The 288,358-nt window shown below is 39.0% G+C and overlaps 2 protein-coding genes, 1 long non-coding RNA gene, 1 other non-coding gene and 2 pseudogenes across 30 annotated transcripts; 4 read left to right on the top strand and 2 right to left on the bottom strand.

Annotated features, from left to right (window-relative positions):
* Positions 1-34,181: 34,181 nt before the first annotated feature.
* LOC112917308 (glyceraldehyde-3-phosphate dehydrogenase-like) lies at positions 34,182-35,197 on the bottom strand (annotated as a pseudogene).
* Positions 35,198-50,196: 14,999 nt separating this feature from the next.
* Positions 50,197-225,413, top strand: LOC140595642 (uncharacterized). The gene is made up of 3 exons (XR_011997410.1): positions 50,197-50,280; positions 217,734-217,840; positions 225,117-225,413. It is a non-coding gene; the product is annotated as an uncharacterized lncRNA (long non-coding RNA).
* LOC112918278 (U4 spliceosomal RNA) lies at positions 123,671-123,809 on the top strand. The gene has a single exon (XR_003234654.2). It is a non-coding gene; the product is annotated as a U4 spliceosomal RNA (small nuclear RNA).
* A 12,653-nt stretch (positions 225,414-238,066) lies between the features above and the next one.
* BNIP2 (BCL2 interacting protein 2) lies at positions 238,067-275,855 on the top strand. Of its 27 annotated transcripts, XM_072738662.1 has the most exons (13): positions 238,652-238,828; positions 245,703-245,809; positions 246,932-246,999; positions 247,914-248,081; positions 248,966-249,056; positions 249,722-249,898; positions 251,280-251,382; positions 252,324-252,455; positions 253,898-253,984; positions 254,108-254,206; positions 254,903-254,938; positions 257,588-257,635; positions 262,874-262,982. In XM_072738662.1, exons 4-13 carry the CDS (start codon positions 248,064-248,066, stop codon positions 262,965-262,967), a joined length of 885 nt encoding a protein of 294 aa, XP_072594763.1. In that variant the 5' UTR covers positions 238,652-238,828; positions 245,703-245,809; positions 246,932-246,999; positions 247,914-248,063; the 3' UTR covers positions 262,968-262,982. The 27 variants fall into 27 exon arrangements, with proteins under 27 accessions (XP_072594772.1, XP_072594769.1, XP_072594776.1 ...); XM_072738672.1 differs by lacking the exons at positions 238,652-238,828; positions 248,966-249,056 and adding an exon at positions 238,129-238,329; XM_072738654.1 differs by lacking the exons at positions 248,966-249,056; positions 262,874-262,982 and adding an exon at positions 275,827-275,855 and having other exon boundaries at positions 238,632-238,828.
* On the bottom strand, positions 265,607-266,167 carry LOC112921677 (transcription factor BTF3 pseudogene; annotated as a pseudogene).
* On the top strand, positions 275,827-282,562 carry GTF2A2 (general transcription factor IIA subunit 2). The gene is made up of 4 exons (XM_026001140.2): positions 275,827-275,947; positions 276,735-276,839; positions 279,929-280,055; positions 282,269-282,562. The coding sequence occupies exons 1-4, from the start codon at positions 275,876-275,878 to the stop codon at positions 282,292-282,294; spliced, it is 330 nt and encodes a 109-aa protein (XP_025856925.1). The 5' UTR covers positions 275,827-275,875; the 3' UTR covers positions 282,295-282,562.
* The last annotated feature ends 5,796 nt before the right edge of the window (positions 282,563-288,358 follow it).

The following is a 288,358-nucleotide window of genomic DNA, read 5'->3' as shown; positions in this document are numbered from 1 at the left end:
TTGACAACTGTAGACTACTTCATCCACCAACAGCAGAATATATAGTCTTTTCAAGCTCACATGGAATATTCACTAAGGTAGACCACACTCTGAGCCATAAAACACAGTTTAAACATTTTAAAAGAATATAAATCATACAGTGTTTGCAGAATTAAACTACATATCAATAACAAAAATAATTGGAAAAATCCAAAATACATAGAGACTAAACAACATATTTCTAATTAACACATAGATCAAAGAAGATCAAATTATCTTGAGATAATTTTTTTTCTTAAGTAAGCTCCATGTTTTGAGTTCACAACCCTGAGATCAGGAGTCAGATGCTTAACCAACTGAGCCACTTATGCTTGAAATAAAAGGTAAAATATCTTGAGATAGTTTAAAAAATATTTTGGACTAAATTAAAATATAAAAAACTTGTTAAAATTTGTGGGATACAGTGAAGCAATGATTAGAAGAAAATTTATAGCATTGAATGCATATATTAAAAAAGAAGACAGATCCAAACACCTAGGCTTCCACCTTAGAAAACTAGAAAAAGAGAGTCAATCTCATTCCTCTATACCAGCAATGAACAAGTGGAATTTGAAATTAAAAGTACTCTACTATTTATGTTTGCATCCCAAATACATATATTTAGATATAAATCTAACAAAATATAAATAAGATCTAGATGAAGACAATTACAAAAATCTGATGAATGAAATCAAAGATGAACTCTATAAATGGAGAGATATTACATGTTCTTGGTTGGAAAGATTCAACAATGTCAAGATGCCAGTTCTTCCCAGCTTAATTTACAAATTCAATGTAATCCCAATCAAAATACCAGCAAGTTATTTTTATGGATATTGACAAACTGTTTCTAAAGTTTATGTGGAGAGGCAAAAGACTCAGAATAAGCAACACAATATTTAAGGAGAAGAGCATTTAGAGGACTGGCATACCCTACTTCAAGGCTTACTATAAAGCTACTCTAATTAAGGCATTGTGGTGCTGTTGAAAGAATAGACAAATAGACAAATGGAATGGAAGAGAGAGCACACCCACAGACACATGAATGTGGTCAACTGATACTTGATGAAGGAGCAAAGACAATACAATGGAGAAAAGATAATTTTTTCAACAAATGGTGCTGGAATAACTAGACTTCCACATGCAAAAAATAAAATATCTAGACACAGACTTCCCACTATCCACAAAAATTAAGTCAAAATGGATCACAGAGCCAAATGAAAAATGCAAAAAATTTAAACTCCTAGAAGATACCATGAGAAACAACCTAGATGACTTTTGAATTTGGTGATGATTTTTTCGATACAACACCAAGGACATGATCCATGAAAGAAAGAATTGCTCTGTGAAAAACAATTTCAAGAGAATAAAAATATAAGCCACAGACTTGGAGAAAATATTTTCAAAAGACTGGTCTGTTAAAGAACTGTTACTCAAGATATACAGAGAACTCCTAACACTGAACAATAAGAAAACAAACAACCAAGTGAAAATGGACCAAGACCTTATAAGCTCTCATCAAAGAAGATACCTATTTATTAGAATAGCCAAAACCCAGAACACTGACAGCATCAATTGAAGGTGAGGATGCAGAACAACAGGAACTCTCATTCATTGCTGGTGGGAATGCAAAATGGTATAGCCAGTGCAGAAGACAGTTTGACATTCTTTTTTTTTTTCTCTTTTTTAAAAAGAGTTTATTTATTTATTCATGAGAGAGAGAGAGAGAGAGAGAGAGAGAGAGAGAGAGAGGCAGAGAGAGAAACAGGCTCCATGCAGGAAGCCCGACGCGGGACTCAATCCTGGGTCTCCAGGGTCACACCCTGGATTGAAGATGGTGCTAAACCACTGAGCCACTGGGGCTGCCCTGACATTCTTTTTTTTTTTTTTTTTTTTTAAACTAAACATACCTTTACCATACAATCTAGTAATTATACTCCTTGGTATTTACACAAAGGAATTGAAAACATGTCCACACAAAAACCTGCACACAGATGTTTATAACTACTTTATTCATAATTGTCAAAAATTAGAAGCAAAGATGTCCTTCAGTAGGTGAATAGATAAACTGTAATACATCCAGAATAGTACAAGAATACTTTGATCCAATTACCCCCTTTCAACTGACGTAATATTGTTCTCAGAAGTATGGATGCTTCTTAAAATGCATTAGAAATTATTATTTTTATACAGATAAATGATTATACAGTTTATCAATTTCTTTCATCATTTTTCCTTCTTACATGTCAGACTTTCCTTCTGACATTATTTACCTTCTTTCTAAAGAGAATATTTCAGAACTTCCTATTAGCAAAAGTTTGTTGATGATAAGCTCTCTCCATTTCTCTTTTTGTTTAAAATCAGAAAATATGCTCAGTTCTCATTCTTATAATAGTTTTAAAACTTAGAAATATAGCTTTGCTGGGTGCATGGTTACAGACTGACATTTATTTTTTGCTCAGTTCTTTGAAGAGATAATAATTCACCATCTCCTGGCTTCCATTGTTGCTCTTTATCTAATTGTTATTCTGTGGAGATGCTCTGTCCTTTCTCTGTTGCTGCTTATAAGATTTATTTTTTGTCTTCAGTACTTGGTAGTTTCACCACAATGTGTCCAGGATTTATTTAATATTATTCATTGTTTGGTAATAGCTATGCTTCTTGTACCTATAGATTTATATCTTTCATCCATTCTGTGAAATTCTCAGCCATTTTCTCTATTGTGTTTTTTCCATTCTAATTTTTCCTTTTGCAACATTTTTTAGACATGTATCAGACTTCTTCTTTTCATTTTTCATTTCTCTTTAATTCTATTAATACTGTATATCTCTTTGTCCCTATTTGCATTCTGAGTAATTCCCACTGTTCTGTATTCTAGTACACTAATCCTCTGTTAATCTATGTTCAATACACTGTTTAATCCTGGATCCATTTTTTCTCTAGATGTTTATTTTTAAAATCAGCTTTATTAAGGATTAATTTGCATAAAAATAAGTATACAGCTTTGTTTTGACAAATATATTCACCTGCACAATCATAACAAAAATAAGAATATTAAGCATTTTCAGAACGACAAAAATTCCCTTTCTCATTTGTTCTGTTTTCTTCCTCCTTCAATCTTGACACCTGGCAACTGCTGGTCTGTTTTCTATATAGTTTAGCTTTTCTATTTTACATAAATAGAATCATATAGTATGTATAGTATATTTTCTTTCAGCAAAATGCTTTGAGACTCATGCATGTTGTTGTATGTAACAGTAGTTGTATTTTATTTCTGAGTAGTAGTCCATTCAATATATATACCACAAATTGGTAGTCCATTTTCCTACTGATGGACATTTGGGATGCTTACAAATTTTTGGCTTTAATGAATGAATCAATTACAAATATTTGTGTACAAATCTTTGTGTGGACATATGTTTTTATTTCCTTTGGGTAAATACCTAGAAGTAGGATTGTGGGATTATATGATAAATGCATGTTTAACTTCAAAAGAAAATGCCAAACACTTTTCTGATGTAGCTGTACATGTTAATTTCCATTAGCAATGTATAAGAATTCTAGTTGTACTATGTCCTTACCAACACTTTAGTGTAGTTAGTCTCTTTCATTTGTAACAACCATATGGGGAATCCCTGGGTGGCGCAGCGGTTTGGCGCCTGCCTTTGGCCCAGGGCGCGATCCTGGAGACCTGGGATCGAATCCCACGTCGGGCTCCCGGTGCATGGAGCCTGCTTCTCCCTCTGCCTGTGTCTCTGACTCTCTCTCTCTGTGCCTATCATAAATAAATAAATAGAAAAAAAATGTAACAACCATATGGTATATCTTGTTGTTTTAATTTGTATTTCCCTAATGAATAATAATCTTGATCATATTTACATGGGTTTAATAACTTTACATATCTTCTTTGGTGAAATGTCTTTTCAAATCTTTTGACCATTTTTAAAATTGGGTTATTTATATTTTTATTGTTAAATTGTAGGGAGCGCTCTATATATTCTGGAGTGAATTTCTTTCTTTTTTTAAAACATTTTGTGTAGCCATCTATTAGTTGTTTTTTCAAGATTTTATTTATTCATGAGAAACACACAGGAAGAGATAGAGACATAGGCAGAGGGAGAGGCAGTCTCCTTGCCCTGAGCCAGATATGGGACTTGATCCCGGAACTCGATCTCAGGACTCCAGGGATCATGACCTGAGCCAACGGCAGATGCTCAACCACTGAGCCACCAAGGCATCCCTGGAGTGAATTTCTTTACTAGATGTGTATAGCATATGGTTTGAGATTAGGATTCAGGTTCAGAATCTTATTTTTCACGTAGATATCCAGTTGTTCCAGCTCTGTTTTTTGATGAGACTGTCTTTTCCACATTGATATCTTCGTTGAAAATCAGCTTATCTTATATATCTAGGTTTATCTATAAACTCTCTTCAGCTATATAACCATCTTTGTGGAAGTGCCATACTATTTTGTTCTTTATTTCTTTAACTAGATAGAAATTTTTAAAGCTTTAAATTCTAGTTAACATAAATGGTAAAATTGGTTTCAGGTGTAGAATTTAGTGATTCATCACTTACGTATAACACCCAGTGCTCATCACAAATGCCCATCTTAATTCCCATCACAGATCTAGCCCATTTCCCACCCTCTTCCCCACACTATTTTGATTAATGTATTTTTCTAATAAGTTTTGAAATCAAGTAGTGTAAATCTTTAACTTTCACCTTTTTTTTCTTCAAAATTGTTTTGGCTATTTTAGGTCCTTTGAATTTCCATAGAAATTTTAGAATAAGTTGTCAGTCTATACAAAATTGCCTGCTCAGATTTAGTTTGAAATTGCATTAATTCCATAGGTCAACTTGGGGATAATGAATATCTTATCAATAGTGGGCCTTCCTATTCATGAACATAATATGTCTCTCCTTTTCTTTAGGGCTTCTTTAATTTCTATTAGAAATATTTTATAGTTTTCAACAAACAAGTCTTGTATGTATTTTGCTAAATTTATCTTTGTGTGTTTTTTTAAAGATTTTATTTATTTATTCATTCATGAGAGATACAGAGAGAGGGAGAGAGAGGCAGAGACACAGGCAGAGGAAGAAGCAGGCTCCATGCAGGAAGCCTGACGTGGGACTTGATCCCAGGTCTCCAGGGTCAGGCCCTTGGCTAAAGGCGGCGCTAAACCACTGAGCCACCCAAGCTGCCCTCTTTTGTGTTTAATGGATTTTTTTCATGCCAAAGTAAATGGCATATTTAAAATTTTTTCAATTTCCAATTGTTTACAGCTAGGGTAAGGAAGTAGCCATTTTTCCCATATTGACCTTTTACCCTATGAACTTGAAAAACTCAGCTGTTTTAATAACTATTTTTAGTTCTAGTATTATGTGACTAATGCCGCATAACAAATTAGATCCAGACTTAAATGGCTTAACAAAATGATATCCATTATCTTACAGTTTTTGTAGGCCAAGAGTCTGGATGTGGTTTGACTAGACTCCTCCAGCTCAAAGACTCTCACAAGGCTCAAATGAAAGTGTTAGCCATGGCCATCATCATCTCAATGATTGAACAGAGGAGAATCTGCTAGTACAATATTGAACAGAGTGGTGAGAATACACATTCTTGAATTCTCTCTGATTTTAAGTTTAAGTATGATGTTAGTAGTAGGATTTTTGGTAGATCCCCTTATCAGTTTGAGGTTTGTTTAAATATGTTGGGAAGGTAAATATTAAGAGTAAAATTTTTATTTTTATCTTTTTAAAGATTTTATGTATTTATTTTAGAGAGAGAGAAAGCAAGCGGGAAGGGAGATGGAGAGGCAGAAGCAGACTCCCTGCCGAGTGCAGAGCCTGACACCGGGCTCTATCCCAGGACCCTGAGGTCATGAAGCCAAAATCAGATACTTAACTGACTGAGCCACCCAGTAAAATTTACTAACTGCCCCCCCCAGTAAAATTTTTAAAAGACATCTTTTTATACAAAACTAAAATAAAGGCTCACTACTCTTTTCTAAAACCTATGAGGTCCATTGTATTTAGGAATTGAGAATTTTCCATTTTAAATGATAATTTATTGTATATATTTATTACCTTAAAAATCCTTGAAGAATGGGCAATGCCTTATAATCAAGGGCATAATTATGTCTACAGCAAAACATGAATCGTTTACTCTGTGATAAATAGAATCTTTCAGAGTATCTTAGCAGTTCAAGTCAGGTTTTCCCATTAACTAAGCTCTAATCGGATAAAGTTTTGCTACTAAAGTATTACAAAACTGTTCAAAGCTTTTTAAAAATTTTTTTAGAATTGTAGATAAGAGATTGAGGGCCTGTAATAGACAATAATAAGAAAACAGATGGGGGGGACATTTGAATAGAAGTCAAAGCATTCTAAAAGCTTTGCCTGAGAGGAATACTTCGGTACAAAAATCACTCTAAAGCACCTAATATGAGAGGAAGAGTTTACATTTGATATGATCATTCTGTATAATCTTCAAATCTGATGTGATATCAGATACAGATGTTATCTGTAATGATACTTTTTGTTTTGTTTTGCATTTCTTTTATCATTAATGAGATTGAGCATACTTATTTAATAGCCATTTCCTCTTTCATTATTTGTTTTGTCTAAATGTTTTGTTTTCCAATTCTAATATAGAGGTACTTATCATTTTTATTGATTTATAAAAGACTTTGTTATTGCTATTGATATTTTTATTTTGTCTTGTATTTTGCACAGATTTCCCCCAGTTTGTTGATTCCCTTGTGACTTTAGATAGAGCTGGCAACAAGGTTTGCCTCTACCATCCTAGCTGTGGGATTCTGGTGAAACAATTTAAGCCTTAGTTTCCAAACAATTTAAGCCTTAGTTTCCCCACATACTATAAGGGGACAGTATCTGCATGATGGTTAGTTTTGTGTGTCAACTTGACTGGGCCATACAGTGCCCAGACATTTGGTCAAATATTATTCTGGGTGTGTCTGTGAGAGTATTTCTGGGTGAGATTAAATTTGAATGGACAGGCTGAGTAAAGCTGATTGCCTTCCCTGCTGTGGGTGGACCTCATCCAATTAATTGAAGACTTAAATAGAACAAAAAGTTTGAATAAGACCTCCCTGCCTTACTGTTGAGCTGGCATCTTGGTCTTTTCTGGCTCTCAGACCTGGGCTGAAATAGCAGCTCTTCTTGCATCTCTGTGGCCTTTGGACTGCAACTTCCATCATTGACTCTCCTGGTTCTCAGGCCTTCAGACCAGGACTGGTACTATACATCAGTTCTCCTGGGTCTTCAGCTTACATAATAACTTGTGCCAATTCCTTATCATAAATCCCTTTATTATACATACCTCTTAGTTTTTGTCACATAGTATTGAATAAAGGTTAGGTTAACTTTGTTTGCATTATTTTTTGCTATTTATAAATTTTACATAGTCAAATACATTACTCCTTTCCTTTATGACTTTATTAAAATTTTTAAAAATTTTCCTAGTATTTGTAAAATGCCTTTACTTTCTGTATTTAAAAAGTTAAACCATCTGGGAATCTATATTTATATGTGTCTATCTTGAGATCTAATATTTTCTCCCAAATGGAAAGCCAGTCCATGCTATTTATTGAATAATCCATTCTTTCAGTGTTCTCTAAAAGCACCATCGTCAAGAGTCTTTTAAAGGAGAAAACATTTTTCTGTTATCAAGATTATAAATTGTGTATCTGTATATCCACATACTCCAAATAAGCTGTTTCATGTTTCTTGTCCTGACAACCTAGAGGGAAAGAAAACAAAGAGAAGTATTTTTCTTGTTCACACACTTGCTTATGTAACACACAAGATGTTAAACCTGATTGGTGTCTTAAAAGCCACTCAGTAGTTGAACATAATACAGGCGAACAACAGGAGTGTAAAGATATTGATTTTGTGTCATATAAATGCAGGTGGAACATCAAAGCCTTAAATAATGCTCCCAGTGCACTTTTCAGTGTAATCAGGCAAAGCCAGAGAACACATCGTATTTAATGTGAGAACTCATTTCTCTGAGGTCAATGGTATGTGCTTAACCTTTAGGCTCTTGCAGGGCCCGCTGCCCCAGTGGTTTTTGGAGTGGAGGCCTGCATGATTGGGGATTTAGGGCCGTGATGACTTTGTCTCTCCATGCTCACTGCTCTCATCCAGAAATGGTGAGCAGATCCAAGGCAGTAGTTGCCCTCTGTGCTCTTCTGAGCTGCCCACTCCCATCTCTCATTTCAGACTTAACCTCTTGAGGTAGAAGAAACACCTGTCTTTGGAAAACAGGACTTCTCACTTCACTGTGAGAAAAAAAAATTGTAAAGACCTAAACAGCCTCCAAAAGGCAAACATAGAGTCTAGATAACTCAGAGCAAAACTACTTTTATTTTTATTTCTCATTTTGCATAAGACAGGAGCTAAACCGCTGCGCCACCCAGGGATCCCGAGAAATGTGTTCTATTTAAAACCTGGAAAGTCATATTTGACTCTGCAATCCATTTTTTAAAAACCTGTCATATCTATTCTCCTATTTGGTAAATGCTACCTTAAAATTGTGTATAAAATAAAACTTTCCCTGTTGAATGCTGTTTACTATTAATTTTTTCTAAAGATTTTATTTTTAAGTAATCTCTATCCCCAATGTGGTGCTTGAATACAATACCCCTGAGAACAAGGGTCCCACTCTACTCACTGAGCCAGCCAGGCACCCCTTCCATTGATTTCTAAAAGCCCGCAGGTGGCTTCTTATGGGAGGAAAACATCAACCATAAGACATAATCGAAATATCAGGGAGGAATTCCTACCTTCATGTCAAAGGTTGATATTCCACTATGTCAATGTGCAGTTAATGCTGCCCTGTGTCTCTTTAAAAGAAGTTGGTCAAGCAGAAGAAATGTTAACTATGGAGTAGACTGGAACCTAACTAAGGCATAGAGTAGCTCTTCCTTTCTCGAAGGAGCAGACCGAGGCCTAGAAAGGCTGAGGAGCTGGACAAAAACACACAAACGGACTTGTGTTGGTGTCTGGACCCTGGCTCAGTTTTCCTGCATTTCACTCCAGCTTTGTCCTCCTCTTTATTATAGTATAATTCTTATACTGGAGTCTTCCACAGGTATGGGCCACACCACTCACAGCAGTGTTTCCCACAGGTGTCACTTTGAGAGGTTTTCCCTGAAAAGTGAGGAAGAACAAATGCCCCATCTCCTGAAGCCATAAGATCTGACAGACAGAGATGAAAACTTCCAACCTCCCCAGGTTAGCATTACCTGACAGACAGAGTGGCTCATTCCCAGGGAGGGAAGGCTTCCTGAGCCCAAATGGACCATATCTGATGAATGCAACTATTTCAGAAAAAAAAAAAAAAAAAGGCTTTTTAGCATCTAATGATATGATCATGTAATGTTTCTCCTTTAATTTGTTGATATCATGAATTATGTTGAAAAACTTCTTGATTCTGAATTATCTTTGCATTTCTGAAGCCAGCCTTACTTGGTCATAGACCAGAGTTATTTTGATAAACTGCTTGCTTCTCTTTGCTAATACTCAATTTAAAATTTTGCATTGAAATTTCTAAAGGCTATTGTTTCCTATTTTTTATACCATTTTTTATCAGGTCTTGGTATTAAGGTTGTGTCGGAATCATAAAATGAATTGAGTCACTTTCCAACTTTTTATTACGGTCTGTAATATTTTGAATTATAAAGGAATTATCTGTTTCTTAAAGGTGAGACAGAACTCAGCTGTGAAACTCTTTAGTTCTGGTTCTTTAAAAATGATAGATCTTCAATCATTTTTACAGTGTCTTCTGTGATAACTAGTCTGTTCAAGTTTTGTCCTTTTTTGTAGATCAATTTCTTTTACAAACTTTTTAAAAACAGTTTTATTGAGGTATAATTTACATGTCACAAAATTCAATTACTTTTAGTAATGTGCCATTTTATAAGTGACAATTCTATGACATTTAGTAATATAGATCAATTTTAGTCATTCATATTTTTCTGGAAAGTATCCATTTCCTCCTGGTTTTTAACTACTTGCATTGAATTGCTCATAATATTTTCTTATAATTATATACTTCTGGAAATGTTGGCTTTTTAGATGAACATGCCAGCATGAGAAAAAAGCGAAGGACATGGGGATGATGCCAGAGGCAGTAAATGAACCGGTGGGAGCACATTTATTGAAACAGGTAACCAGTATGTAAGTCGGGAACTACAAAGTGCTATCTTTTATGTCCCTGATTGGGAAGGGCTTTCTATCTGCTAGTTTAGCCTAGATGCTCAGAGTTCCCCAGATCGGGGCTAGGACTGAGAAGTTTCAGACCTGGTAGGCAGAACCACAACATCTGGCACTTTCCGTTTCTTTGTGGTTTTTCGTTGGCCACTTCCTTCAATTAAGAATTCTCATAATAACACCAATGTGTTTTACCACTTGTGTGGGGAAATTGCACTGTGGTTGTGACCATATGTCAAACAATTTTGAATCTCTAAGAATCCACCAATGTGAATCCTCCACATTAAAATTAAAGTTGTTTATAAAATGCTTAATACTACTAAGTTGTAGAACGATAATTTGGATATATTAGATAAAATGTAAGATAAGCCAAAGCAGGTGTGAATTTATGACCTATTTTATTTTTTTAAGACTCTATTTGTTCATGAGAGACACACACAGAGAGAGAGACAGAGACATAGGCAGAGGGAAAAGCTCCCTGTGGGGAGCCTGATGTGGGACTCAATCCCAGGATCATGATCCCAGGATCATGACCCAAGTCAAAGGCAGATGCTCAACTGCTGAGCCATCCAGGTGTCCTGTGATCTATTTTAAAAATCAGTTTTATTGAGGTACAACTTACATATAGAAGAATCTACTCTTTGAGTTTTCATACAGTTAGTTTAAAAAACTCACTCAGTGAGTTTTCATAAATGTCTTAGTCCTATTACCATCAAAATCAAGATACAGAATATTTCTGTCATCTCTAAACTTTACCCTGTACCCCTTTCTGGTCAATCCTCTCTCATAACTCACAGTCTCTGGAAATCACTGATCTGATTTCTGTACCTATAGTTTTGCCTTTTCAAGATGATTATATAAACAGAATCATACAGTATGAACTATTTTGTGTCTGGCACCTTTCAGTGAGAGTACTTCTGAGATTTGTTCATGTTGCATCTATCAGCACCTCTTCAGGGCTGAATACCATTCTCTTGTATTGATGTACCATAATTTATTTATCCGTTGACCTTTTTAAAAGATATTTGAGGCATTTCACTTTGTGGAAATTATGTATAAAGCTGCTATAAACATTAACATACGGTTTTTTGTGTGGGCATATGTTTGCATTTCTCTTAGGTAAATACCTGGGAATGGGATTGCTGAGTTGCTTGGTCATGGTTTCTTTATAAGAAACCTCCAGCTGATTTCCAAAGTGACTGTACCATTTTGCATTCCAAACAGTAATGTAATAGAGTTAGAGCTGCTCCATCTCAGCAACCCCTCATGTTTTCAGACTTGTTAATGCTCAGCCATTCTGGTATGCATGTAGTGGCACCTCATTGTGCTTTTAATATGTATTTTCTAATGACTTATGTGTTTATTTGCCATCATATTTTGGTGAGGTATCTGTCCACATTTTTGCCCATCTAAAAAGTTGATTCATTTATTTTATTATTATTGATTTACAAGAGTTCTGTATATATTCTGAATACAAATCCCTTATCAGGTATTTCTTTTGCAAATATTTTTCTTAGTCTGTAGCTTTCCATTTCATTTTCATAACTGTTTAGGAGAACAAATGTTTTTAATATTGATCATCTAATTTACTGATTTTTTTTCTTACGATTTGCACTTTTTGTGTCCTAAGAAATGTTTACCTAACCTAAGGTCATATACTTCTTCTAGAAGTTCTGTAGTTTTAGGTTTCACATGTATGTCTATGATTCATCTCAAGTTAATTTTTTAAAGATTTTATTTATTTATTTGAGAGGGAAAGAGAGAGCCAGAGAGAGATCGCAAGCAGGAGTAACAGCAGAGGGAGGAGAGAAGCAGGCTCCCTGCTTTGCTTGATCCCAGAACCCTTAGGCAGATGCTTAACCAACTGAGCCGCCCAGGTGACCCATCTCAAGTTAATTTTTATACATAGTAAGAAAAAAGATCAAGGTTCGCTTTTTGACACCTAATTGCATCTAATCATCCCAGCACCATTATTGAAAAGACTTTCTTTATTGCATTACCTTAGCACCTCTGTTGATTATCAATTGACCATATCTCTATGAGCTGATTTCTGGATTTTCCATTCATTTACATGTCTATCCTTATGTCAGTACTACACTGACTTGATTCTTGTAGCTTTGGAGTAAGTCTTGAGATCAATTAGTGAATGTCTTCCAATTTTATTTTTCTTTTCAAAATCATTTTGGCCATTCTAGATCTTCTGCTTTTCCATATAAATTTTGGTATCAGCTTGTTGATTTCTAGCAAAATACTTGTTGATGTTTTGACTGGGATTTTGATGATCATAAAGGTCAATTTGGGGAGAATTAAGATCTTAATCTTGCATTTTATGAACATAATACAACTTTTTCTTTATTTTGGCCTTTTTATCACCTCTCTCGTTGACATTTGGTACTTCCTGGCTTGCAGGTTGTACTTATTTTGTTAGATTTATCTCCACTTTTTTAAAAAGATTTATTTATTTATTCATTCATGAGAGACACACACAGAGAGAGAGAGAGAGAGAGGCAGAGACACAGGCAGAGGGAGAAGCAGGCTCCATGTAGGAGCCCGATGTGGGACTTGATTCTGGGTCTCCAGGATCAGACCCAGGGCTAAAGGCAGCGCTAAACCACTGAACCACCTGGGCTGCCCTATCTCCACTTTTTAATGCTACTGTGAATAGTACTGTTTTAAAATATTTCCGGTTGTTCATCATTAGTGTGGAGAAATACAATTGGTGTCCTAATATTTTCTCATCTTCTGTGACCTTATTAAGCTTACTTAACTATTAGTGTTTTAGTAACATCCCAATGCTTTTTTTAATGATTCATATCCTGGTGCCAAAATACAACAGTAATCTTAGGGGTGGCACAGACTATTTATTTTTTGTCTGATACCCATGGGTGCCTGATTAAAGAGTGATAGAGATTGTTGTAACCTTTACAATGACCATGAAATATTTACACACCCTTTCAGGCCTATTGCTCTGAGAGTATCCCCGTGTATAAAATAAAACATAATGTACATCTTCTGTACTGTATTAAAAATTGTTACTTCTCCCAAGCTGACTAATAGGTATTTACAGGAATTCCTGGGTTAGAAGTTAAGATACTGGTGATAGAAGATTGTATGTGTGTGCGCTAAGGTAGATGGGTATGGATTTTGATGCTGACTGTAAAGTTCCTGAAGTGGAGAGGGGGGTGGGCTTCTCTTGATACATAGCAGAAAGAGGTGATGAGGACAGAATTTGGAAACCCTCCAGGAAAGATTTAAGATCCAGTGGTATATGTCCTAATTATCAGTGTGAATCATAAGCCTTCAATTTTAGATTGGTGTCTCCTTTTCCTTCCCAGTAAAAATTCCACAATCAAATAGATTTGGGAAACACTTCAAACCATATCCTCCTTTTGGATTTTTACAGTGTCCCTTAGTGTATTAAAGGCTGTGAGAAAACCTAAAGTGAAGATACATGTTTACACAGCTTTATTTAATCCAGCATACCCCAAACTCATTTGACCATGGAACCCTTCTTTAATATAAGCCCTCCTAATAACCAGAAGCTCTTGAGCTTATGCTCTGCAAAATACTTTCAGGAACCTTGGGCCATGGATAGTTCTATGATCTCTTTCTTACCTTCAGTATGAAAACAGTACTCATATAAGGTTATTATGTAAGACTAGCTGATTGCTACAAAATAATCTGAGCAATAGAATGTGGGTAGAATTCTAGAATGGATAAAGGATTATCTTTTAGGCGTCTTTATTTTTTTGTTTCTATTTAGAAGTGATGAGCAAATATTCTCCCAACATATGCTACTGGGATAAGTCAAGGAAATGATTCTCCCACACACTTGAGTTGTTTCTTGGTCTTCCCTGATGTTCTCCTTTGCTTGTACTTCAAAATCTCTTTCTTGCCTTGCTCTGATTTGTTGCAAAACTGAGCCATCAAACTGCAAAAAAGGTTTTCTCCAAGAGGCAGTATGCCACCTGCTTATATGCTTTGTGTAGTGATCAGAGCGATGGGAGAAAAACCAAGTAGATACTCTTCATTTTTCAGAGAAAATCATTTTCTAATGATTGACAGCATGCAATTAAAGCAGCAATAAAATAAACAACAGTGCAGTTTTTAGTACGAAGCAGCCTGTGTTGTAATTGATCATATTTGACACAACAGCTGATGACAGGATTTGTGTTGATCCTTGATGTGAAGTTGTAGCTTTTAAGGAAAGTACAGCTGGAAACCTGCTCCAAATTGCCTTCCTTTGTAATTAAAAGTATAAATGTTTCAAGTCGAATACATCCTATTAGTAAGATTTTAGGAAACAAAAAGTTAATTTATTCACATTCGATATGGTCTGTAAATGCCACCATTATATGCCTTCCACTGGCCTTTGATTAGCTATGGATTAATAAAACTTTTATACCTCCTTTGTCAGCCTCATTTTGAACTCTGTTTTTGCATACTGTTACTATTAAATAAATGAATTAGTGTCCAGAAATGTGTCATGCATATTACCTAGCAGCAGGAAGCATAATACAGTGGTCAGCTCCCCAGGAGCGTTATAAATCCTAATGCGCTCGGTAACCTGCTCACGTGGACCTATTAAAAGCATGATGATTTAGTGGAGCAGTATTTGTGCTTAACAATGGAATTTTAGTTAATTCAAAACAATGTAAATCATCTCCAATTACAGTATTTGAATATTCACAGTTGCTTCACAAGTACATGTACTGTTGCTAAGCCAAAAAAAAATTTTTTTTAAAGCATTATACTGAGTTACTTGCCTGGAGTACCATTCAGACAGATTTTTGGTGGCTTATGTTAAAAGTAACCAACCCTAGAGAACAATGTTTATCTGGAGCAGCTTGCTAATTCTCAGACAAAGCAATTTAGGTGTCCAAAACACAGAAAGCAGGGAGGCGGGAGTAGAGCCCTCAGTGTTGTTGCACCTGGAGAGCTCAGGTGAGCCCCATAATTGTGCTAGTGAGGTGAGGTGGCTGCTTGCATTCCTAGAGACAGCTGAGGGCTTTTTTTGTTACTGCTGTTATCAAAGTCATCTCAGACCTGTGTCAGTAGCGTCTTGATATTGCAACTGCTGCAATGTCCCTGTGGGCATAGCACAGACCAGAGAGGATCCTCTGGTTGGAAATGGGCTCTTTTATGCTCAAGGTCTCAAGGGGCCTTTCCAGGAAATAATGATGAGTTGCTGTCCGGCTGGCAGTGACTGCTTCTAGCACTGTAGGTCCTTGGTGCCCTGTCGGGACCAGCTTGGACCTCCACATTAGAGACGGCCCACTAGTCTACCAGGCCCCAGTCTTTCCCACGAGGTGAAATCGAAGGCGAATTAATGAGGAACACGGCGAGCTTTACTGAAGGAATTATTTCATGTGTTGTGGATCTGGCCATTTAGGGACCAAGCACAACTGTCCTGGCCTTCCAAATAAAGTCGGGATGAAGCAAATACTTTTACTTGGTTAAAAAAAAACTTTGAGAGAATGCTGTCAGACACATTTGCCCGCAGTTTGCCGATGGGCAAAGTCCACTTTGTACGAAGTGCACACATCATGTGCAATGTCATCATCAGTTTTGGTCAGTGATAGAGTTAGTGGCTTTGTAATCAGCAAGCCTAGATTCAAAACTTGATGCTGTCTGTTTTTAGCTCGGTGTCCTTGAGTGAGTTCTCCCTCTCTGAACCTCAGTGTCTCCATCTATGAGGGAGGTATAGGTTTATGTGCAAGAACGTGTTGCTCTGTGGTAATGAAGTGTAGATTAATTGAAGTGATGTACATAAAACACTCACAGGGTAGTTACTGCTCTTTTTACTGCTGATTTTTAAGGCATGTGGTTGTGCCAAGTAAATGCAGTCTTAGCTAGAGGTTGAACATATAGTCTGAGCAAGTTGTTTTTGCTCTGATTTCATGTAATAGCCATAGTTCTCTGTTGGCTTTGTTTTATCTCTTCCTCTATGCATTTGTCTGCTCATCCAGCCATCCAAGCATCCATCCTCCACACATCCAATTAGCAATACATATGCATGGTCTGTATAAATACACACATACATACATACACACATACACAAACAAAACACTCCCAAACAGGAAGTCTGTCTCTCACCTCCTCAGTCCTCCCTCAGTTCCTGTTTCCAGAGCTGACTGTGGTTACTGTGGTTACTATGTCCTTCCAGAGGTATTCCATGTACATGCAAGCACATATGGCACACCCCATAAGTAGAAGAATACTGTCCACACTGTTCAGTATCTGAAAAGTTAGCAATATATCTTGTAAGCTTTCCACATTAGATTATACCATCTGATTCACTTTTCTTAATAGCTGCCATAGTATTATGTACTATGGGTCTATCTTAATTTATTTAACCAGTCCTCTATTAGTGGACACTTCAGTTGCTTTTAATCCTTTGCAGTCATATAAAGTGCTACAGAGAAACTCTTTCTTTGTGCATGGGTGAAAATGGCCACAGGGTATTTTTATAGCTGTAGGATGAATTCCCAGAGATGGATTATCTGGGTCAGATTTTTATAGAAATTGCCAAGATTGGGGCACCTGGGTAGCTCAGTGATTGAGCGTCTGCCTTTGGCTCAGGTTGTGATCCCGGGGTCATGGGATCGAGTTCTGCATCGGGCTCCCTGCAGGGAGCCTGCTTCTCCCTCTACCTATGTCTCTGCCTCTCTCTGTGTGTCTCTCATGAAGAAATAAATAAAATCTTAAAAAAAGACATTGTCAAGATTGCCCCGCCCCCAAAGGTACCAATCTACCTACCCTCCAGTAATAGAATACCAATCTTCCCACACATATGCCATTTGGTGTTGACTTTTAATAGAGACTCAGTAGAAAACTTCGTATAATATCCTGACCGAGTTAATCTGCCTTTTTCCAAATTACTCTTCTCAGAACCTACAGGTCTATACAATAAAGCATAGTAGCTAAATGTTAAAATTAAACAAATGAACAGAACCATACAGCTTTAGAAATTCACAGGCCTTTGAGATGGTTTAGTCCAGCAGAAGAAAACAAGGCTTTCGGTGCTTATGTGCCACATATTTAATGGCATTTGATGGCAGGTAGAATGGGGTCTGGTTCTATTGATCCTCTTTTTAGCACATCAGACTGTTCCCAGTGTGTGAATATCCTATGCAAGTTGGATCCGACTGTTCCCCCACATCAGTGACACTAACTGTGGTCACATTCAAAAGGCAGTTGTGATAAAATGAAATTAATATTAAATTCAGAGTCAACTGATCCAAGTTCAAATAGCCTGTCCCTTTTGGAATGTGTCTTTGGGCAACAAAGTGTTGCCTAACCTTTCAGAGTGTCAGAATTCTCATCTATAAAACACTGGCGGCAACATATAGTCCACGATACCTTCAAAGGGTGCTTTGCAAATGGTCTGGCAGTATAAATGTTCAGTGTTTTATTTTCTAATTGTTTGTTAGCACAAGTAATTGGCGGTGTTTTTGTACTTCTTCAATATTATTTCTAAGCCATTGTCTATAGGATTTGGTTTTTTTTTAATTCTAAAATATGTCCTTGTTTCATCAAATATAGATTAAGAAGCAAAGGCAAATGACAAGCCCTCCCTCTTTTATTAATGGCAGTGAGAGATATGGAAGAAATTATACCTTATTTTCAGTAATAGGAGGAACCTATTTCTAGGATACTCTTTTTTTTTAAGATTTTATTTATTTATTCATGAGAGACAGAGACAGAGAGAGGCAGAGACACAGGCAGAGGGAGGAGCAGGCTCCATGCAGGGAGCCCCATGTGGGACTCGATCCCGGGACCCCAGGATCACACCCCGGGCTGAAGGCGCCACTAAACTGCTGAGCCACCAGGGCTGCCCTAGGGTACTCATTTTGCTTGAGAATGACCAATAGCCAGTACCCCTCATCAGCATTTCAGGGAAGGAAAATCTAGTGAATTCCCCCTTGCCCCTTTATTGAGAGGTGGAGTGAGAAGGGAAGAATCTCAAGTGTTACCAGTTTTGACTTTGGCGGGGGAGATATTTGAATCAATTGCAGAGTTAACCACAATCTCACTAAGTATTTGTTCAGAACTCACATGTGGGCATGTTACATAGCTCTGGGCCTGGGAACGGGAAGGGACAGGTCAGCATAAGACACGAGGATTCTTCTGAGACCGCTACCAATCGTTAGCCATGTGATCACTCAATAAGTCATTTAACCTTTTAGCATTTCAGTGTCTCCACCAATAAAATAGTGAGAAGATGCTGCTGTCTTAATAACTTATGCATATTCAAGGTACTACGGATCAAGCAGAGTGATACTTATTTACCAGTCACTTGCTCTAAGTTAGGCATAGGCCATCTTTTCTCTTTGAGGCCGGTACTGTTAGTATCATTATCCCCGAAATATCCCCTTCTTTATTGGTAAAAGAACTGGGAACTTCGGAGGTGTTGTACTTTGCTTGTCCTCATGTGTGAGAGCTGGGGCTCAGACCCTAAGTCTCTTTTACTTCAAGGACCACTATACTGCCCTCTTTGGTGGCCACTTTGTGGGGTAGATATAGCATCATCCCCATTTTGTAATCAGTGGAGCTCAGAAAGATGGTGAGTCAGCATTACAGATTGGCTCACAGGCTTTGGAAAGGATCGAATGAAAGAACATCTGGGAAGATGTTATGTAGACTCAACCCCTTTACAGATGTGAACTTATTAATTGGGCTGTCACAGATGAGTCATGCTGATGGGTAGAAACCCACACACTGTAAGTGAGATCAGTTGGATAAGAAGGAGGGGCATTTGCTAGTCATTTGCTTTGCTTGAACAATGCCTAGCAATAATTTTTGTTGTGTTTTTATATAAATTTACTGGATTTTGTGACATGGTATAAACATGGCCATAAATCTTTACTATAAACATTGTAAAGTACTATTTTGCATTTCAGATAGCAAGTGACTATGCAGAAACTAATATATTTATATATATTATTTACACATACACATTAATATACATATACATGTATCTGTATACATATACATATGTCAGTGTACATGTATGTGTAAACAGACATACGCAAAACCTCCATGGTGTTTTCTTTCTAAAACCTTCTTATAATTCCTCGGGAAGAAAGAATAAGAATGTGTGCTAGTGCTTAAAAACAAAGTAGTGGGAAGTTATTAATGCAGCAATTTACTACTACAAAATCAATCAATCAATCAATCAGGCAATCTCAAGCTGCCATTTCTTTATGAAACAACTCATTCATTCAACAAATATGCTGCTAAATGTAATAGTTCCAGATTCTAATTAGTGTTTCTAATAATTCTGTGTTTTATTTTCGAGTCAGAACATAAACTAGATAAATGCACAGCACCTCAAGGCAATATCATACAATTAATAATTTTTTTTCAAATGAAACACATGGAAATTTAAAAAATGAACCTAAAAGCCATTCATTATCTGACCATCTACTGATAACTGTTGTTAATGTTGGTGCATTTTTTCCAGTTTTCTTCTGTCTCTATATTGTGAGCATCTCAATACTAGAAACTTGGTGGAGATCCAAGGAGAATAAATTGTGCATCGAATGCCACTCAGGGGAAAATAAAGGAGATAGTGGTTAATTATTCACATTTAAAGGATTCACATTATAAGTGAGAGTACTGGAAATCGTTGACTGAGCCTTGCTGTAGTCATCAAACAATATGAAGTCAAAACATTTTTTAATAAATTTATTTTTTATTGGTGTTCAATTTGCCAACATACAGAATAATACCCAGTGCTCATCCCATCAAGTGCCCCCCTCAGTGCCCGTCACCCATTCACCCCCACCCCTCGCCCTCCTCCCCTTCCACCACCCCTAGTTTAGCGTTTCCCAGAGTTAGGAGTCTTTATGTTCTGTCTCCCTTTCTGATATTTCCCACACATTTCTTCTGCCTTCCCTTATATTCCCTTTCACTATTATTTATATTCCCCAAATGAATGAGAACATAAGTCAGTCGGAGAAGTCAAACCATTTTTAAAAATCTACATGCAGTTATTTCCATTCTTGGTTGTTAGAAACCTAGTACATTTCAGAATTCTCATAAAAGCCGATAAATAATTATAATAAGCGTGAAACTGCCGCGAGAATCCTGGTGGGTGAATTTGCTCACTTTCCTTTCCTTGGTATTTAACTGTAGTCTCAACCCAACTTCATGAGACATCCCAACTTGTCATTTTGCACTTAGTATATCCAAACTGAGCCCTGGCTAATCCTTAACCTGCTAATCCCCTTGTCTCCCCATCTCAGTTACTGACACCTCCAACCTCCTACTACTTGACCCAGAAATCTAAGGAGTCATCCTTACATTCTTCCTCTTCTTCATTTCCATATCCAGTCAGTCTTGTCATTTCTGTACTTCACCGTGTCCCAAACATGTCCACTGTATCTCCTTGGCCTCAGTTCAAGTCCTAGCCATGGGCATGTTTTGAACTATGGAGACCGTTCACTCACTGACCTCCCCACTTCCTCTCCAGCTAGCTTTCAAGATAAGCAGCCGGTCAAGGGCATTGCACTTCTCCGCTCACACTTCCTCAGTGGCTTCTCACTACTTTTAGGGCAAACTCAAGGTCTTTAGCAGTCCCCAAGGCCACCCACTCACTTCCCTGGTTTTATGTTTTGCACTCTTTCACTTACTATGTTCCAGCCACACTGGTCCTCTTTGAATTCACCGAGTTTGGCAATTCCTTCCCCCATCAGGATCTCTGCATATGTTCTCCTTGAGACTTAATCCCCTTCCCTGTGGCCTAGTCACTCCTGTTCATGTTTTAGATCTCTTTGTAAATGTCCCTTCTGCAGTGACCTACCCTGAACCCCATGCAAAAATGTCTCTTTTCATCCTTTCTTATAAAATCTTGTAATTGCCTTTGCGGCCACCATGACAGTGTATTATTACATACTGATTTACATGAATATTTAATGTTTATTTCCACACCAGACTATAAGTTTCCTGAGGACAGAGATTGTGTCTGTTTTGCTCATTGTTGCACCCTCAGAAGCATAATGCCTGCTACATAGCAGGACTCAATGCTCATTGATTAAGTGAATGAATAAACAAACACATGGATATTTTCTTCTATTACTGTTTCTCTCTGGGATAAAAATATTTTGCACAAACATAGGAAGCAGAGAGTTGCTTTTGGCAGTTTTTTCCAACATTTTCTTCTTAATGGACTCCAATAATCTTTAAGAGTGAATCATGGCTATATGTATTTTGTGACTGAGAAATTTCCTGTGAAAACTCCCACTTTCCCATCCACTTGTCTACATGATCACTTAAGTCCAATGTTACTTCCCTGCTGTCCAGAAACTTAGTATTCTCTTTTATGGTGCTTATGACTGACTCAAATGATGTGCAATGTTCATAAAGCTCAGGCCTTAAAAATGTGTACCTGAAATAATGATGTGGCACAAATGACCAGCTAACTCCAAATCTCTTAAAAATAATACATAGTGCCCGTCATACTTCTTTTAAAATTCTTACTACTGTTTAATCCATTCAACAGATATTTTATCAATGTGTACTATGTGTTAGGATCTGTGTTCTGCAATGGGACATACCAGTGAGCCAAACGTAGCAGTTCCTGCCCTTATAAATCTTGTGGGCCAGTACTGTTTGAACAACTCAAAAAGTGCACAGTCATACATGCTCATGAGTATACCTCCCAATATTTACTGTGGAATCTGAAGCAGGCCAGGGAGACACTACACCTGGCCTTTTATAAGGCCTTTCAATCTCCTAATGTCCTTTTTTCCAAGAATACCACCCATAATGCCATATAACTTTCTAGGTATCTCAACTCCAAATTTTATTAGGAATATTGACTGTTTAGAGCTGCTGCATGATCACCATGCCATTTTCCTCAGCTTGTCTGGTTTCATCACAGCTGTGGTGGACTGTTCCTTAGAGCTCTGCAGTGGAGCTGAGCCCACTTGCCTCAGCGTTCACTAGCCACATGAGCCTACCCTTTGTCGGGTTTTCCCCCTTTCTACTTTCTCCTCCCAGACAGACTGCCTGCACCCAAGTCCTTGTTTCAGGGATTGCTTTCAGAGGAACCCGATCTAGGACATTCCCCCAAATTCTGAACCACCCTCACATGGAGAGAACTCAGTAAAAGTAAATAGAGTTATTGTAGTTAATTGTCACATCATTCTTTCATCTGTTAGAAGTAAAACCAACTCAGCCAAATTTCTGAGTATCCACCAGGTTTTGGGAGAACTACAAAACACAAAATGTGGTTCCTGTTCACAGAGAGCACACAGGCCATCAGAAGGATCACTTTTCCTAAGCCTGGGTTACAGAACAAGAAAATTTGGTTAAGGACCTCCATTATTCCCCTTCTCTGAGCTGCATGTGACTTCTGTAGGAATATATGACCCACTGGATTATATAACTATACAGATTGGGCCTAATACAGTATCTGGCATGGATCCCATTCTCCCTTTGCTTTAAACCTAGACTCTCAGTGTTATAAGTGACATAATCGCAAACTAACCTGAGCCAAACAGCAACGTATCGTACACTGGTTTCAGGCATAGGTATATCCTGAGTCTCTGTGAGATTATCAGGATTTTGTCTGTCTTCATTTCTCCCATCTAATTCTTTTGGGTTTGCTTTATTTATCCATAGACAGGTCTTTTCATATGAGAGAAAAAAATCGCTCCCAATGGGTCTGGGCTTATCCCATGCTTTTGTCTCATGACCCCAGCAATGAAGATACTGTCTCTTTCCCAATACTCATATTTAAAAGTCTCATGGAGACAATTTGGGCTTGCTAAGATTGTGTTCTTAGCCCTGAAACAATCATGCAACCAAGGGGATAGGAAACCCTAGACAACTGACTCACATGCTTATCCCTAGCTCTTTGGAGTAAACCCCATCCCCAGTGAAATAGGGCCACTGTCACTAGAAGCAAAATAGCCCAGTATCCTGGGACACTAGAACTAAGTACAGACCTATAGAGATCCCAAGGCTACAGCAAGAAGTACTTGCCTTTTTTTTTTCTAGGAGTAGGGAAGTTATCTCTGAGCAAAATAAGATTCTTAAGTGGAGGGCAGATGTTTGTTTATTTGGATTTACCAAAGATAAGACTGTCTCAAGGTCATAGTTACTGAAGCTCTGGGTATAATTCTAGAGGCTTCTATAGATGTCCCAATTAGCTGGGTCTTGCACCTTCTCTGGCTGGTAGGCACCACAGGGTTGAATGTGATGTCCAGGATTTTCCTAATAAGGCCTGGAGTTATTGGAGTTTTTCCCAAGCCAGGGAAGGAAGAAGAGGGAGCAATAAGATTTTCATTCTTGGGCACATTCCCAAGAGCAGAAATTGCCTTCTTTTGTCTGCTGCTGAGTCAGGTGCAAGGACACCTTTCCAACTCTATAAAATTCTGGACACATCAAAGGATGAATTGGAAGTTGGTCCCCTGCCTTGGCCGTCAAAAGACAACAAACCAATAGAAGCCTAGACCAAGGCTATCTGCGCATACCATGTGCATCTTTATCTGGAGGCTGCTGGGTAGGAAAACTTCAGATCTCCCACCTCTGAGCATGTGTTGGCTGCTGTAGGAGGCTGGTGGCCCCCTTGACCTAGCCCATAGCAAGAAATATGGGGGCCTCTTCAAGTCTAGGATGGGCAAAGCAAAGCCTCTTTCTGTATCCCTTGCTGTATGCTGTCAATGCCTTTTAGGTCAGTGACTGCCATAAAACCTGGCACCTGTCCATTTTCAGACCACAGCCTCTTCTATGATTGGTGAACAGCAGATAGAGTCTGTCAACCTCACATTGGCCCTTTTGCCCCATTCCTATTCTGTGTGTGGCTCTCCCAGCTGTATGTGATTGCACATCCTCCTGGCGATCCCAGGTTTGAAGAAAACACCACTTGAATCCTATAGATTCAGCTTCTTTTTTCCCCCACCTTCTTTTCCCTCTTAGCCTATAATTAGCCATTTTTCTTCTTAGTTTTGAAGTCTGCTTATTTGAAATTCATCAGTGAGTTAGTCCTCTGGGAGTTACTCTCAATTACAAATTGAAGACTAATTGTGCCACAATCACTGTTGCTCTAAGACGCCTCCACTGTAATCGCTTCCTAAATTAACTCTCGCCTCTTATTTAACACAAAGTTAAGTCTTTTAAGATGAGCTGTGATTTGTAGTAGGAAACACAGCAGTTGGTGAACTGTGGAGTCACAATTACATTGTTTTAAAAATTCCTTTTCTTTTACATTTAAATTCTGAATTATTTTTTAAAATCTGAAAGTAAAATTTAGCTCAATGGAAACAGCATATGTTTTGCTTTTACTGTAAATGGCTTATCATATAAAATTAAAATTTTTCCTGACTGTTGCCAATCTTGTTCTGAAAAATAGTTTCTGAAAAACTTAAATCACACACTACACACACACTATTATTTATTTTGCCTTCATATATTTTCTCACTAATATGACTTTTTTTATTCTGGGGGCAGGGTGGAGGAAGGAGCAGTTCAACTACTTATCAGGGTGGGTTGTATGATCTCCTATACTTTGAGCTTCTATCCGACCATTGCCCATCTGACAATCAGGTGACATGCAGCAAGCTGGAGAGAGCTCACTGTAAATGCATCTGAGAGAAGGGAGCTATAAAGGTAGTGAACACAAGAGGAGATGAGGCAGTGGCTATAATCAAGAGGCCACGATGGAATGAAAAAGAGCTGTTAGTGTAGACAGCCTCCCAAATGGTGGAGCAAGGATCTGGCCCCTTGCAGATGTTATCTTTAGGACACTTCCACCAAGGAGTCAAAGAGGTGACTTATTTAAGTTTGACCCAAGCTTGAGCTGAAATTCAGACTTTGAGTTAAGAATATGCTTTTTATTTTATCGCAAAATATGGCCATGTGATTTTAAATATAAATTAAAAAGTTATCCATAGACATCTTCAAAAGGTCTTTTGGCCTTAACCAAGTGATGATGATATAACAAGCTTCCTGTTGGCTTTCTCCAGGACAGGCAGGGGCTAAGCTCACTTGGTTTGTTGTTTCTGCCAGTGTACTTCACATGTAATAATTATATATAAATATATAAATAAGTATTTGTAAATATATTTAAAGGGGATCCCTGGGTGGCTCAGTGGTTTAGCGCCTGCCTTTGGCCCAGGGCGCGATCCTGGAGTCCCGGAATCGAGTCCCACATTGGGCTCCCTGCATGGAGCCTGCTTATCCCTCTGCCTGTCTCTCTCTCTCTCTCTCTCTCTCTCTCTCTCTCTATGTCTATCATAAATAAATAAAAATTTAAAAATAAACATATTTGTAAATATTTACAAATATAACTTTGTAAATATACTTAATGTATTTGTAAATACATTTAATGAATGCATGATAATTCATCAGATATATGATAGTTTACTTAACCTAAATGAGTCAAAATAAGGGACTCTATTTCCAGTTTCCCCTGTTATTATTAATACTGTACCTAACACCTTTGGACATAAACACTTTCTATGTATTTAGGCTAATTCCTTTGCAGTAGTCTCCAATAAAGGGGGATAACTGGGTCAAAGGTTATAAATAAACCTTTTAAAGACTTTTTGATGCCGTTGTCAAAGTTCCCTGGACTTTTTAAAGGAACATTAGGAAAATGTTTTGTGACAGTTATAGAGGCTCTCACTGATTCAAGGGAAAGGATTTGCCCCTTAGCTGATTTAAAACAAAAGAAAATTAAAATTTTTTTACATGCTAAAAAATGGCTTACTAGTGAGTGACCTGCATTCAGAAGTGCAGCCTGCTTCCTTCATTCCTAAAGGCAAATTAACATCTAACCAATCTACCAAAGACGTGCTTGTATGATTTCAAGATTTCCCCAGAGCTATCTTCCAAATGTTAAAAACAGTGATTTTTAAAATTTATGTCAGTGTACATTAATGACACTTTTTTTGTTAGCTCACCTAGATAACTGGAGGACAGACCTTTTGTGAAAAACAGTCCTTTTAATATATATATGCATATATACATACTTATATAATATACATAACTTAAAACGTATGTATATTGTAATGTATGCATACTCAGACTCAAATGAACTGAATGAAAATGCTTATCATATGTCTTTGATGAAGCAGACTTAATTTCTCCCTTTTCAACACACACACATGCATTTCCTTTAGACAGGATAGGTGATGTTGCCTGCTGTTACTGGAGAAATAAAGGCTCTTCTCCCCTTTGTAATGTTATGCACTGATGAATGGAAGCATCGGAATTTGCTAACAAATGACTGTACCTGCTGCTTGGTGGTATTTCCCCCTCCCTCTGCCTCGCAGACAGACCTTTCTTCCTACGCAAAGCCATTTGAATTCCCAGTTCAAAGAATCTTTGTTAGATGGCCAATTTGTTCCCAAGAGCATCGGAAACAGCCATAAAAAGAGGCTCATACTTCATTTGCGGTGGCTTCGTGCCAGTCTGATACCGCAAACATTGCTTTTGAGAATGCTTGCCAGCATGCTCACCCAGGGAACAGTAGGGCTGTGGAGGTAAAGACCATGGTTTAATGCCTATTCACAAGGTGTCCTAATCTTCTGTGAGGTGTACTGAGTGCCCACTGGGTAGTTTGTGTCTCTGTTAAGAACAGACTGGTGGAAACTCCAAGGGAAGCAAACATACTAAAATATTGTAATCAGCCACCTAGGGCACGGTTTTTTTTTTTCCTGGCTCAGCAATTAGAGATTTCCCCCTGGAAAGGTTATTAATATGAAAGTCTTCACATCAAAAATACTGTACTAGAAGAGGAAGGAGCTACATATAGATCTATAGTCAGTCCAGAAATGTGTGTATATATCTGTGTGTGGATGTTTTTACGCATACTCACATATATCGTAAATCGCATGTATACCTCAAACATATGCATTAGAGCACAATGCTATTTGTTCACCCATCTGTGCATGCAAGCACAGGAAATGGCCTGTTCCCAGGTTAGAAATCTCAGAAGGCTCTTTTAGCTTGGGTCCTGATCATATGCAGGAATAGGCTTTTCACCAAGTGGATGACTAATTCATTCATCTTGATTGATAATTAGAACCGACAAAGAACAGATCAACACAAATCACGAGGGCAAAAACATCTGGGACTCAGTTTAATGAGAATACCCCAAAACCTCTTTAGTGGTAATTGCATTGCAAGCACCAAATAGCTTTCACAGTTGTTTTTGTGAGTGATACAAATTAGCACCCAAGATCTGAAAAGTATACTGACTGTAAAAACAATGGAGAATTTAGCAGGGCCCTGGGTAGCTTGGCCAAACATATGTATTAACCTGGATGTACTCTGGCATATAATTTTGGGACTTTTTTGCATCAAAAAAAGTTAAGACTCTGGAATCCTACTGCTATTTGCACTTGGAACTCCCAGGTGGGCAGTTTCATCTAGGAGGCAGTTTTCTTCTTTCCCCACAGTATCCTTTACCAATTTCACACAAATACCCTGAGAATGTTTTAATATCCAAGTTGCTTAAAGTCTGCAGTTTACATCTTTTCCTTTGTTAGGAAATATAGATAGCACACAAACAATCTGAAGGTTTTATGGGTACTTAGTTATAACTAAAAACTTTAGGAAAGCTGTAATAAGATATAACAATTGCACATCTTAATAGATCTAAACACGCCTGGTGAAGCAATAAGAGATTTTCAAAGCATTCAGCTTGGTTTTGGTTTATTTCCTTCTTCAGGTAGCCCTGCCAAGCCCAACAAGAAGTTGGGCTTTCACTCCTAGTGAAAAAAAAAAAGAAGAAGAAGAAGAAGTCAGGAGTGAGTGCGTATTGTACAAATCCTGCAGAAATTTCAGACAAATATCCCAAGCTGTAGCAGGAAGACTTCATTAAAAAAGAAGGGGAAGGAGAAGGAGGGGAAGGGGGAGAAGAGGAAGGGGAAGAGGAAGAGGAAGCAGAAGGTTGTCATCAGATGTCAAGTGATGAAAGAACACTGCCTTTCTCACCCCATAAATGTTTTTCCCTTCTTCTGTGTAGTTCTTTCCTCTTTCAAGACTGTCCTGGCCGCTGCACACCAGGAAATGTGGGTGTTCCAACTTACACAGTGTTTGCTTGCACTGCTTTTTTAGCCCTAAGCCTCCTCTGCCTCCACTTACTTCTGCCTCCTAAGCTTAGAAGAAGATCAGCACATGTGTTGTAATGGAACCTCTTTAATGGAATCACTGTCCCCTTTACAAAGCACTTCCACATGCAGTTTTCCTATGTGAGAATGCTCCAAGGTCATCAGTGCAATGTCCCAAATTCAGCAAGGCACATTCTGTGAACCTACTTTACAGAGAAGATGTTGCAACTCAGAGGGATTGAATGACCTCCCCAGAGTCATGCACCCACTGAGATGCAGTAAGAATTTCCAAGCAAACTTCCGTGGCTGCTGAAATGGTATAGGTTAAATCAGACTCATTTTTTTTTAATGCTCTTTTTTGTCTTTTGGAATTCTCTAGCAATATTAGTGGAACAATTTGAAATGAATACATTTCAGGCTCCTCATCTTTTACCTATGGGGAATATGTAGAAAATTAAGTGCTTATTGAAACATAGTTATCAAACCCCGTTGGTGACGGTTCCAGCTGCCTTGCCAGGGATAATAGGAAATGAGTAATAATACCCAACTGTGTATCTGCAAAACCTTCCGGAAGAGATTTGGGGGCTCAAAGTCATTCTACAGAAGAATACGAATAGAAGAATTACACTTTGGTTTTCAACCAATTCCCCTTCCCACAACTACGGTATTTTTGCTTCAAATGAAACCAAGTAAAAGTAAAAATAATTTAGAACAATATTCAATAGGGAAAATGTCACCAAAAGGGTTTAAGTGAACATAAGGCAGCCGGAGGTGGAGGGGTCCCAACTCTGCCCTGAAGACTCTTAAAGATGCACTAAGTACCTCATGGTTGTATATAAGTCTCTGATCTTTTTTCTTTTCCTTTAACACCAGCTGAGTCCCCACATTTAATTCCTTGTTGCTCCTGTGCCTTTTGAATCTAGTATGTGAAGTGACTCTGTAAGCAAGGAGCAATCATTAGGAAACTGATAAGAAATTGTAAATGACAGGTTCTAAAATGGACTTTGAAGTGGCTGAGTTGGAAATGTGTCTCTACTAACTCTCAGTAGCCGCCTGTCCCATAATAACTGGAGTAGGCGTGGGGAAACCATGGCCCAATGTGGTTGCCACCTGTTTTTGGACAACCTGTGAATTAAAAATTATTTTAACCTTCATAAGTGTTTGAAAAAAATCAAAAGAATATTTCATGACATAAAAATTATATGAAATTCATTTTTTTTGTAGATTTTATTTATTCATGAGAGACACAGAGAGAGAGGCAGAGACACAGGCAGAGGGAGAAGCAGGCTCCCTGCAAGAAGCCTGATGCGGGACTCCATCCCAGGACCCTGGGATCACGCCCTGAGCCGAAGGCAGATGCTCAACCACTGAGCCACCCAGGTGTCCCTAAAATTCAAATTTTAGAGGCCATAAAAAGTTTTATTGGAATACAGCCATACCCATTCATTCATTTCCATATTGACTCTGACTGATTTCCTACAAAGCGTAAAATATTTACTGTCTGACTCATTACAGAAAAAGCTTGAGCTGGAAGAAAGCATTGCTGAAGTAATATGAAGGGTATAGGCCCAATAAATATACGCTTTACAGATAAATTCAACACTGTGTTTGAAACAAACAAACAAAAAAGACCATATCCTTTTTCTAAACTGATACACAGATTTTTTTAAAGTGTAAATGACAGTTAATAGGACATATACTCACAGGCTGCTTCCCTGCCCCTGGTCCCAGTCTCTGTCTCAGCATTCAGTGCACTGTAAAAATTGTAACTAGGTAGCCCTGTTCATTATCTTTTGTATCCTTAACAATTTGATCAATTATTTATAACACCACTTTTCCCTGAATGGTTGTTAATCCAGTTTAAACATGTCAGTTAGTAGCATAACTAACTGAATCCCAAAGTGTTCACATAATACTAATTAAATTTTTTAAAAAATCAAGCAAAGGTGTGGGAAATTCCAAAGAGGTAGCATTGACAGTGGCTCAGTAATGAGAAACAATCTGGGAAAATAGTCTATAAACAATTACCTTTGTACCTAATCCCTTCCTCATTTAAAATATACTAGGCAGAAATTTTAAATGGAAAGATGGTCTTACTCTATAGGGAATCTACCGAGTTTAGCACTAAAAATGAATTCACTTGGGGTGTTTTTAAGGGAATTTTTATGTTGCCAAATTTGTATGAAAAAACTACTAAAAAGTGAAGAAGTATTTTGTATCACACGATGTGTGCTACGTCTTTTGAATTCCATATTGTTAAAATAAGTAGACATGTTTGCTTTAAAAACTTAATTACTGTATTAAAATTTGTTTCAGGGAAGGTTTAAAATATCCTTAATGGGCAAGGCTTGACATATTAAAAGTAACATGAAATTCAACTGTGAGCAACCCTCTGAACATTAGAGTTATTTGAGCCAGCTCATTTACAAAGAGATATGGAAAGAATTCATCTTATAATCTTTAAAACACAATCACTGTATGGTAATTGTGATATCTATTAGAATTAGCTGGGGGGGGGTACCTCATAGTTTAGTCAATACTGTAATTACAATAGCACATTTCCCAAACATGCAACAGAACCTCCAAGGGCCTCTGTCTTGAAAACTTGCAAGGGCTGTATTCCATGACAAATCCTGTATGTGTGGGTTTTGTTATTAACTCTAGGTTTGAATTAGAATTCCCTATCTTACAGCTTGGAGCTAAACTCTGTTTACAAAACAGTATTTACACTTGACTAATTTTGCAGATCAAACTAATTAAATCAATTAAACTGGTGATTAACCAAATGAAGGCTGATTGCAAAAATTAGTGGGTTTATTTTGGAGGACTGGAAGTAAGCTAATTACTGCAGTGATTACTTGAACCTGGAGTACTCTAAATGTGGTATAAATTGAAACCTCATAGTGAATTAGACTGGGAATTCATTACAGTTTAAAGCACTGTTAATACTATTCAGTCTGTTCCTCCTTGGGGAAAATTTCCTCTCTCTGTGTTTTGTATACTGATAAACAATCACTTGGGTTATGTGCTTTTTGTGGTGGAACCTAGTAAAATGGGGGACACTAAAGAAGTTATTTACTTTTACAGTGATATACAACAGTGCCTGTCAAACTTTAACATGCATTTGAATCCCTTGAGGATCTTCTAAAAGGAAGATTATGATTCAGTATGTTGGGAGTGGAAGTGGTGACTGGGGCAGAGGCATGAGGTGTGTTCGTGTGCATTGGTGCGCTCGGCCATGAGTACGAACAAGAGCTGAGATCCTGCCTATCAGGCTCCCAGGTAGTGTTGATCCTGTTGGTTCTTGGACCGCACTCTAAGCAATAAGCACATACACTGAAGTAGACCTATAAACTGTCAGAATTAGATATGATGCTTCAGGATGGGCTGTAGAGAGCAAGCTATCTTCGTGATGAAAACTCACCCACTATTGCTAGAGATGTCTGAGCATCAGCTGATTTCAGTAATGGCTGCTACTCATGAGTTCTCATCAAGTGGTTTTTCTCCTGGTCTTCTCATGCAGGCGTGTTAGTAACAGTATTTATGTCCATACATAATGCACTCTACTAATTGGTTCTTAAAGCATATCATTTTAACAAAACATGAACACAGCTGAATGTGTGGTCTACATTTTGCTGATTTAAATATCACTGAGCTTTCGGTTCTCTGTTTTGCCTTAGTTTCAGATTTATGAGATGGTATTTACAATAATAAAAGAAAGACTTCAGGTTCTGTTCGAGGACACAATTAAATCTAGGAGAGAGATGTTGGTTTTATGCAAAATTTTAAAGGGAAACAAGCAGCTTCACTTTGCAGCCAAACTGGAGGACAGACATCTTTATTTTCTTGTCGCATCCACTTTCGATATTGGGAAAAAGTTAATTTTCCATGTTAGTCAATGAACCTGTCTTGACATTGGGTTTCCTGCATGTTGCAGTTCATGGCAAGAAACACCTTATCCCTACAGGAAACCCCACAACCTTTAGCAACAACTATTCATTGCCACTTGATAAGTAGTGCCCCCTGTGTGCCAGGGGCTAGAGAGTGCAAATTTGAATAAATTAAGACCACAGACTGTATTTTAATAAGGACAGATCTTACAAAAAGTGGAAAGCACAGCTGAAGAGTTTCAATCTGGTGAAAGAGGAACAACTGAATGATTATTAAAAAACAGCTTTATGTCAGAAACAGATTACTCAGGGCTTTGATTAGTTGCTGGGAAGTTAATAAGAACCACTTTTCGTTGCAATTCTTGTTGAAATGCTTCTTAGATTATTTTTCCATAATATAGTCCTGTGAAAGTACTTGTATTTTTCCTTGATGCTCGAGACATTTGCAACCTGCTGGCTCCCTGGTCCCAGTGTGAACTAGCATCTCTGAGCCTGTGGGTGGAGATGGAGGAGGTGCAGGAGGTTGAGCTGAAGCTTTATAGATCCCAGAAAAAGGGTTTTCAAAAACTAAACACTTGTGTTTAAAAAACTAAACACAGATATATACTTATCTGACTAGTTCCTTTTTAAAAAAAAAACTTAGTAAACAAAAATTATACACTGGAATTTTTAGCCAAGTGAGGTTTAATGATGTGAAGTAGATTCTGTCAAATTGAATTAGTTGAAAACATTTGACACAAAAGTTGAACTGTTGTCTTGCCTTATTAAACAAAACTCAGAATATTTTCATTAATTACCGATTGGAAGTCTGGAGAATTCCTAATTATAGAGGGTATCAAAACCAAATGACTGAATAATCAGTTGAGAGGCTGTGCAGGTAACACGTGTCTCAGTAAACTCACCACCATTCAGATCCACATGCTTGATTTTATTCACTGCTGTACAGCTGATCTATCTCTTGGGGAGAAAAGACAACAACTGAAAAACATGGATATCAACTGGCATTTGGGTGTGTCTGTATAGACCTCTTCCAAATACACGCAGAAATCCTAATTATCTGCTACATTATCAGGAAGTCGGTTCATTGTTTTACAATGAGAAGCATCAGTCCTTTTGGGCTGCTGTAACAGAATAACATAGACAGGTGGTTCATAAACAATAGGCATTTATTTATCATAGTTCCAGAAGCTGGGAATCCTAAGATCAAGGTGGCAGCAGAGTCAGTGTTTGATAAGAGCTGGCTTCCTCTTTGACAGCCATCTTTCTGTAGTGACCTCACATGGTGGAAAGGGCCAGGGAGCTTTCTTGGCCTTCTTTTATAAGGGCACTAAGGGCAGGGCCCTTGTGATCTAATCACTTCCAAAAGGACCCTACTTTCCTAATATCATCATCTTGGGTGTTAGGATTTTATATGAATTTGTGTAGTACACAAATATTGATACCACAGCAAGAGGTTTATCTGTCTAGAAGTCAGATTGCTTTCATAGACCTGCCCAGTACATTCATTCTCTGTAGAAAAGGTTAAAAGAGGCCCCTTATCAGAAGATGGTTGATATTAGGGAGACCTTTCAGTTAAGATAATATGAGACACTCTATAACCTTGCCAAGGAAGGCTACCCCAGAGCATTCCATGGATAGGCACTGACAATGATTGCCTCTAGGATTCTTTAAAAAAATATCTTAGGATTCTTCTGAGTCCTCTGTACATAGCTCTTGCTTTTAACAAGATGCAATATATATATATATATATATTTTTTTTTTTTTTGGCTGGGTACAGTATACCTTATTGATGGTACATGACAAGGTAGGGCTTCCCAAGCTCCTCCTCTTCCTCGGGGTCTGGGATGTAAATTGGAGGTCAGGAGATTCTCAGTGTGTTGGGGGATTAAGTTGGGGCAGGGACTCCCCAGCAGCTGAGTGCCTCTCTCTTCCTCTTGTTCTCGCTGGGGCTGGTGGTCCAGGAAACTTACTCCTTGGAGGCCATGTGGACCATGAGGTCCACCACCTAGTTGCTGTAGCCAAATTCATTGTTATACCAGGAAATGAGCTTGACGAAGTGGTCATTAAGGGCAATGCCAGCCTCGGCGTCAAAGGTGGAAGAGTGAGTGTCACTGTTGAGGTCGCAGGAGACAACCTGGTCCTCAGTGTAGCCCAGGATGCCCTTGAGGGGGCCCTCTGATGCCTGCTTCACCACCTTCTTGATGTTGTCATATTTGGCAGCTTTCTCCAGGCGGCCGGTCAGATCAACAACTGACATGTTGAGGGTGGGGATACGGAAGGCCATACAGTGAGCTTCAAGGATGACCTTGCCCATAGCCTTAGCAGTGCCAGTGGAAGCAGGGATGGTGTTCTGGGCATCCCCTCGGCCGTCATGCCACAGCTTCCCAGAGGGGCCGTCCACGGTCTTCTGGGTGGCAGTGATGGCATGGACAGTGGTCATGAGGCCCTCCATGATGCCAAAGTGGTCATGGATGACTTTGGCCAGAGGAGCCAAGCAATTGATGGTGCAGGAAGCATTGTGACAATCTTGAGGGAGTTGTCATACTTCTTGTGGTTCACGCCCATCACAAACATGGGGGCATCAGCAGAAGGAGCAGAGATGATGACCCTCTTGGCCCCACCCTTCAAGTGAGCCCCAGCCTTCTCCATGGTGGTGAAGACCCCAGTGGACTCCACAACATACTCAGCACCAGCATCATCCCATTTGATGTTGGCAGGATCTTGCTCCTGGAAGATCGAGATGGACTTCCCATTGATGACAAGTTTCCCATTCTCAGCCTTGACTGTGCTGTGGAATTTGCCATGGGTAGAATCATACTGGAACATGTATACCATGTAGTTGAGGTCAATGAAGGGGTCATTGATGGTGACAATATCCATTTTGCCAGAATTAAAAGCAGCCCTGGTGACCAGGCGCCCAATACGGCCAAATCCGTTCACTCCGACCTTCACCATCATGTCTCGGGGACGCAGCTGGCACTGCACCAGAAGCAGCAGCTGTCTGTTTAACGGGGAGGAGCAGAGAGCCCAGGATGCAATATTGTTGATTAGATTATGTCTTATTGACTATGAACCCATCCCTGGTCCATCTTTAAGGAATGCAACCCAAGTCACCTTGACTGAATTTTGGATCTTCTTATGCCCAATCTCCTTGTTTTCTCCCACAATTAGTCATACATAGTATAGACTTTGTTTCTAAGCTCTCAGAGAAGTAGCTACCTAATTGTCATCTCTATGTACAATCCCTGAGTGAAAAAACTTCTGATGATTCCCATGTAAAGTCAGAGTTTGGAGAACTTTTACTAATATGAATTCATTTCTCCCTTTCTATCTCTAATTAATAAGATATCTTGTAAAATGTTAGGATCACTGATTTCTCTGCAACTGCAGAAATGTCAAGGAAGAAGAGTTGCATCCTAGAGCTATGATTCCTATGCCATTCTACTGAGTGAGTGCTCCACTGTGGGCTACTTACCAAAGTCTGGTCCTCCTCCTTTCTTGCAGACAGAAACTTAAGTTTGTTTAGTGTCTACTCTTCAAGAAATGTGACCACAGCTCAAGGGCAAATCCTTTATTAGTCTAACTCAAGCCTGATAATCTCCTTTCCATTGCCAGTGATTAGTTTAGAAGAAGGCATGTGTCTGAATTTCAGCCAATGCATCTGGAGTGGAAATCTGCTTTGGCTCCTAGAAGTGATGTCCTGTCTTACAAATAGACATAAGAAGAAACGACTCACTTCTTCCAGTGAAAATGAACCTATATTTGTTGGCCTATGAAGGGAACCAGTCTGAAGGCAAAGATGATGTGCTGACATGGGCAAAGGGAAAAGATAGGAAGGACCAGGGCTCTTCATGACTGCCCCAAGCTACTGAGGGGCCAGCCAACTCAAGACTTCTTTAGCATGCAGTACATTTCCTTTTTTTTTTTTTTTTTTTAAGATTTTTTAAATGTATTTATTTATGGAAGAGATAGAGAGAGAGAGAGGCGGAGATGCAGGCTCCGTGCAGGGAGCCTGATGTGGGATTCGATCCCGGGGTTCCAGGATCACGCCCTGGGCTGAAGGCAGCGCCAAACCACTGAGCCACCCAGGCTGCCCAATACATTTCCTTTTTTATTATGTGATTTGACATAGGTCCCTGTTAAGTGTAGCTAAAAGCAACAGAAACTTTTTTTCCTTGACGAAGAGAGCTACATTTTTTTTCCTTATGCAACCTGAAACTTTGGTTCCCTCTGTTGTCTTGGACAAGAACTGGGACTTCCACTTTGTTGATTCCATCTCTCTACTTTTCAGATAAATCGCTTGAATAAGTGAATCCAGGAGTTAATGGATACACAAAACAGTACCGGAATTCTCTCAATTATTTTTTTATTTATGATAGTCACAGAGAGAGAGAGAGAGGCAGAGACACAGGCAGAGGGAGAAGCAGGCTCCATGCACCGGGAGCCCGACGTGAGATTCGATCCCTGGTCTCCAGGATCACGCCCTGGGCCAAAGGCAGGCGCCAAACCGCTGCGCCACCCAGGGATCCCCAATTCTCTCAATTATTGTCAGCCACTTCCCTGAAGATTTCCTTTGTTGGTTCATAGATCCTGAGAAAACTTTCTCTTGAAAATCTGAGTAGAGTGAACTGCTGTTCCCATGTCAGTTCTTTGCTGCAGAGGTCAGGTGAAGGATGCACTTATTTTGGCCAGATGCAAACTCCTCAAGTGCGTTGCCAACATTCGGAATTAAGAAAGCCTACTTAACATTTTAACCAAGTTACTTTTCCATATCTCTGCACCTTTGCCGGGTATGGCATTCAAAATGTTAAGCTGATTTGCATATCATTATTTGATTATTTCAAAAAGTACACATTCATGGACTGAATTACCAATATGAGATGTTAACACAAATAAGGGAAATAGCACAAGGTAAATCACAGTATGGTGATAAATAGATCCACAGATTAGAATGCAAATATGCTAATGAAATTTCTAGTAATCTACAGTGAAAACATTTAATATTGAGAGTGTGGTCTCCTATAACCTGGCAGCTGAGCAGATTCTTTTCGGAGGATTGTTTTGAGATCTGATTTCCTCAGGATAGTCTATCCATTAGCTCATCTTGCAGTGAAGTAGCTTAATTTGTCTTTTAATGTTGCATGATTTCAAGTGTGAAATCCTTTCCTTGGGACCTCAGGGAAGCCTGATGTGAGCTTTTGAAAGGTTTCACAAGAGGTTTTGTATAGACACATTCGTGCAACAGTTTTGAACACCTGATGGGTAAGAGGCATCAGGCATCCTGTGAGGTGCTGGGGAGTTTATGAAGATGAGTCAGACTTACATTCTACTCCCAAGAGGATCCCAGATAAGATATTAACTTAAGATAGTGACAGAAAAAGAAAAAAAAAAAAAGACTCCTGAAAGAGAAAAATGACCTGGAGAACTATGGGGAAGTGATGCTGTGGGGTAAATGGAGAAACTGGGAAGGGTTTCTGGTTTTAAACAAGCTTAGATTTCAGGGTGTTTAATCTTAGTTGTAGGATAGGTTCTATGCTGCTTGGTATCATCAGGCTGATTGAACTTCCATTTCTGTGCAGTTACTCTGATTACTTTTATTTTAACAAATTTTCTCTGCATTGATAACTAGACCATCCTTCACAGGAAAGCCCTTTGGTTTGGAAATTCATTGTGCTTACACAATAATAAAATATTAGAAGGGGAGGAATGTTTTTCCAATCAAAACTGGAAAGGAGACACCCAGCAGATCATTTTGCTTGACCTTTGGCAAGGGCCAGTCCTGAACACATTGAGAAATATCACATCCCAGTGGAAAGAGCACTGGCCAGGGAATTAGGAGTATGAATTCTATTTCCAACTATCACCCTTGGACAAGTCACTTTCTGCACTTTGGGATTCTCATCTGTAAAAGTAGATTGGTCTAATGAGCTCCAAAGACTCTTTTAGTAATTTCTATAACATCTTAAGGTATTGTTCATATGCCAGTTTGCCCTTGACACTCACCTCCATCAGAGGTGTTAATTACAATCTGTACAGCTTTTTAGCTTCCTAAAGCATAGTCATTTTTGTACATTTGTTCCTTTCTGAGTCATAATGGAGGCATTATGGGTGATATCTTCAGTCAGATGAGGAAATTAGAGTACAGAGAGATCAAGAGGCTTATCCAAGGTCCCTAGCTGGTGAACGCCAGAGCCAGGACTTGAGACCAGGCTCCCTTCCCTTTCCTCCTCCCTCTACAAATCTCTCCTTCTGACACATTCCAGTCATAGGTTGGTCTGATCTTGAGTGGACTTTAATAGAACTCATAAAGATAGTTCTAGTTTTGAGGATTGTAGATAGAAAGATTTTTTTAACCTTTATTTTGAATTTTATATAGGTAAAAAAGTTGCAAAGATAGTACAGAGGGTTCCTAGATACCCCTCACTCAGCTTTTCCTAATTTTTTAAAAGATTTTATTTATTTATTCATAGAGACAGAGACAGAGAGAGACACAGAGAGAGAGAGAGGCAGAGACACAGGCAGAGGAAGAAGCAGGCTCCATGCAGGGAACCTGATATGGGACTCGATCCCAGGTCTCCAGGATCACACCCGGGCCTGCAGGTGGCGCTAAACCGCTTCGTCACTGGGGCTGTCCCCTAATCTTTTTTTTTTTTTTTTTTAGATTTTATTTATTTATTTGAGAGAGAGTGAATGAGAGAGAGGAGAGAGAATCTGAAGCAGACTCCACACTTAAGCACAGAGCCTGACATGGGGCTTGATCCATATCCACGAGATCATGACCTGAGCCAAAACCAAGAGTTGGATGCCCAACTGACTGAGCCACCCAGGCACCCCAGCTTTTCCTAATCTAATGTCTAATATAACCATGGTACCTTTGTCAAAACTAAGAAATTAACATTGATATAATAATACTATGAACTATACTAGAGACTTAATTTGGATTTCACCAGTTCAGATTTTTAATGGACAACATAAATTGGGAGAGTGAAAATTGAGTTAGGGAGATAAATCCTTCTGGCCCCCATCAGAGAACACCATGTACTACATGTGTGCCACAAGGGCTGACCTTACAGCAGGCATGGATTTCTAACACTGAAGCATCCCACCCTTGATAAAAGAGGCAATGGATATTGTCAGTGGTTAAGATGAGAAAAACGATGGCCACAGGGAGCATTGATATCCCAACGTTCCAAATGCTTAGGTTTGTGAACTATACACCAGTTAACAGACCAAAGACACATCTCAGATCCGGTCTTTTATGGACAAGATGCTCTCAATCACCATCTATCACTTTCTAAGTACAGTCCTTTCCTGGAAGATATTGCAGTATTATTCAAAACGTGCCAAAGTGGGCAGGAGATCCCAAGAGTAATTGTGAGTTATGAGGTCATGGGGACCTCATTGCAAACTATTTGCAAAACTTAATTGGGGTAATAAATAAACTAAGCATGTAAATGAGATTGAAGACTACAGTGTGAATTAGAAGGAGACTATTAGCCTGCATAGTCAAAATGCCTTCTTCCTGTTTGTAATATTTGCTGAGTTGAACTATTAATCAAAGAAGCATTAAATTCAAATATCCTAAAATTTCACAACTAAAATAACTTGGAAATAAAACCATTTAATGAGATTCTATCTGGACAAGACGTGAACTTTATTTTTTATGATTAGGTACTTCAGCACTTTTCAAATAGAGGATGGCCTGGCATTCATATTAGGATCCACCTGCCCGCCCCCGCCCCCGCCCCCAACCCCATGTGAATTCATCTTGACCAGGGTACTTAGAAGCAAATGCAGAAGAAAAAAAAATACAGCTCAAAAGGAATGAAATAAAGATGCTATTCCCAATTGTGGAAAACAAACAGATCTGTAAGCTAAAATGGGACTATCCCTCTCTCCCTTTCCTTGTTTTCTTTTTTAAACTAGGTGGTCAAAAATAACTTCAGGCCTGACATTTCTTTTTTCACATATCTGAAGAAGGAGTAGAGGGGCATCTTGCAAATAAATATAAATATAAAAAAAATAAGAGAAACAAAGCGCCCATACACCGCATCTAATCATCCAGCCCAAGTCAAGTCTTAACAGCAGCTTTTTTTTTTTTAAAGCAGTTGATTGAATGAATACAAATGCCTCTCTGTTGTCACTTGGGATGCCACTTGATATATCCCATTTTCTAGACTCTAATTATTCCATTTGTAGACATGAATGCCATTTAGATGTGAGCTAATTCAGCATGGTAACTCAATTAGATTTGTACCGACTTGGATTTATGAAACATCAATGGGTTCTTGGTGAGACCAATGGGACTGCGGGCGATTCATCCGAAGTCTCACCGACGCAACCTCTCAGGAGCTCAATTAAACATGCCAGCCACGAGGATGTTTTTTAACTGGAATGTTTCACAATTAAAATAAAAAAGATTTCTGTGTTCCTCAGCGCGCACGACCTAGCAGAAAAGAAAGACCTGTAATGACAAGGGCTGAAGTTTTCCTTTAGGTTACATGTTATCTCCATCAAAGAAGACTCCCTGGCTGGCTGAGCTCAGAGCATCTGTCTGACTGCCCTTGGCATGGCTGGCCTCAGTTGCTGACCTATGTGGTGAAGATTGTGGGGCTTTCAGAGGGCCTCCCATTCAAGGGCACTCAATAAGTGTTGGTTGAACTAAATTGCCAAGTTCATCTTGGAGCCTCTGCCTGTACCTTGGTTCTGAGAGCCAAAAGGCAGATGCTGAATGCCAAATTAAATTTGTAAAAAGATAAGAAATCTCAAAGTGCCAAGAATTATGATAACTATATTCTTGGCATAACATTTTTTTTAATTAAAAAAAAAAAACGTGGCCCATGGTCAGAAAATGAGGGAAAAGATTTTAAACCAGGACTGTCCCCCTAATGGATACCATGTAAAAAAAGGACTATTTTTTTTTTAAGATTTTATTTTATTATTTATTCATGAGAGACACAGGGGGGCGGGGCAGAGACCCAGGCAGAGGGCGAAGCAGGCTCCATGCAGGGAGCCTGATGTGGGACTCGATTCCAGGATTCCAGGATCATGTCCTGAGCTGAAGGCAGGCACTAAACCACTGAGCCACCCAGGGATCCCCCCAAAAAGGACTCTCTTTGAAGAAATTGTGTTACTGTGTGATTCTGCATGGGGCTTAGGAAGGCAGGCAAGCGCCTGTGTGCGGAATGCCATTGCCTGGCAGAGACTTGCCTCACCTGGGTCCTCTTCATGTGGGCGTGGGTGATGACCAAAAGGCTTCACTGGTTCTCAGCACTGGGCCTGATACAGAGAGTGTACTTGGAAATCTCGTGGAATTAATGAAACAACATCATAGGTGTGAGCTCATTTTGTCAATGAGGAGCAACTTTGACAGTGTCTGCCATCATTTTCCTAAATCAAGTCATAGATAATAGAGACAAGTGTGTTTGTGTTTCTAACACCTGGATGAGGTTCAATGTCAAGGGGGAAGAGTCTCAATTTTATTGTATCTTCATCTTTCCAATTCTAATACTCTCATATCTATTTCTGTTATGACCTTATTATTAGTTGTAGAATGGTAGTAGAGGTATAAATAAAGAACATTGCCATGGGGATCCCTGGGTGGCGCAGTGGTTTAGCGCCTGCCTTTGGCCCAGGGCGCGATCCTGGAGACCTGAGATCAAGTCCCACGTCAGGCTCCCGGTGCATGGAGCCTGCTTCTCCCTCTGCCTATATCTCTCCCTCTCCCTCTCTCTCTCTCTCTCTCTCTCTGTGTGACTATCATAAATAAATAAAAAATTTTAAAAAAAAGAACATTGCCATGCCATGATTTTCAAACTGCAGTTTCACATAACTTGTGTCATGTATGCCCACAATGCTCCTATCAAACAGACATTATTTCCTCGGTTCAATGGCTGATTAAACTGGTCCAGAGAGGTTGTGTGTCTTGCCCAAGGCCACACAGCTAAATCTCAGTGAAGCTGGTATTTCAACCTTATCCTTTCCTGTTAAATCCTTCTCATATGGAGTAGTGAAAAGACTGTGGGTTTTAAATCAGAAGACCCCATTTTACTTTCTAGTTTTGTCATTTGGGATCTTTTAAGCATTGATAGAAAGATGGATTTTGACCTGGCACATGATCAATCTGGGGGCATTCTTGAGTTTGATTTGGATAAAAGTTCCAAAATTTAATCCTTAAAACTAATCCCTTGGACTGTATGATTGTACTGGCACAGCATCAGCGGGATTAATGTTATCCAGCTAGAAGAGATGCTCCAAGCCTGTACACTGCCCTTTTTTAATCTCATGGGAACCTTGATTTAAATTGGAAAGACGAGCTAGGACTTCCTTTTATTTTTCCTGTAGCAACTTCCTTTCTGGCTTCTGATTTCCTAGGGTAATGGTCTCTGCAAAGATTTTCTGAAGAGCCACCTGAAAAAGAAAGGCCAGGAGTTTATTTGTATTACGTTTGCATCTATTAACATATGTATAATTTGCTGTAATCTTGCTATATCTACACAGACCAACCAACTCTCCTTGGCTCATCTTTATTCTAGGAAATGCCACCTCAGGTAGCAGAGAACACTGAAAAGACCACAGTTCAGGCAATCAGGGCGGGGGGGGGGGGGTGCCTCACCCCCACCATCGCACTCTGTGGTTGAGCCCTGTGGGGCGAGGTCAGCCATGGTAGGGGATGGGGGCAGGATGGTGTGTGCTGGCAGCCTTGGGCAATCCACCTAAAATCTCTGGCCTTAATTTTCATCACCTATACCAACAGTGACACCAAAAACATTGGAAGGATTAAATAAAATACGTGTAAGAACATTTTGTAAACCATTAACCTGTGCTTTTTTCAAGAGACACTGTACCATAAGATGCTATATGATTTTTTAAATCCATGTTTGTAAAACACACCTTAGAAACTTACAGTGTGCTTTGTCATGTTAAAGAATCTAAGAAGTCCTTAGAAGTGAATTCTGTGGAAATTTGTTTAGTGTGCTATTTCACAATCTATTTGGCGACAGAATCCATTTTTCATTTAATACCTAAAATCAAGATGTGCTCTGGTCAGCTCTGAATTAACGCGATAGGTTCTCAGGGCTCTGTGATGGGCAGGTGTTCCACGTTGCTACCTCTCCGGACCTCCATCTGCCTCAGCTTTCTTCTGTGTTGGCAGGCTTCCACAAACATTAGCAAAGACTGCCAGCAGCCCAAGACTCACATGCAACAGCTTAGGAAGCCAGGAGAAGACTGCCTCTTCCTCAGTAGTTCTAGAAATGGACTAATTTTGAGTCATGTGCCCAACCTTGAAGCAATCACCGTGGGCAGGAGGAAGTCATCTCGCCAATCAGGCTCAGTGAATGTGCCTACTTCTAGAAGAGCCACTCATATCTAAGCCACATGCACTAAAAATAGGAGAGAATGATTCTTCAAAAGAGTAATATTATAAAATGTCAGTTTGTCTTTAGTGAAGGAACTGAAGACAGGTTAAAAAAGACAAAACAAAAAAAATAGGAGCACCTGTTGTTCGTTCTCCACCATTTCTTTTCCTAGGGCAGAGGTTCAGAAACTTTGGTATACGTAAGATTCTCCTGGGAAATTTATTGAAACTATGATTTCAGGGCCTAACCAAGATTCTGATTCCATATTCTCAAGTATTACTCAGAAATCTGTCTTTTCTGCAAATACCAGATGCAGGTGATCCAAGTATGGTATTCTGAGAAACATAGGAAATGGGATAAAGACACTTCTAGCAGTTCTCAATCTTTGCTAGGTATGAAAATTCCTACCAAATCAAAATGTGCAGGCGTTAGGCTGGTGAAGTCTATGTTGACATTGATCCTCAGGCATTTCTGATCTGCCATGAAGTAGTGCTTCTCAACCTTTACTGTGTATATGAATCAGCTGGGGATCTTCTGAAGACATAGATTCTGATTCAGTGGGTTTAGGGGAAGGCCTAAAATTCTGCATTTCTAACAAGGCTTAAGATGTGCTGCTGCTTGCGGACCACATCCCACACTTTAGGCAGCAAGATCCTAAAGACTGAGAACCACCTGTGTATCTGGTTTGCATTTTGAAGGCTGTGTCCTTCAGGTTACCAGCCTGCTGGGTAAGCATGAAAAGAACTTCTGTTTCTCGTAGCATTTGTTCATACTGATATTTCTCACTTTGTTCTGAGCTGTAGAGATCATCTTCAAGAGGCTCAAAGAGAACTCTGCCTAGCCCCTAAAAACAGGAATGTCCATCTACAAGCTTTCTACTTCGATGCTCCAGATCTCATTTAGACTCTGGAAAGACAAAAAAAAAAAAAAAAAAGCGATACAGGATTCCTTAGGGTGCTCACACTTAGGGTGACCAGTTGTCCTGGTTTGCCGGGCCCGTCCTGGTTATGGCACTGAAGGTGTGATCCTAGCAGTCATACTTAATCAAGGAAGAATAAAGAATATTATAGACCAATATGACACAAGGTAGTGAGTACAGATAGGGAACCAGCAAATTCAGCTTGAGGGTCAGGAAAATCCAGGTTAGAAGTAGCTTTAAAGGCTGATCAGGAGTTCCCTGGGCTGGGGGCTGCAGATGAAGAGGGGAGGGGCATTGAAGGTTGAGGGATAAGCATGGGCAGAAGTACAGAGATACATGCATATGATAATACGTAGAACTGTTCTGAGCCTCATCCATATTGAATACAGTCTTGTCTTAATTTGACAGGGTTCAGCAATCTACACATGAATTCCTCCCACTGAGTAAACTGAGGCAAACTTTGGGGAATGAGTGTAGCCCCACCCTGGGGCTCTGCTAACCGCCTGTTTTCTGATAGCCAGTTCCTTTACTTAGCTTGGCAAATGGATTATTTTCACTTGTTCTTCGACATTTCTTAGGTGGTATTTCTCAAGCCCTGTTTTGGTTCATTCATCTGTTCAACAAATATTTATCCTGCACTTACTGTGTACCAGAACAGTTCTAAGCACTTGCAACATGTCACCCAACATCCCTGCCCTCAGAGAGCATACATTCTAGAAGAAGAAAGAGACAATAAACAGTAAGCATTTTAAAAGTAGATGATATATACTGGCAGGTCATAAGTACTATGCGGAAAATAATACTAGAAGGTACAGGTTATCAGGAACATACCTTTTTACAGGTGTTCAGGAAAAGCTTTTCTGATTCGGTGGTATTTGAGCAGAGGTCTGGAGGAAATAAAAGAATGATGAATGCTTAGATATCTGTGGAGGCCATTTCGGATCAAGGGAGCTGCAGTGCAAAGGTCCTGGGGGTGCCTGACATGTGCAAAGACCAATAAGAAAACTAATGAGTTTGGAATGGAGTGAATGAGGCAGTTATGTGTGGGAGGAGAGGGGTTCACACAGGTGGACAGCTGGGCCTAGGGCCAGTGTAAGGATTGATACTAAGTGGGATGAGACCCCGTGGAGGGGGTCTGAGCAGAGGAGGAATCTGCTCTGACATATTTTTAGAGCAGCACTCTGGCCTGCAGTTCAGAAACAACTGTTTGTGGGGAAGGGTACAAGTAGGGAGTCTGGTTATGCAGCTATTATAAATTATAATACCCCTGGCAAGAGATGACACTGGCTCTGACAAATGTGGATACAGTGCAGTGGTGACAGGTGGCTCTCTGGGCCCATCAGTTCCCTGCACAATCAGTGGTCTTCCAGAGTCCAGAGAACTTCTCAAAGTACCTAGTGATCTAGGCGGATCTCTCCATTCCCCCAGAGACTTCATTTTAACCATCTGCAAAATGATGCCAGACAGTAATACCTGCCTAACCAAACTCACCAGATTCTTATGAGAATGAAATGAGATCATACCTTGGAAAGCATGGAGCAAAGCAGGAAGAAAAACACAGAAGAATCAGAACCCACCAGCTAGATTATCTGCCAGTACAGAAAAAGAAGTGTTGTTGTCTCGTCATAGGTTCAGCTAATTCACAAAGGGGTGCTACCAAATTCAAAGGTTAAACCCCAAATCACAGATTGAGAAGAGACATTTATGATCAGCTGCTCAAACCCCATATCTCTGAGATAAGAAAATGGAGATGCAGAGATAAAGATGGCTTTCCCAAGACAACTCAGTGAGTGGTGGAGTCCTAGTTTTGAGTCTCCTTCTACCAAGCGGCCCATTCAAAAGGGGTAACAAAGGTCCATATCTTGAAAGCTAATCAAAGCATAATTACCATCAAAGGACAAGAAAGAGAAGGCTCTCAGTTGGGAGGTCTAAGGCAGCTTTGCTGCTTTCAAAATAGTCCTTGCATTCAGTCCTCCGGATGACTGCTTGAAGTTCCAAATATCCCCCTTTTAGAGGAGGCTCTGAAAGATCAGCCAAGTTACCCCAACTCACACAGCCAGCAAGTGGCCAGACAAGGACTTCTGCTCATGTCTTTGGCACCTAACCTGGTACTTTTTCCGTCTCATTTAATGAAGACCCTTGGAAAGAGCAGAAATTGGTTTAATTGGAGCAATAGTATCTCTGTTGTTCTAATTCTTTCCCCCAAATCCTTCAGCAGAGAATTCAGAAGAATGTTTTTATTTGTGAGTGTAGTCTAGTGCTTATTAGAATTTCTGAGCTTTTACATTAGAAGTTTCAACAGGCTTACTGTGATACGTTTGAAGTGCTGAGTGTAAACATAAGCCTAAAAAAATCACCAAGCCCAGTGCAGTGACATTTTTAGATAATGGTTGGAAGAGTTATATAAGTGGTTGCTTTACAGAGATACATGCACTGAGGTTCACATACTGCAGTTTTCTGAACTGTAACAGCAAAGAGGGAGAGAGTGAGACTGAGCGAATGAGAGATCAGGAAAGTACAGGAATTGGTGCAGAGAGACAGACAAAGCGACCATAGAAATGTAGACCTAAAAGACTTGTCCTTGCTGTTCACCTGCAATATGTGACATGTCGTTTGGTTTTAACTTTAAATCGAGACATTCTTTTGAATCAGGAGGAAGATTTTAAGAGACAGAATCTTCTGCTAGAACACAAAACACAGGGTATAGAAACCGAAGTTTGAGATGTCAGTATATTCCCTGGAATCCTGGCTAAGGTCGATGTAGACTTTGAATCCACCAAATGAATACAGGTTCCTTCCATTCCCAATTTCCCTTGGTAGTAGATGTAGATGCCCAGGAGCTATTGGCTTAGCTATACCAAATCTCTTGGCGGGATATTGGGCCCCTCAGGCTGTGAATCTGTGGGGTGAGCCCCTAAGACACTGTGGCCCCAGACCTATGGTCCCTCTGTGACCCCTCGCCATGACCGTGTCATCACCACTGAGCCATCGCTCTGTTTCTGATTTGAACTCTAAGCCCAGAGGACTGCAGTCCCCTCATGAGCACAGTAAACCTTCCCAAACCCCTCTCCTCTGTGACTGAGCCATCTTACTGACCCCAGCTAGTGGCTCCAGTGTGCTTCTGGTCAGTCAGGACGCTCCAGGCACCACCACACTGCCACCTTCTGGCACGTCATGTTCACAGTCAGGCTCTGGCCCCCTCCCCCTCCACTCTGTGGCTAGCCGGAGGAGGGGTATGATGCTTACCTAGGCTATTCTAGCCTGTTGGGATGTGGGTGCTGGTTACAGCCTAAAATGGGGCTGGGCCCTTCGCTCACTCATTCTTCCAGTGGACACCCTGAGGTTTCATTAAGTCTCATGGCTGAAGCTATGTGAATTAAGGCAATCAACAAGATTAATTATGATCATTGCTATTCACTCAGTGAAGGCTTTATAGTCAGACTGGGTTCCAGTCCCTATTCTAACTTACTAGCTGTGTGACCTTAGAGTACTTACTTTACCTCTCTGATTCTCTTTTCTCATTTATAAAATAGAGGTCATAACACTACCTACCATATTCTGAAATTAATTGAGTGGCTACCTGTGTGAGTTACAGCTTTAGGTTTAAGATAATTCATGCAAGGTGCTTTGCAAAGTACCTAGCACACAGGCATTCAATTAATGCTACCTCTGACTATCTGTAGTGGTAGTACGTGCATTTATTAACCAACCAGTAGTAGTATGTGCCAAGTATTCTTCCAGGGGCTTTACATACAGGTTATTAATTCTGAAAACTGGCAAGTAAACCATTATACCCATTTTACAGATGAAGAAGCTGAAACATAGAGCTTCTAAGTAATGCCTCAAGGCCACGCACTTGGTACATGGGTAAATGGCTGGAATTTGAGCTCTGGTGGGTTTGACTCCAAGCCTGAGTTCTTTGGTCTTGAAGATGCTGATGGCAATGAAAGTCTTGAATGACAGCTCATTATTACAATAGAAGGGTTGGTGGTCATGTCCTTTGTGATTAATTACCTCAGGAGTGGAACAAATAGTGAGTGTTGCAAATAGTAAATACTTCAGGAGTGCAGAGAAAGAAACAATTATTGAGGCAGGCTTATTAACAAAAAGATTTAAGAATTTTTCACTGGTTTTTTTAAACCTATTTTTCCAGCTTATGAAAGCAATGCATGTACATTATGTGAAAATTCAAAGACTTCTCTTACTCTCCTACTTTTTTCTTAATTTGTTTCTATAACTGCATATACACCCTCTGGCCTACCACTGTTGCTTTTGACTTTATTTTTTCAAAATAAAACACCAATATGTGAGGATATATACACAAGTACATTTTTTGTAACATTGCTTACAGAGGCCAAACAAATGAGAAACAAGACAAATGTCTTTATTTCTGTCTGTAAGGGGATACTAAATAAACTGTGACTCATTAATTCTAGAGACCATGATGTGGCTATTACAAAGGCTGAATTAGATTTCTCTACAATGACCTGAATGAAACTGTCTGAGAATCTTAGCAGCTTACGGATTCATGAGCCAAACCTACTTCAACACAAAATAAAGTAAAACAGGGAAAGTGAGAGTTTATGTTTGCATGTGATCCGGAGAAGACATATGCACAAGCACTAGGGATATATAACTCATTAGTGTCTCGTGTGACATGAGTATAAGGGTTTGTGTAGTCTGTGAACTCAGTATGACCTAGCAGAATGGGGACAAGGAAGCTAGTCGGTACGTTTGGCAGATTTAGAGTATTTAGAAGAGGGGAGGACATAATACTGTTCTTCTCTGGGCTGACCACATCTAAAGAATCATGTTTAGTTTAAAACACATGTGTTCATCAGAATAGGTTGAAATCATGTCATTGGAGAAATAGCTGAAGGAACTGTAGTTTTTTATTCTGAAGAAGAGCAGACTCAAAGGGTGTACTATGCTTACATGAAATATTAGATTTTCTCTCTGGAGCCTCAAAGCTAAAATAGAATCCATGGGTGGAAGCCAGCAGGAGCCAAGGTTTAGCCCAATATGAGCGAGAGACATTTTCAACCATCAGAGCTGGTCAAAAGTAGTAAAATGGCTTGTCCTGGAGGTTCCAGGCACCTATCCTGTCTCTGTTGGTGTTGAAGAGACCTGGTAGGAATAGTGAGAAAGGAGCCAGGTACCTGATGGGAGCAATGTGGTACCTAATCCCATCTCCCAACCCATCCACAACCTTAGAGAATATTCAAGTTAGGCATTTGATCCCGAGATCTGATTTTCCATCATGAGAGATTGGGAGAGGCAATGTGTAACCATGTCTATGAACCCCAGCAGGTATAAATCCTGCCTCCGCCATGTCTGCTGTGTGACTCAGGCAAATTACTAACCTCTCCAAATCTGTTTGCTTATCTGTAAAATAGGAAGAGTACTGGCTCCTTTCTCAAAGAGCTGTTATATAAGGACTGATTGAGATAATAATTCATATATAATGTGTTTAACAGTGGTAGCACATAGTGAATTCTCAATAGGTATTTTAAAGTTAAATTCTGTAAGTTATTATCTTTCTTATTATATAGGTTCGTATTTAACAGAGTATAGTGAGGCTGCTTTCTAATTGATCTTGGAAAGAACCATAGATTTCTCCAAATTAAAATATCTTCTTAAGATTTCTGATGTTTATAAATGCAGGTTTATCTGGTTCATTTAGTGTATTTGGTTGCTTTCCAGGTAGCTGTATGCCAGCAACAGAACACTGAATCTGCAGTCATTGGATCCAAGTTTGAGGGGTCTGGCTGTCACGTCTTAGGCAGGTAACTCTAAAATTTGTTTCCTCCTTCATAGGGTAAGGATGGGCACTCATAGATTTGTGGAAGAGTAAGTGGTATAACATGTAGAAGTGCTTTTCAAATTATAAAATATGAGGCAATTGGGAATTATTTTTATGGTTATGAGGTGCAAAATGGGAAAGGGGAATGATTCCTCTGGCCCTGAACAACTAAGACTGCCACAGGCAGAAGCATCCTGAGAATTTAATCCTAAACTTTTAGGGGTATAGGGAGTACATTTGCAAAATAAAAGGAGATGCCATGTCCTATAAAAGTAGGCATTGTCAACTTTCCAGAAAATCTTATGGAACCTTAATTTATATCTCCAGGTGGGATAAGGAGAAAAGAAACTTGGGTATAATGAAGCACTTACCCATATTTATTTGGTTAGTTACTTACTTACTCAGTTACAAGGGATTGAACCTTTTCAATTGCTGATTATGAAAGCAGAGAGGCAGGTGTGCACCTGAAGGAGCGCCGGGTCTAAGCAGAGTAAGTGGAGGTTTAGGGATTCAAAGATCTTTTTGCACTGGATGGGATCTTGAGACAGTTTTACCAAAAGAGAGGATCCGGTAAAGATGCAAATTGACTCACCCGGAACTATAGTGCTGAAGCAGCAGCACTGGCATTGTTCTCCTAAGGTTTGTACTTTGGTGTTTCTGGTTTGATTTCTAAGTAGATTCTGAGGGAAAATAAGATAAGGGAGACAAAGAAGGGAAAAGTAGAGAAAATACCCTTTAAGAAGATGCTGTTTCTATCACTCACCCCTCATGATAAGAAAATCTAATACATTCAGGAATGTGTGTGAGATGCTTGAGTTTTAATGGAAGATAAAGCTTTTTTCCCAGGGAAATAAAATATCAAAATCTCTACTATTTGGACTCTATTCTAAGGGAAAAAATAGTAAAAGTTTAAAAAGGTTTCATGCTCCAAAATTTTTTTATTATAGTACCATTCCTAACAGTGAAGAATTAGAACAACCCAACTGTTCAACCAATGACAGGATATTTAAGTAAACTATGATAGTCCATACATCATACAATCATTACAAATGGTATTACCAAAATTATAAAATAAAAGGAGCAAATACTTCTGTTATAGTGAGTAAAGGAAGGAGGACAGCACTGGGTGGACAGGATTGATCAGAGAGAGGATGCAAAGTAGGAATCTTTGTGGGGGGGCGGCGGAGATAGAAGTAGGTTATATATAAATGAATTAAATCAGTAAATTTCATAAAAGGTGTGAATTTCAACAAGGCTTTACAGGGAGACAGACAAATCAAGGAGAGGTGAACCAAGCTGAAATAATACCACATGTAAATGTGTTGAAGGAGGAAGGATGTCAACATTATAGGCTGCATTATAGCCTTTTGGGTTCAGGCAATTCTCAACATCATGACAGGCAATTTTATAACTGTGAACAAAAAATTATACACATGTGCCAACTGACTTGGGATACTTAGTGGTTCTTTTAATTAAAATTCAGACAGGAATTTTTTATTTGTTACCAAATAACCATTGATAAAGCCAATGAATAGTTCATTCTGAATTTATCCTATCCTGTAGGAAATTGCCATTTGTAACTGAGCACTTTCCTCCCCACCTCTTCCCATCCCTATTTCTACTCTCATCTATTCTCATCTTAGCATGGACTTTCCACCTATTAATTTAAAAAAAAGAAAAAGAACAGGAAAAAAAAAAGCTTTGTTCACTAAATACTCCATTATTGTGAAAAGTGTATTGAAGGTTTATAAATATTATCATGGAATAGCTGTTTGTCACATAAATTCAATGTGATTCAACGAATAATCTGAGGAGTGCCAACATGTGCCTTGTAGTGTACTAGGAACTAGAGGTACAAAGATCATGCACAGTCCTTCTCCGGTAGGAGAAGTGCAAACAGGTTATCTGTAGTATGGTGTGCAAAGTATAACAGAAGTGTGGCACATAGAGAAGTGACAAGAGAGAAGGAGCTACGAGGGAAGCCTTTGTGGAAGTAAGTGTTTAGCTAGGTTTTGAGGTATGAATAAGAGTTTGATAGGTGGTCAAGTAGAAACAGAAAGTCATTAAAGCAAAGGAAATAGCACTTACAAAGGTATAGCAGTAGGAAATTGCATGCATCTGCCATTTAGTGATAATGAAGTGTATTGAGCAGGTGGAAAGGGTACAAATGAGAATGGATAGGTTTTTAGGGGTTACACTGTTAGAGCGTGGTTTCAAAATGTTTATTTATTTATACTCACTATATACCAGACACTGTTGTTTCTCAAATATAAACTTTTTTTTTTTTTAAAGATTGATTGATTGATAGATTGACTTTAGAGAGAGAGCCTGCACAAGTGAGGGGAGGGGCAAAAGGAGAGGGAGAGAGCAGACTCCCAGCTGAGCACAGAGCCCAGTATGGGACTCCATCCCTGGGATCATGACCTGAGCCAAAATCAAGAATCAGATGCTCAACAGACTGAGCCACCCCGGTGCCCCCAAATAAAAACTCTTTAATCTTCATAACAATTTAGGCCAACTGTTGGACTGCAGAAATGGACCTCTAAGATCAAGGGATGATTGATCAAGGGAGGGGGGGGGGAGTCCATGGTAAATGTCATATTACAGAACCAGACTCAAGAACTTTAAAATTCATATATAAACCTCCCTCAGCAATGAGTCGTCATGCCCCATAAGGAAATTTTTGGCTTAATTCTGGGATAGGGAAAAGGGATCGTATGAACAGCTACTGTGCACCTGAGCTTTTTCATACATATGTTACTTAACCATCAACATCATCCTGAGGGGTACCTGGTGCTCTCCTCATGTTACACTCAAGGCTTGGAAAGGCCAGTCAAGTTAGCCAGATCCCATGGCTAGTAAAGGGAAGGAGCTAGGATTTATCTAACTCAGAATGTGAGGTTTCTCCATTCCATGCCTTCCTAGAAAAGGACCAGAGAGAGCCAGACACCAGAAATTTTTCTCCAGCTACTATACCTGGTATGGCTACAGGTAAACATCTGTGTGGTCCTTTCTTGGACATTTATTATAGAAGCATGAAAAAAAGTGGGAGAAAAGGCTTTATCCTTCAGGCACTTGGTTTTTAAGACAGGTATCTGATGATGCTCATTAAATATTTTCTGAGACAGTGTGCTCCTTTTTTTCTGGAATTCCATCACAAAATGGACCTTTAGGTAGGGACACTTTTTTAACATAGACTACCTCTTCCCTCTTCCCACAACCAACTGAGTCTTGATAGGCATGAGACAAATTATTCCAAAGGAGTGACTCTCTAATGATAAAATCTCTGACAATCTTGCTTGGAAGAAATAACAATGATAATGATCACTGGCATTTTGTGCAGTCTTTCATGAGCCTGGCACAGTGCTAAGCACTTGTATGTGTGACTAATTCTCCCAAAAACATGTCAAGGGGACATGATCATCCCCATTCAGAAAAGAAAACAATGATTTGGCTAGGTGAGGTTATAAAGCTATTCACTAAGGCCTACGGAGATTAGAATCTAGGGGTGTCTGGCTTCCAAGTCCTAACCTTTTCTGGCATTCTGGCTCCTTCCCTGTAAGGAGATGATAAGGTCCTTCTGGTCAGCTGGTCTCTTTAATGCTGGATGGTTTCTTCAACCTACCACACCTGGGAGATAGGTACATTATGGGCTTAGCAATGAAAGGAGAAAGAGGCAGGACTCTGCAGGTTCTTCCCCAACAAGTACCCCAGAGTTTTGCCAGCAAGCCTAGTCACTTCTGTGATCTTTACCCAGTTTGGAGGACTTTCTGCCACTCAAGTAGGGTTTCTTACATAGAAGGCTTTCCTCAAATGAAGGAGTCAAAAAGCAGGACCAGGGACCCAGGACTTGCTGTGACATCTTTACGCTGACCCGCGCCAGTAAACTATTTCATGGTGAGTGGTCTTCTCAAATTGCCTTCAGGTGTTGGTTTAAGAGAGCAGATTAAAAAAAAAGTTAAAAAGATTTTTAAGATTTAGTAAAAGGGAGCGATTGATACACATCAGGCCCAGTAATAATGCCCTACAAACCTGTCAGTTTGTAGTAAAGTGACAAGAGTAGCTGAGGGGAATCCTTGCCCCATGGTTTATGGTCATAGACTTGTTTCACTTTGATGAATCAACTAGTTTGAATTATTAGAAAAATGAAATGAAATGTTTGCCCTGGCTCAGAATTTCCAAATGCCCCTGCAGGATATAAAGGTCCCTTTTCTGTGTCTATTTAATTTTATAATATGCATAATGGTCTCCATGAAGCATCTTGTCCGGAATCTATCAGAGCCTGAAACAAATGCCATGATCTGTTTTAATCTAATGATTAATGTTATCCATTTAAATATTGTAAATCTTTTCTCATCCTTGCTAAGCTTGCCCATGGATGGGGACTTCTTTGTTGTTAATGCAGACACCTAAATACCATTTAGAAAATGGAAGGAAAAAAATAAGCATGTCTACAATAAATATTGCAGCCCATTAGGCTTCATCATAGCAATTTCTCTGGTTTTGTAATGTTTGTTTACTGGGTTTTGTAGGGAAACTGCTGCCATTTCTGACATCCAGGATCAGCAAACCTCCATCCTCGTGTTCTCCTGCGATGGAAAGTTGTACATCGGGATATGGGAAATATCTTCTTCCTTAGCAGACCCCATCTCAGTTATGAATTAGACATTCAAACATCCAGACCCAAACATGTAAATCTGTTTGTGCACACTCAAAGAAAGCACTCATACATTTCCTAAAAACCCACACATTAATATTGCTTACTTTTCAGCGGGGGTAAATGGGGGTCTCAGAGACCTCCTCAGAACAGGCTGGAGTTAAATAATATTGCATGTTTTTCATTTTACTGTGATGAATGCAAAGCTATTAAATAACCTTTTAAAGAGTTGGTGTAATTATCTGTAAACAGTAATGTTACGAAAAAAAAGGTCAAGTTGTCCTGCCATTAGATGTTTATGGATATAAACTGGATTTATGTTTCCATAAAACAGGCACCGACTAACTAGATTAATTCTCCACAAACTAAACCAACTGTAGTAATATTTAGACACAATAAAATGATACCAATTAAAACAATTTTATTTTTTGTGTCATATTGATTAATGGCGCACTAAAATTAACCAGAGACCTTAAACTCCGAATGGTTGGCAAAAGGCGTCCACATCTCAATATTATTACCAACAAGAAGAGCAGTTAAGTGAGATGGCTGTGCAATAGTATGAATATTTAATTAATAATTAGTCATGTAATTTCTCCTCAGGAATTATTATCCCTCAAACTGGTTTGTGAATTTAATTATTAGCAGCCTTTTTGTTTCCATGTCCCCTCATTACTGTCAGGATTGATGTAACATAAACTTCATTAAAAATTAAAGCAAGAGTCTTAATTACAAGGCTACCCTGACTGAAGTTAGAATTAGCCAAGTCAGTGATGTGCAAATGAGTGCATTATTTAAGAAACATGCTGGAAGTAGTTATGCTAATGTAGAAGGTTCGCAGTAGCAGACCTTTTCACTTGCAGCTGCATATTCATTAAATGCACTATGCAAATTTAATGTAGCAGTCTTAGTAATGCGTTGTTAATTTATTCAGATTTATTGAGTACGACTTGTAAAAAAAAAGTACAAATTTAATTACTCTATCTAGTAGGGATGATATTAGGAGATAGCAGAGGTTTAAAATGTGTTGATCTGGATTACTGCAGTTTGATGGAAGACGTGGTATCAAAGGACACAATTTTGATAACTGGGCTTGAAAGAATATTTGATTTACTTATGGAATGATCTAAGAAATCACTAAAATTGCACATGTTCCTTCCCAATAGGAAAGTAAAAAAGTCTCGGTTGTATTAACTTAAGAGCTAAAGCAGTGCTGAGTCCACAGCCTAATGGTCGTAATGACTCTACAGAGACCAGTAAAGGTTATGGATTGGGATCCGGGTGAAGCAAACTGTCTTTGTGGGAAGTTCATTGGTGGCGGGGCCGCGCCTCCGCTGCGCGCTGCCGCCTGGCGGCTGGAACCGCGGGGACGCCGGCGCCCGCCCGCCCGCCCGCCCGGGGCTGGCCCGCTCGGGGCTGGCTCGGGGCTGGGCGGCTGCTTGCGCCCGACCTTGACCTTGACCTTCGAGGGAGGCCAGGCGCGGGACGCAGCGGAGAAACTGTGTTCTTTGAAAAAGGCACGCAAACCACCCCCCCCCCCCCCCCCCCAGATACCCCGGCGTGCACACTTACTGAATTTGACACAGGCGCGCTCGGGTAATTCTCCCGAAACCCTGTGATGTGGGCTTTTTCATCCCATTTTACAGATGAGGAAGCCGAGGCTAAGGTTGGAAGAGTAACTTGTGCAGGTGGCAGCGCTGCGATTCAACTCCAGGCCGAGGCTGGTGTTCCTCCCCAACCTGGTCCACGGCTGTCTCCATCCTGGCTTCTCCCTCTGCCGCCTCCCTCCTCCCCGCCCTCCCTGCCCTCCTGCCTCTTTTTCTGGCCTCCCTCTGTCCTCTCTTCTTTCCCTTTCCTCCCTCCTTTTCCGCCTTTTCACCTGTCCCTTCGTATCATTTGCCTTCACTCCCTGACTCATGCGTATATGGACACATGGGTTTGTACATAAAATTAAAACCCTGAAAATGGCAGACCTTTTTCTCTTAAACAAGTGCTACAAACAGGTTAAATTGGAATAAAACTGTTTAAAGTTCAACAAAGCAACCCTGACAACCCCATTACAAATGTGCTGGGGAGCAAAACATAGCATCCTCTCCTCCACTAGCAGCTTGGTTGGCTCAGAACTCCTCACTCCTCTTTTAAATTGTTTAAGTTTCTTGGCCTTTATAATCACACAAATGAGTCCAGTGTATTTTTAATACTCTTCATATTTTATCTTGCTTTTGGGGGTTACTGCCTCCAATTGGTAAATCTTTGGCAGAAAAATCAATACACACTTTACTGAGCTCCAGGAATGAACAGGACAAATTACTACTAACCATGGTGACTGCCTGGTTCTCAGCACCCATCTTTGGAGGCATTCCCAGCCTCTGATGTATTCAAACAGGCTGACCTGTACATATTGATCTTCTGACAAGGGAGAAAGCTAAGCACCTCGCCTTAAGGGAAGCATATAAATTGATCACAGGCTGAAACTTGGTGCCTACATAAAAATCTTCCTGAAGAATTAATAAGGATGAAAAAAAAATTAGGTGGCAAAGCAGATGTTCTGGGTCTCCTGTGTGAATCTTTTCATCTTATGTCCCACATTCAAAGGCAAATCAATCAGATCCTAGCCACCCCCTTCCTGGCTGCTGTCCATTGCTCCATTTAATGCATGCCATTCTGCCTTGGATCACACTTAACTGCGTGACAGCGTGTGTGAACGGTTGTGCACCACTGGATTGCAAACTTCTGGAAATCAGAACTTTGTTCATCTTTGGTTAGTGGCAGTCATGTGCTGGTAAATGCTTAAAAACAGGCTCCCTAAAAAAATTAATAAGCCTTCTTTTGTATGATTTGCTGATTTCCTTGGCAAATGCTTCCACCATGTTGATTTCAAGCTACCAGTGTGATGTCACTAAATGCAGAGTCAGGAAAGGAGAAGTAGGTGCACACCATTATATAGTATGTTCACCTATCACACAGATACGATATAAATAACCTCAAGACTTATAGATAGCAGTAAAATGTCTTTAAATAAATAGGGAGTGATGTGTTTTGCATGTTTATTACCTTTGCTTTTAATATAATTTACTTAAGTTTACATTTATATATTTTTTAATAATGTCTGAGTCTAACAATCAGCTCACAAAATTCCCCGAAATTCAGCAGCCATCTCCAGCTCACCAGCAGGTAATGGGGAAAAAAAGATTTGCTGTTAAAAACTTTGCCACAACCAGAGCGCCTGGGTGACTTAGTCTGTTAAGCATCCCAATCTTGATTTTGGCTCAGGGCATGATCTCAGGGTCATGGGGGGTTGGGGGGGAATCTGCTTGGGATTCTCTCCCCCTCTGGCCCTCCCTACTGCTCGCACGCACATTTTCTCTTCTCTCAAATAAATAATTTTTTTTAAATGTCCACCACAACCAATAATATAAAAACGACTGGATATGTTTTTCCTATTAAAGTAGTGCTTTATTATTTCTATTAGAGAAGGCCCAAACACAAATATAAGAATTTGAATTGGCTCGTGCTAAAAGAACATCTGTAATTTCATAGGATCTACTCAGATTTTTGTTGTAAAAGAATGGCATCTTGAAGCAGGTAGAAAAGTTCTTTAAGTGATGGCAGAGGTGTGGATACATCTGTTGCCTGGACATATGGCACAAGAGAGAGAAGGGAATCAATGATGTATTATTCAATATTTAGCCAAAATATGTGTGTTTCTGGCAGATGCTAGGGATACAGAGATAAATGTGACTGGAAGTCTTCTGGTCTGGGGATTGAGGGTAGTTTCCCTGCAGAAGGGACAGTTAGGGAGTCTAGACAATAGGAGGAGTTGCGTGGGGACAAAGTGTGGTCTGAAACCTGATAAGAATTTGGTCTGTTCACCGAATGGCTAAGAAGCCTAGTAGTTGGCAAGTGGGAGAGGGGTGTGAAATGGGGCTGGTGGGTTTGGCCAGGACTCAAGTGGCCCAGTCCTTTGTGGGCTGTGTTGAGGATTTGAGACAGAACTGGAAAGAATTTTCTGAGCACTCTCAGGTTATCTCTTGTCACACTCACCACCCACTCTTTGTGACCCTTGCTTATTTGTCTGTGTTACCTGTAAGATAGTAAACTCCTGAGGGGCAGGACCAGGTACCCAGAGGGCTAGCACAAGGTCTGATCCATTGCAGGGACTGAATAAAAAAATTTATGGAAGTGAATGAATGGATAAGTCCCTACCCTCACCCCACTTACAGGTCTAGGTCTGGGGTTAGGCTTGAACTGACTTAGAGGTGGTGCTTCTGACCAAGCCAGACCTGAGAGCTGCTAGAGAGGCTCAGACTCAGGGCTTCCCCACTCTTGAGGTTAACAGGACAGGCCAGCCACAAGTGAACACTCCTTCCCAGCTCTCTGCTTTCTGGGACCTGTGGGGGCTCTTTAAAGCCAATGGACTTGACCCGAGTCCTCATAGGAGCTATGGTCACTGTGACAGGCTCAGATAGGACCTGGAGCTGCAGAGGTGAGCCCTGCGCCCCAGGGAGAAGTGAGAGCCCATGCAGCTTGGAGTTTGGGTGCACTCTCCATTGCTTTATCTGCTCCTAAAGGAGTGTATGGTATGATTTTAGGGGTACCTAAATCTTCCTGATCCCTTCCCCACCAGTTGGTTCTTGTACCTACTGCCAAAGGCTGAAATTGCTCTCTGAGAATTGAAGATACTGAATCATCTGGAATGTAAGTTCCTAGACTACTAGAAATAATAATAAAAGACACCCTGCAATTATTGATCCCTGCCTCTGTGACAGGCACTGTGCTAGGTACTTTATATGCTTTATCTCATTTATTCCTTGGAACAATGCTATGAGGTAGATACCATTATTATTTCCATTTTACAGAGAAGAACACTGAGGTATCAAAAGGTTAAATAACTTATTTGAGAATGTATAGTTGGTAAGTAACAGAGCAGTGACCAAATCAAGTGTTTTTTTGTATAAAGCCCATATATTCCAAGCCAGGTCTCTCTGACATTTTGCTGCCATTTGATTTGGGGGCTGAAGGAGGTAGCAAAAGGTCATTTTTATCCAGCATTCCCAAATTTCCCTGAGGGAACAGAATCATATGGGGGTACTTATTAATGGTGCTTTCTAGGCTAGTTCCATAGGGTTTAGAAATGCTTGAGTATGAGCTGGAGTTCCAGAGTTTGTACTTGTGATTGTGTTTGAGGAAGTATGGGAAATGAGGAGTGACCCATAGGTCTTTTCCTCAGGACTAAATTATACAAAGATGTTGGCCCCCACACCTGTTCTCTCCACAATGGAAGAACTGGATTAATCTACCCAGAATATGAATTCAGAAACTAATTCAGGAAATCAGTTTGTCAAAGTCACATGTGCAGTCAGTGGGAAGATGGGATGGTGAAGACCATCAGGAGAGAGAGTGTTGGAAAGCTCTGTAGCAGTAATATCTGGGGACAGGTTGCCCACAAAAGAACTGAGGCGTTGATCTTGAGCCAGTTCTTCAACTTTGCTGAGCCTTAGTTTGAATAATGGTGAGAATAATATCACAATGATAAGTATCACGATTCAGTGGGGACTGCTCTCCTCACATTGCCCAGGTTCATGCCTTAGCTCTGCCATTTATTCTCTGTGTGCCTTTGGATAAGCTGTTTAACTTCTCTGTCCCTCAGTTTCCTCTGTGTGAAGAGGGAGTAAGAATAGGACCCTACTCAGAGGGTTGTTGTAAAGGCTTATTGTAAAGTACTTAGCACAGTGCTAGGTGAGTAGTGAGTGCTCTAATACACGTGGCTAGATGGTTGTCAGACTGCTTGGTGCATGGGAGGTGCCATGAGTGTGATTTTTCCCTTCACCTGAAGACACTGGAACTGAAAGCCAGGCTCCACACATCATCCTTCTACCCACTGACTCCAGTCAAAAGTGAAAAGTGCACATTGGCTTTTTGGTAATGATTTTAAAAAACAAAGCAGAGGCCACCTGGAGGTAGTTGTTTCAACTCTTGACTCATTTTGCTCTTGAGGCTGAAGTGGAGAGGAAGCTGGTCAAAGAGCATGCTTGGTTGTTGTCACTGTTGAACAAGTCATTTCTCTGCTCTGAACTTAGCCTCCCTCATTTATAAAAGGTTTATTCTAACTTTGAAATCCTATGAGTCAATGAAAAATACTCCTTGAACCTAACCTTCAAATGTCGGTTGCCTTACTGGAAATTCGGGGCCTGGGGAGAAATCACCAGGGAGGTTGGATCATTATGACTTTCTTCTCACAAGTAACCTTCTTATTTAAGACCCCTTACTCATACAGATTTTCAAATGTGCGTGGCTTTGCTTAGCTTGTCCCCTGAAATGATGGTCTTAATCATAAATTCTAATTGGAATAGGATCTACCTCAATTTATTCCTAATGCCTCAGAAAAGCAGAACTGTTTCTAGGAATAAATTGAGATGGATCCTGTTCCAATTAACAGTTTGACTCAGTTAAAGGGTTGTTAACCCACTGCTGTCCTCTGATAACCATCCAATTTATGATTGGCCAGTTGCTGGCCTCACTGGAACTAGCAAGGAGATGAAAGCTGCCTAAACATGCTCACCACTTTACGTGGTGTGGACTTGGTTCTCTTCTCTCCACCCGACTCCTCCTTAGTGACTTAAAGGGCTTGCTGGCCTCACTGGAACTAGCAAGGAGATGAAAGCTGCCTAAACATGCTCACCACTTTACGTGGTGTGGACTTGGTTCTCTTCTCTCCACCCGACTCCTCCTTAGTGACTTAAAGGGCACTCTCAATGAGCTCACTTTGAGCTGTGATTGGATTGGGCTGCTTTCTCTAAACTGTAATTATGTTCTTCTCATCTTATTCAGATGGATTCTATATCAGTCAGGGTTTTTCCAGACAAATAGAACCAATAGGATGCATATATATATAAAGAGAGATTTATTTTAAGGACTTGGCTCAGGCAGCTGTTGGGGCTGGCAAGTCTGAGAAGCATAGGGTAGGCCAGCTTAAAATCTGGTCAGTAGAATTCCTTCTTCTCCAGGAAACCTCAATTTTTTGCTCCTAAGGTCTTCACTTGATTGGATGAGGCCCACCCACATTATGGAGGGTAATCTCTTCTACTTAAAGCCAATTGATCATAAATGTTAGTGACAATTATAGAATATCTCCGCAGCAACATCTAGACTAGCATTTGACCAATTAGGCGCTGTAGCCTAGCCAAACCCAACACATAAAATTAATCATCATAGCTTCCATGGATCATATTCCCAAATCCAGAAAGAATTTGCCTAAACTGGAGACTAGGTATAAAGAAAGGCAGCAGGCTTGGGATACCGTTACTCTGAGGTCATCTAGTGCCACACAGAGGGCTCAGTGTTGCCCCTTCTCACACCACACCCTTTACCTTATGTCTTCTGGGTATGTTTTTTCCAAGGCAGGAATCAAGATGTCTTGTTAGGCAAAGGTAGAGCTGTTTCTCTTCAATGGTTCATTTATGTCAGGTTGATAGCAGTTCCTAAGCCTGCCCAAAAAAGGGAGAGTAGACATTAGCTGCAGATTTCTGTAAACAAGTAGGTAAATATGCATGATTGAATGCGCAGCCAGGCAGGCACACTTGGGAGATTTTGACCAAAATAGAGCCTCAGAATTCCCATTTCCACTGGGCAAACAGGAAAATGAGATGATGCAAAATTGATGTGTGTGGAAAGCAGAGAGATTGGGCATTTACATCTATTTAATTAAGGAACACGTTGTAACCTCTATTTACTTCTGTTTAATTAAGGGATTGCTCATTTCGGAAGAGATATCATGCTGGGCCTTCTACTACTTTTGTGATTCAAAGCTCAACTAAGGATGGATGGGAAATAGTTTGGTGATCTTAGCTCAGTCCCTAATGGCAAGAACTTCATGTTACAAAGCCAATAAACTATGCTGCCAGACTTGCAAAAAGAGAGTCAGGGGGCTTATCAAGAAAATGATCTCTTCAAAGCACAGGAGGTCATTTGCGAAAATGTATATTATTCTAGAATAATTCTGATCAAAAGTTAGAACCCCAGTGGATCCCTTGTGGAATAACCAACCATATTTGAGTAGGAAAAGAAAAAGGCAAGGAAACTTACTGTATAGGCTCCTAACTTATATGAAGTTTATTTAGCATGTTGACCAAACAATTAGCTGTTTCTGGGCAGAGGCAGAAAGAGTAAGATGTATCCACATCCACCTCCAAAGCTTCTGACCTCTGGCTCCTCTGTCTTGAGTCATGTCCCAGCTGTGCTTAGAATCCTGAGTCTCTCTCCTTCCACTCCTGTGCACTTCTCCATGCCCCACCCACATGTGCCAGTTTTTACTAAATAAAGTATGAAACAGGAAGAAAGGGAGGGAGAGGAGGATGGAAGATTCAAGGTGAAGGGATGTGCTTTTCTGTATACATGATAGGTTTCAGCTTACTGTAGTGTCGATTACATTTTTCTCCTAGGAGAGGTCATTTCAGAACTAAGGTGACTCATGATTTCATCTGACATTTTATTATGCTTTCTGGCATTGCCCTAAGAAATGCCCCTTGAGTAACTCTCTTCCTTTTTAGGTCCCGTGAGTCATGGTTAAGCAGAAAAGGAGAAGGGAAAGAGAACTATTCGATACGGAAGGACGGGAAGAGATGGCAAGTAATTCTAGAGAGTATAGAGTGGGGAGACTATCTGTCTGCCTTGCCAGGCCCTGATTATCTAGCTAGATATACTATCTCCGTGGAACATCACCATTTAATGTCTACCAAGGTATTAGTTGGTTAATGAAGAGAGTAATCAGCCTCCCCAGTGTCCTCCTTCCATCACCAGGGCAGCAAAGGTGGTTCCTAATAGTGGTCTCCTAGAGACAATACTCTTCACCTTGTTGAAGTCAAAGCAGAGAATGAGATGACTTTAGGAGATGCAGTGCTGCTTTGATTACTCCTTTTTTCACATGTTTAGATTGTAACTCCTCTGGAGCCGGGAGGGGGGCGTTGGGGAGGCACCCACGTGATGAGCTTCCAGCGCCATGCCAGTGCTTTGCACATTGTGAATGCTAAATTAATATAAAAAGATTGGGAGAAGGCTTTGCTCCTATAAAATTGATTTGCTTTTTCTTAAGCTCACTATACATTCTTCTTTCACTTCCTGCAATGCCACCCTTCTCCCTCCTTTCCATTTACCCAAGCCTCACCATTTGCCAAGGCCCAGAACCAGTCCCTCTATTTTGACAACGTGTTTCAGACCTACCTGGCCTTAGTAATAAGCAAACCCGACTCCAAAGACCTGCAACCCCTGATGACTGCTTTTCTGGTTGGTGAGGAGCATGATAGTTTGATTAACATATATTGTGAAATTATTACCACAATAGGTTGGAATAACATCCATCTTCTCATATAGATACAGTAAAAAAAAAAAAAAAAAAAAAAGAAGGAAGGAAGGAAAGAAAGAAAGAAGGAAGGAAGGAAAAAAAAAAAACCCTTCTTCTTGTGATGAGCACTCTTAAGATTTACTCTCTTAGCAACTTTCTTGTACCTCACACAGCAGGGTTGGCTCTAGTCATCACATCATGTCAGACATTACATCCCTAGTACTTACTTATCTTATAATTGGAAGTTTGTATCTTTTAAACACCTTCCTTCAATTCTGCTTCCTACCACCCTCCTCTGGTAACCACAAATCTGAGTTAAACAATAAATTCAGAACACCAAAAAGTCTGAGAATGACTGATCTAATTTGGATTATTTGAAAAGAACTGATTATTTTGTTTCTAAGTTCATATGAATGGCTTTGGATGGCTTATAGTCTGTGAAGCAGGGTATGAAAGAGCTGTTTCTCCAAACAAGCTGGGTGTTGTCATACCACCTTATCTTTACTCAAGCCCACTCCTCAGTCCAATGTGTCCTTCCAGTTCCCTTCTTTCTTCTCTAGTGAAATTCTGCTCATCTTTAAAGCTTAGCTCAAGGGTGACCTCCTAGGAGAAGACTTCCTTGGTCCCCTCTCACTCCCAATCTCTTCCTCTCCTCTGTCCCCACGGCATTTGGTTCAAAGCACTGGGAAAGCATCTGTCATAGCATATTTCAGTTAGTTGCTGTTCCATGCTAGATCAACCATGAACTACTTAAAAGAAGGATAAGATCTCCATCCTTTGTTTTTGGTCCATACCTGACATGAAGCAAGTTGCCCATAAATAGTTGTTGAATTAAAATGAGTGGCCATTTCCAAGTCTGACCCACTCCCTGTACCCAGAGGAGTAGAGCCATGTGGGTGAGGGGAGGGGCAGCCCTGATGGCAGGCTACTCTGTGTAATTATCCTCTTCTGGTGAATAATGGGGCTTCAGCTCTGTGTCTGATTCTTTGATGAAGATGAAACTATTTAATCAGATTTGGTTGCTCATCTCATCATCTTCCCGTATCACACCCTTCCTGACGAGTTCATTAGCTGGAAGAAAAATTGATGACCTCGTTAGTTCTGCACATTGGTTCACTTAGGACAAATTGGAGCTTTAGAATGTTGCTCAACTCTGACCCATGGTGGGACAAAGTCTCACTCTCAGGACTGTTTGGATACACTGTGCCCTTGATGCCTTTGTGTGACAGGTTGCCCAGGAAATTTCTGTTTGAAATAGTGTCTTTTCCAATATAGATATCCCTCTCTTAGGTTTCTTCTCATCCTGCTCAGTGAGAAATATACCACTCGGGGATCCCTGGGTGGCTCAGCGGTTTAGCGCCTGCCTTTGGCCCAGGGCGAGGTCCTGGAGTCCCGCTGGAGTCCCGCGTCGGGCTCCCGGCATGGAGCCTGCTTCTCCCTCTGCCTGTGTCTCTGCCTCTCTCTCTCTCTCATTCTCTGTCATGAACAAATAAATAAATAAAATCTTAAAAAAAAAAAAAAGAAATATACCACTCTCTCTCAGAGCACACCTTTTCTCTACCTCCCACCTCAAATATTTTTTTCTCTGCCACCCATTGAAATTTTATCACTCTCCAAGGCCTGGTTTGCTTCCTGGTCATGCCCCCAAGCAGGAAACATTCACTTCATCCTCAGGGTCATGACTTAGGTGGATTTAGAAGCAGAACATGTTGGGATCTCAACTGAAGGACCATAGGCAAGGCCTGGAGAAAGGCACACACCAGCAAGGACTCTTAGCCAAGGATCTGAAACACTGAGTGCACAGATGGAAGGTGTGGTCGGTTTCTGGTGCTGTCCAGGGGAACTATTTTGGCAAGTAGAGCATAGCAGCCAGAGCAGACTGGGTGGTGGGTGATCCTGAGGGACAGGGGCAGAGATTGAAGGATTATGGCCCTGAGTGGTGCTCTATTCCGTCTTTTTCAAGTGGTTTTCTTTCTCCCCTTCTAACTTTACCCTATTTTCCTGACGAATTCACATTTGGTTTTCAAAAGCGAATTTTTTCTAGAAAGCCTTTCCATTCATCCTCCCTGATGCTGTAGGTTTCTCCCATCTCTGTGTTAGCTCTCCATCTTGAACATATTTTAAAAGCTGCATTTGTCACATAGTGTGATGACTCATTAAAGGGTAGGTTTCTTTTGTTTTCCAGAGAACTCTTGAAAGTAGAGATTTTGTTTCTTCTCCCTTGACTCTTCATGCCAACCATGGGTCTGCCATCTGGCAGCCATTAAATAATTACCTGTTAAATAAAATAATGAGTGAATGAGTTGTGGGACACCATCTTGCAGCTGGGAGCTGTATCCATGGAAAAGGGGGTGAGCATGGGCCCAATGGAGCCTCTTGCCAAAGTTCAATACTCAGTTTTGGTGATACTGTCAGAGTATAGTATAATACGGGAAACTGAGGCAGAAGGCCAGTTTCATGGCCTGGAACAGCACTCTGCCTTCTAAAACTGTTGACTTGGGTTTAATGTTTTTGACAGATGATAACATTGTTGACACTGGTTCAGCTTCTTTATACCAGGTGACTGTTTATACTGGATTAGCTCTATTATTAGCTTATTCTTTTACATGTTTTCCATTTTTAAAAATGGCTACAGCTATATACACTGCATTACAGACACATAGGTCATTGTTGGGCTAAACCTAGACATCTGGGACATTGCAGGATAGACTGAGGCCAGTGCCCAAGAGCCATGCTTGTCTGGGAGAGGATGTCAGATCATTTTCTCACAAGGAACAGAATCTTACTCATACTAAATGTAAATAAAACAGACAGGGCCAGGAGGTCTCCCAGACAATCAAGGGGAGGGGGGGGAAGCTCTGGGGACACACCTGTTGAAGTGATAGATCCTGATTCTGGAGCTTGTTATTCACAGGCCACCCCAGCATATGTTTGCTTCTTTCTATCATTGGATTAAGTTTCACACTCTTGATTTTGGCTCAGGTCATGATCTCAGGGTTGTGAGACTGAGGCCTGAATCAGGCTCCAAGCTGGGCACACTGGTTGTGGAACCTGCTTGAGATTCTTCTCCTTTTCCCTCACCTTCTGCTCCTCTCCTCCACTAGCTCTCTCTCTCTCTTTCAAAAACAAAAAACAACACATACAAAACAAAACAAAATCCAAATTCCCATTTGGGGCACCTGGATGGTACAGTTGGTTGACTCTGACTCTGGGTTTCAGCTTGGGTCATGGCTCCAGGGGTCCATGAGATTTAGCCCACATCAGGCTCTGCGCTCAGCAGAGGTGTGCTTGAGTTTCTCACTCCCTCTCTCTCTGCCCATCCTGCTCATTCTCTCTCTCTCTCTCTCAAATAAATAAATCTAAAAAAAAAATTGGGGAATGTGAGAGAGAACTGTTTGGGAGTGTGTGTGGGGGGTGGGGGGTAATTTTGATGGAATTACTGTTCTGACAAGATGCCATTTAAACTCACCTCAACCCTTATGTGATACTCCTAGAAATTAAATTGTAAATTTTTATATTAAGTACCTTGTCTTTTTTCTGGGCAAAGGTGTCCTCAAATGTCTGTAAAGTGAAGGTGAAGCTTAGTTTCATTAAAACAAATCTGCTACCCACCTTTCAATGGGCTTGTTACAAAGACACCTCTTTAACACTTAGTGCCAGAGAGTGACATCTGCTTACATAGCTTTCTAGGGAATTTCAAGGATTTTGTTCAGAGCCAATTAAGCCCACCTGTTCTATCTCCCCCGTAGGAGCTGGAACAGGCAAAAGGGTTAATGTGCCTCTCTAAAGAAGTGTTCCCCTAGCACTTATCAAATGATACACTCACCTCTCCCCTGTCTACGCCTATAAATGTTAACTAGGCAGGAAAGGTTTGACGTTGACAGAGAGGGATCAAGATTCCATTTTTGACAAGCTGACAAGTTGGGAAAATTCATATTCATACAACTGGGAGCCATGTCTTTCTAATATATGATACTGATTCTTACCCAGAGCTTTCTCTCTTTTTTCTTTCTCTGAAGCATACCTAGCTCCCAGGGCAAAGGTAGATGGTGTGACACACCTTTCCATCCTGCTTCAGCTGCAACATGTTTAACAAGCCACTGTCTCAGAATAAGGGCTGTGTGCTGTTGGATGTCCTGACCTTCTTCCCCTTCCACTCTCCTTGGTATTCTAGTCCATTTTCCTGACCTGGAGAGAGTTTGAAGTTTGCATAGTTGCCTTGGATAGTGTCAAAGCCTGCCTCTGTGTATGCGTCATGTTGTCTGCTGCTGCAAGCTTCCATGTGTCCCAAAAACAACATGGAGAATTTACTATTGTGGTTCCCCCTCTGGACTGCTCTGTGACTTAGCCTGTCACCAGAGAGGACTTGGGGCAACCAAAGCTGCTGCTTCTAGGGTGTGGTGAATTTTGTGGCTCTGTGTTAGAGATTTACATTGAAATGACAAACTTCTTAAGAACCTCTTAAGAAAAAAGGGGGTGGTGGTTAATGTGAGGAGTCATATAGACTAGAACTAGAACCAGAAGCAGACAGCCACCAAGAACAGAGACTACCACAGGAGCAGGGTACTTACCCAGCTTCACAGTAGGATTGGTTTGGTTAATTACTGTTGCCTTCAAGACACCTCAGAGAGTCAGTCACCTGCTAGCCTGTAGATGAACAACTCTGGTGTCATGTGCCCATCTATTTTCCAGTTGATGGCTACCCCTGGGCAGGGAAGAGTCTAGTAGTGTTCCCTCTTGGTTAAGGGAGCTGAGAACAGGACACTCCTAGCTATATATGATATTGGCCATGGAAGATACCCTGATTGTCATGATCAGAGCAGACAGCCCAGGACTCATGCAGACAGCCAGTGAGGACAGAGAGGAGGTTGGGACAGAGAGGAGGTTGAAGAAGAAAGTGGCTTTGTTTGCCAGCGGAGGCCATAAAAGACCTGAGACTAGAGTGAACATCACTGCCCCATACTATCACTCTTTTTTGCTGCCACCAAATAGCTGTGGAATGCCCTTCTCTCTTTCATACATCCATGGTATTTTTGGTAACTCATGTCTCCTTCAAACCTGCCCTTTCTGGTCATTTAAAATATATCTTTTGTGCATAACAATTATGATGCATGTCTGTTTTGCCTGTCCAGCTTTTCTTCTCTAGTATTGTGATAACACTTCCCAGTTTTCCTTTAGAGAATCACCCCACTTTCAGTTCATGTGCTTCAGGTGGAGCTGGTCTCGTTACTGTTTCCAACTGATCAATCCCATCCTCTGGGATATGGAGATTGGTTCAGGAATGGCCACATGATCATTGAGAAGCCACTTGCTACTTTTGCTTGCATTTTGGAAAAAGGAGTCTGTCTTTTTCAGAGATTGCAGGCTCGAAGGTCCACATAAATATGGAACTCCTAGAGCCATTTTCACTACCATGTGGGCCCAACAGAAGAGAGCCACCAGAGTTAGAGACAAACAGAATCATTTGAGCCCCTTTGTTTAACCAAGCCTAAAGATAAATAATGATATCTCAATGAGATGAAATAGTCTCCTCTCTCCCCTTCCCCAATTTTTGTGGCTAATGTCAGTTTCAGCGAGTTTCTGACATTTGCAACTGTAAGAGCCTTGACTGATACAACAGTGTTCCAAGGCGCTGGAGGTTGGGGGACAGAAGGAAGAGACTTGTCCTTCGACCAGCCCCAGTGTTACCCCAAGGGGGTCTGCCTGACTCCACAGACCCACTGGAAATCCCAGTCCTGGAGAATGAGTTCTAAGGTTTTGGTGAACATCTGGGATACAAGGGCTCAAGAAGCTCTTTCCCCCTCTCTCCACTTCCCACCAAGGTTAGGGGTTAAGTCAAAAACACTGAGGTTGGATTTTTCTGCATAGACTCCTGGAATCTCCCTCTTAAAATTTATCTCTGGATTCTCTGTATTTAGGCTCTGGGAGTCCTCACCCATTGTCTCACACTACTGGATTGTTCCCTATGCTGTAACCAATGTGATGAGATGGCTCTGGGCTGCCCTCTTCTCAGAGTGACTGCATAGGCAGTTTTAAGCATGGGAGAAACACTGCCTCTTGTCTTCTTTTCCTTGGGGATCTCATTTCTCCTGGTCTTATGAATGGTAAGATCGAGTTAGGGTGTGGGTCAAGGGGAATAAGACCAAAGAGATGACAAGGCCAGCTTGGCATCTAGCTCATGCATCTGCCTACCAGCTCAATTACCTCAGGGCCTCTTTCCCATCCCATTTCACTGATCTAACTTTTCCTTGTCAGTATCCTCCCTGCACAGCTACTTTTGAGGGCCACTCTGCTGACAGCACCCTAGGAAAATACACTGATGCTCCTGAGCCAGCTGTATTTCTCCTCTCCTCACCTCAGCACTGCTGGTGCTCAGAGCCTCACAGCACCTTTCCTGGAGAGAGCTCCTTCCACTTCTGGCCCCACACCTCGCCTCTAGGGCTGCAAGCCAGGCCAGGGGAGTGGGGCCAGGTGGCACATCATCTCACAGAAGCCCCATCTGTCTTTATACATAATAGCCTACATACACAAACTCACGGAAATAAACCACTGAAAACCAGGTACAACAGCCTGCTCCATGTTACCAAGAACACCTGGACCACAAGAAGCTTAGGAGCTGGAGGGCAGTATTTCCCTTGACTTAAATACAGAATCTTCTTTTCAGATGTCAAAATGCTTACATAAGAAAGTTGCTTATTCACTTGGTAGCAAAGGGGCCTCTTCTATAACAAGGGAAGTTTTATTTTTCAGCTGTGATCTAATTTCTCTCTCCCCTAAACAATGATTCCCTACTCTCTCTCTTTGTCTCTCTCTCTCTCTCTCTTTCTCCTGCTTTAGACACTATTAACATCCCACAGGAAGCAGTGTTTGTACAGTGCTCCTTGATTAACGAATCCCCAGGGAATGAACCTTCTTTATAAGATGTGGGGCTGAGCTCAAAATCACTTCATAAATCATGCAGCCTTGTTACCGTGCTGGCGACCCCCGGTGCACAGCTCCTGTTTGGTACCACTGCGCTGAGGGTAAGGGGACAAGACTTGTTCCCTGTTCCCAGGCTTTTCTTGTCTGTATCCTTCTATCTCCCCCAAGTAGGGATGGTCCTCACTCTCCATCCTCCTCTCTGCCCTGTCTTCTACTTCCCTTCTCCTCCCTCAGATCCTCTTGTCTACCCAGCTCCCCATCACCCCCCACACACCTTACAAACAGTGAGAAATGAAACTCATTTACACTGAAGATTTAATTAAAGCAAACATTTGCATTTTTAGCTGAATTGTAGAAAAATAGGTTTCTCTAATCCCAGGCACCTGGTGGTTTCAGCAAGCAGATAGAAAGATGTAGGAAGGAGGAAATCTCGGGAATAAACACAAAATCTACTCCACTGGGTGTGAATACCAATACCAAAAATTTAGACCTTTGCCATGATTCCTGGGTGGGACCAAGGGGGCTCATTGAAAGACTTCTTCCCCTCTAACCTTTATCTCTTGTCCTGCAGAGGAAATCCAACCCCAGAAACAGGTTTTGTGGGGCATGATTTTTATATAGTATGGGGGATGAGGTGGGGTCCTTAACAAAAAATACAAAATTACAGATACAAAATTAAGTATGAATAGGTGTATCTGTTTAGATTGATAATAGAAGTCAAAATAAATGATAAAATTTAAAATATCACAATCATCTCATAATCTAGCAAGATTAATTAGACCCGTCATTAATTATTTGCATGGCATATTTCTCCAATACTTTCTCCACAATATTTTCTAACTGCAAATACTTTGCCTTCTCAAATGACAATTCTGCAAAGTTTTCTATAGAGGAAAATAATTTCCTCAAAGATAATTCCCTGTAATATGGCTGACAGAAAGTTTTCACTTATTGACCATTTAGAGAAACTTTTTTTTGAGCTTCACAAATTATTATTGGTAATGTCATATATGTTTTTAGGATTGTTTTTAAATTTTGGAGGAACTTTACACAGTATCTTTCACTGAAGACCTGAAAGACTTCAGAACATTCAAAATTTTCTTGTGCAAGGGCTAGTCTTATATTTTCTTTGAAATAATATCCTGCATTAACCATTTTGTTGTGAAAGCTCTCTTTACAGTATATGAATTTTGTGTTTTTCTCATTCATATTGCATTTTATAGGTGCACAAAATGATTCAGTATTTTTGTGAAAATGTATATAGCATACAACTTGTCACATAGAAAGTCCCAGCTATTTGTAGTACTACTAAAGGTTTATGCCTATAAACACAAGGAGTCTTATATCTTCTAAATCACGTGATTCTTACCAGAATTCCAGAAAATATGTAGTAATTGTGTACCTTGTATTACTGAGTTTATTGTTGATAGGAGATGCAAATTCTGTTTGACTAGGTGGTGATGAGAGCTGGATCTTCATAATTTTCTATATCTGATGATTGGAAGGATATCCCATGTAACTACTTTCTGGCTCTATTTCAGAATTTATTTCTTCTCCTGTACCAACATATGTCTGGTATCAGTTGGCAAAGGACACATTCCTGTAGCTCTTGCACCTCTTGCTCTGCACCTTTATGAGCCAGCAAAGTGGGTGATAGAAGTATTCCTGGAAGACATTCTTATACCAGGATGATAAGTTGTACTGGCATAACCGTACATGGAAGAGATCTTGAGCAACATAAATATAATACATTAAGTGTATCAAAATGGATCCCCAACTCAACTTCCTCTTAGCTGGATCTCCAAGAAGCTCATGACCACTTTAACACCACAAAACAAGGGGCAATATGAAAGAGGCAAAATCAGATTAGAAAGAGACAGCATCATAAACTTAGTAACCAACTATGTATGGCTAATGTATCTCAGTTTTGCAAATTTTACAAACACCTATGACCATGTAAGCAAGTTATAAGATCCCCTCATGAAATCTTTAAAGGGCTTTTTCATGTGGGGGGCACTGAAGCTTAATATCTGCTAGCTTCACAGCTAATCTGACCCTTATGAGTTGCAGGATATGGGTAAAACAGTGAGCCTCTCCCTCAACACCTGCTTCCTTCTTGACATGAAAGGCCCCTCCACTAACATGAGTCTGACGGCCCCTTCCTTCAGACTGCCTGCCTGGACCTGAGTGCTCTCCACCGCCATCAGCCTTCTCAGCCTGAGTCCCCAGGTCAGGTCTCCCTCTTCCATCTTTCCTGCCCTCAACTCAACACTTTTTTCCTCCACTCCCAGAATACTAGGTGAAATTTTTATTGTCCCATTTATTTCATGGGTCATCAGTGATTTTTTTTTTTACACTGCAAACCCCATTTTATTTCTGCCGATATTTTATTCTATATTCTGCCTAAAGTAGTATGCCTTTTAGGTTTGAGCTTTTCACCAAGAGCTTTCTCAGAATGAATCCTCTCTTTTTCATTTTGCATTTCTTTTCTCAGATTTGGTAGAGCTCTTGGCTTCTGATGCTAGAGACCTCTACTTTGCTGTTATGATCCTAATTGTCATTTAGTTTTATTTTAATGTGTCTTGGGATGATTAATGTAATGAATTAAGACTCCATTAGTTGCAAGTGATGGACATTCCCACTCAACACAGCTAACGAAATGAAGGGGAATATTTTTGGCTTATATAACTGGGTTGTTCAAGGTTCTGACTTCAGGCACTGTTGGATCTAAGGGCATAGACAGTATTGTCCTCTTTATCTCTTCATCTCTTGGCTCTGTTTCTCTTTTTGTGTTGGCCTTATTCTCTTCTACTGTAAGTGGGAGTGGCCACTAGCAGCTCCAGACTTACATTATTATAGCTTATTATATAAGAAGAAGGAGCTTATCTTTTTTGATGTGTACCACTGAATCTCGTGGAATGACTGCTTGGCTCTGCCTTGGTCACATGCCCTTCTCTTGGACTAATCATTTTGGATGTTAGATCAGACCAGGGTCACTTGCCTACTCTTGCCTCCAGGGACTTGGGTACCACAGTTGGCACCTGCTCCTCAAGTCTCATGGAGTGGAAAGAAGTCCTCTAAGTGAACAAAGAGGCGTCCTAGATAAACAGAAACAACATATATTTTTTACTGATATTATTGACAAATGGAAATATTTTTAAATAAAATTTATATATCGTTTTTGCTTCCCTAAATTTTCAATTTTGTTCCATCAATATGAAAGCCATTTAAAAGTTGCCTGGCATACAGTATATTTGATATTTTCTTATTCTATGTATATTTCAACTTGATCCATGTTGTATATCAGTTTCTAGGAAACAGATTCTGTGACTTAGGTGCAGAATGGAGAGTGAAGGAGGTAGGATAGGGCAGAGGAAGTATTGAACTGTGAGGTGGTTAGAACGGAGGCTTCAGGTGATCTTATGGGGGCTCTGGAACTACGATGGCCCTTCTAAGTTGTACCAATTGAAACAAGGGAGGTCAAGACTTTTTATCCTCCTTTGATGAGCCATTGAATGGAAGGTGCCCCCAGGAGCAGTTCTGTGGCTTAAGCTAGGTCCTGGAGAGGACTCAGCTGTGAGCCATCAGTAGCCACCACTCTCAGCAGCTGGAGAGAGAATTGCTAGGTCCTGGAGGGGAATGTGAGTAGTGCACTGCTGTGTCCACTTCAGTGGATTTCCGAAGAATAAATAAGAGTCACCTAATTCTAGTATTTAAATGTTAAGGGCCAGGTATGGGGCAGATATATCTTTATACGTGGTATCACTCAATGTTTTGCTTTCTAATCACAGGTACTGAGTTGTTTGATTTAGAATCTATATTTTTAACTCTTCTTTCCAATGCGATAAATGTTCATTATTGTTTCAGAATGCATGATGCAAGTCCAAATTCTGATGTATTCTATAGAATTTCTATACACATGACTTAAAGATACAAGGCAAGGTATTTCTGAGGGCCCATGGTTTTATTGTAGAACGGCAACCCCTGCCCACCCATGTAAGAACTAATTGGTAAATCCTCAAATCTTAGGCTTTTTCCTTTTTTAAAAAGATTTTATTTATTTGAGAAAGAGCAAACTAGAGAGAGAGAAATCATGAGCCAGGGGGAGGGGCAGAGGAAAAAGCAGACTCCTCACTGAGCAGGGAACTCGACTCTATATGGGGCTTGATCCTAGGACCCCAAGATCACGACCTGACCTGAGAGCAGACAATAACTGAGCTGCCCAGGTGCCTCCAATCTTGGGATCTTCTGGACCAGGGATAGTGAAATCACTGCACTCAAAGTACCACTATCCTTAGCACACTTCCTCTTAGCTTCTCAGCCACCTCAGCAGCCTTTTGGCCGTCTGGAATTGGCCAGTGTGATAAATCCTGCTTAGTGCATGTCTTAACTGGTTTGGGCTGCTATAACAGAATATCATAGACTGGGTGGCTTAAACAATAAACATTTATTTCTCATAGTTTTGAGGCTGGAGGTTTGAGATTAGGGTGACAGCATGGTCAGTTCTTAGTGAGGGCCCTTTTCCTAGTTTACAGGTGTTTGCTTTCTTGTTGTATCCTCACATGGTGGGGAGGTGGGGGAGACACAGAAAGAGGGAGGATGAGCAAGCACGTGCATGCATCCATACCAGCCAATCCCAGGGGGACTCCACCCCCATGAACTCATCCAAGCCCAATTAACCCTCAAAAGCCATACCTTCAGATACCATCACATTGGGGATTAGGGCTTCAACACATGAATTTTGAGGCGACACAAACATTCAGTCCATAAAAGCATCCTCATTTGGACCTTGGACTATATGAACTTACAACTCACCTTTCTTAACCTCTTTAGCTATGTCTCTTAGTTTTGACCTCTTTTGGCACTAACTACCCCCATATTCCTACTTTTAGAATAAGAGGCTTTTGAACCCATTCCCCTATGTAGAATCCTGGGATTTGCTCAATCTGCAGGCTTGTGTGGTTAATTTTTATTTATTTATGATAGGCACACAGTGAGAGAGAGAGAAGCAGAGGCATAGGCAGAGGGAGAAGCAGGCTCCATGCACCGGGAGCCCGATGTGGGATTCGATCCCGGGTCTCCAGGATCACGCCCCGGGCCAAAGGCAGGCGCCAAACCACTGCGCCACCCAGGGATCCCAATAAGAGGCTTTTGAACCCATTCCCCTATGTAGAATCCTGGGATTTGCTCAATCTGCAGGCTTGTGTGGACATGCAGGTTGAATTTTGCCCCAACTGGTCCAATTATAGGCAGTTCGCATGCTGGCTCTCCAGCATTCTTGAACTCCCTAAAAGTACTTCAGACGACTCCCCATTTGAGCTGAGCTGTAAATAGATTTAAAGCAGAAATCACAAATGGCATCCCAAGGGTTAGATTCGGTAGGGGGCTGAATTTTGTTTGCCCGTACCATGTTTTTAAAAATTTAGCCAATATTTAACCATCTGGAAATTTCACTCCCAATTAAATCCATATTTCTCTTCTCTTAAAAAAAAAATCAGACAGTCCAGCAATGCAAGGAAACATTTCTATATGGCAACACCTGGCTCAAGGTGAATATGTCACCAGAGGTCCCACCACTCACTACTATATTATACCTGCTTCCTTCTCTCATTAATGATACCTGCCTGCATTCTGTAGTTTACACCCTGGGTTTAAGCTAGCCTTCCTCCCAGGTGGTACTTGACATCCAGTGCAAGTTATTGGCAGAAAAGAAGGGCCAAAAGCATGATGTATTTAGGAATGATATGAAGAAAATCAAACTCAGGGTTTTCGGTAACATCATGTTTCCTGATGCAGAGACATTAGGCTTGTCTCCTTTATTGATTTCACAGAACAAATGATATTTCATCTGTGGATGACAGTGGTTTTAGACAAGGACAGTTCCGAGTGATTTGGGGGTGATCTCTGCCACTTGTTACTTTTGCTAAGGAGAGACTCAGGAAAATTACGTGACATGTTCTCTCATCATAGATCATGGATGCTGTCAAGTGAAATGTGAGATGCTCTGCCAAAAAGAAGAGTCTGTTGGGGTGCCTGGGTGGCTCAGTCAGTTAAGCGTCCAACTCTTGATTTCAGCCCAGATTGTGATCTCAGGGTTATGGGATGAAGCCTGTGTTGGGCTCTGCACTCAGCGTGAAGCCTGCTTAAACTTCTCTCTCTCTCTTTGTTTCCCCCTGCCTCTCCCCAGTGTTGTTCTCTCTCTCTAAAAAAAAGAAGAGTCTTTTGTTTAGCATAAGGAGCAACATAACTGTTTTCCTCCATAGACAGGCAAGGCATGTCAAAAGGAACTCATGGCAACCTGTCCCAGGTATACATTTGGTTATTTTAAGGCTAACAAAGGTTAAAGAGAACAGAAAGAAATTAAAAATAGATTATTCCAGGGTAGCAGAAAGACTAATGGTGGCAGATGAATACAGTTTTTCTCAGTAAGATGTGACACTATTACCAGCTTTACATTCAGCCTTGCCAATTTTAAAGAGTAAAATACTTCCGTGTGAGTCTTACCAATTTTAAAAACCAAAATACCTTCATCCAGATCCAAGGTAAGTATGCTTTCGAATCAGCTACAGTGTTTTCCTGCTTTAGAAAAAAAAAGGTTTAAACTAAAGAGGTGTATTGTGGGGGCAGGAGTGTGTCTCTTTGCAGGGCTGGGGTGGAGGGAGTTGATACATTTGCAGACTTCATTATACTGAGTACTCCTTCAGAGGGTGGTTCCATCTCTACTCCCCTGCCCCCACCGCATACCTTCCCTTGGTACATTACTTCCTGTAACATACACACTTCTTAATTTAATGGTTTCATTAGTCTATTATAGCTTTTCCATGGCTAGAACAGGCCAGAGCAGTGATGAATGGTTTATCAGGAAAGCAGCTCAAGGGTAGGACTTCATAGATACAGTGGCAGCACCTTAATCAGGAAATCCAAAAGAATGTTGGTGGGAGGGGAGACGGAAGGACATTTGGATCACCAGAGAATTTCTTCCCCTGGGTCTCCTGACTGAGAAACATTAAAAAATCTAATGCAGCTTTATTCTCCATCCTCCTCTAAGCCTTAAATGTCTGCCTTTTGGGCATGGACTGTAATAGACTAGGGCTTTAGGACCAGTTTCTCTGAGAAGCAGCCGGTGTTCAAGAAGGGCCCTTGACACCATTCTGACTTAATGCTAGACACATCTGCAGCTACTTGGACAAAATTGACATTGTCTGGAGTGCAAAGCAATCGCCTAGCGCAGCATTAGGGAGCATTTACTCTTGAGCCGTGCTACCAGACAGCAAATCTTGACCTTTAGGAGTTCAGAGATTAGATTTCGTTGCTGCAGGCGTTGAAGATATTGTTAGGAATTTGTTGCTATTCAAAGCAGATTTCAGGGGTTACCTACGGGTTTAATTCATCGCATCAATCATTTTTTGGAAGGTTCTTTTAAAGCCAAGATAGCTTCAAATAAAAACTAGGATTACTTTTACATTGATTGTCAGTAGTTGGTGAGGAGCAAAGGGGGAACACTCTTGAGATGCTGTTAAAGTTTTCATATTTGTTCCTTCTCTGGCAGGTGTTCTGTGGTATTGGAGAGAAAAGGCATGTTTCTTCAATAGGCATGTAAGGCAGTTGCTGCAACAACAGACAGGAAATGAGAATAAGGATTTGACTCCCTCTGGTGTAGATTTCTCAAGCCCTTTAACACATTAGGAGCACAGATCTCCTCCAGGTGATCTCAAAGTGCACCGTTTAAAAAAAGACCTGTTTAAGCCAACAGGGGTTAAATGGGGCTTATTTCTTTGAGCTAGCCAGCATAGGAACCCAATTTCCTCCTCCATTTGTGTATAGGTGTGTATGTGTGCACTTATGGGTGTGTTTGTGTGTGTATGCATACAGGCAGCTCTCTTATCTGGAGGTCAGTTTCCCAGTTCCCTCAGCCCTCTTGATCTGAGGCTGTATAGAAAAGATTTCCGAGGGTCTCTGGAAAGGAAGTACCACACAGTGGCTGGACTCAAGCCGTGTACTTTCTTTCTTTGAGCAGACTTTTATTTTATCCTTATTGATTCTTATTTGCCATGCAAGTCCTATTAAGCACTTTAACTCAGCTCACCAATCCATAGTCAATTAAACACCATGAAGAAAACTTATCTCCACTGCTTCTCTTCACCTCTCCAAACATGCTTCTTATTTCTCCAAGAGGGAGTTTGTACTGGATAATCCTATAGCCCTGATTTTATTACAACTGGAAAGTACTAAGTTTGCTTTGCAAGACAGGTACAATAGCAGTGAAAGAAACAAGAGCTAGAACCAAGGAAGGGAGGGGATAGACACATATTAACTCAGGGGAGAGCTGTCATCCCAGAGCATAATAATGGGGACCTGAGACGTCAATGAAAGCTTACACACAGATCACTATATTCAGTTTAAAAAGCCAGGATAATGGATAATTACTGTAAAATATGATTTAGAAAAGTTTTTAACATTGTCAACATTTGACAATTCCATTGTGGAAAGAGGAAGCTTCATTATCAAGATAAAGCACATATTTAGAATAAATTGTTGCTTCACGCTGCGGAAGATGTGAGACCCTTTTATGGCAGGTGCATCTCAAGTGAGCCTTGCTCTGATGGTGGGCCTTGCTGCTGATGCTCAACATTGTATGTGTGTATGTGCATGTGTGTGTGCGTGTGAGTGTGTGGCACGCTACAGAACTTCAGTGGTGAAATAAAAAGGAACCCAACAACTCTTCTCTTCTATTCAAGTGAAAGGTGCAATTGCCAGGTCATTCTATCACTTGCAGAAGAGTTCCTGCGTGCCAGACATAACACCCCATGAGGAAGGCGTTATTGCCCGTTGGGTAGGGTGAAAAACTGAGGCTCATGAAGTGAAAGTATTTGCCTGAGGTAACACAACCACCAAAGCACATCCCTGGAATTCACACTCAGCTTTGTCTATTTAAAAGTTTGTGCTGGCTCCCACACAAATGAGTAAACAGGCACACACAGCGAAATGGTCTCGAACAAGTTGCAGAAGACAACCAAAAGAAATATTTCCTTCTCAGTGCACTGGCCTTCTACTAAACCATACTTTCATCTCTCCCTGTGAGTTACATATGTATTAATGGCCACCGTGAATTCATAACTTGCCAGGTATAAACACACATGCACATACAAACGTGCATTACAAAGAATAATTACTAATTGCCTTTGCTCTCATGGAAATATATCCATATATGCATTATAAAATAAAGCTGAGCCTCCCTCCCTGGCTTCAAAACCAGCCTGGTGTGAATAGGTTGGTTTAGACTTGTTTATTTACTTAAAAAATCTTTTATTGCAAAGGCAACTTATTTTTATTGCAGAAAATTGAAGTACTAGCAAGCAAAATGAAGTAATAAAATTCACCCTCAGTTCTACCAACTAGAGATAACCAAAGCAAAGCAGGGACACCTGGGTGGCTCAGCGACTGAGTGCTTGCCTTCATCCCAGGGCGTGATCCTGGAGTCCTGGGATTGAGTCCCAATCGGGCTTCCTGTGAGGAACCTGCTTCTCCCTCTGCCTATATCTCTGCCTCTCTCTCATGAATAGATAAATAAAATCTTAAAAAAAAAAAAAAAGCAAACACGTTGGGGTATATTCCCTATGTAAAACTGTAGTGCTCATGGAAAGATCAGTGTATATTCTGTTTTGTGACCTATTTCACTTAAAAATGTTGTAGCCATGTCATCAAATATTCTAACAATGCTATTTTCTTTGGCTGCATAACTTATTGAATGGATGTCTCATTGGCTATGTTTATTTAATAACTTGCCTAATGTGCCTCTATTGAAACCACAGCCAGATAAATGGAAGTCTTTAGATACTACTGCCCAAAACAATGTCCTCAGGCACTGTCCTCTCCCCAGGTATTACTAAATGGTAAATGAAAGCTGCAGGCCACATCCCTTCAGGTCCTAACACCACCTAAGATGATACACGATGACACGTGCAGAACCTCTGCAGTAAGCCCTGGGCTGTGGCCAGCACCATCACTGGGAATTCCCACCCCCACAGTTTGTGGTACACAGCCCTTGTGGTTTGTAGCATTTACAGTTCTACAGTGCCTTCTCCTCTCATGTAACTGAAATCTACTGGGTGTGGGTCATTCTAATTCTCCTTATAGAAGCGATGCATCTGAAACCCAAGCTGTGATGACTTGCCACAGGGCACCTGAGCACTGAGGCTCAAAGCCAGATTCTGAACCCTAACTTTTGGATTCTCAATTCACTGGGATTTCTATGGTAATGTGATGCTATCAGGAGAAAAAGAAAGGGGGAGAGGCAGGAAGAAAGAGAAGAACAATAACAAAAAATTTTAAAAAAGAAGAGGCTAAAGGGACACCTGGGTAGCTCAGTGGTTGAGGAGTAATGCTTCTCTCTCTGTTTCTCATGAATAAATAAATAAAATCTTAAAAAAAAAAAAAGAGGCTAAAAAGATAGGCCCTGGTATTCTAGGGGCAGGTGGGAGAGGGCATGAGACATCCCCAGTGCATCCTGCATGCACCTGTCTGCTTATCTCCCACCAAGAGGATGGAGGAACAGAGATGGGCAGCTTTCTTGGCATGGGCTTCAGACTCAGAGGTCTCAAAAGACAAAGCCATTTCTCCTTGTGCTCTTACAGTCGCCGAATAATCAACCACATTTACTCATGACTCTGCCCACGCCTCCCTCTAATACCCTCATCTTGCAGGCAAGGAAGCACCCACTATGGGCCTGGCCCTGGGATAACAGCTGAAGGCCCTCAGCCTGAGAAGGAGAGTGGACCTGAGATCTGTCTTCACGCATCAGAGGGGATAGCCTGAGCAAAAGTCATTAGACCTGAGCTCTGAGGCCTCTAAGGGCAGACACAGGGCCACAGGTGAAAGCTCAAGGACAGTGATTTCTGCCCATGCCCAGGAGGAATTAGAATCAGCCCGTTGGCAAGAGGTGGGGCCCACAGACAGTGGGAAATGTGTTTAGATCTGACTCTGTATATCACTGTCATATTAGCTGCGAGCCCTGTGGGAGCCTCACGCTGTAGCTGACTTCAGTTTCCTGTCTATAGAAAGGAGAAGGACTTGGAGGTAAGTAGTTCGAAGGGTATGAAAGGATATAAACAGCATATGTGTGTGAACAGAGTGCCGGGCATATGAGAAACTGCATAAACGCTGGCTTCTATGCTCCCTGCACCTGGAGGTTACATCAGAGGGTGTATGAAAACCACACATGCTATTTGTTCACCTGAAACTGAGAGTCTGTGATTTTGTCTGTGATGGAACTGTTTGCATGTGTGGGGTGGGGAAACATGGTAATAACGTAAACAAAGGTCCAAGGGAAAAGCTGCTACTTTGAATAATGATTTTTCTTATCTCTTTGATGGGGTTGGCTTTGTTTCTCTAAAGCAGCGGCCACCCATTGGCTAGGGAGGCCTTACCAGCCCCTCCAGAGTCCCTGCTGTGTCTCCCAAGACAACCCAAAGAAATCCACAGCCTAAGCACAAATTGCTTACTTGTGGTGGAAGTTCAGCATGAACACAGGCACTCCCCTGCCCCTCACCCCAGTCCCTAAACTGCTCTCTGAGAGAAAAGTGAGAGCTGCTTTGCCCTCCAACTCGGTGAACTTTTCCAATACGGTATCACCCTGAAGATAAAAATGCATGCTCCGTTCTAGTCTTGCCAGTGGTTAATGATTCCTTGGATGAGAGTCACAGAGTAAGGGGGTATATTAGGTTTTTAGGACACTAGGGTACCATTCCACATATCCCCAGAATCGGCTCACTTCTTATATTGCCTAATGTTGGCTACCCACAAGGCGAAGCATGTACTTAGAAGAACACACATCATTTGGGGTAGCATGAGGAAAACCCAAAGGAAAGCATCCTTCCCGTGAAATAATTTTTGATCCTAGGGCAAGGGTTGGTAGTCTGCAAAATGGCAACTATCAAACTACTTTTATTTGGTATTCAACTTATTTGTTCTTTCACCCATTCAGTTAACCAACGTGTATTTATTGAAGCTTGCTAGGCCCCAATATAACATTGATTCACAAGGTTCCTGCCATTAAGAAGTTTGGAGTATAGTGAAAGAGTTGCTCTGTAGTTCAAGGTAATAGGCTGTGGTTTGCCCATAGTCTGTAATAGTCTGGCTGTCTGGGGCATGGCGCCATATCCCCCGGGGCCCCTGCTGAGCCAGAGTCCCACTGAGGAGGTAGAAAGTTAGGGTCACTCACACAGTGCATCAAAAGTTAGAGAGGAGAGGTAGCAAATCTTTGGCAAGGCTTTATAAACTTCTGCAGGGTAATTCTGAAATATATATAGAGAAGCCAGATAAATGATCCTGAACTTACTAATGACCTCAAGTGTTCATTTTTCTGCTGCCTGTGCTAGAGTGCTAGTTTTTTTTTTTTTTTAATTTTTATTTATTTATGATAGTCACAGAGAGAGAGAGAGGCAGAGACACAGGCAGAGGGAGAAGCAGGCTCCATGCACCGGGAGCCCGACGTGGGACTCGATCCTGGGTCTCCAGGATCGCGCCCCAGGCCAAAGGCAAGCGCCAAACCACTGCGCCACCCAGGGATCCCTAGAGTGCTAGTTTTTTAAGGATATACCCATTTTCCTGAGTTAAAACATTTTGATCCTTTCTTTTCTCCCCACTCCATCCTGAACAGTATTTCTCCCTTAAATTTCCCATTTTACCCTATTCTCTTTCAGTTTCTCAGTCTCATCTAAGCTCAGTAGTGGCAAAGCAAAAAATTCCTGTCTGTCTCCAAGCTTGGTTCACAACGTCAGGGTCTCTTTGGGAGAGACAGTCCCTGGGGATGAGACATGGGGAAAAGGGAGACAGAAGTAACAATCACTAAAGCGACGGAAACATCAAAGGCCAGATCATGATGACTGTGATGACAAAATACCCACAACCCCAAATCTCTGTTCCTAATACTCCCAAAGTCTGACAAACCAAGATTTTTCTGAAGTTTGTAGCAAACTCCCTGGGTGGCAAAACTGAGCCTGAACTGACATGAGTCTATTTATAGTCTTGTATTTATCTTTTAGTATGAATATTCATACATTTCATTAAAGAAATATTAATGTGTTTAATTATGAGATGCTGCCACATACCCTGTTGGGGGTGTTATGTAATTTATGGAAAATGCCCCATATTACCTTTCTAAAATTCAAAAGATTCTGAATACTTAAACACATTGGTCTCATGAATTTCTTTTAAGAGGTTGTGGAGCTATATGTTTTCTTCAGTCTGCCTTATGATCTAATTTTTATCTCTCATAGAGACAATTTTGCTTTAATTTTCTTGAGAGTACAAAGCAGAATCTTTTCTGAAACTCTTTGCTGCTTAACCACATATACTTTCTCTGCAACACCCCAAATTAGGTTTTATTTCATGTGTACTATGCTTAGCACCTTGGGCTTTTTCCATAATAATAAAAAAAAGTCCCTATGTATTTTTTTTATCTTGTCTTTAACAGCTTTATTGAGGCATACTTTACATATTATAGAATTTACTTATTTTGAGTCTACAATTCAATACCTTTAGTCAATTTACATAATCTAATTGTAGAACGTTCTCCTCCCCCCCAAAAGAAATGGCCCTCTCATTTGTAGTTCCTCCCATTCCCACCCCCAGGCAAATACTAACCTACTTTCTATCTACATTTTGAGACCATGCTATATGCCAGCCATAGTGCAATCTTTTTGAGGAAACTGAGGCTCAAGTAACTAGTAATGGATGAAGTTAGGATTTGATGCAGATCCTTCTGACTCTAGAGTCCATGATCTTTCCAAAGGCGGCCAGAGGAGGTCAAGAGTGTCCGCTTGCTGGACAGGATCAGAAACCATGGTGGCCCAAACATAGATGTTGGAGACAGGAGTGATCACCAGCAGGGTGGTGAACTGGATGACCTTTAGGCTCCGGCTAGTTCTGAGCTTCTGTGATTCTATAAATCCATAAAATGCCTCCAACTAAGCCAGGGACTTATTTTAATGAATAGATAGGAATGATGTGTCATGAACAGACTAATTGCATATAAAAGGAACGCTTCTGAAGTGCGCAGTGTGTTCCCTTAAGCACTTTAAATGCCCCCCAGAGATGCTGTTTGCAAGTCACAATTTGCATTATCAATGAAGAGGCAGTTTGCCAAGCGAAGAGAAGCATCAGCCTCACCATGATTCAAGTTACCACACATTCCAACATATTGATGGCCAAATTAATGAAACCTTTTGATAGATTTATTTTCTCAGCTTTTAAAATTTTAAGATGGTACTTTGAATGTAATCATAGTGATATGCTGGTGTTGGAGCTACATAAGACTAGTTGATAGATGAAGTACTTGGTACTGTAATTGAGGAAAATTTTATGTTGTTGTTATTATGATTATTAAGAATTAACATCTTCTCTGTCCATTAAGAGAAGTCCATTCTCAAAGTCAGCTAGCCTCCAGCCCTCTCCGCCCTCCTTTCTGCCTCAAACTCACTCTGTGATTCAGATATTACTTGCTCCTCCCATTTCCCTACACATTTCAGAGACCATGTGTTCTTTCTGTACCCTCTGCCTGAGCAAAGCCTAGATCTAGGAAAAGACTTATGACCCATTACTTATGCCTTGGTATGATATTTGGATCACTAAATTCTCTAAATAAAGATTTCAGGCCCATGCGTTTTAAACCATGTGGCAATTTTGGAATAAAATATAATTTGTTCCCTGGTAAAGATATTTCAGGACACAGAGAAGAATTCTGTAATCCATCAACTTTTCTGGGTGCTTCTAAAATTTTATTGCACATTGTTAAAAGATAAACGTGAGGCATATTAAAATTGTTAAGGGTTTATTTGAGGAAAAAAATCAATTTGAATTGGCCAGCATCCAATCTAACGGAAGAAGCTCTGAGGAGCTATACAAAATGAAAGCAGAAGGGAGTGGGAATAAGGAAGTAATAATGGACAAAAAAGCAGGCTGGTTATTGTGAAGTTACTTTCCTTTAGGGGATGCCAGAGGTCTATCAGGCAGTTTACCTCACTAGTGCTGATCAGGTGTTTCCTGATTGACTGGTCTCAGATTTCATTTCTGGGAGAGCTGGAACTGTAATTATGTTAAGTCTTGGTTTGGTGACATGGGGCTTAGCATAGACAACAGGCCCCAAATGGAGTTGCTTTTTTTTTTTTTTTTAACATTTTATTTATTTACTGGAGAGAAAGTGAGAGAGAGCATGGGGCGGGGGGGGGGGGGGGGGGCGGTGGAGTGGCAGAGGGAGAGGGAATAGCAGACTCTCCACTGAGCAGGGAGCTCCATGCTCTATGCAGGACTCAGTCTCAGGACCCTGGGATCATGACCTGAGCCCAAGGCATATGCTTAACTGACTGAGCCTTCCAGGTGCCCCTGTTATCTTATTTTTAACAATTCCCTGTTTGATTAGACTTTTAGCCTGAGAGACATGATCAAAATTTAAGGCATTAGCACTACTCCCAGTCACCACTCTGGAGTTTTTATAGTTTTTTGCTTAATCTCTGTGTGGTATTCATAGGACATGATGTCTTTTTTGGTGAATCTCTTTGTGGCACTCACAGATTACACCACCAGGTTCACAGGCTTTAACTTGGTCATACTCCTTGTTCCTTTTCTGATATTCTAGTATTAGAGAGATCATTTGCTTTGTGATTAGTGATTGCAAACCTGCATTTAAAGCTTTTGAGAGAATACAGTGTCCCAGGGAGACTACTATGATTATTATAAACAGGATAATTCCCAATATCTGAAGAGCACTTCAGAGCCATGGCGCCCAAGACCCAATCCAATCAGAATCAAATAAGTCAAAAGAAGACCTCATTGAAGGAGTCACTTTGTTAAGTCAACTGGCTTATTCAGTGATCTAAGTGGAGTCAACTTCCTCAGAAATGTCAGTCTAAATGCAGCAAATGGTATTAGCCATAGCACAAACATCAATCTGCTTAAAAAGTAATCAAGCATTATCCTATTATCAAGAACAGCTTTACCCAGAGTCAGGATTGTTGTTGGGCAGCTATTGCTTTAGCAGGAGATTCTACAATACCTTCAGGAGTTAAGAGGTTCCTGACCATAGCTTCACATGTACATACTCCTATCCAGGGCAGTAGGGATTTGCCAAAGGAAGCATATTTTGCATCATGAATGATTCCTGGTAATTCCCCGTTGAGTTTGTGGCTCAGGAATGGAAAGGTGATAGCCATGGAGGCCACTAAAATTCAAGGGTCTATAGACTGCACAGGTGGTTTTATTCTGGTTACCCTTGCCCTGTGTCCCTTTCTTTGTGCAGAGTCGATACAAGGTTGTTAACCACAGATAGGAAAGTTGATCTCCATGGTTTTGGATCCTGACCCAAGAGAAAGGGCTGAGTTTTATTTATTTATTTATTTATTTATTTATTTATTTATTTATTCATTCATTCATTCATTCATTCATTCATTTATTTATTTATGATAGACACAGGAGGAGGGAGAAGCAGGCGCAATGCCGTCCCGGAACTCCAGGATCGCGCCCTTGGCCAAAGGCAGGCGCTAAACCCCTGAGCCACCCAGGGACCCCCCAAGGGCTGAGTTTCTTCCAGAGACACTGAAGTATTAGAAATCAGGGAGAAGTTTAAAAAAGGAATAACTACAGAATCACCAGCATTATGACAAATACAACAGTTGTTTGTAGGTTGGATTACTAACTTCCTTGCCACGGGCTGAAATATACGAATATTGGCATTATCTCTCTAGGCCAGAGCAAGACAAAAGGTAAACAAAAGAATCCTAAAGACCTTCATAGTATAAGAATTAGGAAAAGGATGATCAGAGAGAGAAGGAGGAATAGAAACAAATGTTCTAAATCTGACATGTTGGGAAGAAGTAGTCTAGTGCCTTGTAATTTGGGAGCAGCGTCAGTGGTCAGGAGTACTTAGTAGGATCCTTCCATAAATCTCACTTTTGCAAAAACTTCAGACTAAGATAGTAACAATCTGTAAATGACAAAGGGCTTAAAAAATGCCTATGGTTAAAGATCTGATGAGAGTATATTATAAGGAATTGACAAGGAAATCTGGTTCTTTCTGTGACCTACAAAATTTTAAGATACTAACTGGAATTATGACTGATAACATTATACCAAGACATTAGATTCTTAGGAATTTCATGAAATGTTTAGGATTTTTAGGATTAATAACATGCATTCATACAAATATAACCTAAGAAGGTTTATCATCCCTTCTTTGACAATGCTTCTCATGTAATTTTACATACCAAATAAACCTAATTAGTTTAACCTCAATCTTTTACAAGGTGAGAGACAAATCCTTTGATATTTTCCAAGGACCCTCTGGGAAATCTCCAAGTTAGGTGCATTCAAAAAGACTCCCTTTAGAATTTGTGGAGAAAATGTCAAAAGGTGGGCACCTGGGTGGCACAGTCAGTTGAGCATCCAGCTCTTGGTTTTGTCTCAGGTTGCGATCTCAGGATTGTGAGATCAAGCCCTGTCTCAGGCTCTGTGTTCAGCATAGAGTCTACTTAAGCTTCTCTCTCCCTCTCCCTTTCCCCAACCATGTGTTTTCTCTCAAATAAAGAAATCTTAAAAAAAGGAAATGTCAAAATGTTTGAACATTTGACAAATAGGATCACAGATCATTATGAAATAATACCTAGTTATCTATTTAACCAAGGTGACAATAGAAGTTGTTAAAGGCAAATACAGAAAGTTACAAAGTTGTGAACAAAATTTAGCTCTTTTAAGATTGAGAAGACTGGGTTTTCATAAGTAGTGAAAGACCTGATAAAGACAACATGAAGAACACTTAATTATTTTAGAAAAGCATGAAATCTTTGCTGCTCAGGCAGATTGCTTAAAAGATGAAGAAAAACCTTTGGTTAAAATTTCATATTAAGAGAAGACCAATAATCTAAGAAAATTTTGTCCTTTAAATAGAAAACCAAGTTCTAATTTTGCATCAGTGTACTTCTGATATTAAACTCATCCTTTTAAAGTATAAATAAATTTTTTTCCAATCTTAGCCTGACCACACAAAAAATTCCTTTCCCAAGATTTATTTTCCACAAATATTCTACAACTATTTTACATTCATTCAGATTTTGTCCTAAGTTTTCTTTTTCTTTCCCATTCTGGAACAAGCAATCATTTTACTTTTCTTACCTACTTTTCATACAATTGTTTCCTTTCACTAATATTTTTTCTAAGTGGTTTGATTACACATATTGATTAGAATTTTTGGCCCTTATATTCTTTAATTTCTAGTGAAAACTAAGAAGTAAGCAATGGTGGACTGTTTGTTACACTAGCATTCTGTGGATCGGCAAATTTATAAAAATATTTTATAATCAATATTTTATAATCAATATTTTTAATCAAAATATGTGTGTTTTAATTAAAAGTAACAAACTTAAACTTTCTTTTATTTATCAAAGATTTGGGATCCCTGGGTGGCGCAGCAGTTTGGTGCCTGCCTTTGGCCCAGGGCACGATCCTGGAGACCCGGGATCGAATCCCACGTCGGGCTCTCGGTGCATGGAGCCTGCTTCTCCCTCTGCCTGTGTCTCTGCCTGTCTCTCTCTCTCTCTCTGTGACTATCATAAATTAAAAAAAGAAAAAAAAAACAAAGATTATCCTAAATCATATGAACCTGAAAAACATTTGGGTTAGTTTCTATATTTCTGAGAGTATACTTACTATAAACACTTGTTTATTTTTAAGTCAATTAAATAGAGTTCTTTACAAATTAATTTTGACAATACTGAGCAGGGATAGAAAAATCACACATTTATAACATACATACATAGACATATATAAATATACAGACAGATACAAAGAGAGATCTTATAGCTTTCATTTAAAAATTGTAACCACACTGGGGGGCTTCGGTGGCTCAGTCGGTCAAGCATCTTACTCTTAGGTCATGATCTCAGGGTCATGAGATCAAGCCCTGCATGGAGCCTGCTTGACATTCTCTCTCTGCCTCTCCCTCTGCACCTAAGCACTCTCACCACTTGTGCTCTCTCTCTCTCCTGCTCTTAAAAAACAAACAAACAAAACAGTAGCTACAAGACAGACATTATAAAAGTCACTAGTTTATAAAGAATAGTTGGATCCAAATTGTGTTTCTGGCAGATGGCATAAGTTAAAGTTACCTGTTTAAATTTTTTACCTGTATTTGTGAAAGAAACTTAAGTTTTTTTATAGGCTGAGTTTTCAAATAGCCTTTTTTTCCCTCCTTCTGATAAGAATCACCTTGTTTCCTGGAGAAGACCACATAGAATACTTATATCTCCAAAGGCATAGAGAAATGCAAATTCCCAAGACGGAGTTCCCTAAATCCAGATCTTTTACAGTATCTGCAAACTTTTTGAGATGAATTGGGAAGTTTGGAGATTGCTAAAAAGGATAGTGGGCTCTGAATTATTTCTAGCACCACATTTCTGTTCTCAAAGAGACTAAAGTTGTAAGACAAGTACAATTGTCTTTAATTCCTCAAAGAATTGGGTTGCAACCTGAAAGCTATCAAGAGGCTGACACAGCCATCCAATTACATTATCCTCAATTTTTTTTATATCAGAAATTTTTTTAATCAAAAGTTTGCTATGGTCTAGATTCAAAGCTGTATTTCTTCGGAGTGTTTTAGTAAATCATTCCACTAAAGGCTTCAGCTATTTTTATTTCCTTCTGTGTACATAGTTTCATTTTAGCTTAGGGGAGAAGGCCTGAAACAAAAGTTCCTATCAGACTCTTAATATCAGCTTCTAATTTGGCCAACTTTAGACCATAGAGCTATTTCTAAAAAATACTAATCCTTTCAAATATCTTGTCAGGTCAAAAAAACCACAACACAAAAGAAAACAAAAATATCTTGTCAGGTTCTAGCCAGTACAAATAGTAAGTAGTCCTGTCAGTATTGAATGAACTTGTGGATTGAAGAGGTATCCCCAAAGAGGGGGTAAAAGATACTACCCTCCCAGGATCCAAAGCCACTCCCAAAGAGAGCCAAAAGAAACACTTAGACAATTTCCCTGAGAGTTGACCACAGTCAGTAGGACGTCAGCTGCAAATGGAGTGCAACCTGCTTTTCTGTCCAGCCATATTTTGGGTGCCCCAAACCTGACAATTGCGAAACCAAGTTCTCAGGACACATAGACCAACAATAAAGCAATAGCTATCCCTGGGAGAGAAAGGATCAACCCAATGGGCACCTAAAGGTAAATTTATGGGTCACAATTCAAAGATCTAATTGTGGGATCCCTGGGTGGTGCAGCGGTTTGGCGCCTGCCTTTGGCCCAGGGCGCGATCCTGGAGAACCAGGATCGAATCCCATGTCAGACTCCTGGTGCATGGAGCCTGCTTCTCCCTCTGCCTGTGTCTCTGCCTCTCTCTCTCTCTCTCTGTGTGTGTGTGACTATCATAAATAAATAAAAATTTAAAAAAAAACAAAGATCTAATTGTTTTTGGAGGGTTGCTTTTTTAATTTAAATTCTAGTTAGTTAACATACTGTGTAATATTAGTTTCAGGTGAACAATATAGTGATTCAGCAATTCTGTGCATCCCCCAGTGCTCATCACAAGTGCACTCCCTAATCCCCACCACTTGTTTCACTCATCCCCCACACCCACCTCCCCTCAGGTAACTATCAGTTCTCTGTAGTTGAGTCCGTTTCTTGGTTTGTCTCTTTTTTTCTCTTTGCTCAATTGTTTCTTAAATTCCATATAAGAGTGAAATCACATTTGTCTTCTCTCTCACTGATTTATTTCAATTGGCCTTATGCTCTCCAGCTCCATCCACATTGTCACAAATGGCAAGATTTCATTCTTTTTATGGCCAAATAATATTCCACATCTTCTTTACCCATTCATCGATCTATGGACACTTGGACTGCTTCCATATCTTGGCTAATGTAAATAATGTTGCTGTAAACATACAGATGCATGTATCTCTTTGAATTAGTGTTCTTGTATCCTTTGGGTGAATACCCAGTAGTGTGATTGTTAGATCATAATGTAGTTCTATTTTTAACTTTTTGAGGAGCCTTCATACTGATTTCCAGAGTGGCTGCACCAGTTTGCATTCCTACCAACAGAGCAGGAGAGTTCTCTTTTCTCCATAGTCTCATCAACACCTGTTGTCTTGTGTTCATTTTAGCCATTCTGACAGGTGTGAGGTGATATCTCATTGTAGTTTTGATTTGCATTTCCCTGATGGTCAGTGATGTTGAGTATTCAAAGATCTTATTCTTACGGATGTTTGGGGGTTTTTTTGTTTGTTTTTGTTTTTTTGCCTGCCAATCTGAATTTGGAAAGAAAGAGACAACATAAAGTTTTACCTTTCTCTCTCAACCAGGCACTACAGATAAGATCTGGGAGAACTGATTTTGGTAAGAATTCTTACCCTTTGTTGGCTCTTGCGAGCTTTCCCAGGATCCTATCTGTAAGTTCTGGAACAAGTGTTGTATCCCAGTAATCTCATCCTGGTCACCAGAAACTGTAGTGGAGGAAAAAGAATTCTTCCTCTAACTTTTATGAGAGTGCTTGGCTGAAACCCCTTTTTCTCTAGGATACCTAATAAATGGATAAGCTTATTTAGGTTAAAAGTTCTCCACTGTGGCCACTTTTTTCAAGATTTTCTCTGGTTAATCTGCTTATTCAGCCTTAAGACAATATTTTATTCACCTGAGGCCTCACATTGGACTCAAGCTTAAGTCAAACCCATTTGGACCCCAGACTTGGTTAGGTTTCTAAGTCAGAAGCAATCTGACCCTGGATCTACTCCTACTCCAGCCAGTTTCTGGACCCAGTCTGAAAAAGGTACGTGGAGATAAAGCCTGAAAGCTCATAATACAAAAGCTGTGGAGCTATCATCCTAGAGCAACTTGCTCTTGACCTCCAGAGACAGGAAAGCAGTGGGCTGAGGGGAGTGCTCTCTGTGCCTGGGGACCCCGGAGGTTCCCTTTGGTTCCCTCTTCTGATACTAGAACTGTTGAAAGATAAACTGAATCATATTGAAAACTTTAAGTTTATTTGAGCAAAAATTGAGTTGAATTCAGGCAACATCCAATCTAGCAGATAGAAAGGAGCCCCCAAGGAGCTATACAACATAAAAGAGCGTTAGAGGGAGATGGGAATGGGAACAAGGAAATTATACTAGGGCCAAAAAAGCAGGTTGGCTATTGCAAAATTCCTTTAAGGGATGGCAGAGGTCTATGGAGCAGTTTACCTCACTAGTGCTGATCAGGTGATTCCTGCTTAAGATTTCATTCTTAGGAGAGCTGAAACCATGATGAAATCTCAATGTGGTGACATGGGGCTGGGCTTAGAATAAGTGACTTCATACGGGGCCTATTATTGTTACTAACAATTTGTTATAATTAACATCTATGTATATCTTATTGATTGACAAAGAGCTTTAAACTATTTTTCTATCATTTAATCATGATCCTATGAAGATGGTTGGTATTATTGTCCATTGTTATTAATTAACTTTTAAGTTATGTTATCATTAGTAGTTAACAATAATAAGTGAGACAAGGTATGTAATGCATTTAGTATTGAGCTTTTGACTTAGGGTGTCCATTGAATAAGTTTGCTATTGTGATTTTTTAAATCTTCACCCTCACTTTTAGAGACAAGAAAAATGAGGCTCAGATATATTAAGGAACTTGTTCAAGGTTCACATAGCTAGTAAGAGTGGGGTGGGGATTGAAATTTCATGTCAGCTTTCTCTGGGACACACCCTCCATGTGTGTGTCCATGTCTGGGACTTACATACACTCCATAGCAGTGTAAGTAGTATGGCCTTGCCCAAAGTGACCAGTGAAATCCCAGACCTCAGAATCAAGGACCTGAACTGAAGCTTGGACTTGATACCAAATTTCTCAGATCATGGAGCTCTTCTCTTCCTGGTGAACTAGGGAGAAGACACAGCTTCCCTTTCACAAATGGCAGCAGAGTGTTTTTATTTTGACTTAGAAATTTATACATTTGAGCTATTTTACTGCTAGAATTAATTTATTATACAGTAGTGCCCAGGCGAGGAGATATTTAAAAATATTAGCAACAGACTAGTAACATAGGATTTTCCCAAATGTTCTCTTCTATCTGTGATCTCATTACAGTCCATCCCTTCCACCTCTCAACACAGCACTGTGAGATGTCCCCACATCTGTCTGTGTAAGCCAAAAAAAAAAAAAAAAAAAAGCATTCTGATGCTTCCATCTGAGCATATTTTTGTATGAGAGTACTCCTCTTGCTAGATGGTAAGGTTGTCTGAAGACATACTTTGGGGTTCATGAGCCAATGTGGCTAGGAGCACCAGATTATGTTTCACTTTCAATTTCCTCATTTGCAAGAAGAAGATTTCAGTAATAAAATGCAGCTGAAATTGGTCTATGTCTGAATCAGTATCCTGAGAAACCAGATGGTAATGAGGTGGAAAGGAAAAAGGTAAGGGATGTGTGGTGAAAATGTGCTCCCTCTGAGAAACATCGTTTGCCAGGAAATCCTGTGATGAGTGTCTTGTGGGTAGTTGGAATGCAACTCCTGTTAAGCATTTGCTTAATACTGATAGATGCCCTTTTTTTCTTCCACTAATTTTTCTGTTTTGCTAAACTGTAAAATCCCTCTCACCTCTTGCCCACTTCCTTGATCATTGGTTTTGAAATTTTTACATATTTTGACGGAAAATTTGTGATAATTGTTTCCTTTTTCCGAATAATAATGTTAGAATGAGAAACCCTGCCTCAAATGAACAAGATGTTTCCCCACTGACTGTGTGGTAGGAACAATTAAGCTAAGTCTGTTACTTGTGTGAGAGCTGCCCTGAGGTCCTTCATACCTTATCACCTCTAGCATGGGTATATTATCTAGACCAGAAGTTGCAAAGCAAAGAGCCAAGACCAATAGACATGTTTTATTTGGCCCACATAATTGAAAAAAAAAATGTTTTCTTAATAGTTGCCAACTCTTGGGCAGCCCCGGTGGCGCAGAGGTTTAGCGCCGCCTGCAGCCCAGGGCATGATCCTGGAGACCCTGGATCGAATCCCATGTCAGGCTCTCTGCATGGAGCCTGCTTTTCCCTCTGCCTGTGTCTCTGCCTCTCTCTCTCTCTCTCTCTGCATTTCTATGAATAAATAAAATCTTAAAAAAAAATAGTTGCCAACTCTTAAATCCAGATTGCTCACTTGTAAAAATCTTTATTTCTGGCATCTTTTGAAAAATTCAGAGCTCAACACACTAGGCCAACAATTGCCTATGATAAAATTAGGTACTGGTCATGCAGCTCCTTCTTTTTAGAAGTGACTTATTCCTTCCAGGATGCCATGGTCCTCACCTCTTCCTGATGTCTTGATAAAAGCTTGGCCCTGTAGGCATTTGAGATTACAATTGTAGGTCAGTGACTGCCACCTCCTTACCCCCAAAATTTCAATCCCCAAACATGATCAATTTTTAATATTTGTTACAAGAACAATGATATATTGATATTTGGGCTAAGGTGTTACACGGTCAGCCCACACTTGAACAAGTGCATATTAATTTCTTTCTGTGACGGGTATCCACAGTGTGCTGTGTGGCCATTCACTCTATCCCCTCATCCTGTCCCAGCAAATCCAGAGAGGACAGAGCACAGGCTCTGACAGGAGGCAGACCTACCTTTGGATTCTGGTTGTGCCACTCTCTAATTGTATGATGTTGGACAAATCAGTTGACCTGTTTTAGTCCCAGTATCCTCTATAAATGAGGATACTGTGAGGGTAAAATGAATAAATGCCTATTTGCTCAGACCTGACCCACTTTAATATCAAACACATGTTTCCTGTTTTTGTTCTCCCCCTTAGAACCAGTCACTAGATTGATTTGGCAAGCTCACTCACTGAAATGGCAGCCAAATGGGTCAAAACAGTTGCTGGAGAACACAGAACCCTTCATTTGGAGAAGTGGTGTGATGAGGGTTGCCATTTATGCAGAAAGCCCCTTCTGGAGCAGCCAGGGCACCTGAAGGTTCAGGTGCCCCCAAGTCAGGAGGGTGTCTCAAGGTCGAATCTTCTGTCAGGATGGACTAGACATGTCCTTTGTCATAGTCTTTGCCGAACTACAATTACTTCAAAAGGAAGTATGGAGATGGTGAATTTGAGATCAGATTTCAGAGTGGAGCCCAAAGGCTTCCAGTTAAGTGTGAACACTGTATGAGAAAGAACAAAAGGGAGTGAGATATGCTAAGAGTGTGATTCATGAATTTACATTCAATAAAAAACCCTTCCAGCTATAATTATCACATTTTTGCTAATATTGAGATTCTAGATGTCAGACTTAATATTTGAGTAAACTAATTAAAGAATATTTTTTTCCCTTGCCTTGACAAACCATCTCTTTTATTGAAAGTTTTCAACTGCACTTTTCCCTTCCTGAAACTGACTGAGCTACAGGACCAGCAAGCACTTTCCGGTAGAACCCCCATGTCACCTCTGCTTTCCCTTTTCTCCATCCCTCCTCCTCCCCCATTCCCAGCTCTGTTTTGTGTTCTTTTGTTAAGGGCACTATTTTCCAAAGACACTGTTAATGTGTCTTTTTTATGCATTTGCCAAATAGTTCTAGGTGGAATTGCCTCTTAAGATTTCCTCTTTGGCTGTGGCACATTCAAACTCAAATTGTTGTGCTCAGTAGGGCCATTGTCACATTATAACAGGGAAAATGCTTCATCATGTGTTATAGAGCAAGATGGAATCTCTGCTAAGGAGCTCAGGGATCAAAGCAGAGAGAAAAGATTAATTTTTATGCATCAAGTCATTATAGACGGAGAAGGAGACATTAAGATTGCCAGAGAGGAGATTTTCTCATCTAATATCGACGTAGAGAATATGTTGGGAGGACCGCTGGCTCTGTTCTCAGATTTGTTTTTACTTTTAAAGTGCTCAGATCTAGGTCATAAGCTTGTTTACACATATTTCAGGCTTTATAAAGAGCCCCTGTTAAAAAAAAAAAAAAGATATCATTTTCCCAGGATTTAGATACATCTAAAAATATTTTGATTGTTTTTACTCTATTAAAATGCATAGCTACATTTCAGACAATTTTGAAAATAAAAGACAGGGAAAAAAAGACAAAGAAATAACTCTTTACCCTACTGTCCTAATCTGGCAACTCTGGTGTATGTCATGTTCTTCTTTTAAATGATGCTACTGTTTAACATGCTTGGAGACATACACACATGATTTTATGCCCTGTTTCTTTTGTTCACCTAACATCCTCTCCATGATTTTCCACACCCTCACGGAGATTCTCTCAAGCACAAGGGCCCAGTTTATTAAGCTCTTCTATTATTAGACATTTGAATAACTTCTTGTTTCTACTCTAAAAAATATATTTGCACACCAGGATTTTGCCATATTTTGATTTATATTCTTGAAATGAATTCTCAAAGTGGAATTTCTGGATCAAAGGTTATAAATATTAAGATTTTGATGCAAACTGCAAAGTTGCTTCCTAAAAGAATTTTACCGTGGAATGCCCTTTCACCACATCAAATAGACCTTTTGAACTTTTAGGAAAAGATTATTGTTTTCATATTTTGCTTTAATCTTTTTGATAAATCGCAGAGCATCATATATAGTGGCAGTTAACGTTAATAATTATCCTGGGTGAGTAAACACTGCAACATTTAATGACAAAACATTAGAATGGTAACATGTTTTAAGAGCAGTACAGACTGATGAGGAGTGTGGACTTGGGTCAGGCTGCTTGGGCTCAAAGCTGGGATCTAACTTACCAGCTGAGTGATCTTAGCTCAGGATTTTCTCAGCCTCAGCACTGTTGACATTTGGGACTGGTAGTTTTTTGCTATCGGTGCTGTCCTGTGCAGCATAGGATGTTTAACAATGTCCCTCACCTCTCCTTCCCCCTCGTCTCCACATTCCCCTGTCCTCAGAGTGACAACCAAAAACGTCTCACAACATTGCCAAATGTTCCTTGGGGACAATGCCTTCCCCACTTAAGAATCCTTGCCTGAGGCAAATTACCCAACCTCACAGTGCTTGGTTTCTGTGTGTGTAAAATGGGGATAAAAATAATACCTCGAGAGGTTATTGGAAGGGCTAAGCAAGTCTGCCCCTGGAGAGCATGGGGTTGGGGGCTTCACATGCCAGGTGCACAGCCAATGCTAGCCATTATTATCATCAAATTCCTGATGCCTACTCTTCAGCAAAGTGCTCGCTTGTTATTTTTACTATAAAAATGATTGTATGTAGGGACGCCTGGGTGGCTCAGAGGTTGAGTGTCTGCCTTTGGCTCAGGCCATGATTGAGTCCCACATCAGGCTCCCCATGAGGAGCCTGCTTCTCTCTCTGCCTATGTCTCTACCTCTCTCTGTGTGTGTCTTTCATGAATAAATAAAATATTTAAAAAATTATTGGATGTAATTTGAAAATTTTCAAAAAGTATTAGAAGCTAAGAAGAATTTCCTATAGACTGGGATGCCTGGGTAGCTTAGCAATTGAGTGTCTGTCTTGGGCTCAGGGTGTGATCCTGGGGTCCAGGATCGAGTCCCACATGGGGCTCCCTGTGGGGAGCCTGCTTCTCCCTCTGCTTATATCTCTGCCTCTCTGTGTCTCATGAATGGATAAATAAAATCTTTTAAAAAAATTTTCCTATACCTCTAATAGCCAGGAACAACTCTGTTAACATTCAGGTGTATCTTCTTATGCAGCTAGAAGAGTCTGTGGCACATTATAATTGCTCAATAAATGTGTTGAACGCCTATAAAAAGTGAGATCAAGCCATATATACCATATATAAAGCCTTGCATCCTATCTCCCTTACTACTGCATTGTGAGTATTTGCCCACATGTTTAGAGATTCCTTGAAAAGGTGTTTAATTGGGGCACATGGGTAGCTCAGTTGGTTAAGCATCTGACTCTTGATCTTAGGGTCATGAGTTCAAGCCCAAGTTGGGTTCCAGGCCCACATGGAGCCTACTTAAATAAAAGAAAAGAAAGAAAAAAGAAAAGGTGTTTTAATAAGTGCATAAAATCAACTCCATGAATGTACCCTATTTTAATTAAGCATCATATAATTGTGAGTTAATTTGTACATGTCAGTTTTTAAAAATATTTTTCTAATTTTTTTATTATGAAAAATTTCAAACATAAAGTAGAAAGAATAGTACAAAGCATACCCATATTTTAAGTGATTTTTGTTTTATTTGTTTTTTTAAAGATTTTTTTTTTTTTAGATTTATATATTCATGAGAGAGAGAGAGAGGCAGAGACACAGGCAGAGGGAGAGGCAGGCTCCTTGTGGAGAGCCTGATGTGGGACTCGATCCAGGTACTCCAGGATCATGCCCTGAGCCAAAGGCAGATGCTCAACCGATGAGCCACTCAGGTGTCCCTTAAGTGATTTTTAAACATTGTGTCATATTTTCTCTGTGTGTGTGTCTTCCTACATGATACAGATATGAGTATTGAGTTATTTTCATTGTTTTGCGGGACCACTTAAAAGTAAGTTGCAAATATCATAGGATTTTATTCTTAGAAACTTAAGCATGCCTCTACTAAAAAGAAAGACATTCTCCTACTTAATCACAATACACTTCTCACACCTAAGAAAATTAGCAATAGTTCTTTAATACCATGTAATATCTAGTCTATATTCAAATTTTCCCAGTTGTCACTGAAATATTTTTATAGTTATCTTTTTTCCTGCCAGAATTCCATGAAGGATTCCATGCTTCATTTGGTTATGATTCTTTAATCTCTTTTTGTATAGAATAAGGCACTCAGCTTTTTAAAAATTTTATTAATGATTTTTTTTGAAAATACCAGGCCAGCTGTTTTATAGAACATTCTGCATTCTGAATTTGTCTGATTGTTCCCTTGTAATGTCATTCGACTTGTTCTTCCAGCCTCTTGGTTTCCTGTAAACTGAAAGTTAGGTCTAAAATCTTAATTAGATTTAGGTAAACAGTTTTGGCAAGGATGCTTCCTAGGTGACTGCCTCATCAGGGGAAGTGAAGTGAAGTTTGATTACTTGGTTAAAGTGGTAAACACTAGATTTCTTAGAGTCATGTTTTTCCTTTTGCAATTATTACATAGTCTATGGGCTGTTGCTTTGGTATCATGACTACTATTCCCCAACAGTTTTTCACCTGACAGTCTTCTTCATCCTTGGTTCAGTTATTTATTATTTTTATTAATTTTATTATTATTTATTTATTTATTTATTTATTTATTTATTAACTGTAACCAAACCAGTTATTTTATTGGAAGCTTCAAATGGTGATTTATCTAATTCTTTTATTTCACTTACATTTAATAGTGATTAGTCTTCTGGAAAGCAGAGTTTTCTCTCTCTAAAGGCAGGATAAATGCTTCTCATGTTCTAAGTCTTAATTTAATGAGTGAGATAAGTGAGTTATGTTGGTTTATCTCTCTATTTTATTTTACTATTTTTTTTAGTATTGCCATGGACTCATAGATTTGTCTTGGTGTTTTGCAATCATCTATGATAACTTTCTGATGTTCAAGTTCATCTAAATGGCACGCCTCCACGCTGACTTCATGTTTTGGCCTCTCTCCATTAGTCTTTTGGTTTCCTTGCTTTTTGGCTCAGTGTATTCCACACTTACTTTTACATTTCCTGCCCCTTTCTCCATTTACATTTACATTTACATCTGCCCCTTTACATTTCCTGCCCCTTTCTCCAAGCCTTGACTCCTTTTAGTCATGAACAATATAAATAATCTGTTGGTGAATACCTTGTTCATAAGATTTTCACCAGAATTGGTAGATTTGAAACTATTTTTATGAAGAACTTTTTAATACTTTTAAAATACTTGACAAATTGCTGTACAAAAAGGTGGTAATAATAATAATAATATACATTCCTGCTGATGTTTGAGAATGCCTATCTCACTAAATTTATACTGACAACTTTTTTACATAAGTAACTCTCCTTATTACAAATAAGATTGAAGATTTTTGTGCATATTTATAAGGTTATTTTTCTCTTATACTTTGCTTTCTTCTATTGTGATATTTGAAAGCTTAAAAATATATAAATACTTTAATACTCTACTGTATTTGCAAACAATTTTTCTAGAGTGCTTTTGGTGTTTTTTTGACTGTTAAATGTCTATTTTTAATTTTTAAGTGGTCCAATGTATTTACCTTTCCTTGGTGATTTCATACATTTTTCTTTGGTTAAGCATTCCTTGCCCAACCTAAGAAAAATGAAATATTTCTCTATATTTTATTCCCATTTAAAAAATTAGACTCAGTTTTCAATATTTACACTTAATTTTCAAACAACATAGGATATATTTATACCATAGTTTGAGATGAGGAACTAACTTAATGTTTTTCCCAAAAGCCAACTTTCCTCGTACCAAGGGAGGGATAACTCATCACTTTTTCACTATTAAGTGACTGTTCTTTCATCATGTATATAGTTCAATATAGATACAGATATATTGATATATATATATATATGTATATATCAATTCATACTTAATCTGTCCGTTTTTGCACCAGTACCATACTGTTTTTACTACGAAAGCTTTTAAGTACATTTTAAAATACAAGGCCTTCTTTTTCTCTTTGTTCAGTTTTTTGGGTTTTTTTACATTTTTTTTTCTCCAAGGTGAACTTTATTTTTAAAAAAAGTTTTTTTTTTCAAGGTGAACTCTAGAACAATTTTGTCATTTTCAGAAAAGTGTTTATTCCACTTCAGAAAATTTGTTTTTTTAAATAGAACTTTGGGATTTTTGCAATAACTTTAAAAACTGCTTTGGGCTGAGTTAATATACAGTAACATGAAAACATTTGAAGTGATGAGCCTCTGAGATGGAGAATGGTCAATGTCAGTTGAGCTTTATAGCATTTAGGTCTGAAAAGATTTTCAAGATAAAAATAAATGTCCCCTTTTGTGGCTTAAGAAGATCAGTGTGGTTATCTCAACCTGGTTTTCTAATCCAACAATTGAGACATGTGGTCTGATAAGTGGAATGATATTTATGGGAATAGAGGGAAATATTGTTATGAATTTGAGCTGTCCTGGAAACTTTGAGATCCATATGACTATTGGTCATGGAGCCACTTGACTGAGACACTTTATTTAGGATTATGTGTTTCAGTCCAAGTAGTGTTTCTTTTTGATATAGATGAAACTGCCCAAGATATAACTTAAATGGAGAAAGCTATCATGAGTTAAGTCTATGAATATCAAGCTATGTAATAGCTCACATCCTTACAGTACAATATACAGTGGTGAAAAGTATGTTCTTTGGCATCAGACCTTGATTTGGATCTTCACTCTGTTTCTTCCCAGCAGAGCAGCCTTGGATAATAGTGGTATATGTGTTTGTAGAATTGAGAAGATTCAAGAGATGCAGTATGTAGAGTACTCAGCAGTGCCTGGCACATAGTGAATGCTTAATACATCAGCTGTATTATCCCTGTGGCTGGAGCAATTACTCCTGCTGCTGCTGTTATGACAGTTGTTTTGGTTATCATTCAGGATGGAGATGAGAGAAAGCTACTTTTGGACCTTTGCTCTGTTGTATTTCCATACAGAATCTCGGTGATAGTCAGATCAAAGATTCTACTGACTGCCTCATCCCCCCAAACAGGTGGTGAGTTGATACCAACTACCAGTGCCCTTTATGGGAAAAAGTACAATGCCAGTGTAATACCCATAAAAAAGCCAAAGAAGGAAAAATGGCATCATGTCAGAGTTCTAAGGCCAAAGAAACTAAAAAAATCAAAGCAAGAATCACCATTTGTTCAATCCAGGTACTTTCAATCTGGGACTAAGAAGGTACTTTCAATCTGGGACTAAGCATAACTGGAGTCAAGGCATTAACTTACATGTTTGCCTGTTTTAAGTAGTGCTCTTTTCTTGGCATTAAAAGATATTATTTCTATTCTTTCTCCTGAAAGAAAATTAGGTCTAATTACCATCCTTACAATATAGCCTTTACAACAGAGAACAGCTTTTTAAAGATTCAGCCTCTAATTTAAATGTGACATTATAGAGCTGTCTGGGCATTTGGATAATTCCTTCAGACATCTCAGAGTGGAGCGTATATGGTCATTAATCAGCCACTCAATATTTTATTCATATACTGGCCAGGAAAAAGCAGGAGCAAGATTGGGATCCTAGATGAGGAAGGAATGATTAGTAACACAGTGTGTCAAAATAATCAGGTTTTTAAGTGGACAAGGAAAGTTAAACAAAGAGTTAGCATGGCCAAGACCTCAGACTTCCTGAGAAAAAGTAATTATAGATCTAATTAGTGAAAACCACTAAGCTACCATCCAAGTTTTAGTTGGAGAGTCTCCTGTTTCTGGATCAGGTTAAATCTACAAACTGATCATAAGAAGGTGGTTGGAGTCACTATAAAGCACCACAGGTAGCCCAAGATACCAGGTGGACTGTCTTGAATATCTGTTCCCTCTTTACTCCACCCATTGCCAATACCTTAGTTCAGGTCTTATTTATTTTTCATCTCACACCTGACAAACACCTCAATACCAGACTCCCTCCATGTTGGCTTCCTCATACCGCTTCCCTTCCCTCTAGCTGCAGGAACTATCTTTCTAAAACTCAAGAAGACTCTGTCAAGGTCTTCTGTGCCTTTTTATTGCTTAGGATTTGTTAGCTTTTTCTTAAAAGATTTTATTTATTTATCCATGAGAGACAGAGAATCAGAGACACAGGCAGAGGGAGAAGCAGGCTGCCCGCGGGGAGCCTGGTGCGGGACTCGATCTCAGGATCCTGGGATCACGACCTGAGGTGAAGGCAGATGCTCAACTGCTGAGCCATCCAGGAGCTCCCTTTGTTAGCTTTTCTATACCTATATTCTACCTCCATAAAAAATGATGGCAAGGAAGTAGCCATGTTGAGAGGGTCTGGGGAGCATCCAAACTGTAGGTACTGCAAGCTCTAAGATCCAAGTGAGAACTTGTGTGATTATGTTAAGGGGCAGAAGAAGGCCATGTGGCTGAGTCTAGCAAACAACAAAAAGGACACACAGAAAAGAGCACAGAGGTAGGCAGGGTACATGACAGAGAGCTTGTACTTTATTCTCAGTGAAATTGAACCCCGCTGGAGGTTTTTAAGGCAGGGGGATGAACTATAGGGAGCAGAAACGGGACAGGAAGACAGGTTAGGAGGCCACAGCCGGATTCCACGTGAGACGTGATGGCACCCTGGACTAGTATTGGATCTGTGGAAATTGCACACATTCACCACAGTGTGTTTCTCCACTGACCTGTTGATGGCCATTAGGTTGTTCCCAGTTGGGAGTTATTGAAAGTCCTGTTCCTAGGCATATTCCTGTACCTGCCATTTGGGGTACAGATAGATGCATTTCTGTCGAATATATACCTCGGAGTGGAATTACTGGTTCAAAGGCTGTAGCAGACACTGACACTAACATTAACTTTATACCCCTGTTCCCTTGACACACTGGAAGGGGCTTACTGAAAACATATGCTTCTCTCTACTGGGGAACTTCTATTTAGCCATGGTTGCATATTTGGCCCACATGAACTTGAAGTGACAGAAAATTAATGCCCCTCTGCTGTGGACTGAATGTTTGCATTTCCCCAAAATCGTATGTCAAAACCCTACTCCTCTAAGTGATGGTATTTGGAGGTGGGGCCTTTGGGAGGTTATTTGGTCTGAGGGTAAAGCTCCTTTACCCTTTAGAGAAAATTAATGCCTTTAGAGAAAAAATACAGGATAGATGAGCTCTCTTTTCTCCTAGCTATGTTCGGATAGAGTGAGAAGATGGCTGTTATAAACCAAGAAGAGAGTCTTCATCAGAAGCCAGCCATGCTGGCACCCTGGCCTCAGACTTCCAGCCTCCAGCACTGTGAGAAATAAATGTCTGTGGTTTGTTTGTTTGTTTATTTATTTAAAATATTTTATTTATTCATGAGAGACACAGAGAGGCAGAGACACAGGCAGAGGGAGAAGCAGGCTCCCTGTGGGGAGCCTGATACGGAACTCCATTCCAGGACCCCGGCATCACAATCTGAGCCAAAGGCAGATACTCAACCACTGAGCCACCCAGGTGCCCCTAAATGTCTGTGGTTTAAGTCACTCAGGCTGGGTACCTCTTCACAGCAGACCAACTGAAACACTCCCAAAAGCAATTCTCAATAAACAGATGGTGGATTCCTTACTCTTATTTGGGAAAACCCTAAGCTTGTTCTACACAGTCTCTCAGAGTTCCCCAGCAAAACTGATATCTGTAATCACTGTAGTAGCTGACATAAATCACCTTATAGACTTTATTACCTTCCCTGTTGTCCCTTTCAAATTCCCTACTGGCATTTTTATGTGCCTTCTAGTCCTGGCCACCTTGGTTGCTCTTGATACTTTAAAATAATTGGTTTTGTTTGTTTCTAATTTTATTCACCCTTTCTAAGGGATAAGGGCTAATCTGGTATATACTACTCAGACATGCTCATAACAGTAGGACCTCTGAACATTTCATGCGAACTATTTCTATTATATGATTCAGTTTGCTTGGGGGACTCTTTAGTCAACAAACTGGATTAGCTATTCCATCTAGAATTGTCCACAGTGAAGGGTGGAGCCAAACTAGAAATGTAAGATGAGAAATTGTCATGGTGTACCACCAAAGGAGTATTGGTGAAGGTCAGCCACTCAAAATTCTATTTACTCTTAAATGTGTGGCAATACGGCTATAATGGCAAGCAGTTAGACAGCTTTTGTCATCAGATTTTCTGTAAAGTATTGATACATTTTTTTATACCTAGTGTCTTGCATAAGAAAAAATCCTCTATATCAACATGCTAAAACTAATTGGTTTTCAGACATTTCTTACCTGGACTACACCATTTTTTTAAAAGAACACACTTCCAGATCCAAGTGTTTTTCCCCATAATTTATTTTTCTTTCCATTGATCTTTAAAAAAAAAACTACATCTAATACACTGGCATGCTTTCTTTAAATATGTCTTATTTTCTCTACTTTAGCCTTCCTCTTCTCTCTCCTGAAATATTAGAAGGTAAAACCTGGGTGATTTATATTTAAATTAGAAATTTAGCCAAAAAACAGACTATACTATAAAAAGAGGACCTTTAGAAGATGGTGATATTTCTTCACTTCCTTGGTTCTTCAAAATAATTTTAAAAAGACATTTTAAAAATTAAAAAGATATTTTAAGCATATACTATATATTGGCAACTGAGGGTACAGTAAAGAACAAAGCAAACAAACAAACAAAAATCCTACCCTCACAAGATTTATATTTCAGTAGGAGGAGACAGAAAAGTAAATAAGTAAAATATATAGTATGTCAAATGAGGGTAAGTGCTGTGAAAAGGAGGGAGGAAGGAGATTCTTTCCACTAATCAGGCCATATCCTGCTTGAAGAGGTAGATAATCCCAGTAGGGTCCATTCCAGAGTAGAAGAGTTCTGATATCCAATCCAGGAGAGGTGTTTCTCCAGGGACCTTTAGTTACAGAGCTGAAGAGACCTAGAATGATCTTTGGGAGGAGTTACTGTGCTCTGTGTCAGGTCCAAAGAGTAAAGAGAGAATAAAACCAGGAAAGGAGGAGCCAAGTTTGGAACTGAAGAGCTGGAGATGGGACTGAGTGAGGTGTAAGGATTATGTCTTAAGAGCAGATCAGGGGCAGCCTGGGTGGCTCAGCGGTTTAGCTCCACGTTCAGCCCAGGGCCTGATCCTGGAGACCCGGGATCGAGTCCCATGTCAGGCTTCCTGCATGGAGCCTGCTTCTCCCTCTGCCTGTGTCTCTGCTTTGCTTTCTCTCTGTCTCTGTCTCTCATGAATAAATAATCTTAAAAAAAAAAAAAGATGAGATCAGAACCGAGTTCAGGAAAGATGGAAACAGTGAGTTCCATGGTGCAAGCATAGGGCTCTCCCAGCAGCCTAAAGAAGGCATGCAGGCCTAGCAAAAGGCCAACACTTGCTTCTAGACCATCGACTAAGACAGATACTTGCCAGGACTCCTCTTCATGGCACACATTTCATCCCATGACCTCATTCGCTACTATTTCTTCTCATGGGAGAATGCCACAGAAGTTATTTTAAAATATATTTTTGCTTTACATTGGAACATAGAGTGGGTCTACAGCCTCAGAAGCACAAGGACTATAGCAGGATGAGGATGCCATAAATTTGAAGTCCTGGTTGAGTGCCCGTTCAGTCTCCTGAGCCCCCTGTACCTGTTTGGGTCTTTCTCCTCCCCTCCTCCATGTGGGGACAGACAACAAATTCTGCCAATTTAGAGGAACTCCATCTTCCTTCAGGCAAGCAGAGGAAGCCAAAGGAGGGTGTAATCTCAGAAGCCTGCAGAGGGCAGCTTCTGGCTGATTCTGCCAGAGACGTCTGCAGCGAGAGTTGTCCCAGTCTGAGGCTGGGGGAAATGAGGCTTTCAACTTCTATCAGCTGTTGGCTAAGAGCTGCCAGAAGGGCCTAAATGGGCCTAGATAACTAGACAGTGCTGGCTGTCAGATGTGAAGCAGAGAAGGCTGAGGGCAGTCTCCCCAGACCAGCCGAAGATGCTGGCTGTTGGAAGTGGAAACCTAACACTCAGGAAAGGGCTGGCACACACTCGCTTTCTCTTACTTACTCTCAGACTCACAGTAAATAAGAATCTGAGGCATTCTGGTCAGAGCACCAGCACTTTCTACTACCATTAAGCTTCTGCCTAATAATTGGATTCAGGACATTCTGCTAAAACAAACACACAAGTTGTTTTGATTTGAATACTTCCCTATCATCCTCTGCAAGGGACATAGCATGTCTTTTAGCAGCAGTAGTGATCCTATTAACAGATAATTCAGATAAATAGGTTGGTACTGGACAAGGAAAAGTCACTCTAAATCATATCCCCTGGCAATGGTGAGGAGTTGGCAATATAAATTAACAGGTGATCCTGTAGAAATTACCCCATTGTTACCGCCCCGTCTTTTTTTCTACTGGAGAGGCCCCAGTATGATTATTTCTAGTGGTACTTTTCACATGTGCCTCTTTCCTATCTCTCTGTGTTGGATTGAGGAAACAGAAGGAATGGGCAGAAATAAAGTTATTTATTCATAGACTTCGGCAGGCCTTACCATGGTGATAAACCCCTTGAATGTGAGGATAACTGAATATCCCTAGTTCATTCTTGTCCCCATTATCCACTTCATTAGATAGCTTCTACTAGCCATGAGCGTACGAGCAAAAACAGAAACAACCCTATAGCTTATGAACATTCATTCAACAAATGCACATAGTGAAGTCCAGCACAGGCACAGCCAAGAGTTTGCCCTGCAGCCATTGGCTCTGACAAATTCTGCCCAGAGACATGTGTGTCTAAACAGCATCTGCTCTAGTTTCTTTGGTATTTGGATTTCATTTTGGACAGTGCCTGTAAGTGCCACTGCATTAGGTACTTTATGATGGATACAGAGCAAGCATCCAGAGAGGGACAGGGCCAATTGTCCAGGCTTGAATAATTGTCTCCATTCTTAGAATCATAGTTTAGCTCTCACAGACCTTTCCCTTTGTTTCCATTTCCAACCAAGCTGATTTTTTCTTTTCTTCACATCTGTAGAGTGATTACCCTACTACACAGACCTGTCCTAACAAAAATGCACTATGAGATATTGAATATCCTTTTTATTTACAGATTTCCTGCTGAAATATCTCTGTGGGCCAGGTGGTTTAGCTGGCTAACATATTTTAGATCCTTGCTAGAAGTGATTAGCAAACAGATCTTTGCCTTCACTGAGATTTCTCTCACTAATAATTTGATGTAAGAGTCCATTTTTATTTCCAATTCCTGGGCAAATTGAGCCTGATTTTGTAAAGTTGACTGGATACATCTGGGTATGATGAGTTTAACCAGGAAGATAAAATCATTTTATACATGGATGTCAAAGTTTCCAAAAACAAGGGGAGAGGGAGATTAATTGAGATTTGCATCTTGGAATGACAAAATGCAGCTGTTGTTGACATCTGCAGAGCCAGCTGTTGGTGTTCAACTAGACAACCTCCCTTACTATGCATGGAGAGCCTTGTCTGCTCGCCTCTGATGAAATAAGGGCACAGTCAGCATATGTGCTCAGTGAGCACCAAAGCATTGATTTGAGAGAAAAGTGGTTTAGCTATTATGCAAGTCCTCTTTTCTCTCAAAATAACAGCCAACTTAATCTGTACTATGGGCTGAAATACATACAAAAGTATTTTGGAATCCTGCCTCATTTGCTCTTAACATTATCCCATATATGAAGCTACATCGCCTTCCTTCCTGCTTCCCCATCACTCTGTTGAAACTCAGAGAGCATTCAATCCTTCACGAATTTTGTAACACCAACCATTGTGACCAGAATGCTTTCTCATTCATGATGCGCCTTCACAGGGATTTTCACATTGGACTCACATGGTACTTTATGGGGCTCCTTGGGTTAGCATTTCTTCACACATCTGAGGAAACAGACTCAGGGTGGGTACAAGTGAGGTGACTTGCCCTCCATCCAGGAGGAAGTGTGGAGCTGAGGCGATGACTCCCCTTCCCCCTAACACATAGGTCTTGTGTGTTACTTACTTTGTAATTCTCCCATGGACCTGTATGAATACATAGGAGCAGTGAAATAAAAACAGGGTATTTTGAGACTTTATTTACTCAGCACCACCTTATCTTGTGGAGGATTGGTCTTTCAGTTCTGCACAGAAATGACAGGCATTAATGTGGCAGAAGAAGAGACAGTTGCTTACATGGAAAGGGTTTACATGGGCATTGGAAGGACACCCCCAACACACTGCTCAAAACTACCCCCCATCTACCACCCATTGCTTGAAAGTTCACCATTCTTCTGGGTACCTCACTCTTTCGGATCTCTTTTTAAAATGCACATGTCCCTGGGTGAGGGTACATGTTGGTTTAATTTGTGCTGCGGTGTTACTGATTCACCTGATTCCTAGACAGAGAGACCTAGAACAGCCTGGGGAGAGACCTGAGCACTAAAAAGGGGAAGGGGGACAGTGAAGAAGAGTAAACACAACTGTTTCTGGAAAGATCCCAGTTGGCAGTTCTTGAGATTGAGAACCCAAGAGCCTACACTCCAGCACCTCTCTATGCTGGGAGTTGTGAAAACCTGGTCCCACCTCTGAGGCTCCTAGGAAGTGGGAGAGGATGAGGCCACTGGCAGAAGGTGACGTGGGATCCTTTGGATTTTAGTTCAGCAGTCTCCTAGAGGCTCACCTTGGCCTGCATGGCACAGAGCTAGGAACATAGGGGAAACGGACCAAAACAGGTCTGTTCCTGCTAACCAGCACATGAACGGTGACTTCCAGAGTTTTTGGCTGGAAGCCAGAGGTGGTAACCTCCTTTTGGTGTCTGGCAAATCCCCAGGCTGCTCTTAGCACAATAACTGATAGGATCACTCTGACAACTGAGTATAAAAACAGAAACTTTCAGGGAAGTTATTTTTCTTGTGCTAGGAAAGAACAGGTCTTAATAATAAGGAAGTATCCAAATTAAGTTTTAAATTGGGAACTAAGTCCTACCTTGTCTTTTTTGTAAACTGCTCTCCTGAGATGAGGGAATCTGGAATTCCTTGCTTTATGATTAAAGCTATGAAGCCTGGCAGTGCAATGGTCTCACTGCCTGGTTACTCTACAAAAGAAATTACATGTTCTGCATCTTCCAATTTTCCTTTAATTTTTTTTGCACTGGCCAATCCAGTAATGTTGTCTTGGGACATTTTCAGTTTTAAAACAGAGTAATTTTATAACAGGGCAGCATGTGTTCGATGCAAGTAGCTCCAAAATAAAAGGTGAGAACCTGGGGAATTTGCCTTCCATACTTTACCTCCCCAAGTGAGAGGGTTTCTAGTCTCTCATCACCTGCAGTCAGGCTTGTCTAGGCGAGTTCAGTTGACCTAGATTGCAGAATTTAAGTAGTCCAGTGGGTGGCCCCGACATTTCTGGCTGCCTTCATTCTCTGCTGTGAGTTTTGCTGAGAGCCCTAGCTGTGCCTTCTTGGTGTGGATTCAGAAATTTTGGTCTCTGGAGTTTACATTCATTATAGAGGGAGGGAAGAAAGTAGGGGAGGGAAAGAGGGAAGGAAATATTGCATAAGTAACTGCAGACACTCTAGAAACACGCAGCATCATTGTAGAGATACCAAATCTTCCTCTTCAAAAGAGTAATTGCCCCTGACTGACCTACTTATCTCTGATTTCCAAGTTAGAGAATGCCAAGGATTGCAAGTCAATCCCCTCAATTCCCCAGAACTAGCCTGTTTTTGAGAAAGCTGATCGTCCAGACAAACCATGTTTTCTATACCAGTAGTTGGGACTCACTGTCATGTGATATTTGAAACTGTATGTCTTCTGAAAATCTAGGAAGCATGGGCCATAACTGTAGAATGTGACTCAGTATACACACACACACACACACAATACATATTCAGTATACACAGAGACTTCTATGTACTAATCATCTTTCAAAATGCATCCGACAAGTCTAATTCTATCTATGATGATAGAACTTTACACAAAAAGCAAATATATTTTATTCTGAGTTTGCAATTTTGAACTCTTTCATATAAGCCGCCATGTCTACTCCAGTAAAGGGGAGAAGTTGGATGATAATGAAGGTTAATAATAATAAACAGCTACAATTGAGTAGTTTCTGTGTGCTGGGGACTGTGCTCTGAGTTTTTCATGTAGTTCTCATTTAGTCTTCAGAATAACCCTGTATGGTGTCCTCTTTTCTTCATCCTTTTTTGTAATTGTGAAAGATACTGAAGTAGGTTCTGAGTGAGGAAAATGAAGCTCAAGGACAGTAAAGAACTTGCCCATAGTGCCACAGTTAGTACATGACAGCACCGGGATTCACTTGGGTCTCTCTGGATTGAGTCAGTCCATCTAACCACTAAACTCAGCTCTCTCAAAAATGGCTTCTGGTACAGTAAATAGGAGAGAAGAAGTATATTTATTCCTCATGGAATGAGGCCCAAGGAGGATGATGGTCTCCCAGTAGAATTTGACCAAGAATTTCATGGCCAATATTGAAACAATGACTGTGAAATTTGTTCGGTATTCTAACAGCAGGACTCCCAGTGAAGTCATTGTTCAAATATCTTCTTCCAAATTAATTGAAAGCTCTCATGAAAGAAATCCCTTTTGCTCCCACTGTTTTTCCTGGCAGCCCCAAGCACATTGGCCAAGTATATAGCTCGTTGAGGAAACAGCATAGGACTGAGAACAGAATGTTTGTAGGATTCCCAAAGATACCTACTCCTCTTGAATTAGACAAAAATTATTATTGTTTCATAGCTCAGCTTTAAAAATGGCAAGTCTGAGGAAAGGTGGCCCTCCCTGGATTGAATGGAGCTCAAGGTTGGGCTCCCTGGAGTCTGCTGAGTAATGATATCTTCATTAATCCTCAACCCCTATGGCCACATCCCATGTCTATTATTTTAGAAAGTATCATGAGCAAAACAGTGGGTGAATTAATTTATCTTAGGGCTGTCGATTATGCTGTCTAATTATGGACTTGAGTGATGGGGGTCTGAGAGGAGTCTCCTTGGGTAGATTCCTGGATTTCTGCCTCCCTTCATTCTCACAGAGGTCTAACCATGTCTCTCTCCTTTCTAGTTTCCCCCTACCACTTTCCCCACATACTCATTGTGCTCATTGTTTTTACTGAATGAGAGAAAAATTTAGATTTGAAATGTGCAAAGAAGAGGATTTTACAGTTGATGTAAAGCTCAATACCCAAAAGTGACTTGGATGAAACCAATGTGTGTTCCAGCCAGAGATATTTTAATTCCTATTTCAAGTGTCTTTACAGACCACTGGGGCACCCATGTGGGGTTTTTTCAGAGCTGTGTGTGAGTTGATTTGAAAGAAAGAATCCCTGTGTAACTCATGGGCTCATTGTGAAGATCAAGTGACCTAATGCAAGTACAGATGAGGACAGTGCCATCCACACTGCATTTTCTTATGCAGTCACATAAGAAGTGATCAGTCAGTGATAATGTCAACCACCCTATCATCTTCGGTTTACTGATAGGGAAACTGAGGCCCAGAAATATAAAGTGACCTTCTCAAAATCACATAGAAAGCCAGTGGTGGGGTTGGAACTAGAATCCAAGACTTATGGTTCTGTTTGCATGTTATTCATAAATTCAACAACGGTTCATTAAGTTATTTTTCTGTGCCAGACGCTGGCTGAGGATACAAAAGTAGAAAAGAAACAAAAAGATGGTAGAAAAACCCAGCAGGAGCTTCTTGTTTATGCAAAGAGAAAATATGACCCACGTATGTCATATGGGTGACAGCCAGCTGGGGTCTAAAAGTGACTTTCAAGTTATCTAGGTAGTTTTGAAATTTCCACTGAGTAAAGTCAATAGTAGTGGCTCCTGATACCAACTTTTTAAAATTTATTTTTAAATATTAAATATTTTAAATTATTTACACATTCTTTGAGTATTTACATAATTCTCATATTCAAGTATTGCTTATTTTAAAGGAGATTGCACATACTGGCAACATTCTGACCATCCACTCCTCCCTGCAGTATTCCTTGTGGAAAATTCCCCTACATTCATCAGTGTTCTTCCCATATGATCCATTTTGTTTCTCAAAATGCCCCCTGAAGGGATACTGGGGGCCAGCTCTGTGTTCTTGAATAAGCATCCTTTCCCCCATTCCTTCCTCCCTTGTCCCTCCTTTCTTCCTGCCCTGCTTTACTTACCTTTCCTCGCCCCCTCCTCCCTTCTTCCCTTCCTCCCTCCTCCCTCCTTCCCTTCCTCCCTTCCTTTATTTCCTTCCTTCATTTCCTTCCTTTCTAGGATTAAAAGCCCCATATAATGAGCCTGGAATTTGATTAATCAGGATCACCTTTGAAACAGGATTATACATTCCATTAAGAAGGACTAGCCAAACACAGATCTGGAAACCTAAATTTCCTTAAAATAGTAACAAGGAAACTTGGTGAGATACTGGAGAGGCTGAGGCATTTGAATTGCACTGTCCATTCTTTGGAAAGATCCATAAGCTTTCCTGGCATGGGTCTCCCCTGGGGTACCTTGTAGACAACTAGGAAAGATGTCATCTTGACATTGAGAATCTGAAATCAAGGTCATGAGGAAAACATTCTGGCCATAGATGGGAGAGGGAGGATTGAATTTATAGAGAGGGAAGCAGTTGCTAGGAGAGGTTGTGCATGGCTGAGGTGAACATGTTCCTCTGGCTTCCTTCATTCTCTGCTGCAAGCTTGCACATGGCTATAGCTCTGCTTGGGTTTAGAAATCCTTTTCTCCAGAGTTTGTCTCCATCAGGCTGAGCTAATAGAACTAGTTTAATGAGAAGGTATTTAAAGAGAGACCAGTCTTCATTCACTCATTCATTTCTTCATTGAGTACTCACTGGATGTCATGAGTCAGCAGTGTTAGGAACAGCCTGTGGCTCTATTAAAGGGATTCCCCTGAGAGGTGACACAGGGGGAGGGGAGGCTGCAACCCCACCGCAGCTCATCCCACTAAATTCTGCCTCTGCAAAATGGCTGTATGATTACTTTGCTTACCTGTCACATCACCAGGACATCCGCTCACCCTCAGCCCTTGCTCCTAACAACCCTAGCCATCCTCCTGAATCTTGTTTATTCATATGGTGTTTTGGGTGACAGTCACATGAGCTGACACATGCAGAAAGTGGTCTGTAACTTGGGAAGAGGCCTGTGAGTACAGGAAAGCATGCTCCATTGTGTGAGTGATGGTGTCTCCAGTGTGGGAAATTGAGGGTATGATAATGACAGCCCAAGGCATCCAAGCTCATTTCAGCTTCACCTGTTTATATATTTTAGGTGAAAGTGATAGATGGGTAACTATTTGCATGTGTGGGCAGGGTTCCTGAAAGTGCAAGGAACGGGAACTTTTAATGCGGCTATGAAGACAGCACTCGCTCACTCTCCCGAGCCCTCAACCATGGCAGGTTGAACCCGTAAAAAGCACCTACAGTTCTCAGAAGGAATGGCATTTGCTTCTTTCTATTCCTCTTGTATTTTTTAAATGGAAATGTGTGTTTTAGGTGTCAGTGTGTCCATTGCAGATCTGCCTGCCTGTCACTTAGTGAGAACAGCTTGATGAGGAAGTGAAGGAGCTAGCAAGAACCGGAATGTGAGACTTCTTCCTCTGGTTCCTCTGGTCCAGGGTTCTCCTTCCAACGGAGGCACTTCACATCAGGGCATGTGTGGCAGGAAAGGACTAGCAACTCAGGGCATGGAGACACTTTAGTTCCAGACACAGGCATTGAATGCCCACTCTGTCTCAACCATCATGCTAAATGCCGAGGATGCTAAGAAGGAGCCCTGAGGACAGACCTTGGGAGATAAGGTACCTAAACAGACAATTCCAAAATAATGCAGAATGCACTATGTGACGGTGCCTCACAGGATCCTTCATAGGAGGTGGTTTCCTGGACAGTGACACGTGACACTGGGTCTTAAAGGACTAACAGGGTTGCTGGTTGAAAGGAGCTTTGGAAGGTCAGTTTGGGTGGAGGACAGGCATGAACACAGACACTAGGAAGGAAGTGTGGGGGAGGGTCAGGCCAGAGGAAACCTCCATAGTTTGATATTTCTGCGAGCTTCAATTCAAAGTCTGGGGAGGTTGATGAGAGCCAAGGAAAGCTACCCAGAAGAAGAGGAGGAAAGATGCAAAATCTAAGGATTTTTAGCCTAAGCAAAGAAAAGCAAACAGGTTGTGAAGCTCTAGATAAGCAGGTCCCCCAAGATAGTAGACTGTTTACAAGGGCATCAGTATGGTAGATGCTGGTTCTAGCCCAGGAGCTGTGGCTTTGCACCCTTTGTATGTTCCATGTAGATTGTGGGATATAGGACAAGCAGCCGGAGGGTCAATCCTCTTACAGATTATGGGAGGGTCAGGGATTCTGGGCTAATCAAACTGAAGACTGCTTGGCATGTCCTCAAAAACACTGTCCTTTAGAGATCCCTGATTATCCCTAAGCCCCTTTCAACCTTATAGCTTTATTTGCTTAATCATGACTTTCATGTTTACTAACAGAATTCGGTAAAACTGTAAGGAATGAGAATCTTTTAAGGTAATTGTTTCACTAGCTAAAAATAGATATATGATTACTTACAGAACATTCACATAGTACAGGCAAGTCTGAGAAATAAATTTTAATTGTGTTATCAAATGGTAATCATTGGTAATATCTTATATATAACATGCAGTTTTATTTTGCATTTTTAAACTTATCACAATAAAGTGAATGTTTCCCACACAGAGAAGGTGGGTGTGCCAGTTACTGACTTTTTACCTCTCAGCTTTGAATTTACCTTTCTTTTCCTTGCTTGGTGATACTGGAGCTGGATCCTGTGGACATTTTTCCTTTGCCAGCTGGCTGGGTGTTAGGCTCTGTTAATAGAAGGTGCTGGTATGCCATTTAAAGTCAAACAGGAGGTGGCATTTCCCTTCCTGTTGCTGGCCCTGGCGCCCGCGGATCAGTGTTGGGCTGGTGGTGTTAGTCTCAGCATCCTGCATGGACCAGCTCCACTAGCCTGCACTGTCCAGTAAGTTTTCCCACTACCCAGAGACCATTGCTATGGACCAGCTCCCCTTTGCAGCCTCTGGCCTGTCTCTCCACCAACTGGCAGGCTGCTCCTACATTTCTGGCCCACACTTCTGGCAAATGTCTTTGCCACAAACAGGCTGATTCTTACCCCTACACAGAACAAATCCTTAATTCCTTCCTCTCACTGCTCTCTCGATGTATTACTTCTGAACTCCTTTAGGTTTTCTTTTCCCTCTTTTAGTAATTAATCATGCTTACTAGTCTGGACATCTTTATATTAAATGTTTCTGTCCAAGCTCTTGGCATTGTTATTACTCGCTGACTGGCCCCTAAATGATGCAGTGGGAAGAAGAGAAGCGTTGTAGATAATATGGGACAAAAGAATGGCTCCCCCCAACCTCACCGCCTTTTCCCTGCAAAATTAAATACATACACACACACACACACACACACACACACACACACTCCTATCCAAAGGCCATTGAGAATCACTAATTTTAAAAATTCTTTTTTTGTGGGCTAGGTTTTCCAGAAAGCAGACTTGGGACAGGCCCTTGTGCTATACTTTATTATTTATTAGTAAGTGCAATCACCAGGAGCAAAAATAAAAGGAAGAGTTGTTAAAGTAGGGAAGAAGAGAAACCTGATATGAAGACATATTAGCAAACTGGCTGCCCCTAGGTGTGGCTGATGGCTCAGCTTGCCAAAATTGAGAGAAGCGGCATAAACTGCTTTCTGCTCCCCACTGGTCCCAGGTGCATCCAAGGGGCTTGATACACATTCCAGTTATTCACTGTGCAGATATGTCTTCACAATGATACATAATGCTGCAGTTTCTGTGTACCTCTGATTATTTTTCTTAGAGCAAATCATTTGAAACCTATTTATGGTATCAAGATACAGGGAATGAGCATTTTTAACCAGAATTCTACTGGAAATTTCAGAAAACTAGAATTCCTTACTTCTGAATATTCTGGTTAATAGAAATTTTGTGTTTACTATGTTTTCCCTAGACAGATGTCTTCATTGTGACATAGATGTGCCATTCACATAATAGCATGGTTTTGTGTGAACATGCATACATATACGTATGCATGTGGTAGGGAGGGATGAGAGAAGGAGGAACCACCAAGTTATATATTCAAACAGAATTTTTTGTAAATTGACATACATTTAATCACAAAATTATTTTTCAATATCATAAAGTAAACATCTATTTACCTTCAAATTCTTAAGATTCTTCTGAATAACTTTTGGCTACTGAAATTATGCATACTGTGCCCCCTGGGCACCCCAACCTCACCAGATGGAAGAGCCTGAAAAGAGCAGCTAGAGGAGAAGCACAATACCACTGTCCTTAAGAAAGTGCACACACTAGAAATTGGCTAAAACTGGACTCACCTAATTAGTCATCCTCACTAAGGCAAGAGGAGAACTGGGAATGGGACATGAAGCCAAAAAATTCAGATCCAGGTAGGCCCAGGAAGTAAGGTATGAAGAAATGAAGAAACAACCAGGCAGGGGGACTGGGGCTTTTCAGAGAAGAGAGCCACAACACCCCAATCTCTTACCAGTATTTACAACTAGCGTGGGTAAAAGACCCTGAATTAAGGGCCTGGGCCAACCAGCTGACTGTGAACAATGCCTGTATTTATTGCCTACCAATTCTACTCCCACCTTGGCATCCAGATTTACCTTCCGGAGGGTTCTCCTAACCCTTAAGAGAAAGATAGACTGCCCTTTGGTTGAGGGGATATCAGTGTCTGAAACTTTTCCTCAAAAAATCACTATGAATTTCTTTCCCTGATACATAATTTACAAAAGACGAGAGGTGAATGCACTACTACTTGCATGATTCTGATGACAGTGGGAATTCTGATGGGGCAGCGCAGCACGAAATGCAGGAGTTGTGACCGCCTAGAGTCCTCTGCACGTATGTGCTTGTGGGTCAAGCATGCATGACCACCCTACACAGATCTTCCGGCCTTCATGCTCTAATTGCAGATTTCTTGCCTCCATTTCACTTGCCCAAGATTGGATTCAACAGTTTGGATTCAGTATCTACTTCAACTTCAGCCATCTATGGGACTGGCCCAGGTTTTTCATCCATGGTACTTCACCCAAATCAATCATAAAACTTGGTAAGAAGGAGTTGTGGGCATTCCAATTTTATTCCCAATAAAAAGTCCTTTTGCCCTGCAGTATTTGAATGAGTATGAGAAATTGGCATTTGCCAGCTTTCTTGGCTTTTCAGCTCACTTGGTGAATTTGAATTTTTGTACATTCAGCTTGACTGCTCTGTTGGAGAAGTCAATGGAGATTCATGGGACTATCCTCCCCAATAAAGATGTCTTCTTGGAATCAAAGTGATTCTTCCCAGGGCTTGTAACATCTGATGGGTGGCGTGTACTTTCCACATATTGGAGTCACAGATCCCTTTGGAAATCTGTTGAAAGTTATGAACTCTCTCTCAGAAAAATGCTCAGATACATAAAACTTTACACACAATCCTTAGTACTCATGGCCCCCTTTTGGAAACCTGTCTCTGGGCCCAGGTTTTAAAAATCTCCAACTTAAGTAAGACAAATAGAAAAATAGCCCAAGGCAATATTATGATCAGGAGATAAAATTGAATGGTCTGTATGTGACATACAAACTGAATGTGAGAAGTACTTCCAGGAAAGTGGTAGACACTGCAAATAGGATTAAAAAGTAGGATCAATTGAGGAGTTGTGTGATCCAATGGACATGTCCCAGATCTTTGACTATCAAGGGCTCCAAGAAATAGCTCTCTTGGTACTTGCTTCCTACCCAAATGAAAATTACACATTTGGTGTCTCAGCAGGCATCCAGTAAACACTTATTTTGAGATGAATTGAAACTTGAATTCTCCATATGGGCACCATTTCTTTGTTGCTATAGAAAGCCTTACCGCCTGTGTGGCAATCATCTGGTTTGGTGAGAAACAGACCATGAAGCCAGTGAATCAACTTAGGGATAGATGTGGAGTTTTATTTGTAAAATGACTCAAAAGCTTCCAAAGTTGTGGAATACAAGAAATCTGAGTTGTGGGTAGAAGAAAATTTGAAAAACCTAAAACAATAGGAAACAGTCTTGTCTGTAACAGCAAATATAAGTTTAAAGTATAATTTAACAATACCATCAATTTAAAACCTAGAATTACAACATTCTTATTTTTTTTCCTTCGGCAAATATTCAGAGGGAGCCTGCTGTATTCTAGATATGTTGTAAATCCTGCAGATCTAGATCTTTGCAAAAGTGAGCATGACAGATCTAGACCCTGTCCTTTTAGAACTTAATCTAGAAGCCTGCAGAGACCACCACCCTGGTCATTCTGTAGATGAAGAGAGCAAGGCCCAATAAGAGGGGAAATGATCTGTCCAGGATCACACAGCGAATTAGAGACTGAATTATGACCAGAGCCCAGGGCTTCTGACGTTCCAAGAGCACAGTCATATAAGAATTTGACCTGAAATTGAGGGGATTGTAAAATTTTACAATAAAACATTTATTGAGTTTTCTACTATATTCTGTACCAGTCCTTGGTTAAGGGCCAGATATACTGAAATATATAATTAACAGTTTCACCTTCTAAGATATGGTGGCTAATATAAATTTGCTTGTAAAAGCCAATGATTTTAGTAGGGTGGCTTTTTATATTGACAAGATGCAAACAAACGAGCTTAATTTCGGGGATCACAGTCCATTCTTGGAAAAATAGCAAAAAAAGGAAAACAAAAGAGGGAGGAGACAATGGCAGCAATAATGATGTCAAGCAGAAATTGAGTCATGTTTTGGTGGGGGAAGTATTTTACTCAAGAGGAGATCGAGTTCTCCTCTGTTACCTCATAAACCACACTGGCAAAAGAGCACCTACAGCCCTGAGGACCCCCACATTTGCACAGCTTGGTCCTCATTGGAAGAGGTGATGGAGATAGCATCAGGAAGTGCAGCTACCTGAGGGGGGACCCCTGGCCATAAATACTTGGGTGAGATAGAATTTCTAACACACTCGGCACCCGGGGCATGCAGGTGGGCCTTTGAAATCCTTCCTGTGCTTTGGCAGCAGTGTGGTGCCTCTCTGGCACCTTTATTGATGTATCCATTAGAAAGTGACATGATTTGCTTACTAAGTTTCTGTTTAATTTGCATCCTAATGTTCTATCATTAGGATATAAGTAGAGGCAAAGGGAATTGAGCAATGTAGAAATTCCCTCTGGGGATCTGGTCACTCAGCCTCGTGAACTGAGAGGGCTGCAGCCTGCAGAAGCAGGTACCCCAGCAGATCCACCCCGTGGAACCCACTGCCGCATTGGATGGGAAAGCCTGAGGTGTGGGAACATGGCCTTCGTGGCATGTGTTCCGTCTGAATCCAGTCAGTGCTCACTGAGGTTGGTTCTCAGTATCTCCAGGAGGTCCTTGGTGCTTCAGGTTTGGCGTTTTTCCTCCCTGGGGTTTGGATCAGCTGAGGTTGGCGTGACAGCTATTGCCTCCTGGCATATGTGTACTGCTTCAGAATCTTCTGTCTTGGGCTTGGCGCCTTAGGAGTGGAATCTTATAAGGAACACCTGGGAGCCAGACATTCCTTAGTTTCCTTAAATCCTGTCATGAGTTAGATAACATGTCTGAATCTCGGGGAGCTTTTATCTGGAGTATGGGTGAATTGTTAATTTGAAAAATTGTTGAGAGCCCTAAATGAGATAATATACTTAGAGTGTCTGACACAGTGCGTGAGTCAGCAAGTGCCTGAAAACAACACAGTTCCATTCTTTTCTGTGAGTGCCTTGTTTGGTTTCTGAAGTTCTCCAACTCCCAAATGAAGGTTCTGTGGGGACCAAGCACCAGACTCCTGAGTATCCAAACTGCATTTTTCTCTGGCCCACTCTCTAGAATGAAACTTGCCCAGATTGGCTGCTGCTTGAAAATGGGCAAAAGTATTAAATGATTTGTTCAGGAAAAAATTCTGTTCAGGAAAGAATGTGATCCAGCCCTCCTCTTCCCTCTTGCCAGAGCTGAGAGCCCCAGCTGTGTGTACATAACACGAGGGCTGTGAGCACACTAGAGAGCAGCTAGTCCAACTTTCTCAGTTTTAAGATGAAGAAATCAAGGGTGAGGATGTACCCAAAGCTGTAGAGCCACTTAGTTGCAGAATTAAAGAGAAGAACTACTGTCTCCTGTTTTTGTGGAGATTTCATCATCTTCAAAGTACTTTCATGTGTTTTATCTTATTCGATCCTCTCTACAATTTTGAGAAGACAAGGTATTAGCATGCCCATTTTACAGATGAGCAAACTGAGATGCAAAGAGGAAACAGTTCAAAGTCTCAAACCCAGGTTTCTGAATTCTGAGTCTAGTTATCTTTCCTAGGCCCCAACTCAGGTGCCAGTACTCTTCTGATTAGTTCTGAAAACCATGTCCATGGTCCAAAGCTGGGATACCTTCTGTATCACTGGTCTGCTCTTTGTCAGGGAGGAAATATTCGCATCTCTTTTGTCTGAGAGCTCCAGACAGTCTACCAGAAATACTTAAGTATGAATGCTTCCTGTTGGAACCCTGGCTTCCCCTTCCCTCCTAGGACCCTCTGTAACTCTCCTCGCTGTGCTGCTGAGAGGCCTCGATGTCTGAAATTTGAGGGCTTCACACTTAATCTGCCCCTACTGGTGTGTGTGTATGCTGGCTGGGGAGAAAGCCTTCAAGGACTGGTGGGAAAGCTGCTGCTAGCTGTGCTCACCAGTTCAGGGACCATGGAGTTGCTTGTCTTGTATTCCTGAAGACCAAAATTGGGCCCAAGGGAGAAACTGCAGCAAAGTGAATTTGGGCAGATGTCTAAGAACTCCCACAGGGGCACTTGGGTGGCTCAGTCAGTTGGGCATCTGCCTTTGCCTTGGGCCATGATCCCAGGGTCCTGAGATCAAGCCTCTCAGTGGGGGGTCTGCTGCTTCTTCTCCCTCTGCCCCTCTTCCCATGCTATGTCTCTCACTGTCTCTCTGTCTCTCAAGATGAATAAATAAAATCTCAAAAAAAAAAAAAAAGTACTCCCACAAGCAGAGCTGTTCAACCATGGAATTAGCTTTCTGGCCACAGGAAGAAGAAGAGCAGAAACAGAGTCATTTGCTTTCAAGTCCTGTAGGCTAGATTCCTTCATCAGGGGGTAGAGTTTGGTCTGGAATTTGAACTCTAAAGTCCTTCAGACTTCCAGGTTTGTGTCATTCCATTGTGATCATCTGTTCTTTCTGCCTGCCCATTTTCGTTTATCCTTCTTTTCTGGACCCCCTTCTACCATCAGCCAATGTGGTTTGCAACCTTGTGGACTCATGCTGGACTCCTCTCCTGCTCCAGGATAGATATATGTTCTCATTCTGGCCACTGTAACTAATCCAAGGAGGGGCATGACTCAAGTTCGTGTGATGAGAGAAGCCTCAGAATTTTGGTGGTTCCATTAGGAATAGAAGAGCTCTCTTCTGGCCAGAGTTGCCGAGCCAGAAGATGTAGACCTGAGACTTTCAGGGGCCATCTTGCCCTCTTGGGAGAGAAGCCTGAAGAGGAAGCAGAGCAGAGAGATGGTGACTTGCATGTTTGCTGGCAGTGATTGGGAACCTGAACTGAGCCATACCCAAGGCTAGACACCACCCCCCCACCACTGGACTTTGAGCCAGGGCATTCCTACTTTTCTCAGGCTGGTTTGAATTGGACATGACTCAGTAATTCATTAAGACTAAAATCCATCCCAGAGACCCAACGTCCCTAACTTTTTTGAATAAACACCTCCTAGTGCCTTTTTCCAAGGAGATTATGGCTAGTTTCACTTATACTATTTACATTAAGTGTTTAAAAGTGTTAGCTTTGCACAGTGGCAGTATCATAGCCAATGAAGTTTATCCAAGGTGCAATTATTGCTAAGTTAAAAGTGTTGTTTTATGTGGTTTGTTTTGTTAGCATTTTGAATTTTTAGGCAATTTTTGGCATCACAGTGCTGTTATAAATTAAGGTTCTGGTTTGCAGTTTTCACTCACATGACATCCATAATAGAGTTTTCATATTTTGGGATGTAGGTAATCACACTTTCCCACCTAGATGACTAAGGTGATATATATGTTTACCTTTGGAAAGTACGTAGAGAATTTTGCTATGGCAAGTATTCCAAGTCTTTTTCATCTTGATCACTAATACAAGATTTATGTTTGCACTCACAGAATATGACAAGCTAATAAATTAGACTTGCTGACAACCCTTCAATAAAGGAACTATTTTTCTACAGTTAACAGTCCTTTTTAGATCTTAATAAGCTTACTTAGTGTTAATCATCTTGTCATTGGCAAAACTGTCTCCTAAAGAATAGAAACTCTAATGAAGATTACCCATATTAAAAATGCCTTTCTTCTTAGGCATAATTCTTTAAGTGAAACACATACACGAAATCAACATACTATACAGGCAGTGCTTACTTTTTATGGCAGCAAAGAAGTATAAAATTAACTGAGCAAGTCATTCTTAATAACCATGAGAAAAAATTACAATTGTTTTTGTGACCTTTAAAAATTTGTGTCAGAACAGTAAAATCTGTCTTACTGTTGCTTGCAAATGTATAAAGAGAGTTTAAAAATGTAAAACTAATACTTAGTGTATTATAATTTAAAACATTAGAAACATAGGGAATTAAACTGTTTCCTTGCAAAAAACTGATCAAAAGTAGTTAAAACAGTGCTTGCCTTCTTTTTATCACATACCTTATGATGTGGAGCAAACATCTTTTCTATGCATTGGTGAATTGTTAAACTTCTTTCTGAGTTTGGGTCAGCTTCCAGCATTTTCTCCTTCGTACTTTTAATGATATAAAATATCTCCAAGAGTTCCTTATGTGTGAGTTTTTGTTGGTGTCACTTCCTCTGGGACTTCATCTTTTTCATCATAAACAAAATGGAAGGGGGGTGTCTGCCGAAATCCTGCCTATAAATGAAGTCTAGGACTCTGCCAGCATTGAATAAATAGACCTACTTAAGCTACATAGACAGTCATTTTGAAACCTAGCATCAGGATCCAGCTCAGTGTTAGAAATTATAGTGCTTTCCTGCATTTTCAGTATTTCTTATTTAGATCATGTTTTATTTTATTGTATGCTCACATGTTCCTCATTATTCTCTGAGTTAGGCTTGGCAGAAACAATTATCCCCACTTTAGAAATAAAGCAAATGAAGCCCCAAATAATGAAATTGTGGCAGCAATTAACAGGATGTTACCCAGCCCTATTTTCTCTTCTTGGGCTCAGAGCTAAACTACATTTCCCAGCCCCTTATAAGTAAGTAGAGCCATGTGACTAGTTCTTACCAAATGAATGTGAGAGAAGGAATGTGTCATTTATGGGCCAGGACAATTAAGTGGGGGGTGAGGCTTCTCCATTCATTCCTTCCTTCCCCTCCTACAGTGACCTGTGAGGATAGTGGAACCACAGTGGAAAGAGCCTGGGTCTCCGCCTGGGTCACTTTTTGGAGGAAATCCATCCAACCTACTTTGTACTGTGATATAAGTGACAAATCCTCGTTTGTCATGTTAAGCCCCTGAGATGGTAGCTAGAGCCTTTTGTCATGAGGTCTACCCTAACTAATTCAGAAGTAGTTAAGTGATCTGTTCAAAGTCACACAGCTTGTCAATAACAAAGGCAGATCATGAAAACAAGCCTCTCAAATCCTGTGGTATGTATAAAGGCCTGACTGTTCTAGTGGTCTAAGGAGTTGACAGATCTTGTGAAGAGGTGGTTGTAAGTTAGCAAAATAAATACAGGCCCTGCTTTTCTAAACCTACCCATCTAGAGCTCCTCATGGTGACTATTCTTGGTAGGTGGTGAATGCATCCTTTGTATTTGGTCCACATCAAATACATCAAGAGATTACAACTATAACTGTATTGTAAATTAGCAAAGATACTTAGGGTCTGTTGGATTTCCTCTGTCCATCGGAAGGAAGTGAAGTGGTTTTTTTTTTTAACCAGAAAATGCAATTCAAAGGCCAACAAATGAGAGTAAACTTTGTCATTGTAGCCATCCTGTCTTCAAGATCTTCAAGTCTCCAAGATCACATCTCAAGGCTGCTTTTAGGAAGCACTTCTATGTGGATCTTGTTACATTTCATAGGGATGAGGCATAGGTTCCCTATCCTTTAGGACAGTAGAGGAAGGAAAGGAAAAAATGCATTTCAGAAAGGAAGGGTCTGGTCATAATAATACTGCCCTTCATTATTTTTATTTTTCAAAATCAGCTCTTGGTTTACACTGGAACTTATAACAATATGGAATTGGGAGAACTGATTTCAACCAGGATATTAACTTCTCACTGAAAAAAATTAGAAAAAAAAAAGAAAAAAATAGAAATTTGGAGAAGCTACATTATTTAACATGACACCAATGGCATTAAATAAATTATCGGTTCAGTGTAGTCAGAAGGAGCTTTGGGAAAATATTTATCCTAGTCTTGTGAAGACTATGGCAGGCTGCACAATGGGAAAGCTGGTCTTTGAAAATATATTTATTGCTTGGCACTTGACTTGCTCACAATCAGCATGATCCAGCATAAGACAGGGCACACACAATCTCAAGTGGTTGTGATTGAAGTGTTAACAGGTCAATAACAATTGTTTGAAAAGTCTAAAGGTGTTTTCCCAAATGCCATTTGTCAGAATGTTACAGAGTTCTTCTCCCCACTCCCCTGCTAACTCTCCTTTTTCATAATTTCTACCCTAGAGGCAAACTTGTTGGTCATCAATAGTAACATTTTAAAGAGTTGTCAAAAGCACTTTCAGAAGCATTAATTCGAAGTTTGCTAAGTAAGCAATCAACTTTTAACCACTATCTCTTCAACCACTTTTTCCCCTTGTTTAAAAAATATGTACTATATATTGAATACTTACATATATTTGTATCAACAACACACAACAACAGTGGAGTGAACACCCATTTATAAACATTACTAGTATCCCCCAAAGTCCCTACTGCCATCCACCTTCCTCCCCACATAAGAAACCTTTATCCTAAATTGGTTTTTATTATTCCCTATGGATGTAGCCCTGAATTTTATATGTATTTATCCCTAAATAATATAATTATATAGTTTGAATTTGCACTTTTTTGCATTTAGTATCAATGTAATTATATTGTATATATTCGTTTGCTTCCTCTCCTCCACTATGTTATTTTATGTACCTGAGATTCAACCTATGGATGCATGTAGCTCCTATATTGGTTTGAACTGTATGAATTTGCCACAATTTATTTATCCGTTGCTATTGATGTATAATTGGGTAGTCTCTGTTCTTTCTTAAAGCAGTATATAGCTATAAACTCTGCTGTGTGCATCTCACACTACACACATGCAAGAGATAACTTGGAGCAGTAGATCTTATACTTCAGTGTGTGTTTGCATTGACTGGAGCACCTACAAAAATCCCCAGACTTGATCGCCAAGGATTCTGGCAAAAAATCCTGAGGTGGAGTCCAGGCTTCTGCATCTTTTCAATCTCGCCATTGATTCTGAGACATGTGGTCCACTGACTTTCCCTTTGAGAACCACTGCTTGATGTACATACCTAGAGATAGACGGCTGTATTGTAGAGTATGCATATGTGTAACTACTTTGAAATTCAAAATTAGGTTCTAAAGTGGTTATGCCTCTGATCACCAAAAAAAGTGTAACAGTTTTCACTGTTTCACATCCTTGCCAGCATCTCAGCATTGTTCATGTTTGCTAATCCTGTGGGGTTTCGTTGTGGTTTTCATTTATTTCTAATTATTCATGAGATTAGGCATCTATTCATGTTGTTTTACTTGACATCCTTGTTTCTTCTTTTCCTAAGTACTGTCCAAAACTTTTTCCTCGTTTTCTGTTGAGTTATCCTTTTCTTATTGATGTATAGGACAGATTTCTCCTCTTAGTCAGAAATGTGATGGAAGAAGGCAGAAGAGATGAGATATGAGGAAGACTCCACCACCATTGCTGGCTTTGAAGATGAAGGGGCCCACAATCCAGAGAATGTGGAGTGACTGGCCTTTCGAAGCTGAGGACAACTCTAGCCCAACAGCCAGCAAAGAAATGGGAACCTCACTCCTGTAACTGCATGGAACTATATGCTGCCAATAACATGCATGAGCCAGGGATCACATTCTCCCTGAGAGCTTCAAATAAGAATAGCAATCCTGCCACCTTGGTTTTAGCCTGGTAAGACCCATATAGACTTCTGACCTATAAAACTGTAAGATAATAAATTGTGTTTGGGGTAAGCTGCTAAGTTGGTGTTAATTTGTTATGGCAGCAATAGGAAACTAATACAAAAAGAATGTGAGCTTTCCAGTTGAGTGCAGTGTTTCATATTTATCCACCAGATGAAGTTTCTTAATTATGTTTAGATCTACTATACTCTTACTAATTATCTGTCTTATGAATAATTGAGAAAGATACAGGTGGATTTTTCTCAGTTTCTCTTTGTAGCTCTGTCAATTTATACTTTATGTGTTTGAAAGCCATTTTATTAAGAATATAGTTATTAAAATTGTTGTAGTTAGTAACTTCCATATTTTAATCCACCCAGAAAATCTTTGTAATTTAACTGGACAGTTTAGTCTTTTAAATTTATCAAGATTTATGAGATGTTTGAGTTCATATATTGCTCCCTCATTTTGTGTTTTTTCTTTGTCCTTCCTATTGTGTTTATCTTTTTTCTCCTTTCCTGCCTTTCTTTCAGGTTTGATTGTATTTGTTTTTCCCTAATTCTCTTTTCCCTCTCTCCAAGTTGGAAGTTTTATACTTGCTATGTTTTTACTGACTTCCTTAAACATATAAGTAATTAATGTTTTTAAATAAAAAGTAAGTACATTTATACTTTATAGAGTACATTTTCACCTACTTTTACCTATATATTTATCATTTTCTGTGCTCACATTTTTTCCTGGAACATCCAACTTTCATTTGTGTTCATTTTTCCTCTGTCTGCCTGAAGAATATCACTTAGAATTTCCTTTAATGCTGGTATTTTGATGGAAAACTCTGATTTTGCTCATCTGAAAGTATCTTTGCTCCTGGAAGATAATTTTATTGGGTATAAAATTCTATTTTAAAAATCATCTTTTTCCTCTCAGGACAGTAGGTTGTTTCCTTGTCTTCTGGATTGTATTGTGGCTGTAGAAAAATCAGCTGTCAGCCCCAGTGACATTCCTTTACAGATGAATCATCTTTTTTCTGTAGCTGCTTTTAGTATCATCTTTTCCTCAGTGTTTTGAGATTTTATTTTGTTGTCCAAAGGTGAATTTCTCCTGCTTGAGGTGTTTTGGGGTCTTGGAATTGAAGATTAGTGTCATTTGTCAGTTCTGAAATTTCTCATCCGTTATCTTCAGAATCTCTCTTACGTTTTCTTTCACCTCTTTCTGTAATCCTGGTGACACATAAGTAAGACATCTTCACTCCATATTCCATATAACTTCTCTGTAATATTTTCATCACTTCTCAATTGTTTTTGATCTGTGTGGCATTGTGAATAATTTCTTCAGCTCTGTCACTGCTAGTTCTCTCTTGAGCTGTGTTTTTTCCATTGAGTTTTTATTCCAGTTATTTGAAATCTTATTTGTAGATATTCCATTTGGTTCTTTTTCAAATCTATTTATCATTTTTAAGATTCCAAGTCCTTTATTCGAATTAAATAGTTTAAAACATAATTATTTTTATTTTGCATCTGAAATTCCAGTATTCTCATGATTGATATTTCAATAGCTATCTGTAACATCTTGTTTCTTTACTGATGATAATGATATTATCATTTTACTATGAACTTCAATTTCATAGATATTTCAAAAGCCTTGGTTTTGAGTATGTTCTTCTCTAGAGGGTTTAGCATTTGCTCATCCAAATTCCTTACACCATGTTAAACTAAATTTTTGGCCTGACTTTTTCAGAATATTCTGAAACTGTGATTTGTGGTGAAAATCTGTATGTGGGCCTCTCTGTGGTTATAAAAAGTTTTGTTTCCCCCCTTCCCATTGCCAAGGTCAGGAAAGGCAATTTTCTTTTAGTCCTCCTCTGTCCCCCTCTGCAGGTGTTTAGTTCACTGTTCCTCTTACGATATAACTCTTAAGAATCCCAGATATATGCAGGGATCTCCTACTCAACTGTTGACCTTGCATGGGCTGTAAGTTTTATCTTCTGTCTCCCTTTGCCTGTACAATTGTTAAAATGGAAGCTCAAAGTCACCAGAATTCATCAGAAGCTCTCCAGAATGAAAGTTGACCTCATTGCTCTGCAGACTCCTACTTCCACTATATTTTTGTCATCTGAGGATTCCTTATTTTATTTCCAGCTCAATAATGGATTTCTAAAGGAGTTTTTTATAGTTTATCCAAGGAGTTCTATTTGGGGTTTCTAGTCCACCATATTGTTGGAAGGAAATTTCCTCAAAAAACCTATTATATTCATTTACCCACTTAAGATTTATTGCTAAGCACCCAGCATTTAAAGAATAATAAAACCCAGTCTCTGCTTTGAAAAAGATGGCAGTGTTGGGGGCTGGGTTCTCTGGGATTTCTTATCTGAATTAATAATGTTTCCTGCATTTACTTTATGTGAGAACATATAGCCAGTATATTCTCAAAGAATATAGTAGTTCTGTAATATGAATGCATAAGTGTTTGTTGAATGAATGCACAAATTAAATATTAATTGATTAATGAAACAAGTTAGCCTTAGTTGTGTTTCACTAAAGTCTTTTTTTTCCTGAGCCTAGTGCAGTTCAGGAAATACAGAAGAGAAGCCTTACCCACGAGACTGAATGGTAGCCATGCTCACAACCCCTGCAGCATTTCCGCTTTGTTTTGTTTTTCTCAGATAGGTTTTGTTAGTTGTCTGTGGCACAGTCCTAATGAGAACTGAGAGGCATCAGTACATAACATATGTTGAACTATTCCAGTTGGATCTAATACATCACGTTCAGTAACAACTCCTTCAGTCTCCTAATCGCTTCCTGATTCTGTCATAGACTTCTCTGCCAAGTGAAGATAACGTCTCATGACAGGCAGACATGCTGTGGCAGGGGGGCTGAGGGGAAGACAAACCTAGCATTTCTAACTCATGCTTGGAAACACAGGTAATCATTCATTTCCATGCAATTGCTTATCGTGTAGAAACATTTTAAATTTAGTCTTGATGATTCTGATGGACAGGAGCTGTTGGAAGGACCTGAGGAATAATTAATCTAATACAATGGTACCAGCAAAATGAATATTTTATATCACTGTCAAGCCACATAGAACCATTCTGTAGCTGATGGGTAATTTGGGTTGGGCACAAGTTGAAACCCTTCTTCACTGAAACAAGAGATTCTTCCTTTATCTCAAATATAATTATCCATTTAAATGTCATGGGTCAATTTATTAACACTTTATTCATTGGGGTATAACCTTTATTAGGCTTTATTGCTACCAGAAATTATATCCTACACAAATACAATAGAGATTTAAATGTTCTGGAGAATGAGCTGATGGTTCCTGCCTTTATGGTGTCGCTCAGTAATGGACCTTGACCAGCAGAAGATTTGATAAGTATAAAATATTACTGCTTGATGCTAATTTGGTTCCTTTTTAATGACTGATAATCCTTGTCGATTTAGTGTGATCGTCACAATCCAGTACTGTTTCCCACCCTGGATGTGACTGTAACAGGAGCCATTAAGTGTGTGTCTGCATAATAAAATTAGTCAGGGAAGCTATGTACATTGTTTCCAGGCCTTTGGATTTCCATTATAGTAGTGAGGCTTGTTGAAGTGAAAAGTCTGCCATCAGCTCAACCAAGTCCCTGGCTCCTTGGATGATATGCAAAGGACTGATGATGACTATGTTAAGAAATCAGTTCTTAGAGTCCTCATAAATTCATCATCTATAAATAGGAGCTGTAGATTTTGAGCTAGCAGAGATGGTTTGGTTGATTTGCCTAACAAAGCTTTACACAGCTCCAAAGCTTAAATACATAATCAGTCTTTCAAAGCTAAAATTTTAAAGGGAGAAGCCTCTCTTCAGTTTGGAGATTTATCACTCCTTTGGAAGGTTGCTGTATTATAAAGAAGTTGGAATTGCTTGACATCTTTGAAAATAATTTAAATGTATGATCTGATCCCACTGCGCCCTTGTAGGGATTTCTGAGACTTGAGAGGAAGGCAGAGATAAGGACCTCATCACTATGTAAAGGCACTGAAATAAATAAGTGCATCTGCCCTGTTCCCCTTCCCGGTCCCCCAGCTTATATGGGATCAAGTTCAGATTCCTTTCTTCTAAAGCTGCTCTCACGTGAGTGCCCGGGAACTACCTCCCTACAGCCTGGAGCCTGCCAGGAGAAAAGTGAAGACTGTATCAAAGAAGGACCTGTTTTGCTTCTGAATTAAGTAGCCCTCCTTTTAACAGGCCAGAAATTTATGTTCTAAATGTTCAGAAAGTCTGGATGGAGAGCGAGAAGGTAATCAAATGTAAAGGCAACATTGGGACCTTCCTAACAGAGGACTTGTTGATGATATTATTGTGTGGCATTAGCGAAAGGTTTTTTTGTTTGCTAAGCCCTCTGGAGTCATTAAAACTTGGGTTATTAGAAATGAGAATGCTTGTTCAGCATTAGAGTATAGAGCAAGCAACCCTTCATTTTTTAACACTAAGTGTTATAGTAAACCAACAGTTCATGGTTTAAAAAAGAAAAAAATAAATTAAAAACAAATAGAAAACATAATGTCTGTATAGTAAGTGTCTATTATCATCTCTCCTCTGCAGGGTTGCTTTTTGATTACAGAATATTAAGCAAATCAGAACACGAGGTTTGTTCCATGGTAGAGATGTGGACTTGGCACCCTTTGTCCATCGGGAAGCTCCATTCTTCCTGGCTGTATTCCAGCCTCTTTCTTCCTACCTTGACCAGCATTGTCTCCCTAGACAGAGCCAAGAGCTTGCACCCCTGCCAGCAGCCTCTAGAAAGTAGTAGTGTTGATGATCTTTGGAAAAGTATTGTAGAAGGTAACCCAAGAGCAGCCTGCCTCTTCTCTATCCCACCCAGAAATGGGCAGTGGCAGACCTGAGGGGATGATGGGCACTTCTGTGAGGCTTGAAGAGGACACATTTTCCCCAAGCCAGAGTAACCCCTACAAGGGTGACCTTAATTTCTGAACACTGTGTCTTGTAGACTTCTCATGAATATAACAAAGGCTAGACTTTTTTTAAAAATGAAATAAAAATGATGGCTCATCATTTGCCATCTTGATGCCTACAGCTGTTCTTTTCTGTTTGTCCATTTCTAGATTATAAACTCCATTAGAGGGATGTCTTGTTCTCTTTTGTGTCTTTAGCCCCTGATTGTGATTAAGCATGCAATATTTGTTGACTGATCAGTTGCTTTCTCCAGCCTATCTGAAATCTGCCCATCCTTAAAATCCCTGATCAAGTCCTCCATAAAGACTTCTCAAATAATGTCACAGTGTAGCAGTGCCTCAGAATGCATAACACTTACAGTGTACATCACTGATTAGGCAATTGGTCAGGAAATTACTTATAGCATCTTTACTATTTGTGTTTGTGTTTTATTTTGCCACTTACAGTTTTGTGGGGGTAGGCATCTCGTCTAACTAGATTGCAAAATTCTTGAGAAGGCCGTTATCATTTTGTGGTGCCCCATAGTTATAGTGCTCTCTTAGATCAGTGCTTGGAGCATTATAAATATCTAATAAATGTTAACTATCAGCTAATAGTGCCTAGCCCAACACCTCTCATATAATAAGCATGCACTGATTGTATACTGATTGATGAATGAACTGATGACAGGAAATCTTATGAAGACATCACTCAGTATATGCCAACCATTGCCTGTTATATGCACACACACACACACACACACACACACACACACCCTTCCTTCTAGGGTATCTGCCCCACCTCCTGTCCTTAATGTTTCATTAGTCATTTCTCAAAGTGATCCTACCCTTCTGGTCATAGTTGACCAGACCAGAGTTGGTCATCTAACTCTAGGTTAGCCCATTATTGGGCAAGTCCATGATCAAAATGATGAGTCAGGATAATCAGTTCCCTGTCATTTAGATAGGGAAAAAAGAGTCCTAAGTGGGTGTCAGTGGGTATTAAAGCTGAAGAAATGTTTGAGAAGTGACAGCATTTGGGTGGACTAGAGTAGCCATGAGCCATGTGGCTCAAAGTGATAAGAGGGCAAAGAAAGCCAGTCAGTACAATAAGGAAAACTAAGCAAGGCTGAGAAAGAAGCAGATGCCAAGGCAGCCAGAAACTGATCCTTTAGAATCCTGTCGTTTCTAGTTCCAGTTCCAATTTAATTCCAGAACTCACACTTATTAGTATGGCTGCTATGTTTTTTTTAAAAAGAAAGAAAACAACAGATGTTGGGGAGGATATAGGAATATTGGGATGCCGATGTGAATTTAAAATGATAGAACCACTGGGTCACCTGTCTGGCTCTATTGGTAGAGTACATGACTCTTAATCTCAGGGTCATGAGTTCAAGCCCCACATTGGGTATAGAGCCTAATGAAAGAAAGAAAGAAAGAAAGAAAGAAAGAAAGAAAGAAAGAAAGAAAGAAAGAAAGAAAAGAAAAGAAAGAAAAGAAAACACTAAAATGGTACAACTAGCATGAAAAATAGTATGTCAGTTTCTCCAAAAATTAAACATAGAATTACTGTATGATCCATCAATTCCACTTCTGAATTTATACACAAAAGAGGTGAAAGCAGAGAAAAGATACTCATACACCCTGTTCATAGCATTATTGACAATAGCTAAAGGTGGAAACAATCCAGGTGTCCTTCTGCAGATAAATGGATCAAGAAAATGTGTTCTACACATACATGGAACATTATTACTCAGCTAAAAAGGGAGGAAACTCTGACATATGCTACAACCTTGAAGACGTTTTCTAGTTGAAATAGGCCAGTCACAAAGAGATGAATATTATCTGATTCCACCTCTGTGAAGTACCTAGGGGAGTCAAATTTATAGAGATGGAAAGTAGATTGGTTGTTAGGGCCAGGGGAGTTATTGCTGTAATGGATATAGAGTCTTAGTTAGACTAAGATGAGAGCATTGTGGAGATGGATGGTGGTGATGGTTGTACAACAGTGACAATGTGCTTAATGCCACTGAACTGCATACTTAAGAAGGGGTTAAGGTGATAAACTTTATGGTATGTGTATTTTACCACAGGTTTTTTTTAAAACTTTGGTTTTGGGTAACTTGAGTTAGAATCATAAAATTGTGCCAATTTTATGGATGTGAAGCATCCATTTTCCTGAAGACAAGAACAGAGATTCCCTCAAGCAAGTAACATCAATGGGATGAGGGGATGGAGGGAGATGTAATGAGTATCTGAGAGGAGGAGACCAGGACAGAAATGGTGGAGACAGGAAGTGAACCCAAGATGGCCTTAGCAGTGAGAGGTCGAGGATATTCCCCTCTGGTGCCTTACTGTTATCTTCCTTCTCCTCTCCTTTGGTCTCCATCTTGGTGTGCTTGCTTGCCTCTTTTCTATTAGTTTTTTATTCCATCTCAGAGCTTCTGCTCATTCATGGCTTTAGTTTCCTTGTAACTTTGGACCTTCATGGTCCAGAATGACCACTGGCTCTTCTGACCTCTAGACTGGAGAAGTAGAGCATTTTAATCACCAAATTCTTTAATTCCACCTTGGTTAAAATGATAGTAGAATCCATTTGCCATTGCTTATAATGATCTTTAACAGAGTACTTTAAGTGAGGAACTGGTTGACACAAGAGATTTTCAGAATGCAAAGTGCTGCAATAGCCATTATCTTTTGTTTAAAAAATAAGAAGATGGGTCAATATTTACATATCAATTCTCATAAAATTTAAGCTAAATCCATACTGATTTTCTATATTTTGTAATTTTAGAAGTTTTGATCTATATTTTTAAACTGTGAAGACCAAAGGACTTAGTTGTAATATTCAGAGGTTTGCTTTAGTAGTTCTGAGGAACACCAACTTATAACCTTGAGGCTATAAATATTTGTTAGGAAAAACCACATTTATTAGAATGTTTGTTGTACAGAATTGAATTGTCCACTTGAAGTTACAAACTATGTTTACTCACCAAACCTGTGTAATTAACCAATGAACAAGACCTCATTCATTTAACTATAATTAAGTCAAAAACTACAAGTGGCTTTGCAAATTTCTCGAGAGTTAGGAACATTTTTAAAGGCATTTGCCCTTGCAAAAAGTTATTTTGTGAGAAAATTGAAAAGCAACTCTAGTAGATAGCCTTGTAAAATGGTTCCCAGTGACCTCAGCTTCCCCTGTGTAATACCCTTCCTTTGAGTATCGTCTAGACCCAGTGACCTACTTGTAATGAATACAATGTGGCAAAAGTGAAAAGATGTTGTAATGGGATTTTTGCTGTGTGGACTTGGGTTAGCTACAGTCCCCAATTATTGAATCAGATACTAATCTAGCTGTTGCAGTGAAAGTATTAAATGTGATTAAAGTCCATAACCAGTTGATTTTAAGTAGAAGAGATTACCCTACATAAGCTGGAGAGATGAGCTTCAATCTGTTGAAAGGCCTTCAGCAGAGCTGAGGCTTCCTGAAGAAGAAGTTCAGCCTGTGGATTGCAGCTCAGCCCATACCCAAGAGTCCAGCCTGTCTGTCATGATGCCCTGCCCTATACCTCTTGCATTTCCAGCTCCCACAACCCCATAAGCACTTCCTTGTGATGAGTCTCTTAACATATGTCTTCTACTGGTTCTCCTTCCCTGGTGGAACCCTGACTGACACAGATCCCACTTCAGAGACTAATTTAAGAAAACTGACTTTCCTCTTGCTCGCCCTCTGTCCCTGACCCTTCTCACATACTTTTTCTGATGGAAGGGGCCAACTGCAAGGAACTGAGAGTGGTCTCTAGCCGAGAGCCAGCAAGGAGCTGAGGTCCACAGTCCAACAGCCCATAAGAACTGAATCCTGCAAACATGAGTGAGCTGAGAAGCAGATCCTGCCCCAGATGAGCCTTGGGATGACTATGGCCTCCACCAATACCTAGACTGCAATCTCACGAGAGGACCCAGTGAAGTCATGCCTGGAACTATAAGAAAAAGTATTATTTGTTGTTGTTTAAAGCCACTGAGTTTGGGGATAACTTGTTATGCTACAATGAATAACTAAGACATATAGACTCTAACAAATTAATTTTAAAGCATAGAGACAAATGTCATTCTAGATGAACTTTTAGCCACTGAGAGCATCTGATTTATTCCACGTTTCCTAATTCATTAGTCTACAATAGAAAAATTTAATTAGTCCAATGCCTCTAAAGAGGGACCTAATAACAGGCTACCTAGTAGACCCAAATATAGCCGTTAGCTGTCTTTGGTTCAAGTGCCCATTCATGGTCCAATCAGCTGTGGCTGATTGTGGGGAGAGGGTGGTTGAGATGTGGGGCTTTGTAATTCAACCAAAAGTTGATGTTCTGGCAAAGCTGTGGGGGTGACAATTTCCCTGAGAAGAATTGATGAGCAGATCCAAAATCATAATTTACATGCCTAACTAAGAGCCAAGTCACAGAACTATAAATATATCCAGTCACTGGTGATATTCAAAATATTTAACTGTTTGGTAAGGGCACCAACCTTTCCAAATGATCACTCAGCCACTTAGAACGGAGGCCAGCTGTATGCCTTCCTGGTGTGTACAAAGGTATATCAAGCCTGATATAAACCCCAAGTACCTTTACACGTATTTATTTTCTTTAAGTATTTAGATGCCAGAATTGCTAAAAGAGCAGAATATAGGTCTGTTGAGCAAATGAAGTATACAATATCAAAAGAAGAGACAAATATTAAATGACAGTATCTCAGCCAGGGCCTCCCTTCCTTTCTCCTTACAGGTGAACTTTCACACCATGGAATATTTCACTAAGACTTGCAGAGTCAGAACCAAGCTCTCAAAATCCTCTAGTGAGTCTTTGTGACAGGTCATAGAGGTCACTTCTTTATCATGGTCAAGATTATGTGGTTACTCATCTTTTCATGGTGTTCTTGGTGTCTTTCAAAAATGGAACCAACACTGATGGACTCAGTAATCCCACTATCTAGCAAATAGCTGTCCTTTCTTCATTTTATAGACAGGGACAGGGTTGTAGATTAGACTATTATTTGGCAAATATTTACTTCCTCCTTCACTTTCAGTTTCCTGGAAAGAATATATTATGCTGCCCCTTTGATGCTGAGCTTGACTCTATGACTTGCTATGGTCTCATGATAAGCAGAGTGTACCACTCTGTCTCTTGACTTGGGTTTAGCCATCCATGTGATTTGCCAATGGGAAATTGGATGAAGATACAAGACTTGAAACAAGTTGCATTTCACCATAGAAAGAAGGTGCCTTGAGTAACCTCTTGTTTAAGGACAATGAGACACATGGAGCAGAACTTGATCCATCCTACGGCTTTTGATTGTTCATTTTATGTAACTTGGCTAAGGGATGCCCAGGTGCTGGTAAAATGTTATTTCTGGGTGCATCTTTGAGGGTGTTTCTGGAAGAAATTAGCATTTGAACCAGTAAGCTAAGTAAAGAATATGGGCCCCCACCAATGTGGGTGGGTAGCCTCTGATCCATTGAGAACCCAAAAAGAACAAAAAGGTGAAGGAAGGATGCATTCAAACTCTCTCTTCTGGATCCAGGATGTCTACCTTTCCTGCCCTCAGTCATCAGAGATCCAGATCCTTGGGCCTTACGACTTGAAGTGAATTATACCACTGGCTTTCCTGCTTCTCCAGCTTGCAAAACAGACCGTGTATCATGGAACTTCTCAGCCTCCATAAATGGATGAGCCAATTTCCATCGTAATTCTTCTCTCCTATATCTATTCTATCGGTTCTGTTTCTCTGGAGGACCCTAATAGAGACTTAGAGACAAATCAGCTGAAGCCCAAATGACCCACAGACATAGGAGAAATAAATGTTTTTTAAAAGTTGGGCTTTTTTTCCATTTGTTTTTTAATCAGTGCTTCTCCAGACAAGATTTTTGTTCAGCCTTTGCTAAGTATGTTCCTTCTGGCTGTCACAAGGTTATTATTATCTTTTTTGGCCAAGATGATGTATTTAACTATGGCCTTGCAGCATAACAGAGAAACTCCTCACAGATAAACAGGAGGCAATCACAAAGAAACCCCACGCCAGGCCCACAACGCACAGCAAGCTTCAAGTAACTGCTCCACAGATGTGCCCACAGAAGTTTAAGAGGGAGCTTAACAGATGTACAAAGCTGCAGATCAGAGGGGATATAAAACAGTTAAACTTGCTTAAAGGCACAGTGTGTCACCATCTAACACTTACATGCATCCTAAGCCTTACCGAGGAGGAACATGCGCTGGCCTGTGCTCCTGGCTGTCGGCATGCCAGGAAGATTATAAAAATGCCACGCTGTGATATGTTGCCCTCCTGCCTGAGAAGCTACTATTAAGCTGAGTATTTACTGCACCTATTCAGACAGGAGCGGCAGTGCAGAGTGCTACCTGTCTTCTGGTTGGATAAATTAGTCGTGGATGTCACAAGATGATAGCTGCCTATTGTTCTGGCTGCTGAAGGTGGGAAGAGATGAAAGCCCCTGGTCTGCCCTTGTAATGTTTCGTGTGAAATGCAGGAGGCAGCCTCTTTTCTTCCCAAGTTAATGGCCGAACAAGATCTGGGCTGACTATATTAGAGTTTGGGGCATAATTAAAAAGACGACACATGGCAAAGAGCAGGAGGGGGGAAAGGCGTTTATTTATAGCAGGAGCGCATATATGAAAGGAAAGGGAGGGCAAAGCAAAGGGACCTGGGAAAATCAAATGTGTGTGCCACGAAAGGTGAGCTTCCTGCACTGTTGTCGAAATTGGTGCTGTAATCAGAACAGAAATGCTCGGTAGTCCGTGCAGAAATGGTCTTCAATTTGTTCAACTCCTCTCAAAATATTTTTTATACAAATTGTTTTGCCCTCACGTTTCCATGATATATGGAGCTATGAACTCTAAATTAGTGTTAACAGAAATTGACAAGCTCTGCATTAAAAAATATCAGCCAGCCAGCCCTACAGGCTTAATTATGGAAGGAGAGTATGGTGGGTGCAAAAATCCTGCTTCAAAATTTTACCACATGCAATATAAATAAAAGATTATCTCATCCACTAGTAACCTTACAGATCAAAAGGAAAACAGGAAAGTGACTTTGCTGGCACTTGTAATTATTTATCTTGCCGGAACACTTCCGTTGTATTTTGACAAATCCAAAATTTGTAAATTTTTGTTGTGGCGCAGAAGGGATAGTAGCACTACTTTGTGCATCTTAGACATACGTTTAGGAAATCACTTGATTTAAAATGACACATATTTTAAATAGAAACAGTTTCTTCATGTGTCAGATCAGAACATGTAGATTTATTCTTCAGTGGACATCTGTTGAGTACCTACTATGCACAAGCATTGTATATAACTGCTTTTCTTATAAGTGTCCTTTATAATGCCTCTAGCAGGATTTTTATCCTTTTGTCCTGGGTTTTATGCTTATTTTTTCCTTTCTAAAACCAAACCCTATTATGGTGGTGATGGTTTCACACTGGCCTTTTTAATGTCATGGTCTCCTCAACACATAAAGGAGGGATGATCTTAGACCGCAGCCTTAATGCCTAGTTCCAGGGCCCAAACACCATTCTCATTAGCTGTCATTAGAAATTCCTCCATGTCTTATTTATTATTTTGGATATTGCATACAGCCATAAAATTAAGGTGACCACATGATCTGATTTACCCAGAACATTCTTGATTTACTCCTATTGTCCAGTGTAATTATTAACAAACCTCAATAGTGTCTGAGTTTGGACAATAAATTATTTTTTTACCCTACATATGATATGCTTTTAATTCTATTAAAGCTAGGAAGTGTTGAGTGATGTGTGAATAAATGAATATATGTAGCCATGGTGATGGAGACTTAGAGAATTGAAGCCAGCTCTTTGAAATTTGCCAGCTCAGTTTACCTCCTGAAGGATGCTGCCAAAGGGAAAATTGCCTTGAACAAAAAATGACATCTCTTTCAGATTAGAACAAAATTTCTTAATCTCAAAATTATTGACATTTTGACTGAGATAATTCTTTGCTTTTATTTTTGAGTAGGCTCCATGCCCAGGCTCAAATTCATGACCTTGAGATCAAGACCTGAGCCAAAATCAAGAGTTTGGACACACTTAATGGACTGAGCCACCCAGGTGCCCTGACAATTCTTTGTTTTGAAAGGCTGTCCATGCACCATAGGATGTTAACAAGTATCCCCATCCTCCACCAACTACATGCCAGTGGCACTCCCACCCTATCTGTGACAGCCAAAAATATCCCCAGACATTGCCAAATGCCCTTCAGGGGATGATGAAATTATCCCCAGTTGAGAACCATCAAGTTAGAGATGGCTATAAAAGATTTTCTAAAATTACTAGAGACAATGGAAAAAAGATACATGAAAGTATACAAAGCAGCGTGGCATTCTACATACACCCAGTGTCATGCACTTTCAAAGCCTAAAATGCAAGTTCTTATTTAAATTTTTAAATGCCCAAACTGTATGGTACCAGTGAGAATTCAAAGACAATTCAAATTCTGGATTTAATATCTACTCATTTATTTTGCTTTGGGGGTTCATATTTAGTAATTACTTCATTTGCTTATATGCTAATAGACATGATATAAGTCAAATCATGTTGTTTTGCTGCCTTTTATATGTATTGCCAACCTTATGATAGGGCATAATTTAGGTCTCTTCTAGACTGGACTGAAATGAGAATGGATGAACGTTTGGAAACCATCCTCTTTCCCACCCATTCCTCTCTCCTTTTTGCCTTTTATTTTTTATTTTTTATTTTTTTTATCCTTTTTGCCTTTTAATCTTCTTTCCTTCCTTCCTTTCTTCTTATTTTTTTGAAGTTTATACTTTTTGTTTATTGAAATCATATTTTCCATAAAAAAAGAAGTTATGAAAAAGGTAAAGCATATATCTTCCAAATGAGAAGAATGTTAAATTTATGTTATCAAGTTGGATGTGGCTACTTTATTTCAACTGATATAAAATACTGGAATTAGAAATAGGTTGTATATCTTAAAGAATTTTATGTGTTGGGGCAGTGAGATAGGTAGCTCAGTCTGTTGAGCTTCTGACTCTTGATCTCAGCTCAAGTCTCGATCTTATGATCATGACTTTGGGCCCATGTTGGGCTCTGTGCTGGACATGGAGCCTACATTAAAAAAAAAAAAAAAAAGAAGAAGAATTTTATCTGTTTTAAAAAGAAAACAAATTCTGTTCTTTCAAATAATACTGCAGATACGGCCTTATCCATTAATTTTCTTAGAAGTTCATATTAACCCAAGACAGATGTATATGAAAGTTTAAGTAGATTTCTCCTTTTTAATCTTGAAAATATTTTCAGATTTACATGGGGCTTTAAATTTATAGCTGTCAGAGTTATCTTTAATCAAATCACATATGGTAACAATGATTCATATCGAGAATGGCCAGATACTCCTCCCTAATTTCTATATAGGAATCCCTAAAGTGATTTTGAAAACATTTAATTATAGTGCATAGAGTCAGCCTAATCTTTTTTATTTAGAGCAAAAACATTTATTTATTTATTTTAATTTTTAAAATTTTTTTATTGGAATTCAATTTGTCAGCATATAGCATAACACCGAGTGCTCATCCCACCAAGTGCCCCCCTCAGTGCCCATCATCCAGTCACCCCAACCCCTGCCCACCTCCCTTTCCACTACCCCTTATTCATTTCCCAGAGTTAGGTGTCTCTCATGTTGTCACCCTCACTGATATTTTCACTCATTTTCTCTCCTTTCCCTTTTTCCCTTTAACTAATTTTTATATTCCTCAAATGAATGAGACCATATAATGTTTGTCGTTTTCCCATTGACTTATTTCACTCAGCATAATACCCTCCAGTTCCATCCATGTCGAAGCAAATGGTGGGTAGTTGTCGTTTCTAATGGCTGAGTAATATTCCATTGTATACATAGACCACATCTTCTTTATCCATTCATCTCTTGATGGACACTGATGCTCCTTCCACAGTTTGGCTACTGTGGACATTGCTGCTATAAACATTGGGGTGCAGGTGTCCCGGCGTTTCACTGCATCTGTATTTTTGTGGTAAATCCCCAGCAGTGCAATTGCTGGGTTGTAGGGCAGTTCTATTTTTAAGTCTTTGAGGAACCTCCACACAGTTTTCCAGAGTGGCTGCACCAGTTCACATTCCCACCAACAGTGCAAGAGGGTTCCCCTTTCTCCACATCCTCTCCAACATTTGTTGTTTCCTGTCTTGTTAATTTTCCCCATTCTCACTGGTGTGAGGTGGTATCTCATTGTGGTTTTGATTTGTATTTCCCTGATGGCCAGTGATGTGGAGCATTTTCTCATGTGCATGTTGGCCATGTCTGTGTCTTCCTCTGTGAGATTTCTGTTCATGTATTTTGCCCATTTCATGATTGGATTGTCTGTTTCTTTGCTGTTGAGTTTAATAAGTTCTTTATAGATCTTGGATACTAGCCCTTTATCTGATAGGTCATTTGCAAATATCTTCTCCCATTCTGTAGATTGTCTTTGAGTTTTGTTGACTGTTTCTTTTGCTGTGCAGAAGCTTCTCATCTTCATTAAGTCCCAATAATTCATTTTTGCTTTTGTCTCCCTTGCCTTCATAGATGTATCTTGCAAGAAGTTGCTGTGGCCAAGTTCAAAAAGGGTGTTGCCTGTGTTCTCCTCTAGGATTTTGATGGAATATTGTCTCACATTTAGATCTTTCATCCATTTTGAGTTTATCTTTGTGTATGGTGTAAGAGAATGGTCTGGTTTCATTCTTCTGCACGTGGCTGTCCAATTTTCCCAGCACCATTAATTGAAGAGACTGTCTCTTTTCCAGTGGATAGTCTTTCCTGCTTTGTTGAATATTAGTTGAACATACAGTTGAGGGTCCACTTCTGGATTCTCTATTCTGTTCCATTGATCTGTGTCTGTTTTTGTGTCAGTACCACACTGTTTTGATGACCACAGCTTTGTAGTACAACCTGACAATACCACAACCTGGCATTGTGATGCCCCTGGCTCTGGTTTTCTTTTTCAATATTCCTCTGGCTATTTGGGGTCTTTTCTGATTCCACACAAATCTTAAGATGATTTGTTCCAACTCTGTGAAGAAGGTCCATGGTATTTTGATAGGGATTGCATTAAATGTGTAAATTGCCCTGGGTAATATTGACATTTTCACAATATTAATTCTTCTAATCCATGAGCATGGAATATTTTTCCATCTCTTTGTGTCTTCCTCAATTTATTTCAGAAGTGTTCTGTAGTTTTTAGGGTGTAGATCCTAAAGGATCCCTGTAGATCCTTACCTCTTTGGTTAGGTTTATTCCTAGGTATCTTATGCTTTTGGGTGCAATTGTAAATGGGATTGACTCCTTAATTTCTCTTTCTTCAGTCTCATTGTTAGTGTATAGAAATGCCACTCATTTCTGGACTTTGATTTTGTATCCTGCCACACTGCCAAATTGCTGTATGAGTTCTAGCAACTTGGGGTGTAGTCTTTTGGGTTTTCTGTGTACAGTATCATGTCATCTGCGAAGAGGGAGAGTTTGACTTCTTCTTTGCCAATTTGAATGCCTTTTATTTCTTTTTGTTGTCTGATTGCTGAGGCTAGCACTTCTAGTACTATATTGAATAGCAGGGGTGAGAGTGGACATCCCTGTCTTGTTCCTGATCTTAGGGGAAAGGCTCCCAGTGTTTCCCCATTGAGAATGATATTTGCTGTGGGCTTTTCGTAGATGGCTTTTAAGATGCTGAGGAATGTTCCCTCTATTCCTACACTCTGAAGAGTTTTGATCAGGAATGGCTGCTGTATTTTGTCAAATGCTTTTTCTCTACATCTATTGAGAGAATCATATGGTTCTTGTTTTTTCTCTTGTTAATATGATCAATCACATTGATTGCTTTACGAGTGTTGAAGCAGCCTTGCATCCCAGGGATAAATCCCACTTGGTGGGGGTGAATAATCTTCTTAATGTACTGTTGGATCCTATTGGCTAGGATCTTGTTGAGAATTTTTGCATCCATGTTCATCAGGGATATTAGTCTATAATTCTCCTTTTTTGGTGGGGTCTTTGTCTGGTTTTGGAATTAAGGTGATGCTGGCCTCATAGAACGAGTTTGGAAGTATTCCATCTCTTTCTATCTTTCCGAATAGCTTTAGTAGAATAGGTAAGGTTTCTTCTTTAAATGTTTGATAGAATTCCCCTGGGAAGCCATCTGGACCTGGACCTTTGTGTCTTGGGAGGTTTTTTTTTTTTTTTTTTTTTTTTTAAAAAAGATTTATTTATTCATGAGAGAGAGAGAGAGTGAGAGAGTGAGAGAGATGCAGAGACACAGGCTCCATGCCGGGAGCGACGCGGGACTCGATCCCGGGATTCCAGGATCGCGCCCTGGGCCAAAGGCAGGCGCCAAACCGCTGAGCCACCCAGGGATCCCCTCTTGGGAGGTTTTTGATGACTGCTTCAGTTTCCTCCCTGGTTATTGGCCTGTTCAGGTTTTCTGTCTCTTCCTGTTCCCGTTTTGGTAGTTTGTGGTTTTCCAGAAATGCGTCCATTTCTTCTAGATTGTCTAATTTATTGGCGTATAGCTGCTCATAATAAGTTTTTAAAACCGTTTGTATTGGGATCCCTGGGTGGCGCAGCGGTTTGGCGCCTGCCTTTGACCCAGGGCGCGATCCTGGAGACCCGGGATCGAATCCCACGTCAGGCTCCCGGTGCATGGAGCCTGTTTCTCCCTCTGCCTGTGTCTCTGCCTCTCTCTCTCTCTCTCTGTGACTATCATAAATAAATAAAAATTAAAAAAAAAATTTAAAAAAAAATAAAAAATAAAACCGTTTGTATTTTCTTGGTATTGGTGGTGATCTCTTTTTTCTCATTCCTGATTTTATTAATTTGAGTCTTTTTTTTAAGATTTTATTTATTTATTCATGAGACAGAGAGAGAGAGAGAGAGAGGCAGAAACACAGGCAGAGGGAGAAGCAGGCTCCACGCAGGAAGCCCGACGTGGGACTCGATCCTGGGTCTCCAGGATCAGGCCCTGGGCCAAAGGCAGTGCTGAACCCCCGAGCCACCCGAGCTGCCCGAGTCTTTTGTTTTTAATAAGGCTGGCTAACGGTTTATCTATCTTATTAATTCTTTCAAAGAACCAACTCCTGGTTTTGTTGATCACAGTTCTTTGTTGACCACAGTTCTTCAGGTCTCTATTTCATTGAGTTCTTCTCGAATCTTTATTGTCTTCTTCTGCTGGGTGAAGGTTTCATTTGCTGTTCCTTCTACAGCTCCTTTAGGTGCACGGTTAGCTTTTGTATTTGGTTCTTTCCAGTTTTTGGATGGACGCTTGTATTGCTATGTATTTTCCCCTCAGGACTGCTTTTGCTGTATCCCAAAGATTTTGAATGGTTGTATCTTCAATCTTGTTAGTTTCCATGAATCTTTATAATTCTTCTCTAATTTCCTGGTAGACCCTTTCATCTTTTAGCAGGATGGTCCTTAACCTCCACGTGTTTGAAATCCTTCCAAACTTCTTCTTGTGGTTTAGTTCTAGTTTCAAAGCATTATGGTCTGAAAATATGCAGGGTACGATCCCAGTCTTTTAGAATCGGTTAAGACCTGATTTGTGACCCAGTATGTGGTCTATTCTGGAGAAAGTTCCATGTGCACTTGAGAAGAATGTGTATTCAGTTGCGTTTGGATGTAAAGTTCTGTAAATATCTGTGAAATCCATCTGGTCCGGTGTATCATTTAAAGCTCTTGTTTGTTTGGAGATGTTGTGCTTAGAAGATCTAACGATTGTAGAAAGTGCTGTCTTCAAGTCTCCAAGTATAAGTGTATTATTATCTAAGTATGTCTTAACTTTGGTTATTAATTGATTGATATACTTGGCGGCTCCCACATTCGGGGCATAAATATTCATGATTGTTAGGTTCTCTTGTTGGATAGATCCTTTAAGTATGATACAGTGTCCCTCTTCATCTCATACTAAAATCTTTGGGATAAACTATAATTTATCTGACAAGGATGGCTACCCCTGCTTTCTTTTGAGGACCATTTGAATGGTAAATGGTTCTCCAACCTTATATTTTCAGGCTGTAGGTGTCCCTGCATCTAAAATGAGTCTCTTGTAGACAGCAAATAGATGGGTCTTGCTTTTTTATCCAGTCTGAAACCCTGCATCTTTTGATGGGATCATTAAGCCCATTCATGTTAAGAGTTACTATTGAAAAATATGAATTTAGTGTCATCGTGATACCTATTCAGTACCTGTTTTTGTGGATTGTTTCCTTGGACTTCCTTTTTCTTTTACAGAGTCCCCCTTAATATTTCTTGCAGAGCTGGTTTGGTGGTCACATATTCTTTCAGTTTCTGCCTATCTTGGAAGCTCTTTATTTCTCCTTCTATTCTGAATGAGAGCCTTGCTGGATAAAGTATTCTTGGAGTCAGACTAATCTTTGAGTACAGTCTTGAGTAAAGAAACTCACAGTGAATGTTTTCATTCTATTTCCTTTTGTGACTTTGCTGAAAAATATCTTAAGCAATATCTTTACCCATGTACTGTGCCCACTCAATGCCTAATGATTTGAAAGAATTAGTAACTTACTTCTTAACAAAATGTATTTAGCATCTGCAAAATTTTATTGAGTTCTGCTATTGTAGCTTGTTATAGACACAGATGTGTATAGAGCATGACCTCTGCTCTCCCTAAGTTCGTTTGCCCAACAAAAATGTCAAGCATTCCATCTATGTCATTTTAAATTTTCTAGTAGCTACATTTAAAGAGTAAAAATAAATAAATAAGTGAATCTTAAGCAGACTCTGCAGTGAGCATGGAGACTGCCATGGAGCTCAATCTCAAAACCCTGAGATCACGACCTAAGCTGAAACCAAGAGTCAGTCGTACACTTAGCCCACTGTGCCACCCAGGTGCCCCATTGAGCTTTCTGATCTTTCCCAAATTATAGGAAAAAATATTTCAATGTAATTTTGTTTCACATAGCTCTCAAGAGTAATGTCTTGCACCTTTTCAAGTATTTATTATTTTCTTTTCTGTTATCCATTCATATCCTTTGTCTATTTTTCTGTTGAGTTGTTGGCCTTCTTCTTACTGATTTGTAGTAAGTCATTTTATACAAGGGAAATCAGTCTTTTGTAATTTGAGTTACAAATACTATTTTACCAGTTTGTCCTTTGACCTTGCTTATGGTAAATTTTAACTTTCAGAAGCTTGTTGGTGGTGTTCTTTTTTTTTTTTTTATTTTTATGTTGTCTAATCCAGTATCTTTTATGGCTTTCTGAGTTTGGTGTCATAGTTATAAAGACCTTCCTTGCTGTTAAATTACAAAATAATTTTCTTGTTCTAGAACTCTTAAACCTTTATTTTTTATATTTACATATTTGATCAATTTTGAGTTTATTCTAATATAAGGTGTAAGGTATAGATCTAACTTTGCTTCCATATGACAACCTAGTTATTCCTCTATTTACTGAGGAAGCTCTCTTTTCCACACGGATTGGAGGTAGCATTTTTATCATATGCTAGATTTGATTCTATAATGTATGCAAACCTGAATGCATGCAAACCTGAATGTATGTCAGTTTCTGGACCTTCAATTCTGTGCCATTTCTCTTTATTTATGTGATACACTGTTTAAGTCATTAGAGTATTATGAGACATTTCCTTATTTCTTTGGGCTAGTTCCTCCTTACTCTTACTTAATAGATTTTTCCTAGCTAAACTTGCTAATTAATTTCTACAACAGTGTGGCAGTTTGTCTCATGGCAAGATAAATTCAATTGGTATTTTTACTGGGTTCAGTTTAAATTTTAGGCTAACAAAATAAAAAACCCATTTTTGACTCATTTAATATTCTTCATCCTATATCCGGTCTTGTCTGACATTAAGATGATTAACTTGTTTGTGTGTGCGCGTTCACCTGGTATATTTTACTCATCCTTTCTTTTCAAACTTTCTGAATCCCTTTCATTAAGGGTGTCTCTCATGTATGACATAAAATTTAGATTTCCTTTGTGATCTATTCTCAAAGTTGTTTTCTTTGTGAAGTGAGTCCATTTATATTTACTGGTGTGATAGATAAATTTCACTTTACTTCTATCTTATTTTTTATATTGTGTTTTCTATCTTATAGGTCTGTGAAAAATCTTTCAACCTATCTTTTGTTTTCTTACCTATTTCTGCTTTTTTGCATGATAAATAGTAAGTTTTCTATTTTTTTTACAAGTTGTTACCCCTAAATTTTAAGTGTTTTCCCAAAAGTTTTATTTATTTATTTTAGAAAGAGTTTAATTAGTCAATATTAAAATAATACTCTTTAACCACATCGCAGCTTTTTGTGTATGAATCTGCATAGCCTTTATTTTCCAGCTTCTTCTGCCCTTACCCTCCCAACATGTATTACTTGTGTCTGCATTTTTGGGGGCAAAGAATTTTTACATTCTGCTCTGTAATCTGAACCACATACTTATTTTGGTTGCTAATACATTTGGTGCTTGTGTTGGTCCCTTTTCTGTTCCATCTTGATTGGCTAAAGTTTGTCCACTAAGCTATTCTTCCAAAGGGACTAATGGGAATAATAGTCTCTGAATCCTTGCGTGTTCAGAAGTATTTGCCTGTTGTCCTTAGATCCAAATAACATCCTTAAGTTATAGATTCTTTCCTTTTTTTTAAAGATTTTATTTATTTATTCATGACAGACACAGAGAGAGAAAGAGAGGCAGAGACACAGGCAGAGGGAGAAGCAGGCTCCATGCAGGGAGCCTGATGTGGGACTCAATTCCAGGTCTCCAGGATCAAACCCCAGGCTGAAGGTGGTGCCAAACTGCTGGGCCATCGGGGCTGCCCTACAGATTCTTTCCTTGAGGCTACCACAGGGTTTACTCCTCTGACTTAGAAGTCAATCTAGCACTGGCTGCTGCTGGGGAGGAGGTGGAGGCCAGCACATTCTTTTTCCTTTTATAAATGACCTTTGCCTGGCTGTCCAAGGGATGTTGTTGTGTTGAAGCCCAGTTATGTCTGAGTCCATTTCCCCTTGAATATGATGTGGTCTTTCTTATGTATATACAAACTTATTTTATCTCAGGTAAATGTTCTCAAATTATATTTTAAAGGTTTGTTATAATTCAGTGCTTTCTTCTTCAGCAGCCCTGATTATGCATATGTTGACTCCCATTCCCCATTCCCCTTTCCTACACTCTGTATCTCTTTTTATCTTTCAACTCTTTCCTCAGTTGTTACTCATTTATCTTCCTTTCTTCCTTCCTCCACCCCCACCCTCTTTTTCTGTCCTCTGTCCCCCACTGTGTCCTTAGCAGTGTCTATCTAGCCTCCCTGGTGCTTCTTCCAATTTCACTTTCATTTCTGTGATGGGTTTTTTTTTTCCCCCTTCAACCTTTATCCTAAGCTCTGCCAGATCAGATTTCACCTTCCTCTCTGTTGCCTCTTGATGTCTTCTCTGAGCTCTTGCATCTCTGATTTGTGTTCTTCCTTCATAGAACAATTGCTCCACCAAGCTTTTTAAATTTGGGGGAGAGGAAGTTTGCTCATACTTTTCATCTATCCTGTGGCGATATTTTCTGCTGCTTGTTTCATTCTCTTCCTGGGCTTCTGTTAACCCTCTGATTGTTTCTTTTTGACTTTGCAATTATGGGTGTTTTCCTCTACCAGATGTTTGCAAAAGTTCACACTGGGGAAGAAGGGCCAAAGCCAAGTGGAACTTTTTTTTATGTTACAGAGTCTTGTGTAAGTTTGTTTTTCTTAAATCAGTGGAATTTAGTAGCTATGAGGTTTTTCCAAAGCAAAGTTACTTTTCTCTCCCTCTGGCAGAGATAGACCACTTTCTACAAATACGGCGTGTTTCTGTGATTTCGCTCTTAGCCTCACTTTGTTCTTCTTGGAATAAGACCAGGTAAGAAGGTGCTCCTCTTGCCAGCATATGCACTGTTTCTGTGCTTGCCTATAAGATATTGAGTTTTGCACTTCAGGGTAAACCTCCATCTTTCAAGTGTGTTTTTTTCTTTTTTCAAGATCTGTGCTGCAGTGTCCTCTCTCTTAATGTATTCCTAAATAATCTCCACTCCTTTCAGCGCCCCTTCCACTTATTTTATAGTTTGGTTATTTCTAGCTATTTCTTAGTTTTGTTAGAAATGGAATATATCTAGCTATTTCTTAGTTTTGTTAGATATGGAGTATATCTTTTTCTACTGAATAGTTTCCATATACACACACAAAGTCTCTTCCATCCTTTAAAAATTACTGTTATTTGGATATGTTTTCTTAAGGTCCCTAATGTAATAAATCATAAAAGACATCCAAATATATTAGGTTGCATGCTTCCTCCATATTTTTATCTATGAGATAACTGACCAAAAAAGCTTAGAGAACACTGAAGTCCAGAAAATCATGTGTATCAAATGCTATTATAAAGGTAAATATGTAAAGCTGTTGGTCCAGAGAGAAGTAAGATGTTTCTTTTCTATAAGCCTAATTAGATATCACACACTATGTGGGCAGTAATCTTGTGTTCAGGAATAATATCTGATCAAAGCATAATAACAATGACATAATTTTGATAGTTGTGCAGTTTAATAGTATAATATTTTGCAAAGCATCTTCACATACATTATTTCATTGGATCCTCCAAATAACCCATGAATGGGATATTATTACTTCCTATTTACAAATATGGAAAATGAGGCCCCTAGAGGTCAAGTAACTGGTTTATGGTCGCATAGTAGAATGTCAAACCCTGGTTGCAGGAGTCCTCAACCACTCCCTGAGATTTAGGAAGTGATAATTTCCCTTGGTAGGATATGGACCCATATAAAAAACAAGACCCAGTGTTTAAGAAGCTACCATGTCACAAGACTCTCCTAATCAAAACACATTAATCCTGAATTCCCCCTTTTTTTAAAGATTTATTTATTTTAGAGAGAGAGGCGGAGGAAGGAGGGGCCAAGGGATATGGAGGAAGAATCTCAAGCAGACTTCCTGCTGAGTGCAGAGTCCAACACAGGGCTGGATCTTAGGACCGTGAGATCATACTTAATCAACTGAGCCACCCAGGCACCCATTGTTTTTTTTTTTTTTAATGAGATAAAGCAGAAAGAAATGTCCATTTGTTCAAATACTCAAAATAACCTTTTCAAAATCTGTTATATTGGCTCCACAGAACAAAAAGAAGAGGAGCTTTATTCATTCTTCAGTTTATTAGATCAATGTATGCATTCAAGTCAGGTAACTGAAACCAACTAGGATTTCAGAATGAGAGTTGGAAAATAGTCTAATAATCTTTGTTACCTTCCACATTTTATTTTCAACTTATTCAGGATTCAGATGACCAGTGACTTGGTATCAAGTCAATTACAATTTGAGAGTACATCAAATAATCATCAGTTAAAATGTCAGAATAGCTTCATTCTTTTGAAATAAACTGCCTCTTCTATAATTTATTCTGATGCTTCATGGCCAGATGAATGCAATCAAATAATGGAAACTTCTATCAATTCTAAATGTTGCTTAGGCACAGCCAAGTGTGTGGTATTTTATTGATTTACTAGTATAGTCAGACTATGTGTGTGTGAATAGATTAGCATGCTCAAAGATTTCAAAAAATGTATAAACATTTTGAATTTGTCATCCTCTGACAATCACACCAGTTGTTGTCACAAATTTATGAACTTATAACTATTTGAATAAGTTTTTTTATTTTTATTTTTTATTTTTTTAAGATTGTTTTTTAATGCAATTAAAAGAACTCAAATCACAGATAGCAGAGAGATTTTTCCAATAAATATTTAAAAATAATATTGAGAATTTGGGAATGGTAAAATTTAGGCTTTGGAATAGCTGGCAACCTCTCCTTAACAAATATTTTTGTGTAGAAGTGTTCATTTTTTACCTATTAAAACTTAAGTTACAAAGATACAAAAAAGAAAGAAAGTAATACATATTTGTGTATTTAGAATCTCATGTGAACCTGAAAGTTGAGAAGAGACTTTTTTATATGAAATTATCACCCAGCTTTCTGTACCTAATTCTATGGGCCTTAAAATGGCTAATTAAAACCTAACTGTATTTCTTAGTTAATTCAGTTGACAGTTAACCTTAGGGAATATTTTGGCAATTAATTATATACATTGACAATTTTTTATGGTGGATATAAATTTATAGTGATACAGCTATAAAATCCCACCCCAGCAACCAAATTTTTGTTCATACAAAGGTCCAGATTAATCTTAATCAATAGTAAGAAATGTAATTGAGCTAGTTTGATAACTGATTATTTCCATAGTGCTTCAAAAAGCTTGTCATTCTTTTGAATTATTTTTCTGCTGCGGTGTAATCTGCAAAAGGGTGTATATTTCTTTTTTTTTAAGATTTTATTTATTTATTCGACAGAGAAAGAGCACAAGCAGGGGGAGCAGCAGGGAGAGGGAGAAGCAGACTCCCCACTGTGAAGGGAGCCCATGCAGGGAGCCCATGTGGGCCTAAAGGATCATGACCTGAGCTAAAGGCAGATGCTTAACTGATTGAGCCATCCAGCCACCCCAGGATGTATATTTCTAAGTGGCACACGTTAGTGAATAAGTAAGAATCTCTCACTCTCCCTCTTTCATACACACACATAGACATGACAAGTTAAATTTGTACTCACTTGCAAGTTTTACTCTATTTCAGGCTCTTAATAAACAACTATTCTGAGCCTAAGAACTTTCTAGGTTAAAAATATGATAGAAACTCATACCAAAGGAATTTATAGTCTAATTAGGAGACAAGGCTTTGAAGATATAAACTGATTAAAGGAGTAAGGACTAAATCAGGAACCAAAATATTAGAGGTTTGGGGGCAGAGCACTATTGAGTTATTGCATTTCAAGGAGGAGGTGGCTCTGTGTGGTTAGAGATGCATGAGTGATGGCCTGGTGGTGTGATGAAAGCTGCAGTGGCTCTAGGTGTCTTGTGAAAGCCAGGGGAAGATAATAGTAGAGACAGGGAGATGACTTCAGAGGTGTCACCCACAATAGGACCTGAACTGAAGAAATTGTGGGGGAGGTGAAGATTAGCAGATCACCTTGATGCTACCAATATGAAGACCAAAGAATTTTTTTTACTGGTATTGAAAATTGTATTTGGAAGGCAGATTTAGAGATTCTAAGTGGTTGCTTTCTTCAAAGTCCTAGTTACTCCATGCCACCATCTACTTTGTGGGGTCTGTGGTTTCCAAGCCAAATTGACAAATGTTTATGGAGTGAAGATTCCATGCTCAGCCCTGGGAAGATTCCATTTCTGTGCCTCCCACACTCTACTCCAGCCATTTGGAATGGGTATCAGAAGCCGCCTGCACCAGTAAGCACCCTGCTATATGCAAAAACAGTCATTTATGCAGACAGTGTGGGAGAGAAGAAAAAATTACTGCGTTTTCCATTACCCAGTAAATTCCCATCCATCCACCCCTTACCAGTGAATTAAGTGTAAATAAATAAATACAACCAAGTTCACTGGTAACCTTTAGTGCCTTCCATTAATCAGAGTAATAAGGGTCTTTACTAGGGTCTTCACTGATGCTGTAGAAAGAAAAATGGTGACATGAGGTCAGTTTAACCCCAGCCCTGTGACACTTTGTCAATACAATATTGGCAATTCAGTTATGGTGAAAAATAAGTGCATTATTTAGTTGTTAGGAGTTAGTAAATAGATTATTTATTATGTTGTCTGTCATCAATCAGAAGCCCAAGCCAATAAGATACCAGCTGCCTGAGTAATTTTCCTGCAAAGGCCTGAAACAGTTCTCTTGGGCTCCCTCCCTCCCTCCCCACTCTGTCCCTCCCTCCCTCCCTCCCTTCCTCCCTCCCTCTCTCTCCCTCCCCTCTGTGTGTGTGTGTTAGAAAATGTTATGTGAAGTTGATGAATGTGGGAATTTATTAACAGGAAATGAAAACTGATAGGTATTTAACATTTAATGTGAAATAATCTACTATAACATAAAAAATTCAAAATAATACTAACTGTTTTAATTGTCCATGGTAATTAAACTGTCACTTGTGGTAATTAAAAAGATAGGTGGATAGTAAGGTATTGACACAAGCTCTTCAAATAAAGCAGGCTAATATTAAAACTAAATTTAACTTAAATTGAATGATTGCCTGGTTCTCTTCGCTGTGTGTGTGTGTGTGTGTGTGCATGTAGCAGCATCAAAATCTATTTTTATCAGTGTTTACCGGGGATAAACCCCAAGTAACTGAGTCAGCATGTGTTAAAAGTACCTGGTAATAAAAATTCCTGGTAGTAAAATCTTTTACTAAAGGGAAGAGATTATTTACTATATAGTGAGAGAACTATAGGTTGGCTCTTTGGGAAATGTGTGTACCTGTGTGTGTGTGTGTGTTCATCTCATATCACATACCTAAATAAATTCTGGATGAATTCAAGTTAAAATTTTTAAATTAAACAGACAACTTAAAAATATTAAAGTAAATATATGTCAAATCTCTTGAAGACAAGGAAAATGTCTGGACTTGAAATTCCATAAAAATCTTATGAATCTTCTATTCTCAGTCTGTCCTTGTTTGGTTTTGGTATAAAGAAGTACAAGCCTTATAAAATATGTTGGGGAGTGTTTCCTCTTTCTGTATTTTCTAGAACAGTTTGTTGAATATTAGTTTGGCCTATTAGAACTTAACTAGTGTTTTCTTTATGGGAAGATTTTTAACTAATGTTTTTCTTTCTTTTATAATTAAGGGACAATGCAAGCTATTTCTTATTGAATCAGTTTTGCAAAGTTGTATTTTCCCAGGAATTTGTCCATTACATCTACTCGTTTAATCCAGTTGGCATAATCTTGTTTGTAGTATTCCTTAATTACATTTTTAGATTCCAACTCCATATATAGTTATGTTTCCCTTTTCTTCTTTATGGTGATCATTTCCATTTTCTTTTCTTGATCAGCATTACAAAAAAATTTCTCTATTTGATTTGTCTTTTAAGACAAACAACTTTCATTTCTTTTATTCTATTGTTTACTTTTTCATTGATTACTGTTTTGATCTTTGTTATATTCTTCCCTTTACATTTTTTAAAAAAATTTATTTATTTATTTGTGAGAGACACAGAGAGACAGAAACAGAGGCAGAGGGAGAAGCAGGCTCCCTACAAGGAGCTCGATGCAGAATTTGATCCTGGGACTCCAGGATCACACCCTGAGCCAAAGGTAGATGCCCAACCACTGAGCCATCCAGGCGTCCCTCCCTTTACATTTTTAAATTTATTCTGTTCTGCCTTTTAAAGCATTTTAGTTGGATACCATTCGTTAATTTTTATCTTTTATTATTTCCTAATTTAAGCACTTAATTGTGTAAAATACTACTTTTGCTATATCCTAGTGAAAGTTTTGACATGTATAATTTTCACAATTCATGCAACAGACATTTTTAAAAAGCCTAATAGAATTTAATCTTTGACCCAGGAGATGCCACTAACCTGACCATTTCAGATTTCTTGAAAATTTAGGCAAATCTGCCCCTAACATGTTTGGTGGCTGGGGCAAGAGTAAAAATGAAATGTCTACATATCTACATCTAAATGCTTAGAAATTGGGGCAGTCCTGGTGGCGCAGCGGTTTAGCGCCGCCTGCAGCCCACAGCGTGATCCTGGAGACTCTGGATCGAGTCCCATGTCAGGCTCTCTGCGTGGAGCCTGTTTCTCTCTCTGCCTGTGTCTCTGCTTCTCTTTCTGTGTGTGTCTCTATGAATAAATAAATAAAATCTTTTTTAAAAAAATAAATAAATAAATAAATAAATAAATAAATACTTAGAAATTATAAATCAAGCCTACAAACTTTACTTGTATTTCAATCCTCTCACTTTAAAAAATATACCTTCATACAACCAACTAGAAAATTTGGTGTAAAACCAAATGGTTTTTATGTCACTGAAAGTTGGCAAAATTGTAATAACAACTGAAGTTAATATTGCACCTGTCTGGGTATTCTTTTGATAGGTGAGTTTTTTGAGAAAAGTAAGGACTTACATAATTCATAAATTATTATATGCTTATTTCATTGAATGTGTTTTTCTTGCCTTCACTTCAGAAAAATCACTTATTTTTTTTAAATTTCTTGATGAATTTTTAAAAGTTTTTATTTAGGGATCCCTGGGTGGCGCAGCGGTTTGGCGCCTGCCTTTGGCCCAGGGCACGATCCTGGAGGCCCGGGATTGAATCCCACGTCGGGCTCCCGGTGCATGGAGCCTGCTTCTCCCTCTGCCTGTGTCTCTGCCTCTCTCTCTCTCTGTGTGACTATCATAAATAAATAAAAATTAAAAAATAAATAAATAAATAAGTAAAGTTTTTATTTAAATTCCAGTTAGTTAACATACAATGTAATGACAGTTTTGGGTATACAGTATAGTGATTCAACACTTCCATACAACACCCTGTGCTCATCGCAAGTGCACTCCTTAATCCTCATCACCTATTTCACCCATCTCCCCTCCCACCTACCCTCTGGTAACCATCATTTTGTTCTCTAGAGTTAAGAATTTGTTTCTTGGTTTGCTTCTCTCTCTCTCTCTCTCTCTCTCTCTCTCTTTATTCCCCTTTGCTCATTTGTGTTGTTTCTTAAGTTTCACATATGAGTGAAATCAGATCATATTTGTCTTTCAGAAAAATCACTTAATCACTTATTGTGATTGAGACACTTTCACATAGTTTGTTTTCTACTAACGTTAATGATCTAAAAGATCAAAAAATAAATTGCAGTTTCACTCAAAGCATACATGTAAATATTTGCCCATCAAAATACACAGTTCAAAATTATTTCAAGAAACTGAAGCTTTCTGATGTAATTTTAGAATTTTTAATTACTGTTATATATTTGTATAACATAAAATCATTTGTAATTCTAGTTCCTGATGTCTCTCTAGTTTTTAATATATTGAATCAGTAAGTATCACACCTCATATATGGTATATTAAACCTGCAAATCTGTGAACACAAGAGTAATATGAGTTATGTAGTACTGGAAAATTTTCTCTACTGTCATGTGCATCTGTCACAAATACTGTGTTAACTTGTGAGACCATCTAGAACCACAAGCTGGACACAAAAAGAAGCCCCCAAAATGGACACTTGAGACTACTGAGCTATATTTATTGCGTGAGGATCTATTGCATTTACTCAGGAGGAGAGGCTTTCATAAATTCATTATTTTTTCTTTTACCTAAAGGTTTCCACTGCTCAAATCCTCCCTGCTTACTAAAGCAGTATCCATCTCCAACAACCCAAACCTCACCACAGTTAGACTTTATCACTCCGTGTTTAGATGCTATCCTGTACAAGTGTTTGCTTCTCTGGACTCTTAATGGAGTTAGTCATGAGAGCGGTTGTATAGGGTATGGTCATGCTGTGTTAGCACTTATGTATGGGTGTTGTATGTGTGTGTTTAGATATGAGAGTCTTCTCCAAAACATGGGCCCACAGCAGATCCTGTCTTGCCCAGCTCTAAGGGTAGTGCCAGTTCAGCTTTCCCATCCCAGCTGGCCCATCCCACTGTAATATATAGATATATAGACATATAGACATATATCACAGTAGTTGTCAGGTAATCACCCTTCTTGCTGCTAGCTACTCTGGCCCTATCCTGCCATTTTTCCATTTGAAAGGGAGGGATCTTTTTTTTTTTCCTTTTTTTTTTTTTTGAGGGCAGGGAGGGGAGGCTTGGGGTCCAGCCCCGGGGTGGGGGGCGCAGGGAGGGAAGGGGAAGCTGGGGGCCCAGCCCCGGGGTGGGGAGGGAGAGGGCGGGGAGGGGAGGCTGGGGCCCAGCTCCGGGAGGGGGGATAGGGGAGGGAGCGAAAGGGAGGGATCTTTAGAAACTATCTCTATCTCTAGCAATATCTCCAAAAGTGTGTCCTTTCTAGGGTTTAATTCTAGAATTCTTGTACTGTTCTATAGCCAAAGGTTCCCTTTAAGTACCCAGCAAGCTATCATTCTGGAAGTGGAAGCCCCCCCCCAATCCAAAATGGTGAGATTTTCGATGCCATTGTCTCCTCATAAAATGATTGCAAGTTCTTGGAGACCAGGGCATACATGATACCTGGCACACTGTATGTGCTTAATAAATATTTATTGAAATACAATTGCCAAGGAAGTCAGAAAAGAAAGGACAGGCTTTATTTCATAAAAGCAAAAGCTCTGTATGTCCAGAAAATTTCCAATAGCCTTAAGGCAATATCTGCAGCAAATATCGCAGAGAGATATCATCTTTAGTGTATATAGAGTTCATACAAATAGATGAGATAAAAACTAAAACTAATATGGTAAATGGGAAAAATAACCTAAAAGACGATTCTCAAAGAAGAATATAAAACTAGCAATAAACTCCATAACTGACACAATACTTTGGAACCAATCTGGCTCTCAAAAGCTTCAAAATATTCACTTTATTTGACCTAATAATTCCACTGCTAAAAATCTAAGAGAGTCATAAATTTGGGGGGAAGAAAGTTTTATTTACCTAACTCAAGCACAGTAGGGCCTTTCTTGTTCTCCCACAGGATGTTCTTCAGCAACTTTGCTAAGGACTATAGTGGGAGGATAGTCAGGACCCAGAATCCAGTCATTCAGATTCAACAAGATTACTGGAGCATTATAGAACCCTAGATGTTTGCCCACTATTGAGTTTCATGCTGCCCATTGGCTGTGAGTAACCCTGCATCCCTGTAACACCATCAACACAGGGGCCTGATGGAAACACAGAGATTTTCAGATGGTCACACAGGTTGGGATGCAAAAATCACTCTAATCATATGCAAATTGCAAGTTTTGCTCACATTTTTAACAGTAGCATTACAATTTAGAAATAGTCCTGTAGCATGTTAGCTCCAAGTGGCATTGAGCCCCTTGGAATTGTGGGGCTTCAATTCAAGAGGAATGGCTTCAAAAGCTTATTAACAGAAGGGTCAGAACATCTCAGTTTACCCAGCCAGCTTCCCAGGCCACTTTATGGACCAGAAGCTCTCTGCCCAGGTAGCCCCTCCTTGGTGATAGTTAATACAAATGATTTTCTTTGGAACCATGGCAACACAGAACTTAGAAACTGACAGCGGGTCCCTAGCTGTCCATCAGAAAGCACTAAAGCACCATGCTGCTGCCTGCTGTTAGGAGAGCTTTTTACCACCACCAGGCTCCTTGTCATTTCTCTGCAGAATGTACTCAGCCGGATCAGCCTGTAATACACTAACGTGATTTCAACTAAACGACAGAGCAAAATACCAGAGGAGTAGGGTACTTGGAACAGAAAAGAAAGGGAATGAAATAACTATCATTACCTCCCTAAACTTCAACAACTATGAAAGAGCCCTCTTCCTGAAAAGTCCAGATCCCTAATTTCAGACAGTGTAATGGCAGCCAGCTTTGCAGAATGGAAGGAGAAACACTTGTCTGCTGATAAGATGTCTTTCCTCTCCCATTTAAGCAGGTGGAGATGAGCCTCTGGATCAGTCCCAGCCCAAGGTTTGGGCCCCTGACCTCATAGTCTGTTTGATCCTGAAACAGTGGTTTGTAGACTCCATTTAGAATCTTACTGAAAATTCATAACTCTGGATGCCCATTCTGGAGAAATGTGCACATGCTACTTTGTACACAGTATTGGTGGAGTACAGACCCCAGAAACCCAGACATGGAGCCCCTTATACCATGAGCTGGTCCCCTCTGCACTCTTGCTCCCACCCCCCATATCTGTGTCTGTAGCATGCCTCCTTGATGGACCATGGGGCTCTATTCTGACCTAACAAGCAGCATTGCAACCTTTCCCAGCACAGAGTTCCAGGAGATCCATGGATAGACTGTCCTCACTGCTTTGTCCTTAATCGTTTGTGGTAAAGAATCAGCTCCCCAGAGACCCTTCCCAATAGACTTCCCTCTCAGGGGAGTTATGAGCAGTTCTCTAATAATGTCAAAAACCAGTTTGGTGCTAAGGAAAAACAAAAACAATTATGGTAAGACATTAAGAGCAAAATTACTTAAGGCTTTTTTTAAAAAAAAATTGGTATTCTAGCTGCATTTTTCAACTTAGAGTCATAAAATCATTTCCCAAGCCAGAAGTATCATTATCCTCATTTCACAGGTGGAAAACCGAGAATTACAGAGAGGTTAATGACTGTGTCTAAAAGCACACAGCACGCCCTCATCAGAAAGAGCTGGAATTACAGGTATAGTCAAGGGCTCATACTGTTCTGTGATAACCCAAACTTTATGAACAAGTTTGGCTTGGCCCTAATTGGCATTCAATTTTAAAAAATGTCTTTCATTAAAAAATATAATTTGAAGAACTGGGTAATTGACTCACATTTGATTAAGGCAGAGTCTATTGGATTAACATGATTAATAGATAAAATTATAATCAAACAGAAAGCAGTACAAAAGGTGACTAAGTCATGGATCACATTAAGATACTAAATTTTTAAAAGATGGATATGCTGGGGTTTTTTTACATTAGTAATATTCATTTCACAGTGGATCTCACACTGTTCAGCTTTTGCTGGTAGTGTAATTAGAATGAAGTTTGTGTTCAGGATTAAAAGAAGAAGTACTTGGGAGGTGTTTTGATTTCACAGTAAGGGAAACCCCAGCTGTCCTCTTTCTGATTCTCCCCAAATCGTTTGGTTTTGATGGTAATTTCTCAAACTGATAGTGAAGTAGACCACTCTGGTGGTTATCTGCTCAGAACTAAATATAGTTAATGCCACACCAAACTCCAAAGTTCTTTTTAAGAACAGTAATATTCACCAGCCTGTATTGGGATAACATATTCTACAGTTTTCTTCTATGAATGCAAAATTTTATTTCCCATAGAAACTAAGTTCACTGATATGAAAGTATTCCAGCTTAGCCACCTCCAGGCAGCCAAGCTAGGAAGTAAAATGAAGAACAGGATGCGTGGGCATTTTATTTGTCAGTCTTAAATTCTTTTTACCCAAGAAATGGAAATTGCTGGGTATAAATGTAAGTCAATGTGAATATAACATTGTTTTCACCACCAAGAATTTCTGTTTCACCCTGTGTTGGTGGGTGACAGGCTCCTTCCCAAAACTTCCATGTCTGCATAAACTGGGAGGACAGAGAGAATTGGGGGAAATTTCAACCATTCCATAATCTTCATCAGTGTCCCAGGAGCCAAGTCACATAGCATATAACATAAAGAGAAACTGGCTTCCAAGGCATAGACAGCTCCAGTGCAGTCTCCTAGCCATCACCCCACTGGCTTCAGGGTTTTCCTAGATAAAAAAATCTGGAACCACCACTGCTCTCCCTGTTCTTACCATGTTGTTACTTCTAGGAGCATGCTCTCGTCAGGCAAATGTCTAAAAATAAGGGACCAAAAGGTGGCATTTGAACAATGAGTTTTCTTTGCCTTTAAGAATGACAAAATGTTTAAGGACCGATCATATTTCCTATTGGTAAGGATTTGAGAAACAAATAATCTCTTATATAACTTGTTAGAGTATAGATTGGAAGGTAGTTTAGTATAAACCTATAAAATATTAATGTACAGCCCACCTGACCAAGCCATTCTGCTATAAATCAAATCACAGTGATATGGATCTAAGACTATTATAGCATTTTCTGTATAGCAAAACATTGGAAACAACCTAATTGTTTGCAGGTAGGAAAATGGTTAAATAAATCATGGTATAGCTATAACTTGGAATATATCTCTTTTTTAAAAAGTAGATATAACCCATAACATCAAGGAAAGATTTCCATGATATATTTTTCAATGAAAAAAGCAAGTTGTAGAAGTATATACTTATGTAATATGATCCTATTTATATATTTATAAACAGTATGTGTGTATTCTATGATTTTAACTGGATAGAAAAAGATCAAAATGGACACATCTTCAACTGTTAACAGGTGCTGGAGGGGGAGAGAAATGAGATGAAGGAGGAATTTCACTTTCTACTCAGTATACTTCATTAATTTGTCTTAATAAAAATATATTTTTATCATGACAAAATAAAAGAAGGATGTTGTTGGCAACTCCCCATAAGGCACTAGGTACCCATCCACCTCAGAGGACCACAATGAAGCTCCCTGGCTCAGATGCACAGAAGATCTGCTTCCAACTTCTGGCTGGGTTCTCTGTCAGACTGCTTTCATTGTCTCAGTACAGTCTGTCAAGGTGTGTGCTGTCTAATTGGACACAAGTAGCCTTTTGATGATCTTCTATCTTTTATCGATTCTGCCTACACCACAGTGGTGTTAATTATCTCTAAGGACCAGAACCCCAAGAATGGTGGCAGATCCAATGAGAGATTTTGCAGTATGCAGACTGCTTCACTGAGGGCCAGACGTTTAGAGACACATGTATTAGCTTAAGTAGAAGATGCCATGCAGGGCATATTTATGAGCAGAACCCGGTAGGGCTGAATGATAAGATATGGGAAAAGTTTAGGGAGAATGTTCTCCGTATTTTTATTCTGGAGCCCAGTATCATAGGTAATATCACAGACTCTTTGGCATTATTTTCATAAACTGCTTTAAAAAAAAGATTTATTTGTTCATTATAGACAAAGAGAGGAGAGAGAGAGAGAGAGAGAGAGAGAGAGAGAGAGACAGGAGGAGGGAGAAGGAGGCTCCATGCCGGGAGCCAGACTCAGGACTTGATCCCAGGATTCCAGGATCATGCCATGGGCTAAAGGCAGGTGCTAAACCGCTGAGCCACCCAGGGATCCCCTCATAAACTGCTTTTAATCCTCCCCAGAACCACGGTAGGGACATATACAAATGAATGAACAAACAAACAAATAGCATTTATCGAGTCCTTACTATGTGCCAAGTAACATGGTCACTGTTTTTTCATAAAACTATTTCCTTTAATCCACAGGAAGACTTATTCATTATAAACTCTACCTCTAATGATTTATCATATATTTGCCAGATAGGAGCCATGTGGGTCTTTTTGTTGGGCCTCTGCAGCAGGGAAGACAAAGGGAAGTAGCAGGAGAGAAGGAATAACCCTCGAAGAACCCCTAAAATAAGGTGAAGGATGTGCTTACAAGTGCTCAGGACACTCCAGTTTGAGAGTTAAGGCTTGACTTTCTCAACTGCCAGAAATACTAAAGAAATGGCTCTGCTCCTACTTTCTTTCCAGTGGTTTCTGTTCATACTGTAATTGGAAGACATTACTGGAAGGGTAGCTGGTTAAACAGGGCAAATAGAGAACAAAACAATCACTTTTCTTTTTGCTTGTAGACCACATCCTTATTGGATATTGTTTTCTTTAATTCCCCTACAAGCTTTGAAGAATTTTTTTTTTAAATATTGTGCTTTTAGGATGCAACAGATCTTTCACTGCTATGGGAAGCCCATCTTCATGTGTGGGTATGTGACACAAATCTAAAATACATTCCAGATGTCTGATCTTTCCCACTGTTCACATGGGAGGTAAGGTTGGGGCTCTGATTTGGTCAGGGGTTCTGAGACTGTGAGCTGCTGGTAGTGGTTGAGAAGTGACCTTCTGAGAGACAACATCCAAATATAAGTGTTGGTCCTGTGCCAAACAGATATTGCAAACAAAGTACAGGTCTTAAGGAGGTGGTTGGAAAGGTAGCAAGAGAGAGACTCAGAACCAGCCCAAAGAGACTTGAGAGCAAATTCATCTGCCCTCTGGACAAACACAGATCCATACGGTTCTGAAGGTGGGTCTTGCGGGCTTTTTTATAGAGCCTGTAGGGTGGGATGGAAGTTGTTAGAAGCACGAAAAACTGTTTCAGGCATGGAGAACCAGGTCTTACTTTGCACAAGGAAAGAACTTCATAAATATTTAGGCAAATGATTTAACTTTTGTTCAAGAAAAGTGGCCTATCTTAAGGGTTATTAAAGCAATTTGCAGCTGACTGTTCAGATACAAGCTCTCAGGAAGGCTAGATGTCCGGCTGCTTCTGTCTGTCATGTAAGCGGAGAGAAAGCTTACCTTGCCTATACATGTGCACACAAGCACCTTGTTCTAATAAGAAACACACAGTAGGCAAACAAGAAATGAATCTGCATTGTCCCAAAACAACCAGTTCTCTCTGATCATTGAATTCACTGGACAAAAATAGTAATATGCTTGTGGTGCCCTAACTCCCAGACAGCCTGGGAGTTGTCCCAGTTGAGCCTCTCTGACTCTTGATTTCACCTTGGGTCCTGATCTTGGGGCCATGGAATCGTGCTACACTCAGCAGAATCTGTTTGTTCTTCTCCCTCTCCCACTGTCACGCTCCCTCCTTCCCTCTCTCTCAAACTCTCAAATAAATAAAGTCCTTAAAAAGATAATATGGAATAAATGATTTTCAACCAAACAATTTATGAGCATTTATGTTGTGTCCTACACAGTCTTGGCGCTATAGTATGTACAGCAGGAATGCATAACTCATCTTTAATGTTGGGAGATTTACAATCTTTTGTGAAAGGCAGTATTTATTTATTTATTTTTATTTTTATTTTTTTGAAGGGCAATATTTAGACATATCAATCAGGTAACTTCTCAAGACAGGAATAAACTTTCCTAAATACCAAATTCCATTGCCCTAACATTCTACTTCCATTGTTTCATCAAGTGGTCAATTTCATGGCCTAAGAGAGGTCAGGGATTTTAACTGCTACTCTGTGGCAGAGTTTGGCATCCATTATCAAGCCCTGCATAACTCAATCAATAAAGTTCTAGACAACCAGGGCCCACTAGGGCTTGTGTGGAAAAAGGGATGGAATAGATAAGAAAATTCTATGTAGATGCAAGTATCTTCACAACATGAGGAGAAGCCTGATGTGAGAAGCTGGTTATAAGAAGGAGATTTATTCCACAAAAGGTGCTTATCCTCATTTTATGTGACTGCCCAGGAGATATGGTTGCCCTCACACCTGCTCTAGGATATAAAAGGAAAGACATTTCTATGTATTAGGTTTGGGGAGATTTTAGGGGACTGGGCAGGTGGGTTATTGTTTTAAAGGAATGAAGTCAAGTGTAGACAACTTTAAAACATTGCTGCTACATCCATGCGTCTAATTGAGACACTTGTAGGTCGTCAGGCTCTAGAGTATAACAATTTGTCAGCATAGGACACAGAGTGGACCAATTTAATAATTGCTGCAGGGGTTAGAATTTCTACAGCCTTTGATCAGATTTTTTTTAGGTCAGTAACATTTAGAAGTAGATAAAAATATCAAGTAATTGGTGAGAAACTAGATGGTTTGTGGCTAATTTGCAAAAGCACAGATTACATTATTTGAATTTTATCCACTTAAGGAAAAAGTCTTGAGATTTTTAGGAAGAACGCATTAATGTTGGTAGCATGGTGTGCAGAGCCCACTCTCTAGTGTGCAGACATCTGCCATCTTTCCTCTTTGACACACCCTCTTGCTTGCTCACTGGGGCCTCTGAGTCTGCTATGACTTCCGTTTTCTGCCAGATAATAAGATTATGTGTGACACCGTTGCTCCTTTACTGCCTCCTTTTACAAAAATGGAAAATGAAACCCTCTGTTCTTTCTATAACTTAGAATGGGGAAGAATAAAGAAAATTGAAGTCTGATGTATAATCACTAAGATGCCTATCTGTTATTTTACAAGAGTTGCTATGCAACTCTGAGAGGTAGAAGGGAAGGGCAAAGGTGTTGGGTGTTACTACTTGAAGGCACTATACCCTCTCTACCCTACCAGCCTAGACATTGTTTCTGGAAGAGTCTTCACTGATCTAGTTAATCTCTTCTGAATGGGTTTCTGGGCCAATGACCTTCTTTTAAAATCAGGCACCAACACTGAAGGCAATAGTTCAGGAGTTAGGGGGATCCCTGGGTGGCTCAGCAGTTTAGCTCCTGCCTTCAGCTCAAGGTGTGATCCGGGAGTCCTGGGATCGAGTCCCGCATCAGGCTCCCTGCATGGAGCCTGCTTCTCCCTCTGCCTGTGTCTCTGCGTGTCTCTCTCTCTCTCTCTCAATCTCTCTCTATCTCTCTCTCTCTCTCTATCTCTATCTCTCTCTCTGTCTCTCATGAATAAATAAATAAAATCTTTAAAAAAAATAGTTCAGGAGTTAGGCAGCCACACCCTGGTGGCCCACCTTGAGTTTGTGCTCTGCTAGGAGCAGTTAGGACCTGTGCCTTTGACCCACAGTTCATCACCAGAAAACTCACTATCTTCCTTTTGTGTTTAGAAACAGGAGAGGGAGGTATTCCAGCAGATACCACTGTTTGGAGTTTCCTTCTGCTTTAGAAAGACTGATTTTTTTTTTTTGACCCAGTATATGAGTCCGCTCAGGCTGATCTAGCAAAAGACCAAAGCCTGGGTGGCTTAAACAACAGAGATTTATTTCTCACAATTCTTGAAACTAGATGTCCAAGATCAAGATTCTGACTTATTTTGTTTCTAGCAAAGCCTCTTTTCCTGGCTGCCTTCTTGTCATGTCCTTTCCTCACCATGTGCTCAGGGAAAGAGAGAGAACAAGATCTCTGGGGTCTTTTCTTGTAAGGACGCTAATCCTATCAGATGAAGCCCCCACTTTTATGACCTCATTTAGCTTAATTCCTCCCAGAGAGACTCCAAATACAACCATACTGGGGGTTAGGGCATCGCAAGCATACAGTCCAGAACATGGAAGGTACCTCTAATTTTGTCTTCTTTTTCCATTCATCACACATAATCTTTATGTTACAGAACAGACCTCATAGCCATCTTTTCATCTTCCCCAGCTGTATCATTTTCATATATTCTTCTGGCTGAAAGTTTGGATAAATTCAGGGAAGTCTAGTGAAGAAAATTTAAAATCATCAAGGTATAATCACTGTTAAATTTTAGTGCATTCTCTTTCAGTATTTTTCAGTGCATTTCTATATATTATTTATAGAATATTTATAAGACGGATTATGATAGGGAAGTAACATGTTATTTTACATTTAATAAGTGGAAAATCAGTTGAATATCTATATTTAGATGTAAGGTAGAATATTTTTCATCTGTTTATTAGCCAGTTTTACTTATTTATTAATTACCTGTTAGTGTTCTCTGACCATTTTTCTTTTGGAAATATCTGTTATTCTCTTGTTGATTTGTAGGATCTTCCTATATATTCAAGCAGCATTTCTTAAACTATGTTCCACAGAGAATTAATGTCCCGTGAAATTATAATAAATGTTCTACTGATGTTGAAAAAATTTTATACTGGAGGTATTGTTTATGAAACTATATTTTTTAAATTTAAATTAAAGAATCATTTTTTAAAGAATTAAGTGTATATGTGAGAAAAATAAATATAAGTAGTGATTATTATTTGATATCTGTTTTTGAGATATAATCAATTATACCTGAGAATGTCAAGAAATGGTATGAGAAAATACATAATGTAAATACATTCAGGGTTGCACTGATCATTCATCAAGCATCACCTTCATGTCACCTACTCAGTGGTCATGATAACATCATGTATCTTATAATATCTGTATATTTGTGATATACTTAATGTTATATAGAATCAGATTTTAACTTTTTATGTTAATTTGCCTTTGAGACTACCTATTCTTATATACTTCTTATTGTCATTTGTTGGTCTCATTTATACTTGCAGCTAAGCTTTAGAATGAGACTGTTGAGATTGCCTTCCAAAATTCTCGTAGGATTTTTACTGTAATTGCAATAATTATATTGATTTATTTGGAAAGAACTTACCTTTGTACAAGGTGAAACTTTCCCATTCAGCAACCTGGTACTTCTCTCTATAATCTTTCAAGTCTTATTTTAGCTCATTTTAAAAGTCTTAATTTTTAAAATAAAGTTGTTACAATTTTTATACCTATATGAGTTTTTTTATAAGTAGGAGGTTGTCAACTAATATGGTTGGGCTTTCTTCTACTGTCTTGTGTTATTCTTTTTGTTTTTTTTTATTTTCCTTGATGTTTTCTCAATAAGTGGTGTTTTTTCTGTATGCTTGTTTCTGTAACTACGTTGTTAAATTTTCTAAAAATTATTTGAGCCTGTTTCTTTGTCAATATTAGTCATTAAAATATCTGTTAACTTCTTCCTACAAAACTTGTGAAATTTGCTATCATATTACCTCCTTTCTCTCCTTCCATCTTACTTCTTTTCTTGATATAAACAGAGATTTTAGATCTAGATTCTAAGTATTACTACATTTACATTGTGATCCTTTTAAAGAATGCTTTTTGACATTTGTTTTGTCTGTTTTCTACAATTTCTTTTATTCCAAGTCTTATTTATTCTTGAGTTCTTTATTTTGATTCACTTATTTCATCAAAATATTTTTATTTTTCAGGATACTTGGGTGACTCAGTCAGTTAAGCTTTCGGCTCAGGTTATGATCTCAGGATTGTGGGGTCAGGACCTGCTTAGGACTCTGCGCTGAGTACCTGAGTACATATAGCCTGCTTGGGATTCTCTCTCTCCCTCGCCCTCTGCCCCTCCCCCCTACTCACATGCTCATGCTCTCTCTCTCTCAAATAAATCTTTAAAATATATATTTTTATTTTTAAAAGAGAGATATATCTTTGTTAGTTTCAAAATATCTGCATTTCTGATCATTTTTTTCTGAGGCTTTACACTAGAGATCAGATTCTAAGTTCCCATTCCCTTCCTTTCAACCCTCTGGTAGCTATTACTCTATCGTCTTCTTAAATTTAGTGTAAATTTAGTAAAGAAATTTGATCTTTAAAAAAAAATTTGATCTTTCATGTTGCTTTGTAAATACAGGATTCTTTTTTTTTTTTTTTTTCAAAAATACAACAAAACCTGTCTAGAGGTGAGTTTCCTCACTAACTTTGCCAGCCACTCAGTTAACCCTTTTGCTCTGAATATTCAAGCTTTCATTAGCTGGTGGAAGTTGTTTTATTTTATATTTTTGATTATTACTTCTCTTCTGTTTGCTTGGTCTTCTCTTTCTAGAATTCTTAGCATATGTATTTCAAATTTCTGGTAGTTCTCTTCAAAGTCCATCTCCTCTCATAAATATTCTCTAAGTGAGATAACATCTATAATTCTTAATTTCCCACAACAATCTGTAGTTTGCTGCTTTTGTTTCAGGCACCTCTCTTATATCTCTATAACATCTTTCTTGGGCTGCATTTTCTGCACAGTGCTCTCTTCATGTCCTCTCTAGCTTTATAGATTACAATTCTTCCTGCATCTTGATGAGAACATTTATTTGAAATCTTCTGTAGTTTTATCCTGTTAACTTCAGTAATAAGAAACAATTGATGCTAAGATTTTCCCCCTTCTCTTGAACTGCTCTGTATTTTTCGTAGTTTTCTACAAGGTATGTACTGGTCTGCTTGTATGAGTTCAGAGGAGTCTGAAAATTGTTGAGATCCCCATTCAAACATTTTAGCCCACAGAAATAGAAAAAGGAAAGTTTAAATGTGCTGTAGTTTTCTTATGTGTAGAAGCCAATGGAAAATAATGAACAAGCTATAGCAGGTGTAGTTACAGCAGGGAGTGTCACCTCTGTGCCTGTGAGTTTTGACCACATCTTTGTTATGAGAGCCCAAATGACTCCAGGCAGTGTCCCAAGTCCAAGGTTGCCCTCATAAACAGCAGCCACAGCAGTGCCGTACATTTACTTAGCTTGTCTAGTCACATCAAATGTAATAATAACAATGAAAATAGCTAGCATTTTTGAATACTTACAATATGCCAGCCACTGTTTTGACCTATCTAAGTGTAAATTGGGTATAAATACTGCAGAAAGACTCCTATTGTGATCTCTTCTTCTAGGATGATTCCCAGAAAAATTACTGAGAATGAAATTTGATCCTCTAGTCAACCAAGGATAGCTAAGGTGACCATATAATTTATCGTCTACACTGAGATACTTTTGAAAGCAAAAAAGGAGATTAATAACAAGACAACAAGGTCACACTGGGACTGTCCTAGGTGAACTGAAGTATATGGTCACTGAAATCATAGCATACACTTGCTTTCAGGTTTTGTTGCTCTCAGATTCAATGCGTGCTGAAATTGCCTTCTTAACCAGGGGGTCTTCAACCACCATTTGTAGTCACTGCTTAATAATCTGTGTGTTTACCATTGTTTACTCATTTCCTTTTTTTTAAGATTATATGTATTTATTCATGAGAGACACACACAGAAAGAGGGGGCGGGCAGAGACACAGACAGAGGCGAGATTCGATCCTGGATCTCCAGAATCACACCCTGGGCTGAAGGCAGTGCTAAACTGCTGAGCCACCCGGGCTGCCCTATTCATTTCCTTATTGATGGGCAATTAGACTGCTTCCAATTTACATCTATTAAATGTAATACTGAAATGGGGGAGGGATCCCTGGGTGCCTCAGCAGTTTGGCACCTGCCTTTGGCCCAGGGCGTGATCCTGGAGTCCCGGGTTTGAGTCCTGTGTCGGGCTCCCGGCATGGAGCCTGCTTCTCCCTCCTCCTGTGTCTCTGCCTTTCTCTCTCTCTCTCTCTCTCTCTCTCTCTCGGTCTATCATAAATAAATAAATAAATAAATAAATAAATAAATAAATAAATAAATAAATAATAAATAAATAAATCTTTTTAAAAATACTGAAATGAATATCTTTATGCAAAAACTATATTTTTAATTTAAATTTTTCCTTTGGGTTACAGGTCAGAATTAAAATTACATAGTAAGTGCTTTTTCTTTCTCTTTTTCTATAGCTTTCTCTTTTTCTCTTTTTCTTCCTTTCCTATTCCTATTTTCTCTATTGGATGAAAGAACAGAAAATCTAGATTGTTAGTCTTTGTGTTTATCATTTTGAGCTCAAATCAGTTGGAATTTCATACTCATCAGGAGAATGAACAGCTCTATGATGTCTGGACCTATGAGTTTCTGTGCTGCTATTTTACTATTACCCTTTTAATAAAGTTGTCGAACTGGAAATATATACTCTCTGTATATATGTGTGTCTATGTGTCTGTGATTCACAAAGTCCTTTACCTTTCAGAGTGTGAATGCAAAATGCTTTCCCAACTTTATAATAACTTAGATTATAAAGTCTCTTAAAAGGAACTCTGTTCTGATTGGCTTATAGAGATAAATAAGAGCCTATAAATCAAATATTCCTAAATGTCTTGAAAAATAAGGAAATTTAACTCCAAATATATTAAGTATGATAAAGATAAAAGCTACTGAATGGAGCAAAGCAGTCAGTGTTGTGAGGGAGGTTCTGGAGGCTGAGGGAAGGACAATAAGGTGTCCCTGTGGGGATGAAGGGTAGCAGCAGGGACTGGAGATTACTTACACACAAGTGGACTAATCAGATAAGTAAATATACTAACAATAATGGACGTCGGATTTCTCATTGTCAAAGAAGGAAATTACTGAAAAGAAAACTACAAGAAACCAAGTGGTGTCAGATTCAAATTGAAAGTTTGTGTTCATAGTTGAATATGTAATATAAACAGCTCTATGCATATCCTACTTGTCTACAGATATATAGAGATATTCATTCTCTAGCTCTGGCCACTGAAGAGCCCTGGGACTCAAGACTCCCAGACTCCCAGTGTCACTGTGCAATGAGCACATCTAGTGTCCAGATTTTGGCTTCTAAATATCATTCTCCACTAATGGACACTAAGGCTCCCTGGAGAAATAGAAAATTCCAGTTCTGATACAGGGAAAATACAGGATGAGCCTGAAACATCCTGTGCCAGAAAGAGAAAACGCACTCAAAGAATAAGAGAAGCATGTCAAAACAATGCAAAAATCAACCTGAAGGAGTTCCCACTAGAGAAATCTTGGATAGTGGGAGCAGCAAAATAATGAGCTAACACACTAAAAGTCACTGAATAAAACAAGAATAGGGGCACCTGTGTGGCTCAGATGGTTACGTATCTGCCTTCAGCTCAGGTCTTGATCCTAGAGTCCTGGGATTGAGCCCCGCATTGGGTTACCCGCTTAGTGAGGAGTCTGCTTCTTTCTCTGCCCTCTCTCCTATTCCTGTTCTCTTTCTCAAATAAATAAATAAAATCTTAAAAAAAAAAAAACAAGAATAAAGGAGTTCATACTCATCTAATTAAACAAATGATAGAAATAAATAAATAGTTTAGTGAGATATAAGATGTTTATATCATCTTAAAGTTAATTCTTACCTAATAGATAATAATTGCAAAGGGAAAAAGAATAACTTTACAGTAGAGAAACTGGGTAGATGACACCTAAATGAAGTGATTACAGTTAATATAACCAGTAATGAGACTAATCAAAATTATGTGTCACCTGAGAGGATTCAATGAGAACACACCATCACTTCTGTGATATTCTTACCAAAGTCAAGTAATATGAATCAAATGGTAAGGGAACATCTAATAACTGGCCTGTGACCTTCAAAAGTGGCATGACCATAAAAAACAGGGGCAGAAGGAGAACATGTTCCTCATTGAAGGAAACTAAAGGGCCATGACAACTAAAAGCAATGTGTAATTCTGAATTGGATCCTTTACTAAAGACATTATTAAAACAATTGGCAAAAGTTGAATAGAGTGTGAAGACATGATGATAGTGATGTATCAAGGTTAATTTCCTAATTTTTATGTCGTATTGTGGTCATGGAGGAGAACCTATTCATTTGTAGGACATTCACTTGGAAATACTCAAGGATGATAAGGGTATTTTATTAGCAACTTACTCTCAAATGGTATGGGAAAAGTTCTTTTTGCTCCACTTCCAATTTTTGAAAGCTTGATATTGTTGTGAACTAATAGAAAAAGAAAAAAAAAATTTATGTGATAAAAAGGTGTGAATGTTTTCTTGATTCTTGATGCAAATTGCTAAGTTGCTTTCCAAAAGGGATGTACCTCATCTTATAACCATGCCATTCCATTTTTTCCTATTAAATTTTTGTCAGGTAAGCCAGGCACTAACGGCATTCAAAGACCTTATTTTCAGTTCTACCTGTCACACTTTATAACAGAAGTGCTGATTTTCATGAACTCACTTATTATCTCCATGTGGGAGTAATCACTCATTGTATCATTAGCTGATAATGACTAGATGAGTTGATTGAGCTGTAAATGACTATGGTTAGAGATTGCAGCTCTAGCTGATTAGATAAATATGCCACATATTTCATTTTGATCATATCAATTTCACTATCATTTGACTGAAATGTCTTCCTTCAACCTAAAGTTCTCATTAAGGCATGGTAATTTCTCTGAAATATGACTGTATGCATGACTTCTATCAGCCAAAACCAATAGTTACAAAAAAGGAAGGTTATTTTACATTTTAGCAGCTGTCTAGCTATCTGATTTTATGCAACTCCCAAAATCTGAAGATCCTTGTTAGAAAGTGAATAATATCTTTATTGCACTCAAAGTAGTATATGTGTGTGGTAGGGCAGAGAGTTGAGGGCTTCTTTAATTGAATATCTTGTCTAGTATACGAATTTTGGTGAAGAGATTTGGGGGTTTTTTCCCCTATAAGTCCTAAATAATGTCTCTCTTTGGTACCTGGTGTCAGGCATCATTTAGACTTTGTAGCCAAGTGCTTTACACACTGTAAAGTACACATGAATCTTGTTAATATGTGGATTGGTATAGTAGGTCTGGGGTTGGGCCTGAAAATCTGCATTTCTAACAAGATCCCAGGAGATGCTGCTGCTGCATACAGATCACACAGTGAGAGCAGGAGCCTGGCAGACAGCTTACTTACACTGTTTGGTCAAGAACAGACCTCGGAGGTTGTGTGTGAGGAGAGGTTTGGCACGCTGGCAGATCTACTTCCCTCTGGAGACCTGGCTCATCTACTTGCTCTAAAGCAGCTTGCCTCTAGCCACCAGCTGGGTAGACCATGACAGATGACCAGAGTGAGCAATTCTATTGGGCCCAGATTGTGTACTTTAGAAAACAGACAACAGTTGCACTGTCATGCCCACATGATGCTATGGTCTTTATTGGAGTGTGGCCCAGGTCTCTTTTTTACACCTCGAATTCCTTGGATAACCCTGTGGAAAACAAGTCCTTGTCAACCATTAGAAAGGAAGGAGAAAGGAAAGATGAGCTCGTATGAGCTGCCTTGCTTTCCTCCAGGTAAATGGGAATCTTGTCTGGTCTGGTGAGTTACCCACTGACCAGAGGTCTAAGTTTAAGTTCATTCAGTCATTTTCCCTGTGTTGAGATAAGAGAAGAGGCCCCTGTGCAAGTTGTTGAGTCTCAGTGAGACTTTTCTGTGAATAGGATGAATTCAGAATTTTTAGTGATGAAGCTTGCTCTGTGGTAAACAGACACTTTGACATTTCAAAGGCATGACATTTCAGTACTTTCTACTTCAAGTAGTCTCTTAACCTTGGGAAGCTAGGTGATACTGCCCCCATTGTATTGATCTGGAAGTTGAGACTCTGGTCGGTTAATTAACTTACCCCAGGTCATATGTCTAATAAGTAATGGAGACAGGATTTGAATTCTACCTGTATGATTTCAAAGCTCAGTGACCTTCTAGAATGCCAGGCTTCTCTAAGAATACTTGGATAAAAGAAGTATTCAAGTTTAAATCAGTGGGAAATTGGTGATATGCTGGGATTTTGTTGCTCAACTAAGAGTATCCAACTGTTAATTGATTAATTCAGCCCCAATCTAATCAACTGCACAGGCTTTGCATGACACCCCCTTCCTCTAATGCTAACAGCAGGAACGTGAGTGTCACATCATGTTGTATAGCGCTCAGAGTTATTTGGATTCCCCGACATTCCCAAGAGGTGAGTAGGGCAGACTTTCCTTGCAGTTCACAAGTTAAGAAACCAACCAGATGGAAGTTAAACCCAAGGGCTCAAAAAAAGGATGGGTAGCCTGAAATCTCAGTCTTAGGCAGCAAATTTCCTAAGTCCACAGCCTTCACTGTCATCAAAAAACCTCAGCATGTTTCTGGAGCATTTTTAAATGGATATATCCCCAGCTGTGCACAGAGTTTTCATTGTAAAGCCGCGATTCAGAGGCTATTCAGGGCTATGGTCTGCATTTAGACTCCTAAAATAGCGGTAGCTGTCTTAATAGGAATTTATGGACTACCCACAATGCAAAATGCAATACCATACAACTAAAATGAAAATGATATGGACTCTGCCTTCAAGGAGCTTACAGTCTAATAGATATGCATAGAAATAGGTGTAACTGACCTTAATAAGATGAAAAACTCATTTGAGTTTATATGTAAAAAAATAACTACAAAGTCAGGTGAGAATATAAGTGAGTAAGGAATATAAATACCCCTTCTGAAAAGGAAGGTGAATTTGCAGGTGAATTTTCCATAAAGGACAAGCACCATTATTTTGGTCCATAGCAATTCAGTTCTTCATTTTTCCTTTCTGTGTCCAAGAGCCCAAATAAACCAGTCAGAAATCCTTTGGAATCATATCCTTATTAAGCAATTATTGTTACCTCTATTTAGAGTAATATCCAATAGCTCTATTGGACTGCTCCATTCTAATTATTTAAAAAACAAACAAACAAAAACCACTCTCCCCAAAACATGCTGAATTCTCATCCTGCTCCAAGCCTTTGCATGTACTTTTACTTCTGAAACTGTGTTCCCTTCGATTCTTTACCCGGACAACTCTTATTCATTCTTTAGGCCTCAGCTTAGCTTTGTACACACTGGGAAACTTGTAATTCTCCAAGTCTGGAGTAAATTAAAGCATGTACTAGTAGTCTGTTGAGGTTAGCATGTGCTACAATAACAAACATCCTCCAAATCTCAGTGGCTTAAAAAAATTGAAAACAGAAAAATGTATTTCTTATGCATACTTTATGCCCATTGCAGGTTAAGTGGGGGCTCTACTCCATATCATCCTCCCTTGGGGTTCAAGCCCAGTGGAGCCTCTACTATCTATAGTGTACTGCCAGACATCATGAAGGAAAAAGGCTTCCCACCTAGATGTGGCTTATGTTACTTCCACTCATATTTCATTAGCCAAAATAAGTCATGCCTAAGTTTAAAGAAGAGAAGAGATGCAATGCTAGCATGTGTCAAGAAGACCCAGGATATCATGAATGGTCAAAACAGAGCTCTTCCTACGTGTACTCAGAATCCCAGTACTGACCACAATTGCAGTATTTTATTACACTACACTGCAATTGGGTGCCTGAGTGGCTCAGTGGTTGAGTGTCTGCCTTCAGCTCAGGTTGTCATCCTGGGGTCCTGAGATCGAGTCCCACATCAGGCTCCCTGGAGGGAGCCTGCTTCTCCCTCTCCCTGTCTCTGCTTCTCTCTCTGTGTCTTTCATGAATAAATAAATAAAATCTTAAAAACAACAACAACAACACTACACTGCAATTAGCAGATTATAGTTGGTGATCCCCTCACTAGACTCCAAGCTTCTTAAGGACAGGCACCCAACCTTATTTTTGTATCCAATACCTGCCACAGTGTATGGCACATACATACAATCAGTGCAAAAGTTTGAATGAAGAAAACAATGTCCTCTTTCTTTAAAAATGCATGTCTGTATCTTTAAATTTGTGATTTCAAAACAATTACAATTCAAACTGCTATTTATGTCTTATGTTCCTTAGGAAAGATATACATATAGCCTTGAGCTACAATTCTGGCTTTGCTTTTGAATGCAAATATTTTAACAAGTATAACACACAGAAGCTTGAACTATCAATTATTCCTAGCAGCGTATGTAAAATATCTTGTTTATCCCAGAGATCCTAAATTAGACTGAAGAAAAAAACTCTACCTTTAAAAATACATCTCTGAGAGTTTGTATTTGTCTTCAACTCATCTTGAATCAGAAGGTAGAGCTGCTTAATATTTAAGAAAAGTAATATTTATTTAATTTTCTTAGTTATGAGTGGATTTTGATGAACAAAAACAAGTAAATGCAAAAGATAAATTATCTACCATTAGTTTATATGCTTATAGTTAGATACTAATTTTCCTATGTGCTTCAGGGCTTTAAAAAAGATCTACTGAATTTCTGCCCAAATTGGTTTAGGAAACAACCTACCAATTTGTTGTTGAATTCAACCAAAGTGGTAAAATCTTTAACATTTGGCTACTAATAAGTAGCTTGAAAAAATTAAATGGCATGTTCCCAGAAAGCTGGTGTGTATCAATATAAGCATAAAGTACTTTTGGAGAAAACAGTGTATGTTTGTGATAAGAACTGCAGTCCATGGAAATGTCACATTTCCTTGACTACACCCTTGTTTGCAGAGGAATCGTATTGTTTCTTAACTGCAAGGATTCGATTTAGCATGAAGATGATGCTTATCAGTTGTAGCTTCTTTAATTCTGAAAACTTTCTATGAGATTAGCCCTAAGGAAAAAAATCTATTGGATATTTACATTTGTATGGTATGTTTATGTCATTAGAACACTTGTATTTTGATCATTGTACTTTCCTGAGGTAGATGAATCTCAGGTACTCTTCGCCCCACATAATGGGGCTATTTTCCCGCTGCAATTCCTCCCTCTGCGATTTTCCTTGTTCTCAGTTCACTTTCCAGAAGTCACATTTTACTAGGGAATTTTCATGAATCCTCTCAGCCACCAGCATTGAGTCCACCCTCCTCTGATTTGAGTAAGGAAATCCATCTTCTCCAACAAGACCTTCTATCTATAGAATTTTGTCCTTTTCTGGATTAAAAAAAAAACAAACTTGATAACCTGAATACTTGATAACATGAATTACTCTAATTTCATGAAATATATCTGGATGTCTATTTAAGAGAAATATAACTTGATAAACCTGAAACTTGATAACATGAATTACTCTAATTTCATGAAATATATCTGGATGTCTATTTAAGAGAAATATGAGTTTCAATATATAGATGTTTATTTTTCAGATGTTGTATCACCTTGCTTTTTACATTAAAAATAACTATGGGACTTGCTTGATGATATTAAAAAGTAACCAAATTGGATGTTATTCTTCAAGACCCGCAAGGTATGATATAGATAATACTATTCTGAAAAATCTGTAGTGTAATGGGAACTAGGTGAAATAATGAAATAGATACTGATCTTGCTATTCCTTTCTCAATATTCAATCTCTTAACAAATATTTACTGAGCACTGATTATATGCCAGGCTCTATCCTTCTAGTTAGTATTAGAATAGTGAGCAAAAACCAAGCCTAGACTATAATAGGAATGATATACTTTAATCAAATAATCCTGTCAAGGAATGCATAGTGACAAACTGAGATGAGCACCTTTGTCAGGTAGTAGCCATTCTTTGAAAGTGGGTAATAACAAAGAAACTTGACTTGACTTAGGAGGGAGAAAGGAGGCGGTCAGGGGAGCTCGCCCTAAGATAACCCTTGATCTGGGATCTGATTGATGAAAAGATACAGGTGGTGACCTGGGAGCAAGAGACAATGAATACAGTTGAAATACATAGGGCAGGGGCCCCTGGGTGGCTCAGTTGGTTAAGCATCTGCCTTCGGCTCAGGTGGTGATCCCCGGGTCCTGGGATCAAGCCCCACATCAGGCTCCCTGCTCAGTGAGGAGCCTGCTTCTCCCTCTCCCTCTGCCTGCAGCTCTGCTTGGTTGTGCTCTTTCAAATATATAAATAAGGTCCTTTAAAAAAAAAGAAAGAAAGAAAGAAAGAAAAGGAATACATAAGGTAAGTTTAAGTTGGGGATAGGGGCTGAAGGTGTAAGATGAAGCTAGAGGGCTCAAACCACTCAGTACCCTGCAAAACATGCTAAGGATTTTTGTCCTCATCACAAGGCGAGTAGAAAGCCACTGCCATGTTTTTAAGCAAGCAATGACCAGATTCATGTTCTGAAAAACAATTACTCTAATTTCATGTTGGAGATTAATTAGAAACTTGGGTGCATAGGGAGAATGGTGGGAAGTGTGGACAAGAGGTGGTAGTGGGTTAGTATAGCAGCAGTGGCAAAGATGGAAAGTGGGCATGTTTGAGAGAGATTTAGATAAAACTGAGAAGACTTGGTGGTGGATGGCTATAGCAAAGAGGAAAAGAAGAGGGTCCAGGACGAATCTGAGATCTCTGGCTTCACAACATTTCAGATGCTGGCACTATTCACCTAGTTAGGAAACATGAGAGGACCCAGTTTGAGTCTGGGAGGACACGCTGAATTTGAAGGGCCTTTGAGATAGCCAGCAAAGATGTTGTCGAGTAGGTCTGGAGCTCACTGGTGAGGTCAAGGCTGCAGATTTCAATTTGCAAGTCCCTAGCAAGTACGGCAATGGAGGTGTATGGAGTGAAGTAAGGGGAAAGGACAGACGAACTAGAAGAGACCAGGAGGAGCTTGTCTGAATGATGATTGGGTAAGAGGCAAATAAGCCTGCATGGGAGACTTGAAATGGGCTGGCCAGAAGCTAGGAGGAAAACCAGGGAAGTATCTCAGCATTAGGGGGGGAAGTGTTTTAAGAAGAGAGTGATCAATAGCGATAGCTTCTGCTTCGAGATCAAGAGAATTGAGACTTGAAACATGGACGTTGGATTTCACAGCAGAGCAAGGGATGGCAGCGGTTTCAGTATGTTTAAATATCAATGAGAAGCACCTGCCTGGGAGGGAAACACCACATACACAAGGGAGAAGAGGTGACTCTCATTCTGACTCTCTCCAACATCATCCCAGTGGCCTAACTGCTTTGGGTTATTCTGCATGATGTTTGACCATTCAGAGCGTCTCCCAGACCTGCATTTGGTATAGATAGGGACTGGTGCCATGGCTGCCTCATGCATTATTGTTAAAAAGAGTGAAATAAGATAATAGGTGAACAGAAGATCTAACCTATAAAATCAAATAATGAGGTTATCAATGATTATTTCCCCTTGATCTTTCGTTCTGCCAGTTTATCTTTTCTGCATCCTCTTCCTTCAGGTCCCTGCTAGATAATTAACACTCCCCCCACTTTCTTATCTGTGTCTGATAATGACTTTCTGTGCTGCCTACCGCTCCTGATGTCAACCGGGGGGGCCTCCTTAGGACCTCAGTGATAATATGTAGAAAGAGGGTCTCAAAATCCCGTTGCATGCAGCATGGCTGGCCAGCAGGCAGAAATCATTGTGAACAAGGAGCTTTTTTTATAGCATACCTAAAATCATATCCAGTAGGCAACTGCCTTTTCGACCCACTCAACACTGATTATTAAATAATAGAATGTCACTTCTTCCTCCCCCCTCCCAAATCTAGTCACCCAACTTGGTGAGGATTTCAGAGGGTTTTGTTTTGTTTTTTAACCAAAGGAGTCATTTAGAAAAATAAGGCAAGAATGCCATCTTGGGGTTTCCACTGACAGCACAGGCTACCTAAGCAGCAGATGGGGAAAAGTGTGTTCCTAGGTGTTGTTCAGTGTCATTACAGCAACATACTTAGATCCTTAAGGGCTTTTTCTGGTGAACTAAATTTAGCTGTTGGAACCCTATTATTAAACAATGTAAAATTTTAAAGTCAGACTAATTTATGACCTTTAAGTTTAGGGCTTCTCCTATTTGGCTTCTAGCTAGACCACACTCAACTTTTGCCTACCTGTTGGTGGTCTTACCTAATTATGATCTGTTTGACAGGATGACTTGGAGTTTTGGGGCATCATTTGATAGCTTTCATTCTCATTCATCTTTTCTCCTTATCTCAGGATATATTAAAAAGAAGTGGTAACAGAATTTCTCTGGTTTTTATTTATTTTATTTGGGGAGGCAGAGGGCCAATGGCTTATGGAACTGGCTCCTAAGGTTCAATATGTGTGACTGTAAAGTAATAGGATTCCTTGGTGGGGATGAAACTTTATTCCTTCATAGACACCTTTATAATCTTTTATTGCATGATATTGCCTTCATAGTATTATTTTTATAAAGATAGTGGAAAAGGCAATATACTTTGATTGTATTCCTTCATTAATCTTTCTACATCTCACCTTGATTTCCTAAAGAGAAGTAAATGCAGTCAGAGTTGCAAAGAATCCACCAGCAATTAATTTGCAACTCAATTTTGTATGTTTCCTTTCTTCACAAGTTCTTCCTTTTTAAAGGGAAATCTTTGAATACGGTTGTCTATGGAATTCTATGCGTAAGAGACACAACACAGGGCAGCAAAAAAAGCTTTGTGAGATGTAAACACTTGTTTTCATTGTGCCTTCTGTCATAGTCACTTAAATGACTATCTCCCCCCAACCCAAGTAGGTTTTTAAAAATTTCTTAAAATCAGGATGCATGCAATTATTTTTCTGGTGTGGGGCTAGAGATCGGTAGACATTTGTTGAATCCAGCAACATGCGTCTGAAAGGTACAACTTACTCTTTGATCTTCCTTTGCCTTCAGGTTTCAGCATGTACTCTATGTCCCCACAAATTTGGAAGTGGATTTTGTGATTGAGCCTGTGAGACATTGTGGTGAGGATGTGAAAGAGAAAGTGGAGCATCCATCAAGGCAAATGTTGGTTGCTTCTTCCTTTGTCTCTCCTACTACAAAGAACAGTATGGTAGTTACTTAAAAACAAAGGAATAAAGAGAAATTATGAGGGTTTTTGGTTTTTTTTTTTTTTAGCCAAATGTGGAAGGGACATAGGATATTGAGAAAGTGAGGGGGTAAGAAACTTCTGATGCGTGTTCAAAGTTTCCTCTTGAGTCCCCAGTGGGGTGGAGTAGGACCGGATGTTGAGTTTGGGCTCCATGTGCACTGTGACCTTCGGTAAATAACTTAAACTTTGTAAGCCTCTGATTCCCCATCTGTAAAATAGGATTAATAACAATACCTTCTTCGTGAGATTATTATCAGGATTAAATGAGCTAATTGAACGTGAAGTGCATGGCAAATGACCATTGCTCTACAAAAGTAGCAGCTGCTGCTAGTAAATTCCAAAGTCCAAAAGACTAGTCACCCCAATTAGCTCTGTGGGGCTCCTGTCCTTGAGCATCAACCACTACAAGCCCATACTGCCTTAGAAAGAGCAAACCCCCTCTGAACATGGATGTATATTATTCCTTGTTGCAGAAAGAATGACCACATGTAAATATGGCTGTTGAGATATACAGTTGACCCTTGAAGAACATGGGAGTTAGGGAACTGACCCCCTGTGCAGTTGAAAATATATATAGCTTTTGACTCCCCCAAAACTTAATACTAAAAGCCTACTGTTGACCAGAAACCTTACTGATAACGTAAACAGATGATTAGCATCTATTTTGTATGTTATAGGTATATACACTGTGTTCTTACAACAAATTAAACTTTTAAAAGTTACCAAGAAAATCATAAGGAAGACAAAATCTATCTACAGTACTATACTGTTCATCAAAAAAAATCCATCCCACATGATGGACCCCCATGGTTCAAACCCACATGGTTCAAGGGTCAACTGTACTAAAATCTGTATTAAGCAAGGACTGCTAGGTTGAACTTTTGCAAAATTCAACATCAAATAAATGACATGAACAAAGGTTAGAACTCTTTAGGGGAATAGGGTATGCAGGTATGCAGGTTGAAGCAGCTTCAAGAGTCTATTAATTATGAGAAGAAAATGAGGAAGAATTGGCAAAGGGACCGGTTACTGATAGGAATGTGCCCAGGCAGAGACTAAGTCCCAGGAGAAAGAAATCAGTTCACAGACCATACTTGGAGAGAGAGAGAACAGGGCTCGTTGCATATGATGTCATTGTGATGTGAAACAGAGAGAACCTCCCTTCTAGGCAGTCAGGGGAGCTGAGAAACTCACTTCACTGATCCACAAAGGAAGAAAAAAAAAAAGATATCAGAAGCCTGAGGATTCAGTCTTTGGAAAAGAAACCTCTGAACTCACAGGTGATGGGAATAGAAATTAAACCTCAGGGCTCATGTCATAAAATGTTCTCTGTAGAACTGTTTTGGAGTAACACTGATTCCAATTTTTCTTTCTTGAAAATATGTTTCAAGTAGATAAAGGTTAATATCACTTAACTTTGTTTAAAAACATTCATTTGTTAATTTTTAGAAAGTAAAAAAATTATTTTAGTGCCTAAACAGGCACTCCAATACATTGTGGTTGGTGCTCCAAGGCCAGTGGAGGGCAAAATGTCAATGTACATCAAAACTACAAATGCATGTGACTTTTGATGCAGCATTTCCTCTTCTCAAAAATTTATTCTACAGATATACTTGCCCACATATATGTGACATTTGTATAAAATTGCTTGTTGCAATATACATACAATGGAATTCTATGTTGGAATGAAAAGATCTCCAACACATATTAAGAGTAAAAAAGCAAGATGCATAAAACGTACAAGGTATGCTATCACGTAAAAACACTAATAAAACAGATAGAAAAATAGTGCGTGCACATTGGGTTGCATATGCATAAAAATCCTCTGGAAGGGATCCCTGGGTGGCGCAGCGGTTTGGCGCCTGCCTTTGGCTCAGGGCGCGATCCTGGAGACCTGGGATCGAATCCTACATCAGGCTCCTGGTGCACGGAGCCTGCTTCTCCCTCTGCCTATGTCTCTGCCTCTCTCTCTCTCTGTGACTATCATAAATAAATAAAAAATTTTTAAAAATCCTCTGGAAGAGTAAATAAGAAACTAGTAGTTGTTTACATCATGAGGAGATTGTGAGCTGTGGGGGAGGGGAGGGAAGCTTGAATTGTGTGATCATATTACATAACAAAAAATCAAATTACAAAAAGTTATATTTATGAGAAACTTAATAACCCTGCATTTGATGCCAAAGGAAAACTTCCAAACCAACAAATTAGTATCAAATAACCATATATTGGGGGTGCCTGGGTGGCTCAGTTGGTTGAACATCTGACTCTTGATCTCAGCTCAGGTCTTGATCTCAGTATCATGAGTTCAAGCCCTGTGTTGGGCTCCATGCCCAGCTGGGCTTGGAGCCTACTTAAAAACAAAACAAAACCCAACATACTGGAAAATACCCCTCAAAAAAGCATATGAAAGAAAGGACTTAAAACAATTCACAAAGCTCACATCAGACTCTTTGAGCTGAAAAGGACTCTAGAAAACATAATTCTCAATTTCTTAAATCAAATTCCATACCAAATAAATACAGGCTTCAACAAGCTGGTTTGCTTCTCTGTGGCTCGGGGTCTCTGATGATGACCTCTAAGTGACAATGCTAGTTTGTAATGTAAAATCTCAACTGAGATTGGCTGATAGAGGTATCTCTAGGGGACTTCATGAATAGCAAATACCCTACAGCAGTCTGGGAACCTGGCCACCCAAGCTGTGGTCACAGGAGGGGTGAGTCTGAGGATGCCCGACGTGAAGCACAGGAGGTGTTCAGTACACAGGACATCACACCATAGGAGCTCAGCAAACTTTTGTTCAATGAGAAGCCCCAGGTGACCAGATCACAGCCTCGGAGATGTAGAAGAACCCTTGCAAGTGAAGTCAGCCCATCCAACCTCCCACCTGGTGCGGGCTTTCTTTTCCAAAGGAGCCTGAGAGATACTTCCTGAAAAGGGGACTGAGCGCACTGCCTGTAGGGAGTCCTTCTCATGTCTAAGTGTTTCCACCTACTGGGACGTTTTCCTCACAAGAACAGAAATCTGTCCTGTGGGGACTTTACCATCAGTTCAGCTTGGCCCTCAGCTTGGCCCTCAGCCACTGCCTTTGCCACATAGCACCTGTGCAAAAGGGAAACTGATTCACACCTTATACACATTTGCTCATGTTAAACAGGGAGGAGAAATCCTACATTTGGTTAATTTTGGAAAACTAGAAAGAAGGAAATAAATTGTAGACAGAAACAAATATGTTATTAATACAAACAAGTTCTTTAAAAAAAAATAAGTGTGTTAGCATTTAAATAAAAAGGAAGGAAACAAACAACAACAACAACAAAAAAAAAAAAAAAAACACGGTCTTACATCCTGGAGATTAAGGTTTTTTTTCGTACAATGCATCCTCAGATTTCCCTGGTTGGGGAAAGACACTCAAACTGCTCAGTGGCTGCCCTGCAAGTTGACGACCACTCCCCTAGGGGGACGCTTAATTCACTGGAAGCCCTACCAGTCCTTTCACCCTCCTGATCGCCTCTTCAACTGTTTCCCATATCCTACAATCTATCTTTTCTCCAACTTCCCAAACTGTCTCCCCATGCCCACTCTCAGCTGATTCCTTGCTTACCACTTCAATAAAAACATAGAAGTGCTCAGAAAAGAACCTCTGCCAATTCCCCCTCAGCACATCTGTGCCCGCATCTGCTGACTTCCTTCCTGTTACTATATGTGGTGATTTAAATATATATCCACAAATTCTTTGACATTTAAAGAATTTTCAGAAAGTGGAATCTAAATTCCCTCCCCTTGACTAGGACTTACTGACTCATTTCTAATAAACAGAATGTGGAGACACTGAGGGTATGCGACTTCCAAACTAGATTATAAAATCCTTAAGGCTTCTGCGTGTCCTTGCTCGGATCACTGCCATGTTGTGAGTACACTCGAGCAACCCTATGGGGAGGTCCATCTGGTGAAGAACTGAGGTTTCCTGTCAACAGCCAACATGAACTTGCCAGTCATGTGAATGAATCATCTTGGAAGCAGTCTTCAGCCCCCAGTCAAACCTTCCTATGACTACAGCCTTGGTCAACATCTTGACCACAACCTCATGAGGCACCTTGAGCCAAAACCACCCAGCTTAGGTACTGTTAAGTTCCTAACCTAAGGAAATTGTGTGAGATATAAATGTGGGTTTTCATGTTGTCTTAAGCCACTGAATTTTGGGACAATTTTTTACACAGCAAAAGATAACTGACAAACTATGAATGAACTCTCCATGCTCCCATCTTTGGCCAACTGTGTGCACTAACATCCATCCCTCCTCACTCACTCAAAAATATTGTTCAAGCAAAGGGTCCCCTCTCACTCCTGCATCACTGATACTTTCCTCTGTAGTGGAGCATTCCCATCAGCCTGCCACCGTGTCACAGTATCTTCCATCTCAATGCAAACACACATACCTCTTGATCGCAGAATCCCCATCCAACTATAGCCCAATTTCTGTTTCCCTTTATAGCAGAATTCCTCAAAAGAGAGTGTATACCCTATGTCTCTGTTTTCTTTCCTTTCATCTATTGACTCCCCTCAAATCACTTGTTCCTCCAATCCACAGAACAAGCTCTTGTCCGTATCTCCAGTGATCTCAATACTAAAATCCACTGTTTTTGTTTGGTTGACCTCTTGGCACAGGTTGACCTGCTGGCACATTAGACACCATCGAAATCCTTGTTTTACTTTCTTTTAGGGCTCCTCTCCCTCTCAGTGTCCCTTCTAGTCTTTGGGTCTAACCATTCCTCCTCAGGTTTCTTTGCTGGTTCTTCCTTATCTTCCTGGCTTCCCATGTCCAGGGCTCTAGGGCTCAGTCCTTGGGGCAGTTTCCTTCTTCAAGAAGCCCATCATTATTATCCCCATGCCCTCTGAAGATTGCTTGCCTCTGTGGTGACCCCTGCTTGGTATGAGGCTCAGAATTCTGGGAACACACAACACCTGCTTTAACCAACTGGCAACACTTTATGCTGTGCCTCTACCAATTCGTGTCAGAGTAATTCACTAATTTAAAAAATCAGTGAAACCAGTTATTTTGATATACTAAGACCAAAGTCACAATAGATGTGGAAATTTACTTTATTACTCTTCAACTAGTTGTGTTGAAGTTAGATAGACTACCTTAGACCAGGATTTCTGGGGTGGGGAGGGGTCTGGGCTGTGCATCATGAGATGTGTAGCCGCATCCCAGGCCTCTAGTGTACCGGCATCCCAGATGCCAGTAGCTACCCCCACTTCAGCTGTGATAGTCAGATGTTTCCAGACACTGCAAATATCCCCTCGGATACAAAACCCACTGCCTTGGACACATGCTATGTGCATATATAAGCAGAGAGGTTGGGGGATTTATTCAACATTGATGTAGGGAGGAAAAGGTTAACAGGGACAGACCCTTCTTAGGGCTATGGTGAATTAAGACTTGTAGTTTCCATGCTTCTATTGGGGAGGAGGCACTGCTTCAAAGACCTATCAACTGGCAGGTATTCGGGAAGGCTGCTGGAAATGGAGAACTAAAATCAGACAAAGCCAGTAAAGCCCCACCCAGATGAGCAGCACCTTATATGTACCTGCATTATTATACTATGACACTGTTGTGAATTGATTCATTCCCACTTCCCTAGAATGCTATGAGCAAACTGCAAGTGAAGGCTGGCCTCTAGCGCAGTCCCCAGTGCCTCATTGGTGTTCAGTAATTTTTAATTGAAACTACCCGAGGCCCAACGCCCAGGGTTAAGATCACCCACTCTTCCTTCCACTCACAGCTCTCTGATTGCATGGGGCCCGACTCTTTATATTTGCCTTCTGCTTTCATTTTAGCCAGATTCATGCCTTAAGTATGTCCTAGGTATGTGACCAAGTTAGCTGGACAAGGGGCATCTATAGCCTTCCAAGGAACTTGGCCACTGAGACAGTGACATTCTATAGAGGGAGATAGTAGCAAGCCCTTTCACCCAACGTCGGCACTCAGAATACCCTGGAGGCTGACAGAGAAACCTGACACCGTACAGTTTCTTTTTATTTTATTTTTTACTTTTGACTTTTTAAGTTTTTATTTTAATTCTAATTAGTTAACATACAGTGTTATATTAGTTTTAGGTGTGCAATATAGTGATTCAACAATTCCATACATTATCTGGTGCTCATCATGACAAACACACTCCTTAATCCCCATCACCTATTTAATCCATCCTCCCCATCCACCCCTCTCTGGTTCTTCCTTATCTTCCTGAATCCCCATGTCCAGGGCTCTAGGCCTCAGTCCTTGGGGCAATTTCTTTCTTCAGGAAGTACATCATTATTATCCCCATGCCCTCTGAAAACTGCTCGCCTCTGTGGTGACCCCTGCTTGGTATGAGGCTCAGGATTGATATACTAAACATACCAAACATCAGTTTGTTTGTTTTTTTAAATTTTTTTATTGGAGTTCAATTTGCCAACATATGTCATAACACCCAGTGCTCATCTCGCCAAGTGCCCCCCTCAGTGCCCATCACCCAGTCACCCCAACCCCCTGCCCACCTCCTCTTCCACTACCCCCTGTTCGTTTCCCAGAGTTAGGTGTCTCTCATGCTTTGTCACCCTCACTGATATTTTCACTCATCCTCTCTCCTTTCCCTTTATTCCCTTTCACTAATTTCTAAAGGATACCTGAGGGGTGAGCAGGGGTGCTGTTGCTGAGCAGGAGAGGGGCGGCTAACACGTTTCTCCAACAGCTTACCAAGAAGAGTCCTAGAAAATCAGGGCTAGAAGGAACCATGAACAGTGTGTTGTCTAGCCCTTCTTCCTACAGAGGACAGCAGCCTCCAGTGCCCACGAAGAAGTGACTGGTCCAAGGCCAACCAGAATCTCAGCAACACGTCTCACCCCAGTGCTAGCTTTCCTGATTCCCAGTTCAGGGCTGTTGCCACCTCACTGTGCTGTTCTGGTGCCAAAAGCAGAAGCTTTAAGAGACAACCCCCCAAGCCCACTGCCCTCTCACAGAAGGACAAGCTCAACACTGCAGTTGAACTCTGCCCCACCTCAACCACCCCAGCCCCGCTCCCCAACCTTGACGCACAGCGTGGAAGCTCTTTGCATCCTTGGACAGTTTCTACTTGCATCCGCATCAATTAAACCTTGATCTCATTTATTATCTCAGGAAATGGTCTCAAGGTCACAGGGCTGGAAATTTAATTATGGTAGCAGTATATTAAGTGGCACATTTAAAGATGCTGAATTGTAGTAATTAATTTTTTGGATGGTGGTCTCAGAGGAATGGGTTTTCTCCACACTGGGTGTTCGGCATCCATCATGGCCATTGAGCTTGGCAGCTGTCTTTTAGCTTTAAACTGCCTCGTTATTCATCTTTTATGACTAGCCTTTAAAAACACTAGGCGCCGATATCCCCTTTTATTGTAATATATGTGTGCAGTGGGAACGGAGCCATACTTCACCTTTGCTATAAAACATGAACCAAGGGTGCCAGCAGCTACCTGAGCTGGCCTCTAAATTGAGACAACAATTACCCTTCGCTGACATCTAGTGTCAAGGCATGAGATATAGCCAGAGCGCTGAATCCATTGGCCTGGAAAACTTACGCTTCCCCAGTGATAAAGGCTGTCTCGCCTCCAAGGCTCCGGGCCCAGCTGTAGACGGAAGCAGAGGGATGAACTTGGCTCCGGCTGTTGACTTTGCCAGGGCGCTAGGTTATCGAGTGGGGCACCTGCCTGCCAAGGCCTTAAAGAGCTGTAACGTTTAATGAAGGGACGGTCATTAAATGTGTTTGGTTCAAATATTAGGCTCGATGAGCCTGGGTGGTACTTAAAAGAGAGGTGGGGAAATATGAATTAAATTAGAGAGATTCATTAAAGAAATTGGCCTGGAGCCCAAGAATGACTGATTGTCAGACGGAATTGCCAGTAGCTAGGTGCTCATCCAGTGAGGAAAACTCAAACTAGTCTTAGGTTTTAAATTCCAGAACACCAACTGTAAAATGTTTAAACATCGGTCTGCTGGTGCTTGTGGAGAAGGAGATAACCACAAAATAAAATGTTTCATAGAACAGAACATGGATAGGATGCTTATAGATGGATATATTTTTTGCCTCTGGAAGATCAGTGGCCTTTGCCTCCTACAGTGAAAGAACACAGTTACTCCTACACATTTAAAGCTGAGATCCCAGGAGATCCCTGGGTGGCTCAGTGGTTTGGCACCTGCCTTTGGCCCAGGGCATGATCCTGGAGTCCCGGGATCATGTCCCACTCGGGCTCCCTGCATGGAGCCTGCTTCTCCCTCTGCCTGTGTCTCTGCCTCCCTCTCTGTGTGTGTCTCTCATGAATAAATGAATAAAATCTTAAAAAAAAAAAAAAAAAAGCTGAGATCCCAATTTCTCCCCACTTCAGATAGAGTCTGCCCTAATCCAGTGTTTCTCAGCTTGGGAACTATTGATATTTTGGCCTGGATAATTCTTTGTTGTGGGTGAAGGGTGGGGCTGTCTAGTGTAGTGTATGATGTTCAGCAGCATCCCTGGCCTCTACTCCCTCTGTGCCAGCAGTCCTCCTCCCTTTCATTGTGACAATTAAAAATGTCTCCTGACATTGCCAGAGATCACCCAAGCAGAATCTCCCTGGTTGAGAACCATATCTATTCTCACCTCTCGGGAAGTTGGCTCACACCCCTAAGCTGATCTGCCTGGCAGCTATTTATAGACTGGAATATGCACTGTTGGGGCCAGCACCTCTGAGTTGCCCTTGTAGCTGGCCTGATGACCACTTATGCCAGCTTTTGGACCATGACTTCGTTTTCTGGTTGGAGATTGGATCTTGGTCTGATGAACTCTAACCTGACTTTGGCCAGTCCAGAGTCTTTACCATGAGCATCATTTGATCTTCTGACCTTATTTTGGTAACACTCATCCTATAACAGAACAGACTCCTAACATCACCTTATGTATTGCTACCTCAGTCAGTCAAACAATATATTTCCTGCTTGGGGAGTCCACAAAGAAACAAGATAATCGAAAGCACTGCCATCACGGGATCCATATTCCAGTGGTGAGAAATAGCCAATAAGTACATTAATAAATAAGCTATATCCAGACAATAATAAGTGCAATGAAGAAAATTAACCAGGTAATTGGATAGAGTGTGTGGGGGCGGGGGAGGGTGGGCTGCTCTGGCTATGGGCAGTGCTCTGGCTTCTTCTTTGCTGAAGAAGTGAAGACAGCCAAGATGTAAACAATGAGAGGAAGATGGCCTGAATACAGTGTTCTTTCCATTAGAGCAGCCTGTATTTTAATAAGAGATTTAATAAGCTCGTAGCATATGCAGAGTAAAGTGCATAAATCTTAGGTGTACATCTCAATGAATTCTCTCTTTCTCTTGTGCGCGTGCACACACACACACACATCCCTATACATACTTGTGTAACCACCACCCAGATCAAGAACTAAAATCTTTCCATCATTCCCATTTTATTCCTGACTTTCCCTATTAATACACATCTCCAGAGAAAACTGTTCTTTGATCACTATTAATTTCGTTTTGCCAGCAGGCTGCACTATATTTTATTTTATTTTATTTATTTATTTATTTTGTTTCTAAGAGAGCCAGTCAGTAACTTTTCATAAATTCTTGCAAGCCTCCAGTTACTTATAAAACTGAAGGAGGCTAATTTCCTCTAGGAAACTACAGGAACCAGTGGTAATGGGACCCACGTCCTCAAGCCCCTGTCACATTAATCCAGCCCTGGCTAATTCTGTGATATCCAGAAGGAAGAAGAGACATGAGGGGAAGCAGAGTCCCTGAGTTTTCATCCCTCCCCCAATCCTTCTTGTTTGCTGAACAAACATTCCTGCCAGAGAGAACAGCAGGAAAACACTGGGCTTTGTCAGCCCCCCGTTAATCAATGAAGCCATAACAAATCACAGGATGAAGTCTGTGACACATCAATTACACTAAAAACGGAGGGCATCTACGGGAATTGGTAATCAGGTGCAGGACTTTTGGGGTCACCTCCATCCAGCCTGATGAGGCTTGGATGCTCTGATATTTATTGATCCAGCTATGGAGTGCCATGGCTTGGAGGTGGCCAAGTGGTTACAGTGTAAGATATGCTTCATGTGGGCAGTGGTCTGAATGGAGATTCTAAGGTCTAGATGGGCTATGCCTGGTGTATGCCTCTTCAAGCCAGTCCTGGATGATGGTTTTTCACAGAACTTAGTTACAATGAAGAGAAATGGTCCAGTAATTAGAGACTTGCTTCTATCTCTGCCACTGACTAATGAGAAATTTAGGCAACTGAGTTGACTGTTAGATGTCTCAATTTCTTCTGCAGCATGTATTGAACCACTTCATCAAAACATTGTCCTTTAAGGGAGTGTGTGTGTGTGTGTGTGTGTGTGTGTGTAGTCAAGAAAGGTGTATATTCATGGGTGAATATATTTGTATACGTTGGTATTTACTCATTGTCCACTCCATGACATTAAATGTGTCCACTATGCATCAGTGCTTCATCTCTCTCAAGGAGATTAACAGTGACAAGAGAAGACAGGTTGAGTTGGAAATGAGCAATGCACATGGAGGCATCCAAAAAAAGCTACCTACATTACAGCCCACCAAGCTGTGAGTGCTCCAAAGAGGAGGCTGGCATTGCATTGTTCTTTGAGTCCTGTGAGGCAGCTGGCACCCGCAAACTGGAGCAGTGATTTCTGAGGATTGCCTGGGCCAGCCTGGTGGGAGGGTGTAGTGAAATTCCTCTGCCCTTACCCCAGCTTAGCCCCTTTGCCCTTTCCCATTGCCCTGGTGCTCCCTGAATATGGAGGAGAGAAAAAGCACATAAATGGGAAGAGTCATGGAACATGGTGGGGAGAAGTTAAAAATTGGCTGGATTCAGAATAGCACACTGGGTCTGGCTTTATCAGAGCCACACTTGCTTGGTCCTTTATCAGGACCAAGCACTTGCTCAAAGTGACACTGCGCAGTAGTGAGCTGATACTAGCTCTCTGGTCTTCCAGTTCCATGCTGTTTCTTACTAATAGGAGGTGGCTTACTAAGTCAGAGTTCTTAGTTGTAAGTAGCAGAGGCTAATTTTGTCTGATAAAGGAGAAAAAGAGTTTTTAAGAGTGGTGCCTGGGCACCTAAGTGGCTCAGTCGGTTGAGCGACCAACTCTTGATTTTGGACCAGCTCTTCAGGTTGTAATCTCAGGGTCCTGAGATAGAGCCCCACATCCAGCTCCGTGCTCAGCAGGGAGTCTGCTTCTCTCCCTCCCCCCACACAACACACACAAATGGTCGAGCTTTCTCTCTCTCTCTCTCTCTCTCTCTCTCTCTCTCACACACACACACACACACACACACAAATCTTTTTTAAAAAGTTTTTAAGAAAAATATTGCCAGGCAAGAATTATCAATAGATACTAAATCATTAATGTGAAAGTTTTCAAGAAGATATTCTTGAGAGGTAAAGTAGATTTCTTACTACAAGATTACTTGCAAAAGGAAAAGACATAAATTTACAATGGAGCAATCTGGCAGTGATCATCCTAACCCAAGTGATCACATTTAGTATCACAGAGAGTGGAACACTCTATCAGTGATACACACAGCCCTACTGATGAAATACTCTTCCCAAAAATGTAAACATCAACATAGGGGTGGCTGGGTTGCTCAGTTGCTTCAGCATTGGACTCTTAATTTTGACTCAGGTCATGATCTCAAAGTTTTGAGATCTAACCCCATGTCAGGCTCTGTGCTGGACCTGGAGTCTGCTTAGGATTCTCTCTCTCCCCCTCTTCCTTTGCCCCTCCCCTCACTCTGTTAAAAAAAAAGTCAACCTCATGGGCTTAAAAGTTAGAAATACTCTACACTAAAAGAGACTAAAGAGACATAACCACCAATTAAAATAATGAACCTAGATGGGATCCTGTTTTGGAAAAATATAGTTATAAAAGATTTTCTCAGGCTGGATGAATTTAAATATAGACTGTATTCCAGATAGTATTATGAAATTAATATTGATTTTCTTAGGTTTGATAACAGTGTTGTGGTTCTATGGGAGATTATACTTATGCTTAGGAGATGTGTTCTGAAAGTGTTTAGGAGTAAAGCGTCAGGAGGTGGACAACTTTCAACCGGACAACTTTCAAGTGGTATCACAAAAATAAGAACCATACATACACGGAGAAGGGGATAAAGCAAATGTAGTAAAAGGTGACTGGCTGTTGAAGCTAGGTGGAGGTAATAAAGGCATTCTTCAGAGAGGGCTGGAGGAGGATACCAGTGATGAGAGAGAGGACAAGAGCATGAGGCTGGGCTTCCTGGAGCAAGGCCTAAACCACCTGAGGCAGGTGGCCAGGTGAGAACTCACCATTGCTGATGATGCCTCCCTAACCACCCGAGGACAGCACTTACGTCTGCTCCCATCGCCACTTCTACATCAGGAATTTACCTTCAAAAGAACCACTAGAGTAAATCTCCCATTGCCTCTGCTGCACTAGAACCTGAGGACTCGGCCACCCATACCCACCATACAAGCAACTATGGAAACGCTACACGCAGGAGTTTTTTCAGGTGGCTCAGATGAGTCAGTCCTCAGGTGCATCTGACTGGTGGAGCCTGGTTCTAAGGCCTGCATCCTTGTGAGGTAAGCTGGGAATGGGCATATTGATGCCTGTCGTGGTGAGACTAGCAAAAGATGATAGGCAGCCTTTGATCTGATGGGTGTTGGCCACATAGGACGATAATGTACATAAGAGAGCTGAGGGTTCAGGCTCTGTCCAAGGACTTCGCCCGCATGCCTGCAGCGCACTTCCAGGTGAGAAGAATCATTCTGAACAACCTTCGCCAATTTCATATATAGCATTTCTTTAGTGTTGAGTCCTGAGTAGAGGAGTTTATGAACCAAATCTGGGATTTATTTATTTGGGCACATTGCCTTGTTTGATTATCAAGTTCCCCTCTTTGTTGTTTCCTGTTAAAATACTGAGAGGCCTTCAGCCATGGATTGTTCTTAAATTATAATGTGTTATGATTATTGTTCACAATGTTTCAAAAATGTATTCTCTCTCACCAGAATGCATAATCAAGACGTTGCATTCAGGAAATTTTTTAAGGCCTTTATGTTTTGTCCATTGCAAATCTAAGAGAACGGTAGTGAGGTTCTTCGGGCAGTTGGGGACAGATTCAGATACAACTGAATTCATATTTATTATGACCTAATATTAATATCCATTTACACATTTTATATTGATAAATTCAGATAGGGAACTCACGGTGCTCTCTCAGAGACTGCTGGGAAGCAGCTTCCACCCCTTCATTTGTCATCATTACAGGGAGGAGCTATGGTCCACAGCTTATCACTCGTTTATAGTAGTGAGTGCAGCAAAGAAGGCACACGGGGCGGCACGGTGAGGCTGCCAGCCTTCCTTCCCAGGTCCTGGCTCAGGGTTTGGCAATGTCACACATCCAGATCCTCAAGCAGCACACCTAGAAGGTATTACTGATACCTTCCTCTCCCTTACCACACCCCACCACACAATCCCTCCCTAACCCTGTTGACTTCAACTTTGAAATATCTCTCAAATCCATTCACTTCTCTCTGTTCCCCTTCCTGAGCTACCAATATGTCCCCCCAAATGCAACTGCAAACGGACCTCCCAACTCTGCTCTTCATCTGCGACCTGAGGGATCTTTTAAAATCCCAGATTATATATTTCTCTGCTCTCTTCTCTCCACCTCCCAAAACCTAAAAATTGTTTCAGTGGCTTCTGAATACAACCCAATCCAAAATCCTTGATGCTTTGTTGACTCTGCCCTCCTCCCCACCTCCTCAGAGTCCCAGCCTCATCTGGCACACTGGCTCCAGTGACACCAACCTCGTCCCAGTATCTCTTATGCTCCAAGCTCCTTCTCTCCTCCAAACCTCCACATGGCGTGTTCTCTCTGCTTGATATTTGTTCCTTTCCACCCATTTTCCCTCCTGAGTAATGCTGTTCACAAGCCAACTCTATTCTGCATTCCCACAGCACCCTGTCTTTCCCTTTTTGCATCCATCATTGAAATTACACATATGTTGGGATGATTGTTCGATGACTTCTATTATCCCCACCACACTGGCAGCCCCTTAAAGTCTGAGACAGTGTTTCAGTCTCCTTGCATCCATAGCTCATAGCACAAAGCCTAGACACAGAAGCCACTAAGTATATATTTTTGAGTAAGAGAATCTATGAACAAATGAATGAGTGGAAGTGACCACATTCTGGTCAGAGAGTGATGAGAAAGCCCAGACAACACTGAGGTGGCACTGTGTTTGAACATGGTCTCTGAACCAGGATTTAGAAATAAAGGCCATGTAGGCTGACTGGTCTCAAGTCTCCTCCACAGGTGAGAGGCTGAACTGGTCAGTTCAGATATGGACAACTCCAGAGATCTGGCAGTATTTGAAGGCAATAAAAGCTGATTCGCAGACCTTGGTAAGATCTCGATCCAACCTTAGGTTCCTGTGATTGAAATTCCCATAGCCACCTCCCCTGAATTGCATTCAACTTTCCTAAATGAGATTTTATGGGAACTGATTGTGATTAGATAAATGGGTGACTCCACTAATGTATAATACAATTTTCCATTACAGCGTATGTACAATAATTTACATTTCTTGTTTCATGGTGTGATATTTATGTGACATATTCTGGATGAGACCCGGCTGCTGTTTACATAATGATCTTGCTTTTTCTCTTAGAGAAGATCTGGCTTTCAATTTTCTTTTTGTGCTGCAAGGTATTATCTTTCCAAGATAAACATTGTATATTATAGGATGTGCAGGTGAGAAACATCAATAAAGTAATAATCTAGATGGGCTTTAATAATTCTTATTTATGCTGCTGGATTAGGTAATAGAATGGTTCACCTTTCACAAAAGGTTGGAATAAAAACGTCCCTAAAATTACAGTAAATTTTTTGTGACCAGCTTACTGTGATCAGTTCTGTGGCCAAGTGCCACTGAATAGCAAAAATGAATGTTTCACTCAATATATTTGACCATTAATAACATAATGTTCATCACCAGAACACTGTTTCTTTTTTTTAAAATTTCTTTTTATTGGAGTTCAATTTGCCAACATATAGCACAACACCCAGTGCTCATCCCATCAAGTGCCCCCCTCAGTGCCCGTCACCCAGTCACCACAACCCCCCGCCCACCTCCCTTTCCACCATCCCTTGTTCGTTTCCCAGAGTTAGGAGTCTCTCATGCAGAACATTATTTCGAAGTTGAAACTGTATCAAGGGAAAATATCTTTCTTTCTGAACTTTAAGTCTGCTTGAAATAAATGCTTTTATGCATTTAACCCCAAATATGTTTCTTTCCCTCCTAGTTGACATGGTTGACAGACAAGGGAGAAAGTAAGTCTCCGTCAAATGCCTCTCAGATAGAAAACTCTTCTTAACATAGGGAAGGACAGCATAAAGGAGAGACATGTTAAGATTCAAGACACAAGAAAGTTCCAATATATATAGTCTTGAACCTCGGAGGCCATATCTGGGGACAAAGAGAAGGCCTACTAGGTACCTCCACCCCTCCACCCTGCTTCAGCCAGAGCAGTTCTCCTTTTACCCATGTTATGTATTGGTGTTCCCAGTAAGAGCTTATTCAAACAAACAGGAGAACAGGCTGTGTTTGAAACTTAATAGTGAAAAGAACAAAGACACTTAATAGTTAAAAGGGTGCTGCTCTAGAAGTCAGCTCTCTAAGCTCCATTTTCTAATTTACAAAATGAAGAATTTGTAGGTAACAGTTTCTAGCATTCCCCTATTCCACGGTATGTACTGTTTTATATTCTAGGCCAAAACGCTAGTGTAGATGTGGCTATTATTTGGTATAACAATCTAATTATCCCATGTTATCAAACAGCATGCTTGCCTCCCTTTTAACATAACAAGGGAAGTAAAACATTCAGGCGTGGAATGAGCAATATATCAACAGTACTGGTCTCAGATATAAAATGCTCACTTTAACATGGGTCACTGGAAAGTAGTCAAATAGCCCTCCGAGATTCTGGACTACAGGGTAAAATACTGTACATTCCTCAAGACTCGTCTGCATTCAGATGAGCCCAACATTAGAGTAGGTTGCAAATAGATCTATAATTTTATTCTAATTAAAAAATCTTTATAATTTTGGATAGTGTTTTTTTAGCTGTAACCTACTCTAGCACTAAGCGATTTGTTGAGTTTCTCCTCCTTTCTGCCAAAAGAAAAAAGCTAAATGAGTATGGCAAAACTATAAAATCAAATACTATGCAGCCATTAAAAGGATGATATGAATATGTTTGTTGGCATAAAAAAGTGTTCAAAAAAATATTAAGTAAAAAAGGCATAAGACAAAGCAATACATATAATATTATTTCATTGTGGGAAAAAATTATATGTGTTCATATACACTTAGGAAAAAGTTCTGAAGGATGGCCATAGTTATCTCTGGATAACAAGATTATAAGTCATCATTACTTTCTGCTTTATTATCTTCTTGCATTCTGAAATTTCTTTTTATATTGAAATGCAGGGGAAGCAAATTTGGAAAAAAGAAAACCTCACTAATTTCTTGCTCCATATTTTATTTGGAAAATGTACAAATGACAGCTCCTTAGACATAGTGGACGATCAAGAATCAGCCAACTTTCTCTGTAAAGAGCCAGATAGTGAATATTTTAGGCTCATGGGCCATGCAGAGATTTTGTAACCATTCGATTTCATCACATTAGCACAAAAGTATCCATAGGCAACAGGTAAATGAATGCACATGGCTGTGTTCCAATGAAACTTTACAGAAACTGGGGCTCCTGTGTGGCTCAGTCAGTTAAGGTTCCAACTCTTCTTGGTTTTGGCTCAGGTCACCATCTTGGGGTTGTGAGATTGAGCCCTCGGTGTGGAGTCTGCTTGAGATTCTCATTCCCTCTCCTTCTGCTCCTCCGTTCATGCTTTCTCTCTCTCAAGTAAATAAATAAGTCTTTAAAAAATAGTTGACAGAAAGAGAAGGTAGGCCATGAGTCATAGTGTGCCACTGCCTGGTCTAGTGGGAGGGTTGGTGAAGTAGACAGACAAGGGTTTAAACTCTCACTCCCCCACCGAGGGCTGTCTAACCACAGCAAAATTTGCTTTCCCTGTACGTAAAAAGGAAAGAACAACGACCTCCCTCGAAGCTTTTCATGAGAAAGGGCATCTCACAAAACAGTGCACACAGTTAAGTAATTGTTTCCTACCTTCTTCCTTTTTATAGTACAACTGGGAAAAAAAAATAAGTATGTTACAGTAAGATTTTTTTTATTTCATTTTTTTATTCATGATAGACCTAGAGAGAGAGAGAGGCAGAGAGGCAGAGACACGGACAGAGGGAGAAGCAGGCTCCATGCCGGGAGCCTGACACAGGACTTGATCCCAGGACTCCAGGATCACACCTTAGGCCAAAGGCAGGCGCTGAACAGCTGAGCCACCCGGGGATCCCAGATATTTTATTAAACTAATTCTAACACCAATATTTATCCACAACAGGACCATTTTATAGCAGGGAACCTGGGTGGTGCAGTTGGTTGAGCATCTGACTCTTGATTTCTGCTCGGGTCATGATCTCGGGGACCTGAATCTGCTTGAGATTCTCTCTCTTCCTCCTTCTGCCCTTCCCCAATCTCTTAAAAAAAGAAACACAACAAACCTATTTTATAGCTAAAAGCAGAATTTATAGGGCAAGCTATGAAATAGGGTAAAGAGAGGCAAAATGACCTGGTTGGAGGCCTTCAATTTCCACTCACTGCTCCAGGGTGGCAATGACACAGAATGCTTTGAGCACACACTCTACCTTTAATTTAAAATAAACATAAACACATCTAATAAGGTTTATGTTGGATATGCCCTAAGATAAAAATCATTCAGAACTAGAGGTATTGAGCACTTGGATGGCTCAGTCAGTTAAGCATCTGCCTTTGGCTCAGGTCATGATCTCTGGGTCCTAAGACTGAGGCCTACATCAGGCTCCCTGCTCAACAGAGAGTCTGCCTTTCTCCATCTGCATTTTACAAATGGTCAGAGTGTATCAACCCTTTATGTATTTACCTTCCAAAGAAATAGTTCTTACTTGTGAGTTCAAAACCCTTTGACCACCCACAGTACTTCATTAGTTTTGGTCTCCATGTCCAAGGAACATGTTTTCTAATTTTTTTTTTTTATTTTGCTACTCAGGGTGTCTGCTGAGTGAAGATAGTTGGCTTTATTCAGAGATTCAAAATTCAAAAAAGGAAAGCCTTACTGGTACTTTACACTCTTGTGACCCCACAGGACCAAAATCATGTTTCATGAAAGCCAGAGAAATAGAAATATGGAACTAAAAATCTCCCTTAAGAACTGGATTCTTCTTAGGTGGTCATGATTAGCAATTTCCCCCTAGAAAACCCTTTAAAACATGAAAAAAATGAGATGTTGATAACAAAACGCATATGCCAAACAGCATAACACAATGGCAGCTGGTTAGCAGTCTGAAAGAAAAGCCCACAATCGCTCTGGTGCTTAGTGATTAAGCACGTGAACACCAGAATTGTAGTGCTGGTTAAATCACTAACCTCACATAGAGCTGTGGTGAAGGAGAAACTTTTACAGCACTTGCCTCCAAGCCTTCCCTTTCCCTAAGACAAAGAGAAGGAATTAAAAGTAGTGATTAATATAAGTGTCAGGGACAACTCTTTCGTTTTGTATTTAGATGCATTGCTTAAATATAATATTCAAATCCAAAACTCAGTCATTTGTGCTTATCCTGTTCATTTCCAGAGAAATGAAGTCTGTAATAAGCAGCTAGCCATTGTCCGATGAGAAGTGCTTACAGGGAATGCCTGGGTGGCTCACTGGTTGAGCGTCTGCCTTTGGCTCAGGGCCTGGTCCCGAGGACCCAAAATTGAGTCTCACATCGGGCTCCCTGCATGGAGCCTGCTTCTCGCTCTGCCTATGTCTCTGCCTCTCTCTCTTTCTCTGTATGTCTCTCATGAATAAATAAATGAAATCTTTAAAAAAAAAAAAAAAAAAGAAGTGCTTGCAGGAGCATGAAGTATAGTGGTCTGTAGACTGTGTAAGTGCCAGGCCGGGAGAGATTCAGCTGGAATCCAGCGCAAGTTCCTAAAAGGAGTTGTGAGAGCTGTGGGAGCTTGGGCAAATTCATGTGATCCCAGATAGAGACCTCACTAGAAAACCTGGGTTTCTCCAAGCAATCAAAACCCAGGATAGGAATAGTTCAAGATGAAAGGTGTGGCTGCATTGAAAGGCAATACTGTATAGTAATCTGCCATATGATAGATATCTACCAGATGTTTGGGGAACCAGATGATCTCTAGAAAGGTATACTCTAGTGCAATGTGACATCTAATATAATGACATAGAACAGCTTCAATGAGAGGATGGAGGTTACTGAGAATAGCTCATTGGGGGGGTGATGGTAGGAGAGGAGGGACAGGCAAAGAGGAATGGTTAGGGAAGGCTTTTTAAAGGGAGAAATGTTTGATCTAGACCTTGACATAGTTGGCCAACTAGACAAAGGGAAAAGAGTATTTTCTGTAGAAGGACCAGCATGAGCAAAGTTCGGAGGTACAGAACTTGCCAAATTTAGGGTAGAGCAAATAGTTTTGTGTATCTGGAATGTAGGGGCTGACTGGAGACAAGATTCAGGAACTGGATTAGTAGAGAGAAGGCATAGAATTTCTCCGTAGTTGGCCAAGCAGTTCGAATGCAACCCAACAGGCAGTGAGGTTGACTGAAGCTCACTTGTAGTTTTAAAAGATAACTTCACACATGTAGAGTCAGGAGGTGCACTTCATTGCACACAGGCTTTCAGGGAATTGGAGAAGACTCAGATAAACCTATTTTTCTTAGTTTTTTAAATAAATAAATTGTACCAAATACTATTCAAAGAATTTTTGCATCATCTCATTTAATCCTTGCAATAACCCTCTGAGCTAGGTACTAATATTCTCCCTATTTTACGGAGAAGGGAACTGAGGCATGGAGAGGTCAAGTGACCTGTCTGAGGTCACACAGCAAATAAGTGGTAGAGGCAAGATAAAAGCTCAAGAAGAAGGCTGACTCCAGTGTTTGCACTCAAAACCAGTCCACTAAGTTACTGTCTTGGGCACAGTCCCAGTATGCAGCTCAAGGAAAGTCGTCACAGATATTGGCACAGACATTGGCATAGACATCACCTTCCACTGCTCTCTCCTCTCTCGATAATGGGCTGCCTTTTTAGTATCATCCCATCATCCCTCTGCCTCGAAGTACCTACTGGGGGTCTTAGAGGAAGACAGGGAGTGCCCATTTTTAACTTATTCTCTTTCGTGGGTATTCACCTCTGGTTTACACTGTGAGAAATGGTCTCAACAATGCAGGTCCAGTGGCTTAGTCAAGAAATTTAAATATACCCATTTTTATATTTATATATAGGTTTTGGTCACAGATTTTTTTTTTAATTTTGTGAGCTATCCTCTGAAAAAATCCCTTTCAACTACTATTAACACTTTTGACATGAGTCTGTAAAATTGATTCAGACAGTTTGCCAAAGCTGCCAGTCTTAATTAATGACTTGCTATAACCTCCTGTTTTATTAGATCTATATTTCTAGTATATTGGCACATATATTAATGACTGACCCGTGAATAAACTGACAGTTTTAAAATGATATAAGATAACTTGTTTTCTTATGGAGAATTCACTTTTGCCTTGAACTTACAGTAAAATGATTATTAGTTCAGTAAATTATGACTCCAATGTTCTCATGATCACCTTAGCAGTAGAAAGACTGTCTGGATTTCATTTCTCGATGAAATTCTACTTTGGATGAGTCTCTGATTAATCTCATGCTCTAGCAAATAGAACTGCTAGCTTCAGAGTCATAAACTTTTCAAGCAGAAAAACATTCACTGAGGGTCTGCTAGTTTCCCATATTAGTAATATGTAAACCTGGTTTAACAATACTTTACAGTATGTTCCAATATCTTAAAGGATATGTGTATTATATACATATATATGTATTATATATACACATATATATGCAAAATTAATTGGAATTTTCTTAAACATTCAATAAAATACATACAGAACGTTTTAGAGTGAGATAGGATATTGATAAAATAAACAATGTGACTCTCACAACAACAAAAGGAGCTTGATATCTACTGTCTAATGTGAAACAATTTGCATTATCTGCACAAAAGGGACACCAGATATGCCAGTCTTTATATTTGTGTATTTCACGGACAAAGTTTGGTTGAGATGTGGTAGTAGAAGCAAAAAGTACTAAGTCGCTGCTGAATTACAATACATTCCAGCCCTTTCTTCCTGAAGGTACTGCCTTTTTGAAAGGTAAACTTTGAAATGAAAGTCACAACTCAAATGACAAATGACAAATACAGAGCTGAGATTTTTCATTTAAAATTAACCCACAGTGTGAACCAGGCCTACAGTAAGTTAGTCAAATTCATAGGAGTTACATTGTATTTGAGGTTTATTCCCAAAGGCCTAGCACAATTCAAGACTGATTTTCTCTAGAGCTGACAAAGGAGAGCAGATTGTTTCCTAGTTGGAGTGGCGCCACCACGTGGCAATAACATAAACATGGTTTTACAAGTCAACAGGGAGGCTTCAAAATTATGAGATATTTGACCCTCTTTTTTTCATCCAGGAATATCACATGATTTAAAACTTTCTGCATATGAAAAGCATCAACTTGCATTTTCGTATTATGTGATTTCAAATTAGCATATTCCGAATGCACATAAAATGTGGACATGTTGTGTTTTGGTGCAGTCCTATGCAGGGCAATGAAGAGAATGCACTTTGGAGCTAATTGGTCTGGATTGAATTCCATTTCTGCTACTTACTCTCTGCACACCTTGGGCAAATTACTCAGCCCTTCCAAATCTCAGTTTTCTCAGCTATAAAATAGGGACAGTTCTAGTACCTATCTTAATGGATTGTTATGAGTATTGAGTTACCGTAAAACCCTAAGAACAGCCTGACAAAGACTAAGTCATCTAGAAGTTTTTTGTTATTGCTTTCCTATTAGTATCATTAAGCTTGAAGAGACTTTGATAAGTCATCAGATTCACCTTTCTAAATCCTTTTAGGGTGTAGCCTTAACCAACTCATGAGAGATCAACATGAGTGACCAAGCTAAGTTAAGTGACTACCATGAGTAACATGGACCACAGCTACTTTTTGCAGTTTAAAAATTAGTATCATACCGGGAGCTGATTGTTTTAAAACAAATCAAAATAACATCAGTGTCTTTGTGTCAGAGTACATAATTTAAATGCACAATTATAAATGACCAAGCTTCAACATTTTAACAAAATTTATTCTTCTAGACAAAAGCCTCTCAAACTTTAATATATGTGCTAATAACCTGAAACTTATCAAAATGCAAATTCCAGTTTCATAGATCTGACTGGTTTCTGAGATTTTTGCATTTTTTTACAAGCTCCCAAATGATGTTGATGCTGCTGCCTTGCAGAGCACACTTTGAGTAACAACGGCCTAAATCACTGAAATTCATTTCCATTTCCACTTTATTATTGTCTTGCCTTGTCACTCAGAAAAACATGGTGATTTAATAAGGCAGAGAAAAGCCATAAAAACCAAGATACCATCCTGTGTAGTCTTCACTTTCTCTGAGCAACTAACCTTCATCTTTCGTGGTGGCAAATATACGGGAAGGGTAAGTGCCTGACAGGAACCGAGTAAGTGTGTAAGGACTGAGGTTCATCACGGTTGTTGACTTCTCCAGGCCAGAATTTCCAGAGAACTGGGACTGGAGTAGCTCACATTTACACAGAACCACCTCCTATGTGAAAAGCAGAGGGGTTAGTCCAGAACCCGATGAAGGCTGAAGCAGGGACCCCACCATCCCAGAGACGACCCAGGGTGTGAGAATCACGAAACATATATAATCAGCCTTTCTAACCTACTCAAAAGGAAGTTAAGGGCTTTATTACTTGTGAAGCAGTGGCCAAAATAGTGTAACTTTAAAAATTCTTTGGAAATGTGCATAAAGCATATGTAAAATAAATTAGTTATGACTGAGGCAAACTGGAAATACTGTTATTGTCACAACCAGAGATTAGAAAATGATAGTTCAGGTGTGCCCAGATGGCTTGGCTCAGTCTCTTAAGCATCAGACTCTTGGTTTCAGCTCAGATCATGATCTCAGGGTTGAGATCGAGCCTTGCATCAGGCTCTGCTGGTGGGCATGGAGCCTGCTTGGGATTCTCTCTCTCCCTCTCTCCCTCTGCCCCCCCCCTTTCTCTCTCTCTCTCTCTCTCTCTCTCTCTATCCCCCCCCCAAAAAAAGGAGGAAAAGAAAAGAAAATTACAGTTCAAAAAACAGGAGATCATGAAAAAGATCTGAGAAATTGAGAGCTTCGTCGGGAACCTATTGTAAGGTTTTGGCAGCATCAACTCACACCAACTATGAATAATTTCCAGAAGCTCAAAAAAATATCTGTAACAGCATCTATGTGCTTATCCTTTTTACAGATGCAACATTTTATGTTCTGTAAAAATTACATCTTAGCAAAAGAAAATATTATTAATATATGTACATGGAAAAGGACTAGGAAGATATACCATAAAATGCCAAAAATAATTAACTGATGGGTGATTTTTATTTTCTTTTTGTTTACCTGTACCTTATTCATAGTCCATAATCAGAATGTATTATTTTTGTAAAATGGGAGAAAAAACAAAATTTACTTTACAAGAGAAAATCACCTCCTGGATGTGAATACTTTATTTTTTTTTTTAATTTTTATTTTTTAAAGAGAGAGCATGAGCAAGGGAGGGGGCAGAGAAAGAGGGAGAGAATCTTTTTTTATTATTATTTTAGGTAGTTAATATATAGTGCAATATTGGTTTCAGGAATAGAATTCAGTGATCTGTCACTTACATACAACACCCAAAGTTCATCATAACAAGTGCCTTCTTTACTACCCATCACCCATCCAGCCTCTCCCCCACCCATCTCCCTCCATCACCCTTCAGTTTGTTCTCTATCATTAGAGTCTCTTATGACTTGTTTCCCTCTCCTTTTTTTTCTTTTCTCCTTTCCCATATGTTCATCTATTTGCTTTCTTAAATTCCACATATGAATGAGATCAAATGATATTCATCTTTCTCTGACTTATTTCACTTAGCATAATACACTCTAACTCCATCCACATCACTGCACATGGCAAGATTTCATCCTTCTTGGTGGCTGAGTGATATTCCTATGTATATATATATATTCCCATATATATTCATATTCATATATATACATATATATGCCACATTTTTTAAAATCCATTCATCATTCAATGGACATTTGGGCTCTCTCCATAGTTTGACCATTGTAGGTAATACTGCTGTAGCATCAGGTTGCATATATCCCTTCAAGTCTGTATTTTTGTATCCTTTGGGTGAATACTTATTTAGTAGTACCTAGTTGTACAATTAGCAGATAGTTCTATTCTTAACATTTTGAGGAACGTCCATAGCGAGGGAGAGAGAGAATCTTAAGCAGACTCCATGCTCAGTACTGAGCCCACTGCAGGGCTTCATCTCACCTGAGACTATGACCTGAGCTGAAGAATCCCACACTCAACCCACTGAACCACCCAGGCGCCCTGAATAAAATACTGTAAAAGTTTACTATTTAGCAGTTGACAACTTTGTATGATACAGATATCCCCTGCTCTTTGAAAGTTCATGTCACACACCACATTTTAGGAAGACCAACAATACCTGTGTTCACTAATCAAAAGAAATCCAAAGAGGATTTTGCTTTTTCAAAACTAGGAGAAAAGCAAAAATAGCATTCTGTGCTTGTTTTGCAGCCAGCCCTTACCTCTGAGGCAGGGCACACCCCAAGCAGTGAGACTGGCCACTCAGTAGGCGTCTTCCCTGGGAACTACACTGAGTGTCGCAGCATTAAGCTGTCATAGCTTTCAACTGTGCCAAAACTCGTGCACTTTATCTTGATTTATTTTGTGCATCTGTGAGCAAGATATGTCCTAAGGTATCAGAATAATCTAAAAGAGGTTATTTTTTGATCTGGAAATGCTGAAGATTTCCGTATAAACTAATGGTAATTGCTTCTTCACTTTATACCAATTTGGCTTGCAAAAGATTTCGTAGGAATGTTCTACTTTCAGACAGCAAGGTCTGAAAGTGCTATATAACTACAGCATGTGATACACCTTCCTGCACTTATTGCTAATGGCTGAATTCCTGAAATATAATTTGATTCATTTCTAAGAAACAAATACCCACATCCGAAGTAGTGCCTAGCTAGAGAATTTCCCCTGCTAATAATTAATTCTGCATGCTCTCTGGGTTCTACATTTCTCTGAGGCAAATCTGAAGTTGGGAAAAAAAATCCCATTTTTGTTCATGTCAGGGTTCTTGTGGCTCCTGACTGTGGTTCCATTTCAAGTGCACCTGGGCCCTCAAAACTGAATTTCTTAACTTTCTTGACTATGGATACATTTCCAAGGAGCACTTGCAAGAAAACTGCTTCAAATTGGAATCCTTCCGCTCGGGTACAATCATGCAAACAGCCAGCAGAATTTATTTAACCTTCAGCCAACTGCTCAACCAACTTGAAATTATTGATAGCCCATCAGCAATGATCAAGATGGAGAGGCTAAATGAAGAGGTGCTTTTTTTTTTTTTACAAGAGAACCATTGAGCTGGTAACAGGACTTGAAATGCCGTGTCAGCTCAGCTCGCATGGTCAGGGAGCTCAGCTGCTGGAGGGAAATAAAACTGTTCAGTTACGGCCGCCCTCCAATCAGTCACAGGGGTAATGGTGTTTGGCTTCAGTCAGGTTGTATGTCAGCAAATATACATCTCTTAGACAGCCCCTAAGAGTGCCTTAAGATCATGCTTATTGTTTTATATAGATAGGGGTCGGATGCTGATAGATGGTGGTCATAGGCCACCGAAATAAATTTTACCATGTTTAGCAGGTAAAGTTAATCTCAATACTAGAGAATGAGAGAGCCATTTTGATAAAATATTCATTCCATTGACAGTGATGGGACATTTTTCCTCTGTTAATGCATGGTGCAGATCATATGAAAGTAGATATCCTCTACTCCATGTTCCTCAGCCCCCACTGCATGTAGTCCAGGTACAGAAAAGGGACCTCAGGTATAATTCAGGAGATTTACTAAGGTTGAACTTTAAAGACTAAGTTTGTTTGAAGGAGTTCTCCAGGGAACTAAACATACTGTTTAGTCATGCTAAACATGACTATAGCACCACCCTGCTGTGGTCAGAGTGACACAGGAATCAGATATAGAATTAAAGAAACACTAGCTGTTATAGTGAATTATTTATGCCCCACCTTTAGTCCACAAAAAGGATTGGAAACAGCATTATATAGCACAAGGATAGCCATCCCCTTCCCAATCTACTGAACATTAGCAATCAGCCCCAGTACCCTTTTACCACTGAGCCTGGATGAAACTCAGAATCTCAATCCAGTGTTTTAGGTTAAAACAAGTTTGCTCCCATCTAAGTCTTTAAAATCCAGAAATCTGCCTTCAAATATGCCTTGAAAGAAATATAGTGAGTCTTCTAAGAGCTTCCTGCAGGGTAGTTAGAGAACAGCTCCCATATGAGAGCCTGTGAAAAGCAGAATATGATAGGGTCCTCAAAAACAATCTGTCCATCTGCAAAAGTTTTTTCTTGGGAATGATAAATAAGGCCAAGCAGAAGCAGGACACTGTGCTCTTCTTTGGAGAAGTGAGGAAATTTTTTTCAAGAGATTGAATCCTCTTACCCCAGGCCGAGAGTCAGTGAGACTCACAGATCTGAGTCAAGGTGCCTATAAGAGCCCCGCACAGCCAATCTTCATTAGAAACTCTTACAAAGTTTGAAGGCAGAGAAGTGAAAGACGAGGTATTAGCATGTTAACCTTGGACTGGCTTCATGTGTATGTTGTGGTGGATATCCTTAAAGAAACCAACCCTCTGGCAGTGACCTCAGCCCTTATATGAAGTGCTGTAGACGTGAGTCTTGCCTCATCTCCCCAGCCTATTGGTTTATTAGACTGAGTTCTTCAGATCTTATGACTTAGAACTTGCTTGGAAATGAAAAAAAGTAAACTAAATTCCCATTTTCTTAAATTTAGTAAGAGTAGGTCTTTGTTTTATTGGCTTGTTCACCTTTTTGCTCTCCGCTTTCTTAAGGGTAGAGTGTTGCTCACATAGCTCAGGGTCTTGGGTAGTGGGCATCCAGTTTAGTAAAATCACTGAATTCATCCTTTAGTACCTCCCTTTCAGAAAGAAGCCCTACATTAGGGTGCTGTCTGGATTTTTAAGCATAGCCTGTCTTTACAAAGGCCAATTTCTGCATCTAGGCCAAAGTATGTATTTATTTATTTTTAAAGATTTTATTTATTTATTTATGAGCAACACAGAAAGTGAGGCAGAGACACAAGCAGAGGGAGAGGCAGGCTCCTCTCAGGGAGCTCAATGTGGGACTTAATCCCCAGGCCCCAAGATCACAACCTGAGCCGAAGGCAGATACTCAACTGCTGAGCCCAGGCATCAGTTCATGTTTCCTAAAAAACAACAACAACAACAAAAAATAAGTGACTAGACTGTTACTAGAATTTGGGAAAAAAAATCCATTTTTAATCTTTTGATCCACAATTATTCTGTAAGTACAAGTCCTTTTTTATAATAAAAATGTGCTATATGGTGTTCCAGTAAGAAAATGTACCACAGGATATAAAGGAAAGGCCATTCTGAATTAGTCTCAACTGTAGGCTTTTTTAAAATGCCCTTTAAAAAATATTTTTTAAATAATGAAAATTAATCCTTAATGAGTCCTGCCAAATAGAAGTCCTAGAGGGCCTTCCTTTGATGAATAAATTAAAGATTTTTAATTCACTAATTTAATGGCTTCCTTGAGGAAGGAACTGGCATCTAATGCAACCTTATGTCACCTGTAGTACTTAGCAAGCTGTCTTGAACAAAGGTGGCACTCAGGAATTAGCTGCTGCATAGATGAATGTGCTTGTAAGGACTTGGACAACCATTCGCTCTCTTAAGTAAATATTTCTTTCATACATTTCATTTTACAGTGTAATTGCCACTTCAGCCAGTACAAAGTTCAGTTTTAGTCCAATTCATGAAAGAGTGATTATAAATCCCATATAAGTGGGATCCAAATTCATATAGTTTTACTTGACTTTAAAATGTGGCACAATAGGGGCACCTAGGTGGCTCAGTGGTTGAGCATCTGGTTTGGCTCAGGTCATGATCTTGGGGTCCTGGGATTGGGTCCTGCATCAGGCTCCCCACAGGGAGCCTTCTTCTCCCTCTGCCTATGTCTCTGCTTCTCTCTGTGTGTCTCTCAGGAACAAATAAAATATAAATAAATAAATAAACAAACAAACAAGCAAGAAAATGTGGCACTATAAATTAAGAGTCTTAAAAATATGCTTGCCTTTCCCCCAGTAATTTCCCTTCTAGGAATAGTAAATAATAACGGATCATGTAAACATTCTGATAAAAGAATGTCCATCACTTGGAAGCAACCTAAATGTCCACATATACATCCTATGGAATAATAATGAGCCTTTAAAAATAGTCTTGTAGATAATTATGTAGTGACTTTTAAAGATAATAATTATATATTACTTGGGTGTTTTGGTTTTTTTTTAATCAACTTAAAAGTGACCTGGCAGGTATTGGGAGATTGGCTACATAGAAGCAGCTTAAGTAGTGGATTAAGAGAACCAGGTTTCTTGCTGTCAGAGAAAAGAGTTACAAATATTAAAAGAGAAAAGAGGGCAGCCCTGGTGGCTTAGCAGTTTAGCGCCACCTTCAGCCCAGGGTGTGATCCTGGAGACCTGGGATCCAGTCCCATGTCAGGCTCCCTGCAAGGAGCCTCTGCCCCTCTCTGTGTGTCTCTCATGAATAAATAAATAAAATCTTTTTTTTAAAAAAAAAAAAAGAGAAAAGATTAGAATTAACCCTGCAGTGCTGTACTAAAATTGGAAATATCTGGTGTGAACTCATAGTATTCGGTATGCATAAACATAAAACCAAATATAAATGTATAGGTATTATATATGAATATTTCCTGATTTTGTCCACTCTTAAGTATCTGGGCACATCAACATTCCAGGAAAAGAGCATCAGCACTTGAGTAGCAATAAGCACACCACTGTTGACGTCTTGGTACCTATACCACTCTCCATTAAAAAGAACTAGGGCTCCTTCAAGAAATGGCTGATTCCAGGGCTAAGGCAGGGAAAATACACAATGAGCCTGTAACATCTTGTTCCAGAAAGGAAGACAGTGCTCAGAGAACAATGAGAGTATGTCAGAAGGACTTGTGTAAACTGGCTTGTAGGGGCTCCCACTGGCCAAGTTTGGGATAATTTAATTGTCAGAATAATTAACAATAGTAATAGATTATACCCCCATTGAAAACAGTAGAAATCCATGGATCCACTCTGGTATAAATAAATGAATGAACACATGAAAAAAGAGTCTCTTCCTTACAGTAGAATGTCAACTAACAAATGTAGAAAAAATAATAGACTTAGAAAATTGCCATTTTGTAACTATCATAGTAATATTAATTTAATTATGAAATATCCAGGAATGCTAGAACTAGTAGAAGAGAGTTCAAGAATGGGGTATATACACAGTCTCAGAGTATCTGCACCCAAAATACTTATGAATTACAAAGGAAAAATAAGAATTTTATAGTGAGGGGATCCCTCGGTGGCTCAGTGGTTTAGCGCCTGCCTTTGGCCCAGGGCGCGATCCTGGAGTCCCAGGATCAAGTCCCACGTCAGGCTCCCGGCATGGAGCCTGCTTCTCCCTCCTCCTGTGTCTCTGCCTCTCTCTCTCTCTATGTCTATCATAAATAATAAATAAATAAATATTTTTTAAAAAAAGAATTTTATAGTGGAAAAACCTGTCAGACACCATCTTACTCAAGTAACAAGAGTCAACACCAGCACTAGTCAGCCAATCATGTGCCATCTTATAAGATGCAGTAAAGACCCCAAGAGCCCTTTGAGATCTGCCTGCCAAAGATGCATCAGCTGAATCTAAATCATGAGGAAACATCAAAATTGAGGAGCAGTTGACAAAACAACTAACAGTCATAATCATAAGTCATCATAAGATTAACAACTGTAACCTTCAAATGCATCAAGGTCATAAAAATCAGGTTCAGAATGGGGAACTGTCCCAGACCGAAGACTAAAAAGACATGACAAGAGCAACATCTATTTCTGGATTGGATCTTTTTGTATAAAGAACATTGATAGTTAAGTAGGATCTTTGGATTATGAGTTTAGGGAGTTCTTTGTTCTGTACTTCCAAAATTTCTGTAAGGTTTAAAACATTTCAAAGTAAAAAAAAAAAAAATTGGGTATAAAACAACATACAACTATGATTACATTTTGTAGAAGTTGTACACCATAATATGTGTGATACATAGAGGTCAAAAAATATACATCAAAATATGGTTAACTCTTTTTTTTTTTAATTTTTCTTTATTTATGATAGTCACAGAGAGAGAGAGAGAGGCAGAGGGAGAAGCAGGCTCCATGCACCGGGAGCCCGATGTGGGATTCGATCCCAGGTCTCCAGGATCGCGCCCTGGGCCAAAGGCGCAGGCGCCAAACCGCTGCGCCACCCAGGGATCCCAATATGGTTAACTCTTGAGTAATGGGACTATGTTTGCTTACATTTTTAAAAAATATTTTATTTATTTATTCATAAGAGACACAGAGAGAGAGAAAGAGAGAGGCAGAGACACAGGCAGAGGGAGAAGCAGGCTCCATACAAGGAGCCCGATGTGGGATTGGAACCCAGGAATCCAGGATCACATCCTGAACCAAAGGCAGGCACTCAATGGCTGAGCCACTCAGGCATCCCACATTTTAATTTTCATTTATGTTTTTGTTCATCTAAATTTTCTAATTGTCAAAGAATTAATATGTATTCTCTTTGCAGTGCAAAATTTTTTTTTGTTTTTTAATGCATATTCATGCACTTTGGTAATTTCCAGCCTTAAACGGGTAAGATTGTATTACAAGGCATAATTGCTTCATCTATAATTCAATTAGCCTCAACAATATATAATGTACTTTCAAGATACTGCAAGATTGCCTTCCATTTCTAAAATGTGGAAAATAATCATATTTGGGAAACAGTATTTATCTTTTCTCTTTATTACGTTACCTGTTGCTCATTGATCATATTCCTGAAAAATAATCTTACTATAGTTGAATCACTGCCTTTCACACTTTTATGATAGAAACTTTAAATTAGATTAGAAATTCTAATTACTATTCATCTGGATATAAAAAATACTAAAATAACTATCTTTTGCTATTGTGAGTTTCAACATCTTTACTACTTTTCTTAACTCACTCAGGATCATATTATGATTATAAACTTCACTTTAAAGAATAATTAGAAATACTAATTAACAAGATTGATTAATTAATAATGTTGCCGGGCAGCCCGGGTGGCTCAGTGGTTTGGCGCCATCGTCAGCCCAGGACCTGATCCTGGAGACCTGGGATCGAGTCCCGTGTCAGGCTCCCTGCATGGAGCCTGCTTCTCTCTCTGCTTGTGTCTCTGCCTCTCTTTCTCTCTCTGTGTCTCTCATGAATTAATAAATAAGTAAATAAATAAATAAAAATATTAATTAATAATGTTGCCAAAGTACACAGTACCTCTTGTTTAGCAAAGTCATGCTAAAAGAATTTGTGATTCTTGTTAAAGCATATACATTGAAATGAAATGTATTCAACATTCTTATCTTTTGCAAAGGCTAAACACTTCTACATTGGCCTTGACTTTCAGAACAAGAACCTTGAAAATGAATTTCAAATCATATCTATAAAATGAGATTCTTCGTCAGATTCCAAAGAGGAAGTTCGCACTTATGGACATTATTCACTTAATGTACAGAACACAACACTGGAAATGTACACTAAGTGCACTGTTTTTGCTGAAAAACATCTCCTGGGTCAGGTTAGCTGAAAAGAAAATGAATAGTGGGACTTTGTGATCTATTCATACCTGGATGCACACGTGTATCTCCAATTAACTGAAACAGAAATTCCCAGCATGTTTCCAGTGAAAAGGACATTTTTAATCATGTCATGGTATGTTGGCAGGTATTTTTAACCATGCCAAGTCAGAATGTTATACTGTGAATCTAGAAATTTTAACAGCAAAAAAAAAAAAAAAAAAAAAAAAAAATTTTAACAGCAAAACCGAATCAGACACACAGCATTCTAATATTAACTTAGCCCTCCATGGATAGGTCTCTACACATGGTAGTCCGGGTGGCTCAGGGGTTTAGTGCTGCCTTCAGCCCAGGGTGTGATCCTGGGGACCCGGGATCAAGTCCCACATTGGGCTCCCTGCGTGGAGCCTGCTTCTCCCTCTGCCTGTGTCTCTGCCTCTCTCTCTGTGTCTCTCATGAATAAATAAATAAAATCTTTTAAAAATTAAATTATATAACATACATAAGCTCATACCCCAGCAACACTTCTATTAAGAGCTATTCCTCAAGCCAAAATCTCAATCAGAGGAAGATGCGAGGTGAATTAAATCAGTCTCTTACAAATATCCAGGGCAGTAACGAATTAAGGTGGTTAATTTAAAGAGAGTGTTTAAATTTAGGATTTAGGATTAAATTTAAATTTAGGATTATTTTAGTTACAAAAGCCTAACTGTAAATGGCTCAAAGATCACTTACTAGAGGCAGCAGCTTCCAGGAGGCTGCAAGCAAGGTCAATTCAGTACCTCAACAGTGACTTGAATGACCCAAACTCTTTCTGTCTTAAGGGTCAATGATCTTCAACATATTGTCTGTCATCCTCAGACTTGTCCCTTTGTTACAGCAAGTTGGCTGCTACTACCCCAGACATCAAGTTAGCAACTATGTCTGACGGCAGAAAGGGCAATGTTTTTCTTTTCATCAGGGAGAAACATTTCACAGAATGTCACCAGCAGACTTCCCCTCAGGTCCATTGGCCAAGGATGATTGTATCACATGCCAATGCCTTCATTGCAAAGAAGCTGGAAAAATACCTTTCTGACATTGCAGCCTCTGAAATGAGGAGCAGCTTTGCCAGCAGGGAAAAAAACAAACAAACAAACAAACAAGAAAATAGAATGGTTGTTGAGTAGATAACCCATAGTGTCTACTATACTATGTGTTTTCTGGGAAAAAAAAAAAGTCTTCTTTTTCTTTACTTTAAAAAAATATTTAGACTTTTTATATATCTTCAAGTAAGCATTAAATAAATCTCTCAGTTCCAATTCATATGCTTCTCAATATGGTGTGTTTATGAGACCATGTTTCTATTTAACTTTTCAGCCATGAAGAGGATGTTTGTTAGTGTTCAGTTTTCAATGCGCCGACCACAGATAACTGTATTCCAATCTCACTGTGCTGATAATGCCCTGCATTTACTAAAGGTAGTAGTAAATTCTGAGATGAATGAGTGAATTTTGATGAATGAATAAGATACCAGACTTATAGCAGAGAGAATTTGTTTTGTTTTGTTTTGTTTTAAAGATTTCATTTATTTATTCATGAGAGACACAGAGAGAGAGAGAGGCAGAGACATAGGCAGAGGGAGAAGCAGGCTCCGTGTAGAAAGCCCAATGTGGAACCCGACCCTGGGACTCCAGAATAACGCCCTGAGCCAAGGTCAGACGCTTAACCACTGAGCCACCCAGGCATCCCTAGCAGAGAGGATTTGATACTAAGTCGTTGCATGTCCTATTTTTTATGATAATAACTAGCACTTGTATAACACTTTATAGTTAGAAAAGCCACTTATGCATATCTTTCAAACATTACTACCCACATAAAGGTTATATCCATTTACTTAAATGAGTGAGGACAATGAGGAGGCTCTAGAAAGCCAGAAAGCCAGAGACTAGACAGGTCAGCCCTCAGCCTCTGGAAACATTGTCAACAAAGAGCAGGCCCCAGCCACTGGCCTACAGCTCAGAATAGAGCTCCATCCCCTGAGAAGAAGAAGAGCAAGGACAGGATGAGACTTTAGTCCAAAGGAAAACTTCTCTAATTGGGGGTGAACAGATGAGGACTTGGGAATCAGGACCAAGGGAGAAATCTACAATGAGACCTAAGACTCAGGAGTATACAATAAACCCAACAGATTCTAAGTAATAAATTTTGAGATGAATGGATGAATGAATAAAGATACCAGCCTTGTAGCATAGATGATTTGATACTAAGTCATTGCATGTTGATCTAGAACCTAGTATTATTCTTAGGAACTGGGAGCTGACTACATCTATAATTAGGGATCAAGGGGACCATTTGGGAATGAAAGGAGGAATGATGCCAATTTGGGCTTTCATTAATTCAAAGTTTGTTGAGAATATAAGTTATCTGAGGAGCTTCATAACTATGCAGATCTTCAGCCACCTCCTTAGAAACTCTGATTCAGGAGGTCTTGTGTCAGGCACTGACATTTTTAAGGAAAATCCTAAAGTGGTGCTACTGCTGTGGTCAATGGAATCATCTTATAATCCTAAGTAAGCATTAAGCTTCTTAGGAACCAACAGCATGCCTTATATTTCTTCTGTGTCCCCCATAGATTTTTAACTGTGTGATTTAACTGGTCAATATGCATGTCGATTGAAATCTCTGCCAGTTTAAATTAGGTCACTGGAATTGACCACTTAGGTTGATCATAGAATCACCTGCTGAAGAAGTTAAAAGTACTCACAACTTAATGCTAATTGGTTAACTCCCATCTTCAAGGTACTAGACATTGTAGGGGAACCAGAAGTGAGCATAACACAGTCTGCATTCCAGGTAGTTACAGAGCAGTGGGGGTACAGATACAATGCAATACAAAGTAGAATTTGTTGCATGTTATGATATGAATAAAAACGCTGGGAGAGAGGAACAGTCAGGGAAGGTCAGCTATGCCTTGAAGAACAAGTAAGACTTCAGTAGGTGGTGGAAAAAGGAATGGTCATTCCACACAAAGGTCTTCATGCATTCATTCATTCAACACATGTTTACTGAGTCCCTATCGTGTGCCAAGCACTATTCTAGGGGTTAGAAGTACAGAAATGTACACCACCAAGTCCCTGCTAATATTCTAGGGAGGATGGGAGATAGCCAATAAACTAATTAGTAAGGACATATTGTGCTATACTTGATAAATACTGACATTCTATCTCTTGTGTATGGCAGCTATGTGAAAACTGAATTGAAGAGGAGGAGACATAGAAGCAGGAAGACCAGCTAGGAGACCAGGGTAAGAAGAGAGGAAGACATGACAAGAATCCGACATATCACATGTGAGTAGAAATGGAAAAAAATCAGTTTAGTGAAAAAACTGTAACACTACAAGGATAACAAGAAAAATATGAGAAAGTTACAGTTTTGATGACCTAAAGATCCATATCCTCACACCCTCTGCTGTCATTTTCACCATCCCTAAAATGGTGTCCCCAAGATATCCCTGTCTTCCACATGGCCCTTGAGATGATATGAAAGGATAACAGTGGATACTCCCTTCTCTCCAGTGGGCAGTCTGCTTCTGTGGGGCCAGTCCCCTTTGAGGGACACTTCTTTATCATTTCCCAATTATTTGTCTGTAAGGGAACCTATAGAGTTTAGCCCCAGGTCATTTCAAGAACTCATGTTGTATTAGTAAAATCAATTATAAAACACAATGGCAGGGCACTGTGGAAGCTAAGCGACTGATTAAATTTTTCAGTTTTCAATCCCCAGAATAGGTTTTTGGAAGAAGTATTGAGTCAAGTTGTTTTAATTGAACTATAAATAACTATCACCTTTGTTTTCACTTTTATGCCCTAGATACTAACCATATATGAATGGAAAAAATGGAAGGAAAGAGAGAAAAGAGTTTTCAGTAATTTAAGTAATTAATTAAGCTGAATTTTTATAAATGGAATCAACTTGAATACTCTAAGGGTGTTTGATATAAACATGTCAGGTGTAAAATAATGAACAAGCTCTAAAAAGACCAGAAATTCTGATTTCCTGCAATTATAAAATCAATGCTATTCAACATTTTACAGATTATAACAGACTTTCACAGATACCTCATATGTCCTGAATTTTAGACTCCCAGCAGCAACCTTATGATGTAGGCATTGTTATTATCCCAATTTTACAAATCAAGAAGTAATTCCATGAGGCTAAGTGACTTGCCCAGGGTGACAGAGCTAGGAGGTGATGGGCACCAACTCTAGGTTCTGTATTTCACTTCTGATGAGCCCCTCTTCCCTCCCTATTTATATGAATAATAGATCTGAATTTGTATATATTGAGTATTTGCTTAAAGCTAGATCTGACTAATTTTATATAAGTAATTATCACTTCGCGGGTAGCCCAGGTGGCACAGCGGTTTAGTGCTGCCTGCAGCCTGGGGTATGATCCTGGAGACCTGGGATCGAGTCCCACGTTGGGCTCCCTGCATGGAGCCTGCTTCTCCCTCTGCCTGTGTCTCTGCCTCTCTCTCTCTCTCTCTCTCTCTCTCTCTCCCTTCTCTGTGTCCCTCATGAATAAATAAATAAAATCTTAAAAAAATAATTATCACTTTGCAAGTATTAAAGGGCTTTCTTTATAAATATACAGCTTTCTGTGTTAATGAGATGTGATAAGATTATTGACAAGGTAGCCAATAAGCAATTTTTAAATTTTTCAAGTGTATCTTACTTTGTCTATGGTTTTCTAAAATGCATGAGAGAATTCTATTATGTAAAGAAATCCTCTTTTCCCTTCTTTCATAAATAATTTCTTTACCTAAAAAAAATCATGGACCAGGCTTACAATTACCATTGCAATCATGAGGATTTTCAGTTGTAAGCAATCAAGACCAATGCTGGCTGTCTCAAGCAAAGAGAGACTGTATTGGAAGAATCTTGAGGATCCACCAAATCAACAGAAGGCTAAGGAATCATTCTTGAAAGCTAGGCTACAAAAGATCTAGATAAGCCAAGGCCACCCCACAGGAACAGGGGCCCTTCACCAGCACACCCCTAAGAATGATCTTGGCCTCCAAAGTTCCCTTTGCCTCTGCCTCCACTCTGTCAGGATCCAAAGTCCTGGGAGCAAATGTCTGATTGACACTACCAGAAAGTGACTTGAGGAAGAACCGGGTCCCCTTCACTTCTGTTCATGCTCAGAATTGAGGGGGATATGGAGGAAACACTGGAAATTGCCCCCTCACTAATACTAGCTACAATGTTGAATTCCCCCCAAAGGAAAATCCAGACAGGTAGTGAAGGGGGAGGGTGGAGTGATGTGTAATGAACTGAAAAAGAAAAATAAATCCAATCCAAAAATGTTCATCACAGTATTGTGTATCATACTGAAAGTGAGGAGAGGCATGAGAATAATCTTTTCTGACAATAAGAGATTTAAATTGTAGTTTGATTTATATAGTAGAAACCCTTGAAGCTATAAAAATGATGTTAAGAAAAAATATTTAGTGATCTGAGAAGATAGTTATTAAATAGTATTAAGAGAAAAATAGATTATAAAGCAATATTTATAATGGGATCTATTTTGTAAATAAGAACAATGGAAGGATATATACCCCAAAATTAGTAGTAGTTATCTCTGGGTAATAGAATTAGGAATGTTCATTTTCTTTTCAATGCTTATCCCTGTAATACCTCTATATTATAACGTGCATATTTTTAATTAAACATATATATTTTTCATATTAATATTTCATTAAACATATATCTTTTTCATTAAATAGATAAGTGAGTTTCTTTTGTTTAAATATTCATATCCATTATTTGTCTTTAAATTATGTACGTGTATAAATAGATGCATTTATACATATATACATATATATAGTATGAGGATAGGGGCATATATATACACATATATTCTTTTTATTTTAAGATTTTTTTATTTATTTGTTCATGAGAGACACACACACAGAGGCAGAAACATAGGCAGAGGGAGAAGCAGGCTCCTGCAGGGATCCTGATGTGAGACTCGATCCCAGGACCCCAGGATCACGACCTGACCTGAAGGCAGATGCTCAACCACTGGGCCACCAAGGCATCCGTATATATACACATATTCCATTGCTACATCCACTTTCTTCCTTTCAATGTTTTACTAAAACTGCTCAATTGTAAACTTCCTGAGGACAGTGGCCATGTCCTCCACTCCTTGAATCCTATAAAGCACTCACCACGCACATTATACATATTAAGTACTCAGTTATTTCTTATTGAGAAAAAAGTTTATTGGCTCATAAAAGAGCAAAGTGGAGATTTTTTAAAAAGCACTAGTTATGTTTAAATCCTGACTTCAGTGTTTAAAAACTGTGTGTCCTTGAATCACTCAACTCCTCAGCCATTGTGTGTGAAACAGTGCTGTGGTCAGAAATAACCTAGAGGTACCTATACTGTACTCTTTGACCCAGTTACTCCACTTCTCAGAATTTATCCTCCAGGTAAATTTGCATTCTTAAGAAATAATGTTTGTATAGGTTTATTAATTGTAGCATTGTTTGTAATTACCAAAGTTTTTATTTTTATTTTTTTAAGATTTTATTTATTTGAGAGAGAGAGAGAGCACAAGGGGGGGTGGCGCAGAAGGAGAGGGAGAAGCAGGCTCCCCAGTGAGTAGGGAGCCTGACTTGGGGTTGATCCCAGGACCTTGAGCTTAAGGCAGACACTCAACCGACTGAGCCCTCCAGGCGCCCATCACAAAAGTTTTTAAATAACATAAATATCCATTAATAAGGAACTGATAGGATAAATTACAGTACATGTGTATAATGACATCATAAAAAGGATCAGAGAAGGTCTCTTTGTATTGAAAAATCTCTAAAATCTCTAAGATCGTGATCTCAGGGTCATGAGATGGAGCCCACGTCATGTTCTGTGCCTGGTCCTGAGCCTGCTTAAGATCCTCTCTCTCCCTCACCCCCTCCACTCTCCCCTTCTCTCACTAAAATAAATAAAACAAATAAATGAATAAACAAAATTAAAGGGCAGGAAAGAATATATTCATTTACATTTATATGCATAAATTCGCTCTAAAGAAACTGATAACATTAAGTACCTGTGAAATGACATGTCACAAAAAGCTGGTAACAGTTGCATGTGGGATGGTAGCTAAGAGGCTAAAGGACAAATGTGGCAAGCAGAGTTTTCACTCTATACTCTTTCGTACTTTAAAATTTTTGAAACTTTTATATTTTTTTATTAGAAATAAATAATGTAATTTAGACTGAAGGGATTCAAAATAACAAAATAATGTTATAAAATGCCTTGCATGTGGCGGGCACTTAGGTTCAGCCTCTGATAGATAAGCCGCCTACCACCACCCTGTGAGTAGTAGTGATGTAAGACTACTTGCTTTTTTTTTTTTCTCTCCAAACATTAACCTTGCTCTCTCTGGTGGAGACGCCAGGAATTGCAATACATTGGAGAACAAAAATTGAAACTTCAAGGGGCACCTGGGTGGCTCAGTCAGTTAAGCTCTGCCTTTGGCTCAGGTCATGATCCGGGGGTGCTGGGATGGAGCCGCATGTGAGGCTCCCTGCTCAGTGGGGAGTCTGCTTCTCCCACTTCTTCTCCCTCTCCCCCAACTCATGCTCTCACTTTCTTTCTCTCAAATAAATAAAATATTTTAAAAATAAATAATAAAAATAAAAATTGAAATCTTAAACTCATGATTAACTAAGAAGTAGATTGTATACCTACCTCCATCTCCTTGAACCACTCCAATCTGTACCTTTTCAAGGTAGCTGTCAACTTGAGGAGACCCGAGCTGGAGTGCTTCCCGTGACACACAAAGAGTGAATAATATAGGTGGTCACAATGGCCATGGGATGTAGCTCAGTTTACACAGACTTGTGAATGTATCTTATAAAACTTTAAGGGACACCTGGGTGGCTAAGTCAGTTTAGCATCTGCCTTTGTCTCAGGTCATGATCTCAGGGTCCTGGGATCAAGTTCCACATTGGGCTCCCTGCTCAGCGAGGAGTCTGCTTCTCCCTCTCCCTCCCTACCACTCCTACTGCTTCTACTCTCTCTGTGTGTCAAATAAATAAAATCTTATTTTAAAAAATTTAGCATAGTATATTTTTAAATAAATAACCTAGAAATAAATATTTCTAATGATATTCCAAATATTGTCCAATGATCAAGATAACTCAACTGCTGCTATTTGGCCATAAGCATGATTTTTAATGAAAAATTCTAATTCTAACAGCATCCACAATGTGAGATGTCAGAGACAGTTGTACGCTTCTCTGTTGGTTGATATTTATGTTGCTGATATTCCATCTACGTCAGGATTTTTCCTAATGTGGGCCCTAGTGAAACCTCAGGAACGTTTAAATCCCATTAGCACTATCCCCACTGGAGGGGGAACTGATTTAATTGGGAATCAACACACATTTTACACCTCTTTGGGAGGAAAAACATCTCAGGACTTGGGTATGATTAACAGAAAATGCTCTGTATGGTACTATGAGGAATAATTAAGCTATAAATTTTATCTTTGCTTGCCCAAATAAGAAACGCCTTTTCTTAAAAAAAAAAAAAATCTACTCTTTCCCCCACAACCTTATCTGTCTAGGTAAATATAATTAGGTAATGGATGATGATTTGTTAGCATTTTATTTTCTCTGTTTGCAAGAGCATTAACAGTGATCAGAAAGCACACAACAAATATGGTCAGTTTCTGATTTTCAGAGGCAAGAACGTGACTTTTGAGAATCAGACAGGCCAGAAACAGGCATTCTTGCAAATTAACTCTTCCTGTATTCTGAACAGCATCAGAGAGACTTTTGTCTTAGCTGATTTGCATGCACTAATTGCTAGTGCTGAGTAAATGTGGAGTGATCACCTACACAATTACATTCATAAATTAATATTTTTACTTCACAGTTATTTACACACAGGAAGAAACAGTACAAATAATTTTAAGGCTGTGTCTACACTTACATAATGAAGTGGTTAATTAAAGTAATGAGCTAGTTAATGGCAGGCCTAGAAATTTTTCATGAAATATCCATATAAGGGAGGAAGAAATGTCTTTGCCTGAATAATTCTCTTAATTGCCTCAACATTGATTTCACTTTCTACGCACAGAAACATGCCCTAAATGACACTTTGGTTATGAATCTGAATTATCCTTTGATTTCTTATGGGTGGTGTGGATGCCAAGGCTAACCGCCAAGGTAACAGGATTAAATCAGAGGTGTCACAGAGAAAAGGGCTGCACCCTAGATACACTGGACACAGGCTGATGCAGGCAAGCACATGGCCTTGAATGTTCAGAAAGAAACACTTAGGCTGGGTCTAGAGTACATCAGTCCTCAACTATCAATACCCAGGGGTCACTTTATCACTCCCAATCCAGGGTAATCCACTCCAATTTTAGAGAAGCCCATCCTTTTTTGGGAGCTCTGATCCTTTGCTCCAGTAGACCTCTAACCTTATGTTGGAGGCCAAATTACAACTAAATGCTTGCTTTACACCTGTAGTCAGGTGCCCATAACAAACCCTAATCACCTGGGGTTGGGCAACCACCTTACTCATTGGGAAAGAGATGTAGCTTTTCCCCAGTTTTAGTGCCTAGCATCCCACCCACCTAGCTGTTCAGAGAACTCTAGCAGTCATCTTTGATTCTTTGCTTTTCCTCCTATTGGTCTAAGCCACCATCATCTCTGACTTGGATCAGTACAGTGGCCTCCTCACTGGTCTCCTTGCCTCCACTCTGGTTTCCTCAACTGCACCACTGATCACCAAAGTCTATTCTCAAGGCAACAGCTAGAATAATTCTCTAGAATGTACATCAAATCATGTCCATCCTCTTCTCAAAACCTTGCAATGACTAGAGCTAAAACTATGGGGTGCACTCTGGGTCTGGAAGCATATAGAAGAGGTCTGTAGTTTGGCTTCTATGGAATACCAGAGAAAGGACCCAAGAAGAGATGGAGGACTAGTGCCCTTCTCACCGTTTGAGGACATGACTGGGGTGGAGCTCCTCCACTCAAGTTCAAAGATGCTTTGGTCCAGGGAAACAATTTATGGAAAAATAAGAAAGGACATAGACATAATTTCTTGACCTAGATCTAACCCAATATTGTAATTTATTAGTATTCCCCTTCCCTGAGATATACACCTTGTCTAATTCCTGCACTTGAGTGTTAATGAGATATCACAATCATAATTAGTTTATGTTTGGGACACCTGGGTGGCTCAACTGGTTAAGCGTCTGCCTTCAGTTCAGGTCATGATCCCGGGGTCCTGGTATCAAGCCCCACATTGGGCTCCCTGCTCAGCAGGGTGTGTGCTTCTCCGTTTCCACCTGCCACTCCCTTTGGTTATGTTCTCAATCTCTCTCTCTTGCTCTCTTTCTCAAATAAATAAATAAATAAAATCTTTTTAAAACATTTGGTATGTTTTATGGAATAGTTCAATCTAAGAAAAGTAGATTATCCTGGGTGGACATGACCTAATCTGCTAAACACTTAAATAGGATTGAGCTCTGCTTAGAAAGAAAGATTTGAGGCATGAGAAGGATTTAATTAAGGGAGACTTTCCATTGCTATGTTTGAAGATAAAAAGGCCACCTGTCAAGGAATGAAAGTGACTTCAAGGAACCGAGAACATCTCCCAGTTGACAGCCAGTAGGAAATGGGAACCTGAGTCCTACAACCACAAGGAATTGAACACTGACACATAAGCTCAGAAGAAGGCCCCAGATGGGAAAGCAGCTCAACCTTGGTTTTAGCAAGCAGCCAACACCTTGGCTTTAGCTTTGTGAGACTCTAAGCAGAGAGCCCAATCACACTGTGTCTAGACTTCTCACCTCCAGAACTGTGGACTAATAATTAAAGAATGTTGGTTTAAGTCACTAAGTGTGTGGTGATTTGTTATGAAGCAACAGAATACTGTTTTAGGTAGATTAGTTTAGTGGATATAATTAGGTCTGATTGTAGTAAAAAGAATCCAGAGGACACAAAACCAGTTAGAATTTGCTATAGTAATCTAGGATGAGAGGATAAAGGCCTGTAGTGATGTGTTAACAGTCAAAATCGGGAGGGAAAAACTAGTAACAGATTGTGAAGGAAGAGTCCATTAGACCTGGCATTCACAAAAACATTCAGGGATGGTAAACTGCTATAGGGATGATTAACTGAACAATTCATTGGAAGTCAGTCATGAACTTCCTTCTGCTATCTTTCTTACAATTCTTTTGGACTACTATTGAACTATTCCATTTGATTTTTGTATGATTTTGTGTTCGGTTCTGACCTGGAAAACAAGCTCCTTGTGGACAGAATCATTTAAACTTCACTGACTTGATCCATAGAATCAAATGTTGTAAATATGAGATGATTTAATTCAATTACAAGGTACTTCACTATACACCTGTTAAACTGGCTCAAATCAGGACAAACTGACAATATCAAGAAGGATGAAGAGTAGTTATAACTGGCATGCATCGCAGGGGGCATGAGAGGTTGTGTAGCTACTTTGGGAAACATTTGGCAGTTTATCATAAAGTTAAAAATCAACTTACCAGACAACTCAGAAACCATTCTTGGGTATTTAGTGCCCCCCACCCCGCAAAATAAAGACATATAAGACACAAAGCCTGTACTTAAATGTTTATAGCAGCTTTATTCAAAATCATCAAAAAATGGAAGTAACTCAAGGACCTATCAATTAATGGATAAATTATTGTATACAATGGAATACTACTTAGCAGTAAAACAAAACCAACTCCTAATATATGCAACAACACAGGTAAGTCTCAAAAAGCGTTATGCTAAAAGGCACCAAACTCAAAAGACTACATGCTGTCTGATTTCATTTGTATGACCTTATCAAATGGCAAAACTATGGGGACACGGCATAGATCAATGGTTTCCAGGGACTAGGGTAAGGGCAGGTAAAAGGGAACTTCTCAGGATAATACAAATACATTGTATCTTGTTTGTGGTGGTATTTTCTTTTTCTTTTTTTAAAGATTTATTTGTTTATCTTAATGAAGAGGAGGAGGGAACCCTGGGTGGCGCAGCGGTTTAGCGCCTGCCTTTGGCCCAGGGCACGATCCTGGAGACCCAGGATCGAGTCCCACGTCGGGCTCCCGGTGCATGGAGCCTGCTTCTCTCTCTGCCTGTGTCTCTGCCTCTCTCTCTCTGTGTGTGACTATCATAAATAAAAAATAATAATAATTAAAAAAAATTTTTTTTAAATGAAGAGGAGGAGCAGAGGGAGAGGACGTGGGAGGGAGAGAATCCCAAGCAGACTTCCAGCTAAATGTGGAGCCCAGTGTGGGGCTAATCTCACAACCCTGAGATCATGACCTGAGCAGAAACTAAGAGTCACACACTCAACCAACTGCATCACCCAGGTGCCCCTGTGGTGGTATTCTCAAGTCTATATACATTTTTGAAATTTTCTAGATCTATACATCTAAATGGGGTAAATTTTAATATATGTAAATTATACCTTGATAAGTCAGACTTAAGGGGAAATAAAGCAAGCAAAAATTACAATATACCAACAAGCACTCTATTATAGCTTCATTATCCGTCCCATGAAATAGGCTCCTGCCCAGATCTTTAGAGCTTTTTAAGGCTGGAGGCAAAACACAATAATGTTATCCTCTTTCTCCAAATTCTTACCTCCAAATTCATCAAGAAATACGTATGTATTAAATTAAGTAAAATAATTGATTTGTACACGAAAATCTGATGGCAACAACAGCAATGGTTGTTCTACAGAGGAAAATAAGAGAAGAAAATACTTTAACAGCTCATGTTCAAGACAGTAAAGAGGCCTGAAAGCAAGGAGGGCCTGCCAAACCCAGACAGCATATTTATGCAGGTGTATGCCAGGGCCTCCAATCTGTTTTTAGCACCAACTGGTAACATTCCTTCCTCCTCTACTCTCCCTGGTGCCACGTAGGAATTCCTGCTTAAACCCAGAAAGAGTTTAGAACCACTCCAAACACAGTACCCTGGACAATGTTACCCCTTCTTTCCATATCTTGGAGGGGTCTCTACCTATGGATATACATACACAGGTATCTACGAGAGGTCAAGTCTTAGGAAAGCCCATGCAGTATTCCCATATCCATATTTCTACTGATGTAAATGCAGACACAACTGGTAATTTCCTCTTTTTATTTGCCCTGACTTGAGTGTAATTTCTATATGAGCAGAGAGAGTGGACTATTCTAAGGCTCATCTCTGATCTTAGGGAGAAAAAGAGGAGGAGGGCAGCCCCAGTGGCGCAGTGGTTTAGCGCCACCAGCAGCCTGGGGTGTGATCCTGGAGACCTGGGATCGAGTCCCACGTCCAGCTTCCTGTATGGAGCCTGCTTCTCCCTCTGCCTGTGTCTCTGCCTCTGTGTGTGTGTGTGTCTCTATGAATAAATAAAATCTTAAAAAAAGAAATAAAGAGAAAGAAAGAAAGAAGAAAGAAAGAAAGAAAGAAAGAAAGAAAGAAAGAAAGAAAGAGAAAGAAAGAAGAAAAAGAAGAAAGAAAGAAAAAGAGGAGGATTTACCCTATTCTCTCCTTAAAATTTCATACGTAAGCACACAAAACTTCTCCAGGCACCCAAACGCACAGTGTAGGAAAGCATGTCAAATGAGAAATTGGTGTCATGGTGGGTCAGGAAGGAGCAATAGTACTAGCATTAGCAAAAGCATTAATGCTAAGAGGATGTTAGAAATAAAAGCAGGAGTGTTTGTTGGCTCAATCGGTAGAGCATGTGACTCTTGATCTTGGGGTTGAGTTGGGGCTCCATGTTGGATGTAGAGACTACTTAAAAATAAAATCTTTTAAAAAATGAAACAAAAGAGTTGTATTTTAGCATGATGGCGTTTTATATGTTCAGAGAGAGGCAGGCATTTCTGTTCTGCTATGTTGGTTGTCTTGAGTTTTGTCTTTAAATTTAAGACAGGGGTATAAATTTTTGAAAATGATTATGCACTGTTCCCTTTGAGAATAAGGAATTTGAATTTAAAATTAACAATATTTCCAATATGTTAAAAATTAACTACATCCCATGTTCAATATTTTCTTAAATAACGATTGTATATAACAGACCATTCTAAAGTATAATAAATGATGTCTTCTAAACTCTACTAATGGCTGGCATTACTTATGACCCTTTCTGTAGCAATAGCCAATAAAAAAGATCATATTTTCAGTATATACATATCATTTTGAAGACTCTAACGTTCAGAAGTGAGTCAATTTATTTAATTTATAGGAAGATGAAAACCATTCTAGGAATAACATTTTATGATTCTACTCTCATCAATATCCGATACTCTAAATTTTCTTTTTAAACATCTCCATTTTCCATTGTCATGTTTGAATTACTTTTATTATTGTATTTTACCTATTTCAATGTCTACTTCTTTTCTTTTATAAATGAATTCACCAGGTGAAGACAAATGAGCCTAGAAACTCTTAGGATTTAGAATACCTTTAATTACTATACATCATGCCATTAAGAAAAATCAGATACAGCTCTCTCTGATAAGAATTATATTTACATCTTTCTCATCACTAAATCTGACTTATTAAAAATAATCTTTTAACAGCAATAAAAAATGGAAGTAACATACTAAAAATGGGCTCTTTCTATTTTATCATTTTAAAATGTTTAAACAATGTCAATGCTGGTGCAACTGTATGTCCATAATACCTTCTGCTTGTTTTATTTGAGAAGAAAAATAAGCTCATTGGAAATGTACATGTAACAGAACTTATACATAAATATATATAAAATGAAAATCTATACATATGCATAGCATATCAGCAGACAAAATTTTAAAATAACTCTGTAAGACCTATAGCACTACAGATGCTTCAAATACTAGTGATTAGAAATTTATTAGAGATCTTTTAAATTTAGAGAACTGCATAATTAATTTCAGATAAGTCTTGTCTGATCAATTAGTCCATGAAAATTTCTGTTTTTTCACTCACTCATCATTTATGCTGCCCCATTTGGCATTTTATAACAAATTAGAAGAATAAATCCAATTTGTTATGATCCAAGAATTGTGTTTACAGTGTCTTACTTAATCCCCAAACTGAAAGACCTACATATTTGCCTTTTTAGTGGATATTGAGAAAAATGAGAGAGAAAAGAGAAATATGGCTTTGTTTCATAAAAACTAAATATCACCTAAAATGTTAGTTTATTATCCATGGTTAAATATTTGACCCTCATAAAGAAATTGCATGATATGCTTTTGAATCACTTTCTATTATTAATTGCATCAAACCTTCAAGCTTTCACCCTCATAATTCTTTTCAATCCTCACCCATCCCTTCAATGACTTTTTCCCCTTTGACTAGTTTAGCTTAATTATCATGTTCAATTTTCCCAAATTAAATCATGTACTCTTCATTATAAATTTTGTGTTTCCATAGAACAAATAAAATTTTTCTTGTCCTAATAACCTATATATGTTACAGGAGTAGATCTTAAATGTGTTGCAGAATTTTAGAATTAGATATCAAAGACAGGAATTGATACCAAGTTTTAAGAATTTTACTGGGCAGTTTTGTGACACTATATTCTGGTCCCAATTCATGGCTAAGAAACTTAGAGCAAAATAACCCGACATTCAGATCAATAATTAAGTAACCAAGCCTAACATAAATGCCTTATTTCCTATGAACATGTCTCATCTCCCCTCTAAGGTGATCAGCTTTTCTGGGACAGAGCCAAACACCCCTAAGCATATGCTTAGTGAATATTAGGGAGCAAATGTTTAAGTTAGTTTTTTAAAACCAATGGATCTTTGCCATGTGTATTTATTTAGCCCAGAATGAAATGTTCTGTCATTTAAGATGTACAGTTACTAAGTTATGGACACATCTTATGACTTCTGCATAAGTCTCACCAATCAACTAACTTCAGGGGTGCCTGGCTGACTTAGTTGTTAGGGCATGTGACTCTTGATCTTGGGGTTGTGAGTTTGAGCCCCACAGTAGGTATGGAGATTACTTTTAAAAATTAAAAAATAAAATATTTAAAAATAAATCAATTAACTTCATTTTCTATTGAGCTCCTGAGTTTATTTCTTCAATATACCTATCATGGGGGACTGGGAATGCTTTTGCTACTCTTTCCTTAGATTTTTATGTCAATCTTCACAATATTGTACAAAATAGAACATTTCCTTTAGAAAATTCTTGTTCCTGACTTACTCTTTTTGCTCTTGACATTGTTTCACGTTTTACGCTAGTAGAAAAAAATAAAAATTATTTTAAATGTGCGAATGAAATAAAGACAAACAAAAAACTGTTCTCTGCATTGGATAATAGAGTTTTAATGTATTTCCGCTGTCGGGTTGGTGTATTTGTGTGATAATTTTATGTGACAGTGTAATTAAATTGTAAAACAATTCCCATTTCCTATGTATTTTATCTATTTATCATCATTTATTTCTTTACCTTCTTTTCTGCAATAAATATTATTGTAAGGAGAGTTAAATAAGTTAAACCAATGCAATTACTTTTACAGATTGAAATTAACTTCATATATCAATTTGTACACATTTATACAAAGTACCTACAACTTGCCCGATATAAATAAATGTGTTTATTGCAGTATATTTATGATGTCACTGTGGTTTCCATGTTTGCCTTCCTTTTGAGTGATGATCTATATGTTTAAACTTGACATTTTAACAGTATTTTCAAACAATTTCATTCATTATCAAATAACCATTTATTACACTATGGCAATTTCATACAATTTACTGAACCCTTTAGACACTCCTAAACAATGATTTATCAACCAATATACAGATTTTAATGCTTATCACAGCAAATATAGAAAGTAACATTAAATAGTGACTTGACAAGAGATAACTAAATTATCTTTTTAAAAAATCTTGATGAGTCATGTTTAGTAATAGCCTGTATGCTTTTATAGCTGTACTAGAAATCAAGAAAAGTATATTAGATTGTTATATTCTTCATGTGTTAAGATAGTTAATTATAAAACCTATGTAGATGTCAATCATATAACCTCAAATGTTGATTTTAGAGGCAAGAGAGAAGGAAGGGTATTTTAGATGTTTTGGATGATGATGGGCTTGGTAGCTTATTGTATTTGGGCTTCCCCATAGGGACAACATTCCTGCTTAGAAAAGGCATCTCTGGGTGACAAATCCGGGGTGATCCAGATGGATCATGCTGTGTGAAACCAATGGTTATTTACCATAATCCCATCCCCTTGCTGCACACAACAGTATCCAGATCATTCTCATGATGCCTGACCATATCATCCTCTCTGGAGCATCCCACATAAGTTATGCTGTTGTAAAACGTATTAGGGGAAAAACTTAATTTCTCCACCCAAAGGAGCCAAATCAGTGGCAGAATGTTATCTTTGTAGGATCATGCAGTTGATTCAGTGAAGGCTATAGTCCTCAGAGAAGCCAAGAGAAAGTTTAGGTTTCAAAACAAACAATTAACAAGGACAGAAAGGGAGGAGAGAGAAACAAAACAAGCTTCCTTTCAAGTAGGATCATTTACATGAAACATTAAACCTGATAAAGGTTTCTGTCAGTGTGTGGGAGGGTCTGTATTTCTTTAGTTATCCACATCCAGAATGAATTAATTTGGCACTAATTGCAGAAGGATTAAATTTATTCAATCTCTATAGACTACTCCTTGACTATTAAAATTAAATGAAGATAAAAATGAATTAGTCTTTCCTGGATCAAAAATTAAATACCAAATCCATTTATGAGGATGTGGGGGATGATGGGCAGTGAAGACCACAACCTGTGACTTTTTGTTCTGAAGTAAATTAAAATGAGATTATTTTTTGATAGATTTATTAATTTAACAAAAAGATTCCTTATCTCCAAGGCTCCTGGGACACCTTTAGAAAACATACTCTAGCTATAAGAACCTAAAAATACATCCGTTTCTATTAATACTTTTAAAAAATATATAGCTGTGCCAAGAAATCGGCTTGCTAGAAAATGTCTTTTTTTTAATAGTCAAAACACACACAAAAAAAATATTAAAATGAAAAAGAGGAACAAGTTTCAAGCGATTTCATTTCAGCAGGGGTCCTCTGTCCCTCCGTGTCAGATAAGAATTGAAGCAAATTCTTTATAAAGAGACAGTCTCATAAACTAAATGTGGAAGGAATTCCTCATTTTCAGGCTGGTCCTTAAACAAAAATGATCACTTCAAGGCCATGCCCAAGACTCTCTGAGATTACCATCTCTTTCTTCATTCGCCCTTGCCTTTTCCCAGTCTTAGGGAGTGCATAGTGCATACGGGGTGTGGGGGAGATCCTCCACAGTCAGAGTGGAATTGGAAAGGAAATTTGCTGATTCTGAGTTCAGGGCACTACCTATTGTAGTGTGCAAACCTGCAAACTGTCGATACCCATATCCCTGGGAAATATTCTGATTATTTAAAGTATATTTCCTATTACATGGCATGGATTTGATGTATGCATTTGATTGGATTTTTTATTCTATTTTTTTAAGTCAAGACAATAATATGAAAGTTGTGTCATTTTCAGGTGTTTGTACTTAAATATCCATGTAACGTTTCTAAAATGTAAGGAAATGATAAGTCCAGCTTTTGGCAAAATGGGGTAAAATGAGTCTTTGGTACTGTATGGATTACTGACAAGGAAGTTGAAAATCTGAGAAAGACCCGGAACTTGCCCAAGGTCACAGAGACTGTAGCCCACTGTAGACTTCCTCCTCAGTTGTACTGACATTCATGAAAAAGAATCATTAGTACCTCTTACCTGCATTGTTACCTATTTTAAAATGTAAATAATCATCTAGATTCTCTTACTTGTAGTTAACTTTTAGGAAGTATTTTTGGAAATACGTTTATAGAACATTTAGCCTCTTGCAATAGTGATTTAGGTGATATCACTTTCTAATTTTTACACTTGTATTAAAGAAAAGTGTACACACAGTGCCTTGTTAGCTCTTGTAAAAGAAAAACGCCTTACGCGTAGAGCCATGTTAACACTTTGTTAAATAGAATGTAGTTCCCAATCCATCCAACAATTGTTTCTGCACTTTGAAATAGATCTGTTTTCTTGAAACAAATAAGATTGTACTTTGACTCTAAAGATGCAGATAAGGGGATCCCTGGGTGGCTCAGCGGTTTAGCACCATCTTCAGCCCAGGGTGTGATCCTGGAGACCCGGGATTGAGTCCCATGTTGGGCTCCCTGATAGAGCCTGCCTCTCTCTCTCTCTGCCTATGTCTCTGCCTTTCTCTCTCTGTCTCTCATGAATAAATAAATAAAATCTTAAAAAAAAATAAAATAAAGATGCTGATAAATGATAACTGCTTTGGTGAATGACAGTGTTATATCTAATTTTGTATTAATCTGGATGCAGTTACTGTAACTGACTACAGAACAGTTTGCCTTACTATATTCTCATTTTTATTTACCCAGCTCAGAAAGAATTTAAAAAGCACTATCACTGGAAAAAATCATCATCGTCATCGTCAATCAGTCAATCAAACTGCTTTTCTCTAATGGAGGCTATCACTTATTTGCATGTTTCTAAATATCGATGTCATTATGAGAGAAAAATCTACTTCCTTCTTTAAAAATTAGCCTTTACTCGGTAATAAATCAAGCATGGGATACTATCTCTCAGTACTTTTGCAAGAGCATTAATTAATAAGGGGAGTGGTTTTTCGTAATGACCCTTTCAGAGTAGATGGACGCTGTCCACCTTCTTTCCAAATCTCAGCCATGATCTCCAATTTATTGTTGCTCTGATATGGCCAAATTTTGTTTTTTTATATTATAAAATGCATGCCTTCAGATACTTCTAAACTCATATTTGTTATTTCTTTTGTGACATTGCAGAAATAGCTTCACCGAGGACTTGAATATGGACTCGAAGATTATTAGTTTTAGTGAGTAATCTAAGGTAACTCTAGACTTTTTAAATTTATGTTGAATGAAATACACATCCTCTCTCATCTTCAACAAACACGGCTCACTCCAGATCTGAGCTCTTGCTCTCACATGACTTCAACCATAACCTATTTCCCTGAATGAGATGAATACTTAAAGTCCCATGGACTAAAATTCTCTGGCAAATTAGCCTAGTTTTCCTCTTGAATGGCCATAATCTAATTTTGCGTATGGAAATATTTCTTTAAAATGTGTGCTGCTGCTTCCGTCTATGTGCTCTGTGAAATGTGGAAGCATCTTGTAACAGTGATGTGTAATATATGTGTGCAATCCAATTTGATTTTTTGAAATAGGGAAGCACAAATTCTCTCTGGAATAATTTCTTTTACTGGTTCATTGTCGACAAGAAACTTGTCACCATGCTAAAGATAAAACTGCTGCTGGGTTTAGTTTAGAATTTTATAAAGTGAATAAGTGAAAAATATATATACATACATTTCAGACTCAAGTTATGAATAATTAAATGAATATATAATTGTATCCAGTTTTACCCTCAAGCTCAACTAGCAAAGACATCTTCAGCCCATGTAAAAAGGATATTTCACATTTTTTTCAAAAACTATGAGTGAGCTGCCCAACATCACTGAATTTATTTGCTCGTAAGCCAGAAGAACAATCTGTCTATAAAATTATACAGTGGGGAGTGCAGCATTATTCAAGAGTTTTGTTTAATGTACATTCTGCCTTCTAAAATTTGAATTTACACAAGCATTTTCTTAGTGTTGTCTGGTATACCTTCTTCTTTTTTTTAATTTTTATTTATGATAGTCACAGAGTCATACATAGGCAGAGGGAGAAGCAGGCTCCATGCACCAGGAGCCTGACGTGGGATTCGATCCTGGGTCTCCAGGATCGCGCCCTGGGCCAAAGGCAGGCGCCAAACCGCTGCACCACCCAGGGATCCCTGGTATACCTTCTTCATCATCTCTCATCCTATCTCTCGGATCCAAGGAGGCAGTAGAGATGAGGAGATAAAGACTCAGCACTCTCTAAGTCTATTTTGGCTAAGTACTTTTGTTTTGATGTATGAAGTATGGCAAAGTAATGTGAATGAATTAACACACATACTAAAATATATGCTCAAAAGAGGGGTGCCTTTTTCAAAGTGGTTCTCTCAGAACTTATACTAATAATGCTGTTATTGTGAGGAACATGTTTCAATCTCTTCTTTTGGAGCACAGTTATAACATAATAATTGGTTGCTTTTCCATGTTGTTCATCATATTGGCTGTGAGTAAACCCTTAGCACTAAAAAAAAAGCTCCCCCTTTCATCTGGCCTTGAATGACTTATTTTTGATACCGGCCATTCACGCTCATTTATCCTCCAACTGCTTGGGCTCCAGTCATGAAGAAAAAGGGGCAGTTTCTTGAAGTCTCTGCACATTTGCATAAGCCATTCCCTCAGTTTGGAAGATCTTCCTTTTATTACTAAGCTCGAGTTGACCCCCTTCAGAAAGTCTTCCTTGACTGGCCCCAACTCCCCCACTCCCCCGCCATTTGTTTAGCTCCTGTCTATTTAGCTGCACTTTGGAAGTACCAACGTCACCTCAATTCACCAAATTGTTTTGCTGCATTTCTTTGCAGGCTCCATGCCAGGAGCCCAACACGGGACTTGATCCCGGGACTCCAGGATCGCGCCCTGGGCCAAAGGCAGGCGTCAAACCGCTAAGCCACCCAGGGATCCCTAGATGATATGTTCTAAAGCCACACTTTTTTTCTTCTAAATTATTTTCCAATTTTAATATTCCAAGTATCTGCCTATTCAAGGAGACACATAGAAGAAATCAAGTGATCATAAAAATATACTAAAAACTATCCAAAAAATCTGTAAATACATGGAAAACTGTGGGGTTTTTTAAAAAAAATTTAATTTATTCATGAGAGACACAGAGAGAAGCAGAGACAAAGGCAGAGGGAGAAGCAGGCTCCCTGCAGGGAGGCTGATGCAGGATTCTATCCCAGGACCCTGGGATTATAACCTGAGCCCAAGACAGATGCTCAACCGCTGAGCCACCCAGGCATCCTGAAAACTGTGTTTTTATTATACTTTTTTCAGGCTAACAATTTGACCCATGGCTTAGAGGTATTTCACCTAAAAGCTGAAAAAAATATATATTGAGCATATTATTTGAAAATATACCTAGTGTGTTGTTTGAAAAATCAGTTAGTCTTATGTTTTGAACTTTTTTGGACATTCTATAGTGTGGTTTTCAACTATTAAAAAAATGGAGCAACTAAATTTGTTCAATAAAGAATTGTTAATACAAATTTATCCATAATAAAAATGATGGCATTGAGGAGTTCAGTATGTATTTTTATTTTTTATATTTTATTTAATTTTATCTTGTCTTATTTTATTTATTTTAAGTAGGCTCCCCAGCATAGAGCCCAATGCAGGACTTGAATTCATGACCCTGAGATCAAGACCTGGGCTGAGATCAAGAGTTGGAGATTGAGTGACCCAAACTCAATCTTTTTTTTTAAATGAAAAAAAAAAAAAAAAAAAGATTATAAACTGGGGCACTGGGGTGGCTCAGTGGTTGAGCGTCCGCCTTCAGCTCAGGTCATCATCGCAGGGTCCTGGGATCCAGTCTGCCATCAGGCTCCCTGCAATGCCTCTGCCAATGCCTCTGCCTATGTCTCTCATGAATAAATAAAATCTTTTTAAAAATATTATCAACTACTAGGTACTTATTTCATTTTTATAGAAACATGTGTGCTATTTATATAGTTATATGTATACAAAAATCTGAAAGGATATACCTAAATGTATACCTTCTCTATAGTTTCCAATGTTTCAACAATAAGTATAGCTAATTCATGAGATGAGGATAAGAAGATAAATTGTAGAGTGGACTACTCAAGACCAAAGCAAACACCGACCAAACTAACTGGACAATCAAGTCATACAAATGAAAAAGAAAGATGGCAAAAAAAAAAAAAAAAAAAAAAAAAAAAAAACCACAAAAAAAAACAAAAACCAACCCCACATAACTGTATATAATTTCAAATGACTTGCTGCCACCTTGTGAGGAATGCTCCTCATTGCAGGACTGAAAAAAGCAAAATAGGAAACTACGGGGGGGGGGGGGGGCGGAATCTGAAACTTAAGACAAAATCGCTGACGCAAGCACGATCCAAGAAATTGTTTAGCTAAGGCTCTGCTTATCAGCTGATCCGTCTTGTTTTCTCCGCCAGCTAACTTCACAAAACTGCTTGGAGGAAAATATTATCAAACACGTATGATGATAGTACGTCGTCATATGTCTAATAAGCAGCACTTTATCTCACAAAAGCCCTAGGAAGGAGGTATTACTGTTCCCTGTTTTCAGAGATGAGACAGAGTTTCGACCCCCCCCCCCGCCCCCGTTACCAAGAATGGGTGCATGTTGCCAAAACCCTGTAAACCGGGGAGCCGCATTTCGGGTCAGTGATGGACATTTTTCGGTTGCCCCCAAGCTCCCTCTTCCCGTTCCCAGACGCACCGTCCAATGGGCGGACGGCTGCGCCTTCGTGGGGACTCCCGCCGCACGTCTGCACACCTGCGCCGCTGCGCCGGGCGCGAGGGGGCCGCCGGCCTGCGCCCTTCCGCCACCTGTGCGCGGCCGACGGGAACAGCAACAGCGTCTGGAAAACGTGACGGTAATCTTACAGCACCTTTACGGCGGCTGCGTCCACTGATAAAATACCTGTACTCTGGTTGTTTCACCTTCCCAGAGCACGGGCCACACCCGGCTGTTCACTCAAAACAACCAGCCCGGCGGCTCCCCGCACAGAGCCCGGCAGCCCCGGTTGTCTTCACGGTAAGGACTCTTCCGAGGTCTGGCTTCCCCTAGATGAGGCCTCGGAGATTCTTCCTCCCCTACTTTCACCCATTCTATGCTATAAAATTATTCTAAGGATCAATAAAGCCCACAGAAGGGATGTAGAAATGTCCCTTTGAGAGTCAAGGGCCGGGTCTCAGCGGGAGGAGAGGAAGCGCGGCCAGCCCGGGCGGAATGCGCATGCGTCAGTCCGCGCGGCCGAGGGGGCGGGGCAAGGGCCGAAGACGCCCCTCCCTCCGTCTCCGCGGGCCCCCGCGCCCGAAGGAGGTCGGGGTTCCGTCACTTCCGCCCCGGCGGCTGTCTGCGTCCGGGTCAGCTGCTGTCGCTGCAGCTGTAGCCAGGGCACTGGGCCCGGGTCTCCGCTGCAGTCCGAGGGGAGCGGGCTCCTCTCGGCGCTACCTCCTGCGCCCTGGCCGTCAGCCCCACGTCGCCGGCCTGGAGGGGCGAGGAAGACGAGGGGGCCAAGGCTTCCTCCGGGGTGAGTGCGGCCCGGGAGGGCTGGGCACGGCGGGGCTGGGCTGAGAGCAGGCCTGCGGCGGACGTCTGAGGGGTGCGTGCCCCCCGGACAGCCCGAGAGGGGAAGCGCGGAGGGCCACGGGTGGAGCGGGCCGCCAGGGAGCTTGCCCGGGACGCGCTTCCCGGATCCCCGCCCAGCTTAGGCCCCCGCCCTTGGCTCGGCTCCTGTTTGCCTTCCCTAGGCTTACCCGCCACCCGGCCACCCCTTTTCCGTTTGTGCTGTTGTGTTCGGGGTGGGACTTGGCCCCCCCTCCCCCGCTGGGCCCCCCTGCACACGCCCTGGTCTGGGTGCGGTGACCGGGCCGCTTCGGTCGCGTATTTAAGACCAGCGTCAGTCCCGGTGCAGAACAAAGAAACTCGGACGTCTGATGTCCCCAGTACCCTCGGGGAATAGACGCGGAAGCGGCACTTGGTAATGAGGGCTTTAGAGGACCTTCCTACGTATAAAAGCCCAGTTCCTGCGTGGATTCAGACATCACCTTTTGCTTAATGGTTTGCGTTTCCTGGGCGTCTCTCATGCAGCTGGAAATCTCCTAGATCAGCTCCAGTTAAATCAGGAATCTGTTCGGATCTGTTAACGTTGCTTTGAAACTTCCCTCGTCTGCCAGTTGGCGGGAGCCCTCTGAGAGCACAGCTTTTGCCCAGTTCCTCCTGGTTGACATAGTGCCTGCCTTAGAGTTTAGTTGACTGAAGTGTGTGATTGCACTTTACAGTTGCCTTTTTTTTTTCCCTCCTCCTCACCATTTTAAATTAGGATCTCTATTTATCTTAATGCCTAGTTACGTTTTCAGCGAAACATATTCCTTCTCTAAAATTTTATAAGAGTTTCTGCAACTTGTAAATGGATAACTTCAGTTACCCCGTTTAGTTAGCTTGTATACTTTCATCTTGATCTTGGACACCTCTTACTTAGTTCTCGTCATTTTACATTTCTTCTAGACTATTCTTATTTTCATAATCTCCTCTATTGCCGCCTAACATTGTTGGGGTAATACAGGAAGTATGACAGGTCCACTTCTGCAAACATGGATCTTGAGCTAGATGGTCATTAGTCAGTGCTGTTGTAGTCTTTAAGCATTAGAGGACCTTTGAAGTTAAATGTAACCAAGTCTGGCATTACAGGCTTATGCTGTATAAAGTTGCCAGTGAACTGGAGACAGTGTGCTGTATTAGAAACAGGCTGCATTTAATCTGGGACCCAAAATGTAGGGTCATTTGCCTCATATGTAAGCTAAAACGGGGATAAATAACACCCATATTTCGTACCTCACAAAAGCTGTTGATTGGAACATACTGGATGATGAATGTACAAGTGGTTAGTAAATGCCAAAAGGAAAGTGGTTCTTTTCATTGCCTCTGGAGTAACGCCAGTAGGAGCTGTGATGGAAGAAGGCATCTGAAAAAGGAAGGCCAGACAGAGCTGGCAGAGGGAGAAGCAGGCTCCCTGCAGGGAGCCCGATGCAGGACTCGATCCTGGGACTCTGGGATCACACCCTGAGCCCAAGGCTGACGCTCAACCACTGAGCTACCCAGGCGCCCCTGTGATACAGTATTATTAACTATAATCAACACGACACGCTATACATTACATCCTTAGGATTTATTTTATAACTGGAAGTTTGACCCCCTTCACCCATTCCTCCAACCCCTCTCTCCTCTGGCATCCACCAGTCTGTTCTTTACATCTTTGAACTTGGTGTGTGTGTGTGTGTGTGTGTGTTTTAAGATTCCACAAGTAAGTGAGACCTTATAGTATTTGTCTTTCTCTAACTTACTTTATATAGCATAATGCCCCCAAGGTCTATCCATGTTGTCCCAACTGGCAAGATTTCATTCTTTTTATGGTTGAATAATATTCCATTGTATATGTATACCACAATTTTTTTTTTAGATTTTATTTATATATTCATGAGAGACATGAGAGACAGAGAGAGAGAGAGAGAGAGGCAGAGACACAGGCAGAGGGAGAAGCAGGCTCCATGCAGGAGCCTGATGTGGGACTCGATCCCGGGTCTCCAGGATCAGGCCCTGGGCTGAAGATGGTGCTAAACCGCTGAGCTACCCGGGCTGCCCTGTATACCACAATTTTTTAATCCATTCATTTATCGGTGGAAACAGGTTGCCTCCATATCTTGGCGATTGTAAATAATGCTGCTATGAACATGGGGCTGCATATACCTTATTGAGATAATGATTTTGTTTCCTTCAGATAAATACCCAAAATTGCTGGATCAAATGGTAGTCCCTTTTAATTTTTCGGGGAACCTCCATACTGTTTTCCATAGTGGCTGTACCAATTTACATGCCTATCAACAGTGCACAGGCACTCCTTTTTCTGCACATCCTTGCCAACACTTGCTATTTCTTGTCTATTCAAGAACGGCCATTCTGACAGGTGTAAGGTGACATCTCACTGTCATTTCGGTCTTAGAAACTAGTATGACCCTGCTTTCAAGGAAGCAGTGACAAGCGTATAAGATTTTTCTGGAGGTGTTTTGGTGATCTTTGTAAACATAAATATAGGCTGGCCTAAAGTATTTTCCAGGAACGCTACCAGTGCTGCCAGCCTCCTAGGGAAAAGTGAACACAAATACTTAGAATGAAGCCCTTCTGTTTAAATGCAGAAGTAAAAGACTTGCCTGGACATTTCCTTCTGCCAACTATAATTGATTTCAGCATAGATGGTAGTTACTAGCACCTATTCTAGCAGCACTGTTAAACTACATAATAGTAAAGTGGCATGTCAGATTATAATTTATAATTCAGACAGTTGTAAATGTGATTTTAATATTTAATTTTTGCTTATATTGCTGAGTTTATAGGGAAATCCCCTTCTTTATCTTGGTTGAATTTACTGCCACACCTCCCTTCTGGAAGTTGTCTCAGGAGGTAATCCATTCTCCTTGATTTTTAACCTCACTGATGTGAGCCGGTGTTTTGAATTTATCTGTATGCCTTCTGCTGGTAACTGGCATAAGCAATCATGTGCTCCCGGTACTACCAGTATGCTGAGAAATCAAGTTATTCTTGTTGCATTTGGTTATTTTAACAAATGGCATCTTAAAGTGTAATTTCCTCCATTCTAATTTACCAAATCTATGAACAAAAAATGGGAAACAGCCACAGTTAACTTGTGAGTCAGCGGTGTCCTGATTTCCTTCAAAGTGGTTGTGCTTATATTGCTCCTTTCTTGTTTGTTTCCTGTTCTTACAGCTGCTGATGATTAAGTGCTTCCAAGAACAATACTCTCTCAATTGTTTGAACTTTTTGTCTACCTAGTGTACTTTTCTCTCTACAATTTATGGTGAAATAGGCAAGATTGAGTCTGTCTGCTGTCTCCTACTGGTTCTGTTTAGCTTAAATAATTATCCCCAAACTAAATATCCATGTCCATGTGCTGTATTAACATGACATGCTTCAGTATGATTTTGAAATAAAAATGGAATGAATTGGCTGAAACACTTGAAGGAGTTATTTTCAAGTGATAAACTTCTTCAAGTAGTAGGGGAACTAAAGGACATCATTTGTCTTATAGAATTTCACAAGTTACATATTTCTCTTAGAAATAAGGAATAAGGGCAGCCCCGGTGGCGCAGCGGTTTAGCACCACCTGCAGCCCGGGGTGTGATCCTGGAGACCTGGGATCGAGTCCCATATCAGGTTCCCTGCATGGAGCCTGCTTCTCCCTCTGCCTTTGTCTCTGCCTCTCTCTCTCTGTGTGTCTCTATGAATAAATAAATAAAATCTTAAAAAAAAAAAGAAATAAGGAATAATTTTACCAACAGAAATTGATAATTGCATGTATGTGGGTTGCTCTAAATATTTTCATTACACTTTTTGAGAGTAAAACAACAGGAAGCCTATTTATATAGTTTAATAAGAAAAATAAGCCTAAGAGGTAGAGCAAAACAATGGCTTGCTATCCAGTGTCTTACCTTATAATAGTCTTACTTGTAACTAACATTTACAGGCTTATGTGCCATGCACTGTGCTAGGTGTTGGGAATATAGTGATAGCAACTTTCAGTCTCTGCTTTTATTTATGAGATATTAAATATTTTTCTAAGTATGTGGGATATTTGAAAAAGGCAACAAGAACATCCTGATATTTTTCCAACACGTACAAAAAGGTGAAACAAAATAATGGAAACTTTTTCTGATTATTGAATTTCGGAAGTATATTCACTTTTAAGTGATTACACAAGACTTCAGAAAAAAATTGAGTACAGTGAATTAAAAACTTCTGAAAGAGATAGTTTTAAACTTTTAGTGATAGTGTTTCAGTCTCACTTGAGAATTAGTTTCTAAGTTAATAGGCGTTAAGTATTTGGGCTTTATGGCCATCATCTTTTGGTCTTTTATACTAGTTCTGTGTTCTAAATAGAAGAGATTGGTAAGATAGGTATCCTTTTTTTATTTTTTCTTTACAGAGAGAGTTACCATCAGAGAACAATCTATAAGGTGATCATTGAAGACCTGTGTTAAGGTGTAGTCTATGTATGTATTAGAAACAGAGAACGTGGTAAAGAACTCAAGATTGCTGTATTTTAGGTGTGTTTTCCATTAATTTCTCAACATTGCCTGGCTCAGTGTTTTCCCAGAGAATTAAAAATGACTTACATATGCAAATACTGAGTTTTCCAAGCAAATATGTTGGTGAAGAAAAGAGCGTTTGCCATTTTTTTCTGTGCTTCACAGTGGGTCCTTGAAAATTTAAAACTTTTAAGAATGTGTGAAACCCTTCCTTGAGCATAAGTAAGAATTCAAACTGAGAAGAGAGCCTCCCAGATATAGTTTACCGTGTGAAATCTAACACTTTAAAAGATTGCCAGTGTGATTTTGTTGTTGTGCTAGAACATAATACTTTTTTGTACAGCTTTGTACATCTTTTGAGTGTTGTAATGACAGCAAATAAAGCAGCTATAAACCACTACCACATCTTTGTTTAATTTTTTATTTTTTTTAATTTTTATTTTTTTTATTCCAGTATAATTAACAGTGTTATACTAGTTATATTAGTTTCAGGTGTACAATATAATGATTCAGCAATTCTGTAGGTCACTCAGTGCTCATGATGATAAGTATACTCTTAATCCTCTTCACCTCTTTCACTCACTTCCCACTCACCTCCTCACCAGTTCTATATACTTGAGTCTTGTTTTTTTTGTCTTTTTATTTTGTTCATTTGTTTCTTAAATGCCACATATGAGTGAAATCATACGATATTTGTCTTTCTCTGATTTTTTTCACTTAGCATTATATCCTTGATCCACCCATATTGTTGCAAATGGCAAAATTTCCCTTCTTTATGGCTGCGTATTACACTAGTGTGTGGAGATATTGTGTCTTTGTTTTAGAAAACTAATTGAAGTGAATGGGTGTCACCATTTGTTTTAATTGAAAGTTTTTAAAAGTCAATATACATGATTTTAAAAGTCAAATAGAAAAAAAAATAAAAAAATAAAAAAATAAAAGTCAAATAGTTTAGGATTTACTATGAAAAGCATCAGTCATTCTCGCCATCTCCCCCTCTTTCTTTTTCCACTGGAGCCAACCACTTTTTGCTTAGTTTTTAATACTTGTAGTGATACTTTCTATCTCTTAAGAAATACATGTTTTACTGCTTTTTTAAGACAATAACTTTAGGGACGCCTTGAGCATCTGCCTTTGGCTCAGGGCCATGATCCTGTTCCGGGATGGAGTCCCACATCGGGCTCCCCACGGGGAGCTTGCTTCTCCGTCTGTCTATTTCTCTGCCTCTCTGTGTGTGTCTCTCATGAATAAATAAATAAAATCTTTAAAAATTAAAAAAGAAAACCAATAACTATAGTCATCTAGTGACTTGCTCTAATGCAGTTGAACTAAATATTAGCTTATTATCTTATCCCCTAAAGTATCACAGTTTTTGTTGCACTCATTAACCAGTTGATCTTTATGACTTCTTAATCTTAAACCTCTAGTTCTTATTCCATCAACCCAAACCAATCCCTGCATTCTTCACTTTGTAAAGTGAGGATGTAGGCAGCCACACCCTTCCTTGGACAGACTAAAACTAAAACTGAATGGCCTAGGTTAGCACATATAGTTGCATGAGTAGAAATATTCACTAAGTTCAGTGTCTGAAAACTTATGCTGAACTACATGAGAAAAGTTTAGTATAGATACGTCGCATTCATTTACTGGATAGTTACTGAGTAGCCTTCCTTACATGGCTCTGGAATTATGGTGTTGAAGCTACACAGATGGAAGTATAGAAAACAGCACACATGTTAATTATACTTCAATTTAGAAATGTTAATTATACCTCAGTTTAAAAAAAATACAGGATACATACCACTTGGCTTTACTGAATCGTGGATGTAAATGTGATTTATTAGTGTTCAGTTTCTAGGATCAACTTCTATCCAGAGGACAGAAAATTTAATTATGGGTCTAGAATAGAGAATATATTTACTTCTGCTCACCACCACCCCCCGCCAGTTTTTACGTAATTCACAAAATTTAATAAAATTTAAATCACAACCTACGACACACATGCATATATGTAACTGAAAACATATTTTCACTGCGTAATACCCTTACAACAAATAGTACTTACTTCACTAGTGTGTGTATATATATATATACATATATATATATATATATGTATATATATACTCTGAGTTTCATTCTTTTTCTTTCTTTCTTTCTTTTTTTTTTTAATGGTAGTTGCAGCTCAATAAATTGATTTCATAACCAGGGTGGAAGTGTGAACTAAGGTATAACTTTGTTGTACTTTTTCAGCAGATAAAAAGTAACATGGTAAATACATTGTTATAAATTTTTCTCTTTTCACAGAACATTGGCTCTCTGGATTATCAAGAGTTTGTAGTTGATATTGAATCTAAGCTGAGGATGGAAGGTGTGGAACTTAAAGAAGAATGGCAAGATGAAGATTTTCCAATGTGAGCAGTACTTTCAAAAGAAGACAAATTTAAAACAAAACTTCAAAATGTCTTTATTGAGATACCACTTATTTAATTAAATGAGTATTAAACTTCTTACAGAAACCCAGTATCAAAAGGTGTTCATTTGATGCTAGAAAATGAAAATTCCAACAGTTAGAGGAATTATCCTATACCTTATCTTTCACTAAATATGTATGTGATGTTTCATAATCTTTTATTTTTGTTTCAACATTTAAATTTCAGAATGTTGACTGTTACAAAAAATGCTTAAATATGGTATTTCTTAAGCTGGAGTCTGAGGGGTTCCTGGAAGAAGGGAGTCTTTGGATGTAAGGATTGTTTAATTTTGTGCTTCCATTTTAAGGAAAAACTTATTAAATAAAAAGGATTTTTTAGATCATCTGGCCAACTACTTTGGTTTGCATTTGTATTTACAATTGTATTGGCGCCAGCTGGGTTAAGAGAAAAAGGGCAAAGGCAGACCTTATATTTAAATGGTGCTTCCATACCATCTTGGTCAGAAGACCATCCCAGTGCATAAGAAGGTGAAGGTCCATTAACAGAATATGGACAGCTGGTGGGAGTACTAAGTCATTGCATAGCACATGGTGATAATAGTAGTAATATAGAAATGCTGAGCTCAAAAGAATTGTAGCCATCATTACCATACTCCCATGTGAGGGACAGTTTACCACACATTGTATTATATATCACATTAAACTCGTGCATTTGAGTTATATGCTTTTTAGGTTGTTTATAATTTTTAGATTTGTCTTGTAGTTGTATTTAACAGCAGTTACATAAGGAATTTATATCTACTTTTATGTGCTACTTATGTAAATATGTAAATCATCTCTGATAGTTTGAAAATTTTTTCTTTAAAAGTCATTTGTTGACGGGATGAGCACTGGGTGTTTTTCTGTATGTTGGTAAATTGAACACCAATAAAAATTAATTAAAAAAAAAAAGTCATTTGTAAATTTGTAAATTACCGAAGCTTTAGAAACTATTTTATTCAGTGTTCCACATAATTGGTTCTCTAAGATATTTTTAATAGCTCTTTGAACTTCAAAAAAAAATTTTAATTTGTGAATTAAAAATTATGTCTGTATCTTCTAGACCTTTACCAGAGGATGATGGTATGGAAGCAGATATTTTAGCTGTAACTGGACCAGAGAGCCAGCCTGGTAAGAACTTGGCACTTTGGTTTCAATGAAATGGTAGACTTTGTGCTATTTTTGAACACATTAATTTGTCAAGGAAAAAAAAAAGAATACTTTTTGTTCTATTATACAGAGCCAAAGGAGAAGTTGAATGTTTTAAGAAAGCATTTTTTAATGCTTTGGAAATTTAACTTTCCAAAAGCATACCCTTAGGTTTTGGAAATTTCTATAATAAAAGGTTGAGAGGAGATCATTTTTAGCAGTAAAAACTCACTATAATGTCTGCCTCTGTTACTTAAAAAGATATATCCTTGCTGGGATATGTCGTCTTGCCATGATATAGAAGCAATAATGATCAAAATCCAAGGTTTGTAAATTAATACTTTGGGATTGTGTTTGCTTAATGTTACTTTTCTTAAGAATGAAATGGTTAGAATTTTTCCCTTATTTGGGGAGCCTGGGTGGCTCAGTCAGTTAAGCTTCTAACTCTTGATATCAGCTCAGGTCATGATCCCAAGATTGTGAGATCGAACCTTGTGCTGGGTTCTGCACTGGGCATGGAGCCTGCCTATAATTCTTCCTCTTCTTCTGCCCCTTTCCCCACTCACATGCTTACACTCTTACTCTTTCTAAAAAATATATAAACATTTTTTAAAGATATTTATTTATTTGAGAGAGAGACGGCGTGAGAAAGAGAAAGAGCACAAGCCAGGGGGAGAGGGAGAAGCAGAAGCAGATTCTTCACTGAGCAGAGAGCCTGACATGGGGCTTGCTTCCAGGACTGTGAGGTCATGAGCAGAGGCTTAACCAACTGAGCCACCCTAAAAAATAAATACTTAAAAACGTTTTTTTTCCTCTTACTCAAGTTGAGCATGTAAACATTTCTTCTAATCTATTGTTCACTTTTTTTTTTTTTTAACCCATTCCATACTCTCTAGAAGTTAATGGAAATAAAGTCAGAAAGAAACTCATGGCTCCAGACATTAGCCTGACCCTGGATCCTAGCGATGGCTCTGTGCTGTCAGATGATTTGGATGAAAGTGGGGAGATTGACTTAGATGGCTTAGACACACCATCGGAGAACAGTAATGAATTTGAGTGGGAAGGTAAATGTTTCATTGTTTTTATCTGACCTGCATTAATAAATGTTTGTGTCTGTATATATATGTGTTTTTTTGAATAGTGGTCTCCTATTAGGATAATTGAAAATTTAAAAGTTGATCATGAAGCTAAAATCAATGGTTAAGGGATTGTGTTGAAACATGAAGTTACTCATTTTAAAGTTCCTACTATATCATTGTTACTAAGATAGGAAATTCTGCTAGCACTCAATATTCTCATGACTTTCAAAACTATTTTTAGTAGATGACACAAGTGGCTTTATTTTCTTTCCTAATTGCCCAGTGTTGTAAAGTTACTTTTTTCATGTTGTTTCTAAAATATTCCTAGTAACTATGGCATGTTCTTTTATTCCATCAGTCAGCTAAGAAAAAAGCTTCGAAGAGACATGTACTATAGGGAATATGCTAAAAAGTAGTTAAGGGTTTACAGAGAGAGCTCTGAAGGGTGATTTTTTTAAACTAGGTTTACCTGGTAGTGCTGTACCATGTAAGCAGCCAGCATGATTCATGTATCCTCTTGGTCCCCAGACTTTACATTCCTTCTCATCAGTTAGTTTGAATTCAAAAGAATTGGCATGTGTTTTGCTTTGATGCTTTCTTTAGTTAGATAATTGCTGGGTACAGTGTCTTTGTATAGTTGTTTGTATATTCCATCTTTAAAATGATTTTTATTTCAAAACAGTGTTTAGCACTATGTGTCTTATCTGCAGTAAAGAGTAAGATCCTTGGTATGCTGTATCTTTGTTCCTTTTTTCTTCCCTGTTCTACTGGTTCAGTAAGCACTCCAGTAATAAGCAATATTTTAAAAAGATACTGAAATAGTTTTCTGCCTATGTGTTTTGTCTCTTCTTTCTTTAATGCTGCTGTAGTCATTTCCTGGAAGGATATTTTCCGTTAACAGCTTTATCTTGGAAACAAAACAACTAACATGCCGTAGGTTCCCCCTTTCCCCATCTTTTGGTAAGGACTATAATACTAAAATTTCAAAAATCATTACTTCATTTAAAATCCACTAAAATGCAATCTTGAAATATAAATTACACCTAATCATTGGTGCTTCTGCTTTGGCTAATGTCAATTTAAAATAGACTTTTGCATGTACACTTCAGAGTATTCTCAATAAATTTCTGCTCAATAAAACTGATCAATGATAAATAATCACCAACTGGTTAACCACTTTCTATCTGATATTATAGTGTTTGGGGAATAATTTACATACTTAGTAACAAACAATTAGCTCTCGATTGCTTTAAATAACCTGTAGTAGTAACTACCAAGAACAATGTTGTAAATAGAATCTGGAATGGCATTATAAGACTGATGTACTAAGATTTTAATGGCTTATGAATTATCTTTTTTGAGCTCATGAATAAACATTGCACTGTGATTAGGTACTTTCTGAATTAGGCAATACAAAAAAAGTTAACCACGATTTCCAAAAATGTAAAATGGCCTCATATCAATAACAAGCCTTTTTCTCTATTATAGAAGAAATACTTAAAATTCCAAAGAAGGTATAATGAAAAATTCTCTGAACAATCTAATTAGATAGTAAAGTGGTTAACATGTTAATTTGATTTTTATTGTATAAAAATTTGTGATTCAAAAACTTTTTATTTTGACAGATGATCTTCCAAAACCCAAAACTACTGAAATTATTAGGAAAGGCTCAATTACTGAATACACAGCAGCAGAGGAAAAAGAAGATGGACGACGCTGGCGTATGTTCAGAATTGGAGAACAGGACCACAGGGTTGATATGAAGGCAATTGAACCCTATAAAAAAGTTATCAGCCATGGAGGTAAGAGCTATCAAAATTGTCCTTACTTTTTAGTGCTGTATCAGAAATGTAAATGCATAAAGAAACTCTCCCTTGAGTTAAGAAAAATATGTAATAAACATTTATCATTCATTTTATTTTTTTAAATTTTTATCATTCATTTTAGAAACGACAGATTTGAAGTAAAAGGATAAAACCAAATTTAAAAATCATTAGTACAATAACACAGTATATTCAAAAGAGTATATAGTGAAAACTATCTTTCGCCCTATCTCTAGACGTCTCCCCTTTCAAAACTGGGACTTTCTCCCCTTTTTATCCATGCATTCTCCTCTGTATTTCTGTAGTCTTTATTCATCTAAAAGCAAATCACTTGAATATTTGCAGTTACATTATTCCGCCTAATTTAATCCTATTCAGATGAAGAAAACAGGATAATCTGGATCAGGAAGTCCACCGATTTGCATTAATTCAGCTAGTTCTTAAGAAGCAAGTTGTAAGGGCTGCCTCATGGTTTAAACCTAGTGTCTTTCAGAAATAGTGCTTTGTTTGGATTAGTGGGAAATAATTAGGACCATTTTATCCTATTGAATTATCACAGTGTTTTCTGACTAAGAAGTTGAGAAAGGTATTGAAGATGCTAATGTTCTTGAAATGTTTAAACCTTTTCAGTGCACGTTTATAAACAATAGAAATGAAAGTTAAAACAATCTGTTACTGGATACAGCTTATTATCTAGAGATTATAATAAACATACACATTTTAACACTTTTTCTTCAGTTAAATAGAGATATGATCTTAGTTTTTAATACTTTACAAGTAATCTACAAAATGGTAGACATTGTTGAGTGTAAAACTATTTTTTAAAAAGCACCCACTTTGGGACTCCTGGGTGGCTCAGCAGTTGAGCAGCTGCTTTTGGCTTAGGGCGTGATCCTGGGATCTGGGGTCGAGTCCTGCATCAGGCTCCCTTCATGGAGCCTGCTTCTTCTCCTTCTGCCTGTGTCTCTGCTTCTCTCTGTGTCTCTCATGAATAAATAAATAAAATCTTTTTTAAAAATAAAAATAAAAACCACCCACTTAAACCATTACTTGCATAAGATTCTTTTATTGCAGACCTTTTTGTATTAGGCTTGCCTGGATTACATCACTTCATTTGTCTATTTGCTAAAAATAAGGCTGCCTTTCTGATTGTGCCACTTTAAGGGGCTTTCTGGTTTTTATGCCCACTGTTTCCTCTTCAGGGGTTAAAGATCTTTATAAAACTATATAAGGTTAAAAAAGAAACCATGCTTTTTTGATCAAAAAAATTTGTGGATCATGAACCACTATAGTCTATCAACTGTACAGATTTCCTCTGAAAAAGTAAAATCATGCTGGTGATTTTAAATTTCCTTTTCAGGATATTATGGGGATGGATTAAATGCCATTGTTGTGTTTGCTGTCTGTTTTATGCCTGAAAGTGGTCAACCTAACTATAGATACCTGATGGACAATCTCTTTAAGTAAGTATATCTTCACAAAAAAATTTGGACAGAATTCTGGTTAATTAATCTCCAATTTAAGGAAGTGAATTTAACTGGGAAAAGATTATAATTATCCCCATTCTGCTTCTTTAAGTCCTTATTCTTTGGCATTATGAAACTATTTTCCAACTCAACAGAAAAATTGTCAGTTTAAAACTGGAAGGAATATTTTAGTTTATCTTTTCCAACTTTTTTTTTTTTTTTTTTAGTTTTTATTTATTTATGATAGTCACACAGAGAGAGAGAGAGAGGCAGAGACACAGGCAGAGGGAGAAGCAGGCTCCATGCACCGGGAGCCCGACGTGGGATTCGATCCCGGGTCTCCAGGATCCTGCCCTGGGCCAAAGGCAGGCACTAAACTGCTGCGCCACCCAGGGATCCCTGTTCCAATTTCTTTATGTTACATTTGAGGACACATTAAGTGTAAAGAAATTACTTTTATCGCCAAATCATATGGCTAAACTGTATTTACTCCCAAAAAGCCAAATGTAACTGAACTGATTTAGTTCTATTCCCACGGAGTCATTCTATTTCTTAAGTTAGTGGTGTTTTTAAAAATCTTACTGAGGAAAATTTCAAACATAAATAAAGGTAAAGAGAAGTATATTGAATTTTTGTGTATGAATCATCTTCCATAATTAATCAGTTTATACTTCATTCTCAGAAGTGCATGTTCTTCCCATTGTAACTTTGAAGCAAGTCCCAGAAATCATGTCGTTTCCATCTATAAACTTTTAAATATGTATTTCTAAAAAAAATTACTCTCTTTTATATATAATCATAGTACTAACTAAGGCAGTTCTGAAGTTTTAGTTGGCTTTGCTGTCATTAAAGGGGAAGGAAGGGCATTATATAATTTGGATAATTTTGTTTGGTTTTGCAAAGCAATATTTAAGGATTAAACTTATTTGTTTCTACAGGTATGTTATTGGCACTTTGGAGCTGTTAGTAGCAGAAAACTACATGATAGTTTATTTAAACGGTGCTACAACTCGAAGAAAAATGCCCAGCCTGGGATGGCTGAGGAAGTGCTATCAGCAAATTGATAGAAGGTATTATAAATACACATTGAGAACTAGTCTGAATAATTTTTATAATAGCTTTATTAAATTTTATTTCCAGTTGCCACTTAAAGACACCATAATTGTATTTGTTAATTTCATAACACATTTCTGTTTTTTCAATTCAGTATTTTAGAATATCGTGAGGGAAATTAGTTTTGATCTGTTTTATAAAGAATAATTCCTGGGATGCCTGGGTGGCTCAGCTCAGGGCCTGATCCGGGATTCCCAGGATCGAGTCCCACATCAGGCTTCCTGCATGGAGCTTGCTTCTCCCTCTGCCTGTGTCTCTGCTTCTCTTTCTGTATCTCTCATGAATAAATAAATAAAGTCTTTTTAAAAAAATAATAATAATTCCTTAAAACAAACCTATAGAATAGTTCTTTATTTCTCCTATTTATACCACGTTTTCCTATAATTTACATTTTGGAAAAGGGTGGAAAACATTTCCTGTTTTAATACATTCTGTTTTGCCTAACTCATAGTGCTTAGCATATTTTATGGTTTTTTTTTTTTTTTTTTTTTAATTTTTATTTATTTATGATAGTCACAGAGAGATGAGATAGAGAGAGAGGCAGAGACACAGGCAGAGGGAGAAGCAGGCTCCATGCACCGGGAGCCATATTTTATGGTTTTTAAGATGCTTAGCTTTAATCTTACTTTGGAATGAGCTCCAGGGGAGTATATTCTCCTGGGAATTAGTCATCCTTACTGATGGAAGGAACTTTGAATCTCCAATTGGTTTGATTTGATTATAGCTAATTTGAACTTATTTAATGAACTCTGACTCATTAGTAGTTTTCTCTAAATACCTAGACATGGCATGGGCTAGTTCTTACGATTTAAAATAAAACAAAACAAAACAAAACACGTAATGACCACTTTATTTGTGGAGTATGCATGATAAAACAGCAGTGTTATTTGGTCTTTTTAACCATCCAGGGTAATCCTTTAATTTTTATTCAGAATTTTAGACCCCCTAAGAATGTGTTAGATCTGATTTACATTTCCTGTTCCTGTGGTGATCTGGACTCCCAGCTTTCTGCCTGCACAGTGCTTTTTGTGGTGATTGAAGAAATCAATACCAGTTCCGCTCTTGTCCAGAAGAATGAAAACAGCTTACTTCTGTATTCAGTATTGACAGAATCCTAAAAACAAGTGAATGTATCTAGGAGACATTTAACAACAGGCTGTACCGTGGACAAAAATTTAACCAGATGAAATAAAGTTCATCTCGTAGCAGTAGGAGAGACCGTCAGAATTGAAAAGTGTATTTTCTCGTCTTTAGGCATATCACATCTAAATGAACTTAAGGATGAGGGGGTTTTGTGTAAAGTTGCGCATACTTAGTAATGCCTTACCTTTTCTTCTAGCATTAGACTTTATAGAGCTTTTAAATTTTTATTTCTTTTTCTTTTTTCTTTTAACTCCAGGTTACGGAAAAACCTAAAATCACTAATCATTGTACATCCCTCATGGTTTATCAGAACACTTCTAGCTGTTACAAGACCCTTTATTAGGTAATTTTCTGAGAGCATTTTAAAAAAGAAAACCATAAACAAAAACACAAAGTCCTTATATGAATTTCTTGTCACTTTTGTTGATCAGAATATTGAGGTAATTATTTTTATTTTCTTCCATAGCTCAAAATTCAGCCAAAAAATTAGATACGTCTTTAATTTGGCAGAACTAGCGGAACTTGTCCCCATGGAATATGTTGGCATACCAGAATGCATAAAACAGTATGTTTTGTTTTATTTCTTTAATTGTATTGGATCTTTATATTTTGATGTGCAAGAGGTAAATATTTTTCAATATTCATTCTTTTTCACTTCCTACATGATAAATATTTTGTAACTGCTCTTGTTTTTATAAACTAAGGAAAAGGGAAAGAAGTGTTTTCTAGCACCTTCCCCATAAGTCACCATTTTCTTCAGTGTATCAACTGAAGAAGCAGGAAGGATTATTTCTGGTTGTGATTAATTTTTATTTTTAAAGACTATTTACAGTCTAAGGTGATTTCCTGGTTGGTCATTAGTAAAGAACATTCTCCAAACTTAAACATGCTGCTCTCCAAATTTGAATAAACCCATCCTAGCATTGAATAATCCCATTACTGAAGAAATACAGTATTATTTATATCAGCCTAACTTTGGTTCATTCCATTGGAATTTGGTAGAAGGCTATTAACATAAATCCTTCGGTATCACACTGCTATGATGTAGAAAAAGTTTTTTGGTCTACTAATCTAAGGTTTAGTCTGTTTAATGTGTCAAAGCCAGATTTCTTTGGTCAGTTTTCACTTTCTACATAGTGTGCTAAATATTTTTGGTTTTGCCTGCAGACTTCTATGAGCTTATTGTTGGTGCTTTTTTTTTTTCAAATTTTGTTCATCTTTATAACATGTATATTTACTGAAATAACTCTTCCCTACCAAGGTATGAAGAAGAAAAGTTAAAAAAGAAACAAAAAAGGTATATGCACACCTTGACTGGGTTGCATCTAGACTAGTCCATTTGCATTGCACAGACTAACTCTTCCTTATTGGTTGGTTAGCTTGTAGACAAAGATAATAGCATTTGTAAATATAAACATACCCCAGAATCCAAATACAGAGTGAATCCAAAGTTCCTGATGCTGAATATGGCTTGGATTCACCCTGTTCTAACACCATTTTAATGCCAATTAGGAATTAAAGGCCATAACCCCTCCTCACTCCTTCATGTTATATATGCTGATGACAAAACCAGAGCAATTTTGCTAAGAATGTTATTTGGAAACCCAATTCCCTCTAAGGCTGTATCTGTTTCACCGTATTGTTTAAATGTCTATCTAGTGCTTTTGATAAATACATATGTACTTTTTTAAAGAATTGGTGTATTTCCCTGGGGTTTATGATTATATTTGCAATGCACATATTCTTTGGCTAACCAACATTGATTTCCCTATGTGCTTAAATGGCCTGCTAACCAGTCAAATTCTACATATGATAAAATACCTAAAATTCAACATACCATTAAATAGTTAAACACTCTGCTTTCCATCTTTGATTTTGAATACTGCTTTGAGCATAACAAACTATTAGCTATTAATATCTCGGCTTAGAAGATGAAAGGCAAGGTATAAAATAGTTACCATTTTATAAAGTAATTTAGAACTATAGGATTTGGAGTTGACTTGTTAATGGATTTTTTTTTTTTAATAATGACAAATTAGCAAAACAGCTTTGAAACAGCCTCTCTTAAGAGTTAAGGTGAAAGATTTGTTATGTAGTTATTAACACTAGCTATTCTAAGGAAGTAATTATAAGGAACTGAAACATTATTTGAACACATTTTGACTCTGTTGATGAGCAAGAATTCAGCTGACCATGTGAGGGAATCATAGCTTTACATTTTTTATGACACTTAGTGTAACAAACACTTTAACATAGAGATGTGGACAGTAATTTTAGATACTGTTAATTTTTTTTCCTTTCTAGGTACTAGTGTATACTTGCCAAAGAGATAACTGAAATCAAAAATACAGTCTGTAATTGTATATTGAAGCCAGCTGCTTCATGGATTTCAAAATGAATTGCCTTTGTTGATAAAATCTGCTGTATTTGTGCCTTTTTTACGAAGTTCTTAGTATTTAATTACCTGGAATTTAGGTATCAGAAAACAGTGGAACAATACTTTTTATTTAAATATATTGCTCGATACCTACCAATACTGTTATATCTTTATTTTTTCTTTTCTTTTTTTTTTTTTTTTTACTTTTGTTTAACCTTAATAGAATCATTATGTATATGTTTCAGGTACTTCTTAATTTTTGCACAGTTTTTTTTGTCTTAAAAAAATAAATCCTTGTCAGCTTGAAAATGGTAACAGTCAAGTTTTAAAAATAAAGGAACACATTTTTAAAAATTTAACAGAGGCTATATGTGGAGGAGTGTACTTAAGGTGAAATCTCTATGATGAGTACTTAATAAGGAGGCTTCAAAACTGAGCGTGAAAGTATAGTAGTTCTAAATGTTGTAGATATTTCTTTCAAACAGCTTAGCGCAAGTGTAGCCAGAGAGATCGCAATTGTTAAAATGTTTGTTTAAATATAGTAGTTTAAAAATAAAGCAACTGTGAAATTAGTTCATAAATTTATTTCAGATGTCGAAAAGACTAGATGTACATTGCATGTCTTATCAAGACTATATACCTTTCAAACTTCTGGTACCAGCATAAAAAATGTTTTTAGATGTTATTAATCTGGCTTTACCACAGACCAAGACTTTTAGGCCTCATTTACTAAATGTTCAGGTGATCCTAGTAATGGGTGGTGGTGATCATAGTAATGAAAACAAGTATGAAAAGTATCTTCGTATATTATACCAAATTGTTTTAAACTCCCCTCTATCAGTAATTCAAACAAGTACAAATATAGTAGTAATAGACTGTTGTACATTATCTTTAAAATGTTGTTTGTAATTGTGTTGTAATTAACATAATTCTTCTAATCCCCACTTGCCTAAATTTTGATGTGATCTCTATACAACCCACTACTAATCCAGTCTGATTTTTAACCACTTCTAGATATTTCCAATTATTAAATTTGATGGCTTCTTACTATCAACATAAGTGAAAGGCATTTATATTCTAAGTATACCAGTAAATTTTGGAGAATAACTATGGTTCTATAAATAACATTTTTATCACTGAATTTAAAAACATTGATCAATTGGTGGCATTAGTGGCATTTTAATATTTCAGTTAAGAAAATCATTTTTGAGGGAGTTGTTTTTCCTGCCACTCTCATCACTTAGATCTATGCCCCACCCATGCTGCAGTGCAAGATTTTAATTACCTGTTGTAATTTGAACTTTTAATAAAGTTAATTTGGGTATTTGTATGTAAAATATTTTATAGCCTTTAGGCAAACCAAGGGTCACATTTCTTGCCAGTGTCCTCTTGTCTTTAAAAATTATCTTTCCTGGTTGGGGAAATGTTTGGTAACCTTTTTACTATGTCTGCTTCTTTGCAAAGCTTTGTTTTTAACAGAATAATATTCTATGCTAAAAGTAGTCACAATTATCAGAAAATTGTCTAGTTCCTGGTGTCTTATTATCTATATTCTTTTTCATTAAACAGAGTTGATCAAGAGCTTAATGGAAAACAAGATGAACCGAAAAGTGAACAGTAAGTTTGGCGTCTAGTCCAAACAAGACTGAAGAATGTGCTGATGAAGCAGTGCTCTTTTTTGCATTTATAATGCATTTATTGGCCCTGATCTTTATGTAACCTGTTACAAAATTGACTTGACTCTTCCTTAATGGACTTTTGTATAAGGGACTGTTCACTGCTGTATTGGTTTGCAAATCTCTTGAATTTAGCTCTTTTCTAGCTAATTATATTGTAATCATTTATATTTTATATTGCTAAATAGCAGAGAACCACACTTTATATAAAGCAGTTTTTGCATTTGTTTGTTGAATGATGCATCATCTTCTGTAAAATATTTATATGCCTAAATGGTAAAGGAAAGAGATAATATATATTTTTATGTTTCTGAGCAATATTTTTTAATGTGTACCTGTCTTATGGAAGAATATGCAGGTAAATAAGACCATGATTTGTAAAGTGCATGTTCGAAGTTTTGTTTTTGTAAATGGTTAGATACATTTCCTGGGTGACTTAGAAAACAGAGTTGCTCATAAAGTGAGGGACAGTTAAACTGGTTCTCATGAATACCCAAAGGTCATGTACATAATCTAAGTAGATTAATACTATCCTAAGCCTTTTTTCTCATTTAATAGTGTTTCTTAATTCAGAAGGGCAAATACAAATGTATTGCACACTTTTTCCTTTTTAAACTTTCAAGACAAGTCAAAAAGCCATTTTTAGAACTAGAGAATTTAAGAGGCTGAGAAGTGGGGTTTGTGTATATATATATATATGTATATATGGGACATTTTATCTTCTGGCCAAAAGTCAGAACTTTATAAAACTTTTAGGTCTGTTCTGTTCACTAATGTGAAATAAGCTGTGTCCAGGGTATCACTCTCCAGAATTTGTGAGTGCAGTGTAGTATTCAGAGAATGTGATGAGTTATTCACTGTCACTATTTTTCTGTAGAAAATAGGGGCTGCTTTTTCAACTGCTCTCAATGTGGGCACTTTACCAAAATACTTGTGTTTCTCGGTTACTTAAACTTGATAGTAGGTAGTTGTTTGATCTAATCAGATATGTGTGTATTCACATTTTCTGTTGAATCATTTTGACAGTACTGTAAGTTATTTTGTAAGTCTTAGCGCATCATTATGCTAACAACATTATGCTGTCTTGGACGACATTTAATACAAGCATATAAAGTTTTTGTTTAATTCATTAAGTACCTTGACTTATATTGAAGTACATTGTACTGAGGTGCCCAATTAGAACTTAATTACCCACACAGTCATCCTGAAACAACAGATTGGTCTGTCATGTTTTGTGACTCATACACACGTGAAGAAATTAGTTTTCCAACAAATGTGAGGGTGCTATCACACCCCAGCCCTTCCTATAAGATAATTTACAAAAGAATGTCCTAGGCTAGAAAATTGAAGCAGATGAGAGCTAAGCTTTTAGGATTTATTCTGTCCCAGACTGAACACACATGTGGCATTTACCATTGCCATTTTTCATATAAAGCTTCTATTAAAAAAGAGAATTTTCCTTTACTTTTTTGTCCTCTTCAGTTATAAACTTGGCATGTTAACCTAAGTCCAGTTATGGGAGCTGGAGGATTCCCAGGATGAGATGTTCCTCAACAGCCTTCTGACTTTCACATGGATCCTAGCAGCCATAGGCAGATTCTAAATTAATGTCATTATAGCAAATAAAGCCAAAACTATTATTGCTTGCTCGTTCCTTAAAAACAGTTTGTGTTGAAAAAGCGAACTAATAATAACAATTTAGGTATTCCTTCTGAATTTACCATATGAGAATTATGAATAAAGAATCATTGAATTTAATTGTTATTAGAGTCTATATCTATCAACTTCTTTAAGTAGTCTTTCACCTGTAGGTCTTTATCCTGTTCAAAATTTGCTGAGCTTTTTACATAGGTAGTTTTCCTCCACATAAAGTGCACAGTTCTTCAGGTTCAACAGTTTGTTTATTCACTTTTGCTTTTGCAAGCATTGTTCCTAACTATAGATACAACTTGTTGCAAAAGTGGTGCATTTTCCTAAATAGTTTTTTTTAAGTACAAGTAGCCTTTAATCTATTAGAACATTAAAATTCAGAAGGAACAGTGTTAACGCCTGGGATATAACAAAAGGAATGTGCTGTGAATCGTTTGATTAAAAGACCATCTGCTCTAACCTACACCTTAATGGAATCTGATATAGGGACATGCCCTGTAATAAATGCTTCATTACTATAAGGCTTAAAATCATAACTGGTAGGTTAGAGGAAAAGCGCACTTAATGAAGTTTGTTATTTATAATGTGTTACTATGTGACATTTCCCCCGTATCATTCAATTTTAATTTTCAATTGCTGATTGAAGGGAAAGTACATAAAATTGTATTATTTTTATCTTTCTGTTGGGATCATGGATCTAACTTAACTGGTTTAATTTTATTTTTGTCACTATAGTTTGTTATACTTGGGCTCTGAGTGCCTGTTTTTAATCAAAAGTTTCTCTATATAAAGTAATTTGCTTGTGTTCTGCTTGGTTATATTCCTAAGAAGCATCAAGGAAAATGCTATATTGGCCTTACACTTGAAGCTTAATAGCCATTAACTGGGGTGAGGGGGTGAGGATAGGATTTTAAGGAGGGCCTAGGGGGTAGTTTGAAAGGAAGATAACAAAGCAAGGATATAGGAGAAAGAACTTTAAAGGGGTAAAGAGTAGCTCTAACTTCAGATGTCACTGAATGTGTCCCTGTTAAGGGAAGTACTGTGTATGGCAGCTCTGTACACCATGTAACAGGCTTTCTTGTATCCAACTGGAAAACCTGCAGGCTTCACACAATATGAGTTACGACTGGAGTGAAGGGGGCAAAGGCTGAGAATATATTTAGATAATGAGAATTTATATTTTCCCCTGCTTTGTCTCTTCATAGAAGCAAGCTTGAACAGAAAGAGTCAACAATTACAGTGCTCAGATTAAAGTTTAAGACTAGGTTATTTTTCATATTTTATGGTTGGTAAACATTAATGTAGTTTTCCAAAATGGACAGCACAATTTTAATAACTGCACGGGATACTGAAATTTGCTGATTAACAGGTATATATCAGTGGCTAGAATTTCCTCAACTGCAATTTCAGGATTTAAAAAGGTAAGGATCTGCTTCTTCATAAGATATTTGTAGATGACTGTAGCATTACTCTTTGGCTGTTTTTATGTGAGTGCTCAGGGAATTTGCAAGTGTTTGATTTAGTGCAGAAGGGGCTTTTTTAGATTTCTTCAATTGAGAGGTAAATTAGTATTAGGATATTACTGGATTGAACAGGCCAGTTTCCTGGTATCAGTAAAGGTGTATATAAGGTGACAGTAGCTTCGTCCTTTTTTCCGTGTTATATGTGGAAAATTACTAACATTGCTCCATCAGAAGGAAGAAGATAGGCTGAAAATAGAGATTTGTTAATCCATTGCATCTTGTTTTCTTGCTTATTTTTTCTCATCCTATTTAGATATTTGAGAAATGGGTAACCTCAAAAGGAAGGAATAGAGGAGTTTATGTGCATATTAGTTAGACCAACTATTCTTTTAGAGTTTATCCTTGTCACAGGGAACAGGAATTTGTGATTTGAGTTGCTGGGGGAAAGCATGAAGAAGTTAGACTTGCCTGAGAAGGTCAGCTAGTAAGGGAAGTGGGAGATTATCTACTCAGTGTTCTAAATGTACAGAAGAATTATCTAGGGAGCCCTTCACTCCTCTCTTCCCCATCCCAGAATTGTGAATGAATTAGATCAGTGGTGAGTCCCAGTGATGTAACTTTCCTTTAAAGGTCTAAATGGTGTTTGAAAACAAGTAATGTGTTGAGCATGAGAAGTGACACTAAAATTTGAACATAGCTGTTACTTTCTTGCAACTATGTATGATAAAGATCTACTCACTTATGTTTTGAGAATTACTTTTAAGAATACTTTGAAAAGGTCACATGAAGCACTTAAACATCCAATAAAAATCAAGGGTTTAATTAAGCTTTCAGATTGATAAGCAAGTATCCTGAGCTGTTTGCTTCATATAGCTGATTCTATCTCGCAAGACATTCTACAAGAGTTTAAAATATTTACATTTTGAAATCTTTCTGTTTTCACAATCACTATGGCTAAGGAGGAACTTGGAAAATAATACTAATTAGCTATTCCACTGCACTTTTTGTATGCGAACTTTCTAAAGTTATACCCCTTAAACTGTTTATTTACATAAACCTCGCTAAGTAAATATTGGAGGTGTTCAGAACACTATTCACATAGAACACAATTCAGAGTATGTTAGACACACACTTTGATACAGATTTCAAAAATTCAAATATTTATCTTAATGTAAGTTCACATGCTGCCATTTAGACACAGTGTGCTGTGACCATTTCACTACTATTCAGTTGATGTTGCCTAGCTTGGTGCTTTCATTTTACAGTGTGAGAAATTCAGTTCTGATGAGGTGTGCAAGATGTTGATATGGTCCCTGTAAGAAATAATAGGGTTGGTCTTGATTTACAAAGGAGATGTGATCTTTTATTTTCCTTTGACTTGTTAGGAATACAGTGTCCTGATTTGTTGCACATCATATTTTTGCAACGTTAATGAACTTAAATAAATTAATTGGAAAGTTTGTTTTTGACTCATTACATTTTTTTTGTCTCCCATTATGCGACTGAGTTTTTACAGTGAATTATCTCATAAGCCTTTCAAATAGCTTTCGACCATTTTCTGTAGTCTGGGTGCTACTTCCTATTTTTCAAGGAAGTTGAGGTGTCCATCCTGCTTGAGTTTTAAACATTACCTTAACTATCACACTTTGTACTTCACAGTTTAGAATCATTTTCGTAGTGGGGAATCCAACAGTAAAATCAGTTCAATAAGTGGCTGAAAACATGGCATAAATGAGACTGTTTAGCTTATAGATCTGCTCGGGAGATTCCACTTAGTAACACTTGTTTATGTCTTTTCTCCGTAATCACTGTTCAGCTGTTTAATGGCAAACGGCTGTCCACATATTGCTGCCTTTAATCCACATTTAGGATGCCATTTGGATTTTTGTAAACTCAATGTATATTGAAATGTTTATCTTCCATTAGGTACAAATTTTAAATACGGATTTTTCCCACATTAAAATTCTTTAGGAATCACAGGAGCTTGCTAGGCTAAGTGAATATCAGCCCTATTTTGAATGGTAAAGAAATCCTGCTCTAATCTTCGCAATTTGTCTTCAATTTAGTATTGCAGGGTCTTCAACAGTACTGCCCCGAACGCACTTCAGGCCTGAGAGTGGCTGCCCTAGCATCCCTAATCGCGTACCTACCCGTGGATAAGATGAGTCTCTCTAAACCATAATTCCCTGACGATTTAGTAAACCTGGTGAATCACCCGGAAGGGACGGGAGCCAGTCCGCGGGCCCGGGGCTGGAGAGCCGCCGCCCCTCGCCGCGCCCCTCGCCGCGCCCCTCGCCGCGCCCCTCGCCGCGCCCCTCGCCGCGCCCCTCGCCGCGCCCCTCGCTGCGCCCGCCCTTCCTTCCCGGGCCGGCCGGAGTGGCGTGTGGGAGCAGCGGCGGGCGCGGCGCGGCGGGGCGGGGTGGGGCGGGGCCTCGGGCCCACCCGCGGGCGGTCACTTCCAGGTTCGGCGAGCACTTCCGGGTCGCCGGCGCAGCTCTGCGGCTCCCGCGGCGGCCGAAGAGGCGGTCGGGAAGTGGCTGCTTCCTGCTGGGCCGCTGGCCGCTCCGCTTCGGTCCGCTCCGCGGCGGGAAGCGCCTTCCCCACAGGTACTGGCTGAGCCGGGCCCGCGCTCCCTGCCGCCCCGCGGGGGCCGGGGGCCGGGGTGGGCCGGTCGGCGACCTCGCTGCCGGGAGAGCCCCGCGGCGGGTCCCCGCGAGTGGCAGGTGCGGGAGGCGGGGGGAGGCTTGGGTCCCCGGCGCCAGCGCCTCGGGCCTGGGGAAGCCCTCCGCCCCGCACGGCGGGTGTAGCCGGGCGCACGTCGTTACGCGCCCAGCCGGACGGGGGGACGCGTTCCCCGGGCGCCCCTTCCCGTGCGGCCTTGCTGCCTGAGGCCGGCCTCGCGGGTCGTGACGAGTGTCCGCTCGGTGGCCCGCCCGGCGGGCACTGGCGCTCCGGAGCCGCTCGCGAACGTGGGACCCTCGTCGTTTTCCACCCTGAGCCGCGGGGTGGAGGAGCCCGAAACTGACGCGGCGCCTGCCGGGTCCATAGATCGGAACATCCCGCGAGGAATTTTTAAGAATCTAAGATCATTAAAACAAGTAACTTTAGCAAATGTTTGAGTAACGTAGAGCTGGTTTTCGAACTAGTATTTATGTACTGAGGTATTATTGACACATGACATTAGCTTCGGGTTAGTGTTTTCGGTTTCTTCGCGTAGATACCAGGAGCGGAATTGCCGGATCATTCGGTCGTTCTGTGTTCATTTATTCATTTTATTTATTTGGAGGAGCCTCCACCCTGCCCCCCCCCCCGTGTCTGCAGCAGTCCACAGCCCCGCCAACCGTGCGCAAGGGTCCCGTTTTCTCTTCCTTCTCGCCAGCGCTTCTCTCGTCTTCGTGATAACGGCCGTTATAACAGGTGCGAGGTGATCTCTCAACGTGGTTTTAATTTGCGTTTCTCTGACGATCCGTGGTGTTAAGCATCTTTTCCCGTGCGTCTTGCCGATGTTTATGATGTGTATGTGTTCTTTGGGGGAAAATGTCTATTCAGATCTGCCCCGTTTTTGATCAGGCTGGTTGTTTGCTTTCGAGCTGACTGAATTCTTTATATATTTTGGATCTTAATTTCTTATCAGATACATGACTTGCAGACAGTCTCTCCCGTTCGGTGGGTTGCCTTTTGTTTTTTATGTACAGCTCTTGTTTGTGTATTACTACTTCGATCCTCTTTACTTTGGCTGTATGCCTTGTGCTCAACCTTCCAGTTCACTCGTCCTCTCAACTTTAATATTTAACTCTTACATTGTGTATTCAGCAAATATATAAACATATAAAAGTCGGCATTTTTTTTTTTTGAATGAATCAAACCTGTGTGCCCCGGCCCCTGCAACCACCCATTTGTTCTCTGAATCTACTCGCTTATTTTTTCTTTTTGGTTTTAGATTCCACACATATCCAGTATCTTAGGATATTTGCCTTTCCCTCTCTCACGTAACTTCATTTAATGATAGCGCGCATGATGTCTGTCCCTGTTGCTATAAATGGCAAGATTTCGTTCTTTTTATGGCTGAATACTATTCCATTGTAATATATCCACAGTTTCTTTATCTCTCGCCTTTACCCCTTGATAATGAAAGGGGTAGCTCTTAGCTACCCCTTAGCTACCTCGCTGCTGGGAGAGCCCCTTAGCTCCTGTAGCTTGGCTGTTGTAAATAATGCTGCAGTGAACATGGAGTGCAGATAGCTTTTGGAGTTAGTGTTTTTATTTTGGGGGGCTAAACACTCAGAAATGGGATTGCTGTATCATACAGGGGTTATGTTTTTAACTTTTTGAAGACCCTCCATACTTTTTTTCCAAGTGGCTGCACCAATTTACATTCCCACCAGTAGTGCACTAGGGTTCCCTTTTCTCCACATCCTCACCAACGCTTGTTATTTCTTGTCTTCTTGATACCAGCCATTTTGGCAGGTATGAGATGATGTATCACTGGTTTTGATTTCCATTTCCCTGATGATTAGTGATGTTGAGCATCTTTCCGTATGTCTGCTGGCGGCTGGTATGTCTTCTTTGGGAAAATGTCTATTCAGATCTTCTGCCAATTTTTTTTCCCCTAGGCAAAGAACTTTATTAACCTTGTTTCAAATTTTATAGCCAGGCTTCTTCAGCTTAATTGGCTGCAAAGAATGAATTGTGTATAAGCAAAAACTGAAAAGAGCTGCAGTGTCCAAGGAGCTTGGGCTTAAAAATATTAGAGATCTAGATGTTATCAGATCCATGAACAAAATTTTAAAAAGCAGTTGTAATAATATAAAATAGCAGCTCCCAGTAACTTCTTCAAGTTTCAGCTTCTTCAGAAGTTGACTCAATTCAGTCTCTTTCATTCTTGGAAGCTTCATCAAAGTTCTCCACAGGATCTGGAACTTCATCGTCATCATCCTCTCCGGTAGCAAGTGGTGCTGTCCCATCCACAGATTGTTTGGGCAGAGCTTCAGCCAGTCTTCTTAAACTAGGCAGACTGTGTGCACCAAGCTGGTTTAAGATCCTGGGGTAGCAGCATTTCTGTCCACTGCTTTGTCTCAGCATGGCCTGTAATGGTGAAAGGGTTCACTGCAAGCGATGCCTGAACTTTAGGGCTGCTAAAGTGGATCACCGTTCCTTGGTTTGTGAACATACTCACTTCTTCAATACCAGAGATATTGTTTACCCCTAAATTCTTTAAGGAGAACTGAAGTTTTTTTATCATCTGCTGTAGTTGTTCTATGAACCACCTTCTGCTTTTGGCGAGCAGTTCCTTTCCCACCAATGCACACTTGTGCTTGCAGTTTGGCGAGTTTCTCTTGGTTCATGATAGTTTCTTTCATCTTGTTGGAGCGGAAATGGGACCGCGCAGGGGAATAGGGGTGGCGCTCAGGGGGTCTCAGGTGGACCAGCTGAGCTCTTCTGCCAATTTTTAAATTGAGTTATTTGTTCTTTTGCTATTGAGTTGTATGAAATCTTTATGTATTTTTTATAATATTTTTATATATGATTTGGAAATATTTTCTTCCATTCAGTGGGTTGCCTTTTTGTTTTGTTGGTTTCCTTTGCTGTGCAGAAGCTTTTTAGTATGATGTAGACACACTTAAATATTTTTTGCTTTTTCTGATTTTACTTTTCATATCAGATTCAAAAAATAGCACCAGTGTCAAGGAACTTACTGTAGTCTGTGTTTTCTCCTAGGAGTTTTATAGTTTCAGTCTTACATTCAACTGTTTAATCCATTTTGAGTTGATTATTGTGTATAGTGTGTAAGTTGTCCAGTTTCATTCTTTTGCATGTATTTGTGCAGTTTTCTGTTTTCTCAACACCACTTACTGAAGATACAGTCCTTTCCCCCATTAGATAGCCTTGGCTTCTTTCTTGTAAATTCATCGAGCATATATGCATGGGTTCATTTCTTTCTTTTTCTTTTTTTAATTTTTTATTTATTTATGATAGTCACACAGAGAGAGAGAGAGAGAGAGAGGCAGAGACACAGGCAGAGGGAGAAGCAGGCTCCATGCATCGGGAGCCCGACGTGGGATTCGATCCCGGGTCTCCAGGATCGGGTCCTGGGCCAAAGGCAGGCGCCAAACCGCTGCGCCACCCAGGGATCCCCCATGGGTTCATTTCTGAGCGGTTATGTTCTATTGATGTATCTGTTTTATCCCAGTACTATACTGTTTTGATTACGATAGCTTTGTTATATTGTGGGATCAGGGAGGATGATTCCTCCAGCTTTGTTCTTCTTTCTCAAGGTTGCTTTGGCTATTTGGGGGTTTGGTGTTTCCATACAAATTTTAAGATTGTTCTGTGTCTTTGAAAAATGCCATTGGAATTTTGATATAGGGATTGCATTGAATCTGTACATTGTTTTGGCTAGTAAGGACATATTAATAATACTGATTCTTCTAATCCATGAGCCTAGAATGCTTTTCCATTTATTTGTGTCTTAAGTTTCTCTTATTATTCCCCCCCCCCCCAAGTTTCTCTTATTAATGTAGTTTTCAACATACATGTCTTTCACCTCCTTGGTTAAATTTATTTCTAGGTATGTTGTTCCTTTTGATGCAGTTGCAAATGTAATTGTTTTATTTTTCTGATAGTTTGTTCTTAGTTTGACTTTTTCCTTTCCAGTTTGGATGGCTTTTATTTCTATCTCTTGTCTAATTGTTCTGAAAAGACTTTCAGGACTTTGTTGAGCATTAGGGTCTTGTTTGTGACCTCAGAGGAAAGGCTTTCAGCTTATCACTGCTGACCGTGATGTTAGCTTTGGGCTTGTCCTGTATGGCCTTTATTATGTTGTGGTATGTTCTCTCTAAATCTACTTTGTTGAGAGTTATTATCATAAATGGATGTTGAATTCTGTCAAATGCTTTTTCCGCATGTATTGGAATGATCGTATGATTTTTATCCTTCATTTTGTTAATATGGTGTCTCACATTGGCAGATTTGAGGCTCTCGAACCATTCTTACATCCCTTGAATACATCCCCCCGTGATCGTGGTGTATTATCCTTTTAATGTATCATTGAATTCAGTTTGCTAATATTAATTGAGAATTTTTGCATGTATATTCATCAGGGATGTTGATCTGCAATTTATTTTCTTGTGGCATCCTTGTCTGGTTTTGGTTTCAGGGTAATGCTGGACTCTAAAAAATAAGTTTGAAAGAGTTTATTGCTCTTCTGGGTTGTTTTTTATGATTTATTTATTTATTTGAGAGAGAGAGAGAGAGTGCGCAAGCACACAAGCACATGCCCAAGTTGAGAGAGAGGCAGAGGGAGAGACTCTTCAAGCTGACTCCCTGCTGAGTGGGGAGCCCAGTGAGGGCACAGTCCCATGACCCTCCTCTTCTGTTTTTGAAAGAGTTTGAGAAGGATAGGTATTAATTCTTCTTTGAATGTTAGGTAGAATTTATCAGTGAAACTATCTGGTCCTGGACTTCTGTTGGAAGTTGTTTACTGGTTAAATCTCCTTATGAGTAATTGGTGTGTTCAGATTTTCTATTTCATCATTATTCGGTTCTGTGTTTTAAGGAATTAATTTCTTCTAGGTTGTCCAGTTTGTTGGCATATAATTGTTCATAGCAGTCTCTTAAGATCCTTTCTATTTTTGTGATGTCAGTTGTAACATGTCTTTCATTTCTGGTTTTATTTGCATTTTTTTTCTAGGTGAGTTTAACTATAGGCTTGTCAATATTGTTTATCTTTCCAAAGAGCCAGCTCTTTGTTTCATTGATAATTGTTAAGTCTTTTAAATCTCTATTTCATTTCAATCTTTTTTCTTCCTTCTGCTAATTTTGTGCTTCATTTATTTTGTGTGTGTGTGTGTGTGTGTGTGTGTGTTTGGGTGTCCAGTTTCTTGAGGTGTAAAGTCAGGTTATTTGTGAAACTTATTTCTCAAAGTAGACATTTATCAATATGAACTTCCCTCTTACAACTGCTTTTGATGTATCCAACAAACTTTGGTATGTTATATGTTCATTTTCATTTATCTCAAGGCATTTTTTACTTCTCTTTGATTTCTCCTTTGACCCATTGGTTATTCAGTAACATATTGTATAATCTCCACACAATGTGAGTTTTCTAGTTTCTTTATGTAATTAATTTCTAGTTTCATAGCATGGTCATATAAGATGCTTGATATGATTTCAGTCCACCTAAATTCATTGGCTTGTTTTGTGGCCTAACCTATGATCGATCTATGCTGGAGAATGTTGCCTATGCATGTGAGAAGAATGTATATTCTATTGCTTTTGGACAGAATGCTCTGTATATATGTATATATGTTAAGTCCATCTGGTCTAACATGTTGTTCTAAGACCAATGTTTCCTTACTAATTTTCTTTCTATCTGGATGATGTATGCATTGATGTAAATGAAATATTGAAATCTCCTATTATTGATATTTCTCCCTTTAGGTCTATTTTTTAATATTTTCTTTCTATGTCTAGGTATTCCTATGCTGAGTGCACAAGCATTTCCAAATGTTCTGTACTGTGTTGGATAGACCCCTTTATCATTATGTGACACCCATCTTTTATTACAGTCTTTGTGTTTTAAAGTCTATTCTTATATATAACTATAGCTACACTAGCTTTCTTTTGGTTTCCATTTGCATGGAATATCTTTTTCTGTCTCTACTTTCCATCTGTTTATGTCTTACATCTAAAGTGAATCTCTTGTAGGCAGCATATAGATGGGCCTTTTTTTTTTTTTAACTCTGCCACTGTGTGTCTTTTTATTGAAGAGTGTAGTGCATTTACAGTTAAAGTTATTATTGATAGGTATGTACTTACTGCCATTTAATTGTTTGCTAGCTGTTTTTGTACTTCCTTCATTTCTTGCTCTCTTCTTTTATGGTTTGATGACTTTCTTTAGTGGTATCCTTTACCTTTTGTGTTTTTACTATAGGTTTTTGCTCTGTAATTACCATAAGCTTATATATAACAACTTATGTCTGTAATCTATTCTTTTTAAGTATAAGTAACATATAGTGTTAATTTCAGGCATACCAATTTGACAATTTTATACTCAGTACTCACCATGATAAGTATAGTTACTATCTGTCACCATATGATGTTATTACAATATTATTAATTGGATTCTCCGTGTTGTACTTTTCATTTCTGTGACTTATTTTATAACTGGAAGTTTGTACTGCTTAATCCCCTTTATCTATTTTGCCCGTTCCCTCCACCTGCCTTCCTTCTGGCAACCACCAGTTCCCTGTATTTAAGAGCCTGGTTTTGGTTTGGTTTGGTTTGGTTTGGTTTGGTTTGGTTTTTTCCTAATCCACCTGTAGGTGAAAGAAATCATAAGATATTGTCTTTATCTGAGGCTGTCAAACCATTCTTCCATCCCTCTGGGTTCATCAGTGTCACAAATGGCAAGATACTCTTTTCTATGGCTGAGTAATATTTCTTTGTATATATACATCACAGTTTTGTGGGGGGTTTTGAGTCTAGTTGACACACAATGTTACATTAGTTTCAGTTGTACAATTTAGTAATCTGACAAGTTTATACACATTATGCTCTGTTCCCAAGTGTAGGTACCATCTATCCTGTTACATTGCTTTTACAGTATCATTGACTGTATTCCTTATGCTGTGCCTTTTATTCCTGTGACTTAGTCATTCCATAACCGGAAGCCTGTATCTCCCTCTCCTTCACCCATTTTATCCAGCTCCTCACCCCTCTTCCCTCTGGCAACCATTAGTCTCTACTTATACTTATTGACCTGATTTTGCTTCTTGTTTATCCATTTGGTTGTTTTTTTTTTTTTTTCTGGTTCCACTTATGAGTAGAATCATGGTATTTATCTTTCTCAGTCTGACTTATTTCACATAGCATAATATACTCTAGCTCCATCCATGTTGTCTCAAGTGGCATAATATCATCCTTTTCTGTGGCTCAGTAATAATCCATTGTGTATATATATACCACATTTTCCTTATCCATTTGTCTACAGATGGACACATGGACTGCTTCCATATCTTGGCTATTGTAAATAATGCTGCAATAAACATAATTTATTGACCATATCAGCGTGGGTTTCTTTCTGGCCTCTCTATTCTGTTCCACTGAGTTGTCTGTTTTTATGCCAATATCATAATGTTTTAATTACTATAAATTTGTAGTGTAATTTGCAATCAGGAAGCCTGGTGCCTCAAGCTTTGTTGTTCTTTGTCAGGATTGCTTTGGCTATATGGGTTTTTATTGTTTTGTATAAGTTTTAGGATTGTTTGTGGTTTGTTGGAGTTGTGTGAAAAATGGCATTGGAATTTTGATATGGATTGCATTGAACGTGTAGATTGCTTTAGGTAGTGTGGGGATTTTAACAATATTCTTCCAGCCTGTGAGCATGGAATATCTTTCCATTTATTTTTGATGTCTTTCATTTCTTTCATCAGTATCTTATAGTTTTCAGTGTATAGGACTTTCACCTTGGTTAAATTTTTAGGTATTTTATTCTTTTTGATGCAATTGTAAATGGGATTGTTTTCTTAATTTCTCTGATAGTTCATTGTTAACTTATAGCAATTATCTAGATGATTCTTAGACTGTTGTCAAATGAATGTGGCACAGATTTGGTCCTCCTCCTTTGTCAAGTTTATATCTCCATTGGGACCTCTCCTAGCCCTTTTTAACCCTCCCTGATTTGATTAGGGATAGCAATATCCCTAATCACATACTTTGATTTATTGCTCTCATTAATTTACTGAACAAGTATTTATTTGGCTTCCATTACAAGTCAGTTACTGTTTGTTTTAGATACTTGCTTTACTTCAGTGAACAAAACAGACAAAAGTCCCTGTTAGAAGATGCAGAAAATACATAATGTGTTAGAAGGGGATAGTGCCATCAAAAGTACATAGCAGGGAAAGGGAGATTGGGAAGTTCTAGAGTGGAGGTGGAAGTTGGTATTTTAAGTATGGCCATCAGTTTAAGCCTTATTAAGTACATCCTATACTTTAAAGGAGTTAAAACAACCAAGTGGACATCTAGGGGAAGAGTATTCCAGGTGGAAAGAGGAGTCTTTACAAAGGCTTACATAGGGAGGTGTGTGTCTGCCATGTTCTAAGAATAACATGGAAGGCAGTGTGTCTGTAGAAAGGTGAGAGCAAGGGAGAGATAGTAGATATGGTTGGAGAGATCATAGATAGCCAGATTTTTTTAAGGATTTAGTGAAATGGAAGCCATGGGAGGTTTGGAACAGAAAAGAGATATGGGCTGCTGGGTTGGGATTAAAGTATAGCGACAGTGTGGAAGCAGGAAAGCCAATTAGGAAGCTATTTCAGTAATCCGATGGCAGGTGACTATAGCACAGACCAGGGTGGTAACAGTGGAAATGGTGAGAAATGGATAGATTCTGCATGCATTTTGAAGATAGAGTTTATAGGGTTTGCTAGGGATTGAATGTAAAGGTGAGATGAGAGGAATGGAGGAGAATTTCAAAGGTTTTTGCATTAGCCTATAGAATTATGGAGTTATATCAACTAAAATGGGAAAGACAAAAAATAAAGATGTTGAATAGACTGTTGGATCCAGGAGTGAGTTCAAGGGCAAGGTATATGCTAGTATGTCTGTAGAATTTGGGAATGAGCAGAAGTGATCATTAAAATCATGAGACTGAGACTGAATGTTATCCTAACAAATGAGTGTAGATGGCAGAAGACCAAGGACAGTAATTTGTGACGCAGAGTTCAGGGATAGGATAACTAACAAGCGATATAGGAAAAGGATGAACAAGTGAGTTTAAGAGAACAACCCAAAAAGTGTGATGTCCCAGAAGCTAAGCCAAGATCCTGTATCAGAGAAAAGTAAGTAGCTGTCTCAAATGATTAAGTCTGGTGAGAACTAACAGTTTTGGATTAGCTTTACCAATGCCATTGGTGACCTTCATCATCTGTTTCATTTGAGTGTTGGAGGCAAAAGCCTATGAGAAAGTGAGAGGAAAGAAATGAGAGACGGTGAGTACAGACAACTCTAAGGAGTGTTGCTGCCCAGAGGAACAGAGAAATAGAATGTAGCTAGTGAGAAAAAGGAGTTGAGACTTTTTTTTTTTTTTAAGGTGGGAGAAATAGCCACCTGTTTGCGGATGGCAGTAATCCATAGAGATGGGAAGTCTGATGGTGAGGGAAAGAACTAATTCAGTTGTTGGAACAATATTCTTGTGTGTACTAGAGAGAACAGGCTTGATGAAGAGGTGGAATGATTGTATTTGGGTAACAGCATGGATAATTTGGCTATAGTGACAGGTAGGGAGACAGAGTTTGTGCTTATAGATCCTGGTAGGTGGTCTGATGCCATTTTGAGAGTCTGGAAGTTTTCATTGCTTCGTTTTCCTCAGTAAAGTAGAAAACTTTCTATCACACTTAGACAAATTTATAATATTTGATATTAGCATTTAGACATACCAAGTTACTTATTCACTAACTAATATTTATTGAATACATACTGTACACTAGGCATTGTTTTAGATAGCAAATATATAACTGAACAAAAGTTCCCAGCTTTATGGAACGTCCATTTTAGTGGATGGAAACAATAAGCATGTATTTGTCAACTTCAATTAATGGTATGAATGAAACAATAGTGTAAGGGGGAAGGGAGATAGTTCCTTTTTATAGGTTGGTCACAGAAGTTCTTTCTAATGAAGTGACATTTGAGCAGATATCTAAATTAAATCAGGTAGTGACCTATGCAAGGCTGTGGGAAGAACATTTGAAGCAAAAAGGACTGACAGTGCAAAGGCCCTAAAGCAAGACTATCTTGCCATATTGAAAACCAGCAAGGAACCAGTATGGCTGCAACAGAGGGGAATGAAGGAGTAAGTGGAAGGTAAATTGAGAGAAGTAGCAGCCTTGCAAACCACTAAAAGGACTTTATTCTGAAGTAAGATGCTGCTATTGGAGGTTTTGAATAAATGAGTGATGTGGTTTGTTTTAAAAGGCTCAATGTGGCTGCTGTAGGGGCAGGGGTATTATAGGCAATTATAGAAACAGGGAGACCTCTTACGGGGCTATCACAGTGATCTTAGTGGTAGATGATGGGGACTTAGTGGTATTAACTGGAAATGGTAAAAGTTGTCAGCTTCTGGCTATACTTAGAAGAGTTGAGAAGACTAATGGATTGGATGCAGAGTGAGAGAGAAGCTAATGTGGAATGTAAAATTTGGGGAGTGTCTTACACTGGACTAGATTTACTGTTCAGTAAGGTGGGCAAGGTGAGGGCAGAAAAGATTTGAAGGGGACAGCATCAGGAATTTGGTTTTTGACGCATTTCATTTGAGCTACCTACTTGGTATTTCCATTCAATGGCAAGGAGGCAATTTTATATAGGGCAACAAGGGGAGAAGGACTGGGGATATATATTTGGGAGTCGTCAGCAGATAGCCTAATACTAAGGAAGTAAACCATATAGAGAAGACCTAAGAAGCCTTAGGGTACTCAAGTAGAAGCCAGGTACCTGCAGAAGGACCAGCCAAAGAAAACAGTTATTGTTGTATCCAGTGAGTTGGGAGGAGAGAACAGATCGTGGGGTCCCAAAAGCCAAAGAAAAGGTTTCAAGAAAGCAGAAGTGACCCACTGTGTCAAGTGTCCACAGATATATAATGTGAGGACTGATAACTAGCCATTGTTTTTGCTGAGTTTTACCTGATAACTCCCTGAAAAGATCTCCTAGCCATCTCTAAGCCAAAAGTGCTATGAGGTTAGAGAACTTGTGTATGACTTGTAGCTCAGTATTTGTTGAATCTGTACTACTAGCACCTTCTTCAAGCCCTCCTCTCCTTCTCATCTTCCAGTACACTCACTCTGGCATCCGTCCTGTTGGAATAAATACACCCATGCCATCTTTTGCAGCTCCATCTCCTACCACTTCCTAGTCATACACCTTAATACTATGGAACAATTCATAGCTGTCTCTACAGACTCTGTCATTTCATAGATCTGTGGCTTTACTCATTCTCTTCTTTCAGCCTAAGATGGTCTTCCGCCATTGCTTGGCTGAAGTCTAGCTTGAAGGATCAGGAAGCCTTCATTAACGAGTTCACTCAGTCCACAGATAACCTCCATCATACACTGTGTAGATCTATCATGGTGCTTATTTTCTATTGAGTTAAATACTGTTTTGTACATCTGATACCCTCTGTAGAGTATAAGTTTTTTAGAGTCCAGGAGCATATCCTTATTCATCTTCCTCTCCCTCCTGCCATCTTCTTGGTAGGCACTCTATAAAATACCAGTGTTAAGGAAAAAAAAATGAAGCAGAAGGCATGCAAGTGTAAGCAGAAGATTGTGTGGATCAGTGACTTGACAGTAAAGAGAAAGGAATGATAGTACATAGTAAATTCACTCTAGACTAGGTCAAAAGGCAGACTTTTAAAAGAAATGGTAGGGGGATCCCTGGGTGGCTCAGCGGTTTAGCGCCTGCTTTTGGCCCAGGGCACGATCCTGGAGTCTGGGGATCGAGTCCCACATCGGGCTCCTTGCATGGAGCCTGCTTCTCCTTCTGCCTGTGTCTCTGCCTCTCTCTCTCTCTGTGTGTGTCTTTCATGAATAAATAAAATCTTTAAAAAAAATAAAACAAATTTTAAAGATGTACCTTTTAATAAATATATCTATGCTTTGTATAAAAGTATAAATGCCTATGTCAAAATAGAAAAATCATTTTTAACTGTTCTAAGTCTTAATTAGATAGCAATTTGCAATTATTAAGCATTCTGCTAGCATACATTAGAAGGTATAAAGTAGGGTGCCTGGGTGGCTCCATCGATTAAACGTCTGCCTTCAGCTTAGGTCATGATCCCAGGGTCCTGCTCAGAGGGGAATCTGCTTTCTCAGAAGGGTGCTCTCTCTCTCAAATAAATAAAATCTTTACCAAAAAAAAAAAAAAAAAGACTATGAAGTAGACTATTCATTAGAATGAAGTAGACTATGTTACATATGGGATTTATAATGTTTAATACTTTAATACTTTCATATTAAATTTTTAGGACATCAATGCAAGCCTGAATAAGAAAAACAATTTCTTCCTCCTAAGCCATGGCATATCAGTTATATAGAAATACCACTTTGGGAAACAGTCTCCAGGAGAGCCTTGATGAGCTCATACAGGTGAGAAATTGAAAACCAATTTTTATTTGAGTCTGTAATAAATTTTGTTATATCCCTTCTCTCAGGCATAGAGATATGAGGTTAAGTACCTTAGAATCTTTGACCTAGCAAATCAAATTATTTAGATGAATAAGTGCAAATTCCTCTGCATTATACCATCCTGACTGTGGGGCATATGATACAATGAAGATCAAATGACGATTTTAACATGTCTAAATTTTCAAAGATTTTTTGTTAAACATAAAAATTGAGATGATTGGTTTTCTCTTATTTATAAGGCATGGTCTGTAGCTTTAAGATAATCTTGGGCAATTTGATAAAGTCTTTTGAGATTTAAATTTGAATTTATATTTCAGTTTTAGGGAATTGACCTTTTAAAAGAAACTCATCTAAGAACATATTAAGTATTTCCATTTGTTTTAATATGTTTTGTGAGCTCTGGTGAGATTAGATTTTTTTAAAAAATACATTACCTGGCCTGCATTTTTTATTTAAAAGAAACTTTATTCCTTCAGTTTATCAAACGCCTCTTTCCAGACACTGTAAAGGAATGATAGAGTTTGTCCTTGCAATGTAACATCACTGTGTGTGTTTTCTTTTCAAAATTATGTTTATATCAAGACAGTACAAGAAAATGCTGTCAGGCTTTTATTGTCAGTATGGCAAAGAAGAATAAGGGAGTCTAGTTTAAGAGCCTCTGGTTAACCTCAGTTAAATTTTAGATTATAATTTGTATATATTTTGTCTTTAATGTCCTTAAGAGGACTTATGACCTTTATTTTTTCAGTCTCAACAGATCACCCCCCAACTTGCCCTTCAAGTTCTACTTCAGTTTGATAAAGCTATAAATTCAGCATTGGCGCAGAGGGTTAGGAACAGAGTCAATTTCAGGGTAAGAATATTTTCCTACATCTAGAAGGTTGCACTGTGGTTGTTAAAATGGTGCTTTTTAGGACCTCTACATATTTGTGAATCATAAAAGGAAGCAATGATTTAATCAAATTTTGGAATTTGTTTTATAATAATTATACTTTACTTTTAAATGACCTGTGTACCAAGTTTATCCACTTAATGTGAGATAGAGTTGTTTTTAGATTTTTATTCCATTGTTTCACAAATCAGCCTATATATGTTTGGTTGCCTCCCCTGAAGAGTTAACTATTTCAAGTGCCCAAACCATTCCCTACAGGATTGAAGGTAAGTGACAGACTAGTCCCTGAGGCTCACTTAATGTTTTTCAAACTCTGATCTTCACACATTCCAGACAAGTACATTTGTGTTGCCTCCCACCTACTCTTAATGAAGATCTGAACTCATGGTAGATAATGATCTGTTTTGGTAATCCCAAACTGAACAAAATTGTCTTTCTTAACTTGATGGTAAATTCAAACTAAGGCCTATTGAAAGTTTGAAAGTATCATGATGAATAGAAAAAATTTTACCACATTGATATTGATGGAGTCAAATAAATATAACCAAATATAATTGTACACTGTTCTATTTATGCTTGCATTGTTATAAGGGATACCATAAGGTAAAAATTAAGAGATTACAGTATATGAAAAGAATATAGAGGTTAATTTGTTTTTAAGAGAACCATAGTGTTTGGGGGTTTCCTTAAATTTAAAAAAAAATGTTTTTAAATTTATTTAACAAACATTTCAGTGCCCATTACATACCAGGCATTGTTGTGGATATTGGGTTGACAGAGAACGAGTTTAGTGAAGGGATAAAGTCTGGGTGGAAGTTTTAAGTCTCTTACCAGTTTCATATACCTAAATGTTATCTAGAGTAAAATGTATCTATAAAATTTTACCAGTAGTTTCTTATATTTTCAACAGTAATGATTCTGGCAAAATTAGTTTGCTATTTTGTACAGATCTGCCAGGTTTGTCATTCAAAACCTGATGCTTTAATTTGAAATTGACCCATGTTGATACCTAAATAGCCTTCATGTTGTATTACTGTAGGTTTCCAGTTTGGATCTATTTAGCTGAAATTCAACATGATTTACATTACTGTTGCTTGCATAGTGTTTCATAAGTTTGTCTATTTTCCAAAAGCTAGAAATAATTAGTTTTTGAACAGATCTGACTACCATTCCTGTTTTTTCTTTTCCTACTGTTCTAGCTCAGGCTTTCATTACCTATCTCTCCGTTAAAACAAACTTGATCAATTCTGAGATCACACATTGATCATTTCTAATTTTCAAAGTTATTTTGCTCAATCACATTTAAATCTATATTGTTTGTAATAATTTTTACTGGCCTAAAAAAAAAAAAATAATAATTTTTACTGGCCTAAGGGCCCATTGAAACAATCTTATGCTAAATTTTTGTTTTAAATCCTCATGAATTTCATATAACTGAGATCATTTAAAAGAATGTTATGAGGGGGGAAATTTCCTTGAGTATGAGAATTTTAAAATTAGCAAAGAAAAGTCAAACATATGTGTTTATCAAGAACCTTGAACTAATTTTTAGGGAGAAAATCTATATTGAACTAGCCTTTAAAGAGGCAATGTATGCTTTTGATAGAATGTATCCTGGCAGGTAAGAGTAACAATTACTTAGTGTTAAAATACTAAACTTCAAATAGTAATCAAGCATTAAAAGATTAATGGTCAAGAAAAATCACTCTTAAAAATTGACAGTTTCCTTTTCTCTGTTCCATTTTGTATCTTTTTTTTTTTTTTGATGCCTTCTAGTTTTATTTTTTTTAATAAATTTATTTTTTATTGGTGTTCAATTTACCAACATACAGAATAACACCCAATGCTCATCCTGTCGAGTGCCCCCCTCAGTACCCGTCACCCATTCACCCTCACCTCCCACCCTCCTCCCCTTCCACCACCCCTAGTTTGTTTCCCAGAGTTAGGAGTCTTTATAGTCTGTCTCCCTTTCTGATATTTCCCACACATTTCTTCTCCCTTCCCTTATATTCCCTTTCACTATTATTTATATTCCCCAAATGAATGAGAACATATAATGTTTGTCCTTCTCCGATTGACTTACTTCACTCAGCTCCACTTTGTAATTTAACACGTTTAGTGTAAAAAAAACACACACACACACACACGTATTTATTAGAAGTCCATTGAAGATAGTTTGGCCAGATCAGTTACTGTTAAAATCAGTTACTTGACCAAAGCCAAATATCATAATTATTTTTTAATATTCAAAAGTTCCTTCTATGTTCTTTGAAATAAAATTTTTTATCAAGTCCCTATTCTTGAGATATTCGAGTATGACTTTCGTGAAGACAGTGAAAAAGATATTTAAATAACTAAAAATAGAGTAATAAAGGTTTTATATTTATTAGGGATTCTAGCTCACTAAATTATATTATCCAGTCTTGTGTTCACATTTTATTAAGCTTTTGTTGACCAAAAGTCACGTAGCCAATGAGCTCTCTTATTTATGTTGTCTATTTTAATCTAAATATTTAAGAAAGCATTTAATACAGCAATTTTACAATAAAGTAAGTGAAGCATATATATTTATATAACAGCTAACAGAATTTCAACATATATTTGAATGTTACAGAATGTGTTAATTGACTATGTATTGGTAAAGTTTCTGGTCAACAGTAGGCTATTAAAGTTGGGCAGAATCAATAGCTGTATGTGGGTTTTCTACTGCAAGAGGTTTAGTGTCTACAGAACAATTCAAGTGAACTTCCGTCATGGTGCCACAAGAGAGCAGTAGAAGTACAAATTTCCTTTCACCTTTTTTCAGGTCAGTACTTTGTGAATCTTCATCTTAACAATGCTGAAAATAGTCTGCTAACTACAGACTATTAGTTCTTAGAGAATTTAGGGGTTGTTTTTTTTTAAGTGATAGGATGAAAATTAAGGAAAATCTTAAGGTAAGCATTAAATAGTCCTACTGTTTTAAGAATTAGGTGGTTGGTAGCTGAGTTCTCAGAGTGCTTTGAGGAAAAAAATGCATTCATGGTATATCTAAATGTTTTGTTTTAAAGGGCTCTCTAAATACATACAGATTCTGCGATAACGTGTGGACTTTTGTATTGAATGATGTTGAATTCAGAGAGGTGACAGAACTTATTAAAGTGGATAAAGTGAAAATTGTAGCCTGTGATGGTAAAAGTAAGTGTTTATCTAATTACTGTGAAAGCAAAGCTACTTAAAATCTTGTTTTTGTGAGTCTCCAGAAAGTCTCCTCGGAAATTAAGGGAGGAAATGGCTGGAGATCTGGCTTCTATCTCAGCTGGATTCTGAATTCCAGATCTCAGTCCTCTCAAGGACTTTAGGTGTGAACAATTCATATGACATGTAGACTACATCCACAGGTTGAATTTATGTGGGTTAAAAATAAGCAAATTAGGGAATCCCCCCCCTCCCATTTCAGGTACAAATTTGAAGTATTTAAGTTTAATTTTGACAGTTTATCCTAGTTCTGGTGTTGTTGGATGCCTATACATTTTATATTTTAAAAGTAATCATTTGAAAGGTTTTTAAATAACCATAAGAACCTTACCAGGTCTATTGGTAAAAATCCATTCCCTAATCTGTGCAGATATATTTTCCATGTCAGACCCACGACCTTGTTTAAGTCATATCTTTTTCTTCCATGGTTATCTCCTTTCTGCTAATTATGTCTAAAACAGCTGTTCCTGAAATTAAATAGAGGACTATACTATAAAAGAAAAGGAAAAGAAAATGTAGAAATACCTTAAATTTCTCAGGTTATTTTGTTTTATAGATTTTGCGTTTCAAAAGAAATAAGCTAATCACTGAAAAAATGTAGAGAAGACAAAAAAAAACACACTTTGTACCACCGTCTGGGGATAACATCACTTAAATATTTTATTATGTAATTATATATCTGTTAAATACATCATTTTTCAGAGCTGCATAAAGTTATACCTTTGGCTCTTTTTTCCGGATATCAGAAAGTCTCTGAAACTAGCAATACTACACTGACTTGTACTAGCAAAGATGACTTTTTAATATGGTTATCAAATACTTTGTCTTCTTGCTGTAGTGACAGAAAAGATATATGTAATTTCCCAGATCACACGATAACATTTCTGTATGTCAGATAATGTATACTTTTTTCATATTTTTCTTAACCCTGAGATTAATATCCAAATTCCACAGTCGAGTAAAACTCATTTTGATAGAGCTACAGAAGCTATAAATTATTGATGTAGACCAGTACTACTATTGAGTAAAAACTTTTGTACCTATGGAAACATTCTCCATCTGTACTCTCCAATAGCCACATATAACTATGAAGCATTCAAAATGTGTTAGAGCAATTAAGAAATTTAGTGTTTTGTTTTTTATTTAATTTTATCAGCTAACTAATTTAAATAACCACAACTAGCTAGCCAATGGCTACCATGTTGGACAGCACAGATGAAGACTAGTATGTCCATTTCAGTCATATGAGCCATAGTTATGTAAAGCCAAAAAGTCAGTAAAGGAGGCCCCTGAGCAAATTATTAATATCAAAGAGTCCATGTAAATATATTTTACTTACAGGAGCTCCTGTCTGGTAGTTCTTCGAGTGTCATACTCTTGCCTAAAGATGTAAGATTAGCTTTTTTTTTTTTTTCAAAAATCAGTAGATGCAAAGTAGTAAATTAGTGTTAACCTATTAGCTTCTAAGAAGTTTGCCCCACTTCCAGCACACTGTGGTAACTGATCATCGAAGAAAAAACTGTTGAGATTTCAAAGAAAGCTTTGATTATGTTCCATGTATTCGGTCAGCAGAAAAGAATACAACCTTAGCATGTTTTCTCTCCAAAATTAAAATACAAAAAGTTTGACATTTAAAAGGAGAAGTTTCAGTAATTGAGAAACTACTGAAATACCTTAGTGACCAGATAAATGGAGTGCTGCTCTGAAGCCCATTTTTCCTATAAGTCAGCTTTCTGAAATAGGAAGAGTGATAGTGGCTAGAATTTAGGTCTGTTTCTCACCAGTAATTAAAGTACAATTTTCTTCTGATATGTATGTTATGGTCCTTTGTGGTTTAAAATTTTGGGACAGTAGAGGACCTGAGGGAAAAAATGGTCATGTAACAGCTGTATGAACCAAACCAGGTTAACTTACATAATGAACCAAGTAATATAATTTGGTTTTTCTCCAGCATAAATATGAAGAGCTAAGAATTATCTCTTATAAAGGAAAGTTAAGTTCTTGGGGCAGTTCCTTGATCAGCTTCCCTCAGCCTTACCTTCTCTTCTTCCCCACTCTTACATCAGCACCACCATTAGTTCCTGTTTTAGTCGTTAAAGATATCGTCAAAATATTTAAATTTTAATTTACTCTTTCTCTCCTCTGTTTCCTAGATACTGGCTCCAATACTACAGAATGAATAGAAAAAAAAATTGCTTTTTTTATGCCATCTTCTGTTATAATTCATCGAGTTTTTGAAGAGAAGCATAGAAGAGACTTTTTTTTATTTATTCTAGCATCGCAGAAATGACTACACTGTGCTATATATACTACCAGAATTTCAATAGAAAGAAGCTTATAACTGTAGCCTCTTACATTACCTTTTCAGCATGAAGAAACAGTTTTTTTTAATGACAAACATTGTTGCCTTCCTAAGAACATTCTTGAATAAACTCATTTTAAAACTGCATGTGATTAATGAGTAGTAAAGCTATTAGCAATGTGAAGAGATTAGCTAGGCATTTTAGAAGAGCACCATCTGCCATACAAAGGAAATTAGGAAATGCATTCATGTCAGTAGAGGGTAGTTTCATCGGTAGGGCAAAACCATATTCTGGATTGGAATATATATCTCTTTTAAGAGTACAAAACCAATCATTGTTGTGAAAACCCTAAGTACAACTCAATTAGGAAAAGTTAGACAATCTTTACACAGCTCCCATAACCAAAACAAAACTAAAAAACCTAGCAACATAGTCTCTATATGACGTGTAAATTATTTAAGCTGGCCATATTTCATACATTTTAAAATTATCTACACCTTTTATAGGCTTCCATTAAAAAGTCCTACTGAATGTATGCCATATCTTTGTGTACTTGAAGGAGAAAAATTTTCCTTGTTTTGTCAATCTAGGTATACATAATGAAGAATATGGCCTTTTTAAAATATCAGAGGGAGAATAGCAAGCACCAGAGAGAGTTAAGTAACAAATTCAGCAGCTGACTCTAGATGGCTCAAGACCAACTATTATTAACAAGGATCTGGCACTGTTTATCATTTAGAGAGGGTAGGCAGTCAACAATCCCATCCTGTGGTCAATGGCAGTTCCACCTTACTGCACTGGGAGGAAAAATGTCTCTCTCTCTCAGAGAGTAGAGTTCACAGTGGGCTTAAGCAAAATAGCTTTCTTATAAACCTATTAAAATGTTAAGTAGGTCTTTATATTACACAGAGTCCCCCTTTTTTCATTTGTAGAAGCACCTTATATAACAAGTGTCATTTTTAGGCAACTAGTGCTCAAGTGTGATCTACTTAGCACAGACTTACAAATATAGCAAGCAATAACTGGCTTTATGAGTGAGACCAAGTGCTATATGTGTTGCATAGATTCTCCTGGATGATCTTCATAACAACCTCAGAACAACTTTGTTCCCTTTTTACAGATTAAGAAACAAAGTCAACCTTTATTACCAAAGGTTACAGAATTAGGATTTTTCTTAATTGCAATTAATCCAAACCAATTTTTTTTTTTTTTTGGAGGTCCAACATAATGGTTAGGAGAGAAGTGCATTGATAGTAAACAGGAGTTGTAGAAATTTCTGGTTCTTAAAGAGTAAGTCATAATTTAAATTTTTTCTTCTGCTAGTAATAGTCACTGAGTTCTTAGAGAAAGAAGAATAGGGCTGAAGTTATATACTTGTTTGGGAATTTAAGATCCTGTAAATGGTATCAGTAGATTGTGTTTCCAAGAAATGCAGAAGCATTTCTCCTCACTGGGTGAGGAATTTGTTATAATTGACTGGCCTGACCTACTAACTGGATAATAATGACCTATGCCATTCTCTGAGTGCTTCTATAGTCTTACCTCTGCATATTAGTGTAATTCTTGACTTTCACATTAACACTGAACTTTTATCTTTGCAGTCTATTCTAGTAATCTGTTCCAGGGTTCTCTTCCTAACATTCCCTACCAGCCATCACATAATCTGCTCCAGTCAAGTTAGGTTATGTTTTCTTCCATTTCTCAGGGCTTTCCTTTTATTTTATTATTATTATTTTAAGATTTATTTTTTCATGAGAGACAGAGGCAGAGACACAGGCAGAGAGAGAAGCAGGCTCCCTGCAGGGAGCCCAATGTGGGACTCATCCCAGGACTCCAGGATCACGGCCTGAGCCCGAGGCAGATGCTCAACCGCTGAGCTACCCAGGCATCCCAGGACTTTCCTTTTAAAAATCAAAATCCTACCCAGCCTTCAAAACTTAACCCCAGTTTTGTCTCTGCATGTAACTAATATTGATATACTCTTACAAAGGAGTCCTTTAACTACATGAAAGACAGCTCAAGAGACTGGAAGAACATGGTCTATTTCATTACTCAGGTACTCAATCCAGGTAACTTCATTGGAACTTCATTCCATCGGTTGAAGTCCATTCTCGTACTTACTAGGTTAGTTACCGTATACACTTCTGCTTTTGCTTGGGCAAGACTGCAGTAATCCTAGCTAACATTTCCTCCTGTCGGTTCTACTTACTTGCTTAAACATCACACAGCTGACACTTTATTGCAGTAGATGTTCTAATAGTCCCATAATAGTACTCATACTTTACTGGAATTACAAAAGGGTCACAGCAAGAACTCACGCCACTTTGTGCTTTCCCAACTGGCCATAGGCTCCAATGATAGTTTACTTGCCTGTTAATGTGGAAGAAGAACAAATCCCATTAGTTTTTCTACTTTTAGGACTAAGAGTAAAAGCTGGACTTTTGTAATAATATAGAATCAATCGACTATTGATGCATTACTAATGCTATTTTAACACTCAAGTAGTAGGCAAACAGTTCTCTCTTTGAGTTTGGTGGATTGGTCATTGTCCAACTTTATTTTGATCTTCAGCTAATTTTGAAAAAAAATGAATAATTTATCTTTTGGTAGGCATAATTACAATGTGAAGGTAGATTGCCTTCAGTTTTGAGTTGGTTGTAATTAAATTCTTAAGAGTAAAATTTTCAAAGTTTTATATTTTATATTTATACACACACACATATATCAACTGGAGAAACCATTATTTGTAGCCTAGTAATGAAATTTGGACTCAATAAAATTGAGCACATGGTAAGGGAAACTGGACATGAAAGAATGAGAGCAGATTACCAGAGGTCTTAAAGCTGGGCAGGGAAATTCTTAGCCTTTAATGGTCTTTGGGGAGAGAAGACACATGAAACAAAGCTGAAATATGCAGGAACGATAGAATATCCATGCAGGAGTTAACATTTGGCCTAGAGGAATAACTGTGGGATGGCAAGACCCCCAAATCAGGGAAATTTCACAAAAAAAAGTCAACAGAACTGGAAATTCAGGCCGTCAACAAATATATGGACATCTGTCCAGACCTGCTGGCCATGATGCTTGTTCTTGGTCATGTGATGAGGTTCACAGAAAAGCTTCAAAGCTGATGAAACTTTGAAGATCAACCAATAAATCCAACCTCATTCAGTGCACAAGAATATTAAGATCCAGCTTAACTTAATTTCAGCTTTTCCAAGCTGAAAAAGCCAGTCAGGAGAGTTAAGTGTAAAACCCCAAAAGCTGTAAAGTTAGAGTACATAAAACTTCAAGCTGTCCTTCATAGCATCACTAATAAGTTCTTGGTTCTATTCATGTAGAAGCATACTACATGGAGTTGTCCAATTGAGAACCTTGCCAATCAAAATCTTTGCTTGCTACTGAATATTTTTGAATGAAATTATATGATGCCTGACACTTCTATCAAAAACAAAATAGTGAAGTGATGGAGGGTGGATATTAATAAAATTAACCATGGATTGATAAAGTTTAGTAATAAATGAGACTCCTTATACTCATCTATTTGAATATGTGTTAGAAAATTTCTTAAATAAAAGGGGTTATTTTTCCCTTAAATCAATGCCCATAATATGCAACATTTGGCCTAAGATATTATATATAGGACTTTTTTAAACTATCGTTTTCTCTGTCCACATTATCTTACCATCATGGCATATGGGACCTACATAGCAATCTCATAACTCACTTCCAGCTATTCTAGACAATAACTGCCATCTCTCTATGGAGCCTTACAGGACCCTCCAGTAGATTTTAAAGCCTTTGTCAATCCATTCTAAAAATGCCCTCTAATTTGGTGAAAATTCACCCAGCTTTTTTTTTTTTTTAACATGCTGTGGTAATAGTAGAATCTTAATTTCCAAGTATAGATAGGTAGAATTTTCATGGGGTTTGGGACAAGGCATTTCACTTTATAACAGGTACAGGAACGTGGCAATATGCAGCAAAGAATTTAATGCAATCAGCTCAAGAACACTATGCAGAAAGACTGTCAATAGTATTCTATCTGGAATGTCCCAACTCTTATTTTCTGATTGTGAACCTCTCAAAGTTCTATTCTAGGAGAAACTGGCTTCAAACAGATTGGAGATTCTTTCCACTTCTGGAAATACATAGACAAGTACCAAACCTTTGCCTAAGTTAAGGGGATGGACATACATGTCGTATGTTTTTCTCCCTATGATTTTATTCATTCTGTTTTCCAAGATGAAGGACCATAGACACCTCAGATACCCAAAACAATCTTAAGAACGAAGCTACAGACAGCATGTTCCCTAATTTCAAACTATATTAACAAAGCTATAGTAGTCAAACCAATATGGTATCAAAATACACACCTGGATCAGTGGAACAGAGAGCCCAGAAATAAACCCCCTGCAGATAACGTTTAATTTATGACCAAAAAGCCAAGAATATACTCATGGGGAAATGGTAGTCTCTTTAATACATCATGTTGAGAAAACTGAACAGCCACTTGCAAAACAAGAAACTCAACCACTGTCTTCTACAATACACAAAAATAAGCTCAGGGGCACCAGGCTGGCTCAGTCAGTAGAACATACAACTCTTGATCTCAAGACTGAATTCAAGCCCCACATTGGGTATAGGGATTACTTAAAAACAAAACAAGAAACCTCAAAATGAATTAAAGACTTAAATATAAGACCTAAAACCATGAAATTCCTAGAAGAAAACAGGTGGTAAGCTCCTTGACATCAGTCTTGGCAGTGATTGTTTTGGATCTAACTCAAAGAGCAAAGGCCCAGTTGATTAAGAGTCTGTCTCTTGGTTTCAGCTCCAGTCATGATCTCAAGGTCCTGAGATCAAGCTCCTGTTCAGTCTGCACTTAACGCTGAGTCTGTTTAAGATGGGGGTTTCTCCCTCTGCTTCTCCCCTGCTCATTCATTCTCTTTCTCTAATAAATAAAATTTTTTAAAAATTAAAGGCAAAAACAGGTATCCAACTAAATGACAAGGCAATTTAGTAAATGGAAGAAAAATATTTGCAAATCTTACCTGATAAGGTGTTAATACTCAAAATATATAAGAACTCCTACAACTCAATAGAAAGTAGACCAATTAAAAAATGAGGATTTAGAATAGACCTGAAAGAAGACATACAAATGGTTAACAGGTATGTGAAAGGGTCCTCATTACTAATATCAGGGAAATGCAAATCAAAACCACAATGAGATATTATTATACCATTAGAATGGCTTTTATAAAAAAAAAAAAAGCGTTAGGATATGAAGAACTCTTGTGCACTATTGGTGATAATGTAGATTGGTATAGCCATTATGGAAAACCATATGGAAATTCCTCAAAACATTTAAAATAGAATTCCCATATGACCCAGCAGTTCAACTTTTGGGCATTTACCCGATGTTCATTGCCACATTATTTACAATAACCAAGACATAGAGCTAGCCTAAGTGTCTGTCAACAGATGAAAAAAGAAAATGTGATATATGTGTATATACATATATACACAATGTATATGTATACATACATACATACACAATGGAATCTTCAGGCATAAAAAGGAAATCCTGCCATTTATAACAAGATGGACAGATGGATCTTGAGAGTTATACTAAGTGGGGGGAGAAAGACAAATTCTGTATGATTTCACTTGTAAGTGGAATCTTAAAAAAAAAAATTCATAAATAATAGATCAATGGTTGCCAAAGGCAGGAAGTAGGGGTGGGTAGGCAAAATGTACAAAGATGGTCAAAAGGTACAAATTTTGGTTATAACTAAATCCTAGGGATGTAATGTACAACATGGTGACCATAATTAACAATACTGTAAAAAAATACTGTATTGCATATTTGAAAATTACTAAAAGAAAAATCATAAAAGTTCTAATCACAACAACAAATGTGTAACTGCAGTGATGGAT

The sequence above is a fragment of the Vulpes vulpes genome, chromosome 15 (assembly GCF_048418805.1).
Source record: "Vulpes vulpes isolate BD-2025 chromosome 15, VulVul3, whole genome shotgun sequence".
NCBI classification, from domain to species: domain Eukaryota; kingdom Metazoa; phylum Chordata; class Mammalia; order Carnivora; family Canidae; genus Vulpes; species Vulpes vulpes.
This window is presented reverse-complemented; position numbering and strand designations above follow the sequence as displayed.

Bases quoted from the DNA above. Each gene is read 5' to 3' on its own strand.
- GTF2A2 (XM_026001140.2), top strand. From the start codon at position 275,876: ATGGCATATCAGTTATATAGAAATACCACTTTGGGAAACAGTCTCCAG. The intron at 275,948-276,734 runs GTGAGAAATTGA...TTATTTTTTCAG, and splicing joins GCCTTGATGAGCTCATACAG to TCTCAACAGATCACCCCCCA. The intron at 280,056-282,268 runs GTAAGTGTTTAT...TCTGTTTCCTAG, and splicing joins TGTAGCCTGTGATGGTAAAA to ATACTGGCTCCAATACTACA.
- BNIP2 (XM_072738672.1), top strand. From the start codon at position 245,760: ATGGAAGGTGTGGAACTTAAAGAAGAATGGCAAGATGAAGATTTTCCA. The intron at 247,000-247,913 runs GTAAGAACTTGG...CATACTCTCTAG, and splicing joins TGGACCAGAGAGCCAGCCTG to AAGTTAATGGAAATAAAGTC. The intron at 254,939-257,587 runs GTATATGCACAC...TTCATTAAACAG, and splicing joins TTAAAAAAGAAACAAAAAAG to AGTTGATCAAGAGCTTAATG.